The sequence below is a fragment of the Lagenorhynchus albirostris genome, chromosome 12 (genome assembly GCF_949774975.1).
Source record: "Lagenorhynchus albirostris chromosome 12, mLagAlb1.1, whole genome shotgun sequence".
Taxonomy (NCBI): domain Eukaryota; kingdom Metazoa; phylum Chordata; class Mammalia; order Artiodactyla; family Delphinidae; genus Lagenorhynchus; species Lagenorhynchus albirostris.
The window spans coordinates 63,138,566-63,426,923 of record NC_083106.1 but is presented as its reverse complement, the minus strand read 5'-3'; the positions used below and the strand labels follow the sequence as shown (position 1 = coordinate 63,426,923).

The window sequence follows — 288,358 nt, the reverse complement described above, 5'->3', positions numbered from 1 at the left end:
AGATTACTTGAACATAGGTGCATGGGTTTCTCTCTGGGCTTTTTATCCTGTTCCATTGATCTATATTTCTGTTTTTGTGCCAGTATCATATTGTCTTGATTACTGTAGCTTTGTAGTATAGTCTGAAGTCAGGGAGTCTGATTCCTCCACTTCCATCTTTTTCCCTCAAGACTGCTTTTGCTATTAGGGGTCTTTGTGTCTCCATACAAATTTTAAGATGTTTTGTTCTAGCTCTGTAGAAAATGCCACTGGTAATTTGATACGGATTGCATTGAATCTGTAGATTGCTTTGGGTAGTATAGTCATTTTCACAATATTGATTCTTCTAATCCAAGAACATGGTATATGTCTCCATCTGTTTATATCATCTTTGATTTCTTTCATCAGTGTCTTATATTCTGAGTACAGGTCTTTTATCTCCTTAGGTAGGTTTATTTCTAGATATTTTATTCTTTTTGTTGCAATGGTGAATGGGATTGTTTCCTTAATTTCTCTTTCTGATCTTTCATTGTTAGTGTATAGGAATGCAAGAGATTTCTGTGCATTAATTTTGTATCCTGAAACTTTACCAAATTCATTGGTTAGCTCTAATAGTTTTCTGGTGGCATCTTTAGAATTCTCTATGTGTAATATCATGTCATCTGCAAAGAGTGACAGTTATAATTCTTCTTTTCCAGTTTGTATTTCTTTTATTTCTTTTCCTTCTCTGATTGCCATGGCTAGGACTTCCAAAACTATGTTGAATAATAGTGGCCAGAGTGGACATCCTTGTCTTGTTCCTGATCTTAGAGGAAATGCTTTCAGTTTTTCACCATTGAGAATGTTTGCTGTGGGTTTGTCGAATATGGCCTTTAATATGTTGAGGTGAGTTCCCTCTATGTCCACTTTCTGGAGAGTTTTTATCATAAATGGGTGTTAAATTTTGTCAAAAACTTTTTCTGCATCTATTGAGATGATCATATGGTTTTTATTCTGTAATTTGTTAATATGGTGTATCACATTGATTGATTTGCATATATTGAAGAATCCTTGCATCCCTGGGATAAATCCCACTTGATCATGGAGTATGATCCTTTTAATGTGTTGTTGGAATCTGTTTGCTAGTATTTTGTTTTGAGGATTTTTGCATCTATATCCATCAGTGATATTGGTCTGTAATTTTCTTTTTTTGTAGTATTTTTGTCTGGTTTTGTTATCAGGGTGATGGTGGCCTCAAAGAATGAGTTTGGGAGTGTTCCTTCCTCTGCAATTTTTTGGTAGAGTTTGAGAAGGATGGGTGTTAGCTCTTCTCTAAATGTTTGATAGAATTTGCCTGTGAATCCATCTTGTCCTGGATTTTTGTTTGTTAGAAGATTTTTTTTTTTTTTTTTTTGCAGTACGCGGGCCTCTCACTGTTGTGGTCTCTCCCGATGTGGAGCACAGGCTCCGGACGTGCAGGCTCAGCGGCCATGGCTCACAGGCCCAGCCGCACTGTAGCATGTGGGATCCTCCCGGACTGGGACACGAACCCATGTCCCCTGCATTGGCAGGCGGACTCTCAACCACTGTGCCACCAGGGAAGCCCTTGTTAGAAGATTTTTAATCACAGTTTCAATTTCAGTGCTTGTGATTGGTCTGTTCATATTTTCTATATTTTCCTGGTTCAGTGGGTCTTGTTTTTGTATCCATTCAGCAAGCCTGTGTCTTTTGGTTGGAGCATTTAATCCATTCATGTTTAAGGTAATTATCGATATGTATGTTCCTATTACCATTTTCTTAATTGTTCTGAGTTTGTTTTTGTAGGTCCTTTTCTTCTCTTGTGATTCCCACTTAGAGAAGTTCCTTTAGCATTTGTTGTAGAGCTGGTTTGGTAGTGCTGAATTCTCTTAGCTTTTGCTTGTCTGTAAAGGTTTTAATTTCTCCATCAAATCTGAACAAGATCCTTGCTGGCTAGAGTAATCTTGGTTGAGAGTTCTGCCCTTTCATCTCTTTAAGTATATCATGCCACTCCCTTCTGGCTTGTAGAGTTTCTGCTGAGAAATCAGCTGTTAACCTTATGGGAGTTCCCTTGTATGTTATTTTTCCCTTGATGCTTTCAACAATTTTTCTTTGTCTTTAATTTTTGCCAATTTGATTACTATGTGTCTTGGTGTTTTTCTGGGTTTATCCTATATGGGACTCTCTGCACTTCCTGGACTTGGGTGACTGTTTCCTTTCCCATGTTAGGGAAGTTTTCGACTATAATCTCTTCAAATATTTTCTTGGTTCATTTCTCTCTCTCTTCTCCTTCTGGGACCCCTATAATGCTAATGTTGTTGTGTTTAATGTTGGACCAGAGGTCTCTTAGGCTGTCTTCATTTCTTTTTATTCTTTTTTCTTTATTCTGTTCTGCAGCAGTGAATTCCACCATTCTGTCTTCCAGGTCACTTATCCATTCTTCTGCGTCAGTTGTTCTGCTATTGACTCCTTCTAGTGTATTTTTCATTTCGATTATTGTGTTGTTTATCTCTGTTTGTTTGTTCTTTAATTCTTCTAGGTCTTTGTTAAACATTTCTTGCATCTTCTCCATCTTTGCCTCTATTCTTTTTCCGAGGCCCTGGATCATCCTCACTATCATTATTCTTAATTATTTTTCTGGAAGGTTGCCTATCTCCACTTCATTTAGTTGTTTTTCTGGGGTGTTATCATTCCTTCATCTGGTACATAGCTCTCTACCTTTTCATCTTGTCTATCTTTTCTATATATTTTTATAAGTTATTTATTATTCAGTTTGAGTGATATTTCAAAGAAGGACACATATTTTGCTCAACCTCTTAGAAAATGTCTTCTGCTTGCTTTTTCTTTAATTCATATGAGGATATTAATTCTAACTTAAATGTTTAATTGCAGCCCAATGTTTAGGATCTTATTCTTTTGAGATAGGTTTAATGACATTAACATTCTTCACACTCTTTGATGTTTGAAAGATCACATGATGCCCCTTGAACCATAACGACTTCCATGTACATTTCATAAAGACAAAGATACTTTCCTAACTCTAAAACTACACTAATGTTAACTTCCAATCAGAAAGTTAACATTAGAGCAGTACTGTTATGTAATGTAGGGATGTTATTCAAATTTTTCCAATCGTCACAATAGTTGTTTTTTATAAAATTAAAAAAAAAAATCTGGTCCAGAATCCAGTCCAATATCACACATTAGATTTAATTGTTCAGTCTTTAGTCTCCTTTAAAATGGAGCAGTTCCACAAATTTTCTTTGACAGTCATGACCTAGATATATTTGAACAACACAGAGCAATTATTTTGTAAATGTTCCTCAGTTTGAGCTTGTCTGATATTTCCTCATTCTTAGAGACAGATATGCCTATTTAATGGTAATACAGAAGTGATGTGGCTTTCTTTCCACATTCTAGAAGGAGGTACATATGAATTTGGCTTCTTACTGAAGATGTTGATTTTGATCACTTGCTAAGGTGGTGTCTGCCACATTTCTTTTTTTTTATATATAAATTTATTTATTTTTGGCTACATTAAGTCTTTGCTGCTGTGCACGGGCTTTCTCTAAGTTGCAGCAAATGGGGGCTACTTTTTGTTGTGGTGCTCAGGCTTCTCATTGTGGTGGCTTCTCTTGTTGCAGAGCATGGGCTCTAGGCACGTGGGCTTCAGTAGTTGTAGCATGCGGGCTTCAGTAGTTGTGGCTTGCGGGCTCTAGAGCGCAGGCTCAGTAGTTGTGGCGCACAGGCTTAGTTGCTCTGTGGCATGTGGGATGTTCCTGGACCAGAGCTTGAACCTGTGTCCCCTGCATTGGCAGGTGGATTCTTAACCACTGCATCACCAGAGAAGTCCCTGCCACATTTCTTTACTATAAAGTTGCTACTTTTCCTTTTTCAAATAATAAGTATTTTGTGTGGAGATACTTTGAGGTATGTAAATATTCTATTCCTCATCAGGCTTTTACTAACTAGTTTGCACGGATGATTATTAGTATTAATGTAGGCTAAATGATGATTTTTTTCTAATCATTATTTCTCCTAAATTTTTTACTTGGTATTCTGCCATAAGGGAGAGCTTTTCTTTTTCCCCATTTATTCATTCGTTTATATCGGTATGAAGCTATGGATTTTTATCTTCTTTAATGGGTTATAATCCATTATTATCATTATTATTATTTTGAGATTCAAATTGTCCCAGATTTGGCTAGTAGAATTTCTTCAAGCAGGCCCTTGGGTCTTTTTGACATGCTCTTATCATTTTTTTAGTACATCTTTATATTCTAGGGTATTACAGGCCCTTCTTGTCCTTTTCCCATGCCAGTCTGGAATCAGCATTTCTCCAAATAGTCTTGGTTTCTTATAGTGAGAATGGTTTGGAAACCAAGATGTGAGCTGTAGGTATGCTTATTGCTACTGGAGAGACATTGATTACAGGCTCTCTCAGCAGACAGAGCTAATAATTCTATGCTGGTTTCTCCCTTTCTCTCTCTAACACATGTATATCTGTTATTTCTACTTGATCTATCTACCTATTTATCTATCTATCTATCTATCTATCTATGCCATGAGTACCTGCTGATACCTCCAATTCCAGTCTGACATTGAAGAGTTTATTCTAGCCTTCTCTCTCTTCATATTTATTTCTTCCATCTCTGACAGTGAAACCTGGCTCTCATTATCCTCGATATAATTACTTGTTTGCTCAATCCTAGAATACACTATAAGTAGTTTCAAAGCTGGCAAAATCAAACCTACTGACTAGAGTTGAATATTTGCTTATAATTCTTTCCATCCTTAGCCTACGTGTGTATAGTTAAAATACTTTTTCAGCATTACTTGGCTTAGTTTTGGTTCTTTTCCCACTTCTTTAATGTGGTTATATTATTCTTTTGAAATGGAGTTAGATTTATTCTTTTCTGTTAGTATTTAATATTAGAGTTTCCCTCACCTTTATTGATGTATTACTGTTGGTGGTGGTGGTGGTTAGTATGTAAAACATTAAAATGGTTCCAGGAGCCATTACACTAAAAGGTGGACTTGGAGAAGTCCACCAACCCTTACTTCTACCCATTCTTGCTCCCAGTTCCCTTCCACTCTGTTTTCACCCCCATTGCTTCTACCACATTTTAAACCACTAATATAATATAATGTAATATAATATATAATATAAATTATATATATTTTATATTAAATCACATTTTAAACCACACTATATATATGTGAAGGTATATATGTGTGTGTATATATATATATATACTTGATCACACATATATATACGTGATCTCCATTCTTACACAAAATTTGTTTACTATAGGTATTTTTCTTTTCACTTTGCTCTCTTCTACTTAATACCTCCTGGGAACTATTCTATATGTGTTCACAGATATTTTTCTCATTCTGTTAGACAGTGAAGTAGCCCTGCATTCTGTTATAACTTATTCCATCACTCTTCTATATATGGGTATTTAGGTGGTTTTCCAAATTTTGCAATTCTAAATAAGGCTACAATAAACAACTGACTATATATATATTTAAATTGTTTGCTGAATGTTATTCTTCAGGACAAATTCCTAGAAGTTGAATTGCTGGCTTAAGGAAGCAAATGTACATACCATGTGTTACATATTGCTAAATTCCCCTCCATAAAGCTTGTACCAATTTTCTTTCCACCAGTAGACAATGAGAGTGCCTATTTTCTCATAGTTCGGCCAGCAGACTGTGTTGTCAAGTTCTTAATATTTTGTCATTCTGATAGGAGAAAAATTGTCACAAGGTAGTTGTATTTTCAGAAACTTAAAGACATTTTTTATCATTTTTTGTGATTTGTAAATATTTTTGCCTATTTTATTATCAAGTTTTTATTTTGTTTCATTTTGCTCAAGTTTTAAGTGTTTTTGTGTAATATGGATATTATCCCAATGTTTGCATACATGATGCAAATATATTCTTTATCGTTTGGTTTGTCTTTGTTTAGATTTGTTTTGTTTTGTTTTACAATACAAAGGTTGGGTTTTGCATAGTTGAATATATCAATCTTTTATTGAATTTGAATTTTTAGTCATAGTTAGAAAGGCTTTCCTCGTACCCAGATTTTAGAGAAATTCACTCCTTTCTAATATGTGGATGGTTTAATTTTTTATGTTTATTAAATATCTGAACTATCTGCAATTTATTTTTTGGTACGTTATAAAATTTGGGTCTAATTCAATATTTTTTCCAGAAGTTATTCGTTTGTCCTATTACCCTTTATTAAACAGCCCATCTTTTCCTCAGTGATTTTAGATGCCACCTTAATCACTGCAAAATTTCAATCACCTCAAAATTTCTCCAGGTACTTGGATCTATTTCTGCACTTAAAAAAAAGAATCCACTAAACTGTCTCCACTTATGCATCATTATGACACTGTTACAGTCATAGAGACTTCACAGTATGTTTAATACCAACCCAAACCAGTCCACCCTCACAGCTCTTCCTTCTCACTGTTTTCCTACCTATCCTTGAATATTTATTTTCTATATGAACCTTAGTATCAACTATGGCTCCACAAGAAGCTAGGGGTTTTGTTGTTGTTGTTGTTTTTAACTGGAATTGTCAAATTTATAAATTAACTTAGGGAGATGTGACGTCTTTATGATGCTGAGTCATGGGGTCCGAAACAAGGGATATCTTTCAAGTTAACTTTTGTATCTTTCAAGAGCATACTATTATTTTTTTCTCATATTCTTAAACGGTCTCCAAAATTGCCTGTTCCTTTCATTTTACCTTCTTCATCAGAAGCATTATATTATCAAGACTAACTTATTGAATCCCAAGGAACTTTTAAGTCCCTTGCATATGGTCAGAGAGCTAATTTACCAGGACTCTTTTTCAGTATTTTCATACTTGAGACTGATTTCTTTTGTTTTTTTTAAAATAAGTTTTAACTTTATTTTTTAATTAATTTTTATTAGAGTATAGTTGATTTACAATGTTGTGTTAGTTTCAGGTGCACAGCAAAGTGAATCAGTTATACATATACATATATCCACTCTTTTTTAGACTCTTTTCCCATATAGGTCATTACAGAGTATTGAGTAGAGTTCCCTGTGCTACACAGTAGGTTCTTATTGTTATCTATTTATATATAGCAGTGTGTATATGTCAATCCCAATCTCCCAATGTCTCCCTCCCCCACCCCTTCCCCCTTGGTCACCATAAGTTTGTTTTCTATATCTGTGACTTTGGAGGTGATTTTATTCAATGTCTTCTTTCTGCCACACAGCTTCTCCCTCCCACCTTAACAATCTGTAAAGTTTGCAGCAGCAGCTCCAGAGTTAGCCTTGCTGGAAAAAATTTTTAACTTAAGTAATTTGAAGTCTTTAGTTTTTTTGTATGTTGATTATGCCGAAGGCATTTCTGTCATTTTGTTTGTTCTTCTGTTGTTCTTTATAGTTTATTTATAAGATGCAAGGAGAGATTTGGATTTTGGCTACTGACATACCCTATCCACTCACACACAAAAATCACTTTTAATTGTCAAGTTAGACACGACTTACATACAGTCCTTACAAAGGATATATGTTACAAAATCCTCCCATGATTAAATAATTCAATCCAGCTCAAGCTTGTTCCTTCAGACAAACTTAGAGTCTTCTTTTCATCAGTCAATGATTTGTAACATATTGTGTTCCCTTTCTTTCTGAGGGGACGGGTATGCTGGTAACCAACATTTGTTGTTTAATTTAGATTTAAATAATTTAACTCCAAGTTCTTCCCAGTGTAAATATTTATTTCTATCCTCCAAATCTGTGGTTTTAATTTGTGTTCTGTGGCGTCTTAGTGGTTCTGTGTAGAGGGAGGAGTGGCCCTGTGGGCAGGCTCCAGTATCACTTCATCAAAACAGGTCAACTTTTAATGTGTCTTTCTTTTGAGTTTAAGTTATCATAAGTATATATGGTTCAAAGCCTTTAAAAATACAAATAAAAAGAGAAAAAAAATACCTACCTCTAAATGAATTTTATGTCTTTTTAAAAATCCTTCTGAAGACGCATTGCTTTTTGTTTGCATGCATTTTTTTAGTAAACCAACTCCGTTCCCACTTGAAAGCAGTTCAGCCGAAATAGAATATGTGGGAAAAAATTATATCTAATTAGCATGTCACTATTCTGACTCTGTTCCTTACAACAAAATGCTATTCTTTTAGTTATATTGCCAAAAAAGGTACAACTCTAAAACTTAATATCTTAAAACAACAACATTGTTAACTTGTACAGTTCTGTGGGTTGCCTGGGTCCACCTAGGCAGTTTTCTGCTGTTCTACTTGGGGCCATGTGGGTAGAATTCAGATGTCAGCTGAGGATGAAGTCCTCTGGCCATTTGCCTGGGTTGCTTAATGGACAAGTCTCTGTCCATCTCAACATTGTCTCAGGGACTCTCTCCATGTGGTCTTTTCACATAATCTCTCAATCAGGGTAGCCAGACTCCTTACGTGGTGGCTCAGAGCTCCCCAAAGTACAAAAGTGAAACTGACACGTTACTTCTTCCATATTCTATTGGTTAAAGCAAGTCACAGGCCCAGCCTAGATTAAAAGGGTGGGAACAATAAAATGCATAAATACCAGGAGGTATGGCTTAATGGGGTCTATCTTTGCAGTGCTCACCACCCTGTGTCACACTCAGAAGTATAAAACCAGGAGCACGTGTTTTCTCTTCAGTTCTGCTATTTTCACGGAACAGACCAAGCTCTGAATGATTTCCTCCTTTTTTACACGTGTCCTGGTTTACTCTGTGCTTCCACTCGCTGACTTCTTACTCTCTAGTTTACGTTTGTTCGGATTCCCAGGACCAGTGGCCAAACCACGAACATTTACTAGGCAAGTTTTGTTTTCTGCCGAATGTCTTTTAATATAGATGCATTCCCCTAAATATGCTTTATTTCTAGCTTCCTTTTCTTTAATAAGAATCAAAATTATATGAGTCACAAGCCTTGGCAGCTGAGAATCTGTTTGTTTGTTATTATATCACTTGCCACGTACATAGTAAGGGATAAAACATACCTGTTGTATTGAAATGAATTCTACTGTGAAACCCTCATGTCCCATGCTTCTACTAAGTCCAGTGAGAAACTTGCTTGGCCTGGACAAGATACTCCTTTCTCAGTAATTTCATTCCCCCTACCCAGTGGCACAAAAGCTGTGTTTCTGTTATGAGCTCCCCGGTCCTAGGCACGTTGCAGTGAAAGCCCTGGAATGAGATCCTCCCTTCAGCTTGGAAGTCTATAGCTGAAAACTCGCCCTTTGGTCCTTAGCAATCTTTATCAGGACTATTCCATTACTAAGCACATCAGGACTTCCAGCAAAACACTCTGTACCTGAGCAAACTTTGTTAAATTTAATTTCCTGATGATTAATTAATTAATGTACCCAAAATCTCCAAAGAATAATCAGTTTAGATTTTATTTGACAGCGTTGCCAAACCTTCTTCTTTTAATCAACTAGGATATTAAAAAGAGACTTCTTGAACAGTTAATTTTACGTCTCATTTTCAGTCTCACATTTCTGCCTGCCCACAGACTAAGAAGGTAGGTGTATATTCTGGTTACATTTCATCTGATAGCTAAATTTTCAGTATATTTCCTTCTAAATCTTGATCTGTGCTCTGTGGTTTCTATAACTCTATCCATGGGGTGCCTGCAGGAACCAAACTAGGAAATTCTCTGCTGAATTTATCTCAGTAAGATTTTTTGCTATTGAACATTTCACAGCAGCCTATCATTCGATGTGTGGGCATGTGTCTATTTCAGCAATTAGGAACCGGTGGTATTTAATAATATAAAAGATAATTTTGAAGTAATGCTAACTCAGACCCTAAGTTATATGTGAGTTTTCTTTCTAAGAACATTTTTCTATGAGTATAAGTAAGAGAAGGTAGCTGTCTTTTAACTAGGAGAAAGAATGCAGCTACATGGTTGATTTCTCTCCCACACCAGCTGTGCAAGGCCATAATCAATGCCACAGACCTGCATAAGCCTTCTCAATCCTCCTCTTTAACAAAGGCAACATAAACAGGGTACGAGAAAGAGTTAAAATTTCACATTGGTGAGAGGATATGTACAGCTTTTTTCACCATTTAGAATATAGTCATCTATAACTTTAAGGACTCATTTATGTAGCTGTGTATACTAAGCAGCAAGAATTACTTTAGGCAATTTAACTAGGTACCAACTATACAATGCAGAACCTTGTATGTAATATGTACCAGTATCTGATACTTAGGAGGAAAGCTCCACAAGTCTGAAGAGACTAGTTACATTGATCTATCTCTCTATCTATCTATAGCTATCTACACACACATATGTATTTTCTCTCTCATTTTAATTTTATACATCTTGAACCTTATTCCTGTTAACTTTGCTGAGAGTTTGTTGCTCTTCATTTCTAAACTAATATGATCTTCAAAGCTTCCCCGAGAGCTTTATTTTGTGCTCTGACTCTGACTAGGCTCCCTGAAATTTTCCTTTTGTGTCAGCAAGATCCTGCTTCTCTCCAACATTTCTTTAGTTAACTTCCCCCTGTTGGCTCAACTCTATTTCTTTGTCTTAATAATTTAAAAAAGAAGAAAAGAAAGAAAACATGGAAAGATGGAATGAAACTTATTCCTAATCAATAACATCTATGCTGTTCGAATGCTTCAGATTCACTCATCAAACTAATTTATTCTGTATTAGTTTTATTGCATCACTACAGGCTAAGAATGTTGAAAAAATACTTGCATAAGTAACTGCAGTTAAAAGAGAAAATAGGTAAGTACGATATAGGCACTTCTTATATAGTACTTTATATATGCTGAGCACAACCCATGGTTATACTTTTATTACATCATTTAGTTCTCAGAACACCTCTCTAAGGCAGGTTCATTTACTATCCACATTTACAGGTGAGGAAACTGAGACGCAGAAAGGTTAAGTAACTTGGCCAGGATCGTACAAGAAGGGCTGAAACTTGAATCTGTGTCTGGGGAGAGATCACTACTAGAGTCAAGAGGGACCTAGCATATGTTCCATGACATCATGTGACCTGATGGGTACTTTACATGTATTATCCCATTTACTACTCACAACAACTGTGTTAGGAAAACATTAATTTCCTCATTTTGAGATGAGGAAACAGATTCATAAACTTTAAGAAAACTTGACTAAATTCAAAAGCTATTAAAATGTAGAACCGTATTTAAAACTTGGGTCTATGTCTCTCAGGAGTCTCTTTCTACTGGACTTTGTGATACTGGTGGTTTTTGAGCTGGGCATTAAAAATGAGCTGTACTCAATGCACAAAACTGAATGTGTTTGGTAGAGGAAGCTTAAAGACACAGAGAATATTGTGCTGTGGTACAGAGGTGCAGATCAGCAAATGATACATCATAAGTAGTATCTTTTGTGTGCTTTTTCTGGTAGGTGGTGTGGTTACTGTGGGTTTCGAGCAGGGAGTAGCCTGAAGAAATAGGAACTTTTCAGGAAGACCAGTTTGGCATCAGTGTAGAGGACCAATGGGAAAGATGTGGTACTGGGTATGCTAATGATGTCATATCTTCAAGACCTGAAGGCTCATTAGATGTAGAGAGTAAACAAAAATAAATCATGTAGTCTGAGGCTCACTTTTCGAGTGGGTTACTGTAAAAAGCGGGGCTGTTGAAAAAAAAAAAAAAAGTGGGGCTGTTGGCCAAGGTAGAGAATCCAGGCAGAGGAGCAGGTCTGGGACAAATGATGATGAGCTCAGTCTTATAAATGTATTAATGTGAGGCACATGTGGAGCATAAAGACATCCACAACTAGTTGGATGTATAGGTCGGTCTCTGGAGATTAAAATGTTGGAATTATCAGTGTAAAGGGGATAGTTGAAATGGTGGGACTAGGTAAGTCTGCTCAGAAAAAGCATGCAAAATAAAAGGATCCTCTGGGTTATATGCAGCAAAGTAGTCTTAGGGAAGTTTAAGAGAAAGAAGCCAAAGTTTAACAGGTTTGAGGTTGCCCAGACAATGAGAATATGGATATAGGGAGATTAGACCATGGAGAGGTCAGAATAAGGGTCGGGATAAGGGTCAGGATAATGGTCAGAATTTTGTGGTCATCATTGTTCTTTTCAGTGGTGATGGTGAGGGTTCTTGCTTTCTTTGCTTAATTTTGTCATTTGAAGTTAAAAAAAAAACCTTGAGATTATTAATAATGTTAGAGCAAGTAGCAAATACAGAGTGAAATATTGAAAACTGGAAAGATAACTGGAAAGGAATAAATCATGAAACAGAAAACATTTGGGATACTGAGTCAAAATGCAGGTAGAGGTATTAGCCTTTAATGGGAAATTAACAATTTCTTCATCTGAAACTGGAAGAGAAAAGAGGAACAAAATAGATTTTGAAGAATAGATAGCTATGGAAGTAAGAAATTGCTTTAGTTCAAATTACATATCCTTAATTTTCTTGGAAGAATTAGAGGTAAATTTATCTTTTGAAAGGGGCTAGAGTATGACTTATGATATAATAGAACATTAACTATAGTATTCAATATAAGCAGCAAGAGTAAGGAAGCCAGAGCCCCATGGCATAGGTACTTTGTGATTTCAAAGGAAATCGCAGCTTCCTACCTTCCAATGAAAGGATTAGAAGACCTCTTGAACTCAGAGGTACTCCAAATTCCCCACCACCTGAAAACTAGTTTTATTTATGTAGTGCATGGAATTTGGGACATTTGAGGACAGAACGTGAAAATGATTTTTTTTTAATGTTAAAAAGCACTATATAAATGACTCAGGGCACCATCTCTTTATGGGGGGTACTTCACATTGGAAATTACACATGAACCTACCATAAGAAATTACACATGTACCTACCCTAAGAAATGACACATGAACCTACCGTATCTAATCTAAATCACATTTCACTCCAAATTTTTACTCTTTTTTACATACATCCTAGGTCTAAGACAGTTTTTTTTTCCCCTGTAAAATATATTCCAGAATGAGATTCACTTGAACACTGAGATAGAAATTTGAAATGGCTCTGAGTTATGAACAAATAATGACCAGCACCTACAATTCATTATATGGAATTTTCCACCAAAGAAAATTCTGACTTTTGTGTAAGTCTTTCTTTGACTTTCAGTAACTGTGTCACCTTTGGTGCTTAAAAATCCCTGAATGGCACTCCATAATACCTATCCCTGGACCCTTGAGAGATGGGTACATAACACAGCTATTCCTGGGCAGAGCTGATCCAGTCTGTGTGGGAGCAGGTTTGATAAATTATTTCTTCAAGGACTAGATTGAAAACAAATATCTAAGGCCTTTCTGATTTTCATCATAGCAACAAATTTATATGCTTGTGTTAATTTGTGAGAGTTTTGATCTGTACATCATCAATATGTAATTGAATTCTATTTGGTTGTGTTTTTATTTAATTTGCTACAAAATTTGAGGTAAACATCAAATTTGACTGGCATTTTCAGTAAATTGACAGTTGTTTTATTTACATGACTGGTTGTTTTGGCATTTGTTATAAGCAAAATCTCCCTAGTGAGTCCAAGATAATTTATGATAGCATTGTACTCCATGTGTCAAGCCAAATCTTATTTAACTAGCTATTTCACATCTAGTGACAACAGTAGACATTACTAAGTCATTAAAATTCAACGTTGTTCCACACACAAAATCTCTTCATCCCTTAACTTTAAAATAACCATAACTATTGTATACAAATGAATATATGTATACTATTACAAGTGCTTTTGCAATGACTTTTCCAATTAACTGAACCACAGAGAGGCCAAAAAGAGCTTTTTTCTGGGATGATTTGGGGAATGTGCACAAAAGATGACATTCTTTACAAGCATGGAAACAAATTGGTTTTATGCTCTTTCAGCGTATACTGTGGAATAAAAAAATAACTGAATCAAACTTGGTCACTGATGGTACATATTATTTGTATTTTTACCATCTAATTATTTTAATCATGGCTAGTGATAGAAGTATGTGTTTTTACAGTTTAACTCTGGAATATATATGCATTCTTTGTTCCCATCCTCTACAGATTTCATTACACCATTCTTACAAATAAAGAATTCTGTAAGCATCCAATTACTTTAGGCATAGCGTCTCAATCTCTTCAAAACAGACTGAGAATGAAAGACAACTTAGGAAAGACAACAGAACAATGGGCATCTTATATTCTTTATTTAGGGTCACTTTAAAGAAAATCATTTCCTTGTCAACCCTTCTCCCTAGCACCTAAGTCATATCTGCAAATAGCTTCCATGATAACCATTTGCTTACGTGTCCACTTGAAGAAAGTGGAACATTTTCCAGTTGCTTATATGGAAACCCCAAAGTAGAAAGCAGAAGTTTTTCTGTTATCAGACTGTCTGGCTCCTATCTTGCCCCTTATAAAAGACCTTTTAAGTAAGCTTATTTTTGTCTATAATCAAATACTCAAGAAGAGGCCCTTCAATGATGTAAATGTACTTCCTTCTCCTTTTAGAATTATTTCCCTAAAGCCAAGAGTCCTTCGTTGACCTTTAGTTCAACAACCTTATGAAAACTGCAACTCCCGTTCTGCTATTTTGGAATGATAGTAATCTCTGAGCATGTATGCTAATTATACAGCGATATGGTCGCCAGTGTTTCAGATGCCAGCAGAAATGCAATCCACTGCTATAAGGAAGCACTTATGAACTTGCAAAGAATAAATGGCTGCTGTCAGGCTGCTGCTTGTGGTATCGAAACTCCGGCAGACATATATGCTTAGAAGGCTTAGTCTAATGAATTTCATCCACACCTACCCATGTGATATCTAGAAATTTGCCAAGTGTTTGTGCAAATATATATTGCCCGGGAAATCGTAGGAAGAAATAGATTTAACTTCAAAATTTATTAAAACTTAATTTTGGTAAATAGGACTGTTTTAGAAAAATCTGAAAACATATTTATCCACGCTCACCATTGTATGTTTTTGCCAAGTCATTGAGCTTTTAACCAAGAACACAATTCATTTGTAAGATATTTTATATTGGAAGTTTCCAGTATGTCTACAGCGTAACAGTATTAAATACAAAATGAAGAAAGAGACAGATGAATGATTATACCCAGAAGCTGTCTGCTAACAAGCATTTTTTATTTTTATTTTTATCCTAGTAGTTTTAACTTTTTGACTGTCCTTTGAACTTTCATTTTTATGAAAGGTCAGGAGCTGCTTAAACGAGTATGCTCTTCCTCAATTTAAATGCTAAATAGGTTTCTTGGATGAAGCCTAACAATATATCTGATAATTAGAACAGGAAAGGGAAAGTAGACAATCTTTTTTAGGTGTTAACACCAGAGAAGTTTCATCATCCAACAAGGAACAAAATCTGTCTAGAAAAGACTTAGGTTGAATTACCTGTTGCCAACAGTTCAAAGAAATCAAAGCAGGATTAGTATTAATGACAAAACAAACATGTTGCATTGTCTTAAGCATAAATGAGGTACAGAATATCTGTACTCATTGAAGATCAAAGGATAATTTTCAATGAAAGTGCGGCATACTTTCCAAAAAGCATGAGAAATCTAAAAGGCGAAGGATTTCAAATTTCTTTTTTTTTTCCTCATGTGATTCTTTAATAAAGACAGATTGAAATTCTTTTTGGAAGGTGTCATGTTTAGGTGCTGAAATATGTAATCTTATTATTATAGACTTTGCAGCAATGAAGTATCCTTTTTAGTGTATGCTCTGACTTGTTAGTATTGGAATAGAGACATTGTTGGAAAACAATATTTAAACTATCAAAATAGAGTTATAGGAAAACAAAAAAGGCCTGCAGACACTGTTGTAACTGGAATTTTATCCTCTCCAAAGTGAGTAGCTGTAAACAAGGGCATTTTCATACCACCCGTGTTGTAAGAAAGCCAAGACAGGAGTATCATTAAGAGGATGCCTTTGGTCTGTACCAAAAAGAGACTGTTCAAATATGGAGTAGATTGCTTGATCTTGAGACCTTATCTTGTGGAACCTTTTTTCCACCTTCTGTTATCGCCACATTCTCACCCGTCAGTGAAAATTCACTTTCCCAAACGTGTCCTGTTCTCCCAGGGACCATCTATTAGTTTGGTTTTCACTGGAATGCCTGCTCTTCCTTCTCTGCTTCTCCTTTTCCTTTCCTTCATACTTTTATTTATTACTATTATCTCATTACAGAGACTTTCTTGACCTCAAGTTACCCTCCCCAGACTGGGTTAGATTCTCCTCTATCTTATATTCTACTTACTAAACCATATTACCATTGTACCTTTGCCAACCCCATTCCCTATTAGACTGGGAATTCTTCAAGGGCACTAGCTATGTCTTTAATCATTATAATTCTCAAATACTTTTGGTATTGTAGGTATGGGAAAAATTTGCCAAATGTCATAAGGTAAAACTTCCCTGGAAGTTTTCAATCCTGGTCTACAAATGGATTCACTTCCACCTAATCACTCCGTTTTGCTAATGGGTCTTTTAGAATCCCTTTGAGAGGTAGAGACTGGACATATTCAACTGTTCAATATATCTTTTCCTTTCAAGACCACCGGTGACATGAAAAGACCACAAACTACAGTTACCATTCAATAAGGTGACAACAGATATGGTGAGGAATAGACAACCAAGCCTGTGGCTTTCATTTCACAGGGTCTTGTTGCCTTATGTTTCCTTCCAGTGTCTCAAAGTATTTGTTAATAGAGATGGAGGTAAAGACCGAAGGTCAGAAGTAGTTCCTCTCCCCCGGGAAAAACTAAAGTTATCCCAGTTTTACTTCAAAAATTCCCCTTTCAGTGTTCTTTTGTATCTAAGAACTCAAATGGAAAGGAAGGGAATTTTACAAATCAAATTTAAAATTACATCCCTAAATATGATGCTATGTTATTAAATTTATGGCCAATCTGAAAATATTTGGAACAATCTTTGGCTTATTTCTTTATTATAAGACTTAACTGCTATATCAGAAAAATGTATTTCACCTTAGAGGTATTGATTATTTGTGTCCCCAAATCATTGAAGTGTAAAAATAATTATTATAAAATATTTTATTTATAAACCAATCTTCTGCCATTTGAGCTATTCTCAAGTTCAGAAATGAAAACTCTAGCTATGGCAAATGTTTTATATGGTTTAAGGAGATTATCAGACATTCATGAGGTTAAAGAGAAAAGAATATTATTTATTTCTATACTACCCTGTATTTGAATAATATACCACAAATTAGTTAAAGTCTTAGACATAAAATAAGTGCATTACTTCCACAAAATAGAACACGTATTACCTCAGAAAGAGCTAGAGTTTGAATTAATAAGTACTTGCTTTTCATGTATTCCTTCAACCCCTGCCTGGTGTAGTATACCTACAATATGGTATTCACTTTAATCTGACTAGTGATGCAGTAGTGAGCGAGAGATGCTTCTTCTTACCATTAAGTCTTTTAAATGGTTAAATATGTGGCCAAATATTTGTGAAAACATCTTTCCTCCTAGATTTTACCTGCTGTAAATCATTACTATTGCTATAGAGTTACTATTTGTGTAAAAGTTGTTAAAAGAGCACTGTGGAAGGTGGAGCATGAGTGAGCTAATGGAGATGCACAAGAGATAGAACAGGAGACCAGATTGTGTGGAATCTTGTGAAACATGGCAAGTGGTTTTCATTGTATGGAAATACAGTGGGAAACTCTTGAAGGGTTTTAACTACAGAAAGATCTACTTTTAAGATTTGCATCTTAAAATGAATACTTGAGCTGCTACAAACAGCACGAACAGAAGTTGAGGGAAGAGTTAGAAGGTCAGTGCACTACAGGAGAAACCTGTGGCTTGGATAATAAAATGGCAGTAAAGATGGACAGAGGGATGGATTTGAGATCTCTATTCTGGACAGGAGTGACAGGACTTCTGATTAATTAGTCGTGAGGGATTAGGGAAGAAAAATAATCAAGGTTTCTAGCTTGAACAACTAAATGAATAGTGATGTCATTTTCTGAGAAAGGGAAGATTGAAGAGAAAAAATTGGGGAAAGAAAATCATTTACTAGATTATTTACTGGACATGTTATATTTGAAATATCTATGAGCAATGCAAATGAAGATGTCAAATAAGACCTGACATGTCTGGCTTGCAATGGACATCTACATGGGAACTGCCAGCTCTTAAATATCATCTCAGACCATGAGACTGGGGTAATATCATGTAGACATAGAGAAGAAAAGAAGTCTTGGAACCAAATACAAAGGTTCTTCAAAATATATGCCAAATACAACCACTTCTCTTCGCCTAAGCTTTGCTACCACAGTCATCACTCACCTGGCTTATTTCAAACCATCATCATCTCCCACCAAGTTTTACTCTTGCCTCCAGCAACCTATTATTTTTTTTAACACAGGTGAAAGATGCTCCTGAGGAAAATTAAGTCAGATGTGCTCTAAACTCTCCTCAAATGAAAAAATGACCAGGGAGACCCTACTGGATCTGGCCCACAGTTAGATCTTGGGCTTCATCTCCCTCCAACCTCCCCTCCATCCGTTCTGCTCCAGCTGGCCATGCTGCTCACCTCTCTACTGCCTGAAGCCACCAGATGTGCTCCTGCTTCAGGGCCTTTCCTCTTAGTGTTCCTTCTGTCTGGAACACTCTTTTCCTGGAGTTGTATGTGCCTTCTTCAAGTTTTTACTCAAATATTAACTCAATGATTTCTGTAACCACTCAGGATCGTCTTTATGGGGGTGTGACCTCTGTAGTTACACAAGATCTCAATATTAAAAGGGCTTATCGTTTGGATTAATGTTCTGCTGCTATCTTGAAATACTTAACAATATTTGAACAAAGGCCCTGCATTTTTATTTTGCTCTTGGCCCAAGAAGTTCTGTGGCCAACCAACAGCTCTAATCCTCTCCCTCTTCTTTACTCTGATTTCTTTTTCTCCACAGTACATGTCAACTTCTTCCATTATTTTTGAATTACTTCTGAGGGAGGAGATGAAAAAGTATAAACATTTTCTCAGTACTCAGGAGCTTTCAACATAATTATGAAAATAAGACAAACATCAAGTAAAAAAAAAAAGAAAACCCTGAGTTTAAATAATATTCCAAGGCAAACATAGAAGAAATAACATGAAGTTACAGATAATGAGTGATTTGTAACCAGCAATAATTGCATTTAAGATTTCAGAGGACAAAAAGATTATTCAGACTGTGGTGATTAAGCAAAGCTTTAAAATAAAGGTAGACTTTAAAAGTCATGTGAAAGAATGAATAACATATATGCAGATAGAAAAAGATTCAAAGGAATAAGGATTAGGAAAACTCAGGAGATCAGAAAGTATAAAATTGATTGAGGGCGGCAGATTTTGAACTAAGTTTGTCTGAAATGGAGGGCATAGGAAGATAAGAAATTGGATAAAGTAGATTGGGAACATATATGTGACTGTAGGAGCAACGTGGTACAGTAAAAATAGTATTTGCTTTGGAGTCATAGAGATGTATATTTTTATCCTGTTGCTTCTCCCGATTAACTAACTTCAGACTTGTAGGAACTCAGCATCTTCCACCTGAAATATGGCATAATGCTATTTAACTTGCAGGTTTGATGTAAGGGTTAAATTCACTAAAGTAACCAATTTAGTGTAGCTTATATATAATTGGTTCCCAGTACATATTAGTTACTTCCCACACACATCCAGCATCATGTTATACATATTTTAAATGTTTAAGATGTGCAGTTTATTATCTAGGTGGAGGGAATTATTAAAGATTTCTAAATAGGCAAGCAATATATTCAAAAGTGAGCATTTTTAAAAGATTAATCTGCTTTTATTGTGTAGGAAAATTAGGAGATGCAATACTGGTTAGCAAACTTATAGAAAGGTAGACAGATGAATAGAGATTATGCTGAACTAGTAGCTTGGTCCTAATACATATATCAATGATATTCTAATCTTTATATATGCCTGAGCTATTAGGTCCAGCAAGTATTTTCTTTATTAATAGTGATTGAAAGGGCAGATCTTGTATGTACAGCTTGATGAATTTTACCAAGTGTACATACCTGTGCACAGATCCAGATATAGGACACTTTCAGCCCCTCAGATACCGTCTTGGTGCCTCCTCCCAGCATTAACCTTCCCTTCTCCAAAAGATTTCCTTCTGCACTATTCAGTTATCAGTCACCATATTGCTTTCCTTGGTTTTTTGAATTTTATATAAATAAAATCACACAGCATTTATTCTTCTGTAACACGGCTTCAAAACCTTATATCTGTAAGATTATTCCTTCTCCTTGTTGTATACCATTCCCTTGCATGGATATATCACAGCCCATTTTATAACTGGTGAATAGGATTTCCAATTTTTGATATGTTGCTGTAAACATTCTTGTACATATTATTTGGTGCACAAGTGTATGCACTGCTACTGTGCATATCCCTTGACATTGAATTACTGAATCAGAGTTTGTCTCAAGGAGCTTCAACTAGGAGTATCAGTCAAGATGGTTTATAGGTAAAGCTTCTAGAAGATAGCACATAGAAGATGCTTCTTTCTCAAAGGTCTTGTGACGAAGGAGTATATTTTTATAACTTTAGGGGAAGCAAAAGTGTCTTTAAAATTTTAATAAACCACTAACTACAAAGGAAAAGTTTGAAAAGTTGACCTTCACTAAAAATTAAGAATTTCAGTTTATCAAAAGTCACCTTTAAGAGAGTGAAAAGAAAAGACACACAGAGAGAACATGCTTTGAATTCATTTATCCAACAAAAGACTCATATCCAGAATATCTAAAAACTCATTAACACATCAATAAGAAAAAACAGACAATCCAGCTTAAAAAAAGGTACCTCACCAAAGGAGCTATCCAAATGGCTGAGAATGAAAGATACTTCATTTTCTTAGTCACTAGGAAAATGCAGATTAAATCCATAATGAAATATAACTACAAACACCAAAATATCTAAAATGAGAAAGTCTGGCAGTATCATGTATTGGTAAGAATATAGAGCAACAGTTACTCACGTGCACTGCTGATGGGAGTGTAAGTTGATATAACCAATTTCATTCATTTTTTTTTAATACCACGCAGGTCAAGCAAAACATATCTGAGGGCTGAATGTAGCTAGAACTGCCGATTTGCAACCTCTGACAACTCCTTCATGTAACAGATATGGACCCTGAGGCACAGAAAAGTTAATTGAAGTTTAATTCAAGGTCAAATAGCTAGAACCCACGTCTCCTGACTGTTCAATCCGTGTTTCTCCTGCCACACCATGTGGCTTTCTCTAAATGACTAGACAGGAAATGAAGAGTAAAGTGTAAGACGGCTTTGAAATTTAACATATTGCACATTGTGTAAGTAAAATCCATTTCATGCGATCTTAAATGAATAAAAGGAATTTAAATCAAATTGATTGCAATTCTACCAAGGAAGTTTCAGGCTTATAATAATAATAATAGTAAGCCTAGATCCACCTATTAGAGATCAGAAGTTAGAAAGTTCAAACACAAAAGACTTTTATAAAAAGATATCTGGGTATTAGTCATCATTGTTTTCATACATTTGAAAGAACTTAATAACCCACTTGATTATTTTTTTTTTCTGGAGTACAAATGAACTGTTCCAAAAAGATCAATTAAATAATAAGAATGAGACGCATCTTTTTTTATCATAGGGGTTTCTTGTGAATTTACTGCATTAAAGTTAATTTCCTTGCTATCATTGAGGAAATAGTATGGTCATGTTGGAGTTTTAAAATTCCTATTGATGCAGGAACAGAATTTCTTGGCAGATTAAACAATAGACTCTTGGGAAACACCAAAGTAGTCTTAAAAAAAAGATCATCTTTAAATTGGTACATCTTTAACCAGAAAGAGAAGTTTTGTCTCATTGCAGAAAAGCTTTTAATTTCACATCTAGTGAGATAAATTATTTTCTCTTACATAAGAATTATATATATATATATATATAAAACACTGAATAATAGTCATAATTTTAAATTCATAGATATAAAATTAAGTATAGTTAAAAACGACTATTTCTTCAGACTTTTTCTAGCTAAATGTCTCTCCCATCCATTGTGTTGAAGTTTCATCTGCCTTAAATTAAAATAAATTATCTGAAACTAGTAAATCAGGGAGACCATATAAAAGGCTTTAAAATGTCCAGTGAGCATCTCTAAATTTCTCAGAAAATGACACTGAAAATTTTCTGCTCACTGATGAAATTCTACCAATCACATAAACAATAAATGCAAATCATGTACGATTATCTGGATCCAAGATTTTGCAAAAAACAAACGACAATTAGACGACTCTTATTGTGGAACAACAAAAGAGCATGCACTTTTCCACAAATACTAGTTCACATATAAAATGATCTACTGTGCTTTCCCCAATGTGACAATACTAAATGTGTTAGCTGTATAAAGGGCAAGGAGCCAACACATCTGAGACAGCAAAAAGAAGGAAATGAATTTTCACGGCACATTGTAGAAAACTTTGTAGAAGATTTTTATTCACTGCTATTAATCCTTCACTTTGATGAGAAATGTATTCAATTATTATTCCTTTTTTAAGAAAATGCTTTCAGCTTTTTTATACAGTAATTGAAAGACTTTTTTTAGACATTAAATATCTGCTTTAAAGTGTTTAGAACAACTATTTACATTCATTTGAATCCCTCTATTGCCAGAGAGTTGGAGGGGAAAAAAAATTGGCCTGATAAAGTTAGGTTAAATAATTTATTTCCTCCTAATATTTAACAGAAAAACAAGCATAAACAGGTACAGGCACAGACTAGATCTTTAATGTCTTGCCAGTATTTTCGGCATGTTAATGTTTCTATAATATCATACACATCGTTTCAGATGTCCATAATTGGTCAACATACCAAAAGGAGCATTGCAATTTCATTGTGACCTAAGGCTCTGATCCTTTTATTTTTCTCCTTTTCTATTCTTCCTTTCACCCTCAAGAATTGCACAAATATACAGCCAAATACAGATAAAGTCACATACTAAAGAAGGAGTCAGCATGTTATCAATTCATTTCATTAAGATACCATATCATTTTACAGTATTTTCCACCCTAAGTGTTCTTTCATCAGTGGTTTCTTATGAGCTCATCCAGGCTTATAAACTGGTTTTCAGACAAAGCCTGGTGAGCAAAACTAAGACTGAAAATTATGTTGTCATTCTCTTCGCTTGTTTGGTTTTTAAACCACAAGAATGTTTTAAATCATGAATCATATCTATAACAATAGAAATAAGCAGTCTCAATTGGGAATGACTTATTTAGGAGAGCCATAACTAAGAATGAAGAGGAAGAAGATAAAGTTTACTTACACAGAAAACCTGCCCTAATATTTTGAATTAACCCTTAGAGTTGGGGTTAAGGTCAAGTCAATTTATCATAGATTTTACCTGAAAACTTTTAGTCAAATTTATAGACTATAATAGTCAAACAATCCCAAAACATATTGTTTAGGTCTTAAATTAGTAACCTGGGATCTTAAATTATTATTTTTTTAATGTCAAGGGAATGTTCTCACTCAACCCCTTGGAAGTTCTGTAAGAAGCTTGATTGGATTCTCAGAAGAAACTTGGATTACCTCTGGCCTCCTGAAGACCTGCTAGGTTTCTAAAAGCAGGGAGATTCCTTGTAACCCAGCCTTCCCAATGACTCACTCCCCCTTCTGGGCTCTCTTTTATTTCAATTATTGATAAGCCTGTCTGATCCCCTCTAGAAGATAGAGAGCAGTCTGTGTTTTATCTATCCTCATGTACTCCACAGAGCTTCGGGCATCTGGGGAGTGACAGACACACAAGTTCTCATAGGCTTTTGGGTACTGTCATTGGCTGATATATTTTTCATTTAAGTTATATTCAACTCTTCCTACTTCTGCTGAAAATATTTTTGTTAAACTCGTTACATTCTTGATATTTCCATTGAGCAGCACATATAATAATGCTAGATGAGTGTTACATTAAAAAATACTTTAGTTACTCTCACCTTATACTAATAACAGTAGTAAATCTACCCTCCTAGCATTTTCTCGCTGCTTTTCAAGCTGTGAGTGTGGAAGGAAACATGATGTAGTAAAAACAGCTGGGGTTATTCTAGACCCTGCTCTGCCATGATTCAGGTCTGGGGCCTTAAGCCCATCTACTAAGATCGCAAAAAGTGTTTGCTCATAAAGGACAGAAACTATTTCACAGGGATTGCTATGGATTCCACTAAAGAATGTAATTGAAAATGAATAGTAAGGCATAAAACTCTACAACGATGTTAGGTATTAAAATTCCAGCTTGGTGGCTTTGGACAAACCCTCTGTTTTCCCATTTTCTTATCCATAAAATATGAACTCGTTGGTCTCTAAGTTACTTTTTAAATACCAGCTCTAAATCTGTACTTGTTTAGGCTTAATAATTTGACTGACAACTAAATTGAGGGGCAGAGAATATAGCGTATGGTTAGTCATCATCATGGTTGACATGACTCAGGACCCTTGAACGGAAGTGGAGATTTAGGCATACTAGAAAAATAAGAGATGCCTGAGAGTCTGTCCAGACACCAGTCTGGGCTGACACTAACCAAGGATTAAGGGATGTCTCACCTTTGGATCTAGCCATCTACTCTTATTACCCACTCATCTCTTCCCATTCTTTTAATATACAATGCATTTGCCCTGATCCCTTTGGCAAAACATTTGTCCTCAATGGCTCAAGAATATTGCTTTCCACACCAGCTGGAAAACTATGGTTCTTTACATCAAATCCAAATTGTTTTTCAAGATCTGTTCTTCTACCTCTCCAAGCCCACAGCCTCTCATATTTTCCTTCTCTAGTCATTTTCCCATGTCTTCAGACAATTTTTTCCATAAACACTCAAAACTTATATTCATTTATCTCATATCCTTTCTCATATTTCCCCAGTACAACAACATATGTTATTATAGAAGAACCAGCAATTCCACATTTAATGTTGTATTAGTGAAAAAGTCAATGTGTCATCCATTGATAGATGAAAGTTGATGGAAGAGGCTACAAAAAAAGACACAGAGAAAATGCCGTTAACCTTCATTCTGTAAACAGAAAGTCAGGCCTGATCAGATAAACAAAGTATAAATCACCTGATGTAAGAAAGAGGTCAGTGCTTCCCTGGTGGCGCAGTGGTTGAGAGTCCGCCTGCCGATGCAGGGGACACGGGTTCGTGCCCCGGTCCGGGAGGATCCCACATGCCGCGGAGCGGCTGGGCCCGTGAGCCATGGCCTCTGAGCCTGCGCGTCCGGAGCATGTGCTCCGCAACGGGAGAGGCCACAACAGTGAGAAGCCCGCTACAGAAAAAAAAAAAAAAAAAGAGGTAAAAGGAGAATAGGAAAAGGAGAGTAGAAAATGACTAACAAAGTTAGTTTAATTAAAGTAAATATGTGGGACCATATTGTCTTAGGGCACATATTACTGCGGATTCACTAAATAACCGTTTGGGAAATCTGGATTAGAATAAGAGGTATGTGAAGTACTAGGATTTCCCAAAGAAAGTTGGAATCCTAACTGATCAGTTCAGTTTTACAAATTATTGCTACCCTCCCACAGTAATTGTTTATTTGATGAGAAATAATATTCTTGCTATGAAATCATTTGTAATCATTTCTTTCACAACAGTTCTGCTTTATGTAGCAGCAACCAACATTTCAAAAGGGAGGAAACATCAGTAGCCTATTTGTACAGGCATCCTTTAGGGTGCTGGCACTGCAAGCAACATACGAGACTCACAAATGATAACGTCAGGCAGGGAGGTAACTTCCTTTACAGTTAGCCTCATATGCAAAGGGAATGTATGCACATGTCAGAATCTCATGCATTAAACTGTCCCAGGAGGTTGGCTCAAAAATTAACTTGGGGGAAGAATAACCATAGCCACTCTCACCTTCATCTGTGCGTTGGAAACCTTCTTGGTTTTCATCACAGAGTAATCAACAGAGAGCAGTCGTATTGTTACTGTCTGTTTGGCCTCACACATTTTTTGTTAAGAAAGATCAGGTGAACTAGCCTAGCTATAAGTTTAAGCAGCTACTTCTGTAGCAGTTAGTGCAGGTGAGCATACTCTTCCACACAGGCAGCCGGATGACCTCTTGGCACTTTTCCAATGACTCAATTACCAGAAGCTACCTAAAAATGGTACTGGAGAATTTGAATCTTTCTGGTTCCATCATGGCTTATTCTACATGGAACGTTGCAGGGGTTTTTATTTGAAATTGTCTAGCATTGTGTCTATTAAGTGAGTCATAGCTTTTTATTATTCATTAGGTACCATAAATATACAAAACTAGGCATCTATTTTTAATGAAAGGCAATAGTTTGAAAGGTAATAATGGACCATACGTTTTAAATGCTTTTTAAAAAATAATAAATTAATTAATTAATTTATGGCTGTCTTGGGTCTTCGTTTCTGTGCGAGGGCTTTCTCTAGTTGTGGCAAGCAGGGCCACTCTTCATCGCGGTGCGCGGGCCTCTCACTATCACGGCCTCTGTTGTTACGGAGCAGAGGCTCCAAATGCGCAGGCTCAGTAATTGTGGCTCACGGGCCCAGTTGCTCCGCGGCATGTGGGATCTTCCCAGACCAGGGCTCGAACCCGTGTTCCCTGCATTGGCAGGCAGATTCTCAACCACTGCGCCACCAGGGAAGCCCTAAATGCTTTTTTGAAAATCAAATTTTACATTTTTCTCCATTTGAAATATCTCCACCTTTCTCCAAGAGTTAGCATGTCAGTTAGTTGGGATGAAAGAAGGTAGAGGTGATGACAGAAAGAAATACATTTCCAGGCAGAAACCACTTAAAACCGAATTTATCAGGGGTTGGAGAATTCTCAACAATGTCACCCCTGCATTCATATTTACTTTATACAGAAGCAACATGTAAAGGAAGCGTCCATATTCATTATCCACCTACTTCATCAGAATAGTATCATTAACCTTAAAGCTAAATGTGCATTATATAATCTTTAAGTCATTAGATATATTCCTTTAAAGTTAAATCAGAGTTGCCTTGCACATGGGACTAAGAATCAAGATTTGTGCTGTAGTCCTAAAGGATTTTTCTGGTTGCAATTTCAATGCTTTAGTTCCTTGCTGAAGAAAATTACAGAACTACATTTAAAATTAAGAGTTAAGGGCTTCCCTGGTGGCGCAGTGATTGAGAGTCTGCCTGCCAATGCAGGGGACACGGGTTCATGACCCGGTCTGGGAAGATCCCACATGCCGCGGAGCGGCTGGGCCCGTGAGCCATGGCCGCTGAGCCTGAGCGTCTGGAGCCTGTGCTCCGCAACGGGAGAGGCCACAACAGTGAGAGGCCCGCGTACTGCAAAAAAAAAAAAGAGTTAATATATAAAAGTATTCCTTTTTGTTAGGACTCATTCCCTTCATAAATTTCTCTATGGTAATAACTGCATCCTATATAACTTTCTCGTTCCCACGGTATAAATACAGTCCTACAAGTTATGCAACAAATAGTAGATAATCAGTAACTGCTTTTATGAATGAAAGACTAAATGTAGTTCTTTTTTTAAGATGGACAACATGTTGATTTGATACATTTATACATTACACTATAATTACCACCTAAATATACTTCTTTTATCTTACAATCGTGATGTTTTAAGAGTAGGCAAACAAAATTAAGCCCATGAAAGGGAAAAAGAGCAAAGTAGATAAAGAGCATATTAATAGGTTTAAAATATTCTAATTTGTTAGTGGGTGATCGCATCTATATTTACATACAAAATGCAAGGATTTAAATCACAGCACTATGTTAGCACAGATCTTCGATCAATTTTTTCAACTGTTAGATAAAAATATTTTTAATTATATATATTTTTGAGATTTGAAGTCACAAAGATTCTGCATCTCAATTGATTAGTCTATTTTTTTTTTAGGTTAGAATTTTCTATTTAAAAGTTTGTGTGCTCTAAAATCTAAGAAGTATGCACAGGGAGAGATGCTGTGCTGGATAACAGAAATCCATTGCTGTGGTCTGCTTTCAGAAGTGTAATGATTCCTGACTGGCCCCATCCCTACGCTAGATGGTGGTGTGAGTCAGACACAGGAAAACCAGACAGACTTCCTTTCAACTCTTGGCTTCTTTCTCCTAATTAAATGTTAGGGGGTAATATAGGGAGAAATTCTCCCAAAAGTGTATTGGTAACATTTAATGGATGCTATTATTGAAATTAAATATAAACTCTCCTTCCTATTTTTAGGGAAGTATGGTTTTAGTAAAAGCTAACAGTATTTCCTAACAATGGAGACTGTAATCTCCAAACTTTACTACCTACCATAATTATAGGGTTTTAACTTTAAAATTCTTTACAATTGTCAAAGGACTCCCATTAGATTACAAGAAAACTCTATTATAGAGTCACATGTTTACACAGTAATTAGATATAAATCTGAGTATAGGGACTACATAGTTACAAAAAAGAGATTTTACGTTTTTGTCTATGTCTATGTAAATGAGACTCTTTTAGTGTAAAAACAATACTTTAAGAATAATTAATTCATTTCTCCATAAAGAAAACCGTTGGTGTTCAAGTGTGACACTGAGCAAGTATCTCATTTCTTAAAAAAAAACATGAAAAATATTTCACAACTTTATTTATACCATTCAAGCATATCCCAAATTTTACATGAATCTCCTTACTGCCAAAATATGCATTCCAATATTTCAGTTAAGAGACTGAATGAAAACAGACAACAAATAAACAGCCATTCAATCCAATTGATGTTCTAAAGTGGATCTCTGGGAATCATATTGTCTAAAATATTTACACTAGTCAGCTGTTAATAGAGTCTCTTTTTTTTAACATCTTTATTGGAGTATAATCACTTTACAATGGTGTGTTAGTTTCTGCTGCATAACAAAGTGAATCAGCTATACATATACATATATCCCCATAACCCTTCCCTCTTGCATCTCCCTCCCACCCTCCCTATCTCACCCCTCTAGGTGGTCATAAAGCACCGAGCTGATCTCCCTGTGCGATGCAGCTGCTTCTCACTAGCTATCTATTTTACATTTGGTAGTGTATATATGTCCATGCCACTCTCTCACTTCGTCCCAGCTTACCTTCCCCCTCCCCGTGTCCTCAAGTCCATTCCCTACGTCTGCATCTTTAGTCCTGTATTGCCCCTAGGTTCTTCAGAACCATTTTTTGTTTTAGATTCCATATATATGTGTTAGCATATGGTATTTGCCTTTCTCTTTCTGACTTACTGCACTCTGTATGACAGACTCTAAGTCCATCCACCTCATTACAAATAATTTCGTTTCTTTTTATGGCTGAGTAATATTCCATTGTATATATGTGTCACATCTTCTTTATCCATTCATCTGTCAATGGACACTTAGGTTGCTTCCATGTCCTGGCTATTGTAAATAGAGATGCAATGAACATTGTGGTACATGTCTCTTTTTGAATTATGGTTTTCTAGGGTATATGCCCAGTAGTGGGATTGCTGGGTCATATGGTAGTTCTATTTTTAGTTTTTTAAGGAACCTCTATACTGTTCTCCATAGTGGCTGTATCAACTTACATTCCAACCAAGAGTGCAAGAGGGTTCCCTTTTCTCCACACCCTCTCCAGCATTTATTATTTGTAGACTTTTTGATGATGGCCATTCTGACCAGTATGAGGTGATACCTCATTGTAGTTTTGATTTGCATTTCTCTAATGATTAGTGATGTTGAGCATCCTTTCATGCGTTTGTTGGCAATCTGTATATCTTCTTTGGAGAAATGTCTATTTAGGTCTTCTGCCCATTTTTGGTTTGGGTTGTTTGATATTGAGCTGCACGAGCTGCTTGTATATTTTGGAGATTAATCCTTTGTCAGTTGTTTCGTTTGCAAATATTTCCTCCCATTCTGAGGGTTGCCTTTTTGTCCTGTTCAAGGTTTCCTTTGCTGTGCAAAAACTTTTAAGTTTCATTAGGTTCCATTTGTTTATTTCTGGTTTTATTTCCATTACTCTAGTAGGTGGGTCAAAAAGGATCTTGCTGTGATTTATGTCATAGAGTGTTCTGCCTATGTTTTCCTCTAAGAGTTTTATAGTGTCTGGCCTTACATTTAGGTCTTTAATCCATTTTGAGTTTATTTTTGTGTATGGTGTTAGGGAGTGTTCTAATTTCATTCTTTTACATGTAGCTGTCCAGTTTTCCAGCAACACCTATTGAAGAGTCTGTTTTTTCTCCATTGTATAGTCTTGCCTCCTTTATCAAAGATAAGGTGACCATATGTGCATGGGTTTATCTCTGGGCTTTCTATCCTGTTCCATTGATCTATATTTCTGTTTTTGTGCCAGCACCATACTGTCTTGACTGCTGTAGCTTTGTAGTGTAGTCTGAAGTCAGGGAGCCTAATTCCTCCAGCTCCATTTTTCTTTCTCAAGATTGCTTTGGCTATTCGGGGTCTTTTGTGTCTCCATACAAATGGTGAAATTTTTTGTTCTAGTTCTGTGAAAAATGCCATTGGTAGTTTGACAGGGATTGCGTTGAATCAGTAGATTGCTTTGGGTAGTATAGTCATTTTCACAATGTTGATTCTTCCAATCCAAGAACATGGTATATCTCTCCATCTGTTTGTATCATCTTTAATCTCTTTCATCAGTGTCTTATAGTTTTCTGCATACAGGTCTTTTGTCTCCTTAGGTAGGTTTATTCCTAGGTATTTCATTGTATTTGTTGCAATGGTAAATGAGAGTGTTTCCTTAATTTCTCTTCCAGGTTTTTCATCATTAGTGTATAAGAATGCAAGATATTTCTGTGCATTTATTTTTTATCCTACTACTTTACCAAATTCATTGATTAGCTCTAGTAGTTTTCTGGTAGCATCTTTAGGATTCTCTATGTCATGTCATCTGCAAACAGTGACAGTTTTACTTCTTCTTTTCTGATTTGGATTCCTTTTATTTCTTTTTCTTCTCTGATTTCTGTGGCTAAAACTTCCAAAACTATGTTGAATAATAGTGGTGAGAGTGGACATCCTTGTCTTGTTCCTGATCTTAGTGGAAATGGTTTCAGTTTTTCACCATTGAGAATGATGTAGGCAGTGGGTTTGTCATATATGGCCTGTATTATTTTGAGGTAAGTTCCCTCTATGCCCACTTTCTGGAGGGATATTATCATAAATAGGTGTTGAATTTTTTTGAAAGGTTTTTCTGCATCTATTGAGATGATCATATGTTTTTTCTCCCTCAATTTGTTAATATGGTTTATCACATTGATTTTCATATATTGAAGAATCCCTGCATTCCTGGGATAAACCCCACTTGATCATGGTATATGATCCTTTTAATGTGCTGTTGGATTCTGTTTGCTAGTATTTTGTTGAGGATTTTTACATCTTTGTTCATCAGTGATATTGGTCTGTAATTTTCTTTTTTTTGACATCTTTGTTCTGTTTTGGTATCAGGGTGATGGTGGCCTTGTACAATGACTTTGGGAGTGTTCCTCCCTCTGCTATATTTTGGAAGAGCTTGAGAAGGATAAGTTTTAGCTCTTCTCTAAATGTTTGTTAGAATTCGTCTATGAAGCCATCTGGTCCTGGACTTTTGTTTGTTGGAAGATTTTTAATCACAGTTTCAATTTCAGTGCTTGTGATTGCTCTGTTTATATTTTCTATTTCTTCCTGGTTTATATTTTCTATTTCTTCCTTCCCTGCCGCATCCTCATCCGCACCCCATGCAGGGCTTGCCAGGTCCCTCCCAGTCACAGGGCAGTGTCCGCAAAGACAGCCCCAGTGCCGGAGAGACCCACAGACCCAGCGAGGAGGAGGTGGGGCAGAGCAGGCCTGTTGATAGAATCCTAATTGCAATTTCCTTTAAAATTTTTATTTTATTTTATAATTCTATGGTTTGCTGAAAAGAATTTTAACTAAAACAAACTGAGAACGCTCTTTCTATTTTCTCTTAGCAGTGATAATTTAGCATTTACTGTCTTCTCTGCAGGCTCAAAGTGAGAATGTTGCTGCTCTTGCCTTTGTGATCATTTCTACTTGTAGACAGTTCAGGGCTCAGACTTCTTTAACTTCATAACGTCATGACCAGGAGATGCTAAACATGGAGAAAGATAAGAAACAGAATTTGTAGATCAAAAGGGAGTTGAAACATTTGCAAATATTATACTTTTTAAAAAAAGAAGTTATAAAGGATAAGGAACTAGGCTTGCCTGAAAAGTCTCAATATCATAAAGTAAAATTTGATGAATCTGGATGCTGAAGAAATGCTCTTCCGTATATATTTAGGGGATCAAATATCTCCCAGGTTATTGGAAATCTATTGTTCTGCATATATAATTACCCAAGTTAGAAAATATATATGCACCCCTATGTTCACTGCAGCATTATTTACAATAGCCAAGATATGGAAACAACCTAAGTGCCCAACGGTAGTTGAATGGATAAAGAAGATGTGGTATACATACACAATGGAATATTACTTAGTCATACAAAAGAATGAAATCTTGTCATTTGCATCAACATGGATGGACCTAGAGGGCATTATGCTAAGTGAAATAAGTCAGACAGAGAAAGACAAATACTGCTTGATTTCCTTATATGGGAATCTAAAAAACAAAACAAATGAACAAACATAACACAAAATGGGTTATAGATATGGAAAACAAACAGGTGGTTGCCAAAGGGGAAGTGGGTTGGGATAGGAAATAAATAGGTGAAGGTGATTAACTCCCCCAGCCATGAGAAGTCCAAGGTGCCGTCCAAGGGCTTTGTGATGTATGACTCTCCGTGGAACACCAGCAGCAGTGAGAAGGCTCCCGATATGAGCATCTCTGAGGAGTTTCCCAGCTTTGGGACTCAGGCGGCCCCCAAGGTCCTCCCATGGGGCCCCAAACGATAATGATCAAAGAGCAGAACCCTCTCCAGCCTGCTGACCTGAACCCTGCCACACGATGGTTTGTCTCAATCTGACCCAGCGGCTGGACCCTCTGTAAATTGTTGATGATCCCCTTCCCTGAGGTCTCACAGCAAAGCCAGCGCCCCGCGCTGTGTGCGGCCAGGTCCCGGGCCTGGTGGCACCCAGCGCAGCGTGGGACCTGCTCCCAGCCTTTGCTCTGGGCGGCTCTCTACTGTTGTGAACACTAAGGAGGTAAACTTTTGTTTACCTTTGTAAGAGTCAAGGGAATGAAATACACAGTGTGGGGAATATAGTCAATAACTATGCAATATTTTTGTATAGTGACATATCCTGACTAAACTTATCACAGTGATCATTTTGAAATGTATAGAAATATTGAATCACTATGTTGTGTAATAGGAACTAAAAGAGCATTATAGGTCAATTACACTTCAGAAACAAATAAACAAACTCATAGAAAAAGAGATCTGATTTGTGATTACAAGAGGAGGGTGGTGGGAAGAAGAGGAAGTTGTTAAAATGTCCACTCAAAAGGTGCAAACTTCCAGTTATATGATAAATAATTACTAGGGATGTCTTAAGGACATGGGGAGGGGGAAGGGTAAGCTGGGACGAAGTGAGAGAGTGGCATGGACATATATACACTACCAGATGCAAAATAGCTAGTGGGAAGCAGCTGCATCACACAGGGAGATCAGCTCGGTGCTTTGTGTCCACCTAGAGGGGTGGGATAGGGAGTGTGGGAAGGAGATGCAAGAGGAAGGGGATATGGGGATATATGTATATGTATAGCTGATTCACTTTGTTATACAGCAGAAACTAACACACCATTGTAAAGCAATTATACTCCATTGTTTAAAAAACAATGAAAAATATAATGAACACTGCTGTAGGTTATATATGAAAGTTGTTAAGAGAGGAAATTCTGCGTTCTCATTAGAAGGAAAAATTTGTTTCTTCTTCAATTTTATATCTATATGACAGTTGTTCACTAAACTTAGTGTGATCATCAGTCCATGATGTAAGTCAAATCATTATGCTTTAATCCTTAATTTTGTACAGTGCCATATGTCAGTATATCTCGATAAAACTGGAAAATAAATAAATAAATAAATAAATGCCTAAGTTAAAGTCCCAAACAACTATGTTCTATTTATACAGCAGTGAATTTCACAAGAGTGCTTTTGTGCAATTATAGAGGGCAAAAGATTTCTACTGGATAAGATATCATAATGACTATGTATCAACGTGGTAGAGAGACAAAACAAAGTCAATTAATTACTAAGGGAAAGGATAGAATGTAACATAAAATTGTACTAATTTCCTAGCTAACATCCTCCTGATCTGTAACCTTCACCTTCATTAACCAGACTCAGTAAACTTGTCTCTACATTTCTACAAAAGAAACACATGTGAAAACCTTTTAGTTATTACTTCCTTTTATTTTGAGGGTGGAGAGTGTGGAGAAAGAGAGTAGGTGTAATGGTATAATGCCAGCTAGCTCTAAACACCAGTAGGCACCTTACACAAGTAGGATTATCATTATTAACATATATTGTTGATTATTTGTCTTTACATGTATACTGTCTATATTAAATATAAACAATAAAGATTAAATAAAGCTTTGTAATAAAGCTTATTACAGATACTTTTCATCTATTATTGAGATTTCAGATATTTTCACACCTTAGTTTCTTAGCAGATAATCAAGATTTTCTGAGTCTAAGGTAGAGTGTAATAGCTAATAAATGATTGGGTTTCCCGTTCAATGTCCAACCTTCATTAACTTTTATCAAGTAATAGGTGTGTCTATCTACTCACTCAAACTTCTCTTTATGCACAGGCCCTTTTCCTACTAAGTAGCCAAAAAGCTGAAACAGAACATGTATATTTGGGGGATAAACAACTTATCTCTCAGCTTGGAATTTTTGCCACTGAGATCACCAGTGAGATGTGTCCACACAAATTAATCTCCCTGACCTCTTCTTTTAGGATTATATTCCACTAATCATGAATCTCAGTGGGGACTTTGTTAGCAGAAAGAGTAAAACCACATAAAGGAAAGAAATGGTTACAGGAGGTTACAGGAGGATTAAAGCCACATAAAGGAAAGAAATGGTTACAGGAGGAATTAGCTTCATATCTAAAGCATCAAATAAATTTTTAAAAAGTCAAATTATCTTCTAATTATTGCCAATCATTTGTGCCACCACAGTTTCATGTACTGTATCAGGTTGTTGAAGGGCCAAAAATCAAAGTTGAAAATAAGTTCTACTCTGTAGATAATTTACTCATAATTCAAACACACAAGCAGCTTTTAGCTATATTAAGGCAAGAAAATAGTGAGTATCATTATTAAAATTGTTTCCAAGTTAGAATATTTAACATTGCCCATAACCACACTGCTGATTTTATTTCTATTATAAATGAACATGCAACATGTTTTCTGTAAGTTCGAATTTGGAGTTTTCTGAGCAGATAACATTGTACTTACCATACTACCTCTGTAGCCAACCTCCTATCTGAAATATTAGTCTCTTATAAGAGTGGCTTATTCCTGCTGTTGAGGTCTTCATTTTTTTATTTATTCTTTTTAATAACCTCATGAATAGTTCTACTTGGCCTTGGCTTTATATCATTGTAACCTGGTTTTGGACTTTATTCTCTTATGCACTAAGCGAATAAGCATCTTTTTTCCCCCATTCCCTGTGTCCAAATGATGAAAACCATAGGAGAACTTGAAAGTTAAAAGGTAAAAAAAATTAAGAGGAGAGAAATCATACGTTAGCAAACATGCAAATTATACATTTAGGAGTAATGTTCTAGTCAGTACATATATGTTCTAGTCAGCACACATATATTTGAACTACTTGTATCCAGATGAAAATTTTGCTTTAGGACTTCATGCCCTGGTACTGCTGAAGTCTTAACACAGGATGCTATGCTGTGTTCTCATTGCCTCCTTTGATCTCTATTGAAGTTACATATGGATCCCATCCAAAATTAATAACTGTACATCTGTTCATTAAACAGTGCAGTGAGTTTTTGATCAATGGACCTACACATGTATTTGAAATGATCAGTAAGTCTGAATGAAGCTAACCATGTAATTCAGAAAATGTCTTCTTTACAAGTCATCTATGTCTCTGTTTCAATGATGTTGACAGCTATTGTATTGAGATGGTATGGAAATAAATGCAATGGGAAAATAAAAACTTCAATTCACATGATCTTCTTTAACCTCTAATTAAACTATAAAAATGGGAACACATTCTTGTTAATCAAACTGTGTTGTAAATAGAAATATTTTACTAAGGGAGTCTTTTTTTAGGAAACAGTTCAAATTTCCTTCAGCCTCCAGGTAGGACCTTCAGATATTCCTAAAAATAAGGTAAAACTCACAAAACATCATAAGGGATTTATAAATAAAATATCAACTGTATCATCTGAAGAAATTTGGTCACAACTGATCCCCCCCCCCCAAAAAAAAAGCTGTCAATCATCTCTCCCTAGCTTAGTTTAAATTCCCAGTAAAAAGCACAGGGAGTTTTTTTTGTTGTTGTTAGCTTTGTTTTTGTTTTGTTTGTTTTAATTGGTACTTATTATAATAGGAGCTTCAGTAAACTCATCTATAGAGAGTTCTCCCTGTTGAGCACAGTCTCATTGCATAAACATGTTAATTTTACTAATTTTCAGCCAAAGATTTCCTTAGCCATAGCTTCTACTTTTACCACATTTTTTGCAAACAGACAGTATAAAATAATTTTTAGTTAGTTCATAAAGAACGGATAAGAAACTACATGTGTATGTTTTGAAATACAGGTGTGTTTTGGTCAAAATAAACACAGCTCAATGCTAAGTTCCTTCTGTATTACTGAGTGTTTTTATACACACTAATGATTTTTATTGCTATCTTTAAACAAATGTCAGCAAAGTTTATTTCCACTTTTGCCCATATCTCTGGACTAAGAATTCATATATATACAATTACCTCCTGGCTATCCTAATTTCCCCAACACCTGGATGCATCATCTTCCCACACCTAAGCTAGCTCCTGACCCATTAGATCTAGAATTCACAAATTAGATACTTGTAATTTAATTATAACCGCTTGCTCTTTTTCTTTCTTTCTCTCTTTTTTTTTTTTTTTTACAATCAAGCAATCTGTATATTAGGCTGGGTTATCTCTTTATTATGCTTTACAATTTGTGTTTATAACAACTGTTATCATTGTTATTCTGTGTAGTTTCCCTTACACAGAAAGTCATTCCATGTCTCCATGCAATTTTTGGAGTTACTTCCCCAACTGAAACACTATTCCCAACTTTCTTCAACTAATTGTTAAAGAACCTAGGTTTGAAGTCAAAGCTAATTCCAACTCTGCCATTGATTTATATTATATACCTCTTGAAATTTTGTTCATTCTGTTTTAGCCTAGTAGCCACATCTGTTAAGTGGGTATTTAAAAAGAGGAAATAGAAGTTTTCATGGAATTTTTATGAGGATCAAATTATATAGTACATAGAATAGTTAGCAAAATAATCAACATACAGAAAGCAGTCAGAAAGTTTATTTAATTAATATTATTGGCACAACTTGCTCTCATCTCCATCATAGATTGTTCAATAAATCCTCAATATCTGTTACACTGCTCCTATTATGGGCTCCCATACAACCTTATGCCCATTTCTTATATCACTTACTACAATATATTGAAATTTTCTCTTCACATGCCACTGTACCATAAATTACTCTGGAGCAGAGATTTCTGCTTAATCAACTATGCACACACTTAGCACAGCTCCTGGTACAAAGTGAGCATTTAATAAATATTTGTTAAACGTAATTGTAAAACCAGAAAATAATCAAGAGATTCTAAGCAATCTTATTAATATATCAAAAATGAATAAGTAAATGAACGAATGAGTAAATGAACAATTCATTAAATATTTTTGTGACAGGTGTTATGCTAGACACATACCTAAAGGAAATGCAGTAATCTTATGAGATAATTATTATCATCTCCAATTTACAAGTGAGATAATTGAGATCCAAAGAGTTTATATGCCTAGATTATATTGCCAGTAAGAGTTATAAATCAAATTGCAATTTTCAGCTCCAAATTGAAGTATCATTTTGTGAAAAATATAGTTATATATTAAAATCAAATTATTGGTAAAATTAGTAATTTCTGCTTTACTCTGGATCAGGATTTTTTAACCTACAGTCTGAAGATAGCCTTTGCAGGGTCTGTAAATCTTCTACGAGTCCATGTACAATTGCATGAATGTACAATTTGCTGGGAATAGCATCCATGGCTCTTATCATAGTCTCAAAATGATTTATGACCTGAAAAAGGTTATGAAACAATGTTCTAGATGATCATTTTTCATTTCTCAAAATATTTGATTAAACCAGTGCACTTTATTTTTTACTACTATTTATTTGCCATCAGACCTGGAAGCAGAAGGAAGCCTGGGGAGCTTCTATAGCTCAAAAGAGGATTGAATCTTCTGGCGAGTACGGTGATGGAGTCATTTGGTTCTTCTTGGGGTTGCTGCGGTGGAGTGCTTTGGTCTCCACTTTGCAGGAGCATAGGTGTCACGCAGCTAATGGTAAAGGCAGTGGTGCCCCCATAAAAACAGTGTTGCTTAATGTTCCCATCTCAGACAACAAGAGCTTACACCCAAATGTAAATTGACATGTTACTTCTCTATTGAGGAAATCTTACTATAAAAAAAATTATCAACTAAACTAAAAAGTATGCCTAGTGACATGGTCCATTTGCAATCTGGTGCAAGCACTTTTCCTCACCCCAGACTAGTAACAGTTATGTGGATCAGAGGCTGGTCCACAGGCCACACCTTGAGGAGCACTACCCTGGGTTATTGGGCATTTTCTCTACTTGTGTTTTTTCTGTGTAACTTCGAGTGTCTAAACTTGATTCTTTGAGTCTTCTGAAGATTCTGTGAACTACACAGCCCTTTTTTCTTATAGTAGCTACAATGAAGTCTGTGAATACAGTTCTTACATTACATGAAAATGTGTTCCTGATAATATTATCCAGTGGTCAGGGATTCATCAGACTTTCAGTCACACTATTATTTTAAATGCAAACTTCAGCGTGCATTTTGCTTGCACTCTTAGCTCTCAGTTTGCTTTTGAATGAATCCTACACTTCCTCCTATGGTTACCTCAGCTTAATATTCCTTTTGTTCACGCAAATAATCCTTTGAAGAATACTGAGTTCTCAAATTTCCCCCATGATTTTTTACCTTCAGCTGTCCTATCTGCCTGACTTTATACATATTTTTTAAAGCTTGGGAGTAGCAATTGTTTAATAATTATATTATACCTAATATAGCTGTGGTTATGTAGCACTTGTTAAGAATTACATTCATATGACACTATTCACATCTAAAGAAAATGTTTAAAAGAATAACAAATTATATACCTTCAAAGTGAGCTAGGGAAACATAAAAGCCCAGATAAGGTCACACACTCCTAAATTAGCTAAGCAAAGACAAACTGGGATTTCCCTGAAGCCCGTTTTCTAAGCAAATTCACCAAATAGCTTTCTCTTTCCTACTGTGAGCACTGAAAGCCTGGGGTAAAAGGCTTCCCAGGACTTTACCCAACTTATACAATTTTAGATTCTGAGTTTTTAAATCACACTAAATCTAAAATGTATCTGAAGTTTTTATCATTGGAAACATACCCCCATGGTTACAGGTCACTCTTTATCTGATGGAACTGCGCTGGAATCCATGGAGGCCTCACTAGATGAGTCGGTCCACCTTCTGATTATATTAAGGACTTAGGAGCAAATTGGATATTGAAAATCGTTGACCTACGATAACAAAGTTCAGAACATTTTAGTTATAGAAAGAGAATTGACAACATTACAAAAATGTTAAGTAGGAAAGAAAACTAAAAGGAGAATGATGAGTGAAGAGAGGTCTAAATGTCATACCAGATGCTGAACTAGTCACAGCCTTTCTACAAAAATTAAGCCAGAGGATTCCCCTGCTTCCTCAGTAGTGACTGTAAGAATTCATGAATTAAAATTTATTTTAATCAAACAAAACATAGTATTGTTGAAAAAACAAGGTATTTAGATTTGAAAAAATAAAAAGTAACCATCCTTTGCTACTTCTCTTCCACTCCCTAAACTTATCTATTCTCAACAATTAGGCTTGTCTCCTTTTAACCCTCTCCCATTGTGGAAATATGGGGTACCGAGCGTCTCATGGACTCCCCTACCTTTCTCAGCCTCCTTGTACTTAGACAAGTCTTTTTGACTAATTATGTCTATAAAATTCGAGTAGAAATAATGTATCCCTTTCAAGCAAAGACAGTGAATTGGAAGAATTGAAAGCCCTTTCAATTCTCTAGTACTGTTTTTCTCCTGCTTAGATCAACCAATCAAGCCTATCGTTCCGATAGCAGAGAAGATTAAATGGTCAGGATCACCAAGTCACTGGGGAGGACAGCTACCCTGTAGATTTGGCCACAACTATAATAAACTCACAACAGTAAACCATACATTCTTGTTGCTTTAAATCACTGAGATTTAAAGATTGCATATTACCACAGAAAAATCTTTCCTATCTTGACTAATATACCTATGTCTATTACATACATATAAAGACAAAGACTATATAAAAATACTTTTATTTTTGTTTCTTCAAAATTGGGATGATAGTATGAATACTAATTTACAACTTGCTTTCACAAGCAACAATATCTTATGGTTATCCCAAGAAGGATTTTACATCTTTCATGTTAACAAGGCATGTAATGAGCAGCTGACACTCAGAACAAATGTTTACTTTAGTAATGGATAGATATTTATAACTATCCTATAAAACCCGTTCAATCAAATGATGATCTGTGATAATATTGATAATCAAGGCTTATTTTATAAATTCTATAATAAATTATATTAAAATAAACACTGTAACTCACAATAAATTTCAAGTTTATTTCAAAGATTCGTTTTCCTCATTTAAGATCACCATTAAAATATCATTCTTCCTCACATACTTGTTTTATGCAGAAAAAGTAGAAGTTTCCAAAAATTATTTTTTCTGTTTATGCCAGGTGCTAGTCAGTGTGAGTTTTGTTCCCAGATCATCTAATAGATACAAGCATCCAAGAGTTAACAGGAGGAAGAAATAAGATGTCAGGACTTAGAGGCCCAAACAAAAGAAAACCCTGCCAGTTCCCAAATTTAAAAATATAATCACATATATTGAGATTAAGTCCTCATTGGTTTCTATTTTAGTTGATATGATCACAAGAAGAAAGAACACCAGTGACTATTTTTATTTCTAAATCTTGGGCTGTCAATATGGTAAGAATCTAGAGATTGTGTTCAATTAAATGTGAATGGATTTTGTTTAATTCTGTGAGAATGCTTGATGGGTTTATCTGCAGGTAACTGTTAGCTTTACGGTTAATTGGGCTAGGCCAATAACTTGTTTTCCTTTCCACACAAGTGATTCTTTTAAAGCAAAAGTGAGGAGCGAAACTCACAAAGTCACCCGATCAACCAGTTTGGTTAAATGGCAGCCTTTATACCTGCCATTCAAGTGACTTCAACAAACATTACTGTAATTGCTAGTGTGGACTTGACCTTGAAGAAGAGGCAGCTTGAGGATTATCTGGTGTATTGTTCAATAAACTCTGCATCATCAAGCCACCCAGACTTGAAAAGCAGCAGGATGTTATGGTGTTGTTTTCAAATCCTGTTTTTAGGGTGATCAAACGTTTCACAGAGCCTGCTCAGAGATTCCTCTTCTGCATATTACATCCCGAGAATGATTACTTCATTCCAGATGACCATATTTTATAGCTCTTGTCTGTTCCATAAGTTTGGAATAGGTTGCAGTTCTGCCAACACAAAACATTTACTTTCTCTGCACGCATACAAAAGAAATTTGCGGGCTTCCCTGGTGGCGCAGTGGTTGGGAGTCCGCCTGCCGATGCAGGGGACGCGGGTTCGTGCCCCGGTCTGGGAAGATCCCACATGCCGCGGAGCGGCTGGGCCCGTGAGCCATGGCTGCTGAACCTGCGTGTCCGGAGCCTGTGCTACGCGACGGGAGAGGCCACGCAGTGGGAGGTCCGCGTAACGCAAAAAAAAAAAAAAAAAAAAAGAAAAAAAAGAAATTTGGCCAGCTCTGCCAACTGTCTATACTCTCTAAAAACTTCCTACGGGCTTCCCTGGTGGCACAGTGGTTGGGGGTCCGCCTGCCGATGCAGGGGACATGGGTTCGTGCCCCGGTCTGGGAGGATCCCACATGCCGCAGAGCGGCTGGGCCCATGAGCCATGGCCGCTGAGCCTGCCCGTCCAGAGCCTGTGCTCCGCAACGGGAGAGGCCACAGCAGTGAGAGGCCCGCGTACCGCAAAAACAAAACAAAACAAAAAAAACTTCTTAAAGAGGCAAGTCTTATTCAAAGGGATAAAGGAAATAAGGCACATGAAACACAAACTTTTTAATTTGTGGGAAGAAAAAGTGAGAACCAAAAATGTAAACCAACTGTATTTATTAAAAGAGTGATTTTTCCACAGAGCTCATGGAGGAAATTTGCAGTTTCCAGTAGGAACCATCAATTAACTCAACTGACAGCTGCTCCAATCTGTTTCCCAGTTAGGACTTAGACTCTTTTGTTGGAAGAAAGCGTACACTTTCTCCATGACTTTCTAATCTTCAAGACTACCAGTTCAACCAAGCAAATTTGCAAAGAGAACTATAAACGGTCACACGGTATTGTACTTGATTTTCTTTGATATCCTCAGCATAGAATTTATTTGCCATTTTTAATAATGAGAGCTGCTTTGGAAGAATAGGGTGAGGATCAGTTTCAAGCAAAAGTGGCTAAACCTTCACAATTTAAATTACAGCCCAAGTTCAGGAACACTGGCATCACCTAAGAACTTGTTAGAAATGCAGAATCTCAGGCCTGGCCCCAGACCTACTAAGTCAGAATCTGCATTATAACAAGACCACCCAGTTATTTATAAATCCTGACTAAACAACCCCATGCTGATTTCTCCATAATGGGCCTGCCTTTGTGTTCATGGGTTCTGTGGCTTAGATTCTCATCGGTGACTACTTCTAAGTGCATTTATTAACTCAATCAAGACATGAGTACTTACTATATGCCAGACACTCTTCAAGGCTCCTCTCAATACAGACAAAAATCTTTGCTTTAGTGGAGCTGTTGGGCTTAACCCCTAGCTTCTATAAACAAATAAAGCATATTATTTCTACAGAAAATTTTGATACTTTATCTTTGTTAATTCTTTGGTGAAGCAGCATAATTTAAACAAATAGAGTAGCCTTGCAGCCAACAATTGCTTGATGGTCTACCTATTACATTAAATTTTTGCTCTTTGCCTGTTCAGAATGGGTGAAATGGCAGTATTACATAAGTAGCCATGAATAAGTCATTATTTTAGTTAGAGTAATCTTTTTCTCTGGATATCTATTTCCAGGGTAATCCCTGGAGAAAACACATAAAAACATTTAATCAGCCGCAGAGCACTAAATAAGAAAATAATTGCAAAATTACACTTCATAGAGAAAATGATTAGCTCTACAGCAAAACATGTAGTTACAGAAATTATGAGTTAACATATTTGTCACCTTTAAACATTGGTCTTACATTTCTAAAAGTAAATCCCAGTACACAGTTAAACCCATAAGAAAAGCTAGAACAAATCAGTGATGCCATTTATTGACCTTAACTACATGGTACACAGAATTTCTATGGCATTGTTGATATATCAGTTAGTATTTAAGTATTCAGTAATAAGCTAGTTCATTCATAAGTCTCAGTGTCTAACTTCAAGAAGAATAAAAATAACATAGGCTAAAAAAGATAAATTGTTCTCCATCATTTTATATATATATAAAATATATACACATATACACACGTATAAATATACATATGTTTATATACATACAGACACAGCATCTTCTGTTAAGTACATTGGTGATTATGTTGGTAATGCACAGAAGAATAAAAATGTTTAAAATTATGCATTCCAGATATGGAATTATGAAATATATAAGTAAAAGCTTCCGGAAGAGCCTTCCTCTTCTCACATCTACTAAATATGGCCATGGGTGTTTCTTTCATTCCTGCTATTTGATTCTCAGGAATCCTACTTTGCTTCAGAAATTCTATCACATTTACGATTTCAAAAAGCATGCACTGAGCATCTCCTAAGAATCCACGAGGAACTCTCTAAAAACAGACGGATAAATACTTTGTCATACAATTGGCTGTGCTCCCCTAGACTTGGTTATCAACTACATTTGCAAAACCCGGATACAGTGGCATGAAGAAGATCATGCTTGAATTTGGTGACAGTATATTTTTGACACACAAATATAGGTTTGGTGGTGAAAATAAAAAAGTTGCCACAGATTTGGGAAAAGACTGATTATTCTGTAGCCATGGTTACAAGTAACCACTAACTAAGCATCTAAGATGACGTCAGCCCACTTGCATTTGTGAATGTTTGTCAATGCCTGTACTCCATGCTTCTCCAAAAGTCATATGAGATCAGTCTTCTGCTCTGCTCAGAGAGACTGTGCCTGACCAGCAAAGCTCTCCTGCAATATATTGTTTTGTGCTTTTTATTCGAGGTATTGTGTGATGGTCTCATTGCCCCTGACAATGGATAGCGTACCTGGTAAGAAGAGAAAGGCATCCCTGGCTGCTCAGTTTCTTTCTAGCAGAATATCCTGTAATGCTCTCTGACTGAACGATGGAATTCTTCCCAGTGTGTGATCGTCAAGCATCTCCTGAGAGCTTGCTAGAAATGCAAATTCTTGAGCCTTCCCAGACGTACTGGACTAAGGATCTCTTTAACAATGTCTGCTAAAATACAGAAACACTGTTAGGAGGTACAGAGCCTACATATTATTGAGCTAAAATTCAAATCCCTGGAATACCACCTCTTACATACGGTAACCTTGGGTAATTTACTTAACTGTTCTGTGCCTTGGCTTCCTAAATAATTAGAGGATCATATAGTACTTAACCTCTAAGGTTATTGTGACAGTAAAGAACATAATGATTTTAAGTGTTTAACCTGGCATGTCGTAAGTGCTGTATAATTGCTAGCTATTTTGTTATATTTATTATTATTATTAGTCATTAAAACCATCCATGTGTAACTTCATAAATTCACTGATAACTACATTCAAGTATACACCAATTATTTACAAGGAAAATAGGCAGCATTTTGTATACCTACTTACTCATTGATAGTCAGCTGCAGTTTAGTTGAGAAAATCACTTAAACAAATGCTAATAACAAAAAATAAAAAGTAAACTGTCTCGACCTCAGATTACCATACACCTTATGGGATGAGCACCAGTGCTTCTCAAATTATGCATGGGAAAGAATCAGTTTTTATTTTATTTTTTTCCCCAGTCTGTCTTGGACTGAGCTAACCTGGGACTCTCACAGAGGTTAAACATAACAGAAACTAATTTATTCCTTGTTCAGTGAAACGAGTCCACTGATCTTGTGTTTGTATGTCATGAGCAATGCCAAACATGAAAGTTTCTAAACACTTACTCTCAATTTTTGTAAATATGTTACCAGCAATTAGGCACAACAGTTCATAGACCACAATTTGAGTAGCACTGAAATGGACAATAAAGATAGCTGACCTCAGGACTTCCCTGGTGGCACAGTGGTTGAGCGTCCGCCTGCCGATTCAGGGGATACGGGTTCGTGCCCCGGTCCGGGAAAATCCCGCGTACCGCGGAGCGGCTGGGCCCGTGAGCCATGGCCGCTGAGCCTGCGCGTCCCGAGCCTGTGCTTCGCAACGGGAGGGGCCCCAGCAGTGAGAGGCCCGCGTACCACCAAAAAAAAAAAAAAGATGGGTTTGCCCAGGTGTCTTATCACTGACCTTGCCCCCAGGCTCCATCGTCTTACGATGGTGACATTTAAACACGTTTCCACAATTGCCACGGCAGAGAAGAAAGAGATAGAAATTCACACACACTAGCGATAAATGCTTTCTCCACGGTGACGCGTGTTACCAGTTGTCATGTTTCACTGGCCAAAAGAGCCAGTTGCCATGCCTAACTTCAAACTGCAATCTTTCCCAGTGGCCTGAACCAAATATCAGTAAATAATGGATATTTCAGTCATTACAAGAAAATGGCTGACTGAGTATAGGATTCTTGGCACGCTGGGTTTTATTTCTCTTGAAATAGAAACCCTACTGCTTATTATCTTCCAATGTCAAATAATAAGGCCTATGCCAATGTGGTTATTTTTCCTTTTTGGTAACTTGTTCTCTTAAGTTGAAAACATACATTTTTTTTTTCCCTTTATCCCTGGAGTTCACACGTTTTGCAAGGATTTACTTGGTTTTGTATGTCTTATTAAATCAGCCTGTAACTTTCTCAGCCCTTTTAATTTCTAGACTAGAATTTATTCTCAGTTCAGGAAAATTTATTTCTAGAAGTCGTTTCATAATTACCTCACTCCCATCCACTCCTTTTTCCTCCTCTAAATCATTTCTGGCTGTTCTTGTTCTTAAAGCAATTCTCACGTATTTTTTTTTTCTTTATCTTTCTTTTCCATGTTTTGAGATATTTCTTGTACTTAAATCATCCAGTCTCAATAGTAGCTATTCTCTTCTTTAATACACTTGATTTATTAGTTCCAAAATCAGGAATTTAGTTTCTGTGTGTGTGTGTGTGTGTGTGTGTGTGTGTGTGTGTGTTGCATCTGTATGTCTTTCAAAGCATTTTCCCCTACCTTCTTCTCTCCCTCCCTCCTTCCCTCCCTCCCTTCCTTCCATCCTTTCCTTTTTAAAAGAAATTCAGTTGCTCATTTGCTCAGATGTCACTGGGCGTGTATTCTGAATTTCAACCTGACACTCTTCTCTCTGGCTGCTCTGGCCCTTTAAATGGGTAGTTATTTTCTCAAGCAGCTCACCGGAGCTCAGTTCTGGTGGCTGGAACTTATTTACGACAGGGATTCTCAAAGGACAAAAGGCCAAAGGGTTATCTTTTTTATTTTTATCTTGTCATACCTTTAATGTCAGGCTATCAGCCTCTTCCTGAAATGCACAAAGTGGTCCCTCTGTTTTCTGTTTTGCCTGCATTCTCACAGGGGCTGGATCAGGAAAGAATCAACCAAAACTCTACTTCTGGCCTTTAGGGGTCAAGGTGACCAGGGTCACTTAAAAGGAGTAATCACGTCACTTCCACACATTCCCACACACCAAGGTCTTCTTAGGGCCCCCCACTCACCTGCCCATCCTCTGGGCTTTGCTGCCATTCTTCAGTTAACGCAGTAGCGCACAGGAGACGGACCCACACAGAGCCAGGGGTCCATTCAGCCCTGGTCGCCTACAAACCTCAGGAGTTACCAGGCTCAAAATGATAAACGGCTCACAACTGAGAGCATGAGGAAAGGGGGGATCTTTAGGCTGCTTCCTTGCTGTTATTATTGTTTAACTTAGGGACATATGAGCTAGTAAAAACTACCATGTAAAAGAAACCAAAAATATATTAAATATATAATAAACTAGACTATCAGATTTCACATGAGCATGACACATACATGGCAGAATAAAACAGAACAGTGGGTACAGTTGGTTGCTTGCTTAACGGGCATTTCTTTTTCCTTCTCGGTGCCAAAGCCCCAATTTTTCTCAGATGGCCACCCTGGCATATGCTCAGTGTAGAGAACCCTTTCTCCTCCCAGGGTGACCATGACCTGTATGGGCTAGTCAAGGTTTGCCAGTGTCTGGTTGAGGTTTGCAAATGTGACTCCGGTCCTGGGAGACAAAATTTGTTGAATGGCTTCTGGAAAAGTCTTCCTCATTGATAAAAATAGATACAGGATGAGAAATGTCCCATCTTATTCGTTAGATATCATTATGCCTCCTGCAACTACTTCCTGAATTTACCAGTTTTGGTTCCCTTCTTCTTTTGTGAACTATCTCTTTATTATTTGAACATTGGTATGGCTCTTCCAACCCTTGCAGCTAAAAACAATCTCTCTAACACATGTTGTAAAAAAGAATATGGACGCTGGATCAGATCTAAATTTAAATGGAATCTCTTCAACTTATTTGATCACATTGTCTGCTCTTTCGTCTACTTCATTGTTTTGTGATAAAGGTTACATTTGATAGTTTATATAAAACCCCATGGAGGCCTGCATGTATTAAATGTTACCTTTGTTGTTGCCCCATGGGGTGAGCGGCTCAACCTCTCACCCTAAATTTTGTTCAGTTATTGAAACAGATGACACCACGCATGCACCGAGAGGGGTCTGCCAAAGTTTATTGGTCACGTAATGAGGGCTTCCAGGGAGGACTGGTGCTCCCAAGCAAGTTTGAAAAGGACCTAGGGAGCAAAGAGAGGCAATTGACTTGGTGGGTGGGTCTTGGTTGAGGGGTCCCAGGCACAGGCAGGTAGTTTGCTAGTTTGAGATTCCCACTGGTACAAGACAGGCAGCTCTAGAGCCTTCTTATTGATTTTCCCAGAAGTGAGGCAAGAAAGAAAAAGACAGGATTTTGAAAGCTATCAGCGGCCAATCAAAAATGGAGTCAAAATCCATTACAGATGCTCACTGAATATCTTTTCCTCCTCCCCAGCCCCCAGTGTCATTTTCAGTGACCTATGATGAAACAATGATTAGGGGTTCTTTTAAGAGAGAGAGAGGACATGTGCTTTTGAGAGGAAACATAACCTATGTCCCCATTATTTTACATTTGTGTTTTTTGCAAGGAACGGAAAACACAGGAACTCATTTTACATATTTAGTAATACTGATGTGAGACACCTATCAGATCTCATTTTCGAATGAGATCTAACGTGTGGCTCATCAAATAGATAGTAACACAGATGAATAAATGAATGACTGAGGAAATACTTTCCTGTTGGTCCCATGTAGCTTCTATGTTTAATTTCCATCAGTCTGAAAATTTTTTTAGGCAGACACTAAAAGGGAACTTCCTTTTTTACATGCTGTTCTTTTGTTTGGGGTATGTTTAGGTTTCCTTCGTGTTGACAGTTAACCGAATTCTTTTGCAAACTTAAAACCAAAGTAAAACCACTATTTTAGCACTGTTTTATTTTTATTTAAAAATACAATATATGCAGATGTGTATATAGATATGTCAGTATCAGTATGATCAAAATCTGGAAGAATATTCTCCCAACTGTAATAGTATTTACTATCACAGCATAAGCGTGGGTGATCAGATGAGTGGAGAGCAGACTTTCACGTGATGTTTACCTGTTTTCTTTTTTAACTTTTTTTTTTTTAAAGAGTGGTGGAATTATGAGTAACTTTTTTCTTTTGGTTCTCAGTAGTATTTCAACCAATAAAAAGAGAAAAGAATAAAAAACAGTAAAGCAAATTGGTATGTATGGATCTAGAAAGATATCCATAATATTGCAAGGGAAAACATGTTACAAACAAAAGTTTATGTCTCACTTTTTGCTAACTATATAATAGTTAAAAGGCTAAATGTGTATATATCAAACAGTGATGTTTGGGGCAGGATTAGAAAAAGCGTTCATGATTTGTTATGTACATTTCACAATGTTTGAAATAAAAACGATAAAAAATAGTAAAACAAATAACCATGAACAACAATAACACAGCCACCAAAGTAAAGCAGCACGTTAAGAGCACTGGCGTTTCTTTCTCCTGTGGGTAGTTTGATCTGGTTACATCCCAGCGGCACTTGCAGGCACACAGCTAACATCAGGTGCAGCAGGACCCAGGGGCTCGCTCCGGAGTGCTCACGAGGCTAGGAAAGGCAGAACATTCCTCTTCACTTGCTTTAAAGATCAAAAAGACGCATGCAGCATATCACGCATTAATGGCACAAAGATAAGTGATTATGAGCTTTGGGCTTTCTATTGCTTTTGAGACCACGCACCCAAGATAGTAAATGTTTAAAATATTAGTGTCTCGGTCAGCTATCCCTCACTCAGTTCACAAGGGGATGAACACTCATTATAGCATCCCACCTGTTCAGAAACTGACTAGCCACGCTGTGCAAAGATTTGACTCTATGTCTCTTTCCAAGCTATCACACAACCTTGTCAGTGCAATTTTTTACACGTTCTCCTCACTGTTTATCTCAAAAACTTTCATCTTTCCTGTTCACTGCCATTTTTCGGAATACAAAAGCATGAGGAACCAGCTCATTCAACTCCCTGTGCCTTGATGTCAGTCAGGCTTGGCTGCAAGCACCACCCTCCCCTCCCGACACTGCCTTCTCTCAACTGCCTCAGAACAGATCTAAACACCTGCTCACAGGTCCTGAACTGTTTACACAACACATCACAGTCTGTTTCCTATTTCACATGGGATGAGCAAACATAAGTTTACTTTCCAAACCCATCCGTAGTCGCTCCGTCGGTTACAAATATTCCTTATTTAGCCTGTGGTCCAAACTTTCTTCAGGTTAGAGTCAGTTATGGACCTTGACCATTGGGCTGGAGGTTTGTTCTCAGCAGTGACAAGAAGAGGCAAAGCTCCGGTTTCTGAGAACGAACAGTTTAAAAACCTAGAAGATGCTCTAAACTGTGTAACATCGGTTACAACTAGAAAGATAATCTGATTGAGGGGGAAAAGCTTAGAAGTACGAGCTAGGAAAAGGAGATCCAGTTTCATATTGGCCACTAAATGACTGTGTGTGTGAGCATGTTTAAGTTACTTACAGACTCTGGACCTCAGATTCTTTCATTGTAGAGCCATGGTATCAGATTGCTAAAGTCTCTTCCAACTCCAGCCTTCCATCAAGCTGGCTGCCTCTTCCTGTCCCCATTTCTCTCTGCTTGCCTTTTGAGCTTTGGTGTCTATTTTTTTTTTTTTGTCCTTTCCTCCACTCAAGGTTGTTCTTTAAATTGATATCTCCCGGAAATAAACGTGGGAGAGATTGGAAAAGGGAAACACAGTCTCCAGAGAAACAGCCCTGTCTCCATACCAATGTACCAAACACTAACGTGAGAGGCACAGAAATGTCTTTGCCTTTGAGATTTCCCTGTTGAAAAACAGGGGAAAAAAAGAAACGCAAGTACTTTCACCTTTGCTCTAGAGTATTCTAATATTTTTCACAGATTTAGAGAGGCTGGTAGGATTTATAAAAGGTTTGGACTTCTTTCCTCTGAAAAAATAATCTCATAAAATCCTAAAGCCAATATTTTTTTCTCAGCAGTCTTTCATAAAACAGAGTCAACACCTCACATGAATGCACGTACATAAAACAGAGAACAAACTGCAAGCGGACACAGATATCTGGTGATTTCCATGTTTTCCTTACTTGTTTGCTTAACTCAAACCACAACATGTGGTCATTTGGTTTTGTTTGACTTTATGATCTTTGCAACTCTATAGACCTGGGAACAAACATGTATGACAAAAATCCTCACCCCCTGTGGCCAGTGCCAAAATTTGTGCTCCCATTACTCTTGGTTTAAATATAGTTTTCAAGGTCTCTACTCTCATAGTTTTGTATTTTTGCATAACACAGAACAGCTCTATTTTGAATGGCCAAAAATATCTAGGGGGAAATACTAAGGAAGTGTCCAAGTAGAATTCTTTGTATTATCTCAGGTACCTGCGGCTGTGAGTTTAAATTGTGCAGGCTGCAAAGGGAATTATGTATCCTAAACAATCCTCCAGTGGCTTTCCAACTCTCTGCTGTCTAGTCACTTGGTCTATCAGAAACGTCAAAATGTATGCTTTTTATTGTAATCTCCTTTAAACTCCTCTTGCAAAGACATGCATCATTCTTGAGCCCAAGACCTCAGAATACCCTGAGAACATCACCTTTGAGCAGCCGTCCACTGATCTTCAGCTCTGATCTCACCATCTCGATCCATCCCCGTATATATATTGATAGCCCATGTCTATGGGCCAAGCGCTATTCTAAGTGCTAGGAAGGTATAGAAGAATAAGAAGGGCTTCCCTGGTGGCGCAATGGTTGAGAGTCCGCCTGCCGATGCAGGGGACACGGGTTCGTGCCCCGGTCCGGGAAGATCCCACATGCGCAGAGCGGCTGGGCCCGTGAGCCATGGCCGCTGAGCCTGCGCGTCTGGAGCCTGTGCTCCGCAACGGGAGAGGCCACAACAGTGAGAGGCCTGTGTACCGCCAAAAAAAAAAAAAATCAAGAATAAGAAGATGCATTCCTACTCTCAAGGATAGCAGAAGCTTTGGGGGAAGAAAAAATTCACATATATGGAACAACTAAGGACTGCTACGAGACAGCATATAACCAATACTAAATCAGGTAATTCAGACAATAAATATGCTAAAAATTTGAAATTGTGAGAGATCAATAAAGAGCCTTTAATAATCTTTTCCTTGATCCCAAGGGAGCCAAGCCTGAGGTAGAGAAAAGTTGCAATGTTGGTAGTTGTATGTATTATTTAAGGGTACATCCCTGTCTGACTTACTATCTAGGTCATGTGAAATAGAATATTCAAATTCCATGCTTTCCTCTTCACATCAATCTCACCTCTCTTTTCCTCCCAGCCCTTCTCCTCTCTCTCCCTGTCTCTCTCTTTCTCTCTGTCACTCTCAGCTTACAGAGATTTGCCTAGGGATATTTAAATGATGTGTGCTAGGTTGGGTCATAAGGATAGTACATCTTTTCAGAAACATAATTTTAAAAACTTGAATGCTTAACTCTTTTCATATTAAGGTCAGAATTTTTCTTTCATTTGCTTAAGGCTTTACTATCACATAGAGGACAACTTTCATAGTAAAACCACTTGAGGCATCACTACTGTGAGGTCCACGTGTGACATGTGAGCCAAGCAGGGCTATTTGAAAAGCTAAATGGCTGGGAATAGAAAGGCAGGGAAAAGGTATCAGAGAGAGAGAAAAAAAAATGTTTGAGATAAGAAGAAAATGTGTATCTTAAAAGATGAGCTCCTCCTGTAGCAGAGTTAAGAAAGTTTATGCCAAAAAAGCTGAGCTTTTCTTAGAGAAAAGAGACAGAGGAGAGAAAAGGTGGTGATTGGGAGTAGAGGTGATATAGGCAAGCGATCCTTTAAAAACAAACAGACCAGTAAAAAACTCAGAACGGTCTCCTACGTTGTGCAAAATGGGACTTTATAGCTCCTTCATGCTTATTTTATTATATCACATTTGTTCTCCATTTTTGTAAAAATAATCATCACCAGCTAGAAAGCAAATTATTCTGTTTTCACGTGTTTTGTATTTTGTTTGTGTTGTGTTTTTATAGTCAGTGAGAAATCCTATCTTTCAGGACCCTGTGACACGTGAGCTTGCTAACTTTGTGTTGTAATGTTAGAGAAGAGTTGAATGGAGTGAGATGAATAAACACACACATACATTCCTTCATGCTACCTAATTTCTATTTTTTGCATCACAGCCAAATAAGGCAAAAGATATTGTTATTTCTAAAATCAAAGTAATACCAACTTTCCACTCACAGCATCATTACTTGTGCCACAAAATGGAGAGGGCTTTTGCTCTTGTCCTTGAACTTAATTTCAAGTATAGAGAAGCAAACGGTGTGGCAGCTCTGTTTAACTATTGTTATGTGTTTCCATAACGAGCAATGAGTTACAGGACCATAGATTCCAGTAAAATGTGTATGAAAGTTCATAGTGGAGTATGTTGGTACCTGAGGAATTTGAACTTGATATCCAAAAACATGGTTAAATAGGAGAGAAATAAACAAAATAAAACCCAAAAAATGACTATTTCAAAAGGAATGTGACAGCTGATAAATATAAAAAAGCCATGAAGTGTATTGTTTGGCTGGTGACTTTATCTTCAAGGTATATGCTAATAAATTAAATCTCACCTAAAATTTGATTTATTAAAGTCAAAACTACTAAGTTTCTGGAATGGCATGGATCTACTAGCCCAGATTTTTTTTTTTAATTCTGATAATTTAGAAGAAAAAGGTAAGGAAGTTTCTAAATTAACATTTAGAATACCTTGCAGAAACAAGTCCTTTAAGAGAAGTAACTTTCATATATGAGAGAATATGAACATTTCATTTTTAACTTAAAATACAGACACCCACCTCACATTTCTATAGAAGAATCAAGGAGGCATTTGAGAAGCCACCTACATACATGCTCTACACTGAAATCTACCCAGAGGAAAAAGAATTACAGAAGTTATAAAGTCAGATATTTTTCTTTTCCATCATTTCTGCCGTCGGCAATAGCTTAGGGAGAAAGCCTTTAACTAGGATTAAAAATATCAAATGTTCTATTAGGCGACATTAAGTGTAATGGAATCTCAAGGTTGAATTAATTTTGTAGCTTCCCTTATCACTCCAAAGATTACTATCTCAATAACTGGTATCAATAGTCAACACAAGAAGACTTGAATAATTGGTGATCAATCAGGACAACTGGGTGACCTCGTCCTTCCCAAATCTTAAAACCTTAGAGAGCTTGTTTAGAAAAGAGTGAATAGAAAAACATAGCTATGTTAGGTATGAATTTAATTCGCCTGTTTGAAAGTACAGGCCTAACCTTGCATTTCACATTTTCATTATACTATGCTAATAAGCACATGATAATTTTATGGGCTTGGTAGTTACTCATTTAGGAATGTTTCATATCACTGAAAGTAATACATTTAACTACTAGTCAAACAACCTCATAAAATTCTCAGAGATAAGATTTCATAAAACGTGGACAGCAGTAAGGGATGAAAAAATTTCATCTTACTGCAATTCCAAGACAGGCATCATATTTCTATATGAAATAGTTTCACATAGAAGACACTTTACATGGAAGAATCTAAATTAGGGTGAGTGCATCTTGGACCGGAAGCCCACCATTGAGAGGGGCTTCAAAAAATTCTCTTCTCAAGACCAGCCCTCTATGAAAATAAAAATATTTACACATCTCTTTAGTCAGTGACAAACAGAGAGGAAACCATCTGGCCATTTGAATCAGTGTAAATTGCCCAACCACTCTTGTGAAAAGAGGAAGCTAGACAAATTAAACGCTTGTTTTGGAGCTAAACAATTGTCCTAAACTGTAATCATAAAATCCACATTTGCAGTATCAAATAAACAAAAGCAAATCAGCAAAGAAAACTTGTTTTTGTGTAGCAATTGGCAGGAGGATTAGTATTTTACTGGATCCGATTTCCTAAACCTCCTCATTCGTGATAACAGCTTCAGCAGTGAGGTGACACACCAAAAAACATAAATTATCTAAAGCTGCAGATAAGCAGAGGCCATTCGGGGGATCTGAGTACAATATAAATAGATGCAAAACAGTAGGAGAACCGGTCCATCCAAGCCCTGGAACGATTAGCTGTGTGAGCTCTGACTCCTTCACCGTTGTGAGCTGTGATTTATCATCAGACAGTAACAGAGACTCAGCCTTATCTGTGATAATTCAATGGCTTAATGGCAGTACCTTTATCTGGAGGTCATAATTAAGCTTGTTTGATCAGGCTGAGAACAAGCACCTATGCTGCGCTTTAGCCCTTACTTTTGGTGTCAGGGGTATAACATAATAAGAACATCACTGGGTATGGCATCAGTAATTTTGTTCAAGTGCTGTGACAAGTTATTACTTATCTATAAAACAGAATCCCCCAAATGGGAGGGAGAACAACACCTTCTAAATTTAGAAACTTCTGTATAATTTGGAGTTCAAGAATACTAGGTAACTTTGGTCTCAGGTGTTTGGACTTAAAACCAATTTGAATATAAAACGGAAAATGAAGAAATTCTGTAACATTATCTTTAACTAATAAAAGCAAATGCTTATTAAAAGGAAAATGAACATTTACTGTATCCTACAATTGAAACATCCTAACAACTCCAGTATCTCTTCAAAAGTAATAAACATCATAGGCATTCATTCAAATAGACAATAAAACCTCATTAATCTGAAATTACTGAATGGAACTTTCGTTTGATTTTGAAAAATGTCTGAACTCTTAAATATTTTTGAATGAATTATATATTTTTTTACTTTAAAGTACGTAGCTTAATTTGAACTAGTTGTTATATATTTCTAAAAGAAGATCATATCAGGCTTAAATTTAATAAGATGCGTTAAATTTAGCAGTGCCGTTTAGTGGCAAATGAATATGTTAAAACACACAGGAAGAATTTAACTTTGTTTAAAATATCACTTATGGTTATTTTACATACAGTGCTCTTTTCTTAAAAATGTGCGCAGGTAAATTTTATCTAGCTTAGGTATAATTAATTACAAATTCTGAATTAAGGTATTAAAAATCTGTGATATCTTTCAGCATTTGAGTTCAGGTTTATGTCACTGCTGAGTATTTTATAAAATTCAATAAAAGTTCCTTTATAAAATATTTTCACATAAAACTGAATTGATTTGAAAAATACCTGGTTCTATCTCTTTTTATATGTAATATGGAGTTTTTTGGGGTTTTTTTGTTGTTGTTGTTTTTTAATATGGAGTTTTTTGGAAGTTCTCTCCTACCAGTGTTTAACAAGTTCCTACAGACTAATAGATTCACAGCAAAGTCAGATCTTTTGGATTCAAGCCACAGTTCTGTCACACCCCATGTGATCTTGGGCAAATTATTTAATCTCTCTAAGCTTCATTTTCCTCATGTAAAAGGAAGATAATAGTAACACTTGACGGAGGAGTTGTGAGGCTCCAATAAAATATTGGTGGGAAGTTTTTTGCAAATGCCCGCCACACCATAATTCACACTGAATGCTAACTCTCCAATTAGTCCTTCTCTTCTTCTGCCTGCTTCACTTCTTCACCTAGCCAAGAACTTGAGGTTAATTTCTTTAAAAACAAGGACACTGGGAAATTTAGTAAAACTAGGTATTAAAAATGATCAAATAGATGAAGAAGTCAAGATGATAGTCAAAAGTCACAACTCAACTCAACTTCACTGTTTACCAATTCATAAGCTATTTCAGAAGCTTGAGTACTTTTCTTTTGGTAGTCACAGATATCTTATTTTCTTTCTGCTGCCTGTAATTATATTTATAACCACCTGGAGTAAATTATCAGAAGGAAAGGTATGTGTACAGAGTATTATACATATGTTAATATACATGCACATATGTGGACCAAATGTAGTCTTTTTTTTCACTAAATATTATAAGGAATTTTCCATGTCCTTAGCAAGAAAATCATTATTTATATAATCATTGATATATATATATATACATACAATATATTATATATATAATACAAGGGGTTGTTTGAATGGTGGTATATGCTTATTTACCTTGAAACCTCTGTTCTTGCCAGACCCTAAGTAAAAGTTTCAGCATATAGCATCAGAGGATTTAGTCACCTTTGTTCTTAGTAAACAATTGAGGCATCAGAAATGCGGGGCTTTCTTAGCTTCATATTGCCAAACCTCATGTCTTGTATGAGGACGTGCCTCAGTGTTCCAAAGCATCTGAACAGCAGAGGAATCACTAAATGCCTGAGTTCTAAAGCAGAAGCTCTAAAGCATAATCTACAAAGTGGAGGAAGATCTTCACTCACTTCCAAGATGGGAAGTATTTTGTTAAATGTACCCTGAACAGTGTGATATTCCTATTCTCCATCTAACTCCATACTTGGAGAGACCAATAAAACCATGGAGGAACAAGAAGTGAAATCACAGCCACGTTCTGGGTTATGCTTTTTTTTTTTTTCCCCAGGAGAAAGCCTTGAGTCAGGAATTCTTGGAGGTAAAAAGGAAAAAAAAAAAAGGTAAAAAGGAAGATTCAGGTTGGACTCTTACCAGCTTTTCTACTATCACATTTTATAGGTCATTTTAAGGTCACCTATTCCATCTACCAATCTAATAACCTGAATTTTTCTCTACAAACCCTACCAAGTTATTGTCCAACGTGTGCTTTAATACTTCCACTGACGTATAGCTTTCTATTTCATGAGGCAGATCCTTCATTCTTTGGACACTATTGCTAAAAGTTTTTCCTAATGTATTTCTGCAAACACCATTTATGAATAATTGTTCTTCCTATTAGACTCACATTAGGCAATCCAATCTTTTAACACCCCTTTGAATATTTGAAATTTTATAGCACATCCCACATGATATTTTTCTAAAATCATAGGCACGATTTTGAAAGTCTATTCAAATTAAATCAGAATACTGGGGTGGGAGCCAGGCATTAGAATGTTTCAAAGATCCACAGGTGATTACAATCCACAGGTGATAGCAATGTTTGAGAATTAGTGCCCTATAGCTTTGCCAACACATAAATAATGTCAGAATTTACAATTTTTAGTGATCTGATAGGTGAAAAAATCATAGGTGTTTTTAAAATTAGTATCTCTAATTATCAGTGAGGTTTACTATAGTTTCATGTTTATTGGCATTATAATGACTTCTGCAGTTGCCTCTTTGTATCACATGACCAGATTTCTAATGGGTTGCTTTCTTTTACTTATTTATTTATTAGAATTTTTATATTTTATTGATATTGACTCTTTGTGTCATCTATGTTACAGATATTTTCTAGCTGTCACTTATCTTTAGATTTTTTTCTTTAAGTGGGGCATTTTGTTTGGTATTGTAGAATAAATGTAGATTTTTCATTGCTTGTACTCTTGGGACTTGTTTTAAAAAACTTCCCTACTTCCAAAAAAATTCACTTCTTCATGATGTTAAATTGGCCAGTTTATGAACATAATGTAATTCTCCATTTATTCAGGCCTTATATGGTGTGTTTTAATAGAATTTTGTTTGTTACCTTTTCTATTATATTATCTTTATTGCTGGTGTAGGGGGATACTGCTGACTTTGGGCTACTTTTTTGAATCCAACAATCTTGCTGACGTATTTTATTGGTTTTAATAGCTTTTCTGTTTATCCCCTTTGGTTTCTCGGTAAACTACCAAATTTTCTGGAAATAATGACAATACAATCTTTTCTATTCCATACTGGTTTTCATACTACCTTTGCCAGACCTTCCATAATACATTGTACAATAGTGGCAATACCAAGAATCCATGCCTTCTTCCAAACCTTAGATAATATTTCTAAAATTCCTTGTCATTTGCTTTGGGTTTTGTGGAGACAACATTTATTAAGTTAAAGAATTTCTTGTCTATTCCTGCTTTCTATAAGCCTAATTTCTATAAGCATAAACAAGTGCAGAAATGTTTCAAATGAATTTTCTGCATGTATGAAAAAGTATGTGATTTTTTTCCCATTAATGTGGTGAAAAATATTGGGAAATACTCAGCTATTTAATTACCCTTGCATTTCCAAGAAAAAATATACTCAATTATAATGTAGATCAGCTAATGTTAATTTAGAACTTTTGTATCTATATTTTGAAATTTGTCTATAATTTTGTTTTCATAGATAGTTTAGTATCAAGGTTATACATACATAATTAAATGAATTGGACACTTTGCACAACTTAATATATGGATTTAATTTACAGGAGCATGTTGAGATAGAATCTGCTCATTGACATTTTTTAAATATTTATTTTTTTGGCTGCACTAGGTCTTAGTTGCAGCATGCGAGATCTAGTTCCCTGACCAGGGATCCAACCTGGGTCCCCTGCATTGGAAGCATGGAGTCTTAACCACTGGACCACCAGGAAAGTCCCTGCTCATTGATATTTTGACAATATTTACCTGGAATACTCTCTAGGCCTAGAACTATTTGAGGAGGATGCCTTTTTATTACATTAAAATTTCTTTATCGGTTATCAATCTATTCATGTTTATTATTTTTTCCTTGCACCAACTTGAACATTTTATTATTTCTCCCAAATTTACCCATATTTTCAATTTTATTGACATGTAATTCTACATAACATTTTTGCGTTTTACCTAAGGTTATTTCTCCTTTTTATTCAATATTTGGTCAATTAGGTCTGTTTAATGAGGTGCTTAACATATTAACTCTGCTTCATGGGGCATTCCATGGAATTGTTAATGTCTTTTTCATGATATTGATCTTCTTTGTGAGGTTGATGATTCTTGGTTATGGGCTAATGTTCAGCCTAATCTTATCCTGGCCTTTGGCCAACACATACATGGCACATGAAGGAGCACACCCGCTGCCTAGGATACTGGAATTCCTTTGCTATGGCAGCCAGTTCTCAGGAACCCTGCAAAAAAGTTCTATCTGGTTTCTCAAAAGCTTTGAAAAGTGCTTGCAACAGAGGAGACACTCAATAAATATTTGCTGAGTGCATAAAGCATCAGTTTCTCTTCTCTAACTTCACTAAATTCTGATTTCAAATGAGATGGCTGAAAATTTAGCCTCCATCATGCTTAGCACTTCTCTTTCACTGCATTTGTGTCAAGGGGCTGGAATTCAGACAGATTCAAGGCATAAAGATCTATGCTGAGCCAAGGTATGGGTTTTTGGCTGAACTAACATAAGAACAATTTTTAGACATGCACGTGTTTACCGTAGAACTCAACTAAAGATGAATACATGTCAAGTTCAAATCTAGAATCTCTCTCCCTCCACTCTACTTTTGGATTCATGGGAAAAGCGTTGCAAACAGATTAAGAACCTTGGTGGAGTCTTCACGGATGGCATGTTGAAAATGGAGAAGCCTTGTTCCCACCCGTATTGAATGGGGCGGGGTGGCCTTCTCCATGTGGGCTGGCATGGATGGCTACACAATTACTGTACTATGCGCTTATCACACAGATGTTTACATATGATTTTACAAATATTTGTCTATTTCTTTATAATAGGCAGGACAAAGAAATCTATGTAGCAGTAACTGTTTCTTGAAGTTGAAGGACACAGTTCTTGCCCAGTGAAAGTCAAAGAAGGTGATTTATGACAGCTCTTTTTCTTCATGGCAAAATTTAGAAAGGAATAAGAACAAAGTGCTCTGACACCTCTGAGAGAATCAAACACCCACAATTTACAAAATAAGTGCTTTAAGTGACCTATGACCAAACTGACAGCCTCTTTAAAAGCAGATATAACTTGCCAAGATAGACAGAAAAGTTACGACCTGTTCAGAAGCATACAGGTCTCTAGCAGGAGGGGATGACATTTTTGACACAAACAACATCAAAGGCATTGCCCTAAAAAAAGACCAATTAGTTTTAGTTCTCTGGAACATACCTAAATACAAGCACAATGACTGATTGGCACCAGACCTCTTATTTTACATCCCTGAAATTGTATGGGTCAAAAATGGAAAAAGTAAATGTTGGAATATGTGGTTGTGGTATTGCTGGGGACACTGGGCTTGAGGATGGTCTCTCCAAAGATTTCTTTGAAAGTATGTTTAGAAATGTTTTCATCGATGCTGATTCATTTAATACAGGTAACAGGCAAATCCATTCTACACGTTCTGATTTGATAACTAAATGAACGAAAGAAGTGCCACTTGAAAAGGAGGAAGGGGAAGAAGGAGAAGCAGGAGGAAGTGGAGGGGGAGGAAGAGAAGGAGGAGGACAAAGGGAAAAAGCAGAAGAGGGACTGGAGGTGGAGGAGGAGAGCATCTTGATCACAATCAATGTTAGAGCATCTGAATCCCTCTTGTGAATATCAAAAGTAGGAGATGAGCTCTTACTGTTTTGGGGGTCAATCTAGACAAATTGATTAAAATGATAATATAGAATAAAATCAAGCTAATGAATCTCCCTCTTTTATATTGTAGGTTTAGATCTTTTCATGTGAATAGTTGCAAAAAAAGAAAGTATGGTAATTATATTTGCTCTTAGTGTGTAAGGAAGACTAATTGCAAATGGTAAAATTGCTTTTCTGTACAGGCAAATTAGACTTTTAAAGAAACTTTTAATCATCAGAATATTATTTCATTATTCTCTTTAAACAAACAAATTGCAAATTGGATTTGAGTCCTTAATTTTTCTTCTGGTTATTATTGTGCTCTTTGAGACCTGGCTTAAAGAAAAATCCTTCTCTTGACCAATGACTGAGTGTTTGTCAATCTTTTACTTTAAATCCCCATAACTAATATCAGTGTTATTTTTCATTATTTATTATTTTTATACTAGAAACATATTCATGCATTTTTGTTTAAAAGTCTTGATCAATACAGGAATAACGAGAATAAAATATAAATGTCCCATTCATTTCATTTGTACTGATTCCCTATTCCCTCATCAGAGATTGCTGCTATCAAAAGATTAAGTACTGAATGAACTAATTTACAAAACAGAAACAGACTCACAGACATAGAAGATAAATTTATGGTTACCAAAGGGGAAAGTGGGGAGACGGATAAATTAAGAGTTTGTGATTAGCAGATACAAACTACTGTATATAAAATAAACAACAGGGTACTTTTGTATAGCACAGGGAACTATATTCAATATCCTGTAATAAACCATAATGGAAAAGAATATATATATAATGGAATCAATTTGCTGTACACCAGAAGCTAACACAACATTGTAAATCAGCTATACTTCAGTAAAAATTTTAAAAAGTAAAATAAAATTTTACAAAGATTAAGTACCATCTTCTAACCCTTATTCCTATGCACTCACACTCACACACACACTCACACACATCCATTGTCCTTTTGCTTACATTGTTGGAAGTATACTGTACTAAGGCTTTATTTATTTTCTTAGTTTCTTGAGATCTCTCCAAGTCAATATTTATAGGTCCACCTCCTTACTGTTTATCATTGCATATAATTAACGCCATGGTATAGATGTATTATAACTTATATAACCACTCCCCTAAAAGGACAATTTTATTTTATTTTTCCAATTTCAAATAGTGCTGTAAAAAGCATTCTTGTACATTTATCGTTATGGGGCCATCATTCTGCTGTTAACATTAACAGGAAAAGAAACCAAGGACATAGATTTTGATGAGAACATGGTCAAGTATGCTTTCTATTTTCATTTTATGAGAAAATGTAGGTACTTAAAAGAGTGAGTAGTTTATGTATTTTAACTCATCAAAAAGCCTAAATATTAATTATTAAAAGTTATTAAGTTATTTGTGTTTCAAAATAAGTTTATATCCAACATTCAAAATGTAAATAATATTATATAGTATAATATATGGAGAGTGGTTTTAGGTCATTTTTAAGGTAACAGAACACCAGATATTACCAAAGTTCGAATCATAGTATGCATATATTTTGTTTTAGAAATGGTGATATCTAAGCATATCTTCAGGAACAGGATGAAAAGTAAACACTACGTTTTGAGCCAGGGAGTGAGGGATCAGAGTGATATTTATGGAGTTCCTATTATGTGGCAAGACCATGAATTCTTAATCTTCATATAAACTTTTGAAGTAGATGTTTTTATTTCACTTCATACCTGTGCCCATGGTTCACAATTAAATATTCTAATATTCTTTTTATTTTTTTAATGTCAAGAGTCCCTGTTGTATTACAGGAAAGTAAGTGTATTTATATCAGCTGAAATTTTAAATCTCCTTCCAACTTTATATCAATCCATTAAATCTAGATTCTTAGAGAGTGTTTATTCAGCCAGTCCATACCCTTCTAACCAATCTGCAAAGTGATATGAAACAGTTAAGAAATGTCTTATGGAAATCAAGGTATACTTTGCACATAGAATTCTCCTGACTTACCTGTCTAAAAACTCAATGACAAAGTGAAGCAAGGCTCTTTCACATGACTTGTATAACTGGGCACGTGGTAGTTCCTTTTTCTTGTCTTAGGGACTCAAATTTATTTTCTAATTTTACCTAAGGTTATCAGTGGCACAGTTGCTGAATTCTGCTTCTGCCGTTTCTTTGAAAGTTAAGAAGGAATTGGCATCTCCTCTCAACTGGCAGTTTCTTGTTCCCTATGACAATTTCAAAGAGTGGAGGTAAGGTTTTTGCAATCACAGTTACAAATAAAAGCACTTAGAGGGCAGGATCTTTATCTCTTTTTCTCCCAGCTGCATGAACATATGCACAGAACAGGGTTGGTACTTGGTAGGCACTCAATAACTGTTTCCTGAATCAATGAATGAATTCTTACAACTAAACTGGAATTTAATTTGTTTCTGCCTAAAGACATGAATTTAAAATATTTAAGTGCTGTCTTACTATCATGCATAATAGTTTTCTTTCCTGTTCTGAATTTAAATTTACTCTTAACACTGTCTGTTTTACTCTTTCACGTTTGAAGATTCTCTTTTGTAGAAAAGACGTGACACAGACATTAAGACAAAAATGAAATCATGTGAGAGCTTTCAGGATGACAACCCTGTTTGCCTTCTTAGGTGTTCCTCCCAGGAAAGGTTTCTTGACTTCATAGCTGCATGTGACTGTTTATTCCAAGTAGGTTTTTCTCCCTGCTGAGTTCAGTGTCAGAGAACAGGCCAGGGCCATTTATTTCACAGACTGTCAGGAAAGTGCAAAGTTACACTTCCCCTGCTGACTCTTGCCTTACCTTTAAACTAGAGAGCTCTTGCGGCCATGAACACAGGTGCACCTCTCCCAGGTAAGGTGGTCCTAGGGGAAAATATGCTGTGGTCTTTCAGGACTCCTGCCTTCCTGTCATGCCCCACAGAAATACTTCCTGTCACTCCAGATTTCCAGTCCTTGAAAAATGCCTTCAGAACCACACAGAAGGATTGGAAGACATCCAATGGGGGGAAAAAAAGTTTAAATCTGGGAGAATCTTAGCAGTCAGGAAACTAGGACCAGACAGACCTTTTATTTGTTTAATTACAAGAGTGATTAATTAAGCCTATTACTCTTCCAAGCTTAAGTTATGTGATATATTAAAAAAAATTAGAGAAGATATATTAATAACATTTCTCTCACAAACTCATGAACATACAGACATAGACACACAGCACTTTATCAGGAGATTTCTGTTTTTACCTCTTCTGGAGGCAGGTCTTTTTAATCTATATCAATGAGGTGGTAGAGAGAATTTTGAAAGAAGACTGGAAAGTCTTCATTGATTTTACATTAGAAAGACAGATACATCAAACAGCTAGGTGGGGAGAGAAAGAGAAGATCCTGCTCAGGCTGGGTCTGCAGATGGTTCCAGGGCAGAACCAGTGCTTGGGGGGGGGGGGGTTGGAGTCCAGCCGAAGGGAGACTTCAAGGAGATAAGTCGGTCATGAATGGAATTCTTGTCTGGTACCTCCTACATCTCTCTGCAAAATGCTCAGAATGTTTCCAAACTCCTTTAAACATGGGATAATATTAAGGTTTATATAAATTTGTTTTCTTAATCTAAAACAATACATGACAATCTGCCTGGGCTGGATAGAGGTGGGTGTTGTTGTCTAACTTATAAAAGAAAAAGCGAAGACTTCCACTCCAGCCGAAATAGAACAGCAGGGAACAGATTTATATTTCTACTGAAGCAAACCCCCAAAATGGAAAATATATGGAACAATGGATCTCGAGACACTGGACATCAGGCTACAAAGGAACAGTGATCTCTGAGAGATGGAAATAAGTGAGGTGAACCCTACAATCACCCCAGTTTTCTGCTTTAGAAAGTTCCAGGTTGCCGTTCAGGGAGGGGAATGCAGGCAGACCCTGGCAGACTCCCTGAGTTGAAGAGACCAAGCTGAGAGCCTGGAGACCATGGAGCCAGACAGAGTTGGTGGATAAGAGAGTGCTGCACAGAAGAGAATTCTGGAGAGCTAAACAGGGGCATTCTTGATTACTCAACACAGTATTAATACACCTGAGTAAGGAAACTCCCCAATACCAGAGAAGGAAACACACAAAAAGATTAGAGAGCACAGTACCCGGTGCTCATACAAACTTGGTTTTGTCTTTTAATCTTCCTACTAACATTATAAGCGGTTGATCTACTACCTTTACTGTATATTTGCCTTTACCTAGGAGATTTTTCCTTTTGCAATTTTCATATTTCTAGTTGTAGAGTTTTCTTTTCCACTTAGAGAAGTCCCTTTAACATTTCTTGTAAAGCTGGTTTAGCGGTGCTGAACTCTTTGAGCTTTTGCTTGTCTGTAAAACTTTTGATCTCTCCTTCAAATCTGAATGAGAGTATTCTTGGTTGTAGGTTTTTCCCGTTCATCACTTTAAAATAATCACGCCACTCACTTCTGGCCTGCAAAGTTTCTGCTGAAAAGTCACCTGACAATCTTATGGGAGTTTCCTTGTGTGCAGTTTGTTGCTTTTCCTTTGCTGCTTTTAGTATTCGCTCTTTATTTTTAATTTTTGCCATTTTAATGACAGTGTGTTTTGGGGTGGCACTCTTTCGATTGATCCTTTCCTGAACTCTCTGTGCTGCCCGGACCTGGATGTCTGTTTCCTTTCCCAAGTTAGGGAAGTTTTCAGCTGTTATGTATTTAAATTTGTTCTCTGACCCTTTCTCTCTTCTCTTTCTGGGAGCCTATAATGTCAATATTTGTACACTTGACGGCTGAGTCTGATGACCGGCTGCAAGACTCCAGAGGTCTTGGGGCTAGTATTTGCACACTGGGTGCTGGGGCCAGGTCCTGGACCCTCTGGTGGGTGGGGCTGCGTCTCAGGGTGGCTGGGGGTCAGGGGATTCTGTGACCTCCAACCCACTGGTGGATGGGCCTGTGTGCCTGCCCAGGTGGCCACTTGACCTGGGATGTCCCAGGACTGGTGTAGACTGGCTGGCGAACAGGGCAGGGTCCAGACATTAATAACCTAGAGGGAGGATTCCAAAATGGCACTTGCTAGCACCAGTGTCCCCATGGTAGGATGAACTCCCTGAAATGGCTGCTTCCAGTGTCTATGTCCTCAGGGTGAGCCCTAATTGCCTCCCGCTTCTCAGGGAAACATTCCAAGATCAGCAAGTGTGTCTGACCCAGGCTTTGCTCAGATTACTGCTTCTGCCCTGGGTCCTAGAAGGTGTGAGATTTTGTGTGAGCCCTTTAGGAGTGGAGCCTCTATTTCCCACAGCTCTCTGTCTCCCCCAAAGTAAGCACCACTGGCCTTCAGAACCAAGCGTTCTAGGCTTTCACCTTCCTGGTGCAGGACTCCTGGGCTGGGGAGCCCAATGTGGGGCTCAGACCCTTCACTCCTTGCGGAGAACATCCACGATTGTAATTATCCTCCTCTTTGGGGGCCATCTACCTAACAGTATGGATTTTGACTATACCACGTCTCCCCCCCCTCATACCCATCCCATTGTGGTTCCTTCTTTATATCTTTAGTCATAGAAGATCTTTTCTGCTAGTCTTCACATTGTTCTCATTGATAGTTGCTCTGTAAGTAGTTACAATTTTGGTGTGCCCTGGGATGAGGTGAGCTCAGGGTCTTCCTACTGTAACATCTTGGCCACCTTTATGTGTTTCCATTTTAATGAAATTCTAGAAAATGCAAATTAGTCATAGCAACATCAGATCAGTGGTTGCCTGGGATGGGAGGATAGGTGGGGTTTTGGAGGGATTACGAAGGTACATGGGGAAAAGTTTGGAGTAATGCAGTGTTTATTATTTCTATATGTACAATTTATTGTATGCAAATTATGCACTAATTCAACTGCTTTTAAACAAAATTTTTTAAATTTTAAAAGAAGAAGGAGGAAGAAGAAGAGAAGGAGGAGAAAAGATCTTAAAAAATACTCCTAACTCAGTAAGATAAAGGGTAGAATGTCTGGCATTATGTTTTCCAAATCCCAGATGGTCTTCACTTTTGCTACACACAGAGCTATCTGATCCCTCACTCCCATAATGTTAGTGGGTCCTGCAAGCTACTAAATCTTCTATGAAGTTTTACTCCCTAAAATTATAATAGCCTGGTCTTCTAATTATAACAGCCTGGTCTAGATGGTGCACATTATTCTAGCATTTTTGTATATAAATTATTCTTACAAATGGGGGCTATGATAAAGAAGCAAATTCCAATCAACATACCTTACACATTCTGATTTTCTTTAGATAACATCAAAAATGCAGTTCTCAGAAGAAAGTGGCCCAGAAGAATATTGAGTTATGGGAATAGCAAATATAAAATAAGGAAAACCATATATACTACTTAGACATTGGTGCAAGTGTAAATGAATCCTGATCAATGGACAAAAGACAAAAGCTTAAACACATTTTCTTTCATTCTTTGGTTGCTGTGAGATGTTATCAAAATATTATAGTTTAAACAGAGGGAAGTTAGTTTGTTTGTGTCCACTTCATAGTAACATCCTCTTCAAACCCAAAATTGTATTTTGTTTCTATGGCAAGCTTGTATCATTGTTTAAAGAAATTATTCTTAAGATCACAAGTTGAGGAAAATTAAAAACCATGATGTGAAGTTACAATAAAATATGTAGATATATGCCGAATACTGTGCATTTCACAGATTCCTTGGCAATCTTCTGATGTTAAAATTTCTTCAGAAATAAATGTAGATGGCCAAATTTTATCAAAGAATTTGTGCATTTCTCTTTCATACAAAAGTCTGTAAATACTGTTTTACATCTCACAATAACACTGCATACATCTAAGGTCAAGGAAGAACCTGATCTCATCTCATTTAAAAATCCTTGTGCTTTCTTGATGTTTCATCACATTTGGGAAGAATTACAGATGAGCAAGTATTTGATGGAGCACAAATACATCTTTTAACATCTAAATCTTATTCTTAAAAATACGATTTTAAGTACAATAAAGTGTCAATTTGACATTAAAGGCTAGCTTTCATGCAAATAGGGGTAAGATAACATCAATTTTCCTGTATGGCATCGAGAGGGGCAGACAGTGGAAGAATATGGCCATGAGGTACTATGGAGTGAAGTTTTGGCAGGAACACCAAAGAAAGTGGCAGACTGTACTTTCAGGTATGCTCACAGCTCTATTTCCCAACCCGCATGCTCTCATGCAATGCCACCTTGACACTGCCCATCAAAGAGTAGAGTCTATTTCTCCACTTCGTAGAACATGGTGGGTCCTGTGACTTCTTTGACAGATAGAAATAATTGTAGAAATAATGACGTGCCAGTTCCAGGCTTTGACCTTATCTGGGCTGGGAGCTTCTGTTCCCTTTCTCTTGGAAGCCATGTGCCATGTAACAAGTGGCACTACCAAAGAGCACCATGCTATAAAAAGCCCAAGTCAGACAACCCACAGAATGGGAGAAAATACTTGCAGATGATTAGACCAAAAAGGGATTAGTCTCCAAAATTTATAAACAGCTCATGCGGCTCAATATCAAAAAACCAAAAACTCAATCAAACAATGGGCAGAAGACCTAAATAGACATTTCTCCAAAGAAGACATACAGATGGCCAAGAGGCACATGAAAAGATGTTCAATATCGCTAATAATTAGAGAAATGCAAATCAAAACTACAATGAGGTATCACCTCACACCAGTCAGAATGGCCATCAGCAAAAAATCTACAAACAGTAAATGCTGTTTGGTGAGGGTGTGGAAAGAAGGGAACCCTCCTACACTGTTGATGGGAATGTAAATTGGTACAGCCGCTATGGAGAACAGTAGGGAGGTTCCTTAAAAAACTAAAAATAGAGCTACCATATGATCCAGCAATCCCACTCCTAGGCACACATCCAGAGAAAAACATGGTTCCCAAGGATTCACGCACCCCAGTGTCCATTGCAGCACTATTTACAATAGCCAAGACATAGAAGCAACCTAAATGTCCATCAACAGATGAATGGATAAAGAAGTTGTGGTACATATATATGATGGAATATTACTCAGCCATTAAAAAGAATGAAATAATGTCATTTGCAGCAACATGGATGGACCTAGAGATTATTATACTAAGTGAAGTAAGTCAGACAGAGAAAGATGAATATCATGGTATCACTTACATGAGAAATCTTAAAAAAAATAATACAAATGAACTTATTTACGAAACAGAGACAGAGTCACAGACTTAAGAGAACAAACATAGTTACCGGGGGAAAGCGTTGAGGGGAGAGACAGATTGGGAGTTTGGGATTGACATGTACTCCTACTATATTTAAAATAGATAGCAACAAGGACCTACTGTATAGCACTGGGAACTCTGCTCAATATTCTGTAATAACCTAAATGGGAGAAGAATTTGAAAAAGAATAGATACAGGTATATGTATGACTGAATCAGTTTGCTGTACACCTGAAACTAACACAACATTGTAGATCAACTATACTTCAATTAAAAAAACAAAAATAAAATCAAAAATAAAATGCTTAGGCCTTGAATAAAAGGTACAACAGTAAGCCTTTGTTGAGAATTCAGGAAGATTTAAGAGTCTCCTCAAAGATTCTCTAGGAAATAAGCAATGAGGCTTCTAAGAATCTTGAGGATGAGGCTTTTAGATACTCAGCTAGCTGGAAGGATTGTTATGGATCCTAAGTGTGTTGTCCAACGGCACCCTGACTCACGAGATAAAGGAACCTGCATCTAAGAGATGGACAGATCTGGCTTTTGTCTAACAGAGTAAACGCTGATGTAGTTTATAGGCAGCTCATAGTTTGTAAGAGAATTTTACTTGTTAGCTTGGATTGAAAAGGACAGTTCAGTATAAAAAAAGACCTCTGGGTCCCCAGTCTTCCAGGGCTGGAAGCAGGCTGAGAAAACAACACAACTGCCAACGTAGAGCAAAAGCCCAGAGAGCAGAGTCTAGATACACAGAGAATGTCTCCCAGGGAGCGGAATCAGAGCCTGTGTCAGGGAAAAGCCAACATGTGCCTGGCTAGATCTCAGAAATGCTTTAGGACAATGATGCTGCACACATGTCATCTCACACTCCCCCACTTCGGGCACTGGACCATTCATTACTTTATCCTACTCTTACATCGGCATTGTATGTTGGGTGTGAGGAAGGCAGATAACTTGCTCCTCGGTTCACAGGTCTCAAATTGAGAGTAACTACACTTGAGAAACCTCTGCCACACCTGGACCTGATTTAGACGGGGAGCTCCTGGACTCTGAGCTACTGTCATGCTAGAATGAGAACATATGGGCCTTGAGATGGGCAGGGGTGTATTTTGCATGTGGCAGAAGCGTGAAGTGTAACGGCCAGGGGCAGACTGGTAGGTAGTCTCTCTCCCTAAATGCAGGCTGCTTCTCATATCAAGAGGTGGAGTCTAACGCCCCACTCTTTGAATATGATAGCCTAATCCCAGTGGCTGAATTGACTAATAGAGGATCATGGAAATGACATTCTGGGGCTCCTGAGGCTAGAACAGAAGAAGCTTTTCAGTGCCACTTGAGCCTCTTGGAATCAGCCCCACATGGCATCACATGGATCAGAGACAAACCTCCCGCCCAACCTCTTCCTAAGTTCCTGATGTACGAAGTTGGGAGCAAAGGACAATGGTATATTATATAATATAATACAGATAATATATATCATATATATATAACAATCATATATGTAATGGTTATAATCCCTCCCAGAACCTAGGAGCCATGCTATTGGGAGCCCCAAAGCCACATCCAAAATCCACGTGTACGTGTTCCCGTCAAGACCCTGGAGGAGCCCTCTGCCGACAGCCAGCCTAAACCACCAGTCCTGGGAGATGTGAGGGAGCCATCTTGGATATGCAACCCAGTTGGGACTTCAGATGACTGTAGGTTCAGTCCCCATCTGCCTGCGACATGAGAGACTCTGAGTGAGAGATAAGAATACTTTGTTTTAAGTCACTGAGGTTTGGGATAGTTTCTCACACAACAGTAGGTAGCCTATACAAAAAGGTTTTTGTTTTGTCAGAAGAAAGGAATTGTTACTTCAGAGATGTGGCAGAGATGTCCACCTCTCAAATTATAATAGACCCTGGACATCACCCCATGTTCCTCCATTCCCTTTGCGTAACATCATTGACTAAGGAGCCAAATCCTTTGTTACTTAGAGTGTGGAAGACAACACTCTCTCGGGATGCAAAAAAAAAAAGAAGAAGAAGAAAAATTGTGAATAATTCACATGACTTGTGGTCTGGGTTGGGCAAATATTTGCATATTCAATATTCCTAAAAATAACAATAATATATTTGAAGGTCACTTTCCTCAGTTTTTATTTTAAAGTGAGATATGTATGGAAAACACATGGGGAAAATATTTTCGGGATAAGTTGTTGGAAAGGCAAATATTTGAATGCACACATTTTATTTTTTATTTACTTAAAAAATTTTATTTTATCTATTTTTTTGACTTAACCAATTTTTATTCATTCTTTTTTGAACTGGGTACATCACTGCCTGAATAAAATTGGAGTTCTGTTAGCAAGGAAGATGGGAGGGTATGGTTGGTGGGTGGTTAATAAATAATGTCAAGCATAGCACCCCAAAATCAATGTCTTCAACCCAGATCTTCTACATGAAGTTTAGCCCCATTTATGCAAATGCCTACAAAACATCTCAGACTTCTCAGATTCCATAAACTTATCATTTTCCCTGACAGTCCTCTGCCTAAACCCTGAGGTCCTGTCCTATTGCATGCACACACCTCCTCCTGCTTTAATGAAATGAATGGCATTGCCAGTTCATTCAGTTGTCTAAAACAGAAAGTTAGGTGTAATCTATAACATCTCTTATCCCTTAACCTTCACATTTTAGTCAATCACAGATTCCTATCCAATGTATCTTCTAAATATGGCTCAGATCTTGTATTTCTCTTTATCTTCCTTTCCACGGAAGCAAGCAAAATCACCAAATGATTCATCTGCCAGCAAACCAGCTCATTATACAATAGTTACAAAATTTACAAATTGTATTTTTAACATTTTAACAGACCTGTTTACCAGTTTTAATAAAAATTTTGAATTTTCGTTACTGATGGATAACACTTTGTGGTTTTTTTAGCATCTTTATTGGAGTATAATTGCTTTACAATGGTGTGTTAGCCTCTGCTCTACAACAAAGTGAATCAGCTATACATATACATATATCCCCATATCTCTTCCCTCTTGCGTCTCCCTCCCTCCCACCCTCCCTAATCCCACCCCTCCAGGTGGTCACAAAGCACCAAGCTGATCTCCCTGTGCTACGCAGCGATGCACACATTTTAAAAGAAACACTTTCCATTATCTCCTTTTGAAATACGATAGATAAAAGGTTTTAGGATTTGTCCCACTGGAGGTTTCCAGCTTATGAAAACTCTCCCAGGATGATTGCAGTTCTTTAGGAGTGAAACCAGACCAGCCCGTGGTAAAGCATTTATTTGTGGTCTTTGGGATTCTTAGCAATCCTCTTGCTCCTAAAACTCCTGCTACACTGGTAGTGCTCACATGCACGCCACATCCTGTTATTTTTCCCAGCATTAGTCGTGTATGCCCAACTACACAGCTCTTCCTGCAAACCACTGAACGACGAGGAACCTGCTTCTTTGTATTCCTCCCAGAACTTGGCCTAGTGATGCACTCAAAATAGCTGTTCCGATGTCAGCTGAACAAGAGCATATCTTCAAAGTACAGAGAATGGAGAGTCACGCTGCATTTTATCTCTACCTTGGGCAAGGGTTCTTTACTTGTGCTTACCTGTTAGTCTCTGTTCCTGGAGAAGCATGGCACTTTAGCAAGCATCACTGCTTTCAAAGAAAATCCCCGGTGTCCGTGACATCATTCCACCTAAAGGACACGAATGAAGGTTAGGGAAGGAGAAGTGACAGGAAGGTCGTTGTTCAAGGGAAAGATGGGTTTGGTCACTCAGCTTTAAAGTCACAAGATGTCATGGAAAGGCCTGGGAGGCCCTAGAAAGCGAAGATCATGGAAGCAGAGGTCAGATTGTTGAGAAACGTGCAGGACTGACAGTTTAGAGGAAGCAGGAACACAGAGCCTGGAGGGTCAGGCAGAGCCAGAGGAGACTTAAATAGTGACAGAGAACCAGTAATATGTGGACAGGAAACAAGCCAGGAGGGTGGTGAAAGCCAAGCTAGCGGTGGAGATGGATCTGCAGGAGTTCCTGGGCAGGTCTGGAAGTAGTCTGTCATGTGGGTAATGCCAGTTCATCAGCCAACACAGATAGAAAGCTCTTCCCTCGGTCCATCTATTCATAAAAAGAAGTATCTATCACCTGCCTATGATGAACTCAGTGCCAGGGTGTTGGGGATATAGACATACCTAGACTGACCCAGTTATTCCCTTCACAGAACTTACATTCTAGGGCAGAAGTACTGAGTTGTGTGCCTATCACCAGTCATGCAGGGTTACACAGATGCTCGAGGGTGGGCAGAGAGAGTTCTTCTGGGGCTGTGACAGTTGCCCCCAATTCAGGGGGCCATTCCACCTGCCCTTGTCTCATCTCGAGATGGCCACTCAATAGTTTCTAAATGGATGGCAAAGGAATCCTCGCCCACTATAGGAGCACACCAAGGAGCCGGTGGAAGCCAACACAAGATCCCTGCTCCGGGAGAGTGCTCACTGCACAGCGTCGGGAAATCACACACCTCAACACACGAGGATCCCCACCACCCAGCAGAGAGCTACTGCTGCTCTGGGTCCTGCCCCCTCAGTGAATGCTGAGCTGGTTAGAGATGCCTGCTCTTATTAGGGTGTCAAAGCAGAACTTTCTCCACGAATTTTTGACATGAACCTGGCATGCTGAGTAATTTTGCCAAGAACAAAGAGACCAGAACTTGTTGCCCTCCATGGAAGGTCAACTGTACCCCCACCTGATTCAGAGGCTGGCTCTGTGGACCTGGCACGCTCCCTGAATCTCTTTTAAGCTCTCTACTCTGGTTTCAACCCACCCAGATACTACCATTGCTCACGGCATGTTGCCATGTAGGTAGAGGCTGCTTCCAAACGATGCCCTTGTTTAAAAAAAAGAAAGAAAGAATGAAAAACCTACAAGCAACCAGCACTGGCTGCCATTTCTCATAAGCTCAGTTTATAATGAGAGCTTTGCCTCCATCATGTGCATTGTTTGGTAGCTTCCTCTCGTTGTCACCTGAATACTAATGAGAAACCTGTTCTCAGTATCACAGCAATTGAGAGGTTTTGAAATATAAATAGGACCTAGAGAGGGGAGCTGCCCATAGCAAGCAAGAACTGAAGTAATGAGGTAGAAAAAAACTCCAAGCAAAGAAAAATACATGCATATTTCCTCATATGCTGTCTATGCACAAAAAGTAATACTCTTCTTTCCATTTTTTTAACATAATAGTTTAGTAAGCCATGTAATTTCTCATCTGAGAAATAATTAGTGGGTAGAATTTGAAATTTGGAATCCACCCTTGATTTGTATCTCACCTCTGTCACATGCTAGCTGCATGAATTTGCAGGAGACATTTAATCACTTTTTCTATCTCAATTTTACCATCTACAAAATGGAAGAAATGTTATTACTATACTTCAGGCCAAAAAAATAATCCATAAGAAGCTTCCGACTTACACCGAGCCCTGAAAAACTGGTAGTTAAGTTGCCATATAAAGAGTTACCTGAGCCAGTGGTAAGGGTAGCTTCTGAACTGTGTGGATTCCCCTTGATATCAGCAGTCGGTGGGTGCAGGAAACAAAACCCCTCACAGAATCCTGTCTTTGGAAGACCTGTTCACTCTCTTCTGTATCTCCTGCATCTCCTCATTACATGTCATAGATAGTTCCCACTCTCCAAATGGGCACCAAGAGGAAATAAAATTTCCAGTTGCATGTGTGTACATCTTAATGAATAAGACAAAGACAAAGGAAGCAGGATCTCTACAAGAAGATGGTGGCATGGGAAGACATGGAGTTCATGTCTCCCCACAACTAGGGTGCCTGCTGAATGCTGGTGGGGGACCTCAATGCCCAAGGAGATAGGAGGAACTCCCAAGCGAACAGGTAGGATATGGGGGTATTGAGAGGGGAGGAGAAGTGGAGGCCAGACAGGACCGGTGCCCCTGAGGGGTGCCTGGGAGGGGGAATAAAGAAGATGTGGCACATACATACAATGGAATAGTACTCAGCCATAAAAACAAACAAAATGGAGTTATTTGTAGTGAGGTGGAAGTACCTAGAGTCTATCATACAGAGTGAAGTAAGTCAGAAAGAGAAAAACAAATACTGTATGCTAACACATATATATGGAATCTAAAAAAAAAATGGTACTGATGTACTTAGTGGCAGGGCAGGAATAAAGACGCAGACATAGAGAATGATCTTGAGGACACGGGGTGGGGGGAGGGGGAAGCCGGGGCAAAGTGAGAGAGTGGCATGGACATATATACACTACCAAATGTAAAATAGATAGCCAGTGGGAAGCAGCCGCATAGCACAGGGAGATCAGCTTGGTGCTTTGTGTCCACCTAGAGGGGTGGGATAGGGAGGGTGGGAGGGAGGCTGAAGAGGGAGGGGACGTGGGGATACATGTATGTATATGGCTGATTCATTTTGTTGTACAACAAACTAACACAGCATTGTGAAGCAATTATACTCCAATAAAGATGTATAAAAAAAAGAAAGAAAAGAAAGTAGGCTCTGCTAATATCCATACAGTCTTGAACTGGCCCCCTCACTAATTTGAAAGTGTAACCTAGCAGGACCCTATGGGGCCTTCCTGAAACGACCCCGTATCCCACGTCCTCCTCCTGCCTCTTTTCTATAGAAAAACTTTAGCCTCCTAGGCCTTCTCTGATTTCCACAGAGTATATTTAATTAGAGAAGCAAGAAAATGCAGAAAGAAAGGAAAACAGTCAAGCAAGACAAAATAATAATAGTTTAGCCATTAAACAAAGTCATGGACTTTTAATTCGTCCTCAAGGGCTATAGATAATATTCTGAGACATATCCTTTGAGCTGTTTTGCAGATACCAAAACCTTACCAAGTGGAAGAAATCAACGGTATGCTGCCCACAAGCTTGTAGACCCCAGACCAGTTGGAACCAGAAGTTTGGTGATGTTGACTCCTGATTACCTCACCACCAACCAATCAGAAGAATGTCACAAGCTGATCACACACCCCACAACCCTCCCCTTCACCCTGTCTTTAAAAACCTTTCCCTGAAATCCTTTGGGGAATTTGGGCCTTTTAAGCACTAGTTTCCTGGACTCCTTGCTTGGCACCCAGCAGTAAGTGCTGCACTTTCTTTCACCACAACCTGGTGTCAGTAGATTGGTTTTACTGCACGTGGGCAAGTGGACCCAAGTTTGTTTCAGTAATAGGAGGAGCACACATAATGGCGATTCTATGAGGAATTTGAGAAAAGGGTAAGGTGGGATGTGACACCGTCACTAGCCACTAGTCCTCTTGCTTTTAGCCGCTTGTAGTATTTGCAGCTTACCTGTGAACAACTGCATGAATCTTTGAATTTAACAAAATAACACTCACAAAATAGAGAGCTTAAAAAGATGTCTGACAAAAAAAAAAAAAAAGATGTCTGACAAAGAAGTCTAACTTTTAATAAAATTAATAAGGCCAGCGCAAGAGAACAAGGAAAATGATGGGGATGAGACCGCTAACGTGAGTCCCCTGGAAGGCCACCCAATGTGCCAGTGTGTCAGAGTGGCAGGCATGGGGCACGTCTCTGATCTCCCCTCAAGGGAGAGCTTGCAGTGGGGCTGCCACGAGCTGTCTGCCTCTGCTCTCCCCTGGGGCCCCCAGCAATGACCGAGCACAGCCGGAGGAGAGGGCCTGGCCATTTCTGCCCAATATAGGACCCCTCCGAGGGTGATCTTTGCTCTGGAGCACCCTGTGGGGTGGTGGAGTCACCTCCAGATGTGCAACTCAGCCAGAGGCACTCCTGCACAATCCTGCTTCCCCCCACCTCTGCCTTCCCTGTCCTAGAAGTCAGCCTGGCACTGAGGCACTGAGGTCTGAAGGCTTTCTTCGCTGTCTTGCTTCATTCTTCTTTACCTTTCACAGGGCTTACCTCCCAATAAAGCTTGTGAACCCCTAACTCCAGCTCAGCTTCTGCTTCCTGGAGAACTCAAATGACATAGAGGGTATCTCTGGAAAATGATTAAAAACTGCAACCTGGGATGTGGAAATTAGGTTTCCATAGAAACTGAATGAATAGGGTATCTGTTCCCCCCCCCTTTTTTTTTTTTTTTTGCTTATTTAGTTGCCTACTTTTTGTTTCCTTGTACCTTTAATCATCAACATTCCACATACCATTTTCTGCATATTTCTCGTGGCTTATATTGGACTTGTTGTCACATCATTGCTCACATAGAATCTTGGCAGGTTTATTATTGAAACACATTTGTCCACTGCATTTTTACAATTCTTCCCTAACTTACTATCAAACTAAACTATTTTTCAAAAGATAAATAAAGTGGAGTTATTTAATCAACTATGTATTGAACTTTTACTCTGTACCAGGCACTGCTAAGGTACTGAGGTATCTGCATTGAGCCTGACAGCCAAGATGTCCTGCATTTGTGATGCTTACATTTTCCCTGAGGGAGACAGACAACAAGCAAACCAACTGCCATCCTGGAGCACTGCTCGAACCTTCCCCAAGCTTTGTCCTTCACTTTTTATACTCTGGTCTAACGTCATCTTATAGAGGCCCTCCAAGCACATCCCAAGGCAAACAGCTCTTTCACTTGATCTCGCTGAGGCTTTCTTTGTTATATGTATTCCTTAAAAAATTACAATTGATCCTTGAACAACACAGGTTTGAACTGCATGGGTCTACTTATACACGGATTTATTTCAATAGTAAATACTACAGTACCACACACCCTGGGGTTGGTTAAATCCGCAGATGCGGAACCGCGGATACTGAGAAATCGCGAATGCATGCGTCCCACTGACTACAAGCTATACTCGGATTTTCGACTCTGCTGAGGGTCAGCGCCCCTAACCCTCACACTGTTCAAGGGTCGACTGTATATGGATTTGTTTATTGTTTTGTCTGTATTCCTGCTAGAAGGTAGGATTCATGAAGCCAGAGATTTTGTCTGAATTGCCAGTTACTAGAGCAGTGAATTTCCCCTAGAGCTGGGATCGTCTCCAGCCACATTATGATGGGAAAACAATGACAATTTGTTTCTCTCCCCTAGAATTAAAGAAACAAGGTTATTTGAAATATAAAATTATATTCATTATTGACATGATAGACCTCCTCCTAAATGCATATTACTCTTTGAGAAATTAGATAATGATAGTATGAAGCTATGAAAAAGAGAAAACATTTAATAAATTGCAACGTCAGATACTTTTAAAAACTGTCCATATTTGTTATGTTTGGATGTCTCAATTTATAAATAAATAAACATATTATATAATATGTATAAAATACATAATATGTATATAAATATATAACGCTGGGTTTCCCTGGTGGCGCAGTGGTTGGGAGTCTGCCTGCCGATGCAGGGGACACGGGTTCGTGCCCCGGTCCGGGAGGATCCCACATGCCGCAGAGCGGCTAGGCCCGTGAGCCATGGCTGCTGAGCCTGCGCGTCCGGAGCCTGTGCTCCGCAACGGGAGAGGCCACAACAGTGAGAGGCCCGCGTACCGCAAAAAAAAAAAAAAAAAAAAAAAAAAAAAAATATATATATATATATATATAAAAAAAACGTGTATGTGTGTGTGTGTACACATATACACAGGGGGTATGTGTTGGGAACCCCTGTTGGTGACCATTGCTCTAGAAATAAATTTTAAATTGTTTAATGTGATAGAAAATGTTAAGTGCTAAATTGAATCTCCCCCCTACCCTATTGATATGTTGAATTATTAACCTCCAGTACCTCAGAATATGACTGTATTCAGCAATATGGTTTTTAAAGAGGTAATTAAGTTAAAATAATTAAGTATGACTGGTGTTCTTAAAGAAGAGAAAACTAAAACATAGAGGGAAGACTGTGTGAAGACATAGGGAGAAGATGATTATCTACAAGCTGAGGAGAAAGACCACAGAAGAAACCAACCCTGCCAACACCTTGATCTCAGACTTCTGGCCTCCAGGAGTGTGAGGAAATAAATTTCTGTTGTTTAAGCCACTTAGTCTGTGGCATTTGTTATGGCAACCCTAGCAAACTAATATAGAAGATTATACAGATTTCTGCACAATTCTACATAAATGTGTCCTTAATTTTTAATAGTCATTGATTTTCTTTTTTATAACTATACTTATAAGTTATAAATACCTAAAATCTGATATTTTAAAAATTATATACCATATGAATGTTACTTCTATTTAAATTATCTATGCCTGCATCTAGAAATCCCTAGAAATAAATAATGGAGTTATCATATAGTTTGACATCACCAGATACACATATTTAAAATAGCTGTGTTGAAATTCTTACAACCTATGTAATTATAAATTTGTCTATCCTTACTAATCATTTTAAGTGGAAAAAATTAATGCTCAACCAGAACAGTTTAGGGAAAAAAGTAAATATTCATCCCCAAGTTGTAGGTTTGTTTTGTGTATGTTATTGAAATCTATCTGTTTGTATGGACGTTGACACAAAGTAGATTGCTAGGGACATATTGCTCAGAAAAGCTGACCTTTTCTGGTTGTCTGGTGATACACTGGGTTCAGGCTCATGAATGTGTGTTATCACAAGGCCTCAGCCTCAGCCATGACCCGGCATCAGGCATCTTGTAGATGCTAGTGAAATACTAGCATTGCCAAGAAAAACGGATACCCAGAAACAAAGAAAAAGATTGGATTTTGTTCTACTCTCTGTGACAAAACAGTCACGAAATCTATAAAACAATACACCTCCAGAGCTGATGGATTCAAACCAGAATTTAATAAGAAATATATATATACATCTGGTTAGAAATGCTCCGGCTAAATTATTTTCAAATTCCTCGGTAAACAGCAATTTACTACAGACGTTGAAATGAGTCAAGCTAGCACTAATACTAAAGAAAAATAAACCAGATAAGAAGTGTTCTTCTTTACCCACCAATATCCTTAGGACCCAGTCCAAGGTATTGGTTGACATTTTGGCTCAAAGATTAGAAAGTTATTTAATGGTGTGAATCAAGGATTAGATTCTCACTTGAAAGGATAACATTATTAATAATTTTATTGCATGCCATACATCTCAGTCATCACAGTGGACAAAAAGGCACAGATGTTTTATTAGATGTTAAGAAGGAATTTATTAAATTAATTGCTATGTAAGTTTTACATTTAGTAAAATGTCTCACAGCAAGTAAATCTTTGCAAAAGATTAAGATGTACATTTCAAGGGGGAAACCTAACATCAATACTCGCTATCATCAATTTCTCTTCTCTCATTCTCCCTTGAATCTACGCCAGTAAATATTTCACCCCATCACCCATGAACCCCAACTCTCAAAGATCTAAGTATGAAACAATGTACAATCTAACTATGTACAATGTTGGTCATTATTACTTATGTTGATTTTGTCAAACAGCTACTGTCAAGGTCACCCTTGGTCGATTCCCAGTTCTCATGTTATTTGACTCATCAGTGACATTGGACAGTTGTTTGCTCCTTCCTGCATGAAGCCCCTTCTTCCCCTGTCCCCTAGGACAACACCCTCTTCTTCCTACTCTGATCTCCTTCAGTGGCTCCTCTTTCTGTCTCTGGACTCAGGAGTGCCCCACATTTGTCCTTGGTCCACTTCTCTAACTCCATTCATTCCTGATGACCTCATCCAGCTTCATGGCTTGGCCTGCCATCTACATGCTGACACCTCTGAACTTATATCCCAGCCTCTGTGTGCTCTAAACCACAGACCCATTGATCAACTACTTGCCACCTCCATTTGGATATCAATAGCCCCCAAAGTTAACATCTCCAAAAACCAACCGATTTCCACCTACCCCAAACAGGCTCCTCTTCCAGTATTATTATCTCCATCTGTTAATAGGGCATTCCTCTTTTTTAATTGCTCAGTGCTTCGAATCACCCTTTACCTTTCTGCCTCTTTAGCTCACTTCCTTCCTCCAGTCAGTGTAAACTGTGTTGTCTCTACCTTCAAAATATATCTATAATCTAATTCTACTTACCAGCTCTACCACTGCAACCTGCTCCAAGCCACCATCATCCCGCTCCTGGATACATGTTTCAGTAGGTGGTCGGAGTGCAGCCAAAGTCAAAAGGTGGATAAGAGACAACAAGGGAAAATATCAGTGCATGGTTTGAGGTCACTGAGAACCAAGGTGGGGTCTTCGGATTGGCAGACCACAGAATCACAGGAAGGAGACAGGGGTCAGTTCCCCAAAGGAGGGCTGTGGGCAGTAGGAAAACATAAGCCATTTTGTCCACTGTCACCTATTTTATCAGGTGGTCATGGTGTAATACCTGTACTTATTTAACCTTTGGCAAAATCAATATAAGTGATAATGACCAACATTATAACAGATTCATAATTAGACTTTTGAGATTTGGGGTTCATGGGTTCTTATTACAGTATTAGGCTATTTAACTAACTAAATATATAAATGTGGACCATGCTTAGACTGAAGAAACTAGTGCATCAAAAGTCAAGGGCCATTAAGCCAAACCTGTGTACCTAAAGTTCAAATAATAAAATAACATTGAAAAGTTTAAGAAAATAGGGCTTTCCTCTTGGAAACTGAGTGCCAGGAGGATGAAGCAATTGGCAAATACTCAACATGGCAGGATATTCTCCTCACAAGGGAAATTGGAGCATTTAAGGACAAAATTTGAAGTGTGTTAATGTTGGACCATTGCCTCCTTTGTCCCAAGCCTACATGTACTCTGTCATCATGCTTTCTCCCTCAGCCATCTCTCTGTGAAAAGCTGCTCAGGGAAAGGCTCTAACGATGGACCACAGGTACGTATGTGCTTGTTAGCTCAGTGTTACCTCCCCAAAGTGCTCGGAATTGTAAACCTTATTTGAAGTTGTAGACTGAATGTCTACCCCTCTTAAAGTAACTGTTAGAATATTCATGAAAATGTAGGTGGGAGAACTTTTCAGATATGAATTTTTCCCTAGTACAATAAAAATCATAAAAACATATGTGTGTACACATACACATGCACATGTGACTAGATTTACCTTTGATATACTGACTACAATGATAATTCTCTAACTAGTCCAGTCCAGACATGAAGGAGAATCTGCAAAGGGTTTTAAATTAGGAGATTCACTCAACCAATTCTGTACTCTATTTAGTATTAACATTCTCTATGATAACCTTTATAATCAAGCCTTACTGTGTTTTTCTTAATAATAAAAGACATCTATTTATTGTGCTATCTGCCTTTATAAACCTTAATTCCTCTCAACCACTTTGTGAGGCAGGTATTACTATCCCATTTTTTAGATAAGAAAACTTCGACTCAGAAGCGCTAAATGAATTTCTCAAAGTCACGTAGCTAGTTTGTGGCAGAGTTGAGATTTGAACTAGTCAGCTCCAAAAAACCCTATTTAAATGCCTGTAAGAGAAGAACAAAATGTCGTGGGGATATGACAGGAGGAAGAGAACTGTCCAGTTAAGAAGTAGGAAGCATTTTTGCAGGACCAGAGTGTGCAGGATGCATATGAGAACCACGAAGGGAAAGGGAGCATTCCAGTCTAGGGGCTGTTTGCAGGAAGCACGATTGGCTGAAGCATGGGCTGTGCCCTGAGGTGATATTTAGCCTGATTATAGAGGACTTTCATCACAAATAAGTTTATATACCTAATTGGAGAGCATGGTACTTGGCCTCACTTATTAAACGTTTGCTCCATGCCAGACAATTAGTGTGTTTTTACTCATGTGATGATAATCTAATAGGAGTATATCCTGACACTGAGCAACATGAGTGGAACTGTCACTACCCTTGGCTCTTTGCAATTTGTGCCACCATTCTGAGGTCAGAACCTATTTATTGGTTACTGAGAGACATTTAGAGACCTACATGTCCCCCCTCCTAAACTCTATTCTAGTGTGTCTGAAATTGCCAGCAATCAGACACTTCTTACTTTTCAGTTTTCATTATTCATTAGAACATTATTTATAATAAGGAATTCTACCAAATTGTCCAGAAGCAGATAATTATGGCAAAGGCCAGATGGAAAACCATGGACACCAAACTGTAAGAATAAAGGTGCAAGCCAGTACTCAGGAGTACTCAGCAATGTCAAATCAAGTACAAGGGCAACATGAAGACTGGTTGAGAGAACAAGGCTTTCTTACTTTCTGACTTCCTGGGAGGGTGTCACCCCTCACCACTCAGCCCTGTCGGCAGGGCCAACTCAGAATGTGAGGCCAGCCCAGGATGTAGGGCCGGACAATCTAAGTCTCACAGCTGCTTCAGGAAACTAGGAGATAAGAAAGACTCTTGCCCTGATGAGAAAGTGTCTTAAATTACACCTGTGTTCCCCATGTAGAAAAGACATGGTCTAAATTTAGACATCAATAATTTGTGTGGATTGATTATAAAAGGGGCAAAATGCATTGCAATCTTTTCATACTGACCTATGTGGAAAAACTAATTTGGATCTGCTGTGACCAGAGCATCCTGAGCTCTGTAGCTGTGGTGAGAGAATAACACTCCTGGTATATAGGTCTGCCCTTGGATTCCCCCTCTGGCTCCTTGCTGACAATTATTTGCTAAGTATTGCAGCAAGGGCCGGGTGACAGGAGCGCGGCTGAAATATCAGGCAACTATATAACCTTGTCCCAGCCTCATGACTGCTAAAGAGCTCTTGTTGAACTTGTCTTTCTGAAAGAAAAAAAAAAAAAGCATTATGGAACTGATATGTATACCCAGAACTCATATCAAAGCTGACATATCAGATACACATTCAAACTACTATGCTGGGCTGTGATAATAATTATTCTAACTGTTGGTATCATTGTGTTCACACTATTACCCAGAAACATTGCACCTTGCGATTGTTGTGTTGATTCAGATTTTAATCTATTCATATCTAGAGCATAGAGAGATACCAAAATAATTTCAATATCCTTCCTCAGTAGAAGATATAATATCAGGCACATCTCTAAGGCAAGATTGAACTAAAGCATAATTTAGTGACCCAGGAGAAAAGAACTTGAGTTAAACTTGAGGTTTTCCTCACTAACGATCTTTTGAGAAAGTTAACTTCTCTGTCTTTGTATCTGTTAAAATGTCAATAAAAAGAACGATAGACAAAAGACAATAGGTTAGGTACAGTGTAGGTTTCATTCTCCTTAAAAAATCTTAGAAAATGCTGAAGCCTAGCTATAAGTGTCCAGTGTAAGGATATGTTTATTCTATTATTTGTGTATAGAAATGTGAAGAGGTCAGTATTACAATATTGTTGCAGGAAATTTGGGGAAAATATTTTGAAATCTTCACATAGAAAAATCAAAATGTTAGACATAATAGGGACCTTAGAGGTCATCCAATTCAGTAGTTCCCACAGTGTGGGTCCTAGACCAGCAGCATCAGGCTCCTTTGGGAACTTGGGAGACATGTAAATGTCCCCACCTGACCTCAAACTCAGAGAATCAGAAACACAGGGTGGAGTCTAGCAGTGTGTGATTGACAAGCCCGCCTGGTGATTGTGACACGCACTAGAGTTCGAGACCCACTGATCTCATTCAAGGTCTTGACTTGGCCAATGAGGAAACTAAGGCTCAGAGAGTTACCAGAGTCATTACTGGTCACAAGGTGGGATTAGAAACCAAGTTTCTTTTGCTAGTGCTATCTATCCCTTTCATCTCTAAGCATTTACTTAAAATCTGAACCTAAATTATGAATTAAGCAATCATTTTCTTTAAGGAAAAGCAGTGAAAACGTAAAGAGGTATGACAAGGGGCTTCCCTGGGGGCGCAGTGGTTAAGAATCCACCTGCCAATACAGGGGACACGGGTTCGATCCCTGGCCCAGGAAGATCCCACATGCCGCGGAGCAACTAAGCCCGTGCGCCACAACTACTGAGCCCATACGCCACAACTACTGAGCCTGTGCTCTAGAGCCTGTGCTCTGCAACAAGAGAAGCCACCACAATGAGAAACCCTCACACAGAAACGAAGAGAAGACCCCGCTCGCCACAACTAGAGAAAGCCTGCGTGCAGCAACGAAGACCCAACACAGCCAAAAATAAATAAAATAAATATATTTTTTTTTTAAAAAAGGGGCATGACAAGCCTTCAGGGCGGAAGCAGAGAGGCAGAACCACAGTCTCAGGATCGTGTTTTTCTTTAGGGTTTCAGCCTGGAATCATTATGAGGATCTTACAGACCCAGCATTGTGTTACAGCATTAGGGCAACAATAAAATTAACGTTTGCTGTTTGTAATTCATGATTATAAAATTGTTATCGTCTTTTCTACTCTCTAAACTTTTAAGTTGCTTGTAATTTTTCTCATATTTTATGCCACTTATGCTTTTTTTCCCCAAATGTAATAAAGCATCTTGCCTCCCAGCACCTGAAAGACTGTCTCGAAGGTTTTTGCAACATATACTGAGAAGATAGAGTCATTTTTATCGATTATTCACTTTTCAAAATATTTTTATGCCTCTTATTGAATTTTATTGACGTTTTCTTTCAGTATTTTAAAGCTATACTTCTAATTTGAGAACTGCAAGCTACTTACCTTTATTTATAATTGGAAGTTATTGAAAAAAAATATACCCATCACTAAACAAACCTGAAATAAAGGTCATTTTGAATAAGATAATTTCTTAACTTACCATTTTTTTAACCATATAAAAGCGAATGTAAGATAGTCATTTTCTATGGTTCTGGAAAGCTTTTATGACAAGAGTCTAGAGATATATACCTGTATTTCTCCACTGTTCAGGCAGGAGGACATTTAAAACCAGGAAAGAAAAAAAAAAGGCAACTAATTTTAGTTAATGTGGTATGTAGGGAAGCATCTGGTGTTTCAGAGTCAAACATAGCCATCAAGGCTGTAAAACATTGGATATATTGCTCAACTGCCCTTGAACTTGGCTTTCCCATTTGTGGATGGAGGATGATAATAATATCCACTTCACAGAATTATCATGATGAATAAAAAGATACCACATATTGATTCTAACAATGTCATTCATATCAATGGCTATAATGCACTGACAGCAGTAAACACGCATCAAAGTTTCGATATCAGACTTATATGCTTTTTTAGTCTCTCATCAAAAGATATATGAAATCTCTGGAAATATCTCTTGCCTCATTTTAGCCCATGCAAAATGGCCCCAAACATATTTATTTACATCACAGGTATCCAATAAAAATCAATCAAACTTCATAAGCATTTTCTAAGTTTTTCTTGTGAAGATGTTACAAAGCACTATTATTACGTGTTTGCAAATTACCATTTATTTCAAAGTCTTGCTGAAGAGATACAGCCAAAAATATTTTCCAGGAGGAGGCAGAAAACCACGATGATTATTATAGAGTTAAATTGGTGCACTCATACTGAAACACTGAGAACTCTGAAATAATAGCATTTGGAAAAATAAATAACAAAGTCATAGCCTTTGGTATTCTAGATGGTATAGAGTGACCCACAGGGAAATATAGTGCTATTTCATGAATCTTTTACAAACCCGAAGGATGTATTCAAATTACCCCCAAACAATTTTAAGGCAATGATAAACACATCTCTGTTGATCCAGAGGGATGATCTCAACTTCCCATTTCTTGACTAAGGAGGATTAACATAATTAAGATGAATATCCTTCCCTGTACATTTCCCTATTGTAGACATGTCTGAAGCTTTATGAAAAATCATGAGACAGAGGCAACTGTTTCATTTTTCCTGAGGTTATGAGGGCTGGGGGTGGAAAGCAGACTTGCAAGGAATCCTCTTTTATAAAATTTCTTTAAGTAAGGAAAGAGCTAGAAGAGTGTTATTTGGGTCGATCCCAAAGCCTATAAATCCATGGGCCAAGTTAGTGGTTCCCCAAAGTTGCTGCACAATTAAATCACCTGGATTTAAGAAAAGTCCTGATGTACAGATTGCACCCCAGACTATGTACAGATTGCACCCCAGACTAAATATATCAAAATGCTGCAGGTGGGAGCAAAGCATCAGTATTTCTAAAAGACTCCCAATGCATTCCTCTGTGTGTCCGAGTTTAAACCAATCAGTGATTTAAGTGTGAGCTTGGAGACCTCTGCCGTAGACTCTGCTCTCTTTTCTTACGTAGAACATCATTTTGCTAACTAAAGAGTTTTACACTAAAGCAAATACTTAGGCAAAACGATTTGGGGTTGGCTCAGGTCCATGAATTTTGGCTTTTCTATGAAGTAATACTTAAGTAAAGTGGGAAATTTAAAAAAAAAAAGATACCAGTATATCTGGCAAGATTTCAAACTTTGCGAGTAAGACAAGCAGTGCTGCTTCAGAGGGGTTGGGATGTCAGCGGTTATGGGACTAAAAAGAGAATTAGAGACTTCCCTGGCGGTCCAGTGGTTAAGACTCTGTGCTCCCAATGCAGGGGGCATGGGTTTGATCCCTGGTCAGGGAACTAAGATCCCATATGCCACAGGGCACAGCCTAAAAAAATAAATAAATAATAACAAATAAAAAGAGAATTAGAATGAGTGGGTTCAGATTGTGCCTGGGAAAAGTAGGCCTTACATTGATAGTCATATAAAATATTTCTAACTTACAGCTTATTAAGCAATGGGAACTCTGTTTCCAAATATACCCAAAAAGCTATTCTACTTAGATTTCTTTTGAAGTAGAATTGTTTCGTGTTTTACATTCCACGGTGCCTCAAGGCTTTTGACAAATGATTCCTAATCTGATGATGGTGGGAGAAAGTGCTACTTATCAGAGGAGTTTGGACCAATCAGGTTTCTATTTATTTCTAAAGACTGATAAGCAATTTGTAAATGCTTCTTGAGAGTGCCATGAAAATTTTGTACTTCTCTCAAGATAATCTTAGGTTATCTAATACTATGTAATTTCTTTGTTTTGTGTGACTATTTTTGTTTATTAAAAACACAAGACTGGCTTTTCTTTATTTTTCATCTTTAAGATCCCTACAGCTAAATTAGCATGGAAATGGATATTCCCTGAGAATTATTTAAGACACTAACAGCTTTATAAAAACGTTTCAAGCCAACCTCAACCCCTACCCTACAAATGAAAGAAAGGTGTTAGATAACACGCAGTAATGAAAGTTTGATAAATAGGTGGAAATGCTTCCAAATAAATAGGAACTCACCTTTGGAATTCTGCAATATAGAAGTCATGACAACACTTTGTATCATATTACTTAGTACAGCTGAGAAGGTCACCTATTGGAAGTTGAAAGACAACTTTTAAGCTTTTTCCCAATATTTCAAATGTGCATTTTGCCCAGCACAACATGAGCCTGGCTAGGACTGTAACTTTAATGATGGCCTGCAATCAAACTAGAAGTCTACATGTTCCCATTTTAAAACATTCGTAAAAGGATGGGGTGTAAGATAACTTTCTTGACTTGCATTTTGTTGCTTAGCTGAGGCTCTTTGCATAGTTATTCAAATAGATTGCCTTTTATATGCTGAACTGTGCATGAAGGTGAGATATTATTTCTCCCACTGGTGACACAGTATAAAATGCATATCAAGATAAAGTAGAAGAAGACTGTGTTTTTCTGTAATTTTTATGATTCTGCCTACAGCTATTTAGAAAATAGGAAAGAAATGGGTTTTGTAAACCTATGCAGTTTTAGAAAGGTAGGCTGCTGGTATACTTTCTTAAAAAAATTAACTTTCAGTAGGTTGTGGTAGTGGAAGGAAAGGGAATTTGGGCAAAAGAGGAAATTAAGTTATAAAAATACTAATTAGGTATTTCTCTTTCTTTGGCTTGCATTTCTTCACTATTAAGTACCATCAAGTTTTGAGAGTTAAACTATCTTATCTACCCTACCTGTGATAGCAGATTGGCTTATGATTATAAGCATTGGGCTATCATAGGTACTCATAAATGCTCCATTCAATGAGGGTATTTCTTGTGAGTGTGTGTGTGTGTGTGTGTGTGTGTGTGTGTGTATACCTCTGCTTCAACAACCAATTAGCTCTTTAATCTCTTTCACCTTGACTTTTTTTCTCTTTTTCTACATAGATTCCATACATTTGTGGTTTGTGGTGTCAGCTGAGTTTTAAAATATACTAAGTGTTAATTCTGGCTAATTCAAATATTTTTGCTACAGCTTTAAAATTTTGGTAGCCTGATTATACCTTGGGTTTGGGGGCTATTGGTGGAGACTGGATGTTTTGTTTCCACTTCTCTCCGTAAAGATTTCTGTTAACCAGAGCGAAAGTTAGACATGGTAATAATGGTAAGAGATTTTGCTCACACCTTGTCTGCTCCTTACTAGGAAGGCTAATTTGGGTGGAGACAGATTGAAAAAATTTGATCCCTCAATTTTCTTGGGAAAAAGAGAGTAGCCAGGGTTTCTATATACACTGTGGAGATAAGTCACTACTACGCTTGCCTGGGCTGCTAGCATTTCTGTCCTTGGGGACAGATCCTGGAAGACCAAGGGAAAGGCACACTATCTCAGTGTGTCCTGGTGCGCCCTTGGCGTGGTCAAGGGGAGGGAAGTAAACATTGTCTTACATGAGCAGATAGCGTCCTGTGTTTTCTCTCTCTCTCTCTTTTTTCTCAAAACAGCACTTTGAAGCAAGTATTCTATTTCATTTTTTTCTTGAAGTATAGGTGATTTACAATATTATATTAGTTTCAGGTGTACAACATAGTGATTCAATATTTTTATAGATTATACTCCACTTAAGGTGTTACAAAGTAATGGCTATGTTTTCCTGTGCTGTACAATATATCCTGTTGCTTACTTATTTTATACATAGTAGTTTTTGTCTCTTAATCCCATACCCCTATCTTGCCCCTCCTCCCTCCATTCTCCCCACTGGTAACCATTAGACCTAGAGAGTATTATGCTAAGTGAAATAAGTCAGAGAAAGACAAATACTGCATGATATCACTTATGAGTGGAATCTAAAAAATACAAAAAATGAATAAATATAACAAAACAGAAACAGACTCACAGATATGAAGCAATTATTTTAGCCTCATTTGACTGGTGCTGAAACAGGTTAAAAAAGTTGAGTGTTTTCCTCAATGTCATAATTAGTGAGGGGCCCAATCAGTACTATAAGCAAAGTCTGTCTTTCTTCCATATCTGTGCAATTGTCTCATCTGCAGCTGATTAGAAAGAGATTTAAGAAATCCACAGTTCACATTTGTGCCCTAAGGCAGAGCCTAAGCAGGTTTTCTTCCATTCTTTCTGGATTCCTTGCTTTGCTCTGAATCTGCATGTTCAGGTATAGATCTTTCTTTCAAAACTTCTCTAAAGCTATTTTCTGAGTTCTCTACATTTTTTATCATTTACTCTTGAATAATCATAGGGCTCAGAGGTCTAGCAAAATGCTTGATGTTTAAGTTGCTTTCAGCAAATCTTTTTGGATGTTTAAAATGAGGCATACCATCCTCTAATGGGTTACTGCCACTTAACTTACACTGAGGGGTTCTTCGTCACAGAGCTTAATGATTGAAATAATGATAGCCAGGGGCTCTTCTAAGATCTTTATATATATTTATTTATTTAATTCTAAGAGCAACCTTATAAAACAGGTAGTATTTATCATTCCCATTTAACAAAGGAGAAAATGAGGCAAAATGCATTTATGTAACTCGCCCAAGGTCACGCCGCCTGTAATTGGTAGAACTGGGATTTGAAGGAAGAAACAAACATTACTCACCTTCTCCTCCAGCCAAGTTCAAGTATTTGTAGATGCCTACCTTGCTCACACTTGTAGTTTTCCTGAGGACAGAAGAGCCTTAATTGTCATACCTCGGAATCCCACGAAGGTAACAATTTTACACAATTGTAAATTGTGTAAATTTACAATTTTACACATCTACTTCTGAAATGGAAACAGGGACTACTCTCACCTTTTGCCATCAGATTTTGAAAATTAAATTGAGAAAAGATGCTGCAAACTTGATAACAAAAAGAGTGAGTTTGGGGCTTCCCTGGTGGCGCAGTGGTTGAGAGTCCGCCTGCCGATGCAGGGGACGCGGGTTCGTGCCCCGGTCTGGGAGGATCCCACATGCCCTGGAGCGGCTGGGCCCGTGAGCCGTGGCCGCTGGGCCTGCGCGTCCGGAGCTTGTGCTCCGCAATGGGAGAGGCCACAACAGTGAGAGGCCCACATACCGGGAAAAAAAAAAAAAAAAAAAAAGAGTGAGTTTGGAGAACCAGAATTGCGGGAGATTTGGGAAACAGTAAAATGCAAATCAAGATACAATGTGCCATATATTATCAAAAATTATATGCATTTAAACATGATAATAGCTATCATTTTATAGTCAAAGGTGGAGAAACTACCAAGCAAGTCAGAGTTTATTTCAGTAACTCTTTGAAATGTATTTCTTTAGTCTCAATAACATTTATGTATTAATTTATTCAGTCATAATAGTTTTGAAGTGGTTAGCTTTAAAGCATTGCTATTTCTACATCTGCATACATATTTCTACCTGTCTGAAATATATTAAAATCAAAAAATACTAATGCAATCTATTTTATTTTAAAGGGGGTGAGTCATTTAAAAATCGAAAGAATTTTTGCACAGCCGAAATTAACCCAACATTGTAAATCAATTATACTTCACTAAAATTTAAAAAATCCTAAGAATAAAAAAAAAAGTCTTCAGAAATGCCAGACATCTTCTTATCTGATTTTCAAATCATCTGAAACCTGGTGAGAAAATGTCTGTCCTTCTTGAGTCCGATGTGAATATTTACATCCAACGTATAAATCTCTAAAATTATACAGACCCTAACAGCAATGCTGACCCAACCTTAGTCATGTTGTTTCAATTCTAGTCCTCTGGCTGGCATTTCAAGATGGATAGTAATATTACACAACACTCTCAACACAGCGCTAAACCAACAAGCATAATTAGATATGCGTACAAACAAGATTAAAATAAAGAAATCAAAATTTACTATACCCTGGAGCACTACAGAGAGAGCAAACAGCATTTATTCATGCAGAAGTTTCAGGTCTTTAATTCAGGCAGCTTGCTCATGTGCTGAGCAACACCCACCACTTGTAACCTAGGGGCCAACACAGAGAATTCACAACGGCCACGAAACTCCAGGTGGGGCTCTTTCCAGGTGGGGCTGTAAGAGCAGATAAATCGTATGTAGTTTGAAGAATACGGGATGTGATTCAGAGTTTATGGGATTAAGAGACCTTGCAGGTTACATGCTGCAAGATTGTAGGAAGCTTTAGCAGCTACAAAGAAAAACCTTGAATTTGAGACTGTGCTTGACTGGAGACCACCAAAGTGAAAGAAAGGAAAGCAGGGAAATTCTTGGACTAGGGGCCATCCAAGCCATGAAGCTTGAAAGGCCACAAGGAAGTTAGGAAATACCAACCCAGATCAGAAGCACATATACCATAATCACTGAAAATAAGAAAGCATCAAATCCTTCCCTACAATATATTTGAATTTTACCAGGTTCAGCTGAAACTATGGAAAAGCAATTGGCAAGACGATAACATCTGAAATCCCATTTCAAAGAAAAATAGTCATCAATTTGCTCTATATTTTTTAAAGTTCATTTGTCTGTTTAATTTCATGTGTTCTTCATAAAGTTACTGTTTAAAAAAAGCAAGGCAGATATCTCCAATATGATAGACCAGAAAACTGAGTTTTGTAGAGTTAAATTGTTCTCCCAATGTCAAGGAATTAGTAAATGGTGGAACCAGGACTAATACTTCTATAGCTGGGAACTTCTAATACTGAGAGCTTCTAACTTTTTCCTCTACCTTAGTTATTTGTATTCTCTCTAAGTGTAAAGATTTTTCTATGATAGTAAATGTATATGGAGATACCCATGATGGTTTTTAAAACTTAGCACTCAAAATTGAGAGTCTACCTTGTAAGCGAAAGATTGTATTTTAGTTATATGTGAAATGTATTTATTTAGCTTCAGCTGTGGTGACACAGTTGTTCAGTCAAAATGATAGATTATGAACCTACCATGTGCAAGACAGCCCAAATGCAGTGCTAGGTGAATATATGGAAAGAAAAATTCCTTGCAATAACTCCATGGCCACAGCTCATGCATAGCGGACATTTGTACTACTATAATGGAAAATGAAATCTTTATTTATAAAAGGAAAGAAAGTAAAAGCCATGATGATATATTTACTCCTGAAAGATGGCAAAATGCATATCTCTAACAGCAGATGTTGGCTCTTATCATTAACACATTGAATGTGTGATGGCAGTGTAACCGAAAGTGGGGTCTGGCTGCTCACGGCTCAAAAGCCAATAAAGAGGCCAGGTTGGTGGAAAGGAAAGTTTGCTTTATTTTGGTGCTGGCAACTAGGCAGGGAGGAGGGGAGGGTGGACTTCTGTCCAAAGTCTCACTCCCCCCGACCCCAACCCAGCTGACAACCAGTGGGCAAGAGCTTTTATAGGTGAAGGGAAGGGCTCCATGCAGAAAGAGCACAGTCAGCTCTGACCGTCCTCTTGAAATTGGTCATGTGGTGGTCTGACCAGCGTCATCTTGATTGTATTGAGTACAGTTAATCTTCAGTTCCAGGGCTGGTTTTGTCCCATTTCCTTGAGGCCAGTTCTCAGAGTTGTGGCAGCTTTTGTCATGGCTACAGTTGGGTCATCATGTAGTTAACTTCTTCCACATGCTGGGGTTTCAGAATCTATAAGACAGCTCACAGGATATGGCTCAGAATATTATCTATAGCCCTTGAGAAGGAACTAAAGGTCCTGGGCTATGCTTAATACTAAACTATTATTATTTGGTCTCCTTTGACTGTTTTCCTTTGTTTCTGCATTTTCTCACTTCTCTGATTAAACTTATTCTTTGGCTAAAGTTTTTCCACAGACACGAGGCAGGTGGAAGACGTGGTGGTGGGGGACAAGGACCACAGGGTGCTGCTCTGTTGCAGCAGTAGATGGGAAACCTCTTCAGCCCTCTTCCCAAACATGTTACACAGGCAGGGAGCAGGGTCTGCTGCTGCTTTGGGAGCAGAGAATAGAGGTAGAGTGAGAATTACAGAAGCAGGTGTTTTGCTTATTTAACCCGGCATACCCACATGATAAAGCATGAAGGTATGCATCTTAAGAATGTTAAAGTCAAGATAACAGGCTAAATACTAAATGTGACATCACCTGTGCTAAGGCCATATAGACCTCTTACTAAAGGAGAGGAGTAGCTATAAGGTTAGGAAAATACGTAAAGTTGTTAGCTTGATTATTTGGAAAAAGATGGGGAGAAGAATATATGTCATGGCAGTGGTGATATTTTAACTAGTCAGAATGGTATTTTGGAAGGATGAAGTTATAATTCCATGTTTGTTTTTCATTCAAAAGAGTTTGTGAACAGCTAATTGAATATAAATATGATGATTTTATCCAATCAGAAATTAAGATGTGATCATAAGTTGCTGATGTCATTTGGAGTATATGTTTGGACAAGATGTGTAGATCTTGGGCTTCCCTGGTGGCGCAGTGGTTGAGAGTCCGCCTGCCGATGCAGGGAACACGGGTTCGTGCCCCGGTCCGGGAAGATCCCACATGCCGCGGAGCGGCAGGGCTCGTGAGCCATGGCCGCTGAGCCTACGCGTCCGGAGCCTGTGCTCTGCAGCGGGAGAGGCCACAACAGTGAGAGGCCCGCGTACTGCAAAAAAAAAAAAAAAAAAAAAAAAAAGATGTGTAGATCTTTGTGATGCTGTGGTCTGGAGGCTTCAGATGGGTTTATGCATATCTCTCAGGTCAATGAAGATGAGGACCATGTGAAGCATGGCATAGTGCAGCATCTGGGAAACTTCTGTGACATTGAAAAGAGACACTTCAATAGAAGAAGAGTGGTTAAGAGGCTCAGTTTTGGAGAATGGTCTTCATGCATTAGGTTAGGACCTACTGCTGCTGTATCAGAGTCTTTGAGGCAGTGAAGAGCTTGGGGGTCACATGACTCTCAATCACTCAACACACACCAATTAGGAATCTGCAGGGTGCTAGGAACTGTGCCATGCTTTGGAATAGAAATGTGAGTTGCACAAAAATTCTGCTTCCTATCTGTGAGGTAAAGTAATTGACTGATAAAGAAATAATATAAAATATTATATAACATTACTGGGTAATGGAAAATTAGAGATTTTCTGATTCCTTGATTGGATGGCAGAATAAAGTCATGCAGAATTCTCTCCACCACTTCTCCAATAAGTAGCAATGAAAGATAAAATTTAAAACATATATTTAGATGAGAGAAAATGTAAATTTGCACATAAGCACATAGATATAATTTTCTATTATAACTCAGAATGCTATGCTTATTAACAAATGATCTGTTTTGTTGTATAGCTCCTAGAGGTGTGTCCAAGTCAGTAAAGAAGATGCTTAGAAAGTGAAAAAATGACATTGTGATACCAGTTATGAATTGAGGGGGATTGTGTATTTTTCCTCAAATTTAAATTTTTATCCAGTATTTGTTTTAAAGGTAATTCCATATTCTTGCTTCATGGTATAGGCATAGAAGCTACCACTAGCCTTTAAATCTGTGCTGGGCTCCATAGATACTAGGAGGAATAAAATAGACTCACTTGCTTCTCTCAGAAAACTCATAACGACAGGGAGCATGAAAGAACTTTGTATTCCAAAATCACAAGTGGTTTAGTCCAGCAGGTGGGGATAATGGTGAATATCAGAAAGGCAGGATCCCAACTGTTGTTGCTATGTTGAGTGCAGTTCTCTGATCAGTGAGAGGCCATTAAAGTCCTTTAAACTGGGGGAAACCCAGATCAGATACGTGTTAGAGAAATGACTCTGAAGGTCATAATTAAAAAGGATTAGAGAAAGACAAACACACTGGAGGATGTAACATTAGTCTAGGTGAGAGATGATGAAAACGTAGTTTAGGGCAGTGGCTGTGGAAAAGGTGCTAGGTTCCAGTGATAACGAAAAGCTAAAATCAGTTGGACATAGTGAACCATCGTTTTTGAGAAATAGGATCAGTAGTGATTTTTTAAAAACTGAGAAAAAGATAAGGTTGAAATTTAGGAGGAAAATGTATAATTAATATTCTAAAATGTATTTGTAAGTGAGTTATTTCAGAATTCACAAAGGTGTGTTTATAAGTGTGTGTCAAATAGATAGTTAGAAAGAAATGTAGACAAAAATATTTCCCAGGGAAATAATAAGAGCTAACTTGTACTGGGCACTTACTACTGTTTTGAGTACTTTCCAAGTATCAATTAACAAATTTAACAACTCTTGAAGCGGGTACTATTTAGTCCCATTTTACAGGTAAGATAGGAGAAAGGATACAGGGAAATTAAGTTGTCTCCTCTGTATTACCCATGTGGTGACAGGAATTAGTCCCACATGGTCTGTATTCAAACCCTCTGCCATCACCCACCACACTCTGCTGCCTCTTCAAGATGTAAATGGTAACTAGACTCACAAGTAAGCCCACAAAATTCTACTTCATTCTATTCTTACTTAACTATAGAATTACTGATAGAATCCTGAGATTGAGAGCTGGAGCGAGAGACTTTTTCATTCCAGAAGAAGAAAAATATTCTTTTCCCTTGCCTAGGTTTAATTTTAAAATATTCACAATCACAGCTCACATCTTTCTGCAGATTACTGTTCCTTAAAAAACATTCTCGGGCTTCCCTGGTGGCATAGTGGTTGAGGGTCCGCCTGACGATGCAGGGGACGCGGGTTCGTGCCCCGGTCCGGGAGGATCCCACATGCCGCGGAGCGGCTGGGCCCGTGAGCCATGGCCGCTGAGCCTAGTGCGTCCGGAGCCTGTGCTCCGCAACGGGAGAGGCCACAGCAGTGAGAGGCCCGTGTACCGCAAAAAAACCCCAAAACATTCTCCCTATGTCTTTGCCTTGTCAGACAAGATATTGGTAAATAGCTCTTCGTTGTCTCTCTCATCAAGTCCAATTTCTTCTACTTGATTTCAAGTTCTTCTTTAATCTTGCTCTGTTATTTACAACCAGTGATACCTCCTACTTTTTTCAGCATCAGGAAGATGCTGCTATTTGGTCTTGTTTACGAATTATCTCCTCCCCACCTCCCTTTTACCCCGGGGGCCCCATCACTGTGTTCATTGACTCAGTCTCCCGGGCTTTCCAGCTGCCCCAGCCTATCACAGAAACATCCATCCTTTCTCTGCAATTAGTTTCTCCCTCAACACCCGTTTTACTACCACCTTCACTGTACCCCATTTATCCTTCAGAGCACCTGATCTACACTATCCTTTAAGAAAAAAAAAAACCAATTTGAATTAATTTGCACTTCAAGCATTCTAAAATATTTATAGAGTGTCTACCGAATGCCAGAAACAGCTAAATCCCAAAGGACGTAAAGCAAAGATTTCCATTTGGCTTCTGCCCTCCAAGAGCCCTTGATCTAGTGGGAGAGACACACACACACACATAATCTGACAGAACACAATAGGGGAATCACAGCACCAGCAGCAGAAGCAAAGCACAGAAGAGAGAAGTCTACCTCCTGAGTGTCAGTGAAGGCTTGGAGGAAACAACTGTGAGTTGTGTATTGAAGACGGGGATTTCCCTCGTGTAGAAAAGTGAGAGAGAATGTGAGAACAGAGAGCAATGCTGTGGAAGCACAGAAGGTGATTCTATTGCTCTGATCCAGAAATGGAGAGTAATTAATTCATTCTTCAAGCATCAGGGCCAGACCTTGGTTCTGTAAACTCTATTCCCACCACATCCATTTTTTTCTGGTCAGAATTGCCAGTGGCTCTTTATGGCCTCTTCCATTACACTCAGCTTCTCCTAGCGGACTCTCCAGATTTCCTGCAATTCATCCCTGCCTTTTATATACACTTTAATATATAATATTACTTGCTCCTTTTATACACGCTTTTGTATACACTTTGATAAACAGTATTACTTGTTCCTTTGCAAATCTGAAGGATGGCATTCTTTGGTGTTTGCTGGTTTTGTTTTTCAGGTAGATCAGAAGAAGTTTAATTGCTCCGTGTCTGCTGGCCCTGCACCACAGCTAAGCTAACAGGTATTCCTTTATGAGAAGCAGAGCCATCGAAATAGCAGCAGGAGCCCATGCATTAACTCCTGTCTATTTCTCAGGTCAAGCTAAGCACGTATGTTTGTAAAGTCAGATTCGTGTGGTTTCTGTTAAGTTGGGTTCCGGTGAATACACTTGGAGCTCAGCGTGCAAGGGGTGACGATCTAAGTGGAAACATGGAATTACAATAACATATGACCAGCAGACCCCCTGCCCAGTAGATCCCTAAAACACTCGTGCACGTGTCAGAGCTGAAGAAAGCTGTGGGTCTCTTTCATTTAGAAAGAGAACATTTTAGCCACATATTCTGTCTGGTTTTCAATCTTAACAGTGCTTATCTCTAGCTAACTGACAGAGGGACACCAGGTTAAATTTAGAACTTTCTCTTGTATTTTACTATAGGTCTAACGATCTGTTTAATAAGTGTCTGCAAATTCATGTAAAAAAGTATGTGTGAGTTGTTGGCCTCCTTTCTGTGAATTGTGAAATATTTTAGAAATGTGATTTATATGAACACAGTTCTGCATATGTAGCTTAATATTCTCTATTTGTTTTTCTCGAGTTAGCTGTCCAGTCATTCATTTTATTTAATTTTGGTTCCATAATGAAATGGTGAGACTTGAACAGTATGTGTTTGTCTTCTGCTAAACTAGAACCAACATTACCCAAAACAAATGTGCCTGTTGTTTCTTCCTCTGAGCATCTTTAAGATCTATGATTAATCATTCATTAAAAATATACTGTGCATTCTTTCTTTCTTTTTTTTTTTTTTTGCAGTACACGGGCCTCTCACTGCTGTGGCCTCTTCCATTGAGGAGCACAGGCTCCGGACGCGCAGGCTCAGCGACCATGGCTCACGGGCCTAGCCGCTCCGCGGCATGTGGGATCCTCCCGGACCGGGGCACGAACCTGTGTCCCCTGCATCGACAGGCGGACTCTCAACCACTGCGCCACCAGGGAAGCCCCTGTGCATTCTTAAGTTATATATAAAACTACAAATATACTTAATTAAAGTCTATGAATTTCAAAAGGGAAACAAAGATAACCTTCAGTAGTGGAAACCTGGGATATCTGAAATAATGAAATACATGTTGCAAGTAATTTCTTAGGGAGCTTTGCTTGTTATTCATGGAGGTTTAGAATAGACAACACCTCACTTGTTACTGTGCCCAAAGCAATTTGAGAATCCCTGCTACCGTTACATACCTAAGGGATTTCTAGTGCTGTCACAGACCCATGGAACACTAGACTAGATCTACTTATTGCTACTTACCAAACTTTGGGAGAGAGGTCCAATTAAATTAAATCAATTAATTACATTTATTTTAACCTCAAGGTCAATCAGAAGAGGTCTTTTATTGTTTAATAATAGATTTAATTACATTCAATCACTGAACTTGAAAAAAATACCCCCCTACAGCACTTAACTCTAATGAGGTTCACAGAAGCATCCTATTGAAATATTTTATTCTCTTGTTCGTATTCTTCAAGCTACGCTGAGATGCATTAGACAGAACAGTAGAGCAGCTGGGTAGGGGCTATTGAAGGGCCACTGCCACAAAGCCAAGAGCATGCTTTTCCCTTCAGAGCAGGTTGCAGGTTTGCCAGTCACCATGCACTATCTTTTATCATTTGTTAATATCAGTAGTTACAATCTTTTGAATTGAATTTAGGAATTTGATCACCTCTTTGATCCTCTCAGAAGCTTCTCTCAAAATTTATAGTTTTTACTGTAGCTAACAACATAAAACAAAGGGTAACAATAGAAGATAAAAATACTTCAGCAAAAACTTGTTACTGATGATCACTGAAAGTATTAAAATCTAATTCTTACTTAGTGATAGAACTTGTATATCCTTCATAACAGCTTTATACTTTTGGAGGAAAATGAGTGCTGGTAGAATAGTGTATTTTTGTACCACTTATAAATCCAGTACTTTAAGAGACTGTTTGACTGTGCGTCAGTGTTTCAGGCTATGTAATAATCACTGTGTGAACTTCGGAAGGGCATTGCTTGTGGAAGAGTCAGGGACAGCCAAGACTTCAAGATTATCTTTCAACTTCAGTTCAGCCTACCCCGAGCCTCAGCATCAGGAGTGTGATAACTAGTGATAGCATGTCACCTGGTATCTGCCTAGTCTCATTTTTTGAAACATGTTTGGATATTTGTTCAGAGTTTGTAGAGCTTACAATGGTGATGCTGGAGAAAAGGGAGTGTTTAGTTTATTTCAGGTGCAAGTTGGTCTGATCTAAGTCAGTGTCATTGATAAAGAATCAGATAACCAGATTTATCACTTTTCCCATTTTCTCTGGACTCTGTTTGCATCCTGCAGCATCTTAAACACAGAGACTCTCCAAGTTGCTGTATTATACTAAATGTAAGAAATACTTGTCAGGGTTTCATGACAAAGTATTACCTTTCCCATGCAAATATTCTTGTTAGTACCATGTAGTTGTAGATTCAAAAAAGAACAAAAGAGGTTTTAATTAAAATATTTGACAGTTCAGCTCTTTGAAGACATAGTCTTAACTTGTTATTCTGTAATAATTAGAGTGGAATTAAGTCTGTGTGCAGAAGGAGGGGATGAAAAGGATAATAATTTTCTTCATATTCTGATTGGCTCCCTGAAATATTTAAATAAAACCTTTACTCTAAACATCTCCTTTCATGATATTGTGTAAGAAAATAAAGAACGAGTAAGGGACATAAAGGAATCCGCCAATGATTGGAGACAGGATTTTCTTTACATTGTCTAATAGACTCGTTTATTATTGTAAGCTGGTAAAAAGAGACTTATGCTTCGTGTTGAAGAAAGAGTTATTTGTGCTTGATACATTGAAGACACTGTTCAAAAGCATTTTGTCCTTATAAAAGGATGACCCCTGTAGTAATTCTTAGGCAAGGAGGGACAAATTCAACCAACAAAAAGCACATCTCGCCCCGAGTTCCCCATGATTTCTCCACATATAGCAAAAAAATACACATCAGTAATTTATTTGAACATGCACATCAGTGAGTAGCACAGTTCCAGGCTACTCAGGAAACAAAAGGGAGAATATCAGCATTACCTAAATAAAAAAGAGAGGTGACTTACACCATTTTAATTGTCTTAAAAACACGGATAAGAGGAGCAATTAAAATAGCATCCTAAATAGTACTAGCTAATGTAGATTACATAAGTATACAATATGATTCAACTCAGAGTGCTCTGACAAGCATAAACCACCAGTCCTAGTAAACAAGGCCCAGATCAACTGCCGAGAAAATGTTAGATTCAGATGTAACAAAAGTTACTTTTATTTCAGTCCTGAATGCAAAACACAAGTCACGTGTGAAGACAGCATTCTAAAAAAGGTGGCTCTGTTTAAGCAAGGAGGCCGATTCCTTTTGCATTTTTATTACGTTTGAATTCTCTTTCTGACATTTGCTTTCTCTATCCTTCCTCCCCTGAGCACTAATTTATCAAAAAAACAAAACAAAACAAAACAAAAAAGGATTTCAAGGTGCAAGTTGTACATTCTTATCGTTATACCGTTTCATCTCTTTCTGGAAGACAGTATTACAATCAGCATTACAAGGTTAATTACTTTTCTCTGAATATCTGTTTCACATACATGTATTTCAAAATCATAATGTTGATTGGGAAAAGAAACCTACCGACGAGAGAGTGATGCGTCATACCCTTCCTATTGTGCTGTGTCTTTCCCATCCCTTCTCCCTTTCCCTGTAAAGAGCTGTAAAAAATTTAAGGCAGATGAGGTATATTGCTGAAGGAAAAAGTTATTTTTGAAAAAAAACTCAAAAAAACTTTTATTCTGCCCTTCTACTCAAGAAAGACTACTCAACTATAAATCTAGTGCTAGAAAAAAGCAGGAAAGACACCGTTTGCATGTACCCTACTATGTCTTCTATTTCTAGAATGGCTTTTTGTTAATTTAATTTTAATAGAAAAAATAAGCACCTTAAGCTATGAACAAGAAAAGAACTTCATTCTTAGTGAGTCTAGAATCCAAACGGAATTAAGAACACTCACTCAAACTCTTTCACTCATTCTCACAAAGGCCAATGCTACTGATTAGAATTGTAAAGTGCTGTACTTAGTATAAACACTTGTATACACTGCAGACACTGAAAAATAACCCTCAAGCACATTGTGTTATAGTTCCAAAAATATATTTACAGTCTATTACAAAGATTACAAATGGAAGTGTCTAGGTGACTATATTATGCTAACTAAAATTATTTTACAGATTATTTCTCCTTAGGGACAAAAAACATTTTAGTGAAATTAAAATGATTTTTCTAGTCAATCAAAAAATAAATTAAAATATCAAACAACACTGTACAGTGATTTAAAAGAAAAAAAAGGGGTGGGGAGGGGTTGGGACGCAATCCTTTTGAGTTTTTCTATAGCCATCTTTGGTCCTAAATGTGGGAAAACACATTATGTAGCACTGAAAATACCTGTTCTTTTGTGATGCTCTGCAAGTGAAATAGAAAAATATAGTGCATTTTCAATGTATTCAGAGCCCACTACAGAGAAATGTGTGTACAAAACAAGACAGTATAAATAAAATTTACAAGTTTTACAAAGGAACATTTACAGGTTTTGTTTCTGTTATTTGATCGTTTGTTTGTGGGTGCCCACATTATCAAACAAGACCAATTAGGACCGATCCCTGGGATCTTTCTCTATTAAAATCATTATAAACAGCCCAATTCTCTTTGGAAATACAACAGTTCAATTCTGGGGTAGTTCATGATTTTCGTTACTTTTGAAAGCATTACTCACAATATGTATACATTCCTGAAATAGCTATAAAGACACATTTAATTATTGCTTATGAAATTCTAACACAGTAATCAAATAATCTTGTTTAATAAAGCTTAAAGAAAAAGCCAGACCCTTCACCTCTTCCTTACATGGTAAAATGCGTTCTTTCATGTAAAAAGATTCTCCCATCAGCGTTCACGTATAAAAAGACTTTTTTTTTTAAAAACTGCAGTGGTGATATTCTGTGCAGCAAATTTGTTTTTGAAAGGTGAAAATTGTGAACTGCCCCTTTTATCATGCTTCAGAGTTCTAATATAAAACTTAATTCTTTCCTTTCGTGTTTGGACTGCATTAAACAGAATAGGATATAAAATATATGTCAACTATTTCTCCTAAATTTCCTAATGTCTCGATATTGAAAAAATCGTGATGTGCTCAGATTAAATTTTAGATAACACTGGATAGTCTTGCTTTCAGAGACTTGCCTCCACCAACATTCTTTAGATGAAGTGACTCATCTTTCTTTTTATAATCATAAACCTACAATTTGAGTTTTTATTAAGTTCTGTCTAGTAAAATCACTCTATAAACAATCTGTTAAAAGTGCCTTATAGTATTTATGGATCATTATTGCTTTTTTCATTGAAAAGATAGTGTGTTGTCAGATCTTTACAAAAAAACTTTCTTTTTAAAAAATATCAGAGCGCTTGGCAACGTGCATTTTCTTGACTACCTGCCAATTAGCAAACAATCTCAAAACAGCACTGATTAAACAAAATTAAATAGCACAAAAGGGGTACCAATGTTCTGACAGAGATATATCTTCAATCATGCTATGCTTTTTTTTTTAATTGGAGATTCTTTCAAAGGTACCCAGTGTAGTAATGTGTCATCGATTAACACTACAAAGGTCCAAAGCTATAAACAACTTTCTAAAACAAAGTCCTTATGAAGAATAGACACAAATGATTTTAAAAAGGAATAGTCTGAAATCACGTATTTAAGGAAAATATTTCATTGATTTTCACAATAAGATCATGATTTTATTTGACAAATATATTCTTTCTTAAATTCTTTATGTACATTTTAAAAAGTCTATCAGATAAAAAGGAGGTTAGAGAGCTCAAGGTGTTTGGATGTTTTTTCAGGTAGTACTTTGTTTATGGTCACTGCTGTTTTCCTGGCCACCAGTGGTGGATCCTAGATTCCCTTTTTATAGATTCTGGTGGTACTTAGGAGGTCAAGTCTATAGGTGCTTCTTAAATCTTCTCTTCACTGTAGGAAGGACCCAGGATATCAACTGTCTGCTAGCAGCATTCTACGCATATACTGAAGGCCAGTACTGTTCTCTCGTGGTCCATAGTCTCCCTCATAAGGGAGAAACGCTTATCACACTTGAATGCCGGTTCCATGTAAATGGAGCATTTGTGCTCTCATAGTCTGAATGCTGCTCATGATTTTCTTTTGATGGCCCACCAGTGTGATCCCTAAACTCATCACATCCCTGAAAAAGACAAATGCAGTTTTTATTAGTTACCTTACAACAATTTTATTTGGTACTAAACTGTCATCAACTCTTTAATTAATCTGTTTCTCTTAGGCACACAGATCTTATCTTGGTGTTCTTGGACATTGAGATCCTATTCCCACAGTGGGTCGGATTGGCAACCTGCATCAACATTATCCTTTGTAAAACCCTGCTACTCAGGATCTCAATTTGTCGTGATCAGTTATTTTTAAACTATTTGACCTTTTTTTTCTAACAGGGTGATGTGACTTTATTTTTTAGCCGCTATGCGCGACTTCTGGGGTTGCTCCCCGAGACCAGGGATCAAACCCGGGCCCTAGGCAGTGAAGGCACTGAGTCCTAACCACTGGACCGCCAGGGAATTCTTTGATTTGACATTTTATTTAAGAAATTATCAAAGCCTTAAAATTATTATTAACTTAAGGTACAGCTAGGAAACGTTACTTGAAATGTAGTATTCTTGAATCTAAGGAAAGTTAAAAATATTTCATTGTTTAAATAGGATGTAGTATGAATGGAAACATTGCATGGCTCTAGTAGATCAAGAATCATCAAGGATCATACAAAGTATTATACTGAGTTTAATCAACGTGTGGTAATCCTGAGCATATTATTGGTTGTATACTTCAGTTTAGTACAATCATTTGACCACATTTTGGAAAAAAAAAATTCCTTAAAGTGTGCAAAACCTATGTTTAATAGCCTAAATTTGCCATACACCAGCTGTATCTATTAGCCAAAAAGACTGGGCTTAGGTATTTACAAGTAGCTAAAATATAGCCACAGTAGAGTACTGCGATATTTCATAGCCGTGGTCTAATGAGACCTTGCGAAGCACGGTTTTTCAGGGGAGTAGATTACTTTGCAGAGACAGGTGTAATTACATCAGCTCTACCCACGTGGTGTCTAGCAGAAAACCAAACGAGAGAGCATGCACATGCCGAAATTCGTGTATATGCCATTTCCTGACATGCCAGGAAAGAGTATGTGATTGCTGGCTTTCTTCTCATCTGAAAAATGTGAAACACTTCTCCCAACAGTACATAAATAGCATCCCACTAATAGAACCTTGATAATTGTTTCCCATTTTCAAACACACTGACTGAGAGGAACTGCATTGCCTGTAAGAGTTATGCTGCAGCCAAGGAAGCTGAGGTCCAGAGATACTAACTGTATTTCCTAAGACCACATCATGAGTTATAGAGCCAGAAAGAAATATTTACTTCTTTTTACCTCCAGTTCAGAGCAATTTCAAAAACTGTTTTATCAGGTCATTCTTCAATTAAAAAAAAAAATCAATCAATCACAAACCTTCCAAAACTTAAGTTAAATTCTTATTACGTTTAATTGAATTAGGCGTCCTTTGACCTCTTCAGAAAGTGCTCATACTGGATTTCATAATGCATTTTGGTATTAAAATTTCGAGATTTTTAATGTCTGATACAAACATGGTGAAAGCAATCCTCTTTTGCAATGGAGAAAGTTTCCCCAGTGACTAGGAATCTAAATAATACAGCAGGAGTTTGGGATTGATATGAATATACTGCTATATTTAAAATAGATAACCAACAAGGACCTACTGTATAGCACAGGGAACTCTGCTCAATACTCTGTAATAACCTAAATGTGAAAAGAATTTGAAAAAGAATAGTTATACATGTATAACTGAATTACTTTGCTGTACACCTGAAACTAACACAACATTGTTAATCAATTCTACTCCAGTATAAAATAAAAATTTTAAAAGATAGATAATACAGCGGTTAATGAAAGAGGAAGTCTCACTGGGTGGTGTTTTGAACTTGGCTATGGAGACAAATTAGCTACCACTTACGATTGAGTCAGTTTAGGGCAAATATTTAAATTCTCTGAGCCTTAGCCTTGTCATACATAAAACTACTGACTTAATAAAATTGTTGCCATGAAGGTTAAAAAAGATATTGTATGTTCAGAAGTCTGTTTAGCAAAATGCCTGGGACATAGTAGGCACTTATTAAAGAGACAATTTTCTCCCTGATTTTAGGGCTCATACCTCTTTAATATATGGAAGATGACCTAAAGTCTAACGTTTGGATTGCACCTGATACATTCTTCAGTATAATTTTGCAGGTTTAAGCTTACTCGATAGTCATCCTGGCGACTGATTCAAGGGAGTTGTAGCCGGCTGCTGTGAAGTTATCTTTATATCTTTCCATCTTAATAGCTTGTAGCCATTCTCCAACTGAACAAAAGGCAGTGAAGTCAGGAGTGTTTTGATCCAAAAGAGGGCTTATTGGCCTGGGTGAGAATAATACAGAAAAGCAAATTTTTTCATGAATTACGAAAGAAAGCATGCCTTAGCCCCACAAAAATAGGGATATAAAAAATAAAATTACATATTTAATTGATATTGTAATAACAAACAGATATGCTAATAAAAATCTAATGTGTAAAGTTTGCCCAATAGTTCCAAATTCCAAATGCATAAACAACAAGGTCCTACTGTAGAGCACAGAGAACTATATTCAATATCCTGTGATAAACCATAATGGAAAAGAATATGAAAAAGAATGTATATATACGGATAACTGAATCACTTTGTTGTACAGCAGAAATTAACACATTGTAAGTCACCCATACCTCAATAAAACAAGTTTAAAAAAAAACACCTAGGGCTTCCCTGGTGGCGCAGTGGTTGAGAGTCTGCCTGCCGATGCAGGGGACGCGGGTTCGTGCCCCGGTCCGGGAAGATCCCACATGCCGCGGAGCGGCTGGGCCCGTGAGCCATGGCCGCTGAGCCTGCGCGTCCAGAGGCTGTGCCCCGCAACGGAAGAGGCCACAACAGTGAGAGCCCGCATACCGCAAAAACAAACAAACAAAAAACAAAAAAAACACCCCAAAACCCTACTAACTACAAAATTTCTATTTTATTTAGATATGATGACCAGCAGATTGCATCTTCCATGTACTTTTCAGAGTATGGCCAACAATATTTGTAATCAGTAAATATTTGTTCATTTGCTTCTCTGAAAGTAACTGGGAGTACAGAAAACACATCTGGCTGTGGACTAACTTGTTCAGAGGGTGCTTTTGAGAACATAATGCACCCACTGTACTAATGGCACCCCTTGTGCACCTTGTGAGTTCATACACCTCCGCAAGGGCCTGACTACAGTACAGACGACAGAGCAACAGGTCTACCTGGCAGATGAAGCCGAATAACTACTAATCTACATTACCATTACCATGAAGCATGCATGGGGCGGTTAGGTTCTTTTTAATGGGTATACCTCTTAAATCATATATTGAATTACCTTAATAATCTTTAACTTCATGGAATCATTTTACTATGAAACTCAAAGCAAAACAATCCAATAGATAATATGGATATAATAAAAAACTAGGGCAACAGCAATAAAAATCCATGTAATATTGATAATATGAAAATGTGAAATGCCACCTAATCACACAAATCCACTTGAGAAATTTTTCTAAAATGACAGCCAGTGATATTGATCATAAATTTTATTTAAGGCCATAACAATGAATAAATCTCTTTAAACACTGATTTAACTAAGGGAAGCCATCTGAAAAGAAAAAAAAAACTTCTATAAAGATAAGAAATTTAATATGCACTTTAATAACAACACAAATGTCGATTTGCCATTGGGTGGGGCTGAGGAGATACATGGTTCATATGAAGTTTGAGTTTCTCCCAGATTTCATTTCTTTAGCTATTTCTTACCTACTACACGTTCCCAGGGGTGTCTTCAGACTATTTGGGTTTCGAATCATTTTGTCTAGAATCCCAACTATCTGTTCAAACTTTGGCCTTTCCGCACGTTCCTTCTGCCAACAATCCAGCATCAGCTGGTGCAGCCCAGCTGGGCAGTCCATGGGTGCTGGTAAGCGATAACCTTCTTCTATTGCTTTTATAACCTAATAGCCAAAAGGACATTAAAATATTACTGACTGAGATTCAATTATAATCAAATGGATTGCCCAGGAGGCAAAGTGATTTATCCAGATAAGAGTAAAGTACACTGCTATGCAAAAGACTTACTTATTTTTTCCAAAACATCCATGGATATTAAGCATGCTGTTAAGGGGTGTGTGAAGCACAGGGTATGATGACATTTCCTAGTTAATTCAGCGATAGGGAGCAGCAATTAAGCTCACCCAGGGCGCAACAGATGGAAACTTTTTTAATGTCATCCCAGAGGTTTTCAAAAGGGAAGATGTTAACAGAACCATTTTATTGTATATAGCTGTGCATGTACATATCTTCCCATACATTTACGGATGAATTCCTCAAGTTGTAAAAAGAAGGTCTGAGTTACCCAGAATTAGCCCCTACCACAAAGTTTCACTTTTTGAAGAGTTCAAATGATACTTTTCAGCAAGATATCCAAATATGTGAATGTACTATGACAGAAAATGTTACCAAGCACACTATTATTTTAAACAATATGAAGCTTATATACTGATGAAGTGTATAGTGTTACAAGATACAGTATTGTGTTAGAACCAATTTGTACTGTTCATAAAGGTGATTGGATCACTTCCCAACTCCAAATCCCGTGACGTCACACAGGCAGACTGAAACCAGCCTTGGGGGATGGAGGGAGGAAAGTGTTATACAGGAAATTGGGAAAGGTTACAAATCAGTTTCCCACTCAGAGTGCTGGCTGTTAAATTTTTATCAGCACATCACTACCCATTTATATCTATTAACAGCCTAAGAGGCTATTTGTATCAATCTTTGAATGTTAATGCACACTAGGCCTCCATAAACATTTGTACACAGCAATCAAAAAGTCCAAAAATTACTTATTTAGACTTGGGTTTTTTATTTATATGGAGAGCAAAAAAAGATTTTAAAATCAGACATTGTTACAAATCTGAGCAGCACAGGGAAAATAATAGGAAAGCAAAAAAAAACACAAATAAGAAGGACTTGTAAAACATCAAAATATTATTCAAGAGGGATTAACAAATCCTTTGATACTAACATAATAGTAATAGAAATGTAGGAAAAAATGACTCTCTGGAAAAAAAAAGAGGTAACCTTGAGTTTTTGAAGAAAACAGGACTAAAGTAGGCAGACAGACAAAAGCTGGCTTTAAGAAACGTCGATGAACTTAATATTTGTAGGGAAACATATCCTTAAGATGCTTGCTGACGTTCAAGAATAGCACATTAAAATGTGAAAGGTTGTAGGATGGAATAAATAAAGTAGCTAGCATCAACAATTTTTAGACAAAATCCTCTGTATAAGAAAAACCGTGTCCACTTTTCTTTAAGGAAAATTTATATATGCAAATTGATAAAATTTAAAAGGTAAAGAGATAAATAGAATAATTTTTGAAAAATTTCATAAGTATAAAATCTTCAGCCCCAAATCTCCCCTGATCACTAGGCTGTAAGTCCATTCGTTTACTAGATATCTTCCCCTGGATTTTCCATAGGAACTTCATACTTTATTTAAAATTGAATTTTTTTACCTTTCCCCAAAGCTCTTACTCTTTCATTTAATGACACTTCCAGTCATCCCATCCAGAGAGCTGAAATGAGAACAATCTAGACTCTCTTACATGCACAATTAGTCACCACTTTCTGATGATACTACTTCCTAAATACAATATACTCAAATGGTAGAAATATTTTTTCGTATATGGATATCTCTCTATCTGTGTGTGTGTGTGTGTGTATATATATATATATATATATATATATATATATACACACACATACACAGTGCTGTAATTGGAAATGGCTTTACTCTGAAAATTAGGTTAGTGGATTGGTGAAAATTATTTATTTTTGCTTATGTACTTTTGTTTTAAAGCTTATTTACCCTAAAGTTTATTATTAATTTTGAATACAACAATTTTTAAAATGTTACCTTTATATTTGTTTTATTAAATTGGTATGGGGTGGGGGGAAGTGTGGTAGAAAATACCATGAACATAATAGATTAAAGTACAACACATAAATATATATTTATTTTTGCAGTAATGGAGCCATTATCCCATAGTTATGTAGTTATATCTTTACCAAGTCTCACACTATGGGATCTTTCCTTCAGTACTTTATTTTGAATAACAGCTAGGGAGAAAACACTTTAGCGTTAAGTGACTTTAATCAGTGATGGTATTGAATGCTAGTGAAAGTCGTATGAGAGTTTTAAAATTTTCCTGTTTATGACTCTAACTACAAATGTTGGATATCATTGTAAAATTCCTCTATAATATCCCTTTAAAAAGCACACAAGAAAACATACACAAATGGGACCTCTGTAAAGATCATCAACATATAACTACAGGAGGAATTAAATTAAAAAAAAAACTTTTAAATGCAAAGAATTTCATGTGGCTTTGTATAACACTCCAGGGACAGTGCTATTTTAGGATTCAAAAGTGCTCTATGTGAAACAAGTTAGATAAAACTAAAAATAATGTGCTTTGGAAAGCTCTATTAAGTTATTTAAACATTGGCTAAAGTTGTGAATAAGTAAATTAATAACTGGTAAAACTTTATATATTCAAAATGACCAAATAGTAAACATTTTTTTTTTACGGGGAAAAGAGTGGCTTTCCTCTATCTTGAGGTTGCTTGTATCTGAACATATGCAGTACTTTTCTGAATTGATGGGACTCCACCCCCATGCTCATAAGATTGGGGCAATGCTTACTATTTTCTACCCCCTCCTATTTCCCCACTTGTAGCTTTTTCTCAGAAGTTCTGAAAGGAACAATGCAGGTAGAGAAATCTTTCCTTTTTTATTTCTCTCTAAATAATCTTTGAAACGTACATCTAAACCGTATCATGTTCCTCTTGACAAAATACCCTTCAACAGCTCTCCAATTAGAATTCTTTGGCTTTGAGCACAATATATTCTTAAATCTTTGTGCCAATGAATAAAGTAACATGAAATAACTCTTACAGGAATGAAAGAGTTAGTAAACTTCTGTAGTTATCCTATTGCACTACAGAAATTTGACGATTCCTAGTATTAGAACAGAGAACATTTATCAACACAAAATGAAACTTCTAGCTCTCAAAAACACAGTGGTTGGGCTTCCCTGGTGGCGCAGTGGTTGAGAGTCCGCCTGCTGATGCAGGGGACACGGGTTCGTGCCCCGGTCCGGGAAGATCCCACATGCTGCGGAGCGGCTGGGCCCGTGAGCCATGGCCGCTGAGCCTGCGCGTCCAGAGGCTGTGCTCCGCAACGAGAGAGGCCACAACAGTGAGAGGCCCGCGTACCGCAAGAAAACCAAAAAACAAAAAACGCAGAGGTTTACAAATTTTTAAAGAAGCAGCAGCAAAGTATAATTAAAATAAGAGATGCTCTGGACTGGGAATGGACTTTGGGACTCCAAAGCTGCCATTAACAATCACGCTCCTACCTACAGGGGCACCAGAGATACGTGCTGGGAACCTTGGTCTCTATAGGGCATAGTTTGGCATAATTCAAGGCAAGCCTGTTGAGGATAAACCCGCCTTCAAGGGATGATTCAGCCAGGAACTGAGACTTGAGGTTCCGCAGGTTTTATCTGGTTAGCCTGCCAGAGAAACAAGTTATCTTTTAAGGATACAATAATCATAGTAAATATTTATTGAATACTTACTATACGATTAGCATTGTTTTAATTATCTCATTTAATCTTTACAAAAACCTTATTAGGCAGGTATTTTTATATTGATTCTAGAGACAAAGAATCGGAGGTGCTGAGAAGTTAAGCACCGGGAAAACATCACACAGCTGTCAGTAAAAGAGACAGAATTTGATGGAAGCTGTCTGACCAGAGCCCATGCTGTTGAGAGCTGCATTATATTTCCAACTGGGAAAACAAAAAGTGTGCTGTGCAAATAGTTACACGTTCTCAGAAACAACAAAACACACAGTAAGATGACTGATCCTACACTTCTAAAAGCATTACGTAATTATCCATGGAATTCATTTAAAACATTTTTGTGAAATTACTAGAAACCCCTTGGATTTGCCTGTTGAGGTCTAGCCTTAGCATTATAATAAAAGTCAAAGAAAAAAAGGAAAATATTCATAGCAATTTCTAATTCTAGATCATTCCCAGAGGGATAGGAAGTGACTAGGGTAAATGACGTTTTAAAAGAACACTGGGATCCAACAGGGGACACTTCTTAGACTGCAGAGAAATACTTGGAAAACACACATTTGCCTGCTGAGATGTATTTCAGTATTATTACAGTATGACAGTAGTTAAGAGAAAAAGGAGCACAGACAGACCCCATGATAATGGGCCTATAATACCTCAAAATGGGAGATAACATGATTGGCTTCTGTTCTCCACTTATGCCCATTTTCATCTCATTAACCTCACAATAACATGACCCACATTTTAGGCAATTAAATATTTTGGACCCCACCTGCAGGATTACAGCAAAGTTTTACCAAAAAATCCACAATTTTTTATATCTTAATATAAAAAGAGTAATAAATCAGTGGTGACTTTTAAAAGGAAAAGTTGACGGCTCACAGTTTAGCTGAGGATAAACTTAGTTACAAGCATATTCTATTTTCAAAGCTCTTAAATGTCTTTTCATGGACCACTTTAAAGAATTATCTTTATGTCTCCTATCTTTATGGGTGCTTAATTTTTTACCATCCTTGTGACTACCTACCAGTAAATTGGATGATTTATTGGCCTACCTTAAGGTAAGAAGAAATGACTTTGTTGAGTACTATAAACAGGAAAAAAAGTAATCCATATAATGAATTTTAAAATTTCATAATTTGACTATGAAAATTATATTCGGACTAATTAAGACATAAATTCAATTAAAAGACAGCTGCTGTGAATGCCAAATATAAGTATTTCCGATTTGTGTATTATGTATTATATTTGACTGCATTTATACATATAAGTTCTGTCTTTGAAAGGTCATTAATGGAAAGGGCTAAACACCTACAGATTTTACAGAAGAATGAAAGTTGGAAATTTATTGGGAAAGCCTACCCTTTTGGTTTTAACTGCAAATACCTAGATTCTAACTGATTCCATTGCAGTTAAAACTCAGGAAATTCATGGGCACATGAAAAACAGTGAGGAGTAATCCTGTGATAAACCTATTTGGGTGTGGGCAACTTCATACATATGCATATTATCTTTTCCCAAGATTTTCTTGCTTATTCCCTGCTTTAGAGTGCAACTAAAGCCTCCTGGCACTATCTACCTCATTGATTTTACAATACAGTCAGCCCTCCATATCCTGGGAGGATTCTACATCTTCAGATTCAGCAGCCATGGATGAAAACATTTCAACAGAAAAAGGAAAACCAGAAAATTCCGAAAAGCAAAACTTGAATTTGCCACACACCAGTAATTATTTGCACTGCATTTACATTGTATTCATATCTATTTACATAGTATTTATATTGTATGAGGTATCATAAGTAGTCTAGAGATAATTTAAAGTATACAGGAGGATGGGCACAAGTTTAGTGCAAATACAATGTCATTTTGTATAAGGGACTTGAGCATCCTCAGATTTTGGTATCTGCCAAAGTCCTGGAACCAATGTCCCATGGATACTAAGGGACAAGTGTACCTCTTTTTTATTTCTTCAGAGTGATCACAGAAACTTCACTTTATTTAGCTTTCAGCCTAGAATTCTGTGGAGTTCCTGACAAATATTAACTATCAACTTAGATCTTGTTCTCATGGTGACTTAAGAAAAGTCTCTTGTAATCCAAGTATTGAAATTTGAGGGCTTTCTAAAATCCCTAACAAATTTCTAGCAACTAAATTTAAACAATATAAAGTGAGTTGATTCAATCAAGGGTGATTCTCTCGATCAATCTAGACTGATTTTTAAAACATTAGTGTCTCTGAATATCTGATGAAAGCAACATTCCCAGAAAAATAACATATATTCATATATACAGAGGATTTCCATATGCATCAGGGAGTTGGCAGGTCACTTAAGTCTCTCCATGGTCTCCTACCCAGAGACTCCAAGAAAAAAGCTTTTCTCTAGAGAATTTTTTTGCTAGAATGGAATTCATTATTTTAAATTATCCAGTTTTTTCCACCATTTGTATATTGAAGATTAAACATATAATTGCTCAAATACCAGTTTAACATAAGTATAAAATAATGAATATTATGCTTTAAGAAGAATATTAATATCAATTTCACTATAAAAACTGAACTGCATAGGTAATTTCTTGTGTTTGAATTTAATAATTTAATAATTCCCACCTTTGTGATTAAAAAAAGAAGAAAGATGGTGCTAAAATATTCTAGGTCAGAAGTAAACTTCATTGTGCCTATAAAAATTTCATTTGATCAGTAAAAATATTTATTAATGCTTGATAGACTAAATATACATTTATGATATTTAATTTTCAAGAAAAACAATAGGGAATACTAAAAACTAAATTGAAGATTTTTTTTTTCTTCTTAACCATTTCTATTATTTATTTTTAGAAGTTAAGGGAACTTTGAATTTAGGTCATCTTATATTCCTGTCATTCCCTTTATGTTTGAATCTAGTACAGAAGGAAGGTGTCAAAAGAAATGAAACTCTACCGAGTGTCTAGGGAAATGTAAATATTTCTCTTTCTCTGCCCCAAGGATTTGTTTGCCCACATTTTGACAGTCCATGAAATCTTTGACACTGAGACCTGTCAAATATTAACAACTTTGCCTCTGCCAAACGGGCTCATTATTCAGACTTTTATCTTTGAAAAACCAAAACCAAAATCAAAAAAAAAAACACCCCAAATAAAAAAATTTTATGTCATTATTCAATTCGAAATAGCAAAAGATTTCACTGATTTCAAAGCTCCCCCTCTTTAGGCTGTGAATTTTTCAGCCAATTCAAAAATTTGTTTAAAAATGTACTGAAAATTACCTTACCAACAAGCAGTCTCATTTTAGTTGTCTAAAAATAGCTATTTATAAATTTTAAGAACCATAGGAACTTGAAGTGGAAAATTCTAAAATAAAAAAGGATACTAATTTTATATAACAATGATCATGATCTGTTTTTGAAAAATAACTCAACTTTAATGTTAGTCAGCATCTATTGCTGTCCATGTTTATAGTACCTCGAGAATTGACTACTCCAAACCGGTTTGCTTGTCACATCCTTCTTTTCAATGGTAATATAGAATTTCTTCAAGCAGCACTTAGTTTTTTACTCTATTCTTCAAGAGCATGCATTTTTACCATTTCCAAATTCCTTCCAAAAAAAGCTTTCATCAATTTGCCTCAACCTAACCTTCATTTCAAATCACTAACGATGTATGCATCTCCCTTATAAGAGATGCATAGGAGTCTATTTGGTTGGTCCCCAAACACTTCACTAAGCCTTTATTTCTGGACTTTCCAAAGGGCTCCCTTGGCAAATTCTCTAATCAACTATGAACCAAGGTCTTCTCCATATTTCTAGTTCAAATCCAGGGTACCTTCCTAGACTTTACATTTGCTCTACTTTTATCTAAATTTCACTCATATTTTCAATAAATTAAGCCACATGAATCTGCCAGTACTTGAAAGCTTCTGGCTTACAAAAATGTTAATTTCATAAAATTCAGCTTAGAGAAGCAAATATTTACTTGCACTTATGCTATATTGTTTTATAAATGGTTTCTTTGTGTGAGATGTATACGCTCAAGAACTATCATCAGCTTCTTAAAGGATAACAACGTATCTTATGCCTTAGTAACAAGATACACATTTAATAAGTTGTATTTTTAGAAGAAATTTCCAAAGATAGTCCCATTGTGATTACATTCTAAAATATCACTATGAAACACCAATATTGATCATAAAATCTAGGTTATCTCATGAAATTAAAATTTAAGTAAATCAATCAACAATAGATAATTTAAACAGATTTTATCAGGAAATTAAAAAAAAGAAAGACAAGCTGTAACAACAAAATCAAACACAACCTTCCTCACCCTCCCCTCTGCAAATAACTCTTTTATTCATGTGACTCTCCCACTGCAGGTGTGCAAGCTCAGCATGATTACCTTTAATAAGGAGAAATATCCTTTGCAGGCTTCTATTATGTCCAGAGAATTTAAATAAAAAAAGAAAAAGCAATTCTTCAAAATGAAGACAAAATGAAATTAATTGAACCATTAATTTATGGTAATTATTGTGGTAATTTGTGGTAATAATTGTGAAAACTCAGCAATCATCTTTTTATGATTCTATAAAAGTTTCTTCATATGAGCCATTACCTACACGTCCCATAATATGAATATTAATGTATTAAATAAATCCTTTTTGTTTAAGTAGTGTAATACCTACATCTTGATTTGACATGTCCCAGTAAGGTCTTTCTCCATAAGACATAACTTCCCACATGACTATTCCATAGCTCCATACGTCACTGGCTGATGTGAATTTCCGGTATTGGATGGCTTCAGGTGCTGTCCACCTCACTGGAATTTTTCCACCCTGTATAAGTATTTTAAGTATGTATTTTTAAGTATGACATTTTAAGTATGTATAATACTTTTTAAGTATGTATAATAATGTATAAAACATTTATAGCAGAACCATTAAGCTACAGTTAAACACTTGTGTATTTGGTTGGCAATTCAGCAGTATCAGGTCTATTCATCTTGAATTTCTCTAAGTGCATTTAAAGTTACTAATCTGTTTTTTAAAATGTCACAGTTAAAGTTTCATTTTTAAGGCAAATCAATAATGGACCTATGTGGTTGTAGGGCAAGAGTCTAGTCGAAAGGAAGATGACAAATTAGACAAAACAGCTACTAAAATGGAATGAAATATTGGAATAATATTAATAGTATATAAGTAAATCCTCATATTTTCCCTTTTTCTAATCTTACAAAAGTTATAAGAATTAGCATAGTTAATCTTTTATTAAGACCTTTATTAAAATGGGATTATATTTTTCTGCTACAATTATGACTGCTAGTAACCAAATGTTGTATGTGTATATTATTTATATGAACATCCCAATATAAAATGAGCTGTTCTCATTTTTATCATTACTTCTCATCTTAGCCTATATGTAGATTGTAAAAGCAACAAAGATTCTTCCAAAAGGAAAAAAATAGCAACAACTAAAAGCTGAGATCAATTTGCCTCTTTTGTCCCATTTAGCTTTGTATTATTAGGCCCTGCTTTCTTGGTAGGAAAATCGCAGGAATATGAAAAGGTGCAGTAATAGACTTTTCTTACAGTCGTTGTATAGACAGCTTCTGGATCGTCCTCTATAACCCGGGACAGGCCGAAATCTGACACTTTACAAACAAGATTGCTGTTGACAAGAATATTACGAGCTGCAAGGTCCCTGTGAACGTATCCCATATCGGCCAAATATCTCATTCCAGCAGCAATTCCTCTCAGCATTCCTACTAACTGAATGACTGTAAATTGCCCATCGTGTTTCTACAGGAAGACAAAAATGAAAGTCCAGTTAGCTATACTTTGAGAGGGAAAAAAAATCACCATGAAAAATGTCTGCACCCTAGTCATTTTCTATTGTATACTAGGAATCACCAGTTAATTTTCTACGTAGTGTAGACACTTGTGAAAAACATAACAGGTGCTGATTTAACTTGATAGTCAGGTAATATAAAATAGAGTTCTGATAATCATTTAGTTATTTATATGGATGTGTTGTTAACATTAACTAATAATAATTTCAGATTGTGCAAATCCAAAAGTATATGCTAATTTTTAAATCAAAGTTAGGGAATGGAATATAAAAAAAAAATGATCCCTGACAGCTAACTGTTTTCCTCACTTGCCAAAAATTACACAAATAATCTAAAAATATAAAAGGGATAAAGATACATATATTAGCTTTCTGTCTCCAAATGGTAAAAAATGTAAAGGTGAAAAAACTTTTGAGTAAAGATGAAGAGAAACTAAGAGGTAGAAAAGGATTATACTGGCTGACTTGGTTTTCACTTTATACTTTTCATTGCTATCCGTAGGTACATTACTTATAACCAAGATTCTCTAAAATACATGTACTAGCAAGTAGAATTGAGCACTCTTTGCAACCAACTGGCCACCATATATTTTTAACCCACAGATTTCTCCAACTGAATTGCAGATATGGTGCAGGAGGACCGTGGATTGAGCAGATGAGCTTGCTAGGTGACGCTTTCTTCCAGAGAGTTGACAGTTATGCATATCATCTTGCACGTCATATGCAAGATGACATTTGCATCTTGCATATCATCAAGATGCAGCAATAAAGACCTCTCGAAATCCTCTGAATTCTTATTAAAATGGGTTGAACTTATCGTTCTAGATCATGTATGTTCTCATTATTTTCTCTTTGCCGTTTGAAAAAATGTTAACATGTGTTCACGTTCTTAGGTGGAAAGTCTATGAATGTAAAAATACGTATGTTTTTACATTTAGAATTTATTATTTATAAAAATAACATACTTGTAACTCTAAAAAGGTTCATAATTCTTTATTTTAGGCTTGGTGTTCACATAACAATATAACAGAAATGGTTCCACAGAGCAGAGCTGGGATCATCCTACCAACATTGAATGGCTATCTCACTTCTCAGTCTTCTCTGTATTATGTCTGTATTTCATTTATAATTGTACTGAAAAAGTAAAAAGTAAAATGCTACACTACAACAGGGCTTCAGGTATCCTCCATACTTGTGGTAATATGTCAATGGAAACTATTTTTTAACTACATTGTATCACTTAAATGCTCAAAAATATTCTCGTTCAATCCAGTCTAAGACTCTTTTAATCTGTTTTTCAAAGACAATTTTGTGACCTGTTAAAGTTTACACTGTTCACATTTTACACTGCAAAGAAAAGTTCAGAAAATTACATTGGTAGCATGTATATTTAGAATGGGAGAATAACTTTGTTACTTACCCTGAGAAATGCATCTAGGGCTCCATTTTCCATGAATTCTATTACAATCATAACCGGTTTCCCTAAAATTACAAAAATATATACATAAGAAAAAACAGTGTTGCTTCCAAAACTGTTATCTAAACTTCGTATTTATCCTCTTTCTCACTCCGGATAAAACACATGGTGCTCTTTTGAAAGACTGACTAGGTGAGTGGTGAGTATTTCTAACGCTTTTAATGCTGCTAAATGCAAAGTCATTAACTGTCTGTTTGGAATGTGGTCATGATTCACAAAATTAAACAGTAAAAGTCAGTGTGTTCTTCTGACTCCTGCCTTGTGAACAAAACTCAGAGAAAATGACACTTTACAGAAAATGTGAAGACTAAACTGTATTACTTTTGTGGCTTTGAAGCTAAATGAAAATATCTGTCACTCCATCTATCTATCAGATATATTCTTTAGCTCTAAACCTGCATTCATTTATCCTGATTTTTTTTCTGAGATGGTGACACAAAAGAAAATTTAGTCAGTTACATATCAAGAAAAAAAATTCATTAAGAATATGCAATGTATTTACAATTTGATTTTTTAGTATTTATGAAATAACACTATTTTCTGACAGTTCGCTGGATAAATGAAATATAGAATCAATATCTACCTCTTGTAACAACCCCTTCCAAATGGACAACATTTGGGTGGTCAAACTGCCCCATGATGCTGGCTTCACATAAAAAGTCTCTCCTTTGTTTTTCTGTGTAACCAACTTTCAGGGTTTTTATGGCTACCGCAACATCTCTTTTCCCTGGAAGTTTCAAACGACCGCTGCAGACTTCTCCAAATTCTCCTGAAGTAACAGAACAGGCAGGTGTATTTTAATTTCAGAAATATTTCCTCTCTCAAAGTAAATGCATTAAATTCTTTAAAAGCACTTTTAAACTTTCCTAAACTATCTGTTACACAAACTGTTATTTTTTTTAACTGGGTTAACAAAAACTCTTTCAGAAACAACATTCAGGTTTGAAATACGCTGCATAACGTACACTGCTTACTAGAGTATAAGGGCACATTACTGTTGTTTTCACAGCTTGAGAAGCAAATACTTCTCAAAGATTTAAAAATCTGGAATTCATATCTACTTATGTCTGCTAGATTGAATGGACTTGATCCAAAAATGTATAATTATTCTGAAGATACATTGTATCCATAGAAAATAATGCTCCTTTTAAATAATTCATACATATTAATTTTCTACATGGAATTACACAGCACAACGGCTAATACCTAAAGCTTAGCAGGAAGATGGTAAATCAAGTCAGAGGAGATGTATATTCCAGCAAAATTCAGGACATTCTAATTATTTTTAAATACGAAGTCATTTCTTGGACAGGCCAGAACTATTATGAAATAGCTTATAATAGAACGATATCTTAAAAATCCAACAGAAGACAAAAGATACACGATTCTCTGCACCACGTGCTTCTTTTTCACTTTTTTCTTAAGATTTCATAAACAAGTACAGGCTCATGGCTTCTAACAGTTCAGGTAAATGCAAAGGTTCTATACTTGAGTTATAATTATTTGCCTGTCATTATGATGTATGACTTTCGATCTTGGCTAAATGGAACAGCTGAACAAGGAAGCTACAACAGCCTTACCTGCTCCAATCACACGCTCAATTTTAATACAGGAGGCATCTAGCTCCTTGGCGAATTGATGGACAGCTCTATTTGGGTCCTCATAGGTTTCAGGGTCAATGTAGGTTTTGGTGCCTGGAAATTTAACTGTAATGATGTAAGAAAGCATGACTGTGATGAAGCAAAGCACTTATTGTGCAGTCAGCCCAGGAATTTCATTATGCAGAGTGCTCCTTGGAACAGTGAACTTGCTTCCACATCACCTGATTCACAGCAGTTTTAACAGACTGCTTCAGTCTGCGGGCGTATAGGTATTATCTGCAAGCTTCTATAGGTAACATAGGATCCAGTTCATAGTTTACTAACTGAATTGCTTTTCCAGTAAATCAACAAAAGACATCACCGAAATTCTCTGACATGACTCTTATCAGACTGGAGGTTTAATTAAATTCACTGCTATCATGGCATAGTTCAAGCCATACTGAGGTTTGTAATGGACTTGGAAACACATTTGTAAATCTATCATTCAGTCAATCAATCAAATTAATACACTGGGAAAAGAAGACATTTCATTTACAGGTAGCCTACTACACTGACAGCAATATTAAAAACAGTTAGACATGTTACTTATTCTTTTGATTTATTTTTTTAAAGACCAACCACCATTGACATAGACATATAAATTAATACAAGATATGAGGGACTGCTATCACAGAACCAGAGAGAAATCTACTATGACACAGTTTCTTCTTCACCTTGAAGGGCAATAGAGGCCAGATGTACAAAGTGCAGAGTAAAGTTAGAAAATTTACAATATTCCTGGGATCTGCTAACCATGTATGACAGTAATTTGAAAGAGGAATGGTTTATATGAACTTTCAATTATAAGGCTCTGGAAGATCTTAACTGCTATGAGGAGGTAGCCAATATGCCTCAGAAAAGGTAGTCAAAATTCAAACAACATAGAATCATCTTAAAAGTTAAAATCTTCTTAAAATGCACCCAGAAGCATGCAGGTAACAGATAATGCTATGTCAACTTTAAATCAATTACAATAATGTATTCCAAATCTAATCATTTGGTTAAAGACAAAGATAAGATAGATAGGCATATATTTGGTTATATTAATGCAATGAAAAGATACACTATATCCTCAAAAAAACTTTATTGTTTTTAACAAAGCCACTGAACAATCTTTTCATTAAATCTTACTATTTGGAGAACAATATATTTCTTTATGTATTACACTGCAGCCTAACTGTGCTTATGTCATCACATCAAATTGAAATTATATTTTTAAAATAAGCATATAACAAACAAAAAAAAGCAGAATGTATAAAGGAAAAATGGGATTTAAAAATCTTGAATTATTCTGCTGTAGTTGATTGTTTATCCAAAATTGATTGTCTTAAACAATTACTGTTGCAGTCTATAAAACTGACAGATGCTCATTTGTTACTAAAGCTGAACATGAAAAAAAAAACACAAGAAGAAAAGAGAGAGGGGATAGAAAGAGAAAAGAGAGAAAAAGGAGTACAGGGAAAGGGGGGGAAGAGAAAAAGAGAGAAGGGAAGAAAACAATAGGTTAACCTCCTAGATTGGTAGGCAGATGGAGAATGAGCCATCTTCTCCCTTTTTATTCTCTTCCTTTCTTTCATTGTTTTTTTTCTTTCTTTCTTTTTGGTTTGGTTTTGTGATAAGGGAGCTGGATTGGAGGTAGCCTTCTGCATCTCAAATGGGTCTCTGATGGTTCTTTATTCAAGCTGTCATAAAACATTTTGACAGGCCAGAGCAATTTTGGCATAAAAACATGAAATACTGCCCGGCTTGGATTCAAAGACATTGTTAGAAGAAATGGTAGGAGGAAACAAAATGTAAATTGGAATTGCTTCACTAAACTCCTCCATCGTGTTTACATCTTTAAATGTAACACTTGGGGCCATGGAGAGTGGAGGGCACCTGATACAAATGACTGGACATTCTATTAAATTCAGTGCTCTAAAAGCTAGTAAAATGGTTGCTTTCATGTTTCTGTAAAAATTCAATCTGGTGTCTTAGCACCTAAGGAAATTGTTTGTATACTAAAGGAATAAAAGGACACCAACTTGTAAATAGCTGGTGACTACAGTTTTGTACTTTACGTATTGTAAATACAGTCATAAAATCAAATAAAATGCCTGGTTCTCAACAAATGACAAGAAAAGATATCCTTGTAAAAAGGGTAATTCAAAAATATCAAGGATTTACCAAGATAGGATATCTTAAGTGTACTTTATTTCTTTTTCATTATTCGTTTCAAAATGGATGCTTTAAAATAAGAAAAATTTTGATGTAATTTCTGAATATTTTGGTCTATTGTTTTTCCTGATTTAAGAGTCGGAGCTTTTCTGTGTTTTAATATCTCATTTACATTTCTCATGAATGTTAAACATCTTAAAACCACCACTGATATTTTGCTCTAGAGATGAAAACTGTTTATATATACCTCAAGTTTATCCTTTCTATGTTAGCAGGTAACACATGCAGCTTTATTTTTTTCTAATTACAAACTGGATGTCAAATGTAAAAAAAGGGAATGGCATCAAAATATCAAAACTGAGTGATGACAATTAAGCATTAGGCTATACATCATGTTTTAGGAAAGCCATGTTTTAATTTACCTTCAGCATTAACCTTCACGCTAAAAGTAAAAAAACTAAGAGGCAGCATTTGATCATTTGGGGATGTCTCAGATACCCTCAATAAAGAAAAGAAAAGTGACATACTCATTAAGGTATTATTAAATGATTTTGCCATCCAATTATTCACATATAGATAGAGTCAAGGATTCCAGCAACAATAGTCTTATGTCACTCTTCTATATACATTTTAAACTAGATACAAAAATTAATGCATTCAAGTTTTGATTCTCTCCTTTCTGTCTGGGGAAGTGTTAAAAGTATTCTCTCATGTCATGAAAGAGAAAAAAAATGTAACTTCCACTCTTTCTGTATATCCTCTAGGTGTAAACGGCCTATGGTACTCTCATTACTGGGACTTGTCACAAAATCGCCTCCAGATTAGCAAGAGGACGCACTGACACTGGGAGCATATCAAATCATCCCGGGGGGAGGGGGCAGAATCACATGTATTCAGTCATAATTAGGGGCAGATTTAAGTTTTGTGGGGCTTGAACCTTCTACAATTTGGGATACTTTCTCTAAGAAAAAATATTCTACACACTAACTTGCTAGGGCTCTTCCAGGGCCTTGAAAGGAGTCTGTGAAAGTGAGGGGCCTTGAAACTTAAACTTCATGATAAAGCGCCCTTTGGTCATAACTTTCACTATAATTTCTAGTGTCCCAATACCCTTCCTGCCATCAGTGGTTGAAATTTTACAGAGTTTCATCATCAGTTTGGATATGTAATATGTAAAGCCACTTTTCTTTTGGAAACTAAAGTTAAGGGAACTATTGGTTCAGCAATTAATAACACACTGAAGAAACTTAGGAATGATAATAATGGTGTTCACAATTTGTGTTTTTTCAACCACACATTTCCCTGATTGATGCTTCCATATTCCTGTGGCTTTAGAAGGGGTATATGACAATATCTTCTTAGAAACTGACATAAGAGTTTGATAAATAACACAAAAATAGATGTAATTCTTATGCCATTTACAGGAAATTTATCTCCCCATGAGAAATTTTCATAAAGATTATGGTTACTAAGAAAAATAATAAATAAAATTATTTTTCAATATTTTCAAGGATTAAAAATAGGAATAATGGGTTTGGAATGGGTTTGGATAAGAGCATCATCAATTATCAGAGCTAAAATCATTTCCCTGTTAGGATTTTACTTTGATTGCAAGAAGTCAACATTTACTTGCATGGCTCTCAGTTTTTCACTTGCCATCCACATGCAACAACGATAAGATTAATGCAGTCAGGCATCTATTTTCTTTGGTTCCCTGAGCTTTCTTCTGATATTATTTCTAAAATGAACTTTTAAGAATCAGGTAGCCCAGATCCACAGGAAAACATCAGAGGATTGAATCCTATTATTATACTATTTACGTCCCTTGAAATATCATCTGTGATGGACATTTTACAGTAGATGGAGAGAAAGAGGCTCCTTAGCTTAGTCTTTCATTATATCATCTCTCATTGGGTAGAAAAAAAAGGGCCTGTCCTTCTAACTTGAAACGAATTCCTGAGCTACAACATGGGTACAGGCAACATTTAATGAATCATTATTAGAATGATATGAAACACTTGGGCAAAGTTTGCAAAAGGAACAATTGTGACATAAAAGCTACTGAATATCCATGCAGTTATGTTAAAATTTCTTATGAGAGATTACATGTCTGAATATATTTTTAAAAAATTCACATCATATGATCTTCATTTTGCATATCTTGTTCAAATGTTTTAAAGTAACATTTTGAGCTCATGATATATTTTCAAGCCTGATGCATTAGGAATTTATTCATGCCAATATTAACAACCAGGTTTCTGTGTTAATTGGGGTAAATAATAATAAAGAAAAGCCAAACACTTACAATGAAAGTAAAGCTCTTCATCCCCTTCTTGGTCAGCTTTGCTATAACCACAGTGCCTGGAAAAAATTTAGATATTTGATGATTATTCTCAGCCAATAATCTCACTTTATATATTTAAAATTCAGTATCATATACCTGAATTACTTAACAACATGCTAGTTAGAGCTATAAACAAAATACATAAACTTTCTGTCCATAGTTCTGAACTCAATAATAATATAGCAATTCACATGATTTAAAAAAAGCAGAGAATATAAAGTCTTTGTGTGAGACATTGTGGAAGGGACATATTTCATAGATTTAGATTTATCAATGAGTGAATATATGCTTATATTTTTTCCCGAAAAAACAACAACAACAACAGATTTTAAATGGTTTCCACAAACCATTAACTAAAAGAGTAAATCTTTCCCCAGGTGTTTTCTCTATTTATTACAAAAATCTAACTCTGAAAATAGCTAATAAAAAGCCACCCAATAGAAATTACAATACTCATTCCTCTTAAACTAAAGGCAATGATCAAGCTCACACTACATTCTGACATTGGGAGAATGGAAATTTATTGACCTTCAATGTTTCATATGAGACAACAAATGTCTGCATTTACTATTTAACATTCTAAACTAAACAATAAGTAATAGGCTGACATAATTCTGAAAAATCAACACATTTTATGTTAGAGATTAGAACAAATTTTGTCTTCTACCTTCTTCCAATGATGAATCCAAAGACCATGAACACCAAAATGATGGTCCCGGCCACTGCAACCACAGCAATTATAATAACAGGGTTCTGTTCACTGGAGACTGCCGTAGCTATAAACAGAAAAAAAAAAAAAAAGGCTCAATAAAACACTCAATATCTTGCAAGCACTTGAGGTTAAACAAAATCTTATAAACAAGACAGCTATGCTATTACATTCACCTTTAATTTAAATGCATTCTATTGTAACATAAATTTAAATAACCATTTATTTTTGCATTTTAAATCAGTGGTAAGGACAATACTTTCATCTATTTTATATTCTTCAGCTAGAAAGGATCCCTACAAAATGCCTTATTGAATGGCTATCCCCTGCTTAATTGTTGGAAACTTAGTTATACATCAAGAGATAAAGATCTTTCATCTACAATTGCTATTAAATCCCTATTTTTCCCTCAGTGAGGTATTTGATCTCTCTGTGTCTGTTTTCCTGGTGTGTAAAAAAGGAACCCAAATACATACTCTCAGCATTTTTCAAAGCATCTTAAATGATTTATCTCTCATATCATCAATATAGAATAAAAATCATCATGTAATCATAGTAAATCATTATGAATTTATAATCCACCTTAATTAAGGAAAACGAACAGAATTACTGGTATTAATTTGACAAAGTAGGCAATATACACATTTGAGAGTTTAAGAGCTAGGCTATTTATGAAAGAGCCAACTTTCTGCAAGCACTGTAAAAAACATTTTTGTATTATCTAATTGTAGTCGCTTCCTGTACAATGCTAAGTGATTCTTCTACGCTCATTAAGGCAAGCCCAGCTGAACCTTCCTGAGAGTTTCTTTGGGAACAGTATATGTTTACATGTCCTTTAAAGCAGCCTCTGATTTTGATTCTTCATCGAGTCATACGGTCTTCTCACTTGGATTTTTCCAAATTAGTGAAGTTTTACTTATCTGGCAATTCACAAGTGTCACATTTTCCCCAGAGCATTATATTTTCAATACCAGTATAGACTTCATAAAATAATCAAAAGAATGCAACACAATGAAAATATATATTCCAATCGCTGATCCAGTTGCAAATTGATAATTATATAATATCAAACTAATATAGTTTGCTTATTTCTGAAAAAATCAACAGCTGTAATCTTTAAGGTAGGATGGAAAATACTACTCCTTCTTGGTGTGGCAAGGGACTCAGTCTCCAGAGCAGTAAATTTTATGTAGGCAGAGTGTGTCTTGCCCCAACAGGAAGCATACATTTTTCTGATTGGCCTTTCTCTACTTTATCTACGTCTCTCTCCTTTGACAACTCATCTCTTAATTTTGTATACCTACGCTAACTATAGATCTTACGTTGAAAAACAGTAAAAATAGCTCTGGTGTATTGGTTTCTGAAAAGAGGTATTATACACACTCCGTAATTCAGCACCTGCTGATTTGCTCCCTGAGGGAATGAAACAAGGGAAAAAGAAAAAGAAGAAAAAGAAAGCACCTTTACAGCTTTAATTTCTGAATTACAGCCTATTATGATCAAACAGAGAAAAGATGCCTTCAAGTATTTTTCTTGGTTTGGTTGTTTTTGTTTTTATCTGTCTTTTAATATATATTAAGAGAGGAAAAAGAATGGAGTAGTTTTGTTCATGAGAAAGAAAAAAATTAAACACGTTATGTGTAGAAATTGTTTTCATTCAATCTGTCCCATGGGTCTAATTTTTTGCTTGTCTTAGGCTCTGTTCTGCCCATAGCTTCAGAAACAGATCTCCAATGAGAAAACTGAACTCAGGTGAATGATGAATTAGAGTTTGTGAATATTTACTTACATGTTTTTATATATATTCAGGGTCACAGTTTTATCTTAACATAGTCAAAATTTATGGTTCATATTTTCATCTAATTCATGGATAATACATTTTAAAAGTAATTTATATGTGTCATAATCACTACACCATGATTTAAAAATTGTGAAAACAGTAGCGTTGGCTCTGCGCAGAAGTGGATTTTTGGATGTATGTGCAATGGAATAATCTGAGTTCTCTTTCCAAACAGTGCTCAGGTAACTTCTCTTTGGTGGCATCTTCCTTCTTGCCCTCCTTCCTAGCACAGAGGATCACTGTTTCCTGACACTCTGATAGCACTGGGCCATGCACTCTATCAGTGCTCAATTGTACGGTCAGAACTTGTGTACAAGTTTCTCTCTTTCACTAACTGAGAGCATCAAATGTGTCATGTGTTTCTGTACATCCCAGATTCTTAGCACAGTAACGTGTGCTAAATCAGTAGTTCTTAAAAGGTGTCTGGGAAACCCTAAGGGTTCCTCAGGAACATTCCAGGGAATCTGCAAGGTCAACACTATTTTCATTTAATGTTACTTGCCTTTTTCACTCTCACATGCTTACAAGTGCACAGTTGAGTTTCCCAAGAACTTACATGACACCTGATAATATCACTCTGATGGCTAATGAAATGTGTGTTGTGTATACTTGTGTTTTTAAAATTTCTCAGTTTTAATTTCTAAAGTGGTGAACATAAAGAAATATAACCCAAATAGTCAAAATCTATTTGGGGATCTTCAATAGTTTTTAATAGCTTGTAAGGGTTCCTGTGACCTAAAGGCTTGAGAATGGCTGTCCTAAATAAGAAAAGCTGACATTCAAGACTGTCTGTGTGCTAGGCACTGTACTTGGCACTTTGTGTACACCAACTTATTTAATCCTCAAACTACTCTGAGAGTTGGGTACTGGTATCCTATCAACTTTTGCACAGAGAAGTAGCTCATCCGAAGTCACACAAATGGACATGGCAGAGCTGAAATGTGAAACCAGGAATACGTCTACTAGCTCCAACTGATCCTGATAATCTGTTTTTTTGATGACTGTGAGGTATTCATTTCTTGCTTACTTACTGACTGCCTTCTATGCATCAAGCACTATATTAGGCACTGGCAAGACTAAAGTAAGAAAAAGAGATATGGATTGTTCTTTCATCAACTTTACCTTCCAGTGGAGAGAATATTCTGATGATAAAAAAAATCACCAAATCCTTTCTAATGCAAAATTCATTTTTAACATGAATTTCATGTGCTCATTCATGTTCTACTACTTCATCTCAATTTCTCTGAGGGTTAGTTACTTCATTTTTAAATAATGAAAATAACATCTATGAACCTCAGCACTAATAAATAATAGTTTGACCCAATATTCTTAATTTACGAAGTCAGGAAAATGTACAAACTCATTTTGGAAAGTTTTCAAACCTAAACTTTTAACTGATAATGTATGTTTGGGTAAGTATAGCTGATTGATGGTTCTTTAAGTTTGAACTATTCATTAGAATATGAAAAAAACATATTTTGAATTGTTTTATTATATTAGAAATCACAAAGTAAAATATCAAGAGATCAGTCTAAATGAAAAACTACTGCAACACATTTAACAGAAGACCACTCAAATGTTTAAATGTTGAAATATTAGTGTAAAACACTGTAATTTTTTGGGGCCATTGAACTTAGATATTCTCAGTTTTAATCTTACACACTCCATTTTAAAAAGATGACAAAGAATAATGATAATAAGTTTATCACATCATATTATGTGAAATCTTTTTCAATTGATGACTTTTGTGTCTATAATTCTATATAAACAATTTATATTTCAAATTTATTTCAACATATGTTTTATTATTTGAGGCTCTGAGAGTTACTGCTTAACTTAAAAATATAACAAAATATTTTGAAAAACGACTACTGTTAACAGATTTAATAAGCATTAGCTAATGCAAAAGAATTTACCAATTTATTCTACCTTTTAAAAGAGCTAGAAAAATATTCTCCAGAAGTCAAAATAACTCTTTGATCAAAATTGTATTGATTTAATTTATTAAAAAAATTTTCTATTAAAAATTGAGAAAAGAAAATCATATAATAGTTTTTAGCTAATATTTGTGTAGAATTCCACAGGAACACTAGATTGGTAAGGAGAGGAGGAGGTAACAGCTGGGTGAAACTTGAGTCTGAGTAATATCAAAAGAAATCAAAAACTTCCAAAACACAGAAACACACCCTGAGGCTTCAACCTAGCTGAATAACAACCAGCAGTGGTACTCAAGCTGTTCTAAACTTGCACTCTGACAATAGACTGGGACATGCATCCTAAGATACATCTGCTTATTTGTGATACACTATAGACACATGTATTTTTGTTATGTTCCTATGCTGCCTTATAAAACACAAAGTGATAAAGGGGATTCGAGATATTGCTAATGTTCTATTTTTAAGCTGAGTGGTAGATACAGAGATATTCAATTAATTATACTTCTTAATATTTCACATATACTTTAAATATGGCATTTAGTATGTTGGAAATATTTCATAAAAATGAAAAAAGATGACAAAAATAAAAAGAATGACAAGGTCTAAGATCTTCTTCTTGAATGGCAAGTTTTGAAATCATTGCTAAAAGGTAAGTAGCTTGAATTAACCATGATTATTATAAACCACCTTTCTCTGGCCCACCCTGGTGTACATCCTGGCTTCATTTGGGGGTTTTCCTGGCTTCATTTGGCTTCATTTTGGGGGCAGCTTTGACTGACAACTAGAGTAAGATCATTTTGTGGTGTATCAAAACAGTCTGTATCAATACACATTTGAACAAGTCCTGCTTCTGTTTCTGACTTTATCTTTTCAAAATAAACCCAGTCTGTATTAAAGAAACTAATTTAAGTCACAAGGGTATAACATCACAAAACAAAACAGCAAATTTTAAATTATTATTCTGAATAATGTTTACAAAGAATATATATATACATATGCATATACATTCACCTTTAAAAGTAAAAATCATCTTGAACTAAATCATCGCCCCCAGTACTGAAAAAAAATATGCCAGAGTTACAGAGAGTAAGAATCCAAACCAAAGATGGTAATTACCTTCAAACATTTTACCTGTAGCTTCCTCTAGTGTAGCAACGTCAAGTCTGGGACTGTAATTTCCATAACCAGCAGCAGTAAAAGCCCGAATCTGGAAAACATACACTGTTCCTGGCTTCAGGTTGTTAATGGAGGCCGAAGTGGACTTGGTTTTTAATGTCGAGTAGGTCCGTTCCCTTTGATCCTAGAAACAATACAGGGAATATTTAATTGTGATTGCAACCAGGCAATTTGACAGCCAATTCTTGCAATTACTTCAATTTGCTGCATTGTTTTTATAAAGGCTACATTGTACCCTGTGGAATATTGGAACACTGAGTTGTTTCTCAGATAATATAAAATAATGTGAGCACATGCCTTTGTTCTATAAATTTCAAAGAGAAATAATTTTTTTAAAACATTTATGATGTTTTGAGCCTTTGCTTTGTTGGTAGAGGGCACAGTGGCTAGAACTATTTAACCATAAATATAATCAAATGTTCTTTTGACCAAAACATAAGTACACTTGTAAAATCTACAGTTTAGTAGAGGTCTTCACTTCATAATGTGGTTCTCTTAATACTGTTCCTGAATGTTATTCAACAAGCAAAAAGCCACAGGCTAAAAACGAAGAAATCTATAAAATCAAGAAACTTAGCTAATACCACCAGCATAGTGACATATCAATTGTTTTCATTAAAAATTGCATTTTTCAGGGGACTTCCCTGGCGGTCCAGTGGTTAAGACTCTGTGCTTCCACTGCAGGGGGCACGGGTTCGATCCCTGATTGTGCATGCCGCACGGTGCGGCTAAAAAAAGAATGTATTTCTCGCAGAATAAAACCACTTTTACAAAATAGCATTTGATGGAATATTTGAAGTTAAAACTATTAATATAAAAGTTAATGTCTTAAATATAAAACTTAAAGTGTCATATAATTTATGATTTGGCAATATTTTAAACACCTCAGTTCAATTTCCCCATTTTTCAGATATGAAAACTGAGGCTTGTAGAGTTTAAAAAGGTGTTTATCATATTACATATGATAAGCTTAAGAATGGAATAATTAAAAAATCAAGAATATAAAACACGCCATCAAAACAATAGTTAAATGAATAAAAATTTAAAGCTTAGTTGATATGATTCTAATGTGTTGTTTATGAAAAACGTTATAAAAACTACTCATCAAAATATACAATTCTAGATGGGTTCTTACTTGTTCAATAATAAATACCTGTGATCAACTGTGTCTAGAAATAAAACTATTCAGTGAAATCTGAAAATGTTGGTTTGGTTGTTTGATTTACCTTCACGATGATATTTGCAAAAGCGTAAATAAATGTATACTTAAACTGGATTTAGTGAAGCTGACTTGTAATTGTCTTCATTATAATCATTTATAAAAATGAGAGTTGATATTATAAATGTATATTTATCTCAAATAAAAGAACTAGGCATAACTGATATTAGAAGACATAATGACATATACATTAGATCACAGGCTTACATACATTATAAAGCAATAGTATTATTTTTAAGATTATTTTGTAATTTGTAAAATTCAGTGAATGTAGATACACTGTTTCTGTCATGTAAAATAGAAAAGTAACTATTTGAACAAATTTATTCCAGAGCAAGGATTTGCAAAGTATTGTGTTGCATTGTAAGAAACTTTACTCTCACTTACCACCTAACTTATATTTTTAAAATGTATTTTTCATTGCTTTTGAAATCTGATGAAATTTCAGAAGGGACTTATAACTGTCAGAGTTCACCGGAAAACAGACATAACAAACCCAACACTAAAAACAAGGATATCCTTAGAAATACATTTGATGAGACAAGAAATGTATTCTCTGGTACAAAAATGAGGTATTTACAATGTAACTTTGGCTATGGAAGTTACGCATTCATAAAGGAAATAATAAGTAAAAATATTGTAAACTCAATCTGAACGTTGAAACTAATCTTAAACTATCTGTTTTTCCATCAAAGTGAAAAACAAGTGTCTATTGCCAAGGCACTGTATGCATTTAAGTGATTCAATCAAGTCAATTCAGTCCCCAAATATTTCCAAAGCTTTAGGTTTCCATTTTGAAATTCTGTCTAAATGGTTAAAATGGTTATGTATATTAGAGTACTTCAGCTAATTAAGTCAATAATAGTAACACATTATTATTATTACTATTAGTAATAATAATAGTTTCCATGTTTCAAACCTTGAATCAGGTCTTTCTGAGAGGTAGAGCCTAGAAAATAATTTGTGAACAGGGTTGTGTCTGTCTGTCTATCTTTCTCTAGACGGGTCAGAAATAAATGCACTCATACACTGAGATATGTCATTATTTACTAAAATTTAGCCCTTATAGGGGATTAAAGGGGCAGTACTTGAGTTTTAGCCACGCTATTTTTTTTCATGGAGAGAAGGGTATAAAGAAGTAGTAGACATAATTAGTATAAGATATATGAAATAAATTTCAGGAGGAATTTAAAGGAGTGAAATATTATCACCTGACTCTGAAGTTTGGAGAACACTACACATTTATTACAGAAAATATTCTTATTTTTTTCAAATTACAAAATTATTTGAGGCCACGTCATTATCACTGAAACCACATACATAAAATAAATCATCAAGGGCTCAAACAGACACCCTAAAAGAAACATTTTCAAAAACACAGAGGGAAAAAAAAATACCACATTGGGTTCTGTGGTTTCTGTGGTACTAAACATCCTACAACTAATCATTAGGACATCAAAACTTGAATACCTAAACATACTACTAGTGGAATATTTTCATCTGTGTAACACAAAAACTTAATACACAGAAACTATCATTATAATAATGAACCAGAGATTCAGGGAGAAGGTTATTAAAAGTGGCTAAAATTAACTATTTTGAAGTAGCTCCAAATAGCTGTTATAATGGCCAGCTTTAGTCGACAGTGCAGTAGGATGACACAAGACACACCGAGTGTCGTACATGGTTGTACATTTCAGCTGTTCTTAGCACTTACTTTCTCGTAATACTTGATTTCATATTCGGTGATGACTCCATTGGGATGCTCCGGTTCCTGCCAGGAAAGCTCCACACTCCGCTGCAGCACTCTCTCCTTCATTACTCCGCTCACTTGCGAGGGAGCTGTTTGGACAAGATGTGTCAATAAACAATGAGAAAATTCACTGGATGCCTCAAATCAAATGTCACAACTGATCAGTCCCATGCTGTGCCGGTTTCATTAAGGTAAAAGAAAGCACCTTTTCATAGCTCACAATTCAGAAGCTAATGAATATTCAAACAGGACCTTATTACTGTTCATAAACCTTAATAGAAATTTAAATTAAAGTGCAAACAGCAGAAGATAGCATTGTTCAAGTTAGTGAAAAATGGAAATGATGGGGCTGAGAATGACAATTAAGCAAAGGAATGCTAATTAAGGCTACAAAATATGATTTCTAAGTCCAAATATTTATTTCACATGCAACAGCAATACACTTTTTACAAGAAACAAATAACTTAAAGTATATGAAAAAGATAAAGTATATGAAATGGCTACTTTCATTTTCAATTAAAGGAATCAAACTTTAAAAAAACGTTTTTATGTTTTACGTGTGTGTCTGTGCATGTGTGTGCGTGTGGGTGTTTCATACTTCATTAGGTTAAGGTGCAAGAAAATGCTAAGGCTTCTGTTACTTAAATATGTGCGTGATCACACATACACACACAGACTCTTCCACATGTAATTTATACCTACGTAACCTAGGCTTCAAGCTTTGATAGAAGCAATTCAAGCTACAGTTTTGCTTTCTCTCTATATACAGATAATAACATGCTAGAGTTCTTTCATCCTAATTAGTGGCATATACTCTTTTTGGTAGCTAAGACTGTGGAATGTAGCAAACTAATCTGCTCTGTCTAATTTGTTCAGTGACGATTAACTAGTTGTCTTCTCTGTCTAAATGAGTAGCTCCACTGGCTTGGCTGCATTTCAGTGGGGTCATTATGTTTCATGTATCATGCTCTATCTCATTCTGTAAAATGTTTTCAGGCTGTTAATTTAATTTTCAGATGTCCAAAATTGTTAATAATCCTGCTGACAGAAAAGCAATTATATGGGTCTAAAGCTGTTGAAGCAAGCTTCTGATGTTTATCCCTTTGGCTTTATTTTGTTTCTTCTACTTCTTAATATTTTCTTATATCAATATCTAGAAAAAACATTTGTCACTGCTGTCTGGCTTGACGATTTTGAGGGAATGACCTGGAAGATGCAGGACTCCCATTTCCTCTCAGATTACTAACAAAAGCGTAACTAGGGCGGATTAAGTGGAACAACTTTCCCTTTAGGGGCATGCAGCTGAAGTACTCAACAGACTGTGTTTACAGACTAAATGCGTTTCTGATATGTTTCCAATGAAGCCAATTTCTAATAAGGAATCTTATTTTTGCCATGACTTTTAAAACCTGGGTATGTGCAGTGAAGAAGAACTTGTTTCTAAAGTAATTTATCTCTCCACCCATAACATTTTTAGCATCTCAGCCAACTGTGTGGTTTAAGAAGCTGCATCCCCAAGCCATAGCCTTGGGAAACACATTCCCCAGCTAATGGTGAGATGAGATTCTACTTAGCCAAGAATCTCTAATAGTCTAATTTACTTAACGCCATTCATAAAATCTGTATTTTAATTTTAATTAGTAAAAACCAGAATGCAGCACAGGTGAGAATACTGCAATAGTCAATACATAAATTACTCAGTAAGGCTGCTGGGTCTCCGATCAGGGTTTACGGCATGAGGTGTGCCATTTGGAAACAGGTTAAATGGAAATAGGTGGGAGCACTATTAGGTGCCAATCTCTAGGTCTTCTTTAAACAACACACATAGCTTAATGTGATTTTCAGTGTAAGTCAAACTATAAAACACTTTGCTTAGTTCCTATCCCTAAACAGCAAGATGAGAGAGACGAGACACTGAATCCTCCAAAATATGGCAGAGACTTGCGGTATAAATGTACCTCATTTAGTTCTAATATGTTGCAGCAAGATCTAAGTGTAAAATGAGACATGATTTCTGCAAGTTACACATTAACATTAAACTCATTATCTCATCCTGGAAAAAGAACTTTTACCAATAAAATGATGGTAATTGGGAAATGGGGGGAAATATGCCAAAAAACACATTTGAAATGTACAGTAGTTTGAAGCCCGTAACACAGCACTAGCAGTGCAGTACTCTACAATGTATTTTCCCTCTTTTGTACAAAGAGCCACATCTGTCAGTGACTATACTCCTGATTTCCTGTGTATTTCTTATTTTTAAAAATGTATCCCTTGCTAATACTGTATCAAGCCACGCGTTTAAAAGAGTCAGAAACAGAAGTACTAGCACATGGCCCTTGAGAATAGATAAATTGCATGATAGGAAAAATATTTCCCTACCTATGTCCTTCAAATACAACACTTTGGTACATAAAAATTGATAATATTTTCCCTTGAGTTTCAATATCTCAGGCATAGGGAATATACAACTCATAAGATATACAGTTTATAAACAAAAATATCTCTAAAGCTAATCAGATTCTAACAGTCATGATTTGCAGATAAAGTTATACATAAAAGTAAAATTGAAAGAAATATTAAAAACATTGATTTCTATGGTTAATATATTTGATCTGCTAAATTAATCCCACTGTAACAATTTCACTAAGAATATGCTCTTACACCAAAATATTCAATTAGCTACAATCTGAATTCATTTTGAAAAGAATATGCATACAACTAATTAAATCATATACATACTTAACAACCCATAAGGTATTATGACATTTATAATTTTCATAATTATCAAAGTTAAATAAAATCTTTTGTAATTGGAATTAATGTGAAGCTAATAAATAGTAACCGACAATAGTAAATTCCCTGCACTGGAAAATGTAAGAAAACAAATTCAGAGAGGCAAGCTTTTAAACATGAATTTGTAGTAGGGTTTCTAAAAAGTGATTAACAGATTAATTTCTCACCTAAGTTTCTAGAAATATTCCGATATAAAAATTAATTTCAACTGAAGAAACAGATGGAACGTTTTGCCCTTAAATATTTTCAAGAATTATTGGGGACATATCTGGAGTCTATACAAATGACAGTGAAAGACGATCTTAGGAAATACAGAAATGGTTTCTGTGGTTTAAAGTGGTAAATCTCAACAGTATAAAAACAAAGTTGATGCAACAGAAAAGCAAAAGTCAAATAACAGGCTAAAATGTAAAATTTGGGCTAGGATCGTGTAGTATGAGGCTCTGAACTAAAAAATAATCAGTAAGAATGGTGGGTTTATGTACAGACCTGAGCCAGTCAACATTTTCGAGATTTTGAGCTTCAAGCACTCATGGATGAGTTTTGATCTTAATCAATTTTTAATTAAAATCCAAGTACAAAAATTATATTTAAGTTACAAGATGAAATGTACTCATAAGGGCTCCATTCCCCCTCACCCTATGCCCTCCAAAATGTTAAGCTTACCTATATGTATGGAAACATTTCCTAGCACAAAGTGAGGAAAAGACAATTTTAAAACATAATATAGTAAGTGAATGGCCCTCCAAACTCCATACTCTAATCTCTGGAATGTATGAATATGCAACATTACAAGGCAAAAGGGACACTGCAGATGTAATTAAGGTGATAGACCTTACAATAAAGATATTATCTTGGACTTTTTCAAGCGGGTCCAATCTAATCACATCAGTCCTTATGAGCAGAGAGATTTCTCCAGCCAGGGCTAGACAGATTTTGCGAAAGGTGAAGCCAGAGAGATCTGAAGCATGAGAAGGAATCAACCCGCCACTGCTGGAGGAGTCACTTGGGGAACATAAGGTATGGGGGCAGCTTTTAAGGATCAAAGACATGCCCTAGGTGACAGAGGCAGAGAAATGGAGACCTCAATGCTACCAGCACAAAGGCCTGGAATTCTGACATCAATGAGGTTGGAAGTGGATCTTCCCCAGAGGCTCCAGATAAGAGCCCAGCCCATCTGACAACTTGACTTCAGCCCAAGAGGCTGGCAATTGAGGCTCCAGCTGAGCCCCGCCATGCCCAGACCTCTGACCCACAGAACTGGGAGATAAGAAATTAGTGTTGTTTTGAAGTTTTTGTGGTAACTATGGTAGCAATAGAAAACTAATACATACAGTAAAGAAAGAATAGACTTACTGGAATTTTAACAACGTCTATGAAAAAAGGTTAGGGATAGGATAGTTTAATAATGCGATATGTTGAAATTTATGTTGAAATAACATGGAATCGAGGAATTTTGATCTTGATTAAGACTCAAAACACAATGCCTTATAAAAAAGAACTCTCCATCATACATCTGGAAGAATTTTTTTTTTTTTTTTTGGTGGTAATACTTCAATGAAGTTCATGAATTTGATTTTGGATTTTAAAAGTAATTTCTTTATACTAGTCATTATTTTCACTACACAAATTCTCCCACTAAATTTCAACAAAGAATGGTAAGTGGAAAAATAATATTTGTATTTCTAAATAATACAATCAGGAAAGATAGGTCAAGAAGTATGAAATGACCTTTTACCACACCTCAAATTGTTACATCTATGACACTTGTTAGGTTTCCATTAGGTAAATACAAAAAGTGAAAATGAAGAAATCTTTAGAACACAATCAAATGCAAATCTGACAATTATAGAATAATAGACTTTTATTGAACACTTTTGCTGCTTTATAGTATGGAGTTCATTTTTGTCATCCTTTGAAATAACAAATGTGTGTATTATTAGGAGTTTAGGATTTTATAATACACAACTTTTAGCTTTCTTACTCTTCCCCATAGGTGTTTCACTTTTGCACTACAGGACAAACGTATAAAAACACATGTAAATTTATTCCAATAACAAAAGAGTAGACCAAAAGTATACATGATCCAGTGGAGTATCATGTAACATATCAATTCAATTTTTAGGGTATTTAGGAATAAGTAAAAAATTCTAACGTGATTTCACTAAACTTCAATTTACTGGCTGTGAACAAAAAAGGGTCAGTAATAATATCATGAGCAATAAATATAAAATTTTATCTAAAAATTAAAGCACAGGGATTAAGGGCAATTGAGTCTGCAGGAATTATGAGCAATCCATTTGCAATACGTACCCGTCAAATTGTTTTTGGTTGGAGAGAAAGATGATTTGTGGCTAAAACAAACATAAATCTCATTCTATAATAAGCAGTTGAAAAAATCAGTGGGAAATAAATTGATCTTTCTCAAAATTAAATTATGCTCTTTGCATTGCCAGCTATGACCTACCAATTAGAATGATGATGTTTTATTCAAAAATGTAAAATACACAATATAATACATGACATATCACAGAATGGATTTCTAAATATATTTAAGAACAATTACTGAAAAGACAACTTGAATAAGAGCTAAAAAATAAGATCTGAAAGTTCTGTAACAAAAAATGAATGATATTGAACTGACAAAGCAGGAAAAAGAAAGCATCGTGATTGGGGTGCCAAGTCAAGTATATATTGTGAGTAAAGTCAATATCGTTTCAGTAGGGTAATAACACTCCTCATAGAACAACAAACGTCACTACTCTGCTACTTGATCAACTAAGGATAGCGCTGTTCTTTAAAGCAACAGTCACAACATCTTTGCAAAAATGATCTGCTAATACATCTTTCTGAAAATAAAGTTTCCTCTGTCATCATCAGATGATTAGTAACCAATTGTTTGGATGTTTAATTAATTACAATAGGAGTTCGCACTTCTGGAAAGTCTACGTAAAGAGCTTTAAAGAGCAAAGAGCTGAAGGTTGTGGAGAAAGCCACTGTGGCAATTGGTTCTAAAAACATATCTGGACTTCTGCTCATCTCTGCTTAAGTACTGACTAAAATGTGAATTGACGAGGCCGTTAATTTGTAACTCCAGGTGCATTTGCATTTTCATAGAATTACAATGTAATTGTAACTATTGATGTAAATAGAATAGAATATTGTAAAAACAGTAGGTATAAATTAGGCAGCTGCCCAGAACTAGCTGTACTATTCACACCAGTCCTACCCACAGAGGAATAACTAAATGATAATCGAACATGACAATCCAGCAGGGTTAAGGAGCCCTTGATATTGAGTCATACATGTCACCTATCTTTTCAATCAACAGTTAATACTCTTTTATTAGCTCAGTTCTACTCAACAAATGTTTGTTTGGCATTTACCCGGTGCAGGGCATGGTGGCATTTCTATAGAAACTCACAGTGTGCTATAAATAAATAAATACCTCCTTTCTTCCCTACTGCAACCGTGCATGTAGGTAGTGTTGTTCTATTCATTGGTGGAAAAGCTAAGGGTTACAGAAATTAAGTAGCATCCACTCAGAAAGGGGCAGATTTTAGATTCAATCACGTTTTTCAAATTCTAATCCCTATCTCTTGTCAACTACGCTGCAATAATTCTAGGTGCTGGCACTTCTTGAGAGCAGGCACTAGAAGCAGGAAAGCTAAGTCACACACTTAGCGTTTGTTGAGAATCCATGATGGGCCATAATGATGAGAAGACCCTTAGGGATCCATTCAATAGGTAGGAGTCCTAGAACCTGCAGACACCAGAAGAGGTCAATCTGAGCAGCGATTTTTAAAATTACTTTTTTAAAAATGGCAAATGCATATTATATGCAACAAAATTCAAACGGTACAAAAGAGAATATACTGAAAAGGGAGACTTCCTCTGAACCTGCTTCCCATGTCACAAAGTTACCCTTCCCTAAAGCAACTACTTTTAGTACTTTCTTTGATATCCTCACAAAAATAGTCTAGATATATATGAAAGTATGTATATTTTAAAAACAGGGATGATATTATTCTAATAGTTCAAAACCCTGATTTTTTCATGTCTGGTATTTTATAACTTGTATCATTCAACATATACATATCTGTATCACTCTTTAATCAGCTGTTGTATTCCATTCTGTGGATGTACGACTGATATATTTGACCAGATGCTTATAAATAACTATAGTCCTCTCCCATTATCTTAAATAATAACAGAGCCAGGTTCAAGATTGGATCCATTATTTTCTCTCTAGTGGCCTCCACAAAACAGTTACAACTCACTGAATCATTCTTCCTCTGCTTCGGCTAATACAGAATTATTTTATTATTTTTCCCCCAAATCCTATTTCCCTTGCTGACAGTACTACACAATGTAATGTTTAATTATTTCATAGTTGTTTATCTCCTCAGCTATTCTGATGCTCCTTGAAGGAAGGACATTTGGAGAAGCAATAGAGCCAAGGACTGAAGAGCATGGGCTCATGAGCTAGTCTACTGGGTGTGCACCTAGGTTCCAGCGTTTATTTGCAAATTGTGCAATCTTGAACAAGGAAACAAACTTCTTGAGCATCAGTTTTCTCAGCTTTAAAATAGCTTTAATCAGAGTGCATACTTCATAAACAGAATTGTTCTGGAAATCAGTATTTAAATACTTAAAACCACTCCTGCGACATGGTAAGAAATACATATATATATATGTATATTATTATCCTATACTTAGTTTGTCTGTATTAGACTTACTGATGCCTGGGACTCATTCCAGAATACTCTGATCCTGAGATCAGATTCAGGCATCATTATTTTTCAAATGGTCCTGAGATGAAGCTGCTGTACAGCTAGCCTGAGATCAATTCCTCTGAAGCTTTGGCAGGAACATAAATTGTCATTTCAATGTGGAATTCCAGGGCTGTCTATAATAAATGCTGGCAAACGTTAGGCTTTTAAATATTGACAGGTTTTATTCAATTTCAATCATTTCGAAATGACCAATTTCCATAATTTATACTCTCTATTTTATATACACCAGCTAAACAGAAAGACATTAAGGTTAAGTAATTTAGAAGGAATGTATCATTGTAAAAAAATGAAATAACTACCAAAATGGGAAGAGGTCCAACAACACACATTCTTTTAAAAATATTACATATTAAGTTGAGAGAAAAATACAGATGAAGCAATCTCTTCTATTTTGGGTGGTGGGGAAATTAATATTTTGATTGCTTTAGGAAAAAAACGCATACTTTCACATGTGGTCTATCAAGTAATCTGACTCCATCTCTAATTTTCCATGAATCTAGAGCTAAAGGCTACCTATTTATAAGGTCAACTACGTGACTATAGTCTCACTTTAATGATGAACTATTTATAGAAGTGATTTATAAGGAAGTATGGGATAGCTACAGTCCACAATCAGACCTTTTCAATAATGAAAATAAACCTTTATTAAGAATAAGATATACATGTGTGTGTATACACATTTGTTAATGACCAAAACCTCCTTTACATGTCATCAGAATAAGCTTTTCAGTTGTGAACATTTTCTTTGACCTTGGAACATGTTTTATTATAAATAGAGAATCATGTTGTATTTCAATCACAAAAATATTGTAATACCAGTCGACAATTTTTGAAATGTTGATTTAGTCCAAATCCTTGTGTTATGGCTATCTTTAATTATAATTTTCATAGTTATCTATTTACATTCTTTACAACATGAATATTCTTTCCATTAATTTATATTAAACACAGACTGTCTAAATTTTTAATTCAATATACTGTAACTATACTTCCTTACAATATGAGATGAATGTAGCCCCTCATTTAGATAAATAATTTTAATTTATATACTATTATATGTATCATGAACACATATGAATGATTCTTAAATTATGTAATAACATATACTAATATTTACATATATAACTATGTGGCTAAGTAAGCTCATTAGCTCCTCTTGCTAAATATCTACACAATGTTTAAAATATTATTCTGTATATTATAACATTCTGGAATTCCAAAGATTCCATTTACTTTTCAGAGGCAGTATAGCGTTTATTTAAATAACATGTAGGTTGTTTATTAAGAGGAACATTGTTAATAGAAAGAATATTAAAGAAAGAGGAGACATGAGATTTGCCTTGAAGCAGGACATTAATAATGTATATTCAGAATTCCCATTAGAATAAACTTACATTACTGAATGCCAGCTGTGTGCTTACTATGTGACTACACTGCATTTTTAACTCCCAAGTCCTTTTCCAGTACACCACCGTTTCTCATCATCATAAAATGAGTATAATGTGTTACAACCAAAGTTTTTAAAAAATGAATGAAACCATAAAAATTGAGTTTACTGCATATAGTGATATGGTTTCATAAAATGTTGGTTTCACATGTGTGTTTGTGTATAAATATACCAAAGTACAGATATACAACGTGCATCTATGAATTACTTTTTTTTTTTTTTTTTGCGGTACGCGGGCCTCTCACTGCTGTGGCCTCTCCCTTTGCGGAGCACAGGCTCCGGACGCGCAGGCTCAGCGGCCATGGCTCACGGGCCCAGCTGCTCCACAGCATGTGGGATCTTCCTGGACCGGGGTAAAAACGCGTGTCCTCTGCATCAGCAGGCGGACTCTCAACAACTGCGCCACCAGGGAAGCCCTATGAATTACTTTTAATAAACACATTAAAAATTTTTTGAAAGCTACTTTATTACATGATATATAATTGAGGGTATATCTATTTACAAAGAGATGAATGTGTTTAAAGTGATACAATACAAAACATAATACAGCAAAAGTAAGTGTGACAGTTCCCTGTTACACCATTCTTTTACTCTATCCCAAGTTCTTGATAACGGTTGAAGAGAACAGCCAATTTCATTATATTCTGGCTGCTATCAATCTCATCCTTTTCCACTTTCCACTTTCTTTTTATTTTACTTTTCCTGCTTGTGTCTTCTACTCTGGTATGAATTATTTTCGACTGTATTTTTTCTAGGCCTACCTAAAACTTGTATGTATCCAAATCAATCTATTTTCTTAAATATTATCTAACAATATTGTTTTCCAGCTATTGTTCTTCATTAGTGGTTTTATCTTATTTTTTTACATTTTTTGCAGAAATCATCACTCTAGTGCTCCTCGCAACTAATTTGATTTTAATTCTCTGTTCTATTATAAGTTTGATTATTCAAGAAGGAAAAGAAGGAGGAAGAAGAATGTAATGAGGAGGAAGAGGAAAAGAAGGAGAAGGTGGAGAAGCAGAAAAAGAAGGAAACCTAAAGTATCTCAAAGCTCACTAAAATAGGGCTTCCCTGGTGGCGCAGTGGTTGAGAGTCTGCCTGCCGATGCAAGGAACACGGGTTCGTGCCCCGGTCTGGGAAAATCCCTACATGCCGCGGAGCGGCTGGGCCCGTGAGCCATGGCTGCTGAGCCTGTGCGTCCGGAGCCTGTGCTCCACAACGGGAGAGGCCACAACAGTGAAAGGCCTGCGTACCGCAAAAAAAACCTCACTAAAATTGTCTCACTTAAAATGTGCAATTAAAAAATGTTATCATCCCAATTGCTCCAGGTACTCTGAATACATTTCATCTCTGAAGTGCATAAACTTAAGAGATTCACATTGCTTAATAATAAGTTCTCAACACCAGTCAAGATTTATTACTTTATTTCAAGAACCTACTACAAACTAAGTATGTAGTTTAATAGAGTCTCCTAAATACATTTCAACTAGCTTTGCAGCTTGTATTTGAAAGTTGTTGCTATTGCCTAGGAAGTCAGGCATAAATGAAAACTGCCTTAAATTTCCTAAACCTGTATAATGCCGATGGTGCCACGTGGCAGTAATTTACTAAATAATATTTTAGTACCAAGAGAAAATTAATGCAGTTTCCTAAAGTAGCCAATTAATACCCAAAGAGTCACTTTTATACATTGGGAAAATCCGGCTTATAATTAAATAGTTATATATAGGGAGAGTTACCAATTTATGAATAAGTTTGGTTTCAAAAGTTAATTTGTAGTTTAGTTGTTTGTAACTTGGACTTCATTTTCCATAGAATCAGTATCCAAAAAAAGCATTTAGATTGCCAGGTTAGCCAAAAAACACATTTTGACCCAGAATGTTGTTAAAATATTGTACATTTGTTCAGAAAATGAGTTAAAAACAATTCTGCTTCAATACTGGTAACTACGGAAAACAGAAAAACCAAGAGGATGAAAAAAATGTTTTTGCTATTACTATTTAATACAGGTGCTTCAATACAAGAATTAAAATCTTCCAGAATCCTGCCAAAATTCTGATGTCTCTTAGCCAGAGACAGAAACTGATCAGTATTTGCTAGGCTTCTGCCACTGCCCTCATCTTCCTTACAGGGAGTTTTGACTTTATTCCTAAATAGTCTCCAGCCACCAGGAAATAACCATCCCAATAACTAACTAGAACATAAATACAAGGACAATACGTCCCTAGTTTCACCTTTTATCAGTTAAAGCAGGGGTCTACGGCCTTGGGCCAAATCTGGCTAGTTACCTGTTTTTGTAAATAAAATTTCACTAGAACACAGCTGCATCCATCTGTTTACATATGGCTTATGGGTGCTATTTGTTCTAAAATATCAGAGGTGAGGAATTATAACAGAGAAAATATGGCCTATAAAGCAGGAAATTTTTATTATCTTGTCCTTTTCAGAAAGTTTGCTCACTTCTAAGTTAGCGTTTGTTTTGTTGCAAGTAAGTAAACCCCAATAAACAAGGGTTTAATTGTTTTTTACTTTTCTCATGCAAAAAGGAATATACTTCACAGGTGAGCAGTTGCTCAATTTTGTCCAGTGGCTCAAGGGTGTAAAGATGATTCTCCTGGCCTTTCCCTCATGGTTGCAATGCGTTGCGATTGCCGCTGCTACAGCAATCATATCCTTGTTGCAGGCTTGCAATGAAAAGGCAGCGTGGAATGCTCCGGGTCTAAATAAGGAAAGCCAACTATTCCAGCAAGCTCTAGCAGCCTTTTGCTTTTGTCTCATTCATCTTATTCTCTAGGTTGGACATGGATTTCTAAAATTTAAGCTGGGTGTACTGCTGCCCTAAAAAAACGATAGTAAATAAGAAGATAGAACTTGATATTAGGGAGGAAACCGGCAGTGTCTGCCACCCTCATCTTCCCAATAGCAAGAGAAAGGGAGATCATTGACTTAACTTGATTCCTACACTTCCAACCTCCTCAATTAATTTCTCTTCTGAATATAGAACAGAAAGGATGAAGGAAAGTGATCCTGATTCCTAAGTGAAGGCACCAGATCATGGATAAAAAGTAAGGTTATGTAAACTGGGACTTGAGAGATATTTATGATATCACTAAATCTTTATCTGGCAAGTTTAAGAGTGAAGTGAGAAAATTTTTTTCTTTTTTTAGTCACATCGGGGAGCTATTTCAGGTAAGGCTTTTTTTTTTTTTTTTTTTTTGGTACGCGGGCCTCTCACTGCTGTGTCCTCTCCCATTGTGGAGCACAGGCTCTGGACGTGCAGGCTCAGCAGCCATGGCTCACGGGCCCAGCCACTCCACGGCATGTGGGATCCTCCCGGACCGGGGCACGAACCCGTGTCCCTTGCATCGGCAGGCGGACTCTCAACCACTGCATCACCAGGGAAGCCCAGGTAAGGCTTTTTCTTATAGGACCAGATAGTTGTAGAAAACCTGAACAGTACAATGGTCAGGTCTGAAAAGGTCATATCAGGTGATTTAAACAGATTTTCCTGGAGAAAAGCCATTTACTAGACAGCATGAATAACATGTTAACTAAAGAGAATTTTTTATAACAACACCTTTTAATGACATTATTTCATTTAGCCATTTGACACGAGGAATTCCTAGGTGAAATAGAGAGTCTCAAATTGATTGACAGTACTAGCAAGGAACACACCACCTGCATATTTTAGCCACTTAGTACATGCTAAGTAAATGGATACATTTATTACATACAAATTACCCTTTCTCTTTTACGTAACCAATCTCTTCCTCTCCACTGGATTCTGCCTAATAGACTTTACAGATTTCTCCCGTGCAAATAAAATTATTTCTCAAGCCTATATCCCCTTTCATCTGCCAGGGAATCACTCTTCTTCCCTTTACAGCCAAATATGCCAGAAAACTTGTCTAGATTCTTTTTCTCCCTTTCTTCAAAACCCATTCATGCTCCAACCTTCTCTAGTCTGGCTTCAGTCCACCTCATTCCATCCAGTTGGTTGGATAAGCCACTGATGCCCTCATCTAACCACAGTGAAGTACTTTTCTCAATCCTCATCTTTCTTGTATTCTCAACAGCATTAATATTGTTAACTTTTCCTCATTTTATCCTTGGCTCGCATGACACATTCTTCTAGTTTTTCTCTATCTGTCTGGCTAATTCTTTTCTTTCCTTTTGCAAGCCACTTCTCCTCATTCAAAAGTCAAATTTCCTGAAGGTTGTATAAAAAGATGCTTATTTTCATTAGTCATTAAGGAAATGCAAATTAAAAACACATTAAGATACTATATACTTGATATCAACTAGAATGGCTACAGTCAACAAGACAGATAATAACAAGTGTTGGAAAGGGTGTGGGAAAATCTAGAACTCTCATACACTGTTGGTGGAAATGTAAAATAGAACAGCCACTTTCGATAAGCAGTTCGACAATTCTTTTAATAGTCAGATATAAAGTTACCCTATGACCCTGTAATTCCACTCTTAGTTGTCTACGCTGGAGCAATGAAAACATAGGTCCACACGAAGACATTAACATGAAAGTTTATAGCACTGTTATTCATATAGCCAAAAAGTGGAAACAACCTAAAGATCCAACAACTGGTAAACAAATAAAATGGAATATATACAAGGGAACAGTATATATTCAGTATATATTCAATTCATAAAAATGAATGGACTTGCTATATGGTACAACATAAATGAACCTCAAAAAACATTGTGCTAACTGAAAGACGTCAGATGCATAAGACCCACATTGTATGACTCTATTTATATAAAATGTTTAGAAAGACAGAGCAGTGGTCCCCAACCTCTGGGCCGAGGACCAGTACCGGTCAGAGGCCTGTTAGGAACTGGGCCGCACAGCAGGAGGTGAGCAGCAGGCTAGTGAATGGAAGCTTCATTTGCTGCTCCCCATTGCTCACATTACTGCCAGAACCATCCCCGTCCCCTACTGTCGATGGAAAAATTGTCTTCCATGAAACTGCCAAAAAGGTTGGGAACCGCTGCTATAGAGATGAAAATTAGATTAGTAGCTGGCTAGGTCTGGGGGTAGGAATGGGGAGTGACTGAAAATGGGCAGGAGGGATCTTACTAGGGTAATGGTAATATTTTAATACTAAAATTTTAATATTTTATTGTGCTGATGATTACACAACTCTTTAAATTTACCAAAAATCATTGAATTATACACTCGAAATGGGTAAATTTTATAGTATGCAAATTATATCTAATGACAGCTGTTAAAAATTGGCTTTCCATGACTTTAGAATAAGGACTGAAACCTTAACATAACTTACTGTTTGACCTCCATCTATCTTTCCAGCCTCACCATGTATAAATATCCCCCCATTCTGTGTAACCTATATTCCTTTTGTTCCTCAGCTGTGACAAACTCCTGTTCACACTGAGGTGAAACATCATTCTGACTTTTCCTCTTAGAGTATCTTTTCCAACTTCTCTGACTGAATACAACCCAATCTATTTGTGTTCTCATGGAATTAGAAAATTTCCATTTACAGCAGTTTAGAGGTGGAAATTGACATGCGTTAGTATAATAATAATAATAATAATTATTATTATTATTTTTTTGCAGTACGCGGGCCTCTCACCGTTGTGACCTCTCCCGTTGCGGAGCACAGGCTCCGGACGCGCAGGCTCAGCGGCCACGGCTCACGGGCCCAGCCGCCCCGCGGCACGTGGGATCTTCCCGGACTGGGGTACGAACCCGCGTCCCCTGCATCGGCAGGCGGACTCTTAACCACTGCGCCACCAGGGAAGCCCTAGTATAATCATTTGATGAATGTCTGTCTCCCCCACTGTATGCTCCATAAGGTTGGAGGGATATGCTTGGTTTTGACAACAAAATGTCCTATTTATCACAGTTCCCAGCCTTTAGGTACATATTAAATTCTGGTTTAACGGATAAAGTACAACTCTCAATTATCTAAAAATTTCCTCTAGGATGCAGATTTTTTTGTTGTTGTTCCAGGATAATTATTCTCTCAAATTAAAGTGTGAAAGTATCTTTCAGAACTTTGTGAAGTTGAATACATACCTTAAGATCAGACTGGGTTTTTTTTGACTACTGCTTGCAATACCTATTGCAATTCTCTAAGGGAGAACCATCACAAAATGCCAAATGATAAAAAAAAAAAAAAGACAAACAAACTAGTGAAACCATCCTATATTAGAGTAACTTAAAAGTCAGTTATTAATTTTTGGTAATTTTCAATATATCAATATCAGTAAGATAAATTCTGATACCAATGAATTCAAACAATTCTTTCAAATAAGCATAATTTTGCTTATGGTATTCTGAGGTGTTATTTTATTTTATTAAAATAATTTCCAAATGCAACCAAGTTCTCTCATTACATCTTGTTCTGTGTGTCTGCACAGGATTTTGGAGATATATAAAATCACCAGACATAAAAACATTGGTTATATATAATATACTTGTTAATAAAACAAAGCCCATCAAAATATTAGTTTCAATTCCCTGAATTTTTTTTTAAATGGTCATCATTAAGTTAGTTAGTTAATACCTAGTCTTTTGGCCTTAAAACTGCTTGGGATAAAAAAGCAAAATATTTGAAAATTATAAAAGAACAAATTACTTTTATAAAAATTGATACACACTTTATATTTATATACATATATAAAATATATCCTCTTAATATTTATTTGAAGTAATTTTTCATGTAAGAAAATACTATAGTTCTTCATCTACAGTACCTAAATATAAATACATATGTATCCTATATATGAACATGTGCATACATATACACATATATATCATGATACTCATAGACAAACTTTTCATATCTGTAAGTAAAAGCACTTTATGACCAACATATTTTGGTAATTTTATCACTACTGATTTCTAAATGTGGTAACTACAGAAAAGTAATGTGAAATAAATGACTTGTACATTAAAGATATTTCTCAATGATATAAGGCAGTCTCAGAAATTTTATTGGTGCATATTCTCTAAAAATAAACTCTATATTTAATAAAGGTATGAAATTGATAACTCTTCAGCTTTCTATTCAAACAATCGCCAGTACATGAGAAAGAGCATTAGGCGTTTCCTCAACTCTGTGGGTCTAACTTCAAGGGACTATTGTCATCATGGTCCATTTTGCTTTCAAAATTCTGATAAGAAAATTCTGATCTGGGCTTCCCTGGTGGCGCAGTGGTTGAGAGTCCGCCTGCCGATGCAGGGGACACGGGTTCGTGCCTCGGTCCGGGAGGATCCCACATGCCGCGGAGCGGCTGGGCCCGTGAGCCATGGCCCCTGAGCCTGCGCGTCCGGAGCCTGTGCTCCGCAACGGGAGAGGCCACAACAGTGAGAGGGCCGCGTACCACAAAAGAAAAGAAAAGAAAAGAAAATTCTGATCTAAAATTTTCCTCTGACACAGAATTTCTTTCTTCTCTTCTCTCTCCCTACTCTCTCTCTCTCTTAGTTTTAGGTTAGTTATGCAGTTGTAGGTCTCTTTTGTCTTAAATCAACAGACTACCTACAAACCAGCACCAAGGCTCAACAGCAACTTCTGTTTTCTGAGAAGTGAAGCAATGCCGGGTTCTGAGCACCTTCCATTACATGTTCACATAACAATCTTTCCTCACTCAATGCTAGAGCCAGGCTCTTCGGTATGCCCAGTGACCTGGTATCTTACGACTAGGAGCCTGGCTGAAAGTCGCATGAATAATCCATTTAAGGTAATTCTACTTCCTGGTTAATACAAATCTGACTTTTCACCATCATAAAACAAAAGAAAACAAAAAGTACAACTGCAGGCAGAGAATGTAACATTGAAATGTATTCTAACTGTCTATGTTGCAAGTATTAACCTGCTGATGCTCACTTAGAAGTGCAAGTCACTGACCAATAAATGCTTAAATGCTCTTTAAGATGAGTGCATTTTCTCTTTTGTCCAGTAATAAAATTTGTCCAGTGGCACACTTCACTTCTCCATCATATTTCTGAACACATCCCTATTTCTGCTGTAAATTGTCTTGGATGACAAACAAAAGCAATTGTCTAACATATATTGTGTTACATATCAATGAAGAGTGAGAGACAGATTCTGTGTGGTTTGTGCTTATTAAGAAGTTATTTTGAATGGAAGGTTCCTTCTACAGTATTTTAAAATAAGAACATTTGAGTTTAACAGAGTTCTAGTGTTCTATGGTTTGGGTTTTTTTGTTTGTTTGTTTTTTTAGTCAAAGACAAAAAAGAATTATCATTAAGCATCTAACCACATACCCAAATAAAGTATTTGATAAAAGTTTCAGAATACATTAATATTTTACCACTAAATAACAGACAAGGAATAATTTTCTGGTGCCAGAGTACCAGGTTATATGTGCAATGAACAAGAATCATTTGTTAGCTGCCCATTTGTCCATTTAAAAAGAACTGTAGATTATTCCTTAGCTACAGTGCAAAAGGACACTGGGCCACTGAGGACACACACACACACACACACACACGTGTGTGCATACATACACACATGCATGGCATGTAACTTCATTATGCCCCAGATTTAGAAGGAAAAGTATTTTCAAATCAGTCTAAATTTGATTTCTCATGCTTGAAATTAACCTCCACCCTCAACACAACATACGACGGGGCACCGTTTTATATGTATATATGAGTAATTCGAGTAAATGGAAAGAAAATGTATTGATAAAAATGCTCCACCTCCGAACTTCACAAGCTTTGAAGTCACACAGAAAATATTTGATCCCAGCTCTGCCACTTATTAGTTATGTCATCTTGCTCAAGTTGCTAAACTGCTCTGAACTACATAATTTTTCATCTGCAAAATTGAAATGATACGGGTGCTGCAGAGATTTTAAAAGATAATAAATGTGAATCACATACATCACGTTTAGCAATTAGCAACCTTTCAATAACTGTTAGTATTATTATGAAAGAAAGAAATTAAAGAGGAAATAAGCATGCCAAATCAACTTTACAAAACAGCACAACAAAAAACATTTCTATTCGGTTCACTGACATTATTTTCTTCTAGTGCAAACTGTCATTTTATAATTTAATGTAAATATTCTAAATACAATATATTTGAAACCTTGAGTATTTTATTTTAGATCCATGGGGATATACTCTATTCAGGCATCAGGTGAAGAGATGCACAATCTTATTCGATTATTATATCTTCATTTTTTTAATTTTTTGTGTTAATAAAGGATATGACTTGGTAAATGCTCTACAAAATGTGACATCATCCATGCGAACAAATTCTAATGTAAGGATGATATTTACTAAATAAATTATTATATGTTAAATTCTGAATATTAATTATAAACTGTAATATTTTCTGATAAGAGGGAATTGTCTTTGCTAATACACTGATTTGTTATTATTTTAAATTATGTGAATGGATGGCCTTAACATTTCTTGATAACACCTATTATAACCATTGAAAAACATTCTGATTTTATTATTCTGATGCTTCTAAGCGCTTTTAATCTCTCCCAATTAAGAATCATAGTGCTGGGTACTTAAGCTCTGTGACTTCGGGCATATTATTTCATTTCATCGTGCCTCAGTTTTCTCATCTCTCCAAAGTAATAATATCAAGTTTTAAGGAGATAACTAAAGTATTAAATGAGAAAAGATAGGAAGTGCTTAGCAAACTAAGTATAGAATAAATGATAGCTGTCATAAAATGAGCACAGCATACAAGGCCTGTCCTGGTTGGTCTCTGTTTACTTCTCCAGCATCACTTACCTGTCATTTCCTTCTCACACCTCTCTGCCAGGATTGCAAAATGCCTTCAAATTTGTTTAACAGGGAAATCTCTCTCTTGTTTAACAGTTTGTGCTATTTTATGACTCCATAGTTATGGCTACTTAATTTCTTCTACATGGAAACCCATGTCCTAGCCTGCTGGTAAGCTCTGGCCCACAACTTCAAGACAACTGAAGGCTCAGCTTCTCTGTACTTGGTGTATATTTCAACTAGGGGAATTACCTGTTTATATGCCTTCTTCCCTTACAGTACATGAGCTCCACTGGGGTGGGGACTGTATGTGTTCCTGGTTACATCCCCAGACACTGCACAGAACCAAACACAAAGCAGGTACTTCATACGTGTTTGTGGAACAAATTTAAAGGTTTTTTTGACATTTGGACAAGCAATGCATCTACTTAAAGATGCTTTAAAATAAATTTACAACAATATCCACATCTCTGTTTTCCATGTTGCCTAATATTGTTGATATTACCTTAGTATTTTAAATATCTATGGCCAGATTGATACACTCATTAGATAAACAATAGCACATATACTTGTTATTGGAAAACTGATGATTTAAGAAAAGGCAGGTAAAAGACAGCACTCTTAACTTGTGTTAAAAGGTTTTTCTTTGTTCTTAGTTTAAGTTGCCAAGTGACAAAGTTGACCGTGATAAAGAGTTGTGGAGTACCACTGTATTACGCTATAAACACCTATCGCTTTAGATCAATATCCAAGAAATTCCCCACTGTGTTTACAAGCCCAGCATACTAAAGTCGGCATAAGTAAATCATTTTTTTTATACTAACAATAACCTACAGAGAAGCAACTTAACTTCCTCACTCAAGCTTTCATTTTGTAGTACAAAAATAACAGAATGCTGACAACTTCTTTAAATGCTAGGTAGATAGGCAAACAACCCTTTGAACCACAGATGATAGGAGCAGATAGTGGAGAGGTATTCAAGTTAAGTCTATGCTTCTGCCATTGCTCCACTTCTAATCTTCTGCTCTTATTTTAGAGGAAATAACTCTTTATATTCGTGCTGATCTGTGGGAGCAAAGAGAATGATGACGTTCTTATCCTTTTAAGTTAGAATATATTTTTAAAACATAAAGTGAAAGAAATAATTCTGGATCTTGCAAATATTCAAAAGAAATGATAATTTCTGTTTTCCTAATAATAAGTTGTAGATTTCTAAAATTATTGATAAAAATTTTATATACTAAAGAATTATTAAAAAATCAGGTAATATGTAGAAAAGACTATGCAAGCCATACAGGATTCATAAATAATGATTTTTGTAATTCACAATGTAGTTTGTAAAATATTTGATTTGTTATTTAAATTTATTTGCACTTGTGGTTTTTTATATATATATATATATATATTTTTTTTTTTTTTTTTTTGAGGTACGCAGGCCTCTCACTGTTGTGGCCTCTCTCGTTGCGGAGCACAGGCTCCGGACGCGCAGGCTCAGCGGCCATGGCTCACGGGCTCAGCCAATCCGCGGCATGTGGGATCTTCCCGGGCCGGGGCACGAACCCGTGTCCCCTGCATCGGCAGGCGGACTCTCAACCACTGCGCCACCAGGGAAGCCCGTGTGGTTATATTTTATTAATCAAAATTTTGGTGACAACTTAAGAATGTTTTTTTAGAATACCCAGCTATTTTAGTATCAAGAGATTATTAATAATTTCTGAAATGCTTTTTCGTTTGTTTTAATATATGAGTGTTTTTAGTATCAAGAGATTTTAGTATCAGCTATTTTAGTATCAAGAGATTTTAGTATCAAGAGATTATTTTAGTATCAAGAGCTATTTTAGTATCAAGCTATTTTAGTATCAAGAGATTATTTTAGTATCAAGAGATTATTATTAGTATATTAGTATATATTTTAGTATCAAGAGATTATTTTAGTATCAAGAGATTATTAATAATTTCTGAAATGCTTTTTCGTTTGTTTTAATATATGAGTGTTTCACAATATGAGATAAGCTTCAGAAAGAAACACAAAATTAAATAAGTCATTTAGGAAAATTAGATATGAAGGTTTATCTGTCATATGTTTACGGTTAGTGCTTGCTCCCAAGATCATCTTTATGAAATCCCTTCTTTCTTTGACATTTGAAAGAAAACATCATCATTCTTGTCTTTTTTAAACCAATCTGTCGACACTGGTATCAAACAACTTTGAACTGATGTTGAGTTGTGTAACAAGTGACAATATCAACTCCCAAGACAGATGAAATGCTTGCTTCATGAATGCATTTTGACAGGTCGACACCAACCCGATGCTTACAAATGTGCAGCAGCAATAAGCGAGCATCACAAATAGTAAAGAAAAGCTTCTATTTCCTTGGAAGACATGTTTATATGTTCAGGAAAAATGTTATATATTAATTATCGTTCCTTTGTTCTCGTCTGCATTGTGATTCAGCTCAGGCATTGTATTTTTCAGTTGCAAAATGTTTGCCACCTGCTTGTGGATAAAAACTCTGGCCCGTATGTACTGCTGTTTGTAAATGACTCCCAAAGGCAACAAGACATTGTTTTCCCAGGTGGGCTACTCATTTACTTTCTGTTTCCTTTCTCCCACTATTCATCTATGGTGACAAGTGTCAATTATGGACAGGAGATTTATAGGATGGGAAAGATAAAGCCCAATTTACAAATCATTTCCTGCGCAAGCAGACAGGTGCAATGACAGAGCCGACTTGCTGTAATTGAATTTCTTACTGCTATCTACTCAGTCACAAGAAGGTGTCAACCTCAAGGATGTTAGCTGTGGAAAAAGTCTTAATACACTATGATTTTGAATGTGGAGATGACAATATACCCTGGGTTTTAACTTTGGACTCTGAATAGAATATACTAAATTTTTTTCCATGTAGTAATAAGATTTTCCTTACCCTCTTAAATGGGCAATGCATCAGGGGCAACATGCTAAATTAAGCTAACTTTAAATCAAATGACAATTATAGGTAAGAAAACAAACTCCATTCTGATGTATTAAAAAGTTCCCACATTATATGGGAAATTTGATTATAATCATATTGAATATAAAAATTCATTTATGAAGTCTTGATATATTTATGGTATGAAGACTTCCAAGCAATAAATATTGTCAGCCTTTCTCTACCTTGGGGTCGTTTTTATGTCATTTGAAAATGTTTTGTAGTTTTTTCTATAAAATCTTGCATAACACATGGCCCCTTACAGATTTTTGTGTTTACAACTGCCAATTGCATTTTTAAAATTAGGCTTTTTCATTGGCCACTATTCATTAATTTTCCAACTACTGTGTGCTGTTCACTGAAAAAGGTGTGCTATATAATTACCTAATTTAATCATCAAAAGTCCTTGGATAAAGGCATTTTCACCATTTTACAAATAGGAAGTAGATAAGAGAATTTAAGTCACTTTCCCAAGGTCACTAAACCTACAACACCAAGAGCTGACGACTACAATGTAGAGTCCACATGATGTAGGTTTAACTTACTTTTTCTTTCTGAGGAAAGTGAGCCTAATTACTTGCAGGTTACTGCATATGGATCTTGAGAAAAGCATTTTGTTCAACGAGGCCATAAAGACTCCAAGCCACATTTTATAAGAATTCGTTTTGGTGCTCTGTTTCTACTCAAAAATCTCCTTTTCTTTGATGTCCCATTTATTCTAAACCGTGTTAATACTCGGTTTAGGTCCCCCATTCTAGAGGTGACTGCAATTCTGTTTAGCTATCCTGAACCAAAGGATTTTGAGAAATGGAAGGTTCTTTATAAGTGTAAAGTTGTCACTGGTTATTAAAATAAAAGCTTTCTCATATATAACCTTGTCAGCAATAGCACTTAGTGACCTACAGGACAGCTATTTACTAAAAACAGAAACTCAGTAATTGAGGCCCCTATATACTATATCTCCAAGTCTGCACCAAAACATACTACAAAGGTTTGAGCTAAATGCTTTTTAAGCCACTAAAATTTCTACTTCAGCACGTCTCTGCCAAAAATACTCTGGCTGACCCTTATTTCCATGATGATATTTTATATCTAATTCCTCATTTATTAGAGTTGGAATTATCCTTAGTTTGGGTGGGAACAAAATTAGCTTTAGCTTTTAAATCTGTGTCATTTCAGAAATTCTCTTTCCAGGAGGCATTTGGTAGATCAGCATGTTGTTAAACAGAAAAGCTGCTTCTGTGACTTATACATCCTCTGTTTTTGACCTACTGTGATCTTTACATTGACCTCAACCTAATATAATTCACAGGTGAAGAAAAGTTCCAATTTCAGAGTATATTGAACAGGGACGAAAATTAAGATTTATTAAGCAGAGGTTTTCTAAGGCTTTATACTAAAATGTTCACATATGTTATTTCACTCACTCCTCAAAATAAACCATTGAGGAGGCTATTATTGTAGCCTTTGTACAAATAAGCATTTTGAAGTTTAGAAAGGTAAAGGTAAGGAAGCTTATCCACAGACACATGCAGGAGCTGGTTGAACTAAATTTATATAAAAATATGCAGGTTATAAAGCCTAGTATATTACCTGATGCTATTTCCTGAGCTTCTTGGTTTTAGTGATAGTCACTAGAGAATTTACTGTACAGTCATTTCTTGGTATCCACGAGGGACTGGTTCCAGGATCCCCAATGATACCAATATCTTCAATGCTATTTATATAAAATGGGGTAGTATTTACATATAACCTACATACATCGTATACTTTTCTTCTTATACAGACCCAAAATGTTAAGATTTTATTTACAAAACTTCTTTGTTGTGCAGAAAGTAAAAATGCTGTTTCAATCTCAGTGCAACTGGTAGCCACAGACAGTTGATTCACCAATCACAGCATTCACACTACAGCAAGAGTCTTACACGAAAACCTAACAATGCTTACAATTTTGTTGGGGTGAAGTTCCCAAGCTTGATGAAGGATTTCCAAGAGGGACTAAATGGAGGGAGGCGGAATGTCACAGGAACTATTCTTTGGCCATTTGGGTGGGTGGGTGTGCATACTTTTAATCATCTTTACCTATAAAAACCTAATACAATGTAAATGTTATGTAAATAGTTGTAAATACAATGTAAATGCCATGTAAATAGTTGCCTGCATGTGGCAAATTCAAGTTTTGCCAGTTGAATTGGTGGATGTGGAATCTGCAGATACAGAGGGCCAACTGTACTTGAATTCCAGTGGCTATATCTTTCTTGATTATAACTTAAGGCTTAGTTCTCCCCCAGACTCCGTCACAATTTGTAATACAGACACAGAGAACATTAGACTGAGAATGGTTCTAGGTGTACTAGAATCTAATTTCCATGGGGACGCAGACTTTGCCTTATTCACTGACACAGAGCCAGCAAATAGAACAGTAGTAGGGTCACAGTGGGAACAGAGTCAATAAATTAAAATATCTTTTCCAATTCAATATCTTGAATTTTATAGCTAAGGACACTGAGACTCCAAGAAGTGAAGTGACTTGTCAAGGGTAAATGGTAACTTCATAGATCAGTAGATTAGAATTCAGTTTTTCTTGTATTATGGTCAGCAGGTTTTCCAGTATGTCAAATTGTTACTAACTGGGCAGCCACAAGACAGTACTTCTCTGATCCATGTATTAGAACCACAAAGAAGACAAACAAAAAACTCCCACTTCTAGGTCCTTTTGCTACAGAGTTTAAAGAGGTGGACCAATGGGCATGGTGTGAAGCACCTTCCAGAAATGCTCTGTTGAGTAAATTGACTAAGAAAGAGTGCACGGTCTATCATTCATAGTGTACTATTTCATAATCTTTAAAACGCAGCACATATCTGTAAATTTTATGAATTGAAAAGTTGGCTTTCTTATGGTAGATTTAATCTTACAGCTCTGAAAGTCAACAGTGATTTTATTTTCCTTCAGGCATAAAAATTCATTAAGAATAATCACCTAGGAATAAACCTAAGAAATCAACAGGACTTATATGAAGAAAATAATAATCCTTTACTCAGCTACACAGACACATAATGCAATTAAATAAAGGAATAGAATATGTTGTGAGATGGGAAGACACAATGTTGGACAGATCTCTATTTTATTCAAATTAATCCAAAAATTCAATAAAATGACAACTCAATGAAAATTCCAAGAGGCTTTTTAAAAACCTCAACACAAAGAAACTAATATTTGGTTGGACAAGTAAATACTTTAGAATGAATAAAATTAGGGTAATTATAATTAGGTGGCACAAATTACAAAATATAAAAATCTAAATCTGCATTAAGTAAAATAATGTCATATTAGCCAACAAAATAAACAATGAAGAATTAAATAAGATTAAAAAGTCCAGAAACAGTCTCTAGTCTCTACATGGCCTTGGTATAAAATATTAGTGTTTTAAAATACTAGTTTTAAAGGAGAAGGATGAGATGAGAAGGATGAATTTTACAGTAAATAGTATCAAAGAAACTGAAAAGATTAGTGAAAGGAGAAAGTTAAAAACATCACATTGCATGTGAGATATAGTCTTGATAATTTAAAATCTTAATATAAAATCTAAGCCATTTAATAAAAGAAGAATAGTTGAATAAGTATTTTTGTAAATTTGTTATGGGTAAGGTTTTTCAAAGCATAATTAATACTGATATAAACCATTAAGCAAAAGATAGACTTATAAAAATGTAAACTTCTCTGTGTCAAAGAGTGGCATATATAAAATTGAAACACAAAAAACTGGAATCATTTGGTGTGTGTATATACAGACATATATATAAAAATACATACCAAATTATATATAAATTTGTAATAATAATTATTTCATTCACTCAATCAACAAATATTTTAGTGTTTAATATGTTTTAGGCACTCTCTTAAGTGTATTAAGCAATGAATAAAATAGATTATATATGTATATATGTATATTTCCAAGGAGCTTACATCCTAATGGGGGTGGGAAGCAGATATATAGGAAATAACATGAATAAGTAAAATATATACTATGATAACAGTGAGAGGTGCTAAGAAGAAAAAATAAGGCAGGGTAGAAAGATGGCAAATAATGTTGATGGCTGCAATTTTAGATCTAGCATACAGATCACCTCCTTGAGTAGTAAAACCTTACCATTCATTCCTTTTTAAGAAACAAAATGGAAATAAATGGAGACAAAATCGTACACATAATCATATGAATCAGCATAGTATACACTCTGCATTTTAAAATGAAATTAAATAAGCTTGAACTGGAGATTTTTAATTTTGTAATTTTATCAGTAGATAGGTGATTTCTGATTCTGTAAAAATGGGAGGTGAAGTTGTATTTTTGGAGTATGAAAAAGCAAGGCAAAGGACCACTCTATTCTGTGAATGTCCCCAGGAACCCCACCTATCTTCTATGTCACCTTTCTCCATGAATTGTTCCTCCTGATTTTCTTTGATTGAATTGTCAGGCATTATTTGTGGAAACCTTTCTACTTTCACCTAACAGCCACTTAATATTCTTCTCACATGCTGCAAGATATAAATGTCTGAGAAATGAATAGGAGGAAGATGGTTGTGCATTTACTGTTTAAGACAGCCTTCATTGCCCGCAAATGAAAAGAACACAGGAGAAATTTCTGATTAAATCACAGGGTCCAGTAAAGAAAAGTGTAAAGACCTAACAGGCATTCTAGGATGGAGGGGTTGTAACATGTTAAGTCCTAAATTTTGGATACTTGCTCAAACTACGTCTTTTGAAAGGCAATATGGAGGCAACCTAAGGGTTTGTGATTTGTTCTTGGTTCTAGATTGAAGATAGAAAGACAGTTTCTATCGGGCTGCTTTATTTAAAGGTAAACTAACAAATCTGTGTAGAAAAGATTTCCAGGGCTGCCAATGCTGGTTGTAATGCTTATTTTATCCACTCTACTCCAGGCTTCCAAACCAAATCAACGATTATTTACTTAAGGCCACTATACCATATACCTCACCCCCAATGCTCCAGGGGGTATAAAATGATTGATTATACCTTATGTCCTCGATTTAAAGGGGAATATAATCATGTTAAGAAAGTAAGATGCAAGTGCAAAAAATAAGATACATGCCTTAAAAAATGCTGTGGATTTAGAAAAGGATTCTTTTTTTTTTTTTGCAGTACGCGGGCCTCTCACTGTTGTGGCCTCTCCCGCTGCGGAGCACAGGTTCCCGACGCGCAGGCTCAGCGGCCATGGCTCATGGGCCCACCCGCTCCGCGGAACGTGGGATCTTCCCGCACCGGGGTACGAACCCGCGTCCCCTGCATGGGTAGGTGGACTCTCAACCACTGCGCCACCAGGGAAGCCTCTAGAAGAGGATTCTTTAAAACCCTAAGTCAGATTATGTCACTCCTCTGCTGAAACTCTCCAATGGCTTTCCAACTACATCAGTGAAAAAGCCCAAGTCCTCAGAGTAGCTACGTAACTTCACTGCCCACTACTTTCTCCCTTGCTTTTTAGTAATAGTCTTGCTGTGACCAGAACTCACGGCATGCTCTAGCCTCATGGCTTCACATATGGTGTTCCATCTGTTTGGAACATTCTTCCCTTAGATATGCACATGGTTTGCTCCCTTTCCTCCTCCATGTTATTAATGTTACCCTGTTATTTAAACTTGTTCAATCAGCCTCTGCCTTACTACACATTCCTACTCCCTATTCCTATTTATGACCTTCTAAATCACCATATAGCTTATTAATTTTGTTGATTATCCCCCTCATTTCTCTAGAATTTGAAAATAAATCCTACGATTTTATTTTAAAAAGTTATTTACAACATAAATTGAAGATCCAAAGAGGGCTTCAGTTTTTGTGTTTTTTTCACAACTATTTCTATAGTTTCTATTTCTATACTATTTCTGTTGCTTCCTGATATAAAATACATATGTATGGAATCATTGAACACTTGAAAGAGTTCGTGAAAGAAAAGCATAAACTGGACCTTAAAAGATGGGAGAAGATTTGATTAAGCAGAGAAAAAGGAAAGTAAGAGGTGATGATAGTGAAAAGAGAAATTATGCAAGTAAATGTCCAAGGAATCATATGAGAGGTTGAAGCAGTTCTGCTCTACAGAATTTAGTGGATTGAAATCTCCTAATAATGCCCTGATACGCTCTCTGTTGTTTACAAATCAATTTTTGTAAGGAATATTTTCTCCTGCAATTTTTCTATAACCACCAAAAACCACATGGGCAATTCCAACCTAAAATGCCCATGTAAGAGAGAAATACTTCTCTGGTCACAAACAAAACACAATACATAATACTAAGCAATTAAGTGACCAATAACTACTGATTCTGAAAGTGGCTTTCCTTCTAATTCTTCATAAATTTTAATGCTAATTTAGACTTATTAGACATATTTAGGTTACGGTGAAAAATACAGACTATAAACTGCCAAGCAGATGAAAATCAAAGTCATTAATTTATTCTATTACTTATGGGAATAAATACTGGGAACTAAGTAAATCCTTTCCCCCCCCCCATTGTCAACACCTCCATGAGTGCCGTCTTTGCAAACTAGTTGAAAGATTTAAAAAAATGTATTGACCCCATATATCCTGAATGTTCTCACAGAGGTAATGATATTTAAAATAGTCACCATTATGCTCATTAACAGATATCCAAAAGAAAAACTAGTGTGGTCATCACTATTTATGCTAGAATCATACTTATCTCAACCAAGTCCAAACATGTCTCTTACTTTAAAAGAACTTTTAAAAATATGATTTGACTGGAGAATTGTGGAAGCAGCCTACAATTCTTCTCTACTCTCATAAATCCTTCCAGGAATCCCAGTTGGAAGACTCTTTGTTTTTCTGACATGCCAGAGATTGAAAACTTTATATTTTATCTCATTTAATGGGATAAGGAAACCGTAAATGTTTGCTTCTGTGGGAATGAAAATATAAAAAATGCCCTCAGGGAGTCTGCCAAGTATTAGGTTCCTACAAAGTACCAAGAAGTTTTAGGGATATATTTTTCAACTACTCAACTGGATTTAATTAAATAGTAATTCCTGATGATATACCCAACCCAGTAATGTGTGCATGGCACAGATCTACGGACTTAAAAATTATAAAACCAGAGGCATTAGATCAAAACAGACACCTAAAGCTAGATAGTATTTCATGTAACCTATGTTATACTGAACTGAATATAGTCATTTTTTATGTGAAATTAATTCCAATGTTTAACAAAACTCAGTGTAAATAAGTTGCTTTTTCTTTCCTTGACTTCTAAGCTAAATTCATGTGCAGCTCAAATCATTTCATATATTCATGAAATACGTAAATAATACGGACCCTCTAAAAATCTAACTACATTCTCTAAAGCATGAGAATGTCAGCCCTCAGTTTATTTCCAGCTAGGATAAGATTTGAACTGAATTCTATGACCTACAGTGGGAATGCTAGGTTCTCACTGATGTTTTGGTTCATCAGGTGAGAGAAATAAATTCCCTCTTAAATGAGTGAAAAGTCTCTCTATAAAAATAAAACAAATAACCTAATTCTTTTAATAGCAATTATTATTTATTTTAACAGAAAATATCAGAGTAGATTGATACACTTAGAATTGTTCATACCTCAATTTAATTGTAACAGAATAATCTAATATAAAAAAGTATAATTACAAATAATACTATATTTGAACATAGGATTTTAATGTAACTGCTAGAAAAATGAAATCAGACTATAAATTATCAAGCCTACCTAAATTGTATCTCCTTACAAAGAAAATACTTAATGATGCTATCAGTGTATCAACCAAATGTTATATTTCTCTGTATTTTCTATGTTAGAAAACGAACCAGTGTGACAATACGTGGTATAGGAAAAAAATTCACCATGATGACAAATATAAACATAAAATTCTAGTTAAGGCACTCTCTATCCCATGTAGCAGAATTAAAGCGAAGATAATAAACCTTTAATGAACTCAGCTAGTGAACTGAGTTGTTCTGACTCTGCTAACAAATTTTAAATAATCTTTTTTTTGCTACCATTTTCAGCTTTTTCTGGACTAAATTATTCCCACACTACCTTAGCAAATAGATATTACGGAAAGAAGAGTTTTTAACCTCACCCATTTTTTTCTTCTTATAATAAAAAGTTTCTTTAAGGAGCTGAATCTGTTCAATGAAAGCTAAAAAACTTTTTAAATTTTATGCTGTAAAGTATACAATTTTTGAGTCGAGCTTATTTGTACTCCCATTAGGCTGATTAGTACAAATAGAATTTCATGGCATTCAGATCAAGCAGTTAGCAGACCCTGGAAAAATAAGGACAATTATGGTAAAATATGTGTGCACTTATACTACATATTAATACAGACCAATCTTTATAACTTATCCCCTGACGACTATTTGATCACATCTTGTCCTCCTCCTTCTGGGGAAAGCTCTCATCCAGGCTTTGAGTCCAGATGAAACCAGGAAGATTTACTAGTAACAAAAATACCTTCTATGGTTACTATAAAATAGTGAAAGTAGTAAACAATATCTACCTGGTTCTCAAATATCAGTATTTCTTTACGATGAATATGGATGTGAGCATTTTTGTTCAGATGTCAGCACTCTCAGAATAAAGTGAGAACATTATCCTGAGCTCTCCCACTGGCAATGTTCCCCGGTGAAGAGTGTAGGGTGGGAGAGATGTGTTTGAGCAGAATAAGCTAACAGTATCAGACAAACAGCATCAGAGTCACAGAAACCTGACACTGTCCAAATAGGAAGCATATTCTTTGTATGCTGCCCGTTTTTAATATTTTGAGGTTTAATCACTAATGAGTGATACGCTACATGAGAACTCTGTCTCAGGCTCTGACCATTCCTCTTGCTTAGGATACTAGACTCTTTTCTCTGGGGCTCACTGAGCTGAGCGCACAGGCCCTTCAACACCTGCTCTGGCTACCATGTAACAGATTTCAGTACACAAGAGGAAAAATACTCTTATTCTTTTTTTTTTGCTGTTATAAGTAGTACAATCAATGCACTATTAATTCTGATAATAGTTAAAAATTCATAGTTGAATACTTACATGTGGATTTTTAAAACCCAATTAATATGACAATTTTTATAAATAATTCAACTATCTTTTAATTTCAGAGATATTTCCTTGAAGGGTACAAATGGAATAACCTTAACTTATGAAATTCCTCTTGAAATGTTGGCCACTTTAAAAATATTCTGTATTAAATACTTTATAATGTGAAATTCTGATAATAAGAAATCATTGTAGTCATCAAAGTTATAAAATTTTTCTGGTCAAAACTTTTTTCCAGCATTCACCACATTACTACATCAATTGAAAAGCTAGTATTTATTTAAAAAATAATGGCTTATAAAGAAATTATCACTTTTATTGAAACAATGCCAAAAATTCCTGGTGCCCAATAAGGTTAATCAGAGATGTCTTTATTATATATGCTATTCAAATAAAATACATTTTTCAAATTTCATAAATTATGGTCTTATATAATTTAATTAAACATAAGTATATGAGAAAATGAATACATACCTACCCAAGAATCATGATACTATTAAAATATTTTATACTAAGATGTTTTATTCTTGAGTTACATGTAAGTAAAGAACAAAATAAATGTTCATGTAGAGACTAGCAACTAAAATTTGCATTAACATAACTTCTGATATAGATATATATTTTTTTATAACTTCTGATATTAATGAACATGAGTAGTTGCACAACTAAATAAACAATGTAGATAGATGTTCTGTTAATCTCACTTACATCAGAAAATAACATTCTTCAGTTTTTATTTTTTAAAAGGTAAACAAAGAAAGTGAGGTCAGGGTTATGGAAAGCAAGTTTAGAGGTGAATTTTAACCATTTTAGTCACTTTATACTTGGCTCGGAGTCCTTGACAGTTTTATTACTTTATCAGGCATCTAACAAGTACATTTAAAAAGACTAAAAAGGGCTATGTTTTTGAATACTCTCAATAAAGATGAGTTATTATAGTTAATTTGCATTTTCATGGTGCTGAGTTTTGGAATAAATTACTTGGCATATGACATGAGTCAAGTTCATATAAATTTTGGTTATGGCCTCAATGGAGAAAGTTATACTCTCCAACCCCCAAGTAACTTTTCAGTTTCATTGTGGAAGTCATTGAAAATTGAATGAAAATCAGCAATGGAAAGCCCCCCGGTAGATGACATCAATTTTTTTACATAATGTTTCACTTTGTAGTCTCATAAAAGTTCAAAACAAAACTCAAAACTCAAGGCAAGTTCTCTCCTATATTGTTAGATACTGTGTACGCTGAAATAAACCCTGTGAAAAGCAATTTAACAATAAGCACAAAATCTTTGACTGGGCAATCTTATTTCTGTAAACGTATCCTAAATAGATGCTAAAAGGTATATCTTGAGAGAAATAGGAAGGGATTATCAATTGTGGTGAAGACTGGAAAACAATCTAAATATCCCGCATATGTTAATATTATAAAACCACTGAAAGTAATGTTTTCAAGAAATATTTCATTTTAAGAGAAAATGATCCTACGTGGTATTGAGGAAAAAGTAGCATATAGAATCAAATAAACACTACTAATGAAAATCTGGGAAAATTTTAACTGTTGGTGATCATTTTCTTTCCTGTTTGAACACTGTACATATCTGGACTTCCTATTTTCTATAACAAACACATGTTGCTTTTATAGCCAGAGACAATAAATGTTATTATTAGAGAACCTCATATAGCAAACCATTCTTCTTTGGTATAATCAGAGGTACAAACAAAATTTAATATACATACCTAAGCAGAATAAGACATATTTTCTTTTTTAAATAATTACCAAATATGAAAATTTTAAGATTGCAAAATTAAACCAAGGTATTTCTCATATGATTTCTGGTTTTAAAGAGACAAAATTTTTAAAAATATGTATTAATCATCAGAGTTAAGTATTCCTTAAAGAGATGGTACAGGCAGTATAAAGACTCAAGCAGAGATTTCCTCACCTTGTAATAAGGAAGAGGGCCAGACTAAGGAAGATGGTTTCAGGTTGGGAGAGAGGGAAATTTGAGGCAACAGTTCCATACCTAGCACTAATTGGCAGCCAGACACAGAGGGTAGCAAATACATTACAGAAAATGAAGAGTTTAGGGATGTCCTTTCTCTTCATCTTTTCTATTGGTCCTGTGTTCTATGTTATATTCCCAGTCCTTTTATCTCTCTTCTCTTTTCAATTCTTTTGCTTCTGTATTGTAGTCTATACTTTTTTCTCCATTATTTTTCTGTTCCATCAACCACTTCATCCCTGTCTTCATCTGTTTATTCCATTGTCTGGTTTCTATAAGATGTTAGTTTCATTTGACAACAGCTGTCTCAACATGCACGACAGAGGCTATTTAGAGTGTCCTGAGAAATAGTCATACTGAGACAACCTTACTGGGTTCACATTTTTCCCCTTGAGGCTAAACAAGCATATCCCATAGGAAATATTTCTTTTCATTGAGGGAAATATCTAACTTTTAAAAAACTATATATAAAAATAAATTACATGAAAAAATAAATGTTGAGGGGACTTCCCTGGCAGTCCAGGGGTTAAGATTTCACCTTCCAATGCAGGGGGTGCAGGTTTGATCCCTGGTGGGGGAGCTGAGATCCCACATGCCTTGTGGCCAAAAAACCAAAACAGAAAACAGAAGCAATATTGTAACAAATTCAATAAAGACTTTAAAAATAGTCCACATCAAAAAAATCTTAAAAAAAAAAAAAGTTGAGAAGTTTCAGTTAAATGAGTAAGTTGCTTTATTTTTAAGAGGTGTTACATGGGAAAAAATCCTATATAATACACCCAATTACCACTACTCCTATTATGTTGTCTAATATTAATTATCTATTATTTAATTGGCACTGTAACCATCCTAATAACTGCTATGGTGATTCAGTGTCGAAGATGAAGAATTTTAGGCCTGGAGGAAGATTTAACAAGGTAGCATAAAGACATCTGACTGCTAAGGGCAGAGACACTTCCCCAGACCCGCCCAGCTCCATCATATCTCCTAACCTACTTCACAATCATCAGTTATAACATGCATCTACTGAGCATTTAGAGATCTTCATTCAACCAACAGAGTAGCAAGTCCACCTTACGGACATGACCCACAACAATGACCAAGCATTAATTAGAACCACAACCTGAAAACCACGTTAGTGAACATTACTCAGAAGAATACATGTGCCAATCTTTTAAAAGGCAACACCTTGAGTATCTGCTGATCTTCCCTTGTTCAACTTTTTACTACAGTGCACCATGCTTTTGTCTTACCAATTTCATGGCCTATGAAGCTATTTAGGTTTCTCTCAATGTGTATTTTACTTATGATAAACCAAGTGCTGATAATTCACTCAGTTTTATCCTCCCTAAGAAGCAGTTTATGTTTTCTTATAAGAGCCCCACTGGAAGACTAGGCCTCCTGGAATGGGTACCGTAAAATATACCGGTAATGCTTTATGAAAAAGTTGATTTCATTGGACCTAAACTTCCTCTGAGTCAAAGAAGAAATGGCTAAACTCCTACTTTTCTTTTTTTAGGCTTCATTCAAATTTTATTTGTTTTTCAACTAATGTCCTTTTCTGTTCCAGGATCCCATATTGCATTTATTTAAAAACAAAATTTTATTGGAGTATATTGATTTACAATGTTGTGTTAGTTTCAAGTACACAGCAAAGTGAATTAGTTATACATATATAACTCTTTTTTAGATTCTTTTCCCATGTAGGCCATTACAGAGTACTGAGTAGAGTCCCCTGTGCTATACAGTAGGTTCTATTTTATATATAGTAGTGTATACATGTCAATCCCAATCTCCCAATTTATCCCTCCCCTCCTATGCCCCCAATAATCATGTTTATTTTCTACATCTGTGATTCTATTCCTGTTTTGTAAATAAGTTCATTTGTACCATGTTTTTAGATTCCACATATAAGCGATATTATATATTTGTCTTTCTAGCTCCTACCTTTTTTGAACGTGTTGAGAGGCTACAGTGAGAAGACACGATGTAAAAGGAAGCATATGACTGAGTTATCCTATCACAGGAAGGTTCTGAACTGTCGTAGTTATGATAATAATAGAGGGAAGGCAACAGATAATTAGATGAGTCTACTCTCTCAAACCGCAATTGGTATGGCAGGTGCAGGAGTTGATTTCTAAAAATCTTTTCTATTTAATAACGAATATGTAGCAGATTTTCTGTGTTTAAGTCTGAGAGTGTAATGTCCCCTTTCTAGCTTCCTAAATAATGTGAAAACTAAATCTTTGTAAGTTTTTCATTTCTTGAACATGTCAAGTAGCTTATAACATTAGGATTTACTCTTACAGAATCGGCCTGAAAATATTTAGGGTTTTTCCCTGTGGAGCTAGAGATATTTTTAGAGACCTTGAAAGCTGTAGTTTGTATTTGATTATGTATTACATTTACAGAATTTTTAGGTTGTGTGTAATACAAGTTCGTTGCAAACATCTACACTTTTAAAGCAATACCTACTCTTTTAAATGACTACCTATCAGGTCCCAAGTTGCTTTTTTTTGATATGCAATTTATAATTTACACATAAACTACTAATTGAGATAAATAATTACTTTCTATATCAGTTGGTAAAAATGACTATGTAAACCTAAGGCATAGATTTTCACTTCACTTCTAAAATAGAATTATTATATATTTTCAGGAACTTCCTGTTGATTACTGAGTTTCTACATTATGTAAATAGATGGTGCTCATTTCAAGGTTCTCAGGTATATTTCCTTATATGTATGGCTTCTAAATGTGTGGAGCTATAAGAACAAATATTGAAAAGGTTTAGAAGTCAGAAGGAAACTAGTAATTAGCCTTGACAATAGAATACTAAACCACACTCTTAAGATGGAATGTTGTAATTTCATATTGCACATTTAGTAACACTACCTCCTGCATTTACTAGGGTCATTCCTCCCTAGCTGCTCTTTGCCAAACATGCTGGACACTTTGAATTTCCTCTCTTCCCTTCTTTTTCTTTCTGCTAGGATGAAAGCAAGCTTAAGGGCAGAAGCCCTTGAGGGCTTTATTCTCTACTGTGTAAGTTGTATGTTCGCCTGGGTAGCCTATAAAACAGTCTCACAGAAAACCCATAACTTTCTGGTTTTGGAATTTATTATAGGGATTTTAAAGATGATTTACTTTCTTAATTATATTTTAAATAAGCTAATGTGAAAATGAATTGACATTTCTCCATGCATGATACTTGGAGGCATGTCCTAGGAATGTATGGTATAAACAGCAATAGGAACCAGCCTAGAAACAAAGGTGTTCAAAAAGGAAAGGTGCTAACCTGGGGGGCATGTTTATATAAGACCCAGTTTTGTGCTGGTTTTGATACTTTTTATGTATGAATTATGGACCATAGTGGATTCCCTGACACATTTTTCAGGATATTCTGTTTTAACACTAGCAAAGTGATTAATCCAACTATGGACTTTCTTTAATAAGGTCTTGTCATATGAAGGTTTAATTTTAAGCAGCATTTGTACTCTGTCACAGAGTTATACAGAATGACAAGTATAAATATTGACTGCTTGGGCAGAACCAACTTTGCAAGAATAAAACAGAGCTAAGTTATGTCCTTCCTTCACATCACCTCCCACCCAATCCCTTCAGCTGTTATAAAAGCAGAAATCCTTGACCCTGTCTAGCACCTCAATATGTGAAGCTGGCTCCTGCTGCCATCACAGCTGGCTTAAGAACCCCTTGGAGAGTCATTAGCTACAGAAAGAGATGAAATAGTTTATCTAACGAGGTTACAATATGAGTTGGAACTCTTCATCCTCCTTCAAGTCAGCCATCCAATAACCACAGCTCTTGTTCTCACCTTACCTTCTTCATAATCATGTTCTATATCTGGAATGCTCTACCATTTCCTTCGGATCAAAATATTACACTGCATGAAGAGCTAATCCAATTATGGCACTACTCTTCTCAGAAGAAAAATGTTGTTCTTATAAGACATACTGTTTTCCTATGTGTTAATATCTCTCTCTCACTAATTCATGGATTTCTTAAATGAAATTATATATATATATATATATATATATATATATGCAAAAACACTAACATAGTGCTTGGTATATAATATGGCTCTCAAAAATGTTAGTTTCTTTCTCTTGCTTTTATTTTGCCTACACATTCTAGCACAAATTCTAGTTTTCATTGCATGGCAGAATAAATTGGCCTGCATGTCTCTGTAGCTTGCCACTATGCTACCATCTGCTTGGTGAGAAAGAGAAAGATACATGTATCGATAGAAAGAAACTACTTGGAATCAGGCATTTTGAAGGCAATGAGTTCACTGGTTCACAGTATCTAAGTGCAGGTTTGTGGACTAGTGCTATGCCTTACGCAGTTTTCACTAGAAATGAGAAAAAGACAGATAATACTAAAAATCAGTGCATTTTAAATAAAGACAAATGTATTTAATTTAACAGATGCCATTAATCATGCAATTTTATGTTTTGCTCATACAGTTTTTAAACACAATTGCTTTTAAGAAATAGTGGAGATAAAGCTATACAGTCTTTTTTTTTTTTGTCTTTTTGCTTTGTAGTCTATGTCATTATCTTATGGTGATGACATCATAATGCGATTAGTTGCTAAAGCTTCCTGAAGTCTTTCTTGTCTGTCAGCCTTTCATTTTTTTTTCTTAATTTTAAAGTTTCCTGAAATTCTAGAATCAGGAAAATATTATTTGCGGCTGACAGAAAAAAATGGTGGTCTTTTCTGACCAATATAACTAATTTTTCTGGTGTTTCTACTTAATCTTTGCAGGCATTTAAATTTAGATTTCAATTCTTAACACAAATAACTCGTAACACATTTAACACATAGTATGTGTTTAATAGTTCACCTTCTTACTAATGTCACAATTCAACTCAATTTAACAAATATTTACTAAGGGTTTACTATGTTCACACAACTCTTCTGTTAGGGAAATAAAATCAAAGAAAATAAAGTTCTCTACCCCACTGCAGCTTGTATTCTGCAGAAGAAAGGCAGACAATAAACTTAACAACTAAAAAAATTATATAGTCTGGGGCTTTGCTGGTGGCGCAGTGGTTGAGGGTCCGCCTGCCGATGCAGGGGACACGGGTTCGTGCCCCGGTCCGGGAAGATCCCACATGCTGCGGAGCGGCTGGGCCCGTGAGCCATGGCCGCTGAGCCTGCGCGTCCGGAGCCTGTGCTCCGCAGCGGGAGAGGCCACAACAGTGAGAGGCCCGCGTACCGCAAAAAAAAAAAAAAAAAAAAAAAAGAAATTATATAGTGTGGAAGGTGAAAAGTGCTCTGACATAAAGACACAATACAGCAGGGTCAGCGTGTCAGGGTACTGAGAATTTAAAAGTTGTCACATTAAGTAGGTTGTCAGGATAGACCGCATTGAGAAGGTAGGCTCTGAACAAGGATGTGTGGGAGATGAGTTAGCCAAACTGATATCCAGGTGAAGACAACACTAAGATAGTGAAAATACCAAGAACAAAGGCTCAAAGGTGGAAGCATTTCTGGTGTGTTTTAGGAACAGCAAAGAGACCGATATGGCTGGAGTAAGTGAGTGAGGGGGGTAATGGTAGGGGATGAGACCAGAAAGGTTAAGGAGGTGAGGTAGGAAGCACAGAAAGCCTAGTGTACTTTTACTCGTGCTCTGAGTGAGACAGGGTGTTACAACAGCTTTCCGGGCAGAGGAATAAAGTCGTATATGCTTTAAGAAGACTCTAGTTGCTGTGTTGAGAACTGACAATAAGGGGCCCAAGGTAGAACAAGAGACCTGTTAAGAAGTTTTGCAGTCATCCAGGTAAGAAATTACTGGTGGCCTGAAATGGCCAAATAGCCATGGAAGTGAAAAAAGTGGTCAGATTCTACATAGATATTTTGTAAATATATAAATATGTTGAGGATAAAGTCAACAGGATTTCCTGAGAGACTGCCTATATTAACAGTCAAGTATTATAATAATCTTTATTTAGTAACCAATAACTGATCATTTTAAATTCACATAGAAAATAATACCTATAAGGCAATGAAATCGTTCATTTTATAAATTTTTTCAATTTATGTGGTAAGCTGAAAAATAAATTTTCCATACTGAGGATCCCTCTTTACTGGTACATATTTACTAGATATTTGAACAATGGACTGTGTGTTAAATTGGGTAATATGTTACAATAAGTATGTTAGATAATTAAAGATGTGACCTAGTGGTAAAAATCCATGGCATGTCTTGTGTGCTAGTATTAATGGGTTACTCATTTAAGGAAGAGAAATCACTGATCCATTTCATTGATTAATTAACCTCCTTGTGAAACTGTACAAATTTTATCTGATATTATATTTTCATGCCTGGTTTTATTTTACTCAGAAGTGCTTTAATAAATGTTGTATTTTAATACTAAGAAGATTCAGCATGTTGGAATATTCTGCAGATTTAACAAAAGCTTAGCGAAGCATTTTGATACATAAGGAAAATTTGAATAAAGATTCGGTATACTAGCTCTTTCATTTCAAAAGAGAATTCTTTAAAATTAACATTATATTGCCATGATAGGTAAAGTGATTAGAGACTGAATATTCTTCGCCATTTTAAAAGACTACAATCATTAGCACAAAATGATTTGTAGCGCAATTTTGCTTCACTTGGGAGAAAAACAATTCCCTTTCATAGTTAGTAAATATATTTAAGAATGTAGCTAGAAAAACCAGGTTCTGTAGAAGTATAATGCTTACTTTTCTCTTCCATGGTTTTAAAAAGACGCTATTAGACACAGGTCAGATGTGCAATTACAACTGAGGGAAGTGCATACATTTTACAATAAAAAATGTGTTGCATTTTTGATAATAAATGAAATTTCATAAGCACTAGTCAGAAAATATAATTTGGCAAATTATATTTAAAGCTTACACAGCTTTACTAGTATTTAATGCTTTAGAGACAAGATGGCCCAACACAATTAGCCAAGTTCTGAGGCAGCATTAAAATCCTGAAATATGGGAATGTAGGGAGCTTACCAAGTCAGAAGTTTTCCAGAATAATTTTGATTAGTTAAAATATAATTTCACTCATAATATGTCTCATGTTTACAAAAGAATTTGTATATTTTATGTATTTTGTTCTCATCTAATAACAGATAAATAAAACAGCAGTAACTTTTACTTGCTTACCGTAAGTGCTATGAGGAAGGCTTACAAAAACACAACCCACGCCCTGAAGAAGATATATGAACTTCTATTTTTATGTATCTTTTAAATCAGTATATCTCAAACTGCTATATAAACATCTGGCATATGCATTTAAATTAATGATCACCTGCATACACATAAACATGCACATAACTGGGCTCCAACCCAGTCACTTACAGAATCAGGACTTCCTGAGCTTAGGTACCACTGTCTGCATTTGTAACAAGTACCTGACATGAAGTTTGGGAACATAAAATTTTGAGAATCAAAGAATGGGCAACATCAATATACTATTTGTTGATTACATACATCTATATATCTATCTCACAGTGGCACAGATATATATATATATATATATATATATATATATGATATGATCTATAAAGAGTCATAGAAAAAGGGAGGTTTGAGAAGTTCTTTAAGGATGGATAGAATTTGAATGTGTAGAGGTGGAAGGTAGGTGTTTCTGGTGAGATGGCTAGATTATTAGGGAATAGTTAGAAAACAGTTGCTAGATGACTTAGGCGGTAAAAGTGGCCGGGGCTAGACTGTGGATAACAGGCTGCCATACTGGCTGTGGTGTACCACCCAGACTCCCTAGCTCCTCCCTTTAGTACTGTGTTGATACTGGCTGAGTGGCCCTCTGAAAACTTTTCTAGACTAATAAGAGCCACATGGCCCAAGTTCATACTCCCAAGTGGGTACATATCCAATGACTACTTAATGGTAAAAGGGACGACAGACAGCATAAAGGCCTGGCTCCTTGCCCCAATCAGGACAACTCTGTAATACCTGCCCAGTGCCAAAGTGCTCTGTGGGATTGACTGAGGCCACTGTTGCAGTTGCATCTTAGCTCAGGGAGTCTCTCTGCTCAGTCCTGCTACTTTTGCACCCTAGAGGTGTTGATCTCAAGAGCAGTCCCCAAGAAACTTCCTGTGTGCACATCTCTGTCTCAGACTCTGTTTACTCCTAGAATTCAACCTGGCTCTCCTGCTGAGCTCACAAATTAATGCACTTCTTCTTTCCTTCCTATTTTTCTGTTTTGTTGACCCAGTGTGGGTATTGTTTGTTTTAAAATTGAATTATTCCACAAGAACTGTAAAATCTTGAGATTTCACTGACAAAATCTGTTTCTGGCTTGCTTTCTGGAATTGCCAGACCTGGCCTCCCTGGGAATGTCTCCATCTTCAGTGAGAGATGGGAGGCACTGCCACCTGAAAGGAGTCATCCCCTCTCCAGGTCACCAAGGTCCACATGGCTCCATGGGGACCTCAACATTAATTGCCTCAACATTGATAGGTTAATTGCTTAGGAATTTGTTTAAAGGAATTGGTCAGTTACTCAGGTTAATATCTAAACTATGCCCTTTAAGACTTAATTTTGGATCTTAAAAGGACTAGAAAATTAGGACAGGGCATTAAGGCATAGTGATAAAGAGCATGAACTGGGGTTTGATTCCTGCCTCTGTACAACTTCAGGTTATCAAACTTTCTACACCTGTATTTTGTCATCTGTAAAATGGAGAAATTAACATTGCCTTATAGGATACTATGAGGATTCACTGAAATGATGTATGCACAGAACCTAACACAGGACTCACTATAAAGTAAATTAAGCAATCAGGTTTTTACACCACACAGATGCACACACTCACACATTTTATTTATATATATAATAGATACATACATATATATACACACACATATATATACACATGCATAATTTATACTCTAAGTTATATATTATATATATAATTTATACTATAGGGAAGTGATTTAAACAAGTAAAGTTTAAGAGGAATATTTGAAGAGAGGAAATATAGTATTCATTACCATTCTTTTTAAAATTTAGGAAGATATACTGCAATAAAGAACTACATGGAAATAAAAAGCAAATATCTTTTATTGTCTACTCATAGCAATTCTGTTTTTTTTTTTTTTGGTCTTGTTTTATAAAATATGAAGCTCCCTGGAGAGGCCAAAGAATGTTTTATTTCACAGAGGTGTACTTTCTGATAAATACACTAGAGTTTTGCAGATACACATGCTTCCTTAAACAATTTCTAAATCTGAACTAACTAAATCATGGTAGGAAACATGCTTTTCCCTGCCCAAGTGTTTGGTAAGGAGATATTTTAAAGTAGTATAGTTAGCTCTTGATATATCAGAGGCAGAATCAGGGAGGCATATTAGTGACTATCTTATTCTGATTTTATGCTTATAAAACAGGGATCCCAAATTCATGAGTTCATTAAATCAAATTAGGATAAAAAATTCTCTTTGGAGTCAGTGATTCATTTAAATCTCTACGGTAAACCTTCCAAAAGTCACCTGCAGATACTTGTACTCACTGTGGTAAGCAGTTCCGAGTATTCAGGGGACATTCCATCCCCCACTCTGTGTATGTGCACGCTTGTGTGTGTGTTAACGGTTCTATGAATAAATATATTAATTGATGCTATGGAGGTCTCATATAAAACATCAATCAGGGCTTCCCTGGTGGCGCAGTGGTTGAGAGTCTGCCTGCTGATGCAGGGGACACGGGTTCGTGCCCCGGTCCGGGAAGATCCCACATGCCGCGGAGCGGCTGGGCCCGTGAGCCATGGCTGCTGAGCCTGCGTGTCTGCAGCCTGTGCTCCGTAACGGGAGAGGCCACAACAGTGAGAGGCCCGCATACCACAAAAAAAAAAAAAAAAAAAAAAAAAAAAAAAAAATCAATCAAATTGGTCATTTTCAGTGAACTTAAAGTTTGAATTTCTATTTTACTAATACAGTATCCTAAGGGGAACCAAACAAAAAACACAACGTAAAATTTTTCATTAACTACAATTATGACTTTTGTTTATTGCTCTCAATTCAAACAATTTCAAATGTGCACTATAGGACTTCTTGATGTATATGTACATTTTGACAAAATAATTTATTTCTAATAATTCATCTTTTTGGGAAAGAAATGAATAAGTTGACTATATTAAGCAACCAAATATACATGTTATAAAACTTAGGAGTAAACATACTATTCTTCCTTACTAGGCTGGCCTTTTATCCACTTTAGTGTGGGTTTACATACTGGCATCCCACAGGGTAAAATGTTTTCAAATATATTTGGGGCTCCTGTCATTCTTCCCCAAATGCTTTCCATCTTTCTTGCACTATTCTACTCATTATCCTCTGCCACTTCTTACAGTTTAGCTCATGAAACCAAAATAATGACTTTAAGTGTATAGAATATAAAGTTCCGGGAAATATGTATGATTTTGTATGCTTACAGATACATACTATTCACTAGGTACCAACTTTCAACACACGAAGCAGCATGTGTTTCCTGGCCTACTATAATCATGATTTTGGAAAGGCAGCTGTTTGACAATTTTATTTCTATTTTCTCAGGTTTTATTTTTGAAGTGGAAAATTCCATCTGGATTACAATATCTTCCTACAAGGTTAGAAAATCAAAACTGAGGGAATGCTACCCCTAACTGATCGTACTGGCTTTCATACAGTGCTGCTTGTTGGCATCTTTCGGTTTGATATCATTTTTGGATGTAGCTAAATGCCAGATACCCTGACAAACATATACTCCACCAGCTGGATCTCCATCTGCTCGACTAAACATTTTCACACCAAATCTGTATAAAAAGCTATGTTTTCAAAGAGAGTTATCTATCACTGAAATATTAACATCTTAACTCCAGGAGTCCTTCCACTTATACATTTCACATGCATTTAATCACAAATACAAAACTACCTCCAAGTATTATCAGTGGTCTGCTCTTCGTTGCCAAAAGTTATCTTAAACCATCCATGAAGGGGGAGATGGACTTTTTGAGCACAGGAAATATTTTGGAGATTTTTCACAGGAGTATTGCTACTATCTTTTGATCTGTTGGCTTAGGAAAAAAGCCACAACATTAATGTTAATGGATAGTACCAATATGATTTTTTCCAAATCTGCATTAAGTTTGTCCTGGGATAACTTTCTTTACCTGCATATGAATTTATTAACTAACAAGAAATATTCTTATGATTGAATCCTTATAATATTTATGAGAATGTTTTTTCTTGGGCCTCAGTTATGTAGAGTGGTCAATTAAATCTCAAGTAACTTTTTTTTTTTTTTTTTCGGTACGCGGGCCTCTCACTGCCGCTGCCTCTCGCGCTGCGGAGTACAGGGTCCGGACGCGCAGACTCAGCGGCCATGGCTCACGGGCCCAGCCGCTCCGCGGCATGTGGGATCCTCCCGGACCGGGGCACGAACCCGTGTCCCCTGCATTGGCAGGCGGACTCTCAACCACTGCGCCATCAGGGAAGCCCTCAAGTAACTTTTTAAAGTTTCTACCTGAAAATGAGATTAACTTCAGGTGGTGTTAAAGAATATTCCATAAACCTCAGCGGCTAGAAGGTTTTTCAGTTTGGGGAAGAAATATCTATAAACCATTATTAGATTTTGGGAGACCCAAGGGCAAATGAGAGGTATGAAGTACAAAAATATAACAGGATTGTCACTGAGGCAAAAATGGGATCAGAAAATTCATACAACATATTAGTGAATAAAAGGAAAAGTCTGGAAACAGAAACTGCGTATTCTCTGAACCGTGTACATTACTTCTAGATAACATTGATGGTCGTGCTTTAGAAATATGTCTGCAAGTATGCTGTGGCAAATAGGAAGACCCACTCTTAGACTCTGAGAAACAGGGCCAAGAAAAGAAAGAACCGAACTATGTTAACTACACTTATTGTGGTAATCATTTCTCAGTATCAGTAAGTCAAATCATTATGCTGTACGCCTTAAACTTATGTAAACTCACTATCTTATTTTCTACTTAATTAATAATGATCCTGAAAAAAGCACTCTTTCCCATAAATACACCTTTTCTAGGACTGGGGTTTATGTAGGCTAAAAATATGGGAATGGGTGGGAGGACAGTGAGATGGAAAGGGAGGGAGCACATAAAGAGGGAGATTTTCCTCAGTTAAATATCTTTATGAGAAAAACACCTGTTAGCCTCCATCTCTGCACCTCCCCAAGTGAAAAGAAAGTGCAGGAAAGAAAAAAAGATCCAACTCACAATGCATATAAATACCTATGGTGTAGACCAAAAGGTTTTTTAAGGAAAGGAAAAAAAATTAGAATTGCCAAGAGCAATCTATAAACATTGGGAAATACTTGTATAAAATACAGTTCAAAGCAGAGGACCAATGGAATTTAGAAAGAATTAGTCCTGCCTGGTTTTTATTTAATAGAAATGTCAACATTATCTTACTTCTTCGATCTCCTTTTAATCATCAGAACTCTAAGTAAAAAAACTCTTCACTGTATTCTTCTAAAAGAGATAGTATGCCCCTTCATCAAAGCAACTGCCAGGCCCATTCAGCTGCACGATAACATGGGCCAAACCAGTGATGTGTAACTGACTCACAAGATCCAAGCATCTGTTAGGATCTATTGTCTAAAATTTTCTATAATTTCAAGCTTGGGTTAAATTGGTAAAAGTGAAGATACAACATCCTACTATTTACTACTGCTTCCTACCCTTCACACCTATTCCTATCCCTGCCAAATACATGTACTAGGGCACCCAGGAGAAAAATAAAAGATAAAATAAGTAAAAGGAATTTTTAAAATATTCCAACAAAATGAACTACCACCTTTTTAAAATTTTGTTTGTTTGTTTGTTTGTTTTTTGCGGTACGCGGGCCTCTCACTGTTGTGGCCTCTCCCGCTGCGGAGCACAGGCTCCGGACGCGCAGGCTCAGTGGCCATGACTCACGGGCCTAGCCGCTCCGCGGCATGTGGGATCTTCCCGGACCGGGGCACGAACCCGTGTCCCCTGCATCGGCAGGCGGACTCTCAACCACTGCGCCCCTAGGGAAGCCCGAACTACCACCTTTTTAATATTGAAAATAGGTATACAGTGAACCAATTCTGCTTGCAGTAGAAAAATTGTTTTGAACATACTGGTGTACATTTAATATTTTATATATACTCAGATACACTTTGAAGACTCTGAATATATTTAATTGGCTGAAAAAAGGACTTTGAATCATAGAAATACCAATGAAGAAAACTTGCTTAATTCAAACATTTGCCAAGAAAAACGGTTATCATCAAACACATGAGATTAAATAATTATCTGTTTTCTTTGCTGGCTCAAGATAGATGTAATGCTGATGCCTACGCTTACTGAAAAAAATGACATAACGTCCTGTCTTTGCCATCAGTGAGCTCCATCAACTATTTAAGAACAATAATTCTAGACTTATTAACTGCCTGATGTCTTCACCAAACAGCCACACAGCAGATAATCCTATTAATAGGCTAGAGCTTATTAATGAAAATCTCATAAGAACACTCAAGAATAATGTTACGCGGAAAGTAGAAGCAAAAAGGAAAAGAGATTGATACCTATCTCCCCCAATAGTCTAGGTTCCATGGGACACTATGCCCATTTTACCACAGAATTCCCAGCCCTCAGCAAACTACCTGACATACAGTAAGCTCTCACTAAATATTTGTTTGACAAATGAGTAAAAACACAAGCCAAATCAGAATACAACACTGACAAAACACTGAGTCATTTAAACATGTATAAGAAGTGATTTTAAATGAATTTAATATGAGTATTAAATGTTTCATGAATAGTACAACTAGAACTTCCTTAGAAGAAAGGCTGACTAGCATGTGATCTAAATCCATCATATGTGATGATTTTCAGTAATTCACTGGAAATTATAAGCAGAAACAAGCAAAAAAAAAAGCAATTTTTAAAACAGAAATATTTTGTTCCTTGAATTTTTAAGGTGAGATTATACTTTCTCTTCCCTTTTCACTTTCAGTGAGTGAGTTTCCTGCTAATGCAGAATACCCACAGAGCTGGAATCTCAACAAGGCATATCACAGTTTTGGACTAAAATTCTTCAGACAATCTACTCCACGAACATAGGGATCTTGCCTTCCTTGCACATTACTTGGTCTCCAGTGGCCAGCAGAGTGTTTGACATATCATAGGCACTTAATATTTAATGAATAAATGAATGAATGGGCTGAAACCACAGAGACAAATTATAACCAAATATAAGAAAAACATTTTCTTAGATATAAAGCTTCATAGTTTTTTGAAGATTATTATGTCCTCTGTTTTCTCCAAGTGAGCCAAACCCATTCTTTTGACTGGTATTCATGTGGCAGGATTGTGAATTGCATCATAACTGGACACAATACTCCCAGTTGGAGGTGACAAGTGTAGAGCAGAGCTGAATGTCAGACATCCTCAGACGATAGATTAGTGCAATCAAAGGCATATGAGATGTTCCGATGGCCAGCAGACTCATGCTGAGTTGACTACATCCAAAGTTCAGTTCTCACTGCTCACCTTGCAGGGCTTTTAACATTTGACACAGATCACTGCCTTCTCCTTAAAAGACTTTCTTTGTTTTCAGAGCATTAAACTCTGAATTTTCCTCCTATCTCACTGGCCATTCATGCTCTGTCATTTTTTTCTGAATGTTCCTCATCTCCCATTGCCCTGGCACTTCGATCTGAACCCTCTTTGTGATTTTAGCTATACTCACTCCATGTATGATCACATTCAGTTTCATTACTTTAAATTCCATATTTTGCTGATAATTCCAGATTTATTTCACTATCACAGACCTCACACATGAATTCCAGATTTGTATATCCAACTATAGGCATCTTAAACTTAGCATATCCAAAACTGAGTTCCTAATTTTCTCCTTCATACCTTTCCCTCTCATAATCTCCTGCATCTGAGTTACTAGCAATTTCATCTTTTCAGTTGCTCAGGTTAAAATGCTCAGAATTACCCTTGATATTGCTCTTTCTCTCACAGCCCTCATTCCAACAGTCAACTCATCTTGTGGACTCCATATTCAAAATGTATCCAGACTCTGACCACCACTCCTTACCATTCCATTGCCAGTAGTCGAACACAGTCCAACTTCATCTCTCTTCTAGATTATTGCAATAACCTCCGGAACTAATTTCCCACTTCCACCCTTGAGCCCTTCTTATCCATTTTTAACACAGCAGCCAAATTATATTGTTAAAATGGAAGTGGACTGATGTCACTCCTCTGTTGGAACTTTCCATCTCCATCTAAAGCCAGTGGTTACAATGACCTACAAGCACCAACACAATATCCTCCAATCCCATTAAATCTCTGGCACCCACTCTACTCTCTTCTATCTCCCCACACCATCTACCCCCTCCTCCCAGCCCAACACGCCCACCATGCTCCTTCCTCAGGACCTCGCACAGAGGGTTCTCTCTGACTGGAACATTCTTCCTACCCTTGGTTTTGCTTTCATATCTTACTCAGGCTTTTATTCAAATGTCATCTTCTCAAGAAACATTTTCTGACAACATTTTAAAAACTGCAACCCCTCTGACACTCTGTTCATACCTTTCCTACACTATTTGGACAACATCATCTAGTTTTTAAATACGTCACACATTTAATCGACTTCTGTCTGTTCCACCCTGCATCTCACTCCTACTAGCAGTTTCTTAAGAGCGGATTTTTTTTTGTCTAGTTCTTTCTCCCAGCACCTAGAAATATGTATAAAATTTATGATATACTGAATAAATATTTTTGCATAATAAAAGAATGAATAAAAGGGTTTTTTTTGGCCATGCCACACGGCTTGTGGGATCTTAGTTCCTCGACCAGGGATCGAACCCGGGCCCTGGCAGTGAAAGCGCAGAATCCTAAATACTGGACCGCCAGGGAATTCCATGAATGAAAGTTTTAAGGGAAAGCATGTCACCAGTGAATTATCAACAATCAGCCAGCTGAGAAGAGGTCTGGTGTGATGGAATCCTCACCTTCCTAGAAGTGCACCATACATGACACTTTATTGATTTTTTTCCTAACTCAAAATAGAGGTAAGCTGGTCTTATCCAACTTTATTATTTTTGTATACCAAGATTTCTCCTAGGACATTGGTTCCTGAGTTATAGCAACTGAAAAGGATTATAGGGTCACTATTCACTCTGGGTAATAATATATTCTCATTAGAGAACGCCCATGAAAGCTCTATGTAATCAATGTGCCCCTCAAAGCACAAAACTTAAATAATAGGAGAAAGATTCACTGGGGGATATAGGGGGGAAAGATGGCGTGGTCCTCTTAAGCAAACTACATACACACCATGGACAAAATAATACTCTGAGTTAACAATAAAGTCAACAAAATAGGCAAAGTTCTAAGTTCTTAAAGATAACAAAATTAAGAAAGGAAAAGAAGAAAGGAAATATTTTGTAGACAAAGAACACCAAAACTGCATTATAAAATCCATGTTTGAAACCACCTTTCATGATCAAAATCAGCTTGTAATGATGACATCATAACGGTGAAAGTCTCATCATTTAAATACATGCAGATAACGAACTCCTCATGAAACTGAGATTAATGAAGTTATTTAGTTTTTTAAATTACCATTAACTTTCAACTTTTGTCTCCTTTAGAAATTTCATATTTTAGTGTCAGACTGAACAAATATCATCTTTCTCCAGATCTGTATTGTAATGATATAAGTAATATATGCCTAAGAGAAACAACTACAGAGCTTGTCCCTCAAGTTCCAAAGGAGACATTGGCCACTAAACAATTACCATTTACCTTCTAAGCAGAAATAACTGAAATTTTTAATAGCCAATTATCAGCAGTTTTTATTTCAGACAAAAAGTTTGAAAGGTTTTATCAATTAATGTCCAAGCCAGACCATAAGCAATATTAACACATATATGAAATTAAATTGTCATTTTTAGACACACTAACACAGCAACAGCATTTGGTCCAAGAGCTCTTCCAAGAATTTTCCTCCACACCTGATAAAGAATGTGAGTGCTATACCATGAACTATGAATCCTGATATATTTGATTTTTCAAGTACTTTTCCAATATAGTTGTTCTCTGTAGAATTGAAAATAAGGGGACATTTCCCAAAGTATACATTCCATACCTTAGAAAGCATGACTGAGATTAAATAAATTTAGGACTTCTTAGATTTTCTCAAATATTTTTTGTCATTTTCTCAAGAACTTTTGATAATGTCATATATAAAATAATCTTGCTTTATATATTGTTTACTTCATACAATAGTAATGTGGCAGAACTAGAAAGTAAAACCATGTCTCTCTTACTTGAGGGCTCCATCTTTTTTCTACTATGCTCAACAGCTGAAGTGAAATCAAAAACAAAGACCTAGTCTTGGAGTAGAAGGTACTGAGCAATGATATTGTTGAATTAAATCATTAGCAATGTAAACTCTCACCCAAAGTATAACCAGATCCATCATTTTACAATAAAAACTACATTTTTGGTGGAGTGGAGAAAAATGTCACAATCAGTGGGATAAGGGGAGGAGATGGCTAAGGGAAGCTTGGAATAGTCCTTGTATACAATGGTAAACACAGTAATTAAATTTTTCCAAATAATGCATAAAGTGGTAATCATGGATAAACTGTTTATCCAAGGCAATCAACAGCATTTTCTTCAAAGCCCCCCCCCCAAATATTATTCCCTCTCTTCCTTGTTAGCTTGGGCATTAGGTGTCAAGCATTTATTGACTTACCCTGCAACTGATCTTAGGACTTTTCTTTATGGAGAACACACACATTTAACTACAATATTGAGGATTTCTTAAATGGCTTTACAGTAGAAGATTTGTCTGATCATATTCACATTTAAGAGTGATCAAACATTTCAATAAACCATGGCTATTTGAAGAGAAGTTTGCAATGTTGAAATATAAATTAGCAACATGGTAATGTGGTAAAACTATAAGATTTTAGGTATAACTTTTGGCAAAGAATGTATAAATCAGAATACTATAAATAAGGAATATCACTGTACTTTAGGAGAAGCAGTAAACAGAGATGGCCTAAAAACAGAGTTCCTCTCCCAGTTTCATTTCTCACATAGTAACACCACTATAATAAAACCATGTTTTCTAAGGTTTCAATTGATATCCTTCTAGCTAAATCCAAATGTCTTTCTCAGTTTTCTCCACCCATAAACACTTTCCAAATTCTGCAACTCTTGAATACATGCCTTCCTGAAATATGAGTTACATCTTTATCCAAAAAAAAATATATAAAGGGCATGCTCTGGAGCTCCCTCAAATCAAATACCGACATAGGTCTCTTTTTTATCTTTTAGAACTTACTTCAAGAAAGAGATTCCTTCTAGAATGCACACTAGATTTGTTTATGTACGCACATAAACTTTTTCAAAGAAACGATCACAAAGTTAAAGAAATAATTTATATAACTGAGGACAAATAATTTTTTCATTTGAAATATACAAACAATTGAGGCAACTGTGCTTTTTCACCTAATAACTTTCTCAATGTTATTTGTGTATGTGTGACAAATATCAACAACTCTTTATACATTGTTTAGTTTATCAATTATTTCTTCAGTGGTATGTATTTTTCACTTTTCAGCTGCTAGTGTAATCCACTATGTCTTTCTGTCTGTCCCAAAGTATCCACGAGCCACTACTGAATGAAAAGGAGTCCATTATATCAACTCTGCCTTAAGGGGAACACAGACAACTCTAAGTCACATTTACTCACATAGTTCAATTCAATAGAAATCATGTATTAAAATCTAATTAATTAGCAGTATCTATTTTAATATATAAATAAAATAGAAAAATATACTTTATTAGTGAAATAGCGAGGGAAATTAAGAGGTACAAACTTCCAGTTACAAAATAAATGAGTCACAGGAATGAAATGTACAGTGTGGGGAAAACAGTTAATAATAATGTGGTATCTTTGTATGGTGATGAAGGTTGTCCAATGGTACAAACTTCTGGTTACAAGGTAAATAAGTACTAGGGATGTAATGTACAACATGATAAATATAATTAACACAGCTGTATGTTATATATGACAGTTGTAAAGAGGAAATCTTAAGAGCTCTTCACATGGAAAAACTTTTCTTTTTCTTTTTCTTTTGAATATATATGAGGTGATGAATGTTCACTAAACTGACTGGCAATCATTTCATGATGTTTATAAGTCAAATCATTAAGCTGCTGTACACCTTAAACTTATACAGTGCTGTATGTCAATTATATCTCAATAAAACTGGAAGAAAGTAAATCTACTTTCTCAAGAAGTATGTATTTTGCACTTAACTATGCACCTTACATTTTTAGGTGTGTGACCACAGAAAACATGTTGAATAAGAGCACCTGTTTAAGAATATTCTCACAGAACTGTATTCACAGAATGTTTACAGTGAAGCTCCATGGACCTGGGGGCTGAGGAGTGGAACTGAATCAAGCAAAAAATTAAAATAAACGCATAAAAAGCCTTTTTGGAAGATTAATAAATGAATAACAGTGTTCATAAAATATATACAACAACAGATATTTTAACTCTTCTTACTTTCATTGGCAAGTTTCACTTCTGCTAACTGGCTCTGACTATGAAGAGAACATACTATAAACAACGAACAGTTATTTATAGAGTGTGAGCTTTGTATATTTGTAATCTTTAATCTGATATGAACTTTTATAAACATTGCAAATTCCATTTCTTTCTTTGCTAAGTGGCTTATATTTTTATTATATGCAGTGTTTACACAGGAACTCAATTATAACTTTAATGAAGTTAAATTTCTGTGCTACATTATAATATTCTTGTTCATGGCAAAAGTAAGCAAGTTCATATAAACATTAATATCGGTTATGTGCACATCCTATTAATACACCTGAAGGCAAAAGCCACAGATGTTTTAGAAATATGCCTTAAATTTTCAATACAGTTAAGTACAAAATATTATTCAGGATGTTTTTGAATTTCAAATTTTCAAAGAAACTGATGTGATGAACAATGTGGTCTGGCAAAGAGTTAAAGCAATAAAATTGTGTAAAGTTTTAATTTAAACATGAAAAATGCTGGTTCAAAATTATCAAAATAATAGAAACTAGTTTTATATTTCTACTTACATTAATTTGGTATTTCTAGAGATAATTCTCTAACCTGCATATACAACACCTACAATTTGAAATACTTTCCATTACTAGAGAGCAAACTTAACATATAATGTTGGAAAAATGTCCAAAGAAGTATGTTAAATGTTACCATGGCTGATACACTGGGTAGAAATCTACATCCTTGTGGGTTTTCCATGCATGATAACTGGGGTATTCTGAATCAAATCCACAAATATTAAGGTTAAAAGTGTGATGCAAATCCGTTTTATCCCCTGAATTCCATGAATATAATTGCACTTTTACACTTAATCCAAAAGTGGTATAGATTTGTGAGGTGTAGACTGTATTTAGAAATATTCCAGTTTGCGTATGCATCACATGTTTATTAGGATGGACTTTTTCTCCAGAAATAAGACAACACAACTACAAAAATCAAGAACAGGAAGAAGTAATATAACCTAGGAGATAAGCAGATGGGCCAGTCTGACCTCACTGGTCAGCTCACCCAGACACTCATCACCTGGGGCAATTTGCTTAACTTTCCCCAGCGTTCTTAATAATAACATATTCCTCACAAAACTAGGGAGTCAATAAAATGTTAGTAGGCAGGACTGAATCACTAACTACTTTTTAGTCTTACTTTTTCTGTTTCTTAAAATATAAGGGGGTACTCAAGTAATATAAAAATTCTCTCTACTTCTGTTTTTAGTATTAGAACGAAATGAGACTTTTCATCCAATGTAAAGCGTAATCATCTACATGTGTGATATATTATCTGTCTAGGATTGTAATATAAGCTTTTTGGCCTGACCAAACCTGGGACATGAATTCTATTTAAAATTTTACAATTTCATTGGTATTTACATTATAATTCCAAAGGATTAGTTAAAGCTCTGGCTGTCATTAGGGACATAAGGAATTACTTAAACAAAAAGCAGTGAAATAGTTGTAATTAAAAAAGCACCTGTGCTTTGTGAAGGAGACCACCAGAAAAGATACAGAGTACGAAGATAAAGAAAGGGGCAAAAGGCAAAAAACCTATTGGACCCATAAGTTAACCCATAATTTAGTGACATTATGATAATCATCCACAGTTTTTGTTTTTTAATTTTAAATCCCATGTTATCTATAAGAAGTAAAATGGAGACCTGGAACTTAGTTATAGTTTCTGAATTCTTATAACAATAATTTCTTACTGAAATACGAATCACTGTAAATTACATCATTTTCCTTTGTATTTGGTGAAAACTTAAACAGAGAGAAAGAAGTTATTTAGCTATTTAATAAAGAACTCCCTTATTCATCTCTTGATAGTCTACAGAGTTGGTAGGATAGAGATCCAAACATTTATACAGGATATGAGAGATGTATGATGCAGCTTTATCTCTAGAAAAGAGGCACAGGTATTATCCTTGTTACACAATATAAATTGGATAAGGTCTACTTGTAATTTATACATTTTTAAAAGCACACTTAAAATAGTATCATAAAAGGGAAAAAACTTAAAAAGTTTATGTAGAGTACTGAGTACCAAAACTTTCAAGCCTTTCAACTACTATAAGGCTTTTTAACACAAGAGAGAAAAATAACGTATAACCATTGTGTAACTTCATTTACAACATTGCTCTTGTCTTACGATGGCTCAGAGGAATATTCCTTGTACTCTCTTCAATGAGTTTAGCATCAGTAAACCGTGCAAGTGCAAAACATACATAAAGTTTCAGATTCTACTCACATGCTGTTTATTACAAACTGTTTTGATATAGTGAGCCCACCACTTTGAAAGCCTAATGGGGAGTCAAATGTACAGGTGTACAACGCCTTTTACACCTTCTAAGAACAGGAGAAGCAGTTTTCCCCATAACCAGCTCCAACAGCAGCTACCCCTCAAGCAGCCAAGAGTAATCTCTCTTGCTTTGTTTGCATGGCATCCTTCTTCCAATTTAACAATTTTACCGTAAATTTGGATGGTGCTTAGAGTGATATAAATTGGATCTCCTTTATTAAACACTATAGAAAAGGAAGAAAAAAACCAAAGAAGCTTATATCAGCTAACTTGTTCCTTTTGTTCGGCATCCTTAGGGATGGGGGCTAGAAGTGGTTAAGAAAAAGGCATGAGTGAAGTTTAAAGGAGTAATTAAAAGTGACTGATGGTGTGGTTTTGCTGTATTTGGCTGAAGGCACATTAACTACAGTGAGAATCTTCACAGAAAAGTACCTTAAACAATAGAAGAGTGTACTTCTGCTTTGTTTTCAACTCCACAAAAACCTCACTTTTCTCCCATGGGAGACTGACCCAGAACACTAGAGAAAGATCCTCAAGGATAAGATTGCTCAATAATGTCAAAGACTACCTGTGATCAAAAGCAAGCTTCCAGTGACCACACACCATTTCTAAAAGGTCAGAATCACAAGATCTTGTAGTAAGTGAATGTATTTACACACTGGTTTGAATAAGGCTGTAATAAAAGACTCTATTTTTATTCTTTGGAATACAGATTAGAAATGAGACCTACTTTTCTGTGGGTAGTTCTCTGACCAAGTCTACCCTTAGAAAAAGCTACTTTTACAAATATAAAATCGGTCCAGACATAGTGCTGCTTTTTATTGAAGAGAATTTTGAAGCACCCAAAGGAAAGAAAATCCTGTTTTCAAAAGGTCTCAAACACCTAGTTTTAAAAACCACTCATGCAGATTTGTATAAATGCATTCAGTCAATAATTGAGAAATTTCTCTCATAGAAAGCTAGCAGGAAAAGAAAATATTCCAAAATTTTTCCATATCAAACAGGACAGTATCAGAGACAAATCTGTTGTTATTCTCACCACTGATCTCATACCTGCGGCTCTCAGGTCAGATGTACCTAAGAAAGAGAAGTAAATATCACAGGATGGAAAAGCAGCAGCATACTGGAGGCAAAGAAATGAATTCTCAGGGAACAACCTGTTCTTTGTTTACCATTTATACGACTCTTGTGACACTGGAATAGTGGTTTCATATTGTAGCATGTTTATTTTCTGTACCTAGTTGCTGCTCACCACCAAATCAAACAGGAAGGTAGGAAAGGCAGAAAGGAGAGAGAAAAGGTGGGGGGGGAGGAGGGAGGGAGGAAGGAAAGAAAAGAAAAGAAAAGAAAAGAGAAAGAGATGACATGTCAAACAGTATAAAACTCCAGGACAGGAGGCCCAAGAATATTGTCATATTGCCAAAAGTCCCCATCAACAGCCCCTGGGGGTAGAAATGTAAAAGGCAGATGAGGACTTTCTGAGGTAAAGGTCAGTCTGGAACAGCTGTCATATATTATTCCATCCAAAACTAGAATGCATGTGCAAAGTCATGCTCTCCTCCCTCTTTCTTTTTTTTACATCTTTTGGCTTCCTAATTCCTGCATTTTTCCCCCAATCGTTTGAAGTAATCTAAGCAGGGTGTGTGTGCAAGAATGTGTATTCAGTGGCTCATGTTTTAGCCAACAGAAAAAAAAAACCACTGGAAAAGTAGAAACCAATCAAATATACCAAACAAGAGAACAGTTTCCAGGTACTAAGTAAGCTTGTACAGAGTTACAAAATGGAATACTCTGCTTGTGATCCTATACCATATCTGAACCACTGAAATTCAACTTTCTCTCTAAACCGTTATTTCAATAAACCATATTTCTCCTACTCCCAGTTTGCCATAAATGGGCTTAACTTACAAATATAGATGTTCCCAGGTATTTAAAATTTCTTCAAAGCTTTCAGCTATATCTGGATATTAAATAATAATCAAAACAAAAATAGGTCATTTTCATTCTCTTATTATTTAATGAGATGGATACTAGGATATCTTTTAAAAGCATAACTAAAGATTATTGATCTTTACAATACTTCCAATTTGTTTCTATAAAATCATTTTCTTCTAGATTTATATTATCGTACTCTCAAAATACAATATAGATTGAGCCTAAAAGTGGAAGATCCCTATATTCTGATGGAGTAGTAAAGAAAATTGTATATAGCTATAATATCTCCATATATATAGAAAATTAAACTTTATATTAAATTAAATCCTAAAAAATATTAAATTTTAACATTGATACTGAGCATCATTTTCTAAAAGTAAAATAATATGAAAACTGGCAATAAAAATAGGTTTTTAATTTATTGTGGGATAGGGTCTTAAGAATTCAAAGTTCATTTTCTGAAATCGATTATATCTAATACACCTGTTATTAATTCCTGGAATTCTCTGAATTATGATGGTTTTACCCAGAAATAGGCTTTTAGAAATGCCTTTACTTTCATAGGCCTGGTTATTGAGAAGACTACATATTGGGAGAATGAGGTCAATATTAATTTTTGCTATAATCAGTATTATTTTGCTAATTTTTCCAAGACAGTGCTTTTGCTACAGTCAGATTTATAGCACAGCTGTTCAAATTTCCATTCTAGTATATCAATACCACCAAATGACAACTGCAAAGTGTTTTTATTTTATAAAACTTTTTCATGTATTGCTTTATGTCATACCTACTTAACTAGTAAGATATAGAGATTGCATTAATTGCCCAAGGTCAAAAAACAACTTGTATAGCATGGATTCAAACACTGATTCCAAATCCAGCATTCTAAGTCAAACTTATCTAATGTGTCTTTTAAGTCTATCTATCTCTCCATGCACTATTATGTAGAAACTGATTTTATTTTGATATATTTATGGGCTCTGTAAACAGCCTAAGCAATAAATATTTTTGGCAAGTCAATACACTGAAAAAGATCAACATCAAAGAATATATGGAAGAAAAGCAAAATAACTCTGATAGAATGTTTCTAGTTAACAAACCATTCCTAAATTCTAAACTAGATTCTACTGATTTACTATATGATGATATATAAGCAGTCTTTCTCATTTAAGTCTCAATTCCTTTATCTGTGAACATTAATTATATTTGTTATATTCCAATTCAAAATGATGTTACAGGGAACAATAACAATTACTGAAAAATACAAACCGTCATGAATCAGAAATGTCAAAAAGAAGCTAAATGTAGGGACAGATGTTGAAAAGTCATAAGCTCCTTGTTTGGCTATTAACATTTAAGAGGAAGTATAACTAAGAGATACTATATATCTAATTATCAGGGGCATATATGTTAATAGTGTATTCATAAAGGAAATAATTCCTTTCAAAATGTCTAATATGAATTCATACATATTCATACAACATGGTATGTACATATCTGGATGTGCATGTGTGTATATATACAGATGTGTGTGCATACACACTTTACTGAGGAATTCACAATAGTGAACCATTCAGTAGCAAATATCCCTGGCCAAATTAAATTCTGAGTTAAGCTATCTTGTAGCTTGTAAGCAATAATTATGAACATATCTAGTCAAAATAGATTAAATTGAATTATTGCATCTCCATTCTAGAAATATTATGAATGGTAAAACATTTCTATATATTCTTGCAATTAAACCACTGTGAAAAAAATAGAAGACTCATTTCTAAAAGACAAGGGAAACTAATACTTGGATAAAAAAATACTATGTGATTCTTACAAACTTGTGTTAAATGCTTTTGGAATCCATAGTATGTATCCCATTAAAATGTGTTGAACTATTTATCTAAAAAACAAAGGGTCAAAAATTAAAGTTACATATTAAGAGATTTTTAAAAAACTAGTTAGACTTTTTTCTGTGTAGCATTTGGTTTGATGGCGGAATACTAATAAATTCAATCATAACCTATGGCCTTGTGGAGATACACGGCATGAATTTGTGAGAGGGGTCAGAGTAAGCGGCAGAGATGTACATGATTAACCATGCAAGGGTGATAGTAGAAGGTGGAGAAGTACTCATCCTTTTTTTTCAGTATCACCAGTCCATATTTTCCAAAATATCTTACTGTGTAAACATTATAGCCTATTTAGTCTACAAAAGATTGGACAGCCTTCTCTTCTACTAATCAGGCAATCTAAGGCTTAAAAAATTGACAGATATTAAGAGCACTTTCACAGGCAACTGATCTATTTACACTATATTTTAATTTGATTTTCAAGAAGCTCCCAGTGTTTTTTGAAATGTCTTTAGAGTAGAGAAGTAAAAACTATATTCCTTATAAGCATAATTTCCAAATTAGAAAATCACAAAGCACACTGAAATTTTTGCACTAGATTTAAAACAACACTATAACAGAAAGGCAAGTTATATATTTCAGAATTATGGTACGTATGGGTGTAAGCTAACTTGGTAAGATCATTGAACTTTGGCATTAATTGGTATCAGTAATTCCTTAATGAAAATCATCAAAAGATAGGGAAAACATAAAAGGTGAGTTATTTGTTAATTCAGAACAAAGAAAACTTTTGAAAAGTATATGACTAGATATAAAGCAGGATAATTGTGATTCTAATTTTGATCTAACCATCTTTTAACTCTCAAATATTCACCTAAATTCATATAAATCTTAAATCCTGAACTAAAGGAACACGCTTAAGTGTAGGTGGTGAACTGTGGCAAATTTATATCAGCAGGTTGATACAGATGTTAGCTACAGTTAACAACTGAGCACAGCTCCCCACATACAAAATTACGTACAGATTGGCTGTACCTAAAAGTGAAGGCTTTCATGATTACAGTAATCTATAGGCCTCATTAAAGATGGAAGTGTACTTTTGATGTCAAATATAATTTAATCACAATATCTAAGAAAAAAAAAAAAAAACTTTCTGAGTCACGGTTCCAGGATTTGGAAGGCCCCAGATCTCTTTCAGGGTCTGCCTGGTTAAAATGACCCAAGACCCATTCAAGCACACATAATTCAAGAGGCCTGCCTGCCAGCAATAAAGGCCGAAATTGGATACTTGGTGAGATTAATTACCTAGATAGGGCTTGATAATGCAAGTCAAATGGGAATGTAATTAAAGTGCACCTTCCATGAAAATTATTCATTGCTGATGGATCAGGTGACAGATAAATCAAAAGGCATTTTAAAAAAGACTACAGGTTAACTTGAAGCAGGTCTTTCCTCTTTATAAAACTCTGTAATTGCAGGTGTGGAATTCACTCTTGCTGGCCTATCCTCATCATGATACCATAAGACAAAAAGGTAGATTGTAATGCAACCTATTAGAAACAGAAGCCAACAGAAAAACTATTAGGATCATAGTTACAAACAAAAGGTCAGCTAGACTGGAACCAGTTGGCTGGCAGCTTTCAGAAGAGAATATCATCCTATGTTCATACTGTAATAGGGATGCAACCATAAAAGAACAAGTGATGAATTAATAAACTCACTAGCCCTCAGGGTGCAATTCTATAGATGAAAGGCTTGCTGGGGTAATCAAACAGAGTTATAAATTAGATAAACTGAATGGCATAAGACGTATTTTACATCATCATTATATAAAGGCTTCCTGGATGTGTTGTTAATTCTTTACTGTCAATACATTTATTTACAATCTAAGAACAATTTAAAAACTGCTTTATAACAACATCAGGGTAATTTCAGTTACCTAGAGGGATATTACATCTAATTTCTATGTTGAGTTCTTTCAGGTATGTTTATTACACACCTAACAGAAGACAGATGAAGCAAAATGTCCAGTTAAATGATAGTTATTGGAAAATATGGTTTTACATGTTACTCATTTGTTTAACTAATGAACACATCTTGCTTTTACTGACCTGTATAAAGAAAACGCATAATAGTTTTCTTGTCTACAAAAACAAACTTAATGCTGAACAAGAAAACCATGTCATCTAGTAGACTGCATATGAAATTCACAAAAACAACCAATCACTGTCTCAGAAAAAATAAAAAACAGCATAAAAGTTGAAAGATTTTTGGTGTATGAAAATCTTTAAATAATAATGTAAATATTGATTTACTATTAAAAACCCGCAAATAATTATGTAGCTTTCATAGGCAAAGGCACAATAAGATTTTAGATATGTAAATTTGATACACAGGGCCTGTTTTTGTTTGAAGTGCTATAGGTGAACATATAAAAATACATCTGTCAGAGAATTATCTGTTTATAGCTCTCCATTCCTAAAGGTTACTGAATAAAATTGAAGACAGGCATGGTAAACATCCAATGCATTTTATCAGGAGACACTGTTCTTTATGTTCCCTGCAGGTTCCAGTTAGTAACTTAATCCCAGCCAAACTATAAAGTAAACTGTTCATGATTTGTCAGATTAGCTGATGCTTGTCCAGAAAAATGGTCTGAAAAAAGAGTCACCAGGACACTATAATTAAGATCCATTCATCCATTTCATCCCTGGATTGAAGAAAATAGTGAAACATCAAAGTAGTCAGACAGCAGTCTAAAGGAGGTCAGTTAGTATCTTTTCAAACATAACACCAGTATTTAATGCAGCAGGTGCATGAGAAGTGACTTACAAATCATAATAATTCCCAAGGTTTGGTGAAATAGCATCATGGCTTTCTGTTTGTTGTTTATGCAATTTTTAAAGATAAAGGAAATGTGACTCAAAATAAAAGGTGAAGGCTTAGTATTATCATACAGAAAAATAGCAAGAATAAAGCTTCCAAACTTTTAGGTAGTTCTACATTTTTATAGATGAACACGTGATATGGAGCATAATTTAAAATGTCTGAGGAAAGCAAAGAAACTACGGAGAAAAAGAACTAAGAAAACAAAAAGCATAACATAAAATGTAACTATATCTATACCTATATATACTTTATTTTATATGAAGAAAATATATATTAGTATAATAATTAAGCAACATTTTATATTAAGAATGATAAATGCATAGTTTGTCTTAACAGAATTAACATCTTTTCTCTTATGACCTCTATTTCTGAGATTATTGAGTTCTCAACAATGAAATTTATGTGAGGCCAAGTCTGGGTTCTTAGTGATGTCAGGGATGTGTGAAAACAGGATGAGATGTCAAAACAAGGAGAAAACAAGGTTACAATAATGTATTAGAAAAGAACAAAGGCAGTCTTTTTTTCAAACAAAATTCAGACTCATCATCTATCTTAGAGTCTTTTTTTTTTTTTTTTTTTCGGTACGTGAGCCTCTCACTGCTGTGGCTTCTCCCGTTGCGGAGCACAGGCTCCGCGGCATGTGGGATCTTCCCGAACCGGGGCACGAACCCGTGTCCCCTGCATCGGCAGGCGGACTCTCAACCACTGCGCCACCAGGGAAACCCCTATCTTAGAGTCTTTACCAGTCTGATAAATGTTGTATGAAATCAGCATAAAAAGTAATTACATTTCAATTCAGCCAACACTGAGCACTTACGCCCCATATGTCATATTGTGAGGCTTTGTTTTGAACCATGACAAATATGATCATGACATTCTCTACTCCAAGTTGTCTATCAAAATTGTCTCATGGCTTGAAACTGTTAAATCCAATGGACTTTCTTCTGTCTCCATTCTATTGACCTCCTGTGACATTTGATTCTATGTTCAACTGACTCAGGAAATTTTCCTTCTTTGGTTACTGTGACAGCCCTCCTATCCAAATGGTCTGGGTACTCCTTTTTGATTTTTGTCATGTGCTTTGGATATTCTGCCAGTTCTCTCTCAAACTTTTAAATTCTAGCTCCACCTCCTCTTTCCCCCAAAAGGCTATTCATTAACTTGCCATCTATGATTATGATTCCCAAACCTATAACTTTTAAGTCTCACCAACATCCTAAAATCCATTCATTTAGGAATGTATATATGGTCATAAAATGTATGAAGTTAAAACATACAAATAGTTATCATTGTCCATATACATGTCTGTAGATACATCAGATCACATGTAACAGCCTAATGTAACCGGAGCTAAGGGTGTTGTGTTTAAGAGTATTAGCAACATTTGAATAAACTATACAATAGGGATATGGCTTAACCAGTATCCTCGCATTTGTTATCCTATAATACATGACTGCCATTATGACTGCTATGCTCAGTGTTCTTCATTTTTCTATATGCTGAGGTTATGATCAAATATTATTAAAATTTGGGACAATAATTATCTGATGTCAACATGCTGTGGATAATTAAGAACTGTGTGCGTTAAAGTTACGCTAATTGTTTTTCACGGATCTTCTCTAGTCCTTGTGTCTTAAAATAAGGCAAGCAACCACAGGACTGCGTGCACATCTCTGCCCCGTGCTTTGTCACAGAACATATATCATCCATTCTGCCTTCTCCCTGATTATTTTGTTAAGTTGCGGCAATTATCTCTCCCTTTGTGACTGACTCCTTTGTAAATGGAGTGCAGGAAATTTGGATAATTTTTCCTGGGTTTTTACTTCTTAATCCTTGTTTCTTGCTTACAATAGCATAAAGGGAACAAGAGTCATAAAACAGTTTGAATTGAAACAAGTAGCAATCAGGTTTTTGCAGTAGTAATTGACAGATGTGAAAAGCAAGATCTTGATAGTGTTCTCTCCTTTACCCTATAACTTAGACCGGTTGGTTAAAACTGTTAATGATTCTCTTGGATCAATGTCTTTTCCTTGTAGCTCTAATTTACTGCATTGGTTGATTAGTACAGATGTTTTTGTGGATGGTTCTGCATCATTCCACCAGGTTGCTTGTCTGAATCAAATTTGCTTCAATTCATCACCAGCGAAGCAAGGAATAAAATAATCAACATTTACTCTCTCTTAACACTGGTACTGAAAACAGAGCTAAATGCTTGTCAATTTAAAAACTATCTCCTACCTGTCTCAAAGCTATGCCCCTCAGCTCATCCATGGCTTAAAATGATGTGTATAGTTGGGTGTAGCACAGTGTAGGAGATGGGACTGGGTGGAACCTATTTATGTACTTCAAATCCGTTTTTTTTTAATTGAGGTATAATTGACATACAACATTATATTAGTTTCACTGAATGTTTATCATCAATATCATCATCATCATCACCACCACCAATTCACATTATATATACTCGTCTATACATGAATAATGTATGAAATTACCATCCACTGACTTTTCATTCTCCGAAATGCAGCTTATTGATTTCTTGCTCTTAAATGAAGTTTTTCTGAAACTGTGCCTGTCTTCATAATGCTATTCCTTTGGGACAATGGTTATGACAGTTTTCTCTATAAGAACTAAGCAAACAACACAGATCAAAACCTTTTTGTATTGTGGAACACCACCAAGTAAATCAGGTAACCAGTTTTGGTCAACTAAGGATCAACCAAAAATCACTTCTTGATTCAATTCATATTGAAAATCTTTCACAAATGTGTTAGTTTGTATTCTTAGCAGAGTAATCTTACTATACTACATATATTTTGCTGTTTTATTATTTATGATTATGTAATACCTCCAGAAAAAGAGAATGGATTCAATATATATTGACCCAGGACTGTAACCTGAAAAAATTTTGCATATTTTACATCAGTCCATACTGTTAACTTGTTTTTTGTATCTTTTGCTCCCTAAAAGTAAAGAGCAGGTGGTCTGGTTAGTCACATTTCAGTTAAAACAGATTTTCTATATCTCACTTGAACAAACTTCTTGACTTTAAAAGTAAAGTAGCTATTTCTTTATAAATAATATTCTAGTGGCTATATTTTCAATTATCTATAATCTCTACAAACTGACAGTAGCAAAATGAAGGATCTCCTATTAAGGACAATGCATATATAATAAGAATTACTTTACATAATTCCATCATTATGGACTATTCCAGGATAATGATCCTAATGGGTAGTCATATTTTTTGAAGAGTCTCTTTAGAGGAAGCTTAAATTTAACAAGTTACAAATTTAAATATCCAAAACATAGAGTTATAAAATTTTTTTCACTAGAAAATCCTGAAACAGCAGTCACTTCTTAATCATGTAGAAATTGCTAGTTTAAAATTGCCAAGAATACGACCAACTTGCTCAAGCTTGAATATTCAGGGACAAAACTCATAACTTATTTTGTATTGAATGTTCTGCTACCATCAGTGTAGCACCTTCTACAATTTAGGAGATAATGAATTGGTTCTGGTTTAAAAAACAGAATGTTTTTAATGTCAAAAGCAAAATATTACTATTGGTCTTTCTGGAACTTACTAATGCATTGCACTAAATAAATTTAGTACTTTTTGACGGAGCAAAATCACAGAAATGCATAAAATGCCTACAACTCCCGCTCCTTGACCTATTCACAAAAACATGTTCATGCCTTAGCTGTCTTCATGCATATGGAAAATAAATACTTTCCTTCAAAATAATAGGATGGAACTAAACTATCTCAGGGATGAGTATTTGTATTATTCTACTCAGGCTTCTATAATAAGATACCATAGGTTTGGTATTTAAAAAAAAACAAATTAGTTTTCTCACAGTTCTGGAAGCTGAAAGTCCCAGATCAAGGTCCAGTAGGGTTCAGGTTCTAATGAGGCCTCTCTTTGTGGCTTGCAGATAGCCACCTTCTGGCTATGTACTCACTGACCTCTCCTCACTGCATGTGCATGGAGAGAGAGCCAGTTCTCTGGTGTCTTTTACTGTAAGGACACTAATCCTGTAGGATCAAGGCCCCAAACTTATGACCTCATTTAACCTTAACTACCTCATTTTAGTCCCTATCTTCAAATATAGTCACACTGAGGTTAAAGCTTCAACATAAAAATTTGGGGAAAGGCACAGTTCAGTCCACAGCAGTATTATAACTGAGTTATTGCACAAATCAACTCTTTCTTCCCACTTAAATATCATTACCCACAAAACAGCAATTTTGAGATCAAAGAGTTTGAGAAAAGATTAAAGATATATTGAAATGAAAACACAAGAGACTCTTAAAACATACTAGATTCCTTTCAAACGTTAACAGAGTCTTTCCATTCAATAGTATGCAGATAAACTTGTCACCCTGACAACATAAGCATAGATAGTTCACTACAAATATTTATAAACTCAGAAAAGGGTGGATATGACAACTTACAAAGATACTGAGACTGGAGAACAAGAAGGAGGGATGAAGATGAAGGTGTGGGGTGAGAACACAGGTGCTTACAGGCATTTCCTTACATATATTTTAATCAAGAAAAATCATAGAACAGCGATGTGCTATAGTCTTAAGCAGTTACAAAACTACACAAAGGAAAAAGCTATTAAAATAAGCTATAAAAAGCTGGTGTCATGTGCTTAAAACAGTAGTCCAAAAAGAAAAAAATTAATTTGACCTTCTGCAGGTTTTCAAAATATGAAGAATTATAAAAGTTTTCAAAATTGAATGTGACTTGTATCTTAATATTTCATAATAAGATTATTTTAAGCTTTTTTTCTAAATCTCTGCTTAAATACCAAGTTATGGATAAAAACTCAGTTTAAGATTTTAAGTATATCTATAGCTTTAAGAACAAATCACAAAATTTTTATACTTCAAATCATTATCTTATATATTCATTGCATAATTTAAATAAAATTATAATGCATTTGAATTTAACTAATCCTTTATGTATTAATCTTGATAATCTTAGAAAGTCTCTTTACATGACAATAAGCAATGAATTTATGAATTTAATTCAACAAGTTTACTAAGCATGTACCCTGGGCCCAATATGTTACAGAGGCTAGAGAATAAGACCAAAGATGCCACTGTTTCTTTACACTGTGAATTCTAACAGGGAAGACAAACATTTCACCATAATATGTGAAAAATATTATAAGGAAATGCATGAGTTACTTACTGTAAGATCAGATCACAAAAAGACATAATTTTCTCCCAAATTTTCATTTTGAATTTGGAATGTGAAGATACTGTGTAGGCATGTGGGTCTTTACACGTAAAGTGATCAGCACATACTAAATAGTCAACAAGTAGTCACTAATACTTGTTATCAGTACTTATATCACATGGTTGCATTTCCTATAATGAAAATTTTATTAAAATAGTATCCAAAAAAATCTTTTATATATATATTTTAATAACTGATCACGGAAGAAAAACTGTAAATGGATCTACATGTATATTTTTAAATTAGTGGTGTCACAAAAATATTTTATAAAGAATTAAATTTCAGTAACATAGTCTAAAGCTCCTACTTGCAAAGCAAAGCATAAAATTTCTAAAATGTCATGCCCTCTGGTATAAATTAGCATGACTGAATTCTGCTATGCCATTCAGATACATCAGATTTATAAAATAACTAGAAACAGAAATGCATTTTTGAATGGTTTACTGTTAAAGGAATCACATTCAGTTGATTTTTCTGCTGCAGACTGCGTAAGTGTGTGTATGTATGTATGCATGTTTTAATAACATTGACACTATTTCCACACATTTTTTGTCATTGTTGGTTTTTTTTTGCATTTATATCTTGTTTCACCTTATGGCAATAGCTGCTTTTAATATTACTCAGTAAATGCTCTCAAGCAAGAAAATATTATTTTCTTAACATTATGTTCCCTTAAAAAATCAAGAAATCTCAAAATATATAAACTTAAATGGAATTAATTGGTTTTTCTTAAAGGACACATAATTTGATGGCCTACTATTTAAAATCATTGAAAAGAGATGATCTGAGTTAACTTATGAGAAAAATCATCACAGTTGAGTCACATTAATAAATGTGAGTGAAGATATTTCAGACAAATACAGGAAATGACTTTTGGTATTGTCTCTTTTTTTGTAGAATTTTGCTTATGTATAATGTTATATCATATAACTCTATGATTATATTTCATTTGGAACATTATGTAAACATCATAAATCTAAGTAAAGGGAATACTGAAAGCCAATCTTAATTTTGACAGAGAAATAAGATTTGAAATATGATTTCAAATATGATTCGAAAACATAAGGGAAATTAGTCCATTAAGATATGAAGGGATGTTTCTGAAGTTTCTTAAAGAAGGGTAATAAAATCATAGCCAGGAGGCAAATACTATAGTTACCAATGCTCCCTCTCAGAGATTATATGTGTTATTAATATCCTCGGGAAACAAAACTTCTTAGGAGGTCCCCTTTTCATTGAAGAGTAATTTATGACCAGACCATTAAATCAATCTGCAAATTCCCATGTAAAGGACTGTAGAGCTAAATTCTTTAAGATAGCAGTCCATGAGAAGATTACAGAGCATAATAATTCTGAGGTAAGGGGTATACTTGATTACAATAATTTGGGTCGCCACTTTATAATTTACCATGTGACACTGCTAAGTTTAAGCTTCAACTTTTTACCTGTAAATGGTATTAATACTTGTTTTACCAACTTTATAAATTTACTTCAAATTTTAATGATATAATATGTATATAAGTGCTATATAAACCATTCACCCATATACAACAAAATTGATGATGAGAAAAAGAAAATAGTTCTTTTTGAGAGAGATTCTATATGATATCTTTGTAGAGACATTAAGAAATTTTGCCTCAAAATGGCAACTTTGCTGATATTTTCTCATATTTTCAGAAAATGTTTTCTACATATCTGTTTTCCAGAGGAATCAAGGCTAAGCAGGAGAATTTTTTTAAAAAACAAACTGCTATATGGAATACATCAAATGTTCTGTGGAAGATACACAAAAGTTTAAGATGTAAACCAGGGTCAGTTACGTAACTTTTCTGTTCAAAAACATCCAGTTCCCACTATCTCCTCCCTCCATTAGAAAGTTCTTCTTTCCTAAAAGTAAACTTTCCCATTAGTTCTTCCCACAAATCTTTATTTATCCAGTTGCTACCACTTATTCTCTAAACACACTCTGAACTTTGCCCCTTGTATCCTTTGGCATGATTTAACTCTATGTAATGGATGTTATGATGGACGGTCCCCATTACCCTTGGTGAAGGAATGAAGAACATATTTGCTAGCTGCTGAGATAGCTGCGCAAAAGCAAACCTCAGTTCCCCGCTGCCCTTTAGAATTTCCTTGTCTGAAAAATGACACCTTCCTAGAGGAGCCTGCTAGAGGAGTCTGCAGCCAGTGTCTGTACGACAAAGAGGTAAAAAAGCCTGCCACTATCTCTTCAACTTGGGACAATCTGAAGGTCCCTTATGAGTGGAGAGCTTGTCATGGAGCTGGCAGAGAATCCCAATGAGACTGCATTATGGCTCAATTTCCCTTCTGCTCAGTCCTGCTCCTTTCCTTTCTCTTCAGATGGTGCTGATGCCAAGTACATGCCCTAACACAACTCCTGCAAGGAATCTGCTTCGAAGTATCTGCTTTCTAGGGAGCCCAATTTGGAAAATCATATCCTCTTTCAAGAGGTTCCAGTTTTCATCCTTAATTCCTTCCCCGTGCTTTCTACAGCATTGTAAGTCATGGATCCCATCAAAAATGATAGTATCTGTACACATATTACTCAGCTATCAATAATTTGCAGTCAACCCTGCACTGTGCAATGTATAGTTTGTACTGTATTATGATTGTCCATTTAATTATGGACATAAGATGGGCTCTTAGAGGTCTTCTGTCCCAGACCTCTCCATTATTTAGGAGGACTACATGAGTCCACAGACATTAAGTGACTCAACTTGACACACTTTCCGTGTACCTGGTACATTTAAAAAGTACCAAAACTGTATTGTGTTCAATCACTTGTAACCCTTATCATTACTTCTATTATTATCATTGTTGTAGTACAATAACACAATTACAAAAACAAAAACACTCTATTTTTATTCTAACAAGTATAACAGGTATTAAGCTAAAAGCTCAGTTTTTTTCCACAATATGAGGAGTCAAGTAACATGATCCTATTTCAGGAGAAAATTCAAGTTAAAGAGGTGAAATAATTTGTCTAACACGAAGCAATCATGTCATCAAATATCAAATCCTATGCCTTTTCCATTCACGTCTGAGTGTTTTCACTCCCGTAAAATCATTTAACTTTTCTTGTGTGTGACTAGTTTCCTTACTGGAATTAATTACACGACATTAGGAACAGAGAAAGAACTGTGTTAGATGGTAAAGACAAAAACATAACATGATTACTGACCTGAAGAATAATGACTAAGTCTTTTAAGTCTGTTTGTGGGAAAGATCACATATTATAATTTTATATTATGTTTTCTAAAAAAGTTAAAAAGTATCTAGTTGTCTAAATGGTCCCACAGTGAATGAAGGTATTACAGACAGAGACAGTAATTTTAGGATGACCCGTTTTTACTAACTTTTCTGCAGCCCATTTTGGTGTGTTAATGCACTTGATCTGTGGAAGGAATGCAGTGGCAATGATTACGTTTTCATGGGACAGGTCCGCCTGAGGGCCTAGAATATGACTTACTTGTCCTCCTTCTGGCAAAACCATATCCATTCTAAAGTTCTAGATCGATTGGCATCTTTTCTGTGAGGACTCCCCTTTTTTCCACAGATGGAATGAATCATTCCTTCTTTGGGGTTCTGTATTTTGTTCCTAATTTTGTTCTATAGCATGCATCACATTATATTCAAGTGTCCTATCATTAGTTGTATAAATTAATATATATCTGCTATAGTAACAGCTCCTTATAAGGATAGGACCATTCTTTGCCTTCCTATCTTCACCATCCTGCACAGTGCTTAACATATACTACTCAGTACAGTTGGCTGGGTTAATGTTTTGAAAAGTAGAATTTAGTTACCTCTTCAGAACACTTGTGTAATTACCCGGAGCCTTCCACTGTAAGGAAGAATGAGGATCATAATGCCATAAATCAAATGCATGTGCTTTCCATCTTACATATATATATATATATATATATATATATATTTAATATCTCCAATGTACCTAAGTTTGATCTGTGTGACTTCACCCTTAATAGGTCAATATCATTCCTAACAAAACAAAAACAAAGAATACATTCCAGCCAGCTTGTGTAGGTAATATGTTCCCGATAAGTAAATACGAAAACTATATAAATATGAATATCACGTATTAGGCTTCTCTATAAACATCTCATCTTAAAGCTAATTATTGGTTTAAATAAGAACCTCAGTCTTAAGATAACTTGTGACTAGATAAAAAAAATTAATTTCTCCCTCCTGCAATGTTATAACACATAATTGCCTCGATTATACACCCCACCCTGGACACATGGCAATAGGTAAAGATTTTAGTGTGTTTTGCCTTGACAGGTTCATAGTTACATAAAAAGAGGATTAATCAGCATTCATTACGCTACTCACTGCAATAACATTTTTATGACAATAAAAAGTTTTTAAGTTTTCTCCAATATCTCATTTAACAGGATAATGCAGGAAGATAGATACCATCTTATTTCCATCTTACTCATGTAGAACTTTTGTGGTCCACCCAACAGCACATACCTCATAAGTGGCAACAGGGGTTGGGGTACAGGTCCTTAAACACCAATAACCCTACTGCTACCCTGAGGAAAGGACAAGGGGGTCTTCAATGTACTTCCATTTCCACAAACACTGGTATGGGGGGGTCCTGAGCTCCAGACTCCAAACTTCATAGAAAAGGAACTACAAAGTACACACTACCTTTCAAACACTGCCTGACGATTTTCCATCCTTACTCTCTCTTCTTGCCCAGACACCTGCAGATTCTTTTTGTACTAGGCATCAGTGGATTGCTGATGAGCGATAACTGATAACTGACCAGAGATCCTTAAATTCATTATTGAAGTGACTGCACCATAAGCTAGGTGGGAGGTGATGCTGTTTGATTAACACAGAATGAGAATTTTAAGGATCATGGCAGGTTTCCACAGATAGCCATAAACATGGACAAAGTTTCAAATCATTCCCCCCTTTGAAAAAGCAAAAATATTGACGATGGGGTGGGGGGAATGGGTACAAATTTAACTGAACAATAGTCACTAACATATCCTAAATTTCCTCTGTTAAAAAATAAATTAAAACTTTAAAAATTACCACAGTTTGCTGCCTTATTAATGCTTTTCTTTTTGAAAGCAGAAAAAGCTGAGTGTAAATTCATGGGTTTTTAGTATTTGAGATGTAGTTGGGACCAGGCAATTGTGAATTAATATTTTAATATAAAAGTACAAACCTAGTTTGCTTTTTAACTCTATTATATTTATTCTTTTAAAAATGTTAATAGCTTTACTGAGGTATCATTTTCATACCATAAAAATTTACTCATTTTAAGCACACAATTCAATAATTTTTGGTATATTTACATAGTTGTGTAATCATAGCAATCTAGTTTTTGTACATTTAAATTACCTCCCCCCCAAAACCAAACAAACCTGGTTTGCTCTTAACCGGAAGAGAATCAAGGGGACAAAGCCATTTTACGTAACTACTATAAGATAGTTGATTCAGGAACTTATGGAATATCTATGACTTATTTAGGCTGTGTAGTATTAACCTGAACAATTAAACAATGGACATTTAAAGATGATGGAAACAGATCCCCAAAGTGGCCTACCTGGCAAACTCTATTTGTGGTATCAGTTCAGTATCTTTAGGTTGTATTAAAAAATAAATAAAAATATCCCTTCTTTTACTTCTTATCAGCAAGAATAAAGCAGTTATTCTAGCTCAGCAGACCTAAGAGTTTTTATTAATGGCTCCAAAGATAGCTCTAGTGTCATAATCATGAACCTAAAATGTTTCAAACCCACTCACTGTAACGTTACAATGACAAATTTCAATATAAAGCAAAACAAGTAAAAACACCTGCTAACAACAGCATTATAAAAGAATGGCAAATGGTGTAAGGCTAAATAAAATGAATCAATCCAAGTATCAGTCATGAGTTGCTTCCTTTTGTCCAGTTTTTGAAGATCTAAAAGTTTCTAGGTGGTTTTACCTCCAGACTTCAGCTTTTACGTAAGAAATCTGATTTGCAATAGCCTTTTAAATAAACATCAAAATAAAACCTTTGGAATAGGAACCCACTAATCTGTTCAAAATGGTAAGCATGAGACTATATGCATAGGCTTCATTGTGCAGATATAATTTAAATAGGTAACATTTTATTAAAATTGGCATAGATATGAAGAATAGATTAGTCTATGTCCAGGAATTTGGGATAATATTGACTGTTGACAGCTAGCCAAAGATCAAGAAGACCTTGTTATAAGCTTATTATGATGCTTACACAACTCAGTACTCCAGTGCAGGTCCAATTTTATTAATGACGATGACATAGCACTTGGCTATTCTGATTACATAGCATCACCCTTCAGCAGCAAGAACTTTCAAAAGCTTGAAAAAGCCCTCCATCTCTGGAACTTCCCCCAATAATAATATTTCTCTAAAGGTTTAGAAAGTCTCCAATTTTTGAAGCTTCCTTCCCAATTTATATTTTCCAAAACTTACTTACCACAGCAAAGAATGACCCAGCAGGGCATCTTAAATGCCAGTAAGAAAATAAGCGAAAACTGCTTTTAGGCTAAGCTACCAGTTCATAATCATCATGATTATTATATTTCTTAATTCATTTATTTTGAAAGCCTCATGAGATCTCTCAAGTACTTATTCCAATACTATAGACATCCATATGATCACAAATCTAGTGAGGAATGTAAAATTCCCTCATGCAAATTTTAAGGCAGACTTGCCACCTATTACAAATATAACATTTTATGTGGTAAAAAACTGGTTAACGCCATGTGAGACACTGAAGCCAACTCCTTCATTCCTAATTATCCTGTAGATTTTAATCATAAGCACGTAGCACGCAAAAAGGTAAATAAAAAATGCAAGAAATATCCTACATCTTATTTTGTCCAATATTTTCCCTCTCCTCCCCTAGATCTTAAGAGTTGGTCCTCTTAGAGCAGTCTTAATTGGTTTACAATTTATCCCCTTTTCTTTCTCCTGCCAGATCTCTGGAGGAGATGTTAATGAGTCTAGTAATGGTTTAACAGGCAACAGAAGAAATAGCAAAGAAAAGCTAAAGGTGTGAATAATCAACAAGCTGGAATAATCAAGTTCTGTAGAGCCAAGTTAACGAGATATTTAAGCGAGAGACCTCACTTATGTAGTCACATTTTTCACTTAGTCAAGACAAACACAGAAACATACCTGCTTGACCCGTGGTGACACTGACAGCCGCAAAGAGCCTCTGGGATCGACTTAAGTCAGAAACTCCATTTACAGCTTCAACTTCAAAAGTATAATTAGCGTGGGCCAGCAGGTCCATGACAGTGACGTAGTTATCCTCTAATCCAGTCTGCTGGGGCATGTAGCCAATGCTACTCCCACAGGGAACGCATTCGCCCTGCTCCCAGCTGCACCGCTTACACAGTATTCTGTAGGTCACATCGTTTCTTCCCCCATTGTCTGCAGGTGGACTCCATTCCAAGCTCACTGTGGTTTGGTTGATATTGAAAATGAGGTTCTGTGGGGCAGATGGAGGCCCTTTGGAAACCAAAAATAAGCAAATAAACAAAAATAGACAAAAAAACAAACAAAAATGAACTAAAGGATCCACGTGGGGCATTAAGCTAGTCGCTCAATCACCATACAGAAAACTACTTGAAATGCTCTCCTGCACATAAACATTTCATTACCTTTCCTAGAGAAACTGAATAAAAGCCTTCTTGAATTCACTTGGCAAGAGGCCTTATTTATTTTCTATTTAATATGTCAAAATGAAAACAGGATAACAACTGTCTTTGTCATTTTGCCATGGTCTTTAGCTATTTTTCTTCCAAGCTATTAAAAAAGAACAGTTAATGCACTTAAAAAAACAGTTGTGCAGTTGTTTAAAAATACTTTGCCTTTTAACCGTATAACAGAGAATACATCCATTCATTCTTAATCTGCTCAAGAATGATTTATAGTAATGTCTGGAATTGGCTTTGGATTTGAGTCTCTCAAACATTCATTAACTGAAGCACCAAGATATAAGATTTGCCCTATTTAGTGATGGAAAATTTTAATTCAGAAACCATTACTTTCTAATAACATTTCACAGCCATGCAAGACTCAAATAACTTTTACATTTTATTTATTACTCCTATTGAATACATGTGTAAAATATGATTAAAATGCATTTTGATCTGGCAGACATGAAATTTACACTGATGATGATGTAAGATGTATCTCTTTTATATTATTGTTTAGCCTCATCGGTTTGTGGAATGTACTCATAAATTTCAGGCCTATCTCAATGATGTCACAATACTACAAACAAATGGAAGGGATTTGAAAGTCCTTATTTTACAATTATGAACTTACTTGTGCATGCCACATACGGTGGGTCAGATGGAGCCCTGTAATACCCATCATCACAGTCACACCTGGAGGAGCCCTCTTTATCAGAAAAACTGTGGGTTGGACAACGAGAGCATTGAAGATCTTGAGAGGAGGATTTGTAGAACCCACGGCCACAGGCTGGGAATGCAGAACAAAGTGAAAATAGAAACATGAGAACAAACAGACCTTCTTTAAATTTTAGTCATATTTAGCAAAGAATAAAATGTGAACTTTGGTTTCCAAATTTGCTATCACCAGACTCAATAGAAACCTAGATTCCAATAAGAAATTTCTAACATATTCTTTTTATATCTGTTGTCATGTTTCCTGGGAACTAATTATAAACCATAAGTCTCTAATTATATGAAAAAAGAAGGGAAAAACATGCCCTTTATGGTAAAATTCTGTTTAGTGTATATCAATAACCCAATTGTATAATACTGTATTTTAAAACAAAATAATAAAAACCAAATGATACAGCAAACTTGCACCTGTAGTTGGCATCAGTCCAAAGTCTAGCGCCCAAAACTAAACACAAGCATAATTTATTTAGATAAAATCTCAGGAGAGTTAATTCAGGGGAACTTTGATTTCAGTAATAATTAACTTGCTTGTTGATTTGCATTAACACACTTCAAAGTTATGTTTTCTTAATCTAGTATAGCTATAAATTAAGTTTTTATGTGTGACTTTGATTCATAGTGAAAAATATTAAACTAATATTATTACCTGACTAGAAATAATAGTGATGTAAAAACTGTCATCGGAAAATGATAGAAATGTATTCCCCCTCACACCCTGCAATTTTCAGAAAACTTCAAGATATTTCAACCAGTTTAAGCTCCAAGGCAGGCTGCTTTCCACGAAGCGAACTTCCTTGTTACTAAAAATAATGAAATCCTATGAATAGAAGAAACCTATTCTGCCAGAAATAAGGAGAAAGCCATCAACTACAAACAGGTGATAACTGTTTCTCCTCTGCTGGGAGAGGTTAAGATAGTCACACTAATACAGCAACTGCTCTCAGCAATGAATAGACATCTCTATCACCTTCCAGTGAAGTTGCCCAACTCACTTAGAGACTACTTGTTATTAAATCAAGTAACCTGGAACTATTTACTATCCCCAGACATTTTACATATTTATCTTCAACTAAAATTTAGCAAGTTCAATTTTCATTATCTCAACAATTTTTAAATTAATTGATGGTACTATACATTGAATATATTAAATAGATTCAATTTACCCTCCATCTTTATTAAATGAATATCTATTTAAGTTTTAGTGACCTTCAAATTTAATAGAAATTAATAAGTCATATCTACAAAGAAAAATAAGTGAATATTTAACATAAATTCAATTATAACTTTTAATGTATTAGATTCAAGTTTGTTTAATGTTCTCAACTTGAGCATTATTCAGGAGTGTAAGCACATTTTCACTCTTGGGTGGGAAAAACAATCCTATCTTATTAAGATAGTATATTCTCCAGAAAAGAGTCAAGTCATTCTGTGCTTTTGTTCACATGCTGAATATTTAACACATAATCTGGTACAACTGAGAACTCCAAATTATCTTTTAAGCTTCAAGAATATAAGGGTGTTTTATATGAACAAGACAGGTATTTTTGATAAGTTAGAAACTTAAAGATAGGTCATATTGTGATAGATAAGTTATAGATTTGTGAACAGAACTACTACCATCTCTTTGTAAATTATGATCCACTGCTGCCCTCAGAAGCCAGTCTGCCTTTAGTTGGCCTCCTCAATTCATACAAGAGGGACGCACTCACAAACATATTAGGCAACGAAGCTTAAAGCATCTTCACATGTTCTTGTAGCAATTACTACAAATCTAAGACACAGAGAGAAAAACGACCTCGATTTTGAAATAATATGAAACAAAATAACACTTTAAAATGTTTCTAAAGATACAATCTTGCCACATAAAAGAATGGTTAACTAGTAGGATAAAGGATTTAGCATGGATTTCTCAGGCTGGAAATTCCTTTCTTTAAGTATGCACTCATCTGTAATTCAGTGATCAGATAGAACATCCGTAACACAGAGAAGGCAATGCTTTACTCACAACCTGCAGCTTGATAACATTAAGGCCCAGAGAATTAACAAAGAAAAAGAGAGAGAGAGAGACAGAGAGAAGAGGTGTATGCTGAGAGTCTTTGATGATATTATGTGTATTTACTCACTTTTTACAGGGAGAGGAGTTGGAGAGCAAGGAAATGGGGGAGGAATGGCAACACGATTTAACATCCACTAGGTAAGGCTTCCAGAACTGTAGGCAGCAAACTACCTAGTGGAATCTCTCGCAATTCTCACCCGCCTGTTGCAAATAAGGGCTTCTAACCAAAGGCTTACTTCCACTTTTCCCACAAATAAGTAGGTCCATTTCTTGCTCCACTTACATGATTTGTAGAATATATAACAGTACCTAATGTAGAGAAATTTAAAACCCTTATCATTCAACTTTCAAATTTCATTAAATTCTGTTACCATTTTAGCAGATGGGAAAGCAGATTTGAAGCAAAATTAACCTGAGTTCTTCAAATAATTCTGTTTGTCTAGGCTAAAACTGGATTTAGAACACAGGACGGCTGAGACTCAACCATATGCTATTGCACCAGCCTTGACTGCTGAATGAGCCAAAGTCTGGCATCTGTTCAACAGGTCTCGAAGCTTTAGCAACCCCCAAAATGAATTTTCAATGGGCCCCTCTTGCCTTTTATTCTACCCTTTGACTAATTTAAAGCTATTACTTTAACTTAGAAAACGGTGAAATGATATCCTAGTACACCTTACAGAAGAGATATGAAATAGATCTCCTCAATTTCACCATGAATTTTGGCATTGTAGATGCCTGCAAAATGATGGAGTACATGTATGGCCATCATTAAATGATGAGAGAAGCAATCTCGAAAAAATGTGGTCATAAAAGTCTTAACAGTTTTTCTTTGAAGTACTATCCTGTTTCAGTTCAGTTAATATTGAAAATAATAAGTTGTAACAAGAGAGTTTTCATTTAACATCTAAGGAAGCTATTAATTTAGATTTACTAAAAATAAGGGCAAAATCTTGGGAGCTATGGTGTGAAGAGTAAAGCCAAGAACACGAGAAGACATAACCTGTATCTCTCAGGACAGCAGTGAGCAATTGCGTAGTAAAATGTTTAGGAAGGAAGTAACAGATGCTCATAAAATTAAAATTTTAGATGAGATATCTAGATGAAATAGCTTGAGTAAAATACTCAGTGAGAGAAACTGGGGTGAAGTGTTATACCTGAGATTTAACCACTTAAGGAAGACTTCAGTGAGCCCTCCAGCTGCTCCCAAAAGCCTACATGGAAATAAGGGCAATTTCTTCTCTCTATAAATGCAGCTGGTTTTCCAAAAAGGTACTAGTAAAAAATTTTTTCATGGTAAATGCCTTCTGAAACCTCAATCAAAGATAAATTCCCTTTATACATAATGATGAAGTATATAAGAATAACTTTCTAGGAATCGTGCAATAATAGCAGTTTTAAAACTTTTTTCTTCCTTTGCTTTATTTCTCAATTTGTTCAACAGCATTTGAACTTAAAGCAAACTTTAATTAATATACTGTATGCACTTATGGTAAAATTAGTTACAATAAGAAACATACCATTTTAATCTCCTGCCTTTCGATGACTTTGTTTTTTTAACTGAACATTGTTTTAAGGTAATATTTCACTGGACTGATGAAGACTGGGAATATGTATAAAATTTGTTTTCAATATTTACTTTTGTAAAAATAATATTTCACCAATGAGTTTAGTAACAGTATTTTTCAGTGTTACCACAAAGGCCTGGGACTGATTCTTTGGACTCTTTTTTTCTAGCCCTCAGGGCCTTAATGAATAAAATAACATAAGTTCATTATCCTAGAGCTAAGAGCCATAATCTTGTCAGATTTCATACACTGAGCAAGTTTTCACTTAGCCAGTTGTTTAAATGGAAAAGCACCAAAGAAAAAGAAAAGCTAGGAAGCACATGAAACTTCTTTTTACTGGACAGTAACAAGATTATCTACTGTAATATACCTACTAAATTATATTACAAAATATACTATATTCCAAGATCTGCTATATTGTTTACTGCAATGAAGTAACTGTAATATTATATTTAATTTCAACTATTTTTAAATAAGAAGATTGTCTTATGTAACAAAATTGGTTCAAATAATATGTGGGATTTAAATTCTTAAAACACACACACACACACACACAAAGTGCAACAGGGTTTCCCATTTATAAGTAAATTACTTAAGAGCAACAAAATTCTGAACACAAAGATATTTAAATACATAAGAGAGCTGATACAAAAGCCTTGTATCCTGATTCTCAAACTCTCCTAACATTAGCATATTCCATAGCTGTCTTCAATGGATTTCAAGTGTTTAAGCAATGGGGTGCCAGGCCTTTGAGTATATACTTGCATGAGGCAGTCTGTGGAACAATCAGGGTACTGGTGTAACAACTCTGTGTTCTCAATGAACAATCCTAAAGGCCACTGTAAAATCCGCAGACAAATTTCCACTCTTTAGGCTAAGCAGTTGGATGAAGTGGAATACCTCTTTTTTTCTGATCAAGGGTGTAGATACCCACACTTACCCTGGTGCTTTAGGTTTATGACCTACAAGGGTAAGCTTGGGGGATATCCTATCTGATTATACTTCTAAGACCTTCTCCCACAAACTGGTTATCCCAGAAAATCCACATACTTCTAGAATTTCTCTACAGCCAAGAAAGATTCCCTCAACCATAATGGGCACATTTTTTTAGAAATCTTAAACTCCATCTTTACTTTCAGACATAACTGACCCATCCTGAACATTAAGGCACTGAAACTCCATATCTTAGTGGGCTGTCCCCCATGACTGCACATGAAGGATGCTTTGAAAAGAGACTACTGTCTTGGCCCTATTAAAGATAACTGAGTCATTATTAAGGTTCGGATATATCTATATTTTAAAAGCTTTCCAGGTGTTTAGAATCATCATCCTGGAGGTTCTAGGTCTTTTCTTGGACTGTCAAAGTCTGTAAAGAATGCATGATAAAAGATATGTCCACCATAAAATTGATGAGGGAGATAAGATTAGATATTATTGAGAATTATAATAAGTTAGAATTTTAAAATAATCAACAAATTAAAATTTCTTAATAAGCCAATCAAAAAACAGGCAAAGAATCTGAATAGATATTTCTATATGGAACATATACAAATGGCCAATAAACACACAAAACGTTGCTCAAGATCATTAGTCATCAGGGAAATGAAACTCAAACCTACAATGATAAACCACTTATACCCAGTAGGAAGACTATTAAAAAAGACAGATAAAAGAAGTCTGATAAGAATATGGAGGAATTAGAACTCTCATACACTGCTGTTGGGAATGTAAAATGGTGCAGCCACTTTGAAAAAAACTGGCAAGTCCTCAAAAGTTTAAACATAGTTATCATGTTACCCAACAATTCCACTCCTCAGTATGTACCCAGGAGAAATGAAAACATTTACTGACACAAAAACTTGAACATAACTAAATGTTTATAACAGAATTATTCATAATAGCCCAAAGTGTAGAAACAACCAAAATGTCCATCAACTAATAAATGAATACACACGATGGAATACTATTCAGCAATCAAAAGAAGTTAAATTCTGATACATTCTGAAAACATTGTGCCATGTGAAAGAATCCAGTCACAAAAGATCACATACTATATACTTCTGTTTATATGAAATATCCGGAATAGGCAAATCTACAGAGACAGAAAGTAGATTAGTGCTTGCTAAGAGCTGGGGCAGTGAGAGGAATAGCAAGTGACTGTTAATGGGTGCAGGGTTTTTTTCTGGGGCGATGAAAATGTTCAAAAATTGATTGGTAGTGATGGTTGTACAACTCTATAACTATACTAACAAAACACTAGATTGTTAACTGTCATGGGTGAATTGTATGGTATGTGAATTTTACCTCAGTAAGTTGTCATGTATAATAAAATCCATTGATGATGCAACTTCAAACTGAACATTTAAGTTAGCCAACATTAAGAAAAAATACCAAATTTTATCTGTCGAAAATATGTTAGTTTGCCTTTCTAACACATATGCTCTATATTCATCTATTTTTATAAAGCTACATTTAGGTGTAAAAAATTAACTATAAATTCCAAAACAAAGGAAAATATATAATCAATATATTCTTTTTACCCATTTCTAATTTTAGAGTTTTATAAATAATAATTTATCTTTTATCCAAGGACTAGCATTTTACTGAGTAATTTTATAACTTAAATAGATGCTTATCAATACCAAGTTATATGTAGGGGAGATAATATACAAAGTTAGCTTTCAGTGAATATATGAATAGACCTTAAACATTCTTATTTTTTACCTACATCACCTGTGCCAGACAAGGGCAGGTTTCCTTCCCCCCCCCCCAACTCCTCCTCCAAGGAGCTAACTGAATACAACTAGACTCAGCTTCCTCAGGTCTTACTCTGTTTCCAGACCTGTGATTTTAAGCACAATTAAACTTTTTCTGAAGGAATTATGTGTATGTGTCTGTGTGTAAAATATGAGGCTTTGCAGATGTTTCCGGCCACAGTTACACAGCTGCAAAGAGTTTATTAATTATGAACTATAAGTGGATTGTTCTGTAATTGAAACTTTCTGGGCTTTAATATTATTGTAGAATCTACACACATACATAGCTACGGATTCTAATGAATGCTGTTATTTTATTTATTGCAGATGGACAACTGACTTAATTTAGGCAAAGCTAGCCTGTTTCCATAGGAGCTTTCAAATATTTGTGTCATATTAATGTCTATGCTTCTGCATGCAAAGGGGAAAACACAGATTGCAGAAATAGTATTCCCATTGCTCAGAGTGCTGACCTCATCTGGAATGGACAGATCCAGAATCTGTATTTTAATCCTATTGACAGTTCCTCAGTGGGAATAATTAAAGAAGTCGGCCTGAAAGCCAGACCTCCTGTCATTGACATGTTATGATTGTTCACATTGAGAATGAACAGCGGGCAGGGAGGATAAAAACAACATGATGTAACGAGTATATTACAGTTTGTGAAGCACCATCCATGTTATCCCATAACTAACTTGTAAGAGTTTAGAAAAGAAATGATGCAGAAATATAAAGTTTGATAACAGGTGCTCAAGTGCTGAAAATAATTTTGGGATTTTTAAAACTAAAAAGAAAAACTAATTTGTGGGCATTATAAATATATGTTATTTATTTGTGTTATTTAATTGAGTACTTCATGTTTTATGATACTATACAGTGGAAAAGAAACAGATGTAAAATAACAAGGATTTAAAAGTTTTATTTTCAGGATTTAGACTGTAAAACAAAGCACTGTGTCAACAGTTTTTTCTTCTTTGTTAAATTATCAGTTTGAAATACGCTAGGAATTTTGCTGAAGTCTGGCATTTAAACACTCTCTACTGTACCAGAACCTCACCATAAGCCTGACCTCATTACCAAAATGATTAAAAGAGGAGAAAATTGTCAAGTTAGAATATTCAAAATCTTTTTTCCTCTTATTCTCTTATTCTCAAAAGAGAACTGGATTTTAACTCAAAGAACTCTGTTCAAATCCACGCCACCACTTACTGGCATGCAATTTGGACAAAGCCTTTTCACATTCTCGGCTTCGATGTCCTTGTTTCCTTGTTATTAATTATTAAGAGCTAGAGACACTAGTTTTCTTTTTTATTTCAATTTTCAAAAGGTTGTTTTAACAACACAGTAACTGGTTATCTAGCTGTTAAACTCTAGCACGATTGTTTTCGTTGAAATGCTATCTGTAAAAACACGTATATTTCGATCACCATCACCACCCCAAAACGGTACATGCTAACTCACACCCACTTAGTCTTTCAGTGGTGCCTCAGCAAGAGTGTCAAAAACAGGTTCTGGAAGGGCCATCCTGTCTCTGCGTGCATCCCTGACTGGCAGTGGCAGGCACTGTGTCAAGGATTCCTCTGCTCAGCCATTCACCTCGATCTCTCCCTGTGCCATTGTTGCCAAACCCTGTGTGTGTTCTCAGAGATGTGCATATCCATTTTGGTTCATGCAGGTAAGGATCCAGAAATGGAATTTTTAATTATGTAAATTACTTAATAGTCAACTCCCATAAAAGGAAAGATTCAAAATGAAATCAGACCCTTCTGGATCTCATTCAATATTGTCCTCAAAGGTCTACTTTGAGATCAACCTACAGATAAAAAACATAAATTAACTATGAAGTCTCAGAATTTAGTAACCCCACTGGAAATGAACTAAAGTAACCTTAACCTTAATTCATGTCTATAGCAAAATAACATAATTATGGGGTTCCCATGGGTGAAAAACATTTAAATTAGGGGAAGCCAGCTAACCAAACTCGAATATTATATTATTTATTTGTGGTAACTAAAAAAATGTGACATTTATGACAGAGTATTATTTTATTTTACTAAAAGATTTCCTTGAGGGCATGGCATTATGAACAAGAGGATGCAGTAAGTTCTTAAACAGTAACTGGTGTTAGGAAGATTTCAGACGGGGGATACGATTTACTCTAGCATTTAGGCCACTGTCAAGTGTATTTTCAAATATTTCCCTTATAGTTATAATAACATACTTTCTGTAATTTGTTTTTATTATTCATTCTTCTTATGCTAAATTATCCTCCCAGTTTTGAAAACAGCAAGAAAGGTCAGATAATATAAGCTCTATATTCAAAACATAATGTAAAATATACTAGTGAGAATTCCTGTTTTGAAAGATTAAGATTCTTGTTTTAACATAATCATATTAAAAACAATAGTTCTTAAAAGAAAAAGTTCATATTCTGAATTACAGACATTGTTAATTTCATCATCTAAGGTCTCATTCCAACAATCTCAAAAAGACAATACAACTTGTCCTTTATATAAATTATGAATCTGACTTCCCTCCAGCATGTACCAGCTGTGTGACCTTTGTAAAACTGCTTAAGTTCTCTGAGCCTAGTTTTTCCATACCTAAAATAGAAAAACCTAATAAGACTACTTCCAAAGATTATTGTGAATTAAAGTGTATGATTCATGTGAAGAACTTAGCACAACGTCTGGTGGAGAATAAGCACTCAATAAATAGTAAACTATTATGATTATTTCACAATGTCAATTTCCATGCAAAGTTTTGATCCCACTCTGGTTTCTACCCCTGATAAACACTGAGCTACTTCCCCATTACCAGAGGTGTATGCAAATAAGAAACACAAATTAATTATTAGGCAAATAGGGCCATATTATGCATTCAGTCTCTGATTAATTATTGTTTCCCTACTCTTTGCATTGTGCCAGACAATAGACCAAAGCTATAACTGCTGAAAGACAAATATGATGATCTCTCAATACTATATTACCTTTCGACCTAGCATCAAATTGTATGGATAATTATGTGCTTAAGCTAATTAAATTTCTGATTTTTCATAAGAAATTACTTACATAAATTATAAATATTGTACCTTAATTTGTATCTTTTACAATGCACTTAATTACCTCCTATTTCGGTGTTGAACATAGACTCAGAAGTCACCTTTCCTGCCAAAGCTGTAGCATTTCATCAATGTGAAGTGAAAAAACTACTCAGTGTAGGTAGACATGCAAGAAATGTGTGTAGGTACATATTATTGACCAATTATATTTAAACTGGAGAGCTATTTGTGGCAGTTATTGGCTTGTTTTTCAATGAGGCTAATAGTGGATCTGGCAATATCAGAATACTCTGTAAGGGCAGGTTATTTCAAGTTCAAAAGACTTCAGCTGGACAAGAAATATGTATATAAATAAAAATGTTAGAGATTTTGTTATATTTAATAAAGTGAACATTTTTAGTTAAATTCAAAGAACTAAAATCAGATTACTTTGTGGCTCATCAACAATTGCTTTTCTCCTACAATCTATTTAAAACTACATATATGTAGAAAAAGTCTGCAAGATCCACAGCCCAAAAGAAAAGAATTAATTTCATCTTAATTTCTTAAAATAAAGGGCAGACCTTTCATTTTAAGCGGTCTAAGATCTGGGCTTTTCACCACCAGTTTTCTGCAATCATTTCAAAAATGATTAAAACGAAATCATCAGTTAAGGCAATCTTTCTAGCTATTTTGTGGAGACTCTTTTTTTCTTATTTAGTCAGTTATAAAATATGGATCAATACTAAGTCTTGTGAAGCAAATTACCCTAAAGCAGTTGAAGGCAGTTTGAACATGTGGGGAAATAAATAATCATTTCTGTTATGTTAGAGGAAAATTTTCTGAAGATCATAAAGAAATCAGTTTACCCGGAAGGAGGACATCTTAAAAAGATGCATCAGGACAATGAGGAGATTCACTCAGTCCTTAATTCTCAGAAATAAAAGAAAATAACAGGCAGAATAAGTCCTTACAACAAATGATGTTGTTGAGCTCAATCTTTTTTTCAAAACAGACATACACACACACACAAAGTGAATAGATACATACATATACATATATGTGAGATAAACAGAATTGTTAGATAAACAGAATGGTTAGAGAGAAACAAAATAGTAAGAATTCTCTAACTGGATACACATACTTTCCACTTCTTAATAATAGAAAACCAGTTAGTTGTTAATTTTTATCTCCACACCAAGCCAATAATCTGATATAGTTCTATCATATCCTATCTACTTTGCAGCCACAGTATTTTGCAAAAAGACAATCTTGGTACTAACAGAATATTATTTAATATGTTTCTTAATAAAGTCTTTAGCTTTAGAAAAAGCTGTGTTACACATGTAAAAAGACATCTTAGCTAGTTTAGTTCCTTTTTTTTAAGAATAACTGACTCATCCTTTGTGAATCAATCAATCAGAAGCTTAACTCCTAGGTAGAAGGCAGTACAAACTGGTCACGATTGTGGCATTAACACTGCCATAATTATTTCTTCATGTGTGTCTCCTCCAGCCCACTGTGAGCACCTCAAGGACAGGGATGATGATATTATCCATGGATCCCAAAACCACAGCACAATGTCTAGCATACAGCAGGAGGTTAACCTACATTTATTGAATGAATGAACATTTATTCATCCTACAGCAGTATGCACCTGGTAATAGCCATCCCACTTACCAAAGGTTATTCACTGACACCACTTAGTAAATTTTTCATAGTAATCAGATCAATGGAAATGACGTGGTACGTTCTTAGTAGAATGTGGTACAGTACTGACAGTTAAAGGAGAGACAGTTCAGGAGCTCAGACTCCTAAGGAGTTCCCCGTTATGCTGTACAGGGAAATAACTGCACAGCCATGTTTAGATTAATGCTCTAGATGATTTCTAAAATGATTCTATGAGAATCCTTAACATAGTAATATGAATAAGTGTATGAATGAGATGTAAAATATTTTATGAGTATAATTGAGAACATTTTCTTTGAACATGGGAGAAGGAAGGTCCAAGAAAGAGAAACTACTAAGTAGTGAATTATAAATCATAACAAAACTTTCAGTGTAGGGCTCTTTTCCAAGACAAAAATCTAAAGAATAATAGTCCTCCTCATATTCCTAAACAAGACAATTTTTCTTTAAATATATGATCTATCCAAACTCAAAACCAAGAATATTCTAGTTTTAGGTAATCTAGAATTGCCATATTCTAGAGAGTACAGAAATGCTTTCATTTCTGTTAGTAATTTGGAACTAGACAGGCCACCTTTTAAATAAATTCTTGTAATTAACATTTCTATTGGAAAACACAGAAATATTACTGATATTTCTTACATTATGAAAAATGATTTCAATTTATTTCTAACTGGCTCTCTTTTAAATTTTAAAAACAATTACTGTAGAGTAAACAAAAGAACTACTTTAAATACAATGGGCTATTACATCTTTTGTTTTCTTTTATTATGATCACAAACACACACATATATCCACACACCCTTCTGTACATTTGTATTATTCCATTCAGTTTCATATGTCTCAAATTAATTTGTTTTGCCTATGACCAATGGGAGGAGGGGCATGACAAAACTAAGGGTTAAAGCCTGTTTATATGCACATATAATATCTCTGTTTTCAAGTCAAAACTTAAATTTAACAGAAAAACTGGATAAAAACATAAAGTACCTTAACATTAATGGTGATCTCAGGAAATGTACTGTCAACACTACAAAGTATCAAACTCAACACATATACGCCCACATATGTCAATCTGAAATAACTGAGAAACTCAGAAGTGAAATACTGCTTTCTCACAGAAAAGGATAAAAATGTAAATGAAAAATCTGTTGAAAGTTCTTACAAAGAAAAGAATAAAAAAGAATATAACGCTTGATTCTATTGCTCTACTAATGCCATTATAATATAATATTTTATACAGAGAGCTTATAATCCATTAAATCTTCCTAATTAATTAGAATCAAATCATCTCAAAACTTACATAAAGACTTGGAAGTTTCAATTTATGCTAATCAGAATACGGAAAATAAGGAAGAAAAAACATCAGTTCAAAGATTACATCCAAGCCAAATGGTAAAGAACATACAAAAGAAAAGCACATGACATTGTGAAGACCCGCTGTCACAGATGGAAACCAGGTGGAATAGATCAGACAATATTTTTAGAATAGACTTTTTTTTCAATATTTAAGTTGAATTACCTTTTGGGTAAATGTTCAACAAAAGACTGATAAGAACAGTAGTTGTATGTATGTTTAAATAAACAGAATATCTAAAAGCTAAGGTGTTATTGACTCAGTCCTATGTAATTTAGGGATAATCAAGTACTGTATAAGAATTTATGACATAAAAATCTTTGTGAGTAGATGTACGCCAATGGAAAAATGAGGTATCTGATGGCTGAAAATTTTCATGTGCTTCAATTTCATGTCACCATAATGAACATAAAACCTATAGCATGATTAGGCCAAGGGTGATCCTTGCCAAATGCCAAAAATTATAAGAGGAAGTCCAAACCTTGTAAGAATAGGACTATTCCTTTTGCAATTTTTGAAGATGGTTATTTTGTAGTTTAAATTAGTAGTCCTTTAAGTAAGGGGCTAAAAGGTTAAGCTTTTCAAGCTGCAGATGTTAAAGGATAACGTCTGGCCACAGTGCCAATAAAGTTCTAGGATTTTCCCAAAATGAAATTCTTCCCTTACCATACAAATAGACAGTATTGAGTGCTATAAAATATCTTGCAAAATTAGAATTTGGAGGAAACAGTTTTTTATTAAGAGAAGGTACATTGCTCTTTACCTGTTATCTTTATTGTATCTCTGCTTTACAAATTTTCCATTTAAGTTACATCCCCAAATGGAATGCAGTTTGTCCAAACTTCTAAATAGTTTTCTGTTGTTCATGAAAAGTGTTGAATACCTAACTGCAAAGTACTATGCTTGTAGTTCTAACAACTTGAGTGCTATTTAATATGGTTATTTATACATTCTATTTTTTACATGTAATTATGATAGTTGAGTAAGTTCATATGTTGGCATTGTCTTAATATCTGTATCACAAATTTATTAATTTTTATTAAATTAATTCTTTGATTACTCTGAAATAAAGTTCTATTTCCAAAGGGAATAGAGAATTCTCAAAATATACTACTCTCTTCTAAATTTTAGTATACAGACTTATAATTTAGAGTGTGCTGTTTCTTAAAAGAATTGTCAAAATAGCTGTCTAGATTAGGGTTTATATATTTGTTTCCATTCAAATATTTAGTTGTGATACATAATAATAAAATGAACAATATCTATGTATTTTGACATAGTCAATAAGTACTTATAATAATTTATATTCAAAATGAAATAGCAGACATATTTTCTCTATATATCATTTAATTTTATTAATATAATCCAAAAATTCTACTTTGTTGCTTAAATATCAAAAATCAAAAATAACAAATTTAACAGAAAATTCTAAAAGCAATAATCCTTAGCTTTTCTTAAAATCCAGATGCTCCATATTAGATTTTTAAGAATTTGGTGAAGTGGAAAACAGATTTGTATCAAGTAGAAAACAGAAGCCCTAACTTTGTGGAAATGCTGAATCCTACAGTTAAATTTCTTCAATCAATACTTTAGTAGGACAGGAAACCTTGTATGCAGTAAAGTACTTTAAAATCATATTTCTTTTATTCAATATAATTTGTGGAAATACTATGGAATAGTTTTTCAATCATGCCAACAATTAATCAAGGATACTTGATTCTTGATTCTCTGGAATCTGATATAACATTGATTTGTCAGCTGTTTACCACCACATAGCATTATCCCACAGTGTTACGGAGATAATTTAATTAGTGAGCGTGAATGACAGTATCAAAATTAGTGGTATTTTTAGCTCTCAGTATTCGCCAACGTCTCCAAAGTCATTTCTCTGGAATGACAAAGCGTTATGCTATATCTGTTATTCTCCCTTTTCTTCTGGTGCAGTCCCTTCTGAAGAATCACGAGCTTAACATAAGCACATCATTTACTATGGATTAATATACTGTTGTGTGTGGTTTTACAAAAGATAAAAAAAGTTACTACAAATCTCATTTTACATATTAGACTAACATATGAAGGAATAAATCCTTTTATAGCACACCTCGGTGTTTCATAAGTACTCCTATTATTAACTTTCAGAGAGAAACAGCATAACAATAAATAAAGAAGATTTTATCAAATATCAGAAGAAATAATAAATAGTAGACTACTGAATTCCCAACCAACAGAAAGCACTAAAATAACATGGAGTCTCACAAAAGGTATTAAAATAGAGCACTATTTTTTTCTTAGATTCACGCTCATATTTAGAGATATTTATACTACGGAGTAAGCTCTGTGGTGCTGAACTCCTAAAGGAGATTCATTACAAATATATTTGCTAAAATTTCAACCCACACCTCGTTAGTGAAGCCATATTTGACCTCTGGTTTAGACAACTGAGCCCCTCCTCTCTCTTACCCTTCCTAAAATTAAGCACTGTAGATTCAATCTCTATCTTTTATCTATCTAGCTATCTATCTACCTATCTCATGCTGGGTATTATTATACCATCACCACAATCTTACAAGATAGTTATCATATTCTTCCAAATAAATGTAACAGTGTTAACTTTATTTCCTTTACATTTCACAGCAGTTTGGTCCTTTGAAGTTTTCCTTCTGAGCATCATGCCTCACTAAGCAAGTCTCTAATACCACCCAGGATGTTGCTGTTTTATGTATATTTATGTAGATTGTAATTTTCTTTGCCAAAATAGAAAATATTTGTATATGTGAATGTGTATTGATGGATAAGGAAAAGTTTATAGAACAGTAGAAGGCAGTCTTTAAAAATGCAGGCTATGAAGACAAACACCTTGAGTTCAAACCCGAGGTTCAAACGCTAGACCTACCACTAGACCACTGAATAGAAAACTGCCTAGGAATAGTAATAGATTTTTCCTAATATGAATGCTGTATGGGCTAAATTAAAGAACTTATAACAATATCTAGTACATACTCAGTACTCTATACATGTCAGTTAATATAATTATCATCATTATGTTAACATAGTAAAGACAACTGTCTTTTTTTAATTAAGATAATTTTGCTTCCACTAAAACATATAAAAACTTTTGGAATATTCTCCAACGTTTTTGCAAACTATCTGTTTAACTGCATCACTATATAAATCCAGTAGCTTAATGTGTGAAAGTTTCAACTTAGCAATTCTTTTAATAGTTTCAACAACTAAAGAAATCAGGTATATTAGATTCTTTAAAATGACATTATTCTAAAAAATTCTTCATTTGAAAATTAACCTATTTCCCCTTCTGTTTGTTTTGGTCTAGATAAACTTACTTTGTTTAGTATGTTATTTAGGTGGAGATACAACTCTACACTATACTCTACAATGAAAGGAAATATACCAAACACACAGTTCAATCTGTGTAACTTGCCATGTAATACCAAAAGAAAACAACATAAGACAGACTGATAAAAACTGAGATTTGAAAGGTTCTGCTATCTCATAGGCAGCTATCATAGAAGCAACATTCATTGTAAAAAAAGAGAAAGAGAAGGAAAGGGGAACGTAATGAAAAAACAGATTGCTATAATCATACAACTTATTTTTCAGGTCAGTTGAAGGGGTTTCTTTGCTACCGTTAACAGTGATGTAAGTTATCGATATACAACTTGATATTAGTCTGCTTTCCACCCACATCTGCCAATGTTTTTCTAAAACTGAGAAAAATGAAAGCTACCATTCTCTTCCTTCATGACTACAAAACGAAAAAAAAACACAGTGTTTTAGAACTTCTGTTGTTCATTCTCTTAGCCCATATGCCCAATAGAACCTTCATTATAAGAGATCTGTGATCTATGGATATAGGGCAAGTTGGGGAGAAGGAGGTGGGGTCTCCTCATAATTAACAACAAGTCTGATGATAACAAGGCAAAGAGAGAGAGGACACACTCCAGAAAGCAGGCTGTACCATCAGGAGCAGTACTCAAGTAACAAACTGTGGTTTCATTTTCACATAATAACACAACACTGGTAGTCTGCAGCCAAACAACTGACATGAGATCTTTGAGAAAACACAACCTATCATGATGTATGAGAACAGAAGGCCTAAGATGTTTTTCTCACCTGTAGGAACATATGTGGCTGATTTTCTGGAAAATCGTGTCCTTCCATTATAAGATAAAGTGAAAGATTCAGGCCGACTCATACATTCTCTCCTTCCATCTTTGAGGCAGATCCTCAAAACACAAATTAATTATCCTTCCCTTTCTTATGTTCCCATCCTTTATTCCTTAGACGTCTTTGCTTTCTGAGAAAAGTAGCCCAGAGTCCTCACCACTTCTACATTCCTAGCAATACCTGAGAGTAGTGACATCAGTCCTTTACATTTTGCTAATAATCACCAAATAAGTATCTGGAAATAATTTACTTGGGAATTACAAGGCTCCAGTATATTACCAAGTTTTCCTATCTATGGCATAGGGATGTAATTTTTAATTCTCCAGTGCAATACTTCTCAAGTGGGGGGAATTTGCCCCCGGGGAACATTTCACAACGTCTGCAGATATTTTTTTATTATAACTATAAGGGGGTGGTGATGTTACTGGCATCTAGTAGGCAGGCATCAGAGATGCTGCTAAATCTCCTACAGGGCTCTCCAAAACAGAGGATTATCTGGCACAAAACATCAGTAGTGTTGCTGTTGAGAAACCTTGCTTTACTACAAACAGGTATCTGTCAGTTTCACTCTGAGTCCCAGGCAGCTCCGTGTTAACGAAGCTCTGTCCTAACTAGGCAAAATAAAGAAAGGATCATGGCTAGATTTTTTTTTCATATTTATACAAAAACAGAACATAATTTTGTTACAAACGTTAGTTTTATCTTTCATAAACTTAATTTTTCTTCAGAGTTCTCCAGCTACAGCTCTAGATGATTTGCTTAGAAATTAACCTCATTTGAAACTTCTGTTAAAAAAAGTTTTTAAAAAACTAAAAAAAGGGCTGTATAGATTGCAGTTGACAGAACTATTGTTATTACCACTATTTATCTCTTCAATCATATCAGTGCCCCCTATTTCGAATTTCCAGCTACATATAAGTGTCTCCACTTATAAAGCCTACCCAAACCTAAAATTCAAAAGGGAAAAACAAAATAAAACAAAACAAACCCTGAACTTGTCATTCCTTCAGCAGCAGGAAACTTGGAGTTTCTACTTTCTGCTACTTCTCTTATCAAGTTAACTCCTGTCTGCTATTCTTTCGACACTCTGATCACAGCAACACTGTGTCAAATGTTTATCACGGTACATCTTGTTTACTGCACTATCTTGCTGTGTAGCCATTCACTTATTCATTCATTCAACAAATATTTTCAATACTTCTTATGTACTGTTTATGCGAAGAACAGTAGACATTGTGGGAAGAAAGACAGACAAATCCCTGCCCTCACAGAGCTCTCAGTCCAGCAGAAGACCAATAATTAAAGAAGCAATTCTCCCAACTCATGATGTGTTCAGAAAGGGGATCACTGTAGGAACACAGATAAGTGACAGTTCTTCTGGTATAACTGAAACCTGCAGACTCAGGAAGAAATATTCAAAGGAGCGTGGAAAGAGATTATTCACAAGGAAAGAAAGAGCAGAGAGGGAAAGGATGATGGCGCATTTGAGGCAATGACAGAATGTCAATGGGCTGAAACGTAGAATACAAGCGGAAGAGAAGCAAGAGATGAAGCTGGAAAAAAGAAGCAGGGGTAAAAGTTAAGAATTATTATTTTATTCTAAGATGAAAAGAAAGCCATTGAAGAATTTTAAGAAGAGAGTGCTCTGTCAAGGCTCGCACTTAGAAAGATCACTCTAACTACAATGGATTAGCAGGAGGTGTAAAAACAGAACAGAGAGAAGGCTGCTGCAGTAAAACAGGTGAAAGGTAATGGTGGCCTGGAAGAGGATGCACGAGTTTGTTTATAGAGAGCTGGACATTCAGTAGATCTTTGGGAAGTAGAATCAAGAGATTTTTACTAGATAGTCCCCATTCTCTACACTTACACTTTCCAACTGTCTAGCACATGCCAGCAGATTCAATATTAAAATGTTGGTAATTAAAATGCAATTTGATTTATAAGAGGTAAAAGGGTCCTCATGACATCGTATGAAATAAGTAGGTAAGCAAATCTCCCTCATTGGACAGGAGATGAAAGTGAAGGCTCAGAGACATTAAGTAACATGCAAATTTATAATGTTACTAAAGAGTAAAAGTGGGCTTAGAACACAGCCATCAGTTTCTGAATCCAGTTCTGTTTCTAGTAGAGTGTTTTTCCTGGATCTAGACCTCTGCCAAAGTCGTGTGCTGCTTGGTGTATACTACTCATTCTGGCATATGATTGCTGTCAAGTATAATTTTCTAATCATTTCATTAGTGTATATGTATATTCACTAACCATTACAAACAGAAATGAAAATAAGAGCATAAACTCTTATTATATTGAACACAACTGGATGAATAAAATCATAAATAGACATCTATATTAATATAAGTAATATGGGAAGACGATAACTATTAGCATTGTCCAGGCTAAAATTATGTTTCACATGGGTTGGCTGGCATGATTAGAACATAAATATTTAATGAATTATAAAAATCAAATTTTCCTTCATCCAAGTTCACTCTAAACGCACATTAACTCCGGAGAAGCAAAAAACGTTGAATTGCCTCTTTCTCCAAAACATGATTTTTCTTTCCATTTAGTTGCATTTGACAAGTAATCCTATAAGATGCTCTACATTTTCAGCCCTAAATTTAACTCCAAAAACTATAATTAGTCAATTTCTATCATGAAATATGAAGACTTGAGTCATAGTTTAATAACTTAATGTTAGGGCATAATAATTACTTTTCTTAGTGAATATAACTACCAGTTACACATATATAAATTTTACTTTGGATATGGTAGGCAATAATAGCCTTATATTTTAAAAAATCTAAAAGATAAAAGAATACATTTTAAAAAGTGATCATTTTAGAAACATATAAAATGTGTGAAAAGGAGGAAGTCAAACACTTTATAAGGAAGGTGACTATATTATTTATCATCCAATCCAGGACCTTTTCAAGAGTGAAAAGGGAGCTATTAATAACAACAGAATGAGTGTCACCTTAATCACTAGAATGAGATGACAACAAAGGGAAATGGCCTTTCTAAGAGTTCCTGAAATTACAATGATGAGACGCTCAGTAAAATTCACTTTTGTATTCAACTAAAATAACTAAATAACCTAGACTTACTTCAAGGTTCTGAAACCTGGAGATTCTGGAAATTATAACCGTCAGCTCCTCTACCAATATTTTTTATTTTATATTTTTTTAAAGAAATTCTATGTTTTATTTTTTAAAATTTTATTTTATATTTACCAATATTTTTAGAAGTTAGAATCAATATATTTCACAATAACAACCTGCTCAAAACTGAGTTTAAATCTGTAAGAAGTTTTTGTTGCTGTTCATGTTTAACCTTCCTGCACACTAACTACAGCACCCTTGTTTAGTGCTAAGAACCTGAATATCTTGCCACAGTTGCCAAACAGATTTCAATCTTCAATAACATTTTTAAAATCTATTATCATTTCCACTTAAGTCTTTTCAATCTATAAGAACAGTACCCCATTAACTTTGAAAGGCAAAGCTTGGTTGCCAAACTAATCATACCCTATTATACCTTCTCATAATTCTTGCACTTCAGTTCCAAACTGTCACAGGACAAAGCAAATATTTTGGTAGGAGCAAAGAAAAATACTTTAACTCGAACTATTAAGGTGTGAGCTATGAACAATAACCACTTACAATATATAATACAAAAGCAATATGCTACCACAAAAGCATTCCTCCACAGATACTAGACATTTTAATCCATCTCTGCAAAGAACAGGAGGTATTAAAGAGTTGAAACAGAAACTGAATTTTTAAAGATGGCTGGAGAAAGAAATATCCATTAGTAAGCAGCATTCTCACTGGGATTGCATTTCTTGAATATTCTCCGTCAAGGAGATTAGAATATCAGTTTTTACACTTTAGTCCGGGAAAGTGATAGTCTGAAATTAGAGCTGCTAAAAACAGGTAGGTACTGTGAAATTCAAGGAAATGTTACATCAAGAAGCTAAAGGAATGAAAAAAGGATAAAATTCTCTTTATCCTTACAAAATTGGCACATTATTCCAAGTGAGGTAACAGGCAGAACCTCAGAGCAGATTAAAAGGAATTTGAGGACAAATGTTTCATTCAGTAGGCCTTTCTATATAGCAGATAACTTTCCACCCAGTAAAGAAAAGCCTTGTCTTTTATTAACTCCATTTGAAGGTTTGTGTTACTATATAAAACCCCTCTTTTTTCACTTATTCCTGAATGTATTGGCAAGTACTGCTACATCATTCATACTTATAAAATTCAACGTGGCAGGTGGTCCTTAATTTTTCACTGTAACTATTAAAAGCTCTGCGGAAGGTGACTGCCTTGTTTCCATTTGCTTTTCATGTGTTTTGGTTAACATTAAAGCATTGCCTCCTGAACATTTTCAGAGCATCCTCTTAAATATAATGAAATCCTCTTTAGCAAAAACACATAGCCGATTTTTCTGAAAATTTTTACTGTTCTAGTCACAGGTATATTCATTTCAAAGGATCATATTTATTACTTACAAATTCATCTACTTTCAGTGCTTCATGCATAACTGTCCTTGACAACATAACTACAAATTGAGAAAATTCTAAGGTGATAACTTTTAAGTTAAAAGTAAAATAAGCAATAAAACAAGTTACTATTTTAAGTTATTAGATAGTTAAATGATACATATCTCATTTTCACAAGTCGAGAACTGAACGTAAATGGTGGGGAACACAGGTAAGACCTAATATAATATGCCTTTAAAAGATCATATTGTGTTTTAGTACCTTCTCTGAAACAAACTAGAGATTTTTATTTTAGAAAATCCTTTTCGTTTCAAAATATGTCCTTAAAAAGTAGGACCTTTCAGTCTGATTTATTTTGTAGGGCAAATAAAGCTGCTTCTTTTGGTACTGTGATTATTAACACATGTATTTAGTAATTCTAACAACTGGTTAATTAATAAATATTAGCAAATTAATTACAAATTAAATTGAATTAATCACAAATTAAAAAACTTAGAAACTTTATATCAAAGGTTGTTGGAACTAATGAGCTAATAAGTCAGGAGAAAAGATAATTACATTCTGGGATTCTGAGACAGGGTACTCTGTACCCCTTCCCCCTCCCCTCTCCCCATCCCTGTCCTTTTTCCTTATACCCTGTGACCCTCTCATCCCAATTCTTCTGCTCCATCTTTTGGAGAGATAAACTGATAGCATCTCTCCATCTGTCAACAAGCACAGCCATACTTAAGCCATCATCATCAATCAGAATTTTTCATTTCCCAGTCACTAACTCTGATATTTCCCACTTTGATCTCAGCCTTGAATCTTCTTCCTTTCCTACATTAATCCTGCTTTCTATGTCCTTCTCCTTCAAGGACCCTAGACAATCATTTCCCACTGCATTTGGAAACATTGTTCCAAACATTACTAAGAATTACACAATAAGGATTTATCTTAAAGTCAGCTTTGCACATTCGATCAATCAAATAAGTTTAGGAAACTTTGGATAGAAAAAGTCTTTAATGCCAACCTCTCAAAGCTTTTTGTCTCATATCATTAACTCTCCAGCAGAGAATAAGAACCCTTTTAACGTGGACCATCCAAGTAACTAAACAGATAAACTTTTATCCATTCTGCTAACAAGCTTACTTTGTCTTGGTTTTCTTTTCTGCACAACAGCCATTTTCTCACTTGACCATTCATTCCTTGGCTCACTTGAATTTGGTTTCTGCCCTCACAACTATCTAGATGATGGAATGAGACGTTACTTACCCCCATATGGTTCTTCCTGAAAAACTCTCCCACTTGGATTTAATCTAGCTTGTCTTCCCAGCTTTTGGTACTACTACCACTATATCTCTGACAAGGTCCTAGCTTATCCAAGTCATTTGCAAGAGGCTTCTAACACTGCATGCAGCCACCATCCACAGCCACATTCATTTTAAGGCAGAAGCCCAGACTACCTGGTTTTCTGACCTGACCAAGGATGAGACTTTAGCAAAACTGGGTATTGGAAAACTATTCTTTCCTGGTTTGTCCATTGTACCCAAAGTCTTTATCCAATTTTAAGAGCGTGGCATTAAGAGTACTCAATCTGACTGGCCCATCATTTGATGGGAGAGCCTCATTCCCTACTGCCTTAAAGCTTTTAGGTAATTCCCATCAATTCACATACTATCTTTAGCTAAACTAAATTTACTAAGCACTTATTTTGTTCCTGGGACGTTACTCAGTAATATATATGCATTACATGATTTAGTATTAATAATAATATCAGCTATCATTCAGATTCCATGGATTCTACCATGAATCCATAATTTAAGACGAGGAAACAGATTATGTGAGATTAAGTAACATGTGCAAGTTCACAACTAGTAAGTAGTAGAGTAAGAATTTGACTCCAAAGCTCTTGCTCTTTACCAGTGAAACGTAGCATCTTAGGCAATAATATATTTTTCATAAAGAATATACAAATAAAATATTCTGGGACTTCAGGAGAGAAGAGATTCATTTTGACCATGAAAATCAGAGAGGGCTACCTGGAGGAGTTAACACTTGAGTTTTGAAGGATACACAATATATACATATTTTACGTAGATGTGGAGGAAAGGAGTATCAGGAAAGTGAAACAAGCACAATAGAAAACACTGAAACCAAAAATTAAGGACTGCATTTAGAAACTATTGACAAACGAAGTTAGTTTGACTGAAGTGAAGTGGGCTTAAACAAGACAGTAGTAAAAGATAAGCTAAAACTCTAATGTCATGTGTCACCCTTAACATTTTGTTCCTTTTCTGAGCATTAGTTTTATTTCCTAATGTGTCCCTAACACACCCCTTCCTTCACATTCTCAGTAACAGGGTCTTCGTTCAGAGATTTTTTTCTAGTCACTCCAAAAGCTGTTGCTTTTGGTTTCTCTCATCTCTAATCCAGTCTTCAACTTCCCTTCAAGTTATCACCACAGCACAACTTTGATTATATACCCTACTTAAAAATTTGTGATGATTTCTCCATAACTACAAACGTAGTACAAATTCCTTAGTACAACATAGAAAGCCCTCACCAAGACTCAATCCAACTTATCTTCTATTTTCCTAGCTTTATCACTATAATCCTTTACACACACACCCCAGCTATCTGATCAACAAATATGACCTGCAATTTCATACATGCCCCACCTTTGTTCATCATGTTCACGGTGCCTGGAAGTGCCTTTATATGATTTCACATCTGTCTATTAAAACTCAATCCAAACGTAAAATAGATAGCTAGTGGGAAGCAGCCGCATGGCACAGGGAGATCAGCTCGGTGCTTTGTGACCACCTAGAGGGGTGGGATAGGGAGGGTGGGAGGGAGGGAGACGCAAGAGGGAAGAGATATGGGAACATATGTATATGTATAACTGATTCACTTTGTTATAAAGCAGAAACTAACACACCATTGTAAAGCAATTATACTCCAATAAAGATGTAAATAAATAAATAAAGTTTCTGTGCATATTCATGATGAAAAAAAAATCTCAATGTACATACCATCTCCTAAAAGCTTTTATTTTAATAAAGTTGAAATTTATTTTCTCACTTAATTAGAATTTATATATAATTTACCATTTTCTGACTTATATTGTAACTAGTTATTTAAACCTTCATACTTTGATGAAAATAGAAAGTTTACCTATGGTACACAGAATAGATACTCAGTACAGATTTTTGTTTGTTTGTTTTTCTGGCTTGTTTTTTCAACTAATGGATGGGGAGATAATTTGGGAGGAAACTGTCAGCAGGGACGAAAATCTTCCTGATGTAAGTCTTAGGCTGGGCAACAGCTGCTGTGATGGGAAAACACAAGCTGTGGGCAGCCTTTTCCACCTACTCTACAAATCAAGTTTCCTGGTGCTGCAGAAGCTTCTAAGATTGGGATCCTGACATGATATCTATCTCCTAAACATCTGAGTGGAGAAGGCTGATCTACCAAAAAATATATAGGACTATGCAGAGCTAGAGGCCACAAGTTTATATATCTTTAAAAAAACTCTTACAAATTATACTCTATCATATGATTCCCAGATAATTTATCTCCCTAAAATATTTTCTGTAGTCTAATATGAAAATTAGTGAGGCGTCCTTAAAATAGACCTACTGAATGGCATGAAAATTAAAAACTGTATTTTTCGTTTGAACTAAGAAACCCAGAAATTTTGGATATGATATCAGACAACCAAAAATTAGTTGCGGGCTTCCCTGGTGCACAGTGGTTGAGAGTTGGCCTGCCGATGCAGGGGACACGGTTTCGTGCCCCGTCGGGAAGATCCCACATGCCGCGGAGTGGCTGGGCCCGTGAGCCATGGCCACTGAGCCTGCACGTCCAGAGCCTGTGCTCCGCGATGAGAGAGGCCACAACAGTGAGAGGCAAAAAAATTAGTTGCAGTACAAATACAAATGTATGTGTAATATGCAGAATATGGCAAGATTCAACTTGCTATTGAAAATGATTGTTACAGTGTATTTACTTCCTTTTAGTAGTTAAGTTTATAATTAATTTGGTTTCCTTTTTGGAATTAATATGCAGTTATATATCAATTTCTTCCTTACACAAAAAGACACATTTACTTTTGGGGAATTAATACATAAAACCTACTAGAACTCATGTTACCCATTTGCACCTTATTCTATAAGTGATAGTTAATGCCACAAAACAATGCAAGTGACTGTAAATGCATAATAGCTTATTAGTAACAGCTACAGCTCAAGGACTAGTAATCTATAAGAGTAAAATATACGTGTGTATTGTGTATATATATATATATGTGTGTGTGTGTGTATGTGTATATATATACACAGATATATACATGTGAGAGAGAGAGATAGGGAGGCAGAGATAGTTTTATGTATTTTATATATACAGTGTGCTTAAATAATCTACTCTGTGTCATCCAGTAATCAGAAAGGAATCATAAAACTTAAACACTTCATAACTTTTTAAACCCCCAAAAGTCTGTTTTCCTTCTACATTTAATGGCGGTGCATTTACTAAATTGGTCTAGATTGTATTTTTTAATACTAAAATATTTCTGAAAATAAGGGACCCCATATTTATTAACTAGAATGGTGTCCCATATTTTTAAACAACAATCAAAAAACGTATTTGCACCGCACATGTTAATGACAGTGAAAAACAAGGCAAGGATGGGTTAATTTTGTCATGTTTTACTTCCTTGCTCCTTTTTTCTTTGTAAAATTACAGATGGACAGATTACATAGATAGATTGATACATGCATACATATATAAGTATATGTACACATATATTCATATACACACACACATACATATATACATACATAGTAACACATGATCAGTGCAGGAAACGTAAAGAACATAGAATAATCCAAAGAAAATCAAATATAACCTATATCTCCACTGGCCGCAGACGACCCATGTTAGCAACTTCGTGTATATTTTTCCAGTCTCTCCTAACAATGATGTCACACTACTCTGCTCACTGCTCTTTTACTTAACCTAATATTGTGAACACTTTCCCATATAAACATTATAATTCAATGACATGATTTGAGACTCTATATGATATCTCAACTTGGGGATATTTCATAATAGCCTGGGTCTCCTATTCTTGGACATTTAGGTTGGTATTTCCTTTTCAAGAGTCAAAGGTCTGTTTCTTGCTTTGGAGGAGAATTCCTATTATCAACATAATTCTTATCACCAAAATTACTTGTTGGCACAACTGAATATTGGATATGATACGTAATCTTTGTGTCCTGCAGTACAGAAATTAACTAAATAACTTCCTTTATATGTTTAAGCCTTCAGGTAGGGTGCTAGTTGTGAAGAATATAAGGAAATGCCATTATTCTGTAGTAACCTATAATCTAATGGGGAGCATACAATAAAGGTGATGCACATTGAAAGCCTGCCTGACCAGTATGGCTATGGATTTGTGAGGAAGGGGGCAGGGAGGAGAGTGGAGAATGATGAGATTAGAAAAGACTTCCAAAAAGAGATGGCAATCTAGGCAGAAAATTACAATATATGAAAATCAGAAGGAGAAATTCAATATTTAGGATACCTCAAATTATTCAGTATAGATCAGCAATGGGCAAAAAGATATGCAGAGGCAAGTTAAAAGGATTTTGAATAGGATGTTAAAGAATAACTTGGAAACTACGTGAGGCAATTATACCTTTTGAAGGAAGTTGTGGCATTACTGAATTTGTATTTTAAAAAAATGACTCCGGAGGATAAGTAGAAAAATACTGACGGGGAGTAAAACCAAATGCGAATAAATAAATAAAGAGGCTACTGATATTCTCTAAGGTAGCTATGGAAAAGACTTAAACTAAGATAGTGGCATTAAGATAGGGAAAAATCGATTGGATAGATCAGAGACATTTTATGGCGGTAGAATCAATAAGACTTCTGGATCATTCCCAGGCCCATTTACCAAAATAGAAACACAGACAGAAATTCTTAGAATAATAACAATTGTGGCTAAATATGTATGGATTGCTTACCATGTGTTAGTGCGCTAAATGTTTACAAGCGTCACCTCATTTTTATGCACATTTATTGTCCACTTTCCTTGTGTAAGCGTTTTATGTATATTAGATCATTTGGTCCACACACAATCTCTTGAAATACCATAGTGTTAGTATTTCCCTCTCTGAATGTAGGAGACCAAGGTTCTAAGAGATTAACTAGCCTGCCCATTCATACAGCTAGCTGGTGTTGGTTTCTGGATTGGCACCTCTATGTATCTTTAGTCTAGAAGAGATATTTTGAAGCCATTATTTAATTACTTTAATAGGGTTATGCTGCCATTCTGAAAGATGTCTCAAAAAGTCTCTGAAAATGAAATACTTATTCACTCAGTTACAAAGGATGCACAACAATAAACATGCATTAAACTCCTCTTCAGAGGGAAAAACATGTAAAAAAATAATAGAACAAAGGCTGGAAGATGTGGGTTAGGATATCAGTCTGAAAAATGATGAACTGACATTAAAGTGAATACTATTAATATTCAATTTCTTTCTTCATTAAATAGAAATCATTCTTCTTTAAGTAAAAACTCACTTTAAACAAGTATTATTTTATTAGATTCTATGAGTCCATAGCACTATTCAAAAAATAAAATTGGGGCCAGAGAAGGAACAACTCTTTCTTATGGAATAAAACAAATGACCAAATGTAAAAGAAATAAGAAAATTAGAAAACTGACATTTTGCAACTACCAATGTAATAAATGGTTCCACTTGCCATTATCAATGGATGATAAAACACTGGGTGAAAGATTGTCAAGGAATTAGAAAATTATAGTGTCTCCAAGTATTACTGCATAGATGGCTGATTAATTACGAAAGGAAAACAGGCTACTACAATAGAAGGATATGGTATACATAACCTGAACCAAGTCATCAAACAGCATCACAAATAAGGGGACAATGTGACATGATGTGATGCAATGGAAAATAAACCAAAACAACTATATTGTATCCTTATCAAAAAATTTAACTTGAATCTAATAATGAGGAGATAGCCAGGCAAATATAGAATGTGGCATTATTCTAAAGGTAACGGGTCTGGAGTCTTAAAAAAAACTGTCAGTAAAATGAAAAAAAAAAAAGTGTTGAGGGAAAGTTCCAGATTAAAGAGAAAAAAAAAGAAATATGACAACCAAACATATATGGGACCCTTAATTGAATCACGGATTTAAAAAAATTAAGGTATAAAGAACAGTTTGAGGCAACTGGGAAATTGGCACATGTACTATTTACCAGATAAACTTTTAAATAAATGTTAAATTTGGGGGGTTTGAAATGTAGCATTATGTAGCAGAATGTCTTTGTTTTGGAGAAATATGTTAAAGTATGTTAACTTCTTATACTTAGAAGTTAAGTATAATGATGACAGCAACTTATTTTCAAATGGTTCAGACCCCAAAAGAACTTACACACACACACACACACACACACACACACACACACTCAGATAGGGGTGGGGAGGGGAAAACAAATACAAATGTGGCAGTATTTTAAAAATTGGAGAGATTGAAAACCATTAGGGTGTACATCATACTATTCTTTCTTTTACCATTGGTTAGGCATTTTCAAAAGAAAAATATTATAAGGTAGAAATTAAAGAGATAAATATTCACTGCTGGATTGTTAACATTATTAATTTTGAGTGCTTTTGACAATCTATAAACTCATGTAAGTTTATCTCTGCCTAACAAATTTATCAGTTATCTATAAACAGAAAGCACTCAAGAAATTGAGTTATTTGTAGTGAGGTGGATGGACCTAGAACCTGTCATATAGAGTGAAGTAAGGCAGAAAGAGAAAAACAAATACCATATGCTAACACATATATATATGGAATCTAAAAAAAAAATGGTTCTGAAGCACCTAGAGGCAGGACAGGAATAAAGACGCACATGTAGAGAATGGACTTGAGGACACGGAGAAGAGGAAGGGTAAGCTGGGACTAAGTGAGAGAGTGGCATGGACATATATACACTACCAAATGTAAGGTAGATAGCTAGTGGAAGCAGCCGCATAGCCCAGGGAGATCAGCTCGGTGCTTTGTGACCACCTAGAGGGGTGGGACAGGGAGGGTGGGAGGGAGAAGCAAGAAGGAGGGGATATGGGGAGATATATATATATATATATATATATATATATATATACACATACAGCTGATTCACTCTGTTATAAAGCAGAAACTAACAAAACATTGTAAAGCAATTATACTCCAATAAAGATGTAAAAAAAATTAAAAATGAAGAAAAATAAATAAAAAATGAAAACAAAAGAAATACTTGTTGAACTAAACTGAATTGGTTTTATATTCCAAACACCTTTCCCCAGCCGTCCTTTTAGTACTGAATTCCTGTTAATGCCAATATTTTTCTTTTGTTTGATCTTCTACTCTCCAGGCAGCACTGAAGAATCTCTAATCCTCCTTATATTCCTGTCAGTTTCATTCTCCTCAATAAAATTAAATTTTAGCAATAATTTAAGTTGTCAACACATATTTAAATCTAGTCTACTAGTACTTGTAGCCTTACTATGAGTATATTCTAATGAAAGCAATCCCTCTGGAATTTTATGCTACATACTAGCCCTCCAGAGGTTCAAACAGATGCCAAAACATGCACCTCTACCTTGAGAGCAAGAAAGGTCATTATAGGTGTAAAAATGTGAATGGAAACTTCAGCATCATCTTCACTTGATAAGCTACAAACATACCACTGTCCAAGAGATAAACAAAAACAGACAACTGATAATAGAGAAAAAAAAACAACTAGAAAACATTTCAGAATATTCAAATGGTGCAAAATAATTATATGGTGTTACCAAGAAGAAAATATAGCACCTTGACCGCCTCATGTCAACGTTTATGTCTTGGTTGAACAAGTCAGAGGAGGGCCTAAGGGAATTAGCATGAATAGGGAAAAACTCAAGGAATAACAATGGTTAGTTATTTAGTTAAGCTAAAAGATAAGGACAATGGAATAAAATAATCTACTTTTCTAACCTATTACTTCCTCATTAAACTTCCAGCTACTTAAAAACAATTAAAAATTAAACCCTTCATGGTTTAGGAGACAGAAAATCTAAGACAAAAAAATCTAAGAACTGAATTGTAGTTGGATTTCACTCATTATAATGTTTATACTTTGGAGCATTATCAGTCAGCATTAGACACAATTTTCTTAAATATAAAATGGCACAATCTAAAATTTTTTAAAAATGTACATGTTACAATCTAAATTTCTATAAATTATATAGGAGTCTCCCACTCTACAGAAGAAAGCAATTTTTACACTCAATTCCTTCCATCTCAGGATTCTCTTACAACTGTCAAAAAAAAAAAAAAAAAAAGCCACAGCTATGCTGACAAAGCAGCGCAAAGTCCAATCTACACGTAACTTCAGAGACCTGCAGGTATAGAGAGTGAAAATCACCCACTTTTCCTGACAGCAAACATAGGTCAAGCTTCTCCAGAAATCCTTGACCCCTATAGCACAATAAGAATCAGAAGAAAAATCAACCATGCCCTCAAAGGGATAGTTACCTTTCCCGCTGCTGTGTGTGCTTTTGCCCGGCTGCCTCAATAAGAAAAGATGGGAAATATGAGACCCGGTATTGGAACTCCCTGTTTATTTTTCCCTCCAGTTTGACACAAAGGAAAAAACAACTTCCATAGCTCTCAGAGATGTCACTATTCACGTGATGAGTCTCCAACTGATTATACTACAAATAACCCGTCCCATTTCTTTCCTTCACTTTTTAAACAGGAAGAATAAACAAACAGCATTTAAAACTGAATACTATCCATTTACCTGATTTCTCCATAAATTGTTCCTTGAAGATAAAAAAAGAAACATTTAATGTATATTAACACATCATATAAAATTAATATCATGGAAAAGACTGACTTTAGGGGAGGGGGGATTTTGAATCCAGAGTAATTTCTTTCTTATTGAAAAACATAAGCATGTCAAGCCTGTCCTTTACACAGTAAAGCACCATTTGTTATTTTAAAACAATAGACATAATACCTATTTATTTATATATATATATGTGTATATATATACATATATATATATATATTTCCCAGGTGAGGTCCTAAAGCATAAAATGTAAAATTAAGAACTAATTTACTTGAAATATATTTCAATTTTTCCTTGAAAATAAATAGAAACAAAAATTTTATTGGGAATTATTGTTATTTAAATAAATTACAGCAACCCTTACTTTAGAGAAAATCATGAAATTAATACTAGTTGGATAAAATATCTCATTTCATTTAATAATCATATATGGCAATAAATATAATCAACTCTGGAAAAGGTTGCCTTGATTCTACAGTTTGAGTGAATGTAAAGATCTTTGAAACTCATTTTAAGACCTGCTCTAGCAAATTATACATCATACTGAAGTAGTGTGATTTTTTTTAGGCATCTTTAATAACCCTCTATGGCATCTCTTCTCAAACCACAGCGCTCAACTATTACAGCTTTCTGACAGGAAACCAGGGATCCCAATTATTTCAGGCATTGTTTGGATCCTAAACATCTGAAATACAAATCGGTATTGTATGTTAATATGCTACCTAGTATAATGCTGAGTGATGCAGCTCCATCAATGACTGTTAAATCAGTACAGGAAAGATGTTTAGTACCTTCTTTGTCTCAGTTTCCAATTCAAACAATGCCTCTAAGAAACAGCCAAGCAGTTCTGTGAGATGACACTGCGAGTTCAAATGCTTCAACAAGGAAGCATTTTGGAAAGTTACCAGAAGTCTTTATGATACCATAATACACTGATACGCGTATAAAAAACCCTCTACTGGGCTAGCAGGATGGAACTGAATTGAACTTTGTAAACTCTCAGGGCAAAGGGGCTGAGACTTACTTTGCAGCACGAAATGACACTTTGGTTTCTAAACTTCAGTGTTACTAATCCAATCTGACTTCTACAGATCATAAAGTACAATTGGCCTTTTCAATGTAGATTCGAACACCTGGCTAAATCCATTAAACAGCGATTCCGTGAAGCAAAATGTACTGGCTTTTAACAAGTTCGCCCTTGCTGTCTTCTATTATGAAAATTCTTTGAAGGACATTTCTGAAGAAATCAAGAAAATCTATAACAAACTAATGTAGAAAGTTTAAGCAAAATTATATTTGTACTCCAGAGAGCTTTTCACAAATTTTTATAGATTGCTTCCGACAAACATATCCAGAATAGGAGGCTCCTGTCATTTCTGGAGTAAGTGTGTATGTATTTACAGCCCCTGGATTTATCTTAAAGACCCTTTGTACAAACACATGCAATTCAAAATATATGAAAATCAGCTCAGTTTAGCCCACGCCCTAACCCTAACTCTAACCCCTAACCCACCCCCAACCCCCCAACACAGCTAACAACAAAACTTATGAAGCTACTCTTTGTCAGAGCACTGCTTTGAAAATAATTGTCACTGACCAAATTTACCATCTATATGTGCAGCTATCACATATCATTCATAAACAAGCTACAACTCTAATACTTGTGTTTTATATGTACATCATTGTTGAATCCTGCAGAAGATAAACAACTGATTGCAGAGAAAGAGTTGTCCTAACTCAGTGAAGTTACTCTCAACACGGGTATTTTCTCTTTGGTCTTTCATTTTACTTACAAGGGTGCTTAGATTCAGATAAATATAGGGAAAAAGAAGTAAGAATTGACTAAACACATGTTTAGTGTCTTTGCGTGATTTGATTCAGGAACACTGCCAGGAGAAAACTTTGTGTATGATGTCATCTGATTTTAGTTACTTGTCAAAAAAGAAGAAAAAAATACCTTACTGATCAGATGCTATCTTTTTAAGCTTGGTAGACCAAAAAACATGTTCACTCCTTTAGTAAGTACAAATAAACAAGACTGATGAGGTGAACAAAAATCAATACACAGATCCCAGATATTTTACAACTGTTTATTTTCAGTTCGAACATGATTGAAGTCAATTAGATGCAGATCTGTCCTGGTGATTCTCATGAAATCCATGTCAGATAAATCACCTTCCATGGAACTCTGAAAATTCAACACCATGCTTTAACTCATCTTTCCCTTAAATCTTTGAATTCCGCACATTCTTTAAAACTGTTTTATATTTATCACAGCTATTTTTTCAGTTTTTTAGTGGTATTGTTTTATTTACAAAGCACACTGCCTACATAATATTGTTGATGTAATGGATATTTATGAGCACTGGTACATTTTAGCCCTCACTTTTGTGAGAATTTTTTTTAAGTACCATGAAAAATCTTTCAGAATGAGAAGTGCACAAAATGCAATTTAAATATAATCCTCAGTAAGCATAATATAAGAACGTCTTGATTTATAGACTAAGAAAGACTATTAGGTTGTAACAAATATTGCTAACTCGAAAGAAAAGAGGTTTTAGACAATGCTTTAGAAATGATAAACAAAGTATACCCATTTTGTCTTGCTATACTATAATGAGACCAGTCCATTTTTTACAATCATGAAGACATATATTCTACTTCATCATGTTTTGAATGTGAACGAGTAACTCAGAATTCTCTTTGAAATTTTACCTTTTATTAGTGAAAACTGAGTCTTCTCTTTCTGTGACTAGGTACTGTATCAGAAACTAAAGTAAGCCAAATAAGAGTTTGTTCTGCAGCACAGTGAATATCTGCATGTAAAATTTCATGACATGTAAGTGAAAATAATACAAAGGTAAATCAGTGTCAAAATGGCAAATCTGTGGCTACTGTGAAAATCAACTAAAAATACGGAGTGGTTATGGGATATACATTTGTTTACTTGACCAACAAGCACACACACACACACACACACACACACACACACACACACACACTCTGTCCATCATTCACTTTTTGAAGTGTCAGATAACATTATTTCTTAAGTGACACACAGGGCTTCATTTGCTATGCATAGGGTCAGTGAATATTAGCTTCATTTACACTTGGCTGAGAATTGGTTGATGTCAACAGTAGAGGCTTAGTTCCTGCACTGAACAGGGTTAGAGTCTGACAGAAAGCTGCCACTGAAGAAGATGGATGAGTTTCCTTGCTGACCTTGCTTCCCTAAAGTGTCATAGTTTGGGTCTCTTTCTAGCTCTACAACAAAAGACCCTCTCTGAGCTTCCCAGTAGCCTTCAGTTTTATTGGTGATAACAGGTCCAGACATTCTCATTGATTAGATTCTCTACCTTTTAAGCACAAGAGCTTGCCCTTTTTGGCTAGCTAAACCTTGGCACAGATGTCTTTTTTTGTAATTGCATCTCTGCTGTCTATTGGAAAGGATGCAGTCAGACAGGCAAACTTCATGTCAGCACAGAAAGTGCTGAACTATTTATCTCTGTTTCCCAAAGTTATTTTAATGTAAGTGATACGGCGTTTGTCTGAAGAAATTAACCCTTAGATAATCTCATAGTATACTTCTAAATGGAAAATCAAAATCTTCTGTCATTTTGATGACTAACTAGTATGTAATATATGTTACACAGAACTATTCAGTGGGTAGGAAAAAAGGGCTTCCCAGTCATTTTATATAAAAGCAGTTATTGACAACCATATTTTAGAACAAATGTACCTGAAAATATTCTACATAATTTTCAGAACTCTATTTTGCCTTCTACCAGTGGTTGACACTGTGAAATATGTCCTTCCCTGACTAAAAAACACATTAAAATATTTGATACCTAACGAAGATGCTATACGATGTAATAAATTGCATGTTTCTTTGAGATCCTGCCTGTGAGCTATTTTAATATGTTGGAGATTTGTTATTGATATTTGAATAATTTGAAATAAATTACCTTACCTCAAATTCAAATGTTCAAAACATATATGATAAATGATGAAAAGTTCTTACAAGCAGATTTACATGCAACACATTTTATGAAAAATAACTGTTTTGAGTATGTATGGATTTATGACTCAGAGGCTCTAAAATATTATTATACATATCTGTCAACATTATTCCATGCAAAATATAATTTAACATATTTGCATATCTGGAATTGTACAGTTAGCTAATAAATATATGTATATATAAAATATACCAATCTCAGTACTAAAAGAGAAAACTTAGAATAAAAGAAAATTTCACAACAATGAAGATAAGGATGTACCAATTCAAACTCAAGTTAACCCTTCTGTGAAATTGCAGACAAAATATAATATGATCATTTTCCCATACTTTGAAATAAAAACTATTAATTCTGCATATTATTTTTTAGTGTTAGTGCTTTCACTCAAGTTGAGAAAATATACTTAAAAATAACCATCAATTAAAATCTCTGCAGCCAAACATTTTGTTCTAAATATATTAACAACTATCACTATAGGAAGTATACCTATTAGGGTGAGGAATCGCTTTTTTTTTTTTTTTTTTTTGTGGTACACAGGCCTCTCTCTCACTGCTGTGGCCTCTCCCATTGCGGAGCACAGGCTCCGGACGCGCAGGCCCAGCGGCCATGGCTCACGGGCCCAGCCGCTCCGCGGCATGTGGGATCTTCCCAGACTGGGGCACGAACTCGTGTCCCCTGCATCGGCAGGCGGACTCTCAACCACTGCGCCACCAGGGAAGCCCAGGAATCGCTTTTAAAATGTATAAGCTGACAGGTATTCAAGGGGAAATTCAAGAACACAATTCCCTTTTATTTTTAATATCATATACATGGTACATCGATGACTCTAAACTTTTATTGTCTTAAGTAAATAGTATCTCCTCCCCCAAATTCCAGTAATTTCAGGTATGCATATGCAAAGCAACTATCAATTTTTATTTATTAATTTCTCTTTCTATAAGACAGACTGAACAAAATCAAAATTATTCCTCCAAGATGTGAGCCAGAAGCACCAGGAACCTGAATTATTTTTAAAATCAAATCAGTTATTACTCTTATTTTATAATGATGGTGCTAAAGATCTAAAATTAATTTTAAAAATCAAATGAGCTCTGGATACTAGGCAATGTCTTTTTAAAAAATAAATAAAAATACTAACAGGATTCCTCATGCCCAGTCTGGGTTTTATGTTGAACTGACTTAAACAGTCTGTCTATGCAGATTCTCAGGACCATGTCCATCAATCAATGTCAGCATTCTATCAGACTCCACTCTGACAGCAAGTGATAGTCAGTTATCTGTTGACATTAATGAATAATAAATAACCATGCCCTTTCGATTTATGTGAATAAAATGTATACTGTTTTCAGTGTAGATTAGCCTATATGCAAAAGCAGACTTGGTTTTTGCATCTCATATATTAGGAATTGGTTAAAAAAAAAAAAGTGGCTGCAATAAAAGATGTGCTAAATGTGATCTGTGGTATACATTACTGTTTTGCTTTTCGACAAATCAACCCTGTCTCAGCTTGTATCATATGAGCTTAAATGAGCTGTATTCACAGGCTCCTGAATATTTATGCTGTCTTTTACAGACCTAACACGTAGTTTGTTGTCTCCACAATAGAGTATTATAGGACAGAAAATCCTTAAAAAACCAAAGATCAGAAGAAGTTGTGTCAGTATCCTAACCTTGCTCCTCTTTTGTTATTCACCCTTAATCTGCCTTCCTGGCAGGAAAAACTATTTAAATTATTACTACACATTCTGTTGTTAAGTCTCCATCTCTCTCTCTCAGATTTAAACATATCATAACAGAAACTGTTACAGCTTTTTGGAAAAAATAAGGATTGAGAACTTTTAAGTGATTAGGCATTCATATACACATCTTGACTGAGTTCCTTTTTGGTACTGTCAGTGGTAATTGTAGAATTAGATACTCACAGTCTAAATATTACAAGAGGGGCTATAACCTTCAACATTGATCAAAGTGTGGTTTATGTTCTTAACAAGTTAGGATACAAATTGTGAACGTTTTGCCATATATTATGATTTGTGGTTTTAATTTTTAATTTACCACTTTACCTTTCCATTATGAAACTCCTTCTCTGGTCAATAGTACAAGCTTAATTTTATATTTTTTGCAAATAATTAACATCATCAATGACAGAAGAGGTAAAAACTAGATTTCCTGTTACACCTAATTAAGAATTCTACCAGCGGGACTTCCCTGGTTGTCCAGTGGTTAAGAAGCCACCTTCCAATGCAGGGGACACGGGTTTGATCCCTGGTCTGGGAAGATCTCACATGCCACAGCGCAACTAAGCCCTCACGCCGCAACTACAGAGCCCACGCGCCGCAACTAGAGAGAAGCCCACACACCACAGTGAAAGATCCTGCATGCCACAACGAAGATCCCGTGTGCTGCAACTAAGACCTGACACAGCCAAAAAATAAAATAAAATAAATAAATATATTAAAAAAAGAAGAATTCTACTGGCAATGTGAAAGGATGGATAATAGTTCAAAACAGAAAGATATACCATCATTAGACCAAAACTTGGCAATGAAAACAAGTAAAGTGTTATTAATAAGGTTCAAACTTTTTATTAACTGCCTATTAATATGCATAATACTGAGTTATATAGAATTACTGACATGTCAGAAAGGCAAAAGGGCAAAACGTTGCCAGCGATATTATATTTCATCAATAAAGACAGAGTAGGGAAGGAAAATGTACTTTCACTATTTTAGTCCACTTAATAGATGGGAAAGTATGTTCGAAAGAGTTTTAAACTTGGGAATACTGTAGAATTTTCTGAAAGGTAAATGAAAAGCTATTGCCAAGTCTATACCACTATAGGAAATGATGCAGGGGGGAAAAAAAAGGAGAAACCAGAGGGAGCTGGGATGGGAAAGAACATCCACTTTACCATGTTGAAGGATGAATGAAGTATATTAGAAAGAAGGATGACTACACGTACAGTGATGGCCTGGTGAATAATCTTGAAAATCAATGAGACGGCTGTCTGAATTTGAAGTGAGTAGCAATGTCATCATATTGGAAAGACATACAAAGGGGTAAAATGATCAAACCATTATGTTCAACCTTGAAAAACACAGTGCTCAAGTACATAATGTTTGTGCAGAATAAACATTAGACACAGCAAGAAGCATGGCCCAAAGAGCAATTTTTTTAAAAGTTCTGATCAGGTTTTTCTTGCAAACTAAAATACTGAGCCACACGTTCTCCCAGTTTCAGATCACAGCTGAATGTCTAAGCTTAGCATGTGTTAATTTAAGAGGTCAGTTTGAGAAACAGATTTTACTGAAGTCTGACTGTCCCTCTGTCCTTGAAAAGACTGAAAAGCTGAAGTCTGTAGGTTTCTCAGAGGGAGATCTAGACTGAAACTGCAAAGTTAAACAGCGGAGTTTCTGCTCCCTCCCAAATCCTAGGTTTCTGATAATGTAAGAGGTGTTCGCTGTTCTCATTTTAAAACACATTTACCTATAAAAGTCACAATATCCAAAACACGCTAATTGCAAAAATTTACCTTCTTAGGATTTGGTAAAATACTACAAGAATTTAAAGTAAGTAAAAAAAAAAGTGAAATTTATCTTCCCTTATAATAAGGAAATATAAACAATCTACTTGAAAATAAGGAAGCAAAAATCTGTTTATAAATTGTTTGCTTTGTGAAGCAAAATTTAAAGACATTACTGAGCTTTATTTTGTCTTGTTTTTTCTTTTTAAAATATGCAATAATCCAAGAATATCCTGTATGAGTATTCAGCCTCTTTATAATTGTCACCTGAGATTTCCACAGAGGAAAAAAAACCTTAACTATTCTGCACTTACATATTAAGAGATTAGTGCACAGCAATTTAGCAATCTAAAAATGGATCAAGGAGAACAATAAACTTAATTTTTTGTTCCATTGTGTTCACTTGCATGTTTTCTTTTTGGTGGGAGTAGAGGTGGGCAGTGTGTCTTTGTGTGTACTTATATCTGTATGTGTGCATATGTGTATATACATACATGTGTGTATATGTATATGTATTGTGTGTGTGTGTGATGTTGAAGTGGAAAGAAAACAGGAAACAGTTAAGTTCTGATTGTACTTTGGAATCTGTCATAAATAAACTGTTAGAACTATAAATGAGGTCCTTAGTTGTCCCATTTATTACAAGCCCCCAAAGACCTTCTAATTTATCTTCAACAAAATTTAAGGTACACTCAACCTTCAAGAATTTATGATTCCAATTGTCTAGGAAGAGATTATACCCTCAAGGAGTATAAGAATGTCCACAGAACATTTATGTTATAATGAATTTATACATTTGAGTGGGTAAGATACATATCTCACATCTCTTTTCAAGGATAAAACTACTTTACTGGAAAATGTCAACTAACATAGGAACACTATGTGGTATAATTATTTCAAGTTTTAAAAATAGAAGATATAAAGAAACACTTTTTGAAATCATCAAGTTTACTTATTTATCCTATCTACTAGTTTAAATTAATGTCATTAATTAATGTCATAGGTAAGTTAATGCCATTAAGTGTCATTGCCTATATGGGAGCTGGTTTAGCTAAAATAATAAACTACTATTAAAATAAACATAGAACATATGTATCATTGGAAAACATAGATTAGTATACTAATAATCAATTTATTTTTCAATTTATTTTTATCAGAATAAACTTTTATTATATCTAGTGATTCTTTAGATATATTCTACATCTTTCTGCTCCCACCCTTGATCTCTCTCTTTTAGAAAGAATGATCTTCTTAAAAAGTACAATAGGTAATATTAACATAACAGATTGTTAATCAACTTTACTAAATGACAAATACAAGATATCTAGCTAATAATTATATGTGATCAATATTATATTTTATTAATAAAAGCATCACAGTACTCCCTTCCCTTCCCCGGATCTAGGTTTCTGTATTCAGTGTTAATAGCTTCAGTGCAGGTCTGAGGCTGATACCACCGTAGGTGAGGGGCTAAACTAGATGCTAACCGGGTGGCACATGAAACAAAAAATAAACCACAGTATGTGGCCTTTCAAAGCCTCCTAATTTTCTAATATATTGGAAGCAAGAGATAACATAATTATCAACAGTAAATAATTTAAATGAAAGAACCAAACTAAAAAATTCAAAATCCACAATACCTAAACTGTTAAAATTTTTTCAAACTACTATGCCCCAGAATGTATTTTCCCCTCTTTTCTATGTCATTCATTGACCCCAGACTAAACAAAATACACTAAATAATAAACCTTCCATACTTCTTTATAAGACCACAAAATTCGAGAAAAATAATGTACATTTATTTCAACTGATGTATGTATTATTCTGGGTTCCTGTGAAATGCTATTATTAGGGATTAATATTTGATGTGTATACACAGATTATAACTTTTTAATGAAGTTGATATTATAGGTAGAAAACAAAAAAGAATGTCTTTAGCTCATTAATTTGACCTAAACTCAATGCTGAGTTGTTTTTGTTTTATGTGTGTATGTGCCCTTCTACTTCCCATGTATTAATACTATAGGAATGAACACAAATTAATACTATGTGGATAACCTAATGAAGACATGCTTCCATAAAAGTAAATTTTTGTGATAATTTGCATAGGATGAGATAACCTGAATTAACTTAAATGTGAGGAAAATTAGAATAAAAGGATTGTCAGAAATTTTCCTCTCTGATTCTTGCATCAGATTTTTATGCCCATAGAGAAAAATATCAAATACACAGCTGGGTTAAATTTCTCCCATTAAAATAATAACATTATTTGCACAAAATAACTACATTATACACACTATTATCATAAATAAAAGCTTTTGTAGATTAGTGATAATTACCTTAGAGAAAATGGCTTGAAGCTCAATAAAAACAAAAATCAAATGAATTGCAACATTTTAAGGTATCACTGATTTATATTTTAACATTATCTTCTAGAAACTGATGCCAATTTAAACTTCCACTAGAAATATAAAAGGGTGACCATATACTTGCCAAAGTTAGGATAATTAGAAATGTTCTGAAGTCATGTACTGAGTTTCTAAATCATAGGAAGTTAAATTGCACATATTAATTTCATATTGCCTTCCTTCTTTCCTCATTTTTCCTAACTTTCATCAGGTCTTCCTTCTTTCTGTCCTTTATTTTTTGAATAGGTATCATGTTCAATGTACTATGGGTACATACAATGTTGATTGAAGATGAGTAAAAAGCAGTATATTTTTAAATGAAGTCTACAATGTTCTAGAAGGAAATTTTGCTATGATTTTTTTTTTTTTTTTTGCGGTACGCGGGCCTCTCACTGTTGTGGCCTCTCCCGCTGCGGAGCACAGGCTCCGGATGCGCAGGCTCAGCGGCCATGGCTCACGGGCCCCGCCGCTCCAGGGCATGTGGGATCTTCCTGGACCGGGGCACGAACCCATGTCCCCTGCATCGGCAGGCGGACTCTCAATCACTGCGCCACCAGGGAAGCTCTCCATATTTTTTAAGGAATTATGAGCAAATATCTCGCAAAGGACAGAAGAAACTGATTAACAGTAGCTGTTCCTGGAAAAAGGTATTTGAGACTGCAGCACACAGCGATGGCATTTGTTCCAAATCTATGCACATTACCTATTCACAAAGTCTTAAAAAAACAAGTATTATAAGCTTCTGAAGTGAATAATTTAAAGAAGAGTATAAAAATTGCAATGTAATGTAGTTATAACTGAAACAGCAGAAATATATTTGAATGTGATACTGAATTTACATAATTTCCAATTTATAGAGTAGAGTGTAATGTTAGTTTAGGGACTGATTTCTCAGTTTTGTTTCTTTCTCTTATTTTTCGTTTTTTTTTTTTGCAAACCAAGATAATATTTACAATATATAATTTGGAAGAAGACCAATATACTCTTAAAACAAAAGCTACTTTCCCATATAAGATAAATAAGCTTTAATACCTTATTTTAGAAAATGTATCAGGCTCTTGCAACTCTCTTTCTCAAGACATAAATATTACATTAGTAAAGGGGGAAATGGCTTTCTGTTCATTAAAAGAGGCAGATGGAGTAGTTAAAAGGAAAGACACATAAAGACAATGGACAAATAGAAAATGGGAATATGATAATGAATAAATATAAATATTTACATTATTCTCATAGAAATAAATTCCTCATATCTGGAGCAGACTCCTGTTCATGTTTGCTAATTCTTAGCATATCAACTTGCTATATGCTATGAGCAAAATGAAATACAATATAGGGTTCTCTTACAAAGTTTAAGACTAATCACAGAGACTGGACTTACACAACAAGGAATTAACTAGTGATATGAATTTGAAATAAGAAAATATTTGCCTTGGGAGTGGGTAGTGTATAACCAAATTTCTCAAAGTCTTTAAGAAATTTGATAAACATTTATTTGGAAGACTTGGGTGGTGCAAGCAACTGTGCTAGGTACCATGGTAGGTAGGTAGAATACTATAAGTAAGTTTTGGTTGTTAAGAAGCTTTAGAAGCTGTAAAAGGAAATTACAAACATTGATAAAAATCAGATTGCATATGAAGATCCCCAGAGAGAAAGGGCAAAGTATTTTTAAGAACCCACAGAGATCTTTTAACAAGGTATAAGTACCATTTAATTTGAAATGTAAGGAAAGGCAAAATTTCAACAGCCTGAGATAGGGTAGGTGGCATTGCTGGTAGAAGGTGGTAAGGCAAGGGAAAAACTAGGAGAACGGTACAGCCAGTATCTACCATCAGAATTTGGAAGAGAGGTCACTGAAGCAATTGGGGATGTGAGAGATTAAAATACAATAGGTAATTGTGATGGTTTATGATGGTTTATTTGTCATGATGGTTTATTTGTTTTTCTGTTTATTTGGGACCAAAGGTTAAGTGATAGGGCATCATAAAAACATCTATGGATGTGCTTCAGGTAGAACAAGAGACCAATCAGTACCAAGCAGAGGGAACAGGGCTCTCAAGGATGATAAATTACGCAACTCAAAGTTAGAAAAGAATACTAGGGTCAAGTAGGAGGTATTTAAATGCCACCCTAAGAAACAGAGAATTTTTATTGGTCATCAGGAACCTGATGCTTTCTGAATAATACAGTAACAGGGTCTATGTTGTGTTTTACAAAGTGCATTCTGACCGCCCCATGAAAGGGGGCGGAAGAACCGGAATAGAAAAGAAAATGGCAAAGCAGATGAAATATTTAGAATGTTGGGAAAGACAGAGATATAAGTATTTTGAAATTATTATAAATGAAAGAAAGTGCTCAGATTTGTATCACCATGAAGACATCCTGAAAGAAACTTTATTTTTTAAAAATTCCTTGTGATAGATATATGCTCATCTATAAAGATGGTCCACTGTATTGGTTACGGGCAGGGATTCTGGAGCCAGACTGCCTTGATTAAACAGCAGTCGGCCACTCTATGCTCTTGGTGATTGTGGGTACTTAAGCCATCCCTTTCTGTGCTTTAGTTTTCTTACATAAAAATGTGTGTACATATCATTTATGTAAATATGATTTAATATGTAAAATGTAACACTTTTATGTTTTACATACTTTTAAGTATGTTTTTCTCCTTTAAACTGGGTAATAACTGTGCTTACCTCTCTGTAAGACTAAATGAATTAACACATGTGAAACACTTAAAACAGCTCTTGCCATGTATGAATAATTTAAAAACAAACAAAATCTATGACCTGTTTTTGTTGAATGCCTTGACTCTCCCCACTTTTAAATCATTTAAACTATACCTGCCATGTACTACTGTTCTATTGCCTGAGCCCTGTATTTTATACAGATGCTAACTTAATTTAAAAACCCATATTTTGGAGATACAGTTCAAGTTGTCTTTGTATGAGCTACCAGGTTACATAAAACTTATAAGTATATTGCTAAAAAAGGTTAATGCTCAAGAAAGTTTAAAAACACAGAGAAAGAAGATCACCCACTATTTCACCATTCTGACACATTCATTGTGACGATATTTATGTTTCCATCTATTCTTTTCCCTATGCATACTTTGCTTAATTCTAAATATCAGTGTATACACTTTATTCTTTATTTTTCATTCAAAATTATTAATAAGATGTTTTAAAATTCCTATATCACATTGTTGATACTTTAAGGACTAAGTTCAATCAAGATGACGCACTTAACTTTGGATATTTAGGTTATTTTCAATATTTCAAATTATATACATTGCTGGAGGGGAAAAAAGGTTGTTCTTCTCTTTCACTGAAATATCTTCCCTGGCAAATTACCAGGGATGAAATTACTGACTTAAAGGATATTTAACTATCTGTGGCCTTTGAGATCTATGTTCATTCACTCACTGCCATGAAATTTCTTTACTTAGCCAACTCCTTGTTGCATTATTAATACTAAGATAATAGCAAGCATTCATTGATTATTTGCTATGTCCCAGATACTATTCTTAGGGTTTCTACATGCATTATTTCATTCACTTCTGACAAGAACTCTATCTGAGGGAGGTACTATTTTTATTAGCCCCATTTTATACTTAAGGAAACTAAGGCTTAGAGAGATTGTCCTAGTTTATGCACCTGGTATGTTGTTGAGCCAGAATTTAAAAACTCTGTGACTCCAGCATCTGAGCTATTAACCCTATAGTGTACCTTACATTTCTGTATATATTTGATTATAAATACTATATATCACAAAAACTCATTTGTTATCATGAAAAGTAATGGTACAAATTACATGCTCCTTTTCTGTGAAAAAAACACATGGTTTTCAAAAATCTAATCAACACACACAGATTTCAATATTATTAATGCTATTAAGTTGAATGTTTTAATTATTGAAGTAACATATAACATGTTATATGTCTAAGTTTTACACTATTAATGATATATCTGCTAACTTGATAATAGAAAATATTAAGAAGAAACTATTAGGGAAATTCCTTAAAATAAAAACTAGAAATCTATGATTATTTGAGTCCCCCTTTACATGAAATCATCAAAAAAATTACTAAATCTTTAACCCAGAAAATTAAAATTAAGCAATATAAATAATGTAAGCAGCTCACATCTCTATGTTCTGATGTATGTGCATGTAAACTGCATTACATCCTTGGACTTTTTACAATTAGGTTGACCATATATTCTATCATCCAAATCAGAACACTTTTGAAAGCAAAAAGACACAGTGTAATAAGTAAAACAATTATCCCCAGCAAACTAGACTTATGGTCACACTACTTAGAATAAGGTTTCATCAGTTCTTCAGTACCTAAAATCCACTGGTTGAAGTTCAGGACAAATTTTAGGGAGCAGTGTGGTGCAGTGGGGAAAAAGACTTGAACTGATAAACAGGATCCTGGATTCTCATCCAATTTTGTTACTTATTAATATCCCTGAGCTTCAGTTCCTTCCTAAATTGAAAGAAAGAAAAAATAATACTTTCTACCTCATAGCGGTGTGGTAAGGATTAAATGAGAAAAAATGAACATAATTTTTCAGTGTAAACTACGAACCACTTATACAAATCCAAGTTATAATACCGAGTTCCACTTTTGAGAAATACTATTCTACTTTTAAAATGGAATAAAATTGTACAAAAGTTCCAAAAATTTCAAATTATATTTCAGAATACGATTTATTAGTCTAAAAATATTTATATATGTAAACTAAAATCTGCTCTCATTTTTTTAAAATGACTACACTTTTTATCTAAATATATTGGTTACTGTGCATAGAAGTTGTGATGTAACTGATATGCTAAATATTTTCAGAAGGACTGTTTGACAATCGAAGCATGCTATCTGTAATTATATTTTTAAATGACTGTAAAGAGATGTTTTCTTTTTTTTTTTTTTTTTGCGGTACGCGGGCCTCTCACTGTTGCGGCCTCTCCCGTTGCGGAGTACAGGCTCCGGATGCGCAGGCCCAGCGGCCATGGCTCACGGGCTTAGTTGCTCCGCAGCATGTGGGAGCATGGGCTCACGGGCTTAGTTGCTACGCAGCATGTGGGATCTTCCCGGACCGGGGCACGAACCCGTGTCCCCTGCATTGGCAGGCGGACTCTCAACCATTGTGCCACCAGGGAAGCCCAAGAGATGTTTTCTTAAAATCACTATATTAAAAAATTAGACAGAAGTTCTCTATATATTAGATTTGACAAACATGTGGTTTTCAAAATTGAGTTATTTTTTCCAAAATCACAAAGAAGTAAAAGCTTTTCCATCAACTGATCAAAACTGTGTTCAGTTTTCACAGTTGTTCATATTTCAAACTATACTTTAACACATCACAATGGGCTGCCATTCTAGAAAGTGCCCAGATAAACTTGCCATTAAGTGGCTAACCACCATCATTTGGCTAGGAGCTCACTAACATCCTCTCCCAAACACTTTAGTTTTCCTCTATATGGGACTGGAGTTTATTTTCAAACTCTTAACAGGATCACTGAAAGGAAACAGGAGAAATACTTATAAAGGCAGGCCTGAACTCATTCCAGAGGCAAGTACTCTCACAGCAATGCGTTGGAATTATGCCCAGGAGGGAAGTGTTTTTGCAAATGAACATAGTGCCACAGTTAAGCATAAGGTATTTAATTCCTTTGTCAACATCACTAAGGTTAAAAATTAAGAACGTTACACGATAGACAATTTACCTGAATTAGTGCACACATCCTTTTTCGGCTGAACCATAAGGAGGCATCTTGAGTCCTTTAATCACATATTTTTAATGAACTCTCACTGTTAATACCTAATTCTACCTATTCCAATGCAGATTAAAGTAGATGACAGTGAACTAATTTTACTTCATTTTTAAGCACCTTGGTGCAGTTTGCAGGCGACAATAATTTTGGTACTCAAATGTGGTTCCAATTCTCGAAACCAAAATAAATGAATGTGAATAATCTTAATAGTACCATATTTAATGAGATGATTTTGTTCATTTGGAAGAAATTGGAGTCGTCATGGTAAATATATCTCTTTACTGCAGTTAAAGACTGCTTTTCTTACTAAATTCTATACTTAGGAAGTGTAGAACTCAAACAGTTCCTGTTTGTTTTTCTTAACAAGTAAATGTAGAAATCAATGGAGTTAAATCCACAAAATGAAAGAAAAGAGACTATAACTTGCTTTAAACTTTTTTAAACCTTAAAAGAACAGGACTTTTAATATTATTTCCTAGTTTCTTTTTAGACAAATGTAATTGTCTAAAGGCCTTGTGGATAAGGCCTTTTATATGCAATTTTATGTGTCCCGTTTTTAATTGTGCAAACATCTAAAATTCCACTTTCACAATCAAAATCTCCATACTGCTGAAACTGGCTGCTTTCACAGCTGAAGTGTAATAGTGTGTTGTTAAAATGTTCTTATAATAGTTACTGTTGAATCCACTGTCATTTTCAAGTACTTGTCAATAAAAACATTTCCAGTCAATAAAAACATTCCTTTTCATTGACTTAATTAGTTCATTAAGAATATTTCTATACTTACCAAGTGGAATAGCATTCTGCCTATTAGTAGTGATAAATCTCCATCAGTTTTTGATTTCCACACATGTGGAACCTGCAGGATGTTCTACTTGTTAAGAAATGCTACTAGTGAAGGAAAGGAGAAGAGGACAGTGGGTAGACAGGTCTGATTCCTACAGGGAGTGTCAAAGGAGGCTGCTAAACTGGTCAATGGGACCAGAACCTATAGCATCTCTATTTGTTTAGCTCAGAGTTCACTTTACAATGTCAGCTATGGCAGGAATGATAATTGAGTGCTGGGTCATAGGCATTTTATATGCTAGCAACCATCCACATGAAGTATTTTAACTCTTCAACCAGGACAGAAAAAATATACTTGCTCAGTTACTCTACCTAAATAATGTGTGCAGTAGAAATATAATGTGAGCCACATATGTAATTCTTAAATTTCTAGTAGCCACATCAAAAAAGAGTAAAAAGAAACAGTTGAAATAATTTTAATATTTTATTTAACCAAGTATATCTAATGTATGATTCTTTCAATATCTAAGTAACATAGAAAATTACTAATGATGTTTGTCACATTTTTTTTGTACTAAGCCTTTGAAATTCAGTATGTAATTCATACGTGCAGCACATATCAATTTAGAATCGCCACTTTTTTAGAACCTCAGAGCCACATGTGGCCACCGGCTACCTTATTAGACAACACAGATCTAAATATTTGTTAAATTATTTCTTGAAATGTTCTACTAGAATGAGACTTTTATGGGGAAGTAATGTGATTTACATAACAAACTACTAGGACCAAGGCATTTAAGTTCAGCAATGAAACAGAATAATATTTGCCAGGATTCTCCTTGCTTTCTGATGGAAACCAGGGCAATACTGTTGCAAAAGTCCCGGCTCTGGAATCAGAACACCCTGAGCTTGAATCTAAGCTAGGACAAATACTACTGACTAAAGTAGCTGCAATCAGCAACTTACCCTTGACAGCCCCATTTTTTTTTCTGTAAAATAGAGATGATAATGTTATCTATCTATTAAATGAACTCGTATGTGTAAAGCACTCAGAAGAGTATCTGCATATAGTAAATTAGCAAAAACATTTAGTTATCATTGTTAGCTACAATTCCCTCTAAATTAACTAGGATGTACAAATATTAAAATTATGCAGCTGGCTTAGGGATACAAAGAATACATGAAAGTTATTTTGGGGAACATATTATGTTTTCTAAGTTATAAGAGACATGAGTAATATAACCTTATTATATTATATTATAAGTAATATAACCTTATTATATTTTCAGGATATCCACAAACAGAAAAATATCTATTAATTTTGAAGGTCCCTGTGACATACTTTTAAATAGAAAAATACTGGCCAATTATTATGACCACATAAAGCTATGTAAGAGAAAATTCAGTTTTACTATACAAAGGAAAAGGTTCACTAATTCATATGTTATTATTGTTTCAAAACAAACAGAAAACATCCAGCTGATGTATTCCGATAACTAAAACTTACTTTGGCCCACTTCCACAAAAATGTGGTCTACCTATAATATGACTTATCAGAGAAATACTCCTTTAATTATTTAGTCCAGGAAAGAAATATGGCTTTGGCAGAAGCAACCTCAGAAAGTTAGCAAGGGAAATCTGATGATTTTTTAATCAAAATTTTAGTACTTATAAAAAATAATTCTATAAGTTTGTAAATCTATTTGCATGTGTCTTGCCTATTAGTAGAACTCTTGTTAGCAGACCCCTTAACATCCTTTTCCTGTTATCTACAAGGCCAGAGGATATGGGTTTCAAGACAGGAGGAATCACACATCATTAAATCCTGATTAATCTCACCTCACTCTGCCCAATCTCCTCTCTTAAAGCTCGTAGCCCAATGTGCAACTGTTGTCTTCTATGTCAAGCATAGGGCCAATTAAATTTTAGTAACAAATATTATTATCGCCGATATTTATTGCAATATTTACTGAATCCTTAGTGCAGATATCACTATGGGGAATCATTGATAAGTTCAATAGTGACTTTACTTAAGATCTACTCAATTGGGCTGCTGGTACACAGCAGACTCACTTGTTCAAATAGTCATTATTACTTAATAGTCATTATTACTTAAAATCTCTGATATAGAAGAAAGTGCAAAGTGAAATTTTAATAGCACACTTTACTTACGTTCACAAGTGTCCCCTTTTTGCTGGTAGCCTGCTTTGCAGATACATTTTCCAATGGGCACTAACCATTCTCCTTCTGCACTGCAGTGCATCCTGGGGGAGTTTTCCGCCTCTTCCTCTGCACTGCTGACACATGTCCCTCGGACCTCGACTAAAGAGGAAAATTCTGAACCAGTCACTGTATCTGGAAAGACAGCTAAGTTCTCAATAATGGACCAGCACTTCTTGTAGTACACTTTGACCGAAACCAAAGCTATGCAAGCCCCTACATCCTGAAAGGCAAGATAGAATCCCTTTTTGGACAAAGGTCCAATCTCTCTCACCTCAGTGTTAAGCTTCATCTTTCTTTCACCAAGGTCACCTTGGGTAAAACTTTCATCTGCAGCAATGGTGTCTATTTTTACATAGAGGTTTTCTCTTATATTCCTGCCAGTGTCGTAGTCTGTTTCATAATAGTACAAATTAAAGGTTTCCTTGCAAGTTCCCAGGACTCCAGGAAGACTGTTACAATCCCTCAGGGTGAATTTCAATTCTACAAAAATCCTTTGTGCATTGCCTTTCGAAATCCAGTTAGTCCGCAGCCAGTTGTTTTGGTTGGGCTCCATGACCTGGCACACCTGGTATGTTCGGATCGGAGTATAGTTCTCATCCAAACCACTAATTTCTTCCCACTGTAAAATTTAGAAAAGGTCATCAGTCATTCAGCAAAAAATAACATTTGGCTTTTGCAAGTGCATGAGGAATCTTTAGTGTAGCACAAATGCATATCTTTCAAAGAGCTAGGTGAATTCCTACCCTGACGAACACTGCAACCTTTAGAACAGAGTCTCAGTTCAGCTTCATCCCGGTGTCAGAACATCATTTTTGTTGCTTGTATTGTTTATGCATACAATAAATCTTTCATTTTGCTTAGTATCTGTTTGCAAGTGTATTAATGTTGCTTTTTAAATGTTTGCTTATGCCAATGTCTCCACTGAGCTTGGGATTTTTATAGACTAAAGCACATAACAAAATTACTTAAATTACCATTTAATGCATATACATACAGATACATGGCAGAATTCTTGATAACTCCGTTGACATTTTAAGTGTTGATGTTAAACTTAGAGAGTACCTAAAAACACAGGGAAGAAAATGCCAAGAGTACTCTGAAATGTAAAAGCATTCCACAACATGTTGATATTCATAATGAGAAATCTTTTACGATCTTTGCAAAATGAGATATAAGGGAGGAACATTTTACAGAGCTGTTTATTTATTGCAGTGTTATATACAATACTATCCATAATGCCATATAACTATAAATAAGTAGTTATAAAAGTGTGATACATCTTTATAAATAAGTTGCTTTCAACAGACAATTAAATGTACATGGCAAATCAGCATGCTGGATCATATTTCAGTAATAAGCTTTCTGACAGGAAAAATATCAGATGGTTAAAAATGTCCATTCATATGCTGATATAATGTACACTACAGCAAACTCATATATTTTCACAAAAAAGGAAAACAATAAGCTTAGCCAAATTTGCAACAATTTAAAGATTAAGTCCTGTATAATCTATCTATATTGCTCATTAGTTAATAAATTCATTTCACCTAAAAGCCTAAGAGAACAGTTGTTTATGTCCTTTCTTACCATTATGACAAAATTTCCAAGTTTGTATTTATGATACCTTAATAGTGAAATTGTCACCTACTTATATTCATTTCCCAAACAGGAAATGACAAATATAAAATTATATTAGTATTCTAATCCAAAGTCACATAGCATGAAATATTTAAACTATCGTTTCAAGAAAAGCAGATGGGAAAATAAACTAATAAGCATGTGGTAATGAGTTTTATTTGTAAAACTCGATCAGAAAAATCAATTTACTTAAATGCTCTGTGAAATATTAATTTCTAACTTTAAAAGCAGTTCTTAGAAAACTAACAAGACAGACAAATTAGTAGTATACTGTAATTCAGAAATTTCTTATGATGACATATTATATATTTGCTACAATTTTATTATACATATCATCAAAGGTCCTCAAATGCAGCAAACAACCAATTATCATGTTCAGCTTTTACTCAACACAACTGGAGTTTGTGACTAGTTGATGGAGTACATAGTTTCCTGTTTCAGTTAGCTGCTTATAATTTGCTTGAATGGCCCTTAGCCAAATATAACCAAATTCATCCATTTGGACAAGCAGATTTTAGTCTCTTAATTAGGTTGAAATTATTAAAATAAGTAAAACTAGTAGTAGCATCTACCAAAAAATGAAAAGCTCCATGGATAAATGAGCTCTTTTGAACAATTCCCTAGTTACAAGAAACGAAGGCTAATTATGAGAAAGGAATATATCTCAAGAATTCCTTTTTCTAGTTCCAAGAACAATTATATTATTTTGTTCAATGTATGAAAAATCAACTTTACTACCAATGAAACTCAGTTAATTTTAATGTTTAATTAAAAATTTACTCCTGCGGGGAAAATTTCAAGATAACTGTTGCATAAATAACAAAGAGTGAAACGAAATAAATGCATTTAATGTAACTTTTGTTTTATTATCTCACTTTCTAAGAGACCGCAGTGATTTCTACAAACAACACCATTGGGAAAGAAGTCTTAATTCGTCTAGCATGCTTTTATAGTATGCTTATAAAGTTATTTCTAGACACTTATATCTTAACATTTTATTTCCAGTTAGATATTTAACCACATGTAAGCCAATCCATTTCATATATGGAATATATTGTCAGTCATCATTTTCTAATATTATCTGTTGATTCCTAAAGATATGTAGGGTTAACGGTTAACTCAAGATACTTTGGACTGATAAAATGTCCATTTCAGTCCAAGATAACATAGACAGTCATAATTTATCATTTTATGGATTACATGGATGAAATATTACAATAATATATCAGTTTACTTCCCGTTAGAGATTAAAAACCATGCTGTATCTCTATTTGTTTTAATTGATGGATGGTGTAAAATGGGCCACATCTGTCATTGGCAAGAAAGGTGCTTCATTTTTTATTGCGAATGTCTTCCTATAGTGTATATTATTTTACTCATGGAAACTACTCCACTTTCAAGAAAAGTATGACATTCATACTTCAAACTTAGCATACTTTTTATATTTAATCTGTAAATATTTGTCATTTTTTATAGCTTTGTATGACCAATACAGATAGCTGCAATATGATCTTAAGCGTTTCTCAAATATTAATTTAATAAAAAACCTAAATACTTTAAACAGATTTGCATTGTTCACATTTTGTATTCTTTAACTTCTAGCTTATGACATATTGATTTTATGATGTTCTTATACTCAAAAATCCCTTTCAGACTTTCATTCTTGTCTTTGCAAAGGTCCTTACACTTTTTATATCCTCACTTATACTTCATGCTCTTTGACTCCAGACTTTTTATTGTACCAAAGATTAACTTAAGTAACAATGGGGTACATTTACCTTTCTTGGAGCCCCCTTCCTTAGTCAAGGATGAAGTATGTGTCCTGTCTCACAATTAAAATAAGACCTGAAGACATAGACACTGAACTAAACTTAAGTAATATATCTTATATATATTAGTAATATAAGTAATATATCTTATATATATTAGTAATATATCTTAAGTAAGTAATATATCAGATATATGAAACATAACAGTCAGAATTTTTTTAGAATCTACTTATATTTTCATAGAATTTTATTGGACAGCTTTCACTCATTTATGATAACAGATTTTTACTCTGATATGTGCGTACTGTGCCATCACTTCTGATTAATAACAACAGATAGCACAACATATAAATTTCAGAAAATCCAAGTCATATTTTAGAGCAAATTTTATGTTAAAATATTGAGCATATTACATTTTTAGTTATCTTTCAAGTATATTTTGAATGATGCTAAAACGTTTTTCAAAAGAGGAAAACAGTTTTAAAGAACTACTGTTTTAAAGAACTACATACAACCTACTTGGTGATGATACTAAGGAAGTATAAAGCAACTAAAGAGGTTTAAGTGAGTTCGTGAAAAGCATGTTCTCTGTAATTAGTTAACAGTTATAGCCTGGAACCTGAGGTATGGTCCCACTCACAGTAAGAACTTATTTTTTATCCATTTTCCAATGTTCTAAATATACCTTGTCTACTCAAAGAACTCAATGCCTCATTATAAGCACAACAAAATATTGAACAAGATATTGGAGATCAAAACAGTTTAAATATGAAGAATGTGAATAATTCCACTGGGGGAGGAGGAAAAGGTTTTATTTCTTACTTAAAAAAAATAAAGGTTGATATTTTATGAGGAGAAGCCCTTACCCCATTGGGTGGAGAGGAAATCCATTCCAGCTCTGTTTGTTGTGCTTTAGAATCCAGCAGTAGTACTGAAAAAGAAAGTTGCATTTCTAAATGTCAGATGAAAAATGAAAACATGTTTGTAAAAGTTATTAAAGTCGATCTAATTTTTTAAATAATTACCATTTTATGATTTAAAATAAAAAGTTATTTACATTAATGAATGACAAAATGTATACCTACCTCTTACAAATATATTCCACTTTTTAAGGGGAAAAAAGATATTAAAACACTAGCATTATAGTTTTTAATTAAAATATTAAAATTAACTAAAAAACTCAAAAGTAGCATGAAAGCAAGGGTAAAAAATTGATATGCGAAGTATACTGATTCTATAGTAATAATATATTGTAAAGAATTTTGTAAACCACTGACTGCTCTAAACTTTGTCAACTATAATAACATTAACATAATAAAGCATACTTCCCTATTACTCCTCAGCCAGTCATTAATTTGTACTATTCTTCCAAAAGTACTTCCTAGTGCCTTCTGAGAATTGGAGCTTTTTTTTTTTAAACTTTCCACACATAGTGTCTTCTCTTAAGCCAAAATGAATACAATTAACAACTATATTAAGCAATGTTATCATGAGAAAAATAAATTTCCTATCATTTACAAGATATATTATTGGGTTAGTCAAACATTTGTTTTCAATATTTCTATTTTTTTAATTTCTTAATATTTCAAAGCAGTACGTAATTCTCAAAATGGAATATTTAAACTTTGACTTGACTTTTAAAAAACAGTTGTATTCTGCTTTTATGCTACCATAAAGCATAATACACTTAACTTAATATTTATATAAATGTAATTAATGCTCCTGATGGTATTAATATAAGATAATGCATGCAAATATCATACATTAATATATACCATACTTCCAATTTAACATATTTTATTGCTTTTTAGGACGATTCCCCTCCTAAAGCATTCACTCTTTGCTCAAACCGGTTGCAGAGTTACATGAGTTTGTATTCTTTAAAAATATTTCTATGATTCTATAGCATTTTAGCAAATGTATCAATTTGTCCAGAAATAATGGTGAATACATTTTCAAGTATGTAAATACGCTTACCATCATCCTCAGCAAAATGTTAAAATTTGAACTTAAATTAAATACATGCTTAAATAAACTTTTCAGTGACCAACAGAGGGGAAAAAATGTGTTTTTAAAGGTAACGAAAATTTGTTACGCTAAGAAAAGAAACAGTTTATTATGTGTTCAACTCCTTCAAGCTAGTCAAGGTTATTCCCTATAACTGAAAATGGAGATAGAAACACATTTTTCCCAAAATGTTTTATACTTAAGACTCTCAGGGAGACCATGACAGCACAAACCTTGGTTACAAACACTTGACTCCCTTTCAAATAATAATTTCAAAGCCACACTTAAAATACCAAGTTGTACTTCGAACTAGGAACAGTCATAAATGTTTAGATTACTGAACTTACATTAAGTAACTTTTAAAGTTTATTTTGTTTTTGTCCTCAACGTGGACAAACAACATGGATTCCAGGTACTTTCCTTTTGAGATTACTTATTATTATTATTTTTTCGGTCTTCCGCAGTGACAAGAGACAAGTGAATTTTAAACCCAGGAAACTTTCTTGGGTCGTTTTTGAGGGTGAATTAAAACACTGTGATGACTGTTTACTCCTTTTCCGTTACCCCTCAGCACAGCTTGGGGTGGGAACCAGGGACCCCGGCGGTGCGGTGATGATGGCAAACAAGTTAAGAGAGAACAAATGAACAAATAAAACAAAAGGGAAACCGGCCCCTGAGCGTTTAACCAGCTCGAACGATTCACCTTGTCTCCCTTCCGCCGTCCGCTCTCTGTGCCAGCCCGCAAGTGCGCGCTTTTGCCTTCCCGCTCAGAGCACCGAGCGCCAGCGGCCCTTCGCGCCCGCAGAGGCGTAGCCTGACGGCCAACCAGGACCCAGGGCACGCGGGCCGGAGTTCGGGGACTCTGCGCTCTGCCTCGCGGGCCGGGGTGGGGGATGCAGGGGGTGGGGGCGAGGGTGAGGAGCAAGATGCGGGTCGCCCCCGGCGGAGCCAGCCCGGAGCCGGGCGGGCAGCGGCTGGAGCCGGGGCGGGGCCGCCGGTGGGGCGGGGCGGGGCGGGGAGGGGGATGCCAGACTGGCGAGCCCGCAGGCCGAAACATCCATTACGCCTCCGCCAGACTTGGGCACTCCAGGGAGCCGGTGGCGCCCTAGCTCCAGAAGGAACCGGGAGGAGGAGAGGGGCTATCGGGAAGCGTCTCCTCAGAGGGAGCGCGGCGACGGTATTAACGAAAGGAAAAACGGCGGCTGCACTTCGCCTCCAAACGTCAGACTGACTTACACGCGCGCTCCCAGTAGCCGAACGGACCTCCCCGATAGAACGTGTGCGGGAAAAGGGGAGAAAGGGGGGGTGCCCCTTCTTCCTGTAACTACCCCCCATCCGCTCCGGAGAGCCAGGCACCTGTTCCAGGCGCTTCCCGGCGCTTGCCCCTGGGTGCCGCGGCGCCGTCTCGGGGCTTGCTCGTTCCCAGAACGGCAGCCCTGGGCCACCGTGGCGCGCCGGGTGCGTTGCTGCCGAGAAGCGGAGCGCATTCCTCACCCCCGCCCACCTTTTAAACAGCTCACTTCTGCGTGTAAAGAATTCGGCCTCCTAGAATCAGAATCCTCTCCACGTATTTCGCATCCAGAAGAGGAACGCGGGCGAGCAAGCCATTCTGACTGCAGGAACCTCTCCCCCTAGTGATGCAGTTATTTATAGCTCAAACTCCAGCCCGGGTCTGTGCGAGCTCACGCGCGGGGTTTCGCCCCGGCGGTGCAAACTTTTCCTCGGGTCCCGCTCTTCCAGGGGCATCAATACAAGTTTCCAGGATTCAATGTCCCTAATCGCTAATGTCACGCGAGTAGAAGTGTGGGCTTTGGTGTGTATGGCTGTGTGTTTGTAGCAGATGTGGGTTCATCTGCAAACGCGAAACCAACAGCTGGAAGTTAAGGTTTTCTCTGAATGGGTTCAGCATCAACACAGGTTGCAGATGCGGAAACTGGGGTCAGAAGGTCAGGCTGGATCAAGGAGCAGACTATGGCGTTTGGCTGTGGGAGAGGGTGTTTTGAGTGACTGAAGAAGGGTCCACGAAGAGAATTTTAAAAAGCAGCACTAAATAACTAAGTTTTCAGGGATAGATGGAGCGAGTACCGGTACGTATCCACTCCCGACCACCATGACCTAAATCTGATAACAGATTTCTCCATCCTCCACACTTTAGGAACAAGTAATTATTAGTAGTCTGCTTTTAAACATCAGGAAATCAACCTTAGACTTACAGCCTGCAAGATACGGAGGAGGGCGGGTAGATGGTGACACTGCTCAGAAGCAAGACCTTTCCATTGACAGGATTTATTTTTCCCCAGCTCCAACTACAGGCACCGAAAGGTATTTTACTTTCTGTTAATAGTTCGAAGGAGAAGGGGGTGGGGGGAATAGCCATATACAGGCGTATCTGGCTGCCCAAATGAATCCTGGCTCTAGTCAACCAGAGCTAGCCCTCGGGGTCCAGGTCTTTTTCAAGGTTAGACCACTAGCACTCCTTAACTGCCGGACTGTGGGGCAGAGGTTTGGGGGCCTCTGGTCGCCCGGGAGGCATCGTAATCAGTTGCATTGACCCAGCCCGTCCCCTGCCTCCCCGGCCCGGCCGAGCCCTCTGGGCTGCCGCTGTCCCTGCGGCCGCCGGGACCCGCGCGGCGCGCGCTGAATGGAGATGTCTCCCGACCGCGGGGCGCGGAGCGCGCGCCGCCCGCTGCTTCACCTCCGCGGCGTTATTGTTCCGTGCAGGCGGCCAAGCGCCAGCCGCAGGCCCGCGCCGGCTCCTCGGACGCAGTGAGCACTTCATTAGTAACCCGAGCGTTCGGAGCTCACCCAAGTCACCGCGCCTCTAGAAAGGCTCCGGACTCCAGCCGCTCGCCGGCGGGCTGGTCAGGATACTAGAGGCTGCACTCCCCAGTCTCCGACCAACTCCGGCCGCAGCTTACCCCCAGGGAGACGAACGGCGAGAGGAGGAAGAGGAGAGGGCTAGAGGAAGAGATCTGACCCGCCCGGGGTCCCGGAGAATGAGCTTGCCGGCCGTTCCCACACCTCCGCCCCCTGCCCTCCGTTGCTGCTCACGCCCTCTGTACAGTCTGCGCCAGAAATCCCGCTCCCGTCGGGCGAACGGCCCCGGGAGCGGGGCTGCAAGCTTCTCGGAGCAGCCCGCTTGCCACCCGCCCGCCAGGAGCGGCCCGAACGTTGAGGGGGCGGGGAGCCGGCGGGGGAGGTTCGCCCGGCTCCGGAGGCGCGGCCGGCAACCCCGCGGACCAGCCGGCTCTTGCAGGTAGACAGCTAAATAAATGTCAGAACAAACTTTGCTTTCCCATCACCTTACCTTCCTTTGCAGCCTGCGCTTCCACGGTGTGTGCAAAGCGGAGCAGCCAGATGTAGCATAAAATAATCCATGAAGGGTGCCGAGTTTGAAAAACCATGGTGCATGAGCAGGTTTTATCTTAGGTTTCAGTTGAGTCGCAGCTTTTTAAATGCTGTTTGCTCCGGAGTATGTGGGGCTTTTTTAAAAAACAAAAATTATTGCGCTCCACGCATCGATTCCCTTTCTCGATCTACGGCCGGCTGCTCCACATTTAGCTTTTTAAAAAAATTTTTCCCTCCTTTGGTCCGCACAGTGTTTGCTGCCTGCAAGTCTCCGACTGCAGACCGGCCGCTTGCTCCACACTCCAGTAATATCAATTAGGGGGGAGGGGGGCGGGGCTCCGAGCCGAGAGCCTCTGCCACTCGAGCTGAGTGGCAGGCGCAGCCGGCCTCCCAGGCGGCGATTCCCAGGGCTTGGGGGCGGGTCCCGGCGAAACGGCCGCCCCGGCCTTGGGGGCGGGGTTCGGGGCGTGGGCCAATCGGCGGCCAGCGGAGTCAGGTTGCGGGTCCAGGATTCCCTCCAGGTTTTGAGCTCCGGGCTGGCGCTGGATGCTCCGAGAAGGAGGACGTGGAGGGCAAGCGAGGTGCGTGCTGCTGTGGGAGCTTTGCTTTTAGCAACCGCAGCTTTCGTGGAGCAGAATCAATCCTAAAATAACGCTCCCAATTTACAGTCGTGTTTATAGCGGTGCTCCTCGCGATCTTTAGAAACCAGAGGGGATGCAAGCCATCTCTCAGCTACCAAGCACGGAGCCGGGACAGTGAAATGAGCTGTGCCTTTAAGTAAAGTGCCTTTTACTTTTTTGTTGTTGTCACAACCTCCGCGGGTTGGGTAACTTTGTTCTTTTTCTTTCTTGAAGGGTTACTACTTCTCTTTTTCTGTAACTCCAAAGGCAGTTAGCTCTAGGTACCACCCAACACAATCCCTGGAAGAATAAAAGTAACCAAATGTATTATGTTCAAACAATGTTTCCAAGAGTTTGAAACAAGCTTTGGCAAAAGAACCAGAGGAAAAGGGAGTGGAGAAAGGAAGTCTTTTGTTTTATGTGCCCTCTCACTCCCGCCCTATCATTTAACGATAGTTGGTTGGACGAAGTAGCACATTAAGAGAAACTTCTGAAGGTTCCGTATGGTTTTTCCTACATGTTTATCATTTTCTGAGATTTTCCTGGAATTGCCACACTTTGATCGTTTTCCATTTCGCTGCATAAATTACATTTAATTTTAAAGAATGCTACCATGCATTAAGTTAATTAAAATTAAATTAAAATCAAGCCCTCTTTCGCAAATATTGAGTACTTTTCAATAAGTATTCAATAATTATCTTTCAAAGGCAAACTAAGAATAAAAAATGTTACCAATATCGACAGTTGATTTCGTCTAACTAAATATTGAGGACGACTGCTTAGAGGAATCCCTTTATCGTTAGGCAGTTTCTGACACTTTGCAATTCAAGATGTGGGTAGTACAATAAGAGGAAGAACTTAAAAACCTTAATTGCCAAATCATCAAATTCAAAGGTCAAGCAGAGTAACTTGATCACATGTCAAAGACGAGCTTTATTTTCTTCCTGTCCTATATTTCTTCCGTTAAAAAAAAAAAATCTGTCATTCACGATTTGCCTCTATTTATGAGAGGCAAAAAGTTTGACTTTGCCTAAGACTCCAAACTTTCCCTATCTTTTCTATTTGGAAAAGTAAATTGAGTTGTTTCTGGTATTTATAGCAAAGAGATGACAGATCCCCAAATTTTAAAATTTTTATCTTATGGAAAATTGTCTCTTGTAGTTTTTACTTGCCTAATGCAATTACGAAGAAGAGAGAAATGAGATTTCCTTCCCCTATAACCTCTCTTTGGGTCTGTAGTTTATTTCTTAAACGTTACTTGTTCCTAGCCATTACCCCTATTAAATATTTTAGAAATTATATCTAAAAGCATCTTAAGTGCCCTTTAGAGGATTCATAGAAAATGTAAACTGCTTAATAGATTAACCTTGAAAATAGACAAAAAGATGTAGAGTGCACTTGTTACAGAGATCAAGCAGTATTGACACAAACAGATGCTTTAAGGAGTAAAAATTGTAAGGTGAAACATTAGAATTAAAAATATAGATCCCCACTCATAGGCAATAAAACTGTTAATCTCACATACTCACAGATATTAAACCACTTCTAATAGTTAAAATAATTCTCCAGGATTTCAACACTTTCCCCAGGGTCTCATCCCCACTTCTTAGAATGACACCAAGGTAGCCTTTAAAGTTTAAAACATTCCTTTCATCTATTGAATGACTAATACTCAGTGATGTGAATACAAATACCTTTCCATGAAACGAGGAGACTAAAGAAGTAACATCCTTCACTCTGATGAGTGTAGGTGGTATAAGGAGTCCCCTTACTGTGTCCCCTCTCTCTATCAGACATAGGGACATGTTCAGCTTCACTTTTATTTTTAGAGACAAGAGGCTTCACATTAAATGCACATGTGCCAGACTGCTGACAGTTTTTCCTGCAGAGTTGCACAGTGATACTCATTTTTAGGTTTACCAACCTTTTCTTCTTTCTTTTGGATCTAGGTATAGTGATGAAGAAGTCATGGAATTTAAATAAAAAGTGAATGACCTAGTCAAGAAAAGAATGTTTATTATACTGTATTATATAGTATAATATATAAATATAATATATAAATTGGCATTAGACTGTATTTGACTAACAGCAAAGCATGTAAACCTCTTTGTACATGAAGCCACTGAAATGAAAAATAATCAGTTCACAAAACTTTCATATTTTAAAATAACTTTTAATAGGTAATTTCTTTATATCACTTTTAAAATGGTTTATTTTAGCTTCTTATCTATGATTTGTGCATATTATCTCTAAGGCAAATTTTAGAAAAGTAAATGTATGTGTGTATATAAAATGAATTAGAAATCATTTTCCTGAACAATACCAAATGGTGTATATATAACCAACATGTGTAAGCCAAAGCAGAAATTTTAAAAACTGTTTTTTCAGTTTTATGTATTCATTGTGAAATGCAGTTGATATAATACCCAACTTATATTTAGGTAGTTTTAAATAAATGGAAAAAAGAGACCAAAACTTTAATATTACCATTTATAGACCCTCTTTTGAAACATCTGTCATAATTGTATAGCAGAAAGATGAAAAATGCCTATTTTCAGATGCAAAGAAGACATGCCCAATATTTATGAACCATGTTATTTTTATCTATCTAATTACTAATAATCACACATAACTGTACATATATGAAAATAAATGTACAAATTCAAGACACACATTCCAAATGAGGGTATAGCTGTTATCTTCATTTAACTTGCTTCAACACTAATATTTACCTCACTGTTTATCTCTGGGAGATATTTTCTGATTTTAAGAGAGAAATAGTCACTTAGGAGTAAATTCTAATGACTTCAGGGAATTACCTCCATACATTTTCAAATAAAAGCCTTTGTGTGTGTGTGTTAAACAGGCCTTTAGAGGGTAAAGGAAGAACCTGAGACTTCAATATGTTACAAATCCAAGGCTGCCAAACTAAGTAGTTAACAACGACAACAAACTCAAAGGGCTGTCTCTGAACCTACTACTTTTGAACTTACTATCTAAATACATTCACAAGTGGTAAATGTGAAAATTCAAGTTCATCACAGAAAAGGGGGTAATTTAAACTGAATTAGAAAAGGTACCATACAGAAGAAACTGATTATAAACAGAAAAGAAACATTATGTCTCAGTTAATAGATATTACAGAAAATTAGGTTTTCTATTTGTGATTTCAGTCAAAATGTAAATAGTCTTTCCGCTGTGCAGGAAAATCACTTACATATTTACATTAGCGTGATTTATGTAGTGTATATAAAATATGTACTTGCAGTCCAATGTAAAATGTACATAAACTAAGCTCATAAAAAACATAGTAATAATTTTACTTATTCTTCGAAATTTCAGATTTATCTAGCAGTATAGGAAGTCAGAGTTCAGAAATCAAATCGTAAGTCAAGACTATATTTTGTGCCTCTGTAAGAGTTCATTCACTTTTGTATGGTCAGATAAATTGGTGAGGCTTAGAAAATTAAAATTATAATCCTTTAACTGCAATTGCTGAGTTAATTCAAAAGAGCTTAACAAATAAAAATACAATTTATATCAAGATTATGTGTCCAATTGAATATTGCTAAGGTGTCACTGAAATTTTCTGATCGCTTAAAATATTCAAAGATGTTAAATCAAATAACTTTTATTATTTGACTATTATTAAGAGAATTACTAAACATAGCAGAGAAATGTGACACATTATACTCAAAATCACTTAACACATGTCCAATTGTGCTTAAGAATTTTTTTTTTTTTTTCAAATTTGATTTTGCCCGGGGAGGCTCTTCTTTTCCACTACTTATACTTCATTTTTCTATAAATCACCAGCACTGATAGGAAGAACTAGTTTAAATCATGCAAATTACTTCTACATGCTTTCACGGTTTCCCATCTTGCAATTTTTTAGCTCTTCAAACCCAGTGGATTTTCAGGTGTCAAGGAGAGCTGTGATAATTCAGTGACCACCAGGGGGCATCAGGACCTCTGGGTGTCCAAGCCAACGAAGTCCACACTGAATAAAAATGAGGTAATTATGAAATTATCTACATATATAATTATATGTATATATATATTTGTATATAACTTTATATATAATAATTGGTACCTATTTGTTCCTTTGACACTTTTAAGTTTCTTATACTCTGTACCTATGCCAGCTTACTTAAAGGCCTTTGTAAAAATCTGTGAGATGTTCTATAACCTATTTCAATCTATTCAGGCCATATTTAACTGAAGAGGCTCTGAAGGCACCTTAGAAGGTGAATTATATTGCAGAAAAGCTCTCTTCAATTCTTTTAAACCAAACATCTGAGCAACTCTCCGTCTCCAGATAGACCTCAGATATTCTCTTCCTTCCTTTCCACCCACTTTACTCCCAAAGTCTTTTACCCTGGAAACAGGGCCAGGCTGGGATTGAGTATTCCCTTGAACTTGACAGTTCTGAGTTTTTAAGGATCCTGTGATGTTCCTAGGACTCTCTAGCTTGAGGAACATTTTATAGACCTCTTCTCCCCCGGTCTTCTGCCATGGTTAATACTAAAAATGAAATTCTGTCAAAATTTGCCTGGCTATTCTCAAGGAGGTCTAAGAAAAGTCTCAACAATAGTAATTTTATGCATCAAAGTAATTTAGAAATAGTGTTTCTATGTTATGGGGAAAAGAATTCATAAATAGTGTGTCCTAGCTGTAAAATATAAAGCTGTGGGTACTTTCTCCACTGACTAAGGGTGGAATTCTGCACACTGCCAAAGGCGGTGCCTTATACTACCCCTTAACTTGGCCCGCAGTGTGTGTTCTGTGGGGAAAGTTGGCACATTTATATGAGACAAGGACCTTCCTGGGAGGAAAGGTATCTTAAGTCCCTAACGCAATCCCATTTGAATTTCAACAGTATTAGAAGCTCTAAAATATTAGAAGGGCTCTGAGAAGTAAATAAGCCTAAGTACCTCAGAGCAGTACTTATTGTGAGGGAATGAAAATTCTGGGCTTAAAATTTGCTGGGTGAACACATATGCCTGAGGCTCAGAAGCCCTCTGAACCCAGCAACGCAGGTATGGTGTTTGTACTAATTATCTAAGTGTGAACTAAAAGAGCTATACTGTTATAGCTCAAATGTTGAGTGACACTACAGAACAAGGTTTCACTGTAGCAATTCTGTGTAAAGGTAGGTTTCAAATGTTATACAGTATGACAGTAAGGAAAATGAAGTCACTAGTGGACTAAACATATGAATCATTGGGAAGAAATCTGATCCCTTTGGACTGATTGTACCACTAGGAATTCTTAGACAATTATGGAGAAAAGAAAACCTCAAGAAGGAGGTGCTAGATTTCCCCTTAAGTTAAACTAGTCAAATTGAAAGAGATAAGTGACTATGCTTCTCCTCGATGATGTGGATCAAATAGATTACAGGTTCACAATCTAAATACCATAATATTTCAGCAAAAGAATACTGATAGAAACCTTGATTAAAAATAGTATTTTCGAGTATTATTAAATATTTAGAAAGGCACTGGGGGCATATTCAGAGGAATAAAAGGCATAGCCCAATATTCAGAAGACCTAACACCATCAGGATTCCTTTGTAACTCATGTTTCCTTTTAGAAACAGAGAAATCATATGTTTAGAGAAATAGATAACTAGCCAGTTTTACTCAGTGTTGATTTCGGCCACTTCAACAATGATATCTTCATAGTCACACTTTGGGCCATAAATTGCAAGATGATTCAATGTACAATATGGATTTTATCATCTGGCTTGTCCAAGGGTGTTTTCTTTTCCCCTCTCTGCTCTTAGATCAGATAAAAAAAATTCATGAAAATTTATACTCCATCTCAGATTCTGTGAGGTTATTATTGTCATTGTTTGGTTTTACAGATGCATTGATTTAGCTAAAGCTACAAAGTTAACCTGGCACATTCTCTAGTTGATTTTAGATTGATGAAATGACTGAGGTCTATCTCAGTTTAATTAAGTATTTTAATATCTGATAGTCACTCTCTCGGCAGTCTTTTATCCAGCAAGCTCTGGTGGTAAAGTGTGTGAAACTAAAGAAGTGAAAAACATGACAGAAACTTGCGTCATTTAAGGATAGATGATAACCCTAAAAGGCAAAACCTACTTTACCTACCTCACAAGTACAGGGAAAGGAAATTTATCCTGCATTCCAGTAAAGAAGGACGAGCCTCCGCATTAGAGTTCTTTCAGATCTCAACTTGGATTTAGTGTTTCTATACAGTCACATCTCTGTCTTTATTTTAACAATTTATCATATATTTACATATACCTTTGAGTTAAACTTTTGAGGGAACAGCTACCTTCCAAGTTTGAATAAAGGTATACTATAATAACATGCATGTCCTCAGATACTTTAGGGAAACTGTCCAGTAGATCATCACATTTTAAATGGTAGTTATGTACATTTTAGAGAATAACGGCTGTGATTCAATCAGTTATACTTGTTCCTAAGACTACACAACAGCATGGTGAAGGATACTGAATGAAAAGGAAAAAAAAAAAGCAGTGATAAGCTTAGGATCAATGTTAGAGTTCTATGTATTCAGATATCTCAAAATACAATAAATATGTTTTAAAAAATTGCTCTATATTTACCCCTTTAATGTCTCATTGTATTTGCCCTCTTTTTATTTTCCATCTCTTTACGTCTCTGCAACATTCTGGTTCACTAATTCTCTCCTCAATTTTGGTTAATCTGATATCTAATCCATTCAATAGAATTCTAATTTCCATAACTCTTTTTTTGGTTTTAGAAATTGTTTTTATCTTGTTTTGTTTTTCTAAGTTTCCTGTTATTTTTTCATAGTATCTTATTCACTTAGGGTTACAATATGATCTTTTAGGTCTTTAACCAAGTTACAGGAATTTCTTTTTTAGTTTTATCAAATTATTCTATTTCATGAAGGTCTTGAGGTTCTAATCCACCTGTTTGTAGTATCTGCTGACTCTTGTTCATGGTGAGATCAGGTCATGTTTTGATGATAGTGGATACTTGCTGGCTTTGGGGTTTTGATGTATATATATGCTTTTTTGGTCCCATTTTTTTAAGTGTTGTTTTGGTTTTTAATCAGTTACACAACATTGTAACTATTGAATTTCTCAAATGCATTTTCAGGCCCTATAGAGATGAACAAATAGTGTTCTCCTTAGACATCATTTCCTTAATGTTCGTCCTGACTCAAAACTTCACTTATCACCCTAGTTAAAACAAAATGTCTCCCATTCCCCACCTCCACCCCTTCTTCTATTTTACTTATATCCATAGCACTTATAATCAGACACTGGCTGCCTGAATCCCAGGCTGTCTTATTCCATTTAGGCTGCTATTAACAAGTACCGTAGACTGAGTGGCATATAAACAACAGAGCTTTATTTCTCACAGTTTTAGACGCTGGGATGTCTGAGATCAAGAAGCATGCAGATTCGTTGTCTGGTGAAGGCCCACTTTCTGGTTCATAGATGGCCATCTTTTCTCTGTGTTCTCACATGTCAGAAGGGGCAGGGGGGCTCTCTCGGGCTTCTTTTACAAGGGGCACTCATCTCATTCATAACGGTTCTGCCTTCGTGACCTAATCACCTCCCAAAGGCCCCACCTCCTAATATCATCACCTTAGATGTTATGATTGCAAGATATGAATTTGGGGGGACATAAATATTCAGTCCCTAGCAGATACCTAGTAATTTTTCCCCTCAGGGGAGTCTCTTTCTTCCTCAACCAGAGCCCAGCCAACAATGAGTAGAATGTTTTCCCTTCTATTAGGGGCACAATCCACCAGCAGACCTGGCTATGTGTGTGTGTGTGTCTCCATCCCTGATCCCTGCCTTCTCTCCCATCAAAAGGCAGTGAAACTCATTCACTCACCTGGCTCCATGGGCCAATTGCAGGACCCTGACCCTGGCAGCTGAAACCTTGGATCACAGCCTGCACCTGGGTTTCCCTTCCCTCTTCACTCCCCAGGCCTTTCCCTTCCTCTCTTCTGAGCTGGGCCAGGCCATCTCATGCCTGGGTGTTTGTAGCACAAGGGTGTTTGGACTGTCTTCTCAACATCCTGCCTGGACCAGGAGCTGTCACGTGCCTAGCAGTTGTAGTCTCCCTTGTTAACAATGAGAACATAGCTAGGCCTTGAGCTAAAAATCGTCTTGGGGTTTTTTTAATGTAGTTTTTTTTTTAACGCTTTCTGTACATAAAAAATAATTTTGGTTCTCCATTGTTTTCTTTTAAAGTATCCTTTTAAAAATAAATTAAGTTTAAGAATTCTGGGAAGATGGCAGTGGTCGTAGAATTTGGGTCTTCCACAATTCCCACATAACACAGAGCAATTAAGATATTAAAACCAAAACCCACGGACAATATTTAGAACAAGAGTAGATGACAAGGTATCCCCGTGTTACCCCAAGATACAAAGGGTGGACAACAGCCATGAGAGCTGCCCAATGTCAGAAGTATGGGGAAAGTAGAAGGAAGCAACAGTGTAACTGGATGCCCGAGGGCCCTGAGCACACTCAGTACAGCAGCAGAGTGAGCCCGCCCTTGCCCCGCCCCCGCCCTTGCCCCGCCCCCGCCCTTGCCCCGACTCCGACCCCGCCCTTACCCCGCCCCTGTCCCGCCCCTGTCCCGCCCCCTTAGCGGCAGAGCCCCACGCATGCGCGGGTGGAGGTGCCAAATGAGGACCAGACGCAGAGCTGTGAGCTGGGCCCATGGAGGAGCTGGGGCCGTGGAGGAGCCGGAGCCGTGGAGAAGCCGGAGCGGTGGAGGAGCCGGAGCCGTGGAGAAGCCGGAGCGGTGGAGGAGCCGGGCGAGCACCTGCAGTTGAGACGCGGAGGAACTTGGCTGACTCCACCAGCGAGTGAGGTAGAAGTCTAAAGTAAGGCATGAAAATCTTTGAATTCTCACACTGGGCTGCCAGGGCTCCCTTGGGACTAGACCCCACAATGGACATCACCTCTAAGGAGTGGAGTCAAAATTAAGTAGGATGGGAACAGTAAAGACAAAAGCCAGAGAAGCTCCAACTGAGGGCTAGAACCAGGAGAAGCAAAAAAAAACAGGCACAGGTCTCTGGCACAGAATTTAAGGGGCACCAAACAACTCAGAAATCAAGATAAATGAGATTTTAATGTAATAATTTTTCAAAAAGCAAATTTAATGCCAAAAATCCTTGATGAGAAAAATATCAAACTTTTAAAGGTAGACTCATTAACAGTATGATGCTGAGCCATACTGGAGCCTAGGCAAAAGGAAATATCGGTAGTACTGATCCTGTCTTTATTACAGTGTTTTCAGGAGAGTGTTCCAGGAGCCCTCCTTGAGGACTACTAAAGAACCCGCTTCAGAAATCAAAATAACTAAAGAGACATTACAGTAAGGATTAGTGTGAAGATTAAATGAGGGTTAAACAGAAGAGAGTATAGTAGGTAATTGATACGAATTCGGGTTCTTGGACTCTTGAATCATTTGGAGTCTGATGAGGATTTCAGGCAAGGCTTTATTGGGACTGGTGTAGCACGAGGGAGTGAAAACAAGTAACAGGTGCCCTTGTTCGCTCTTGAAGGAGAGCAGGCTGTTTCCTTAAATGGCTTGAGGGTGTGAGTGGGTCAGTGGGTTGGGCTGGAGGGGTGCCTTAGGTGGTCTGCCCACCCCCTTGGTGGTGCTGTCTGTAGGGGTCATGCACAGTGCCCTCCTTTGCTCCTAGTACCTCAGAAGTGGCAGTTGGTTTGTGGCCTTTTTGTATCTTATTGTTTGTAATTGCCTGGCCTTCCCACGGGTGCGGTTATTTTTAGTCCCTTTGTATTCTGTTGCTCAAGGAGACCTTTGTCCAGGTGCAAGCACTCAGGTAAAGGGTCCCAGGTCCCAGCCTATCTCATGACGGCTTTATGTTCTGAGAATGTAGGCATGATACAAACAAAAAATTGGGACGGCGGAGGAGAGAATTGAAATACGGTGCGAAGTTTTAACTGTTTTCAGAAGCTACAACTAGTTTTCATATTGTATTTTTCCTAGCATATCATAGTTTATGATTTTGACGTAGAGTTAACATAAAAAATTATGTTAGTTTCAGATGTACATGATTCAATATTTCTATATATTGTAAAATATCACACAAAAAATTTTAGTATGTGACAGAAATACACATAATTAACATAATTAACAGATGGAGCTTTTTAAATGAGATAGGTGCTTTGATAGATGTATTCAGAGCAGTAAGTCAGAATGGGGAGAACATCCTAGCGGTAACCGGTGTTTCAGATTGGTCTTGAGTTGTAAGGAATGGCTGGCCCCATGAAGGTGATGGAGGCATGGAGATTTCAGAGAGCAGAGATAATATGTAAAGGGCATAGCAGGGTACATATATGTTATATTTTACTGGAAAAACAGAAACTCCCTGGACATTTTAAACTGAAGAAATTTCATTTGAACGATCTTGAAAGTAGATCTTAATGAGGCCTACCAACAGCCTCAGGTGTGAGTTAGGAAGCAAAGCCTCTGAGTAGAGCCTTGAGATGATTGTAGGGCAGATGAGCACCTTGATTGCTGCCTGTGGAAGACGCTGGCCCAAAGGGTCCACCTGGGTTACATGAGCTTCCCGACCCAGAGAAACTGGGATGATAAATGTTGGTTGTTATGTTAAGCCGCTGACTTTGGGGCTAATTTGTTATGCAATTGTACAAAACTAATACAAGGACTTTCACAAATTTTTGTGGGCATCTCATTTCCAAATTAAGTTTCTTCAGTTTAAAGTGCCCAGTTTATGTTTCCTCATACATCTATCAGAGCACGGAGATATGAGGGTTCAGTTGCTCCATATACTTAATATTTTTCCTATTTTTCTATTTTTGCCGTTCTGTGATATCATATTGTGGTTTTAGTATTTATCTGATGACTAATGAACTTGAATACATCTTTGTATGTTTACTGGCCATTTGAATCTCATCATTTGTTAAGCGTTTGTTAAATATTCTTGTCCTTTTTGTCTGAGTTGTCTTTGTTACAGATTATAGGAGTTCATATATCTAGATATGCATCCTTTGTCGGGTATACAGGTCTTATCACACTTTGTGGCTTGCCTTTTTACTCTGTTAATGAAATCTTTTGATAAAAAGAAGTTCTTGATTTTAGTATGGTGCATTTTATCATGATTTTCTTCTGAGATTAGTAATATTAGTATTCTGTTCAAGAATTCCTTGCCGAATTCAAGGCCACAGAGATACTTCCTTATGTGTTCCTCTACAGTCTGTATTGTTTTCCCTTTCATATTGGGATCTGTAATCCATCTAGAATTGGTTTTTGTTTTTGGCGGCAGGTAGAGGTCAAGATGCTTTTTTTTCCCATGGAGTATACAATAGGCCTAGCATCATTTCTTGGAAAGACCTACTTTTGTGCATTGTAGTACAGTAGAGCTTTGATCGTAATCTGGTGGATGACTATATGTGTGGAAGATTCTACTAAGTTTTTGTGAAATTCTATTGTCAAAGAAACCATGTTAGTCAGAAATCTGAATAAATATTTACATATTTATTTCTGAGTAGTGGGGAAATGTGCTATTTAAAATTCTATGCCATCACATGGCTTCACAAAGATCTCATTTTTGTTGATAGGACTTCAAAAACCTTTCTCTATACTTTGAGACAATATCTAGTTATTGCCCATTTGAAGTTTACCCTGATCTTTGGAAAGTAGATTGCTTACTTAAGGCAAGCCCACAGATGTTTCATCTGCCTTAATTCTTCCTGTTTCACTGGACAGGAAGTAGCATGCAGTGCCACAAGTGATGTTATTAATTATGGCAAAATAAAGAAGCTTTTAAAGGCATGTCCATTTTTTTCTGAGAGAGAGAAAAGGACCCGGAGCCATGCATTCCTCCTGCTTCCTGTTCTTCCCCTTCCTGCTTTATCCCCCCTGGGACATACACAGGCTGAGAGTGATTATAAATAAAGTCATTATAGGAACTTAGAACTTCAGGTGTAAAATACAGCATTTAAGTTTAAAATATATCACCTGCCCCCTAGCATTTGGATGATTCTGTTAACCTGGGCTCTCTACTTGAATTGCTCATACCCTCAGTTCATTCTTGACCCTCCGCTAGAGTGATCCTTTTACAACGTGTATCAGAACACATCACTCCTCCACTGGAAACTCTCTAGTGGCTCCCATCGCACTTTGTGATGAGAGTCAAGCTCAGTAATGACCCAAGCAATCTCAGCAGACTATGACCCCTGTGACTGCCACTCTCTTGCCTCTTTTCCCCTTTCTTACTTTTTTCCATCACACTGATTTCTTGCTCTTCTAACAGGCCAGGCAAGTTTCTGCATCAAGGCATTCAAATTCCCTCTGCCTGAAATGTGATTCCTCTAGACATTTATATCTATGATTCCTTTACCTGCTTTAGGTTTACTCATGTCTCTTCTCACAAAGGTTTTCCTTGGACTTCTCTATGCCCATTTTTCTTTTTCTACAGATCTTATCATCACTCCATATATCATGTCTTTACTTACCTTATTTATTATCTTTGGAATTCCAAACTCGAATGTAAGACCCCTGAAGGTGGGGATATTTTCTTTCGATGGTGCCTTGAACAGTGCTTACATACATACTAGGTACTTGATAGTTGAATACGTGAATGAATAGTTTTCAGTTAGCTTGACCGTGTGTTTTATAATCAGCTCTGTAAAGTTATTTCTAGAAAAATGTTCTACAAGGATATTTCTTATAGTCTAGAGTTTCTGGAGGTGAGATTTTTGGCAGTGCCATTAATGATAACAATTCAAATCTTTGAAAAGCATTAGAGTAGCTAATATATAAAATTCAAAAGAGGGAACAATATGTCGGAGGATGTTTATTCATTTTTAAAGACAGCTATACATAATAAAATATAGCAGATAATTATTGGGGAAATAAACCAGAATTAAGCAGGATACGTTCTCATTACACATGCTTAGTTAATTAAAAAAAATCATCTCTGAGATTAAGATGGATAGCTCACCCTCACTCCAGTTTATCTACTTAGAAGCAAAATGTGCTAACAAATGTCTAGATCTAAGGACATGAAAAAATGTTACTCTCTAAAACCCATTTCTTAAAAGTAAACCATGTGTGGGGGCTTCCTTTGTGGCGCAGTGGTTGAGAATCTGCCTGCTAATGCAGGGGACACGGGTTCGAGCTGGTCTGGGAGGATCCCACATGCCGCGGAGCAGCTGGGCCCGTGAGCCACAACTACTGAGCCTGCGCGTCTGGAGCCTGTGCTCTGCAACAAGAGAGGCCGCGATAGTGAGAGGCCCGCGCACCGTGATGAAGAGTGACCCCCGCTTGCCACAACTAGAGAAAGCCCTCTCACAGAAATGAAGACCCAACACAGCAAAAATAAATTAATTAATAAACTCCTACCCCCAACATCTTAAAAAAAAAGTAAACCATGTGAAAGTCCTAAAGCGGGGACTTTATATGATGCCTAGAAGTATCTTGAAAATATATGTAAATGTCTGTGAATGTGTATTTTCTGGGTGAAGTTTCCCAAATCCAATTGTTGAAGGAATCCAAGCGGCAAAAATTCAGAACCCAGCTTTAGATCAGTGATTCTCATACCTGGCAACACATTAAAATCATCCAAGAAGCTTTCTAAAATGGTCGACCCCAGGTTTTCATTATTAGCAACTTGATTTATATAGATCAATCTGGGATGGGGTACTAGGTTTTTTTTTTTTTTGAGCTCTTTGAGTGAGTCTACTGAATACTTACAGAGTTGAGAATAATTGCTGTAGAGCACCGCTGTTCAATAGACATATAAAGTAAGCCATATGTAACTTAAAATTTATAGTAGCCGCCCTAAAAATATTAAAAAGAAATAGGTGAGGGAAGATGTCGGTCAAAGAGTAGAAATTTCCAGTTATAAGATCAGTATGTTCTGGGGATCTAATGCACAGGATGGTGACCATAGTTAACAATACTTCATCATATCCTTGAAAGTTGTTAAGAGAGTATATTTTAAATGGTCTCACCACACACACAAATTATAGTTTTATGAGATGATGGATGTGTTAACTAACCTGATTGTGGTAATCATTTTGCAATATATGTGTGTGTGTCAAATCACCATGTACACCTTAAACTTGTACAATGTTATATGTCAATTTTACCTCAATAGAGCTGGAAATTTTTTAAAATAAATAGTGAAATTCATTTTAATAATACATTTTATTTAAGCTAATACGTCAAAAATATTATTCAACATGTAGCATTAGTCACATTTCAACTTGCTCAGTAGCTCATGTGACTAGTGGCTACCATATTGGATAGTATACATCAAAATTAACTAGAAGTTTTGTTAAAACACAGCTTGCTCAGTTTCTGAGCTGGTAGGTCTAGGGTGGGGCCTGATAACGTGCATGACAGATTTCCAGATGATTTTTTTGCTTCTCATTTTGGGATCACACCATGAAAACCACACTTTGGCACACCGGTTTTTAATGTTGGCTGTTCATTGGGATTACCTGGGAGGCTTTTAACATACTACTACCTGGCTTAATTAGAGATTCTGACTTAACTGGTTCAAGATGAAATCTGGGCTTGAGTTTTTAAAAAGATTCTCAGTTGATTTTTTAACTTTTCTTTTTTTTTTTTTTTCTTGTGAGGTATGCGGGCCTCTCACTGTTGTGGCCTCTCCCGTTGTGGAGCACAGGCTCCGGACGCGCAGGCTCAACGGCCATGGCTCACGGGCCCAGCCGCTCCGCGGCATGTGGGATCTTCCCGGACCGGGGCACGAACCCGTGTCCCCTGCATCGGCAGGCGGACTCTCAACCACTGTGCCACCAGGGAAGCCCTAACTTTTCATTTTTAAAGAATTATTGATTCACAGAATCAGAGTATACAAAGTGTACAGAGGGACTCCATACCATTCACCCAGTTTCCTTCAATGTTAACATCTTTGCAAAACTATTGTACAATATTAAAACCATAAAATTGACAATGGTATGATCCACAGCATATTGAGATGTCACCAGTTTTATACTCACTCGTGTCTCTGTGTGTGTGTGTGTGTGTGTGGTTCTATGCAATTTTATCCCGTGTGTAGAGTCATGTAGCTACCACCATAATCCAGAGACAGAATTGTTACATTATCACTAAGATATTACATGCTCCTCTTTTGTAGTTACCCTCAACCCCTCTCCCCAGCATTCCTAACCCTTGGCAACCACCGATAACTTCTCCATCTCTATCATCTAGTTATTTCAGGAATGTTACACAAATGGAATCATACAGTATGTGAGCTTTTGAGATTGGCTGTTTTCACTCAACATAATATCCATGAAGTTCATCCAAGTTTTTTGAGTATATCAATAGTTCACGCTTTTTGCTGATGTAACATTTTATTATATGAATATACCACAGTTTATTTACCCATTCATCCATTGAAGGACATTTGGATTATTTCCAGATTTTGACCATTACAAATAAAGCTTTGAACATTCATGTACAGGTTTTTATATGACAATAAGTTTCCATTTCTTTGCGATAAATACCCAGGAGTACAACTATTGGATCATATGGTAAGCACAAGTTTAGTTTTGTGGGAAACTGAAACTGCTATACTCTTTTTCAGAGTGGCTGTACCGTTTTACATTCTGAACAGTAATGCATGAGTGATCTAATTTTTCTGCATCCTTGCCAGCATTTGATGTTATCACAATTTTTTTAAATTAGCCACTAATTTAGGTATGTAGTGATATCTCATTGTGGTTTTAATTTACGTTTCACTAATATCTAATAATATTGAATATGTTACCATAGGCTTATTTGCCAACTGGTGAAATCTCCTCTGGTGAAATGACTCTTCGTATCTTTTGTCTATTTTACAATTATACTGTTTTGTTTTTGTACTGTTGAAGTTTGAGTGTTATATATTCTAGATGCAAGACCTTTTATAGATATGTGGTTTACAAATATTATCTCTCAATCTGTAGCTTGTTTTTTCATCCTTTTCATAAGGTATTCCACAAGGAAGAAGTTTTTAATTTTGGTGAGGTTCAAATTTTCATTTTTCTTCTTTTATGAATTGTGCTGTTGTTATCAAGTCTAAAATCTCTTTGCTTGTTCTGGAGACTTAAAACTTTTCCATATATATATATTTTTTCCTACCGTTGTTTTAACTATGTGATTATGCTCTGCTCTTATTAGAGAATAAAAGATCTCACGAAGGGTCTATACCTAGTTATTTTCCCTAAGATATTCTCATTTGACCCATTTACATTGATATATTTTCTTTTTTTTTTAACATCTTTATTGGAGTATAATTGCTTTACAATGGTGTGTTAGTTTCTGCTTCATAACAAAGTGAGTCAGCTATACACATATCCCCATATCCCCTCCCTCTTGCATCTCCCTCCCACCCTCCCTATCCCACCCCCCTAGGTGGTCACAAAGCACCGAGCTGATCTCCCTGTGCTGTGTGGCTGCTTCCCACTTCCATATGTTTTTAACTAAAAGTTTAACAGTTTTATATTTAAGTCTGTGATTCTTCTGAGTAATGCTTTCTTATAAGGTATGAGGTTTAGGTAAAGGTTTATTTTGGGGGGGGGGGCTATGCTCCACTTGCTCCAGCACCATTTGTTCAAAACACTTCTGCAGCAAAGTTTAAAAATTGCTGACACCTTCCCAGTCAAGTTTAAAAACCACTGCAAACTTTGGCAGATTAATACCCTTGCATCTACCTCTCTTCTGGTGCATTCTACAAGTCATTAGGAAGTTCGTTTCAAGAGTTTCAGGTACCAGACTTACTAACACATTTGGAGTTTGGCTAATTTGAGTATTCTGAGTGGAGGTTCAGATTTATCAGTACATTTCTTGACTTTCTTCTCCACCTCACCTCTATCCCTCGTCTCTTTCTTCCTCCTCATCTTCCTTTCATTCTTCTTATATTTCTCCTGTTCTTTCGCCTTTTTAGCAAGACTTGGTTGTAGAACCTGGGGATGTAGCAATTGCAAATTATACTTACCTTCACGGAACTTACACTCTGCATGAGGGAGACAACTAATGTAAACAACTAAAAATAATACAGGCTCAGAGAGTAATACGTGTTTGGAGACTAGTAAATGCTGGTATTATGATCAAGTTTATTAGGAGAGAAGACAAATTTAAATCAAGACGTAAGCAAAGTTCTTTTTCAGAAAGTGTTATTTAATTTGAATACTGAATTAATGAGATAGAAGGAGGCAGTTGAGCTAAAATCTGGGGCAAAAGTGTTCCATGTTGAAGGAACAGTGATGCAAAGGCCTTGTTGTCATTGAGATACATCCTTTTTGAATCAGACATAGAAGGTCAGTGTGGCTCATGTTGGGCAGGATAGTTTGGTACCATTTTGGGGTTGGCCAGCAGAGGCCAGATCATGTGGGTTCTTCTAGACTCAGATGAGAAGTTTGCCTTTTATTTTCATTCCATGGGATCACATTGGTGGGTTCTAAACAGGGAAGTAATGTGATTCACATTTTTAAATGATCACATTGGCTAATATGTGGAAAAAGTCACATGTGGGGAAATCAAAGGGAAGGACCCAAACTAGAGGATTCTTGGAGAGCCCTCAGTGAGAGATGATAGTGATGAGGGTGAGGGTGACAGCAGGGGAGATAAAGAGAAGAGCTCGAATTCCAACTACAGTTTGGAGTAGAGCTAACAGGACTTATAAATGTAGTAGATGTATGGAGTGAGCTCAGAGAGGAGGAATCAAATATAACTTTTTTGATAGGAGAAATTGTACGAGATGGGTAAAACTAGGGGAAAATAGATTTGGGAGGTGTTAAGTATCCAGTGTTTGTTTTATACTTGTTAATATCGAGATACTTACAGTACATCCAAGTTGAAATGCTGAGTAGTCAAATGGAGATACAAATCTGGAGATCAAGGGAAAGATCAGGTATAAACACACACGTTTGTCATATAGTAATTAAAGCCTTAGAACTTGATGAAATCCCATCGGGAGAGAATATAGGTATAGGAGAGGACATACAGGGTTCCCAATATATAGGGGTTGTCAAGGAGTAGAAGAACCAGTGAGAAAGAAGGCATAAAGGAGAGTGTGATGTCCTAGAATACAGTAGGGCAATGTGTTTCAAGAAGTGGTCAGCTGTGCCAAATGCTGACAAGAGGTGAAGCAGAATGAGATTTTGCATAAGACAGAGAAGTGCTCTGAGCTTTACACACAGGTACTTTATGCTGGTAGAAATATGAGGGCAGAAATTTCTCCTGTCTCTTAGCCTAGCATCTGAAGGAAGAGTAGAAGCAGAAGATGAGAAGTTGACTCCAGGATAAGTTTTGCAATACTGTAGCATCTGTAGGGTTGGGAGTGACAGCAGCATAACTTAAATAGCTAAAAACATATGGCTCATATAAGGAATTGAAGAGTGGGGATGGTTTTAGGACTAACTGGAACCAGGGAATCAATCACTCCTAAGGCTTTCTTTCTGCCTCTGTCTTTACTTTATCCCTCTTGTTTGTTGCATGGAACTTATTTCTGAGAGTGGCACATTCTCTGGAGGTTCTAGGATGTAGCTGGGAAGAGGGGGTTGCAGGGAGTTTGGAGTGGATGGGGGCTCTGTAGGAGTAGATGGAGATAATAACCAGGATAATATTAATTAATATTAATTATTTTTAATTTTAATTAATTTATTTAATTAATTTTATTAAATAAATTTTTATTTATTTATTTATTTAATTTATTATAAATTAATTTAATTAAATAAAATTTTATTAAATAAAGTTTATTAAAATAAATTTTATTAAATAAAAATAATTAATTTTATTTTGTTATTTTATTAATTTATTAATAATTAATTTTATTTTATTAAATAAAATAAATTTTATTAAATAAAATAATTAATTATTTTAATTAATTTATTTAATTAACTAATTTTAATTAATTTTAATTTTTAATTAATATTAATTCAACAAACGTATATTTTCAACTACAGTTCACTCTTTTTTTAACATTAATTTTTATTGGAGTATAGTTGCTTTACAATGTTGTGTTAGTTTCTTGCTGTACAGCAAAGTGAATCAGTCATGCGTATACATTTATCCACTGTTTTTTGGATTTCCTTCCCATTTAGGTCACCAAGAGCACTGAGTAGAGTTCCCTGTGCTATTCAGTAGGTTCTCATTAGTTATCTATTTTATACATAGTAGTGTGTATAGAAATAGAGACACAGCTGTAGAGAATAAACTTATGGTTACTGAGCGGGGAAGTGGGTGGGTGGGATGAACTGGGAGATTGGGACTGACATATATAAACTACAGTTTACTCTTGGACAGAAGTTTGAACTGCATGGGCAGTTCTGCCACTTATAGGCAGATTTTTTTTCAATA

The 288,358-nt window shown here is 35.8% G+C and overlaps 1 protein-coding gene across 5 annotated transcripts; it reads right to left on the bottom strand.

Annotated features, from left to right (window-relative positions):
• Nucleotides 1-104,420: 104,420 nt before the first annotated feature.
• Nucleotides 104,421-268,579, bottom strand: EPHA7 (EPH receptor A7). Of its 5 annotated transcripts, none has more exons than XM_060167703.1 (17): nt 268,346-268,579; nt 263,898-263,962; nt 259,574-260,243; nt 209,746-209,901; nt 208,588-208,923; nt 134,622-134,746; nt 131,626-131,809; nt 126,691-126,799; nt 125,985-126,040; nt 121,463-121,588; nt 120,466-120,651; nt 119,826-119,887; nt 118,147-118,356; nt 117,244-117,393; nt 108,681-108,874; nt 107,078-107,233; nt 104,421-104,932 (listed from the first exon to the last, which is right to left on the bottom strand). In XM_060167703.1, exons 1-17 carry the CDS (start codon nt 268,440-268,442, stop codon nt 104,818-104,820), a joined length of 2,997 nt encoding a protein of 998 aa, XP_060023686.1. In that variant the 5' UTR covers nt 268,443-268,579; the 3' UTR covers nt 104,421-104,817. The 5 variants fall into 5 exon arrangements, with proteins under 5 accessions (XP_060023686.1, XP_060023687.1, XP_060023688.1 ...); XM_060167704.1 differs by having other exon boundaries at nt 121,463-121,576; XM_060167705.1 differs by having other exon boundaries at nt 131,641-131,809.
• Between the last annotated feature and the right edge of the window lie 19,779 nt (nt 268,580-288,358).

Excerpts from the sequence above, each read along its gene's own strand:
- EPHA7 (XM_060167703.1), bottom strand. The coding sequence starts at position 268,442 with ATGGTTTTTCAAACTCGGCACCCTTCATGGATTATTTTATGCTACATC. Across the intron at positions 131,810-134,621 it reads AAATCAAGTATTACGAGAAA|GATCAAAGGGAACGGACCTA; the intron begins GTAAGTGCTAAG and ends TATTGTTTCTAG. Across the intron at positions 117,394-118,146 it reads AAGCTGTCTATACAACGACT|GGTGGAAAAATTCCAGTGAG; the intron begins GTAAGAAAAGTC and ends ATACTTATACAG.